We start from the raw sequence: 288358 nt of genomic DNA, 5'->3' as shown, positions 1-288358 counted from the left end.
TTTGCTGTTATTAAGGGTACTATGTATTGCAGTTGTTATTAGCTTTTATTACCAAGTAAAGTTGAATGTAGTTGCATCCATAGTTGGTTTATAGTAACTGCTTTAATTTTGAGATGTAATTAGTTTTAGTTCTATAATTAAAAGAATATAGTTGGATATTATGGTTGAATGGTGTTAAATTTATTTAAATCTTATATGTGTAATTATAGGTTAATTTAGTGGTTGACTTTAATTGCAATTTGTTTAAGGTATGAACATATAAGTACTTGCATATATCAGTTGACTTAGTTGCATATGAGGTTGAATATGGTTGTATCAGTTATTTTTAATAAATAATCAAAAATAGTTAGTTGCATATATAACTCATTATAGTTGCATGTGAGGTTCTATATGGTAGTATGTATGAATTAATATAGTTAGTTGCATTTATAATTTAAAGTAGTTGAAGCTCTAATTTGTTTATAGGTAATTGCATATATTAGTTTGCTTAGTTGCATATGAGGTTGAATATGGTTGTATTAGTTATTTTTAAAATAGGAATATGGTTGCATATGAGGTTGAATATGAGGTTGCATGTTAGATATTTTTAAAGTAGGAATTTGGTTGCATATGAGGTTGCATATGGTTGTATAAGTGATTTTCAAAATTTTAAAAAATGTTTCATATGATGCGCGCACGCTTTCGCGTAACCGACGACCGTTAGGGTTTAGGGGTGAGGGTTTAGGGCCTGTGGCCCTAAACACTCGCCCCTAAACCCTAACCATGCGAGGCTTCAGGGCCGAAGGCCCGGAAGCCGAGACGTAGCACCTAGAAATAGTTTGCGTTTTTTAACTTTTTGGGTTTAGTGTTGGGGTTTTAGAATGATGCGCGCACGCTTTCGCGTAACCGACGACCGTTAGGGTTTAGGGGTGAGGGTTTAGGGCCTGTGACCCTAAACACTCGCCCCTAAACCCTAACCATGCGAGGCTTCAGGGCCGAAGGCCCGGAAGCCGAGACGTAGCAGCTAGAAATAGTTTGCGTTTTTTAAATTTTTGGGTTTAGTGTTGGGGTTTTAGAATGATGCGCGCACGCTTTCGCGTAACCGACGACCGTTAGGGTTTAGGGCCTGTGGCCCCAAACACTCGCCCCTAAACCCTAACCATGCGAGGCTTCAGGGCCGAAGGCCCGTAAGCCGAGACGTAGCACCTAGAAATAGTTTGCGTTTTTTAACTTTTTGGGTTTAGTGTTGGGGTTTTAGAATGATGCGCGCACGCTTTATAATAACCGACGACTGTTAGGGTTTAGGGGTGAGGGTTTAGGGCCTGTGGCCCTAAACACTCGACCCTAAACCCTAACCATGCGAAGCTTCAGGGCCGAAGGCCCGGAAGCCGAGACGTAGCACCTAGAAATAGTTTGCGTTTTTTAACTTTTTGGGTTTAGTTTTGGGGTTTTAGAATGATACGCGCACGCTTTCGCGTAACCGACGACCGTTAGGGTTTAGGGGTGAGGGTTTAGGGCCTGTGGCCCTAAACACTCGCCCCTAAACCCTAACCATGCGAGGCTTCAGGGCCGAAGGCCCGGAAGCCGAGACGTAGCACCTAGAAATAGTTTGCGTTTTTTAACTTTTTGGGTTTAGTGTTGGGGTTTTAGAATGATGCGCGCACGCTTTCGTGTAACCGACGACCGTTAGGGTTTAGGGGTGAGGGTTTAGGGCCTGTGGCCCTAAACACTCGCCCCTAAACCCGAACCATGCGAGGCTTCAGGGCTGAAGGCCCGGAAGCCGAGACGTAGCATCTAGAAATAGTTTGCGTTTTTTAACTTTTTGGGTTTAGTGTTGGGGTTTTAGAATGATGCGCGCACGCTTTCGCGTAACCGACGACCGTTAGGGTTTAGGGGTGAGGGTTTAGGGCCTGTGGCCCTAAACGCTCGCCCCTAAACCCTAACCATGCGAGGCTTCAGGGCCGAAGGCCCGGAAGCCGAGACGTAGCACTTAGAAATAGTTTGTGTTTTTTAACTTTTTGGGTTTAGTGTTGGGATTTTAGGGGTGAGGGTTTATATTAAGTCATACATATAATTATATACAACCATATTCAACCTCATATGCAACTAACTATATATCATTATTTTTAAAAAATAACTAATACAACCATATTCAACCTCATATGCAACTAACTATATATCATTATTTTTAAAAAATAACTAATACAACCATATTCAACCTCATATGCAACTAAATGAACTGAGTATATGCAAGTACTTATTTGTTCTTACCTATAACCAAATTGCAATTAACTTCAACCACTAAAATAACCTATAATTAAAGATATAAGAATTAAATAAATAAACACCTTTCAACCAAATATTAATGCAATTACTATAAACCAAATATGCATGCAACTACATTCAACAGAAAAGCAACTTAAGCTAATAACAACTGATTACAACTAATTAGTATAAAGCAAGTTATGCAACTACATAATACCGTTAAATAAGAGAAAATGAAAAACACCAAGTAAATTCTTTAAAAACAGAACCAATAGTAACAAATCATCTCACAAAATATGTCTTGTAATAATAACGTAAACTTCCATAAGCAGACATACAATTAATCAATGAAATTAAGAGAATATCTATTTGTTTTTCATTGGATTCCTACATGTTCTTCTGTTATGTCCAGTTTGGTGACATTTGTTGCATTTAATTGGTTTAAAAGTTATTGCATTTCTTTCCCAGTGGGGTTTGCATCTGTTTTTCTTTGGCCTGCCAACTCGAATTCTTCCTTCTGGAGGGTACACTATCAATGCCTTCACACTGTCGGGCACTTCCCAATTTTCTTTGCTGCCAACAGGATACACATTTTCTTTATATGCTGAAATCATCGTCTCCTTGCGGTAATAAGTTGAACAGTAGTCATAAACATCAAGGCCAGACATTTGCAGAACTGCAATGGCATGACCACATGGAATTTGATCCAATTCAAACCTGAAAATATTTTTAACAATCAATAAATTATGCCAAAAAGGATAAACATTACTGATAAAAGTATGTAAATGATACAGTAGTTGCACAAACCTTTTGCAGGTGCAAGTTTTGTTGCTGAGATCAACTATGTTCTTTTTGTTAGCATTAACGACTTCAAAAATGATGTGATTTGTTGGATGAACCTAATCATTTACAGTAAATTTAGACAAGAAGATGTCAAAATCATAAATAATTAAGTTGCATTAAAAGGCAAAACTCTTACAGTCAGATCAACTGAGAACGTGTAGTTTTTCTTCAACTGATCTTCATATTTCCTAGTTAATATTGTTGATGTAGCAGTAGCTTCATTCCTATTTCTCCAGCTCCATTTTTGAATCAAAGATCTTAAACTTTCTAACATTGTGCAGATTGGGAGTTCCCTGATAGAAATTATGACAGAATTGAGAGACTCTGCAACATTTGATGTCATATTAGAGTACCTGTTATTTGTTGAATGCACCTTGGACCACTTCTCATAGCCAATCTCTTCCAAAAACAATTGCACCCTGTTGTCAACTTTTTCCAATTCCTTCATGTGGTAATTAAACTTCTTTAAAGTATAAGCATTTGCAGCACACCAGAATGCCTCTTTTATTTTCTTCAAGTTTTTCTTGAACTTGCTTTTAATGTTTCCAAGTAGGTGAAAAACGCAGAAAACATTTGGTACCTCTGGATACACTGTGTTGGCAGCCTTGATTATACTTTCATGTCGATCAGATACTATCACCATGTCTTCTCTTCCACCATAAGCCTTTCTAAACTTCTCAAAGAACCATTGCCATGAATGATCATTCTCTGAATCAACTACAGCAAAAGCTAATGGAAATATTTTCCCTCCAGCATCTTGAGTTGCTGCAACCAATAAAGTCCCTCCATAAGATGATTTCAAAAATGTGTCGTCAACCACAACCACAGGTAGACAGAACATCCAGCCTTTTATTGAACAATTCAACGCGACTAACACATATAGGAAACAATTATTCTGAGTCAGTTGCAACTCAACTATTGATCCTGCATTTGTAGTGTATAGCATATACAAATAAGAATATAAATCAGCAAAAGATTGGGTTGCATTCCCTTGCATAATTTCCTTAGCTTTCTCTTTTGATCTCCAAGCTTTGTTGTATTTGATTTGCACATTATGATCATGCTTCATATCTCTAATAATATCAGCAACATTGTATTTTGTCTTGATATTCGCAAACTTGTGTTTTATAACATCTGCTATAACACTTGTTGTTGCTTGACGTTGATTCTTGAATCTTATTTCAAGAGAACAAGTATGACTGTTGACAAATGTTCTGATGATAAAGTGATTTGTGTTTCCACTTCTTGATGCCCGCAACTTCCACTCGCAATTTTTGTCAACACATACCAGATAGTACTCATTCTTGCAAGACTTTTTAACCTTATACTGACAATTGTTGTTGATAGCATAGAAACTAAGAACCATCTGCAATGTTTCCTTATCTTTATATTTCTGAAACAATGCTAAATCTTTATGCTGCTTGTTGCTGATAACTGCTTCCTTGCTGATTTCAATTATTTCTTCCTGTGAACTTGCTATAGGTGACAACTCCATCATTTGTCGAGATATTTCCTCTGCATAATCAACATAATCTTCAACAATCTCTGTATTCACCTCATTGCTGTTAAGAAGGTCAGTATTTGAAGATATGCCCTGAATACTTTGAACCTCAGCACACAATTCATCATTTGTCATTTCACTACGATTAGACAGAGATGATAGTTGCTGAATTCGGTTCTCAAACGACACACACAAAGGATATTTGGTTAATTCTGGTTCCCTTTTCTTGAGCTCTAGATAGAACATAACATGGAGGTCATCAACTATTTTGAAAGGAGGATAACCATCTTTGGCTTGATATTCAATTATCACCGAAGTTGATTCTGTTTTCAACTGAAGTTCATTGCATATCATTCCCAACAGCTTGGCATAATCATAATTCAGAGCAACTAACAAACTAAAAACCTTAAAAGCCGTATAGTTTGTAGTTTCATTCCAATGCCCACTATGCTGAACAATAACTGGAATATTAGACATCCCTGCAATGTCAATAAGCCAAAAAAAAATCAATTGCAGTGCTAAATGGATTCCACAAACCATGTAAGATCCAAGATAATGCAACCAAATTACAGATAAATGACACAAGATAAATGATACACAAAATATTGCGGAACTTTATCCAATATGGCAAAAAATACATCCTCTAAGAGATGCTGCAGGAGTTATAATATTCAAATGAATGCCACTAAACTAAATGCAAATAAAAACAATCCAAAGTGAGGCAGTGGAATCAAATCAAAATAATCCACAACTTTAGCAAATATTACAAAACATAAAATCTCTAAGAGCTGCTGCAGGAGTTATAATATTCAATTGAATGCCACTAAACTAAATGCAAATAAAAACAGTCCAAAGTCAGGCAGTGGAATCAAAACAAAATAATCCAGAACTTTATCCAATATGTGAAAAAAACAACCTCTAAGAGCTGCTCCAGGCCTTGTAAGATTCAATTGAATGCCACTAAATTCAAGCCAAATGAAACCAATACAAACTGATGCAATGGAATCAACACAAAATAATCCACAACTATATCTGATATCTGAAACAGAACAACCTCTAAGAGCTGTTGCAGGCCTTGTAAGATTCAATTGAATGCCACTAAATTCAAGCCAAATTAAACCAGTACAAACTGATGCAGTGGAATCAACACAAAATAATCCACAACTATATCCTATATCTGAAATACTACAACCTCTACAGCTCCTCCAGGCTATGTAGAAGTGAATCAAATGCAACTAAATTAAACTCAAATGAAACTACTTCAAAATCTTAAGTGAAATCAACACAATATCATCAGCAATTTTATGCAATTTGTGTAAACTATCAACTGAACAAATTATAAACAGTACATCTACAGATCTCTGTTTTAAGCTTAATCGATTCAAAACAAGTTCGAAAGACAATCAACAACAAATAAAAACAAAGAACATACCTTTTGAACGTTAATCTGAGTGAAAGAGTTGCGAATTCGATTGAAGAAATCGCGAGTTTGGTTGATGTGTTTTGACGAGATGGAGAGGAACAAGAGCTCGACTGTTAACTGTTTTCTCGGAAAGGAGCAACCAAAACTAACCACCTAATTAAAAGGTAGTATATCCGCAATTTTCAAAAATAAAGAGATATTAGTGTAATTTTCGTTTTTTTGAAAAAGTAAATATGCAAAAAACTACTTTTTAATATATATTTATCAAAAATTCCCTTAAATCAATGTGTTTGTCACATGATTTAAAGAAAAAATTGAAACATGATTTAGGCATGTAACCTGAAAAATAATGACTTTGCCCGTGTTGTAGAGAAGGACGTTGAAGCATTGACCAAAACGGTCCAAAAGCAAGACGTGATATCTCAACACACTCTCAATCTCTCTCTCTCTCTCTCTCTCTCTCCCCAAACAGAAAGTGTAGACGGAGAAACTAAACTGCTTTAACAAAAAAGCAAAACACACTTAGCATTAGACATCTAGAGATATAATTTACACCCACTTTATTACTGTTTCATATTTCCTGGAGAGAGAGAAATAAAGCAGCAGCTCCGTAATGTACTCATATTCCCTAATTTTCTAGAGATCTTCTTCTTCTTCGCGAGTTCAGATTCGTATATATATGATTGTTGTGTGCGTAATTGACTAACTGCATTTGTATGTATAGCTAGGGTTTCTGTGAGTGTTGAAATTGATGAAAGGTAGGTTGAGAAGAAGGTTTAGCCATGGCGCGAGAGATCACTGTTTCGCTTTTCGTGTTCCATCTCTTACTCATCATTTCTGCTAATATGGAAGGTACTTTTTGTTCTGCTTATATACTGTGTGTTTTTATGTGTTGTTTTTCGTGTGATTAATTGTTTGTTTCTTTATGTGTTTAATTGATAGATTTAGTTTGATTTGGTCTTGGTTGGATGGTAATTAATGTTTATTTATTTCAGGAAACAAGTGTAATTAATTTTTAATGAGTTGGTTGAGTACAATTTTATTCATGTTTGATGATGGTGACCTGCTGAAAATGACTAGTGAATTGTTCATTTTGCTGGAATTGTATATGACAAAATATTTTGGATTCTTTTTGATCTATTTCTTCTGATTCTTTGTGGTAGGGAATGGAAGATTAGTTTTTTATAGGAGTTTGTTGACTTGCTTGTATGACAGTGACGAGTTTAGTTGGTGTTTTAGGAAAAGAGATGAAATTAGGTTAGCAGCCAGTGTATTCTAAGAATCTTTTGTAACAGGTTTGAGTTTTCCAGGAATGTATTAAAAGAGATTACATGTGTAATAGTTTAATCACTTGACCTTCGGTTTGTTAAATGTTTGAATTAACAATCGTGATTAGTTGTTGAAATACCATATAAATCTCTACTAATAACTTTAGGAGATACGCATAAGTGTTCAACATGCCGCAAATAATTTCTGAGCGCTTCACACTAGTATGTCATGTGATGCCATACTAAAAAGGATTTCTAGAAAAAATTCAGTTACATAGCATGTTTTATTAGCATATGATGGTGTGTGTGTGTGTGTGTATAAATAGACAGAAAACATCCCCTTGTATTTTTCATAAATGTTGTGACTATAATTAACGACTTTTTGTCACACATGACGTTATATTTCTTGATGCCTTTGGTTTTTTATTTAAAAGATAGGGTTTGAGTCTAAAGATGTCTTCTTCGAAACGGTTTTCTTTCATCTTCTCTTTCAAATTTCTATATAGGATATTTTTATGTTTTCCTCTGCTGGTTGTTTCATGGGTGTATTCTTTATATATATATATATATATATATATATATATATATATATATATATATATATATATATATATACTTTTAGAGAACGGAAAGTTGCATTTCTTGTACTCGATATTGTTTACATGCTAGAAGGCCTCCACTTATATGTGCAATCTCTTTAAAAATAACAAATTATACTCCCCCCTTGGCTCAGCTCCACATCGGACGAGAAAAGGTGCATATCGACTGATTTAATCACTTTATTGTTGAATATTTCTCATTGTCGCTTCCTATAATTTATTTTTAGTAATTACGTCACTACTCATATCCTGATAGTAGGTACCCTGTAATCAAGTCACTACCATATCCTGATAGCGACTACCCCCTTACGTCATTAGCAGTCATAGTTACCTGATGAATGCACTATCCTTGACAGGAGATATCTAAAAAATATGATATCTGCAGATCTCTGCAAAAAGCTCCTGTTTATAGTTAGTATGGATATGTTATAATCATTACCTAATGGATGCACTATCTTTTACAGGTGATGCATTACACAGCTTACGGACAAGTTTACAAGACCCTAACAATGTCCTGCAGAGCTGGGATCCTACGCTTGTAAATCCTTGCACATGGTTTCATGTTACATGTAACAATGAAAACAGTGTTATAAGAGTGTAGGTCATTTCCTATATTTATTTTTTAGCACATGATAACAAGTTAATAGTAAAGGAGAAATTTAGTGTTTAAATGTTTTCTATCTAAAGATCAAGTGCAAAAACATTCTTTATCTGAAAGGAGCATTTATCATGTCAAAAAATATCTTCTCACGATAAAAAGAAATTATGCGTGAGCATTTTCCATAAATTTACCTTTTAAATAAATATATAATACTATACAGATAATTATATCTGATAAATCTTCATCTGCAGATTCTTTTGAGATAGGCCGTTGCCCGTCTCTTGCGAACTTACATTTATCTTAGTTGGATTATTTCTATTTCTGTGTCTATATATATAAACTTTTTGTAAATGTATAGAATATGAAATTATTTTTGTTATTTTCCTGCTAGTTTTAGCAGCGAGAATAAGCTTTTATTAAATTGTTCCTTGGAAAATCGCGACTGCTTAATGCTTATGGCATGTCACATGTTTTCCGGATTTTTTTATTTTATTTTTTTTATTTTTTTTTTTTGAGTTGGTGCTGATTATTGTATATGGCTTCATGCAGCGATCTTGGGAATGCAGCATTATCTGGTCAACTGGTTCCTCTCGGTCAGTTGAAGAATTTACAATACCTGTAAGTTGAACCATTAACTTGGAGCATCTAGAATTTCGTAGTCAAGATACCATAGACATTTTTCAGTAACCTACCTTGAGTTGAATTAAGTGCTTTTCTTTCTGGATATAAGAGTTGAATGCCTTTTTAACTTTCTTTTCTTAGTAGTTAAAAAGAATGTATGATTTATCTGTTTCTACCTGCTATATCTTTATTTTCAAGTTCTAATGTTTCTAGTATCACACAAATTATAGAATTGTATATTAAATGTTTCAGCTTGGTCTATTAAAGGTCATAATACCTCTCTGTGGATCTGTTTGCTCACCAATCCTTGGAGCGAACTACAAATATAATATTGTCTACTAGGTTTAGAGGAGATCCTATATAAGTGGTTTGACGCGATTTACTGCAGCTTCTTGCCGTACCTGTGCAAAACAGTAACTGGTAGCAGTTTTTCTCTCTTATTTTGTCCATTTTACATGTAGCCTCTAGGTAGGTTTTGTGTTTGATGCGCTCATGCAATATATATTTTTAATGGGCATGGCAGAGTAACATTTAATTTCTCATATTGTTTTGTGATGAAATGACATGCATCTCTATAGTTTATAGGTATGTGCGTTGTACAGTCTTCCTTTCTTGCTTAACGGAAGGATTGTGTTAATAATTGAACTAAATGGTTATTTCCAAATTTGGTGGTGTTATGACATTTTAGGTGATGGGTACTGCTGGATTCCTAGATTGTTTACCCACTGTTTTATTTTCTTTTAATTAATATTTTTTTCTGTATGATTTGCAAACTTATTACTTTGGTTTCTTCATGACAGGGAGCTGTATAGCAATAATATAAGTGGACCAATTCCTAATGATCTTGGGAATTTGACAAATTTGGTGAGCTTGGACCTGTACATGAATAGCTTCTCTGGACCCATACCAGATACACTTGGGAAGCTTACAAGGCTAAGATTCTTGTATACAAATTCTTCTTTTGGTTAAATTTCATATTTGTTTTTTTAATGATATTCTATCACCTTTGACATGTCTGTGTGTGTGTCAATAGGCGTCTTAATAACAACAGCTTCTCTGGTCCAATTCCAATGTCATTGACTAATGTCACGACCCTTCAAGTTCTGTAAGTTCCTTGATGTGATCCCATTCTTGCAAGTGTGCATCCCATATCCACATTCCAAATTTGTCATTGTTCTTCTAATTTTAATTATGGTAATCAGGGATTTATCAAACAATCGGTTATCAGGACCAGTACCAGATAATGGCTCATTTTCTCTGTTCACTCCCATCAGGTTTCGTGCTAGTAAAACTCTTTGATATAAGGTTTTTATTATACAAATTAAGCAAGTAGCTATGATAAAGATTTCTTCTTATTTTTGGATTATCACTTGCAGTTTTGCCAATAATTTAAATTTGTGTGGGCCTGTTACTGGAAGACCTTGCCCTGGATCTCCTCCATTTTCTCCACCTCCTCCGTTTATCCCACCTTCTACAGTACCGCCTCCAGGTGATTTGCGCAACTTTCATGTTATATTACCAAATGTTTAGATTTACTTAATTGTATTGCATCAATTTATGTGGTGTATATATTTTGCCAGATTTATAAAGTACAATTTTTATTTACATGTTAATGATATGGAACCACTTGATCTTTCTACATCTTCAAACTAGTTGTAAGATTTATGTCTGTATATGATATTTCAGAAGAAAATGGTCCAACTGGAGCTATTGCTGGAGGAGTAGCTGCAGGTGCTGCTTTACTGTTTGCTGCACCAGCAATGATATTCGCTTGGTGGCGACGAAGGAAACCTCGAGAACACTTCTTTGATGTCCCAGGTTAGTCCCTGCAAGTTGATAATTATTTAAGCGCATATAGTATTTATATCATGCGTTCACTTCTATCATTTCGCCTCAGCTGAAGAAGACCCAGAAGTGCACCTAGGTCAACTTAAGAGGTTTTCTTTGCGAGAATTACAAGTTGCCACTGATACTTTTAGTAACATACTTGGAAGAGGTGGATTTGGTAAGGTATACAAGGGACGACTTGCAGACGGCTCACTTGTGGCAGTTAAAAGGCTTAAAGAAGAACGAACACCAGGTGGCGAGCTGCAGTTCCAAACAGAGGTGGAAATGATTAGCATGGCTGTGCATCGAAATCTTCTGCGGCTACGCGGATTTTGCATGACACCTACAGAGAGGCTGCTTGTATACCCATACATGGCCAATGGAAGTGTTGCATCATGTTTAAGAGGTATCTGAATTATGACTTGCCATAACTTACAAAGAGTTCTTTGATTAAAACAATTGTAAAGTTGCCTGCTCTATATTGGGCTGTGAAAGCATGTTATTTGGCTAAGCAGATGATCTTTGTTTCCAGAACGAGATGCCGTATAGTATTCCTTTCTTGTATTTTTTGTTTGTGAGACGTTTGACTTAATTTGATAAAATTGGTTGATGTGTTTCTTTGGCAAGTTTATTTTCTTGCTTTATGTGCCACATCTAGTAAAAAATTATACTACTACAATAAATATGATGGCATCTGCACCTATCCATGCAATAGTAATATAGTTCTTCACTAATGCAATCTAGATGAGTTCTACTGGCATCTGATACAAAATTTCTTGACTGCCTTCTGCAAATTGGTCACGTTATGTTAGCCCTTAATTGCTCTCTGAATCTCTTGATGGGCACATTCTGATACATTATATTTGGCACATGTAGAGCGCCCACCATCAGAACCACCCCTCAATTGGCCAACTAGGAAGAGGATTGCACTGGGATCTGCTAGAGGGCTTTCTTATTTGCATGATCACTGTGATCCCAAAATCATACATCGTGATGTGAAGGCAGCAAATATATTATTGGATGAAGAATTTGAGGCTGTTGTAGGTGACTTTGGGTTGGCTAAGCTTATGGATTACAAGGATACCCATGTAACGACTGCTGTAAGAGGCACCATTGGGCACATAGCTCCTGAGTACCTTTCCACAGGAAAGTCATCAGAGAAGACTGATGTGTTCGGTTACGGGATTATGCTCTTAGAGCTAATTACTGGACAAAGGGCCTTTGACCTTGCTCGACTTGCCAATGATGATGATGTTATGCTTTTGGATTGGGTAAGTCTACATTATTTCGTTTTACCCCTTTCTAATATCCTGATACTCTTGGAAATTAACACATCTTTTTCAGTTATCTGTTCCTAATTCATGGCTTAGAACTCTGGTGTTGCCTTTTGCCTTGGTCTTGGTTTGTTCTATTTGCATTCAATTTGTACATTACTTAGCTTTTGCTTGGCAATCTCCTTCAGGTTAAAAGCCTATTGAAAGAGAAGAAGTTGGAGATGCTGGTCGATCCTGACCTGAAAAACAATTACATAGACACTGAGGTAGAACAGCTTATTCAAGTAGCATTGCTTTGTACCCAAGGATCACCAATGGAACGACCCAAAATGTCAGAGGTGGTCAGAATGCTTGAAGGTGATGGTCTTGCAGAAAAGTGGGAGGAATGGCAAAAGGTGGAGGTCATCAATCACGACGTAGAATTAGCTCCGCATCGGACCTCCGAATGGATCCTTGACTCAACGGACAACCTACATGCTTTTGAATTATCAGGTCCAAGATAAGCTGGGGGCGCACACATTATGAATTATTTATTTATAATTTTCTTTAACCTTCTTTGTTTCTTTTGTTTGTATCTTTATTTTTAGTTACTTCTCTCTCTATATTCCTCATCCCTTTTAATCTCATTATGTATTATTATTTTCATAAGATCTTGGCATCGGTTGTAGTCATCTCTTTAAGGTTTTCTTTTCTGTTGTATGAAAACTTTGGACATTAGATTCTAGGGTTGCCGAAGAAGTGAATGTAAATTCCATATTAGAATAGAATTTATTTATTGATCATTTTTTTTACTTGCATGCATATGACTGATATGCGTTGCCCGTTACACGTAGAAACTAGATGAACACAAAACTTGCTAAATTTCAAGAGAGATCACTTTGGTGTGCATGTGAAAGTCGAAATACAGGAGTCTGCTAATTTTATCCGAGGTATTGACAGGATTAGTGCAAGAACTATTATCTCTGGACTACTGACTTGATTGGTTAAATGGGTATTCGGAACTTAACAGGGCATTGAAGTCAGAAATCTTATAGACAGTTAACAGATAACTTACTGTCAGAAATCTATGTTATTAAAATAACTTAAAAATGTTGACTGATCAATTTTAGTGGATTTATGTATTTTATAATATATTTAATAGATATGTTCTAAATAAATATATAAAAATATATAAATTTATAGCTATATTAAATAAGATTATTTAAAATTTTATTTAATATATAAAGTTATTTAAAATTAACTGGAGCTGGTATATATAAAAAAATTAAAAGTAATGTAATGAACTGGGAAATGGGAATGACACGGGCCACCAGGTATTATATACTCATAATTTTTGAGAAATAAAATAATTAGAAGGTGATAGTTGATACAGTGGTGAAGGTCGACGTTGCTTGAGTGACTTAACTTACGTACAATGAAAAGAACATGAACGAAGAATAGTAGTTCCGCGTCATCCCATACTTTTACCACAGACGTGGACTCATAATACTCCAAGAAACACTCTTTTATTGCAACCAAACAAAAACAACAAACTTCATCTCCGATTCAGATTCCGATTCCTCCTTGTATCTTCATTCACTATGGCACTACGTGTTCTACCCGTTTATTGCCAGCTTAGCTCAGCGAACAAGGCAACAGCTCAGCCTCAGCAAGCCGATACGAGTAGTGTTCCGGTTCAGAAGCTGGATGCGGGGAGGATTGTGCTGCAGCCCCGGGTGTGTACGCTTCGATCTTATGCGGCCGCACCTGCGATGATGAAGAGTGGTAACAAGACCAACGGCGGTGATGCTTTGGAGGATGGTGAGGTTTCCAGGTTTTTCGGGACTTTGTCCAACTATATTGAGAGTTCCAGGAAGAGCCAGGACTTTGAGATCATCTCTGGCCGTCTTGCCATGGTAATTTTACTGTCGGCTTTTCTATCATGTGTCCAAGACAATAGATTTATAAAAACTTTAAGTTATTTTGATTGATTCGTGTTTCTTAATAAAAGTGAATATAAAAATTAAATCCATCAAATTGAGTGCTCATGTACACGCACTATACAAACCGTATTATTATTATTGTTTTCAACAGTACAGTACAATTCTTTGGTAGTTAGATTACATAATTTGAGACTCAAACACACGTGTTGAGTTAAGAAACAGCTTCTGGATCTTTCTTTAGCGAAAACACAGAGATATAGCGCATAACACATAGATATAGTGCATGTTTGGCAAAGCCTACTTCTACCTTTTTTCATAAGAATTCGGATTCTACTTTTCTTGATCCGTTTGTGTAAAAAACCAGAAGCACTAACTTAGAAGAAGCTAAGAATGCTAGCTTTTGTTTCAGGACTTCCACTTCTTTCCCAAACATGTTAATCACTTATAAGTCTTAATTTACTTCTCACTTTTAGTCCACCTCTTTATTTTAAGTAAAAAACACTTTTTTTAAGTTTACCCAAACGATCACGTAATTATGTCAACTTTTTTTGCACATAACAGAATTGTATTACACAATTGGCCTACTGTTATCTGTGAAAAGAATAATTGTGTTGTTATCAGATTGTATTTGCAGGCACAGTTATAATGGAATCAATGACAGGAAATTCAACATTCAGAAAGATGGATTTGCAGGGAATTGCAGAAGCGGCAGGAGTGTGTGTGGCAGCTATAACTTGTGCTGCAACTTTTGCTTATTTCTCTAGTGCCCGAAACAGAGTAGGACGGATATTCACTCTCGGTTGTAACACTTTCATCGACGCTCTCATTGATCAGATCATAGATGGCTTGTTTTACGAGAGTGAACTGAGCGATTGGTCAGATGAAACATGAAACTATTTGGAGAGGATGGAGGGCTTGCCAATTCATGGTTTATCTCATATCTGAATCAGAGAGACTACTAAACGATATGAAGAAAACGTATTCCATATTTCAGAACATCAGTAACAGATGTTTCAAGAAAGCCTTGCGAGTGGTGTAAAAATATGGTGGAACACTGTACCCTTGTAGATATATCTGTTGGTTATTTTAGTGTAAATTGTATTAACTAGTTGATCAATGTAATCATAATATTACATCGAACAAGTCAGGAGAGTACGGAGTGTATGCTTAGTTTGAGTTTATTATGATTATTAGTGCTTATGAGGCATGTTCATTAGCATTAGACACATCTATTGGAAAAGAAGTGTCTATTGGCATTAGATTTGTCCATTGACATTAGACACATCTATTGGGATAAGATGTGGCTATTGTCATTAGACAAGTCTATTTGGATTAAAGATGTGTCTATTGTCAAAAGACACATCTATTGACATCTATATATAGATGTTGCATTGATCATTTCAAGATATATGGTTCATTTGAAATACACAACAAAACACATTCTCTCTTCTTGCAGAATTTCTGATTTTATCCGATTGAATTATTTGGTGAACCACAAATAACTTCAATCTGAAAGTGTTCACACGACTTCAGAAAAATCCAAGTTACTACCAAATTATACAACAAAGATTGAAGTTATTATATTCTGAAGATGACGAACGGAGAATCTGCAAAAGACATGACAAGTAAGTTTGCAAAACTGGACAAGTTTGAGGGTCAAGATTTTCGAAGATGGCAAAAGAAGATGCATTTTTTGTTGACCACGCTAAAGGTTGTGTATGTTCTAAGTACTCCCATGCCCGAAGAGATTGAGAATGAAACTATTGAACAAACAAGGCAACGCTGCAAATGGGAAAACGATGACTACATCTGTCGCGGTCACATCTTAAACGGTATGTCTGATTCCCTCTTCGATGTATATCAAAATGTTGAGTCAGCGAAAGAATTGTGGGATTCTCTTGAATCCAAGTACATGGCAGAAGATGCTTCTAGTAAGAAGTTTCTTGTCAGTAATTTTATGAACTATAAAATGGTCGATTCTAGACCGGTGATGGAACAATACAATGAATTGTTAAGGATTCTGGGACAGTTTGTTCAACACAATTTGAAGATGGATGAATCTATCTCTGTTTATGGTGTTATTGACAAACTGCCACCATCATGGAAGGATTTTAAACACACCTTGAAACATAATAAAGAAGATATGACATTGGTTGAACTTGGAAGTCACTTCCGAATTGAAGAGGTTTTGAGGACTCAAGAAAATGAGAATAATCCTAAGGGCAAGAACCAAGTCGGTAATTCTTCTGTGAATATGGTTGAAGATGGTGGATCTTATAAGAATCCTAAAACCAGCAAGGGTGATAAACGGAAATTCAAAGGAAACAACAACAACTTTTCCAACAAGAGGCCTAAGATTGCATGTTGGAAGTGTGGCAAACCTGGACATTTCAAGAAGGATTGTCAGGTTGGTAAAAGTAAGCAAGAAAGGCTTAATGCTGGTCCAAGTGGATCCAAGGATCCAGAAAAGCAACAAGGTCAGATTTTGATCAAAAATTGTAATTCTGGTCAGAATTATGTATCATTGATATCTGATGCATTTTATGTGCAGGATGATAATGTTGCTTGGTGGATTGATTCTGGAGCAACAAGTCATGTATGTAAAGATCTTCGTTGGTACACGGAATTTCAACCAATTGAAGATGGATCTATCTTAAATATGGGAAATGTTGCAACTGAACCGATCAAAGGGCTAGGAAATGTTAAGCTAGTGTTTACTTCTGGAAAATGTATATATTTGAATAATGTGTTGTATGTTCCTGGGATTCGAAAGAATCTCTTGTCTGGTGTTGTATTAAATAATTGTGGATATAAGCAAGTTTATGAAAGTGACAAGTATATCTTGTCAAAACATGGCACTTTTGTTGGCTTTGGTTACTTATGTAATGGCATGTTTATGTTGAATGTAAATACTCCATTTAATGATGAATCTTCTTGCATGGCTTCTACTAGTACTAGCCTAAATTTGAATAAATCAGAATTATGGCATGCTAGACTAGGACATGTACATTATAAAAGAATAAAGGATATGTCTAAAATGAGCCTCATACCTACTATTGATTTAAACAATGAAAAATGTAAAACATGCATGTTAACAAAGATAACTAGAAAGCCCTTTAAAGTTATTAATAGGGTGTCTGATGTATTAGAATTGATACACAGTGATTTGTGTGATTTTCATTCTACACCATCATTAGGAAATAAAAAGTATGTAGTTACTTTTATTGATGATGCTTCTAGATATTGTTATGTATATTTGTTGCATGCGAAAGATGAAGCTCTTGACTCCTTTAAAATATATAAAGAAGAAGTAGAGCTACATCATCATGGTACCTTGATTAAAAATCTACATACCGATAGAGGAGGTGAGTATTATGATCCGGTATATTTTCAATCTACTGGTATAATACATCAAACCACGGCTCCTTATACACCACAACAAAATGGTGTGGCAGAAAGAAAAAATAGGACTTTGAAAGAAATGGTTAATTCCTTGTTATCCTACTCGGGTTTGAGTGAGGGTTTTTGGGGTGAGGCTATGTTGACAGCCTGTTATTTATTGAATCGAATTCCTAGCAAGAGGAATAAAATTACCCCTTATGAACTCTGGTATAAAGAGTCACCAAAATTGAGTTTTCTGAGAGTTTGGGGATGTAGAGCAGTTGTAAGACTCACTGAACCCAAAAGAAGAAACTTGGGTGAACGAGGTATAGATTGTATCTTTGTTGGTTATGTTGAGCATTCCATCGCATATAGATTCTATGTGTTAGAATCTAATGACTATGTGCCTGTGAACTCGATTATCGAGTCAAGAGATGTTATCTTTGATGAAACAAGATTTACATCTATACCTAGACCGAGGGACATGCTTCAATCTTCTTCTAGTAGGAACTCAGTTTCTACTGAAGATGTTCATCAACCGTCTGAACCAAGGAGAAGCACTAGAGCTAGAAAAGCAAAGTCTTTTGGAGATGAATTTCATCTTTATCTAGTTGAGGGTTCTAGAGATGAAATTAAAGATCAATACCAATATTGTTTTATTATTGAGGAGGATCCAAAAACTTTTACCGAAACTATGACATCGAGAGATGTTGCATTTTGGAAGGAAGCTATCCAGGATGAAATGGATTCTATCATGAATAATAATACATGGGAATTGAGTGATTTGCCCCCTGGCTGTAAAGCATTGGGGAATAGATGGATCTTCAAAAGGAAAATAAAGGTGGATGGTTCGATAGATAAGTTTAAAGCCAGATTGGTAATCCAAGGCTTTAGACAAAAGGAAGGGATTGATTATTTTGATACTTATGCTCCTGTTGCTAGGACTTCAACTATTAGGTTGTTAATAGCACTTGCTGCTATACACAACCTTGTCATTCATCAAATGGATGTAAAAACTGCATTCTTGAATGGTGAATTAGATGAAGAGATTTATATGAAACAACCTGAAGGGTTTGTTGTGCCTGGTTGTGAGAACAAGGTGTGTAAATTAAAGAAATCAATTTATGGTCTAAAGCAAGCACCTAAGGATTGGCATGATAAATTTGATAAAGTGGTCTTGTCTAATGGTTATGTTATTAACCAAGCAGACAAGTGTGTATATAGCAAATTTGATTCTTCTGGTAAAGGAGTTATAATTTGTTTATATGTGGATGACATGTTGATTTTTGGCTCAGACCAAAATCAAGTGGATAAAACCAAGAAGTTCTTGCCATCTAATTTTGATATGAAAGACATGGGGGAGGCTGAAGTGATTCTTGGTATAAGGATCAAGCGTGAGAATAATGGTATTTCAATTTCTCAATCTCATTAATTATATTGAGAAGATTTTGAAAAGATTTAATTTTAAGGATTGTTCTCCAGTTAGCACTCCTCTTGATCCTAGTATTAAACTCCTACCAAATAAAGGTGTTTCAGTATCTCAACTTGAGTACTCAAGGGCTATTGGTAGTCTTATGTATGCCATGATAAGCACTAGGCCATATATTGCCTATGCTGTTGGAAAGCTTAGTAGGTACACTAGCAAACCAAGTTCACATCATTGGCAAGCCTTAAGCCGAGTATTTAAGTACTTGAAAGGAACCATGGATTATGGTTTGGCGTATACTGGATTTCCTTCGGTTATTGAAGGTCATTCAGATGCAAGTTGGATTTCCAATGAGGAAGATCATTCTTCCACAAGTGGATGGGTATTCCTTCTTGGGGGAGGTGCTATCTCTTGGTCATCAAAGAAACAGAGTTGCATTACAGACTCAACAATGGAATCTGAATTTGTGGCATTATCAGCTGCTGGTAAAGAAGCTGAATGACTAAGAAATCTGATATATGAAATTCCATTGTGGCCAAAACCTATATCACCCATATCAATAAGGTGTGATAGTCAATCTGCCTTGTCTAATGCTTATAGAGAAGTGTTTAAAGGCACATCTAGACACATAGGTGTTAGACATAGTATGATTCGTGAGCTTATCACTCACGGTGTTATATCAGTGGAGTTTATAAGAACTCAACATAATTTAGCCGATCATCTTACCAAAGGATTGAGTAGAGATCTTGTGCACAAGTCGGCTGTGGGGATGGGATTAAAGTCCGTTTAAAAGTCTCTCATGTTGAGAAACCCAATTCTCACCTAAGATTACATTAGGTGCTGAATTCAATGTGGAAACTTGACATCTAGAGATTGGAACGCATTACAACATCATCCCAAGTTATGTGTTCAGACCTGCAAGATAAGGAGGTTGAAGCCTATCTTCTTAATAGTTTTTTTGAAAAATCGCAGATGCAGGTGCGAGAATAAAAGAACTACCTATTTGAGCATGAAGTTTAGCCGCTTCAAGAAGCTTGGACTTGGCTTTGATATGCTTAAGAAGGATTGGGACACAAGGCTAGTAAAATATAGTGTCAAGTAAGAACATTTGAGAATGTAAAGTTATGTGTATATTATCTTCATGTATTCATTGTGAATAGTAGAGGTTCAATCCATAGCGATACCTTGATATTCGAATATTTGAAATGTGTAATATACTAATGTGAAATTCAATCGTCATGATATTTCATTTATGCATAACTTTGTTATTTGTTGTGATTTTGTTTAGTTAATTATGGATTACACTAAAATGGGGGAGGATTGTTGATTATTTTAGTGTAAATTGTATTAACTAGTTGATCAATGTAATCATAATATTACATCGAACAAGTCAGGAGAGTACGGAGTGTATGCTTAGTTTGAGTTTATTATGATTATTAGTGCTTATGAGGCATGTTCATTAGCATTAGACACATCTATTGGAAAAGAAGTGTCTATTGGCATTAGATTTGTCCATTGACATTAGACACATCTATTGGGATAAGTTGTGGCTATTGTCATTAGACAAGTCTATTTGGATTAAAGATGTGTCTATTGTCAAAAGACACATCTATTGACATCTATATATAGATGTTGCATTGATCATTTCAAGATATATGGTTCATTTGAAATACACAACAAAACACATTCTCTCTTCTTGCAGAATTTCTGATTTTATCCGATTGAATTATTTGGTGAACCACAAATAACTTCAATCTGAAAGTGTTCACACGACTTCAGAAAAATCCAAGTTACTACCAAATTATACAACAATATCCTCATACTGTAATTTGATTTTGTTCATCAACTTGCTGGGATCATGGTCTGGTACTGTAGCACAGAATAACTGTGAGTACATATGTATTTGTCACCCTGGGAAAAATGTTTGCAATTATATAGTTTCTTCAAACAATTTTTGCAAGAACAATTATTTTACGAATTTCCAAACCTAAAATTAAAACTAGAGTACCTGATCACGCTATCTTCAAGACATTTCGTGACTATGTTCAAATAGTGCAGAACAATCAACTATATGCCATGGAATTCCAGGATAAAACAGTCCATGAAATTTTTTCTCGATAATAACTAGGCGTGATCGCTGCTTGCGGTGGAGTATTCCTCTAAAACTTCAAATGATCAGTTGAAAATTCAAATCGCAACCGCACCGCACTAGCATAAAAATTGCATAAATCACGCCACAAAAATGTTGTGCGGAGCGGCTTGTACGGTGTGTATGCTTAAAAATAAATATTTTATATAAAATTAAAAAATAAAATTCAAATATACAATAAGTAAAATTTTTATATAATAAACTTATATTATATTTATCATTTCAGAGATACAACAACTACTTAAATAATACAAACAAAAGTGTAAATATTATAAGAATAATAATGAGTATTAAGAAAGATATTAAAATATAATCATTTCACAAAATTTGGTATAATAGTAATGTGAGATTTATAAAATAATAATTAATTATACTTGAGGAGATTTAACAAATATATACATAAAATAATTATAAATACTATATACATATATAGGGCATTGCTCAAAGAAGAACACCCTTAAAAAAAAACAAAACAAAGAAGAACACTTTAGAATCACATATAGGATCTCATTTAAAACTTGAATTAAATTTTAATTTTAAACTAATTAACCTTTTGTTATGAATAATAATAGTATCCAACATGTTTAACAATAAGTATGGATTAAAAATAACATAATTCTATGTAATATTAATCGCGCAAAAATATATACATGATTTTATTCTGGATTCTACTCTGAATTCTATTATGGATTCTATAATATTTCATATTAATAATTTGGATGAGTTTGGATGTTAGAATTCATATATTATGTTTAAGGGATCTTTTTAAAAATACCCATCTGTAAAATTATTTTTTTAAAAATACTACCATCTTTTTCATTGTTTTTAAAAATACCTTTTCATAAATTTTTTTTTTCAAAAATACGATTTGCAACCTTTGCAACCTCATTTGCAACCTTGGGCGGCGCAGCCGTAAAAGTTGCAAATGAGGTTGCAAAAGTTGCAAATGAGGTTGCAAAAGTTGCAAATGAGGTTGTAAAAGTTGCAAATAAAAATGGGAAGTTGCAACTGTTGCAACTGTTGCAACTGCAATTGCAACTAGTTGCAACTTCATTTGCAACTGCAGTTGCAACTTCATTTGCAACCTCAGTTGCAACTAAATGCAACTGAAAACTATATATAGTTGTAAATGAGGTTGCAAAAGTTGCAAATGAGGTTGCAACTGCAGTTGCAACTTTTGCAACCTCAGTTGCAACTAAATGCAACTGAAAACTGTAAGTAACAACAGATGTTTGGTGTGCCCCTGGCGGGGCCATTAGATTACAATAAAATCAACTGAATGCAACCATATGCAACTGAATACAACCATATGCAACCATATATGCAATTACAAATCCTGATTTCAAGTTCCAGTTTTCAAATGTCATTTTCGACCTCATTTTCGGAATCGATATATATATATATATATATATATATATATATATATATATATATATATATATAGGGAAGTGCTCAAATACAAACTAAGTTAGTGTACAAACTACAAACTCAATATAAGCCCTTGGATGAATCTAATCCAATGGCCCCGCAGGGGCAACCACACACCAGTTAATATACACCCTGTCACACATGATTTGCAGATTCCCCTCCGTTTTTAATTTGAATTTTCCCGTTAATCGGTGAACTTTTTTTGAAATCCGACTTCACTGTATTTTTGTTCATCTCGCAACGATCAATTTCCATACCATATGTGCTATATTTCGATTTGATTTAGAGACTTTTTAATTTTAGTTTGTAGTTTGTACGCTAAGGTGGTTTGTACCAGAGTAAGACCCTATATATATATATATCGATTCCGAAAATGAGGTCGAAAATGACATTTGAAAACTGGAACTTGAAATCAGGTTGCAATACGGCTGGCGCCGCCTGTAGTTGCAAATGAGGTTGCAAAAGTTGCAAACAGTATTTTTGACAAAAAAAATTTATGAAAAGGTATTTTTAAAAATAATTTTGGAAGGTAGTATTTTTGAAAACAATAAAAGAAAAGGTAGGTAGTTTTGTAGATTTCCCTATGTTTAATTGGTGTTTAATTATTAAATTATAATCTTAACAAATCATTTTCTTGGAAAAATGAAGTGTTATGACAGTGTTTTTTGTTGTTTTTTTTAAAGTATTGTGTGTGAAGTGTAACCCATATATAAACATAATTTTATTTGGCAATTCCTAGTATATTTCTATATGTTATAATATTGTGGATTTGTGGTGCGATGCAGTTTGCAAAAAATCCAAACCGCAACCATAACATCAAAATTAGAAACAGCTTTTGGTGCGGTGCTAGAGATTTGGACGGGTTTTTTTTATCACACCTAGCCGCGTTTAAAGAAGAGAAAATTGGTTCCAGGCAGCATTTACACCTTGACGGTGGAGGCAGGAGCTTTGTGGATTTTTTTATTGTTTGGAGTAATTGGGAATTGGGATTGAAGTATTATAGTGGGTGTTTGGCTCCCCTTTTAAGCCGAACTTCTCGACTTATAAGTTAGAAGCACTTATTTCGTATGGTTTGTGTAAGAAGTCAAGAAGCACTTAAAAAAAGTTAGGAATGTTAGCTTTTGTTTCAGGGCTTCTACTTATTTCCCAAACACTTTAATCACTTATAAGTCTTATCTTGTTTCAAACTTCTACTCCACTTATTTATTTTAAGCAATAAGCACTTATTTTAAGCTCACCCAAACGGCCCCATAGTATGTGATGTAATTATATTTGGAGAATGAGATGGGGCCTTGAAGCAATAAACACATGATAATACTACTTCATACTCAGGACTGAGTGACTGACTAATAATTTATTCTCTTCTTCTTCTTCTTGTTATTCTTGTGGAAATCAAGCATGTCAATTCAAGTTTGTTTAACCGGGTTTCATCCTCCCCCAGCTGTAACCGCCAACACTTACTCTTCTCCTAGTATTAGTACTGGTGGCGGTCGGAAACGCACTATGCTCGTGAAATCCTCATCCTCATCCTCATCCTCATTGTCCACGTCCACTCTCCCTCCCGTGGGGCAAAATTTGCCGGATAACTACGCCGAGTGGGTCCCAGTAAGTGATAGGAGAAGAGCTGGGATTCTCCTTCATCCCACGTCTTTTCAAGGTCCCTACTGCATTGGAGATCTCGGGGAAGAGGCTTTTCGCTTTCTTGATTGGCTTCATCTCGCTGGTTGCTCCCTGTGGCAGGCACGTCCCCTTGTTCTAATTTTTCATTTTTTTTTTGACAGATGTTCTAATTTTTCATTGTTTCTTATTCTTCAGTCCCGTTAATCTCGGATTATATTATAAAATATAGTTTTATAATTTATTTTTAAATTATATTTTTTTAATAGAAATTCAAATATTACTCACAAATCTTTAAAATATTGAATTATATTTTACACCCTTGGTCCCAATTCTTTTGTCATTTTTGACTTTTTGTGGTTAAATTGATTCAACTTTGACTGAAATTTACATATATTAAATAATTGAAAAAAATTATAAAAAATATATGACTAGAATCTACATTTATTCTACTTTATTTTTTAATTTTTAGAAATCATGTAAGAATAATTACTCATTACCGGTAAAAGTTTTGTCAATTTGACCGCGAAAAGTCAAACAAGACAAAAGAAGTGGGATGGAGGGAGTATTAAAATATGTGCCGCATTCGTGTCCTTGATGTGTACAATTCAGGGAACGAAGGGAGTAACCGGTGCTCGCTCTTCTCATCTTTTTTACTTTGTCATTCTGGACTCTATAAAATTTAGTTTCCATTTTAATTTTTTTTCTAGATAAAATTTTAATGTTTAAATATTTTTGTAAGAGAAAATTTTAACAATAGATTATGAAATTATATTTTGTTTTATATATATGATTATATGTTAAAATACGGCATTAAATAATGAAAAAGTTGCAAATACGAGAGGATTGTATTTTTCATCTTTCTTTCCTACATCTTATAATGCAGCTTCTTCCCCTCGTACCCCCTGATCAAGAGGGCTCTCCTTATGCTGGCCAGGTCATTTTCTTACTTGCACTTTTACCTCATACCTATTTTGTATTGGAATTCTTTATACTATCAGAGTTTGTATTGCAATTCTGTATACTATCAGCTTAACTCTGCTGCACTGCTTCCTCAACCACCTTTTTTTTTTTTTTTTTGCTAAATTCCTCAACCACCTTTGCTATTTAGTGCTCTAAATTATGTTACATATTCAATTCTTTACTTACATTTTCTAGGATGCAAATTGTGGGAACACCCTTCTAATCTCTCTCCAAGAGCTTGTAAAGGATGGCTTGCTTACACAAGACGAGCTCCCCAAACCACTGTGAGAATTCATTATGTTTATATTCCACGTCTTGATTATTTCTCCATTGCATCTGTGCTTTGTTGTGAATTGCCATCCTTACAGAGAAATGGATCGTGTAAATTACTCTCTTGTCGCTGATATAAAGCATCCTTTGATTGCCAAGGTAAAATGAGAAGACAAATTTAACAAGTTTCATGTACTGCTTTTAGCTTTATTAAACTTCATGCTGTACAAATGGGCATGCACAATTCATTTAATGACTCTAAGTGAAGAGATGAGACTTTTTTTTGGCTGGAATGCTCAGTAATATGATCAGCAAGCTTATTCAAATATTACCCATTTATTCAAGTACCCAGCACATACAATTTCACCTGAAACAATTCTGACTGCTCGGCCACAGTGTACTACTAACACTGCTGGAAGTCTACTGTTACTCAAGATTAGCAGATAAAAAAAAAATCGTAACTATTAATTAACTTCATCAGTTCATCCTAGTACAATATCTGGTCATAGTAGATACGTATAAATCTAGCTTATTTGTCTTACCTTGAATGCTGCTTTCAGAAGCAAGAAGTATAGAGTAGTCGGTAACATGGTTGTCATGTTGATAAGTCGAGGTGAGTCCATGGACCTCCGACTAGATGACTAGTCGAATAGTCGTAACTAGTCGACAAAAAAAATTATACTGAAGAAAGCATAGTGAAGATTAAAGAATGCATAATAAAGAGAGTGAAGAAAAAAATAAGGAACTTTAGCTGTATATTAGATGAGCTAGGTTGTCAATTAAATCAATTATTTAACAAACAGTAAGTTGTCCATTATCTTTCATACAATTATCTTTAATTGTATGATTATTTATTGTTTAGTCTCCTAATTTTTCCTAAAATAGGCCTTTAGGTCTGTATATATACTTGTATATCACTTTTCTTTGAAGATAACATTATTAAGTGACCGAAAAGTATCATACCAGGACTATTATATTCCAAACTCCCCTCAATTGAAAGTTTTTTGTGTCGAGAGCGTATCATGAACGCACATCTTTGGGGCATAAATTTGTCTTTCATGCTCATAATAAATTATGAGAATATTGGGGGCGACAGGGAGTTAATTATTGACTTTAACTAGGTTTTTTTCCGGGTTAAATGGCGTTTTGGTCACTCAACTGACCGGAAACTTGCAATTGGGTCATCCAACTCAAAAAACTTTCAGTCACATCATTATACTCTTAAAAATTTCATTCAGGTCATTGACCGTTACACTCCGTTAAATATTTGACGGAAAGCTGACTAAGCGTCGTGACTTGACTTAAATAAATCCACCGGGATTTTGGTCACTCAACTGACTACAAACTTGCAATCGGGTCATCAAACTCAAAAAACTTTCATTTAGGTCACTTATCATAATATCCGTTAAAAATTGAAAAAAAAAAGAATTAAAAGTGCTGCATGATAACTTTTAATTCTTTTTTTATGTGTGTGTATTTTTATGTGTGTATTTTTTTTCATTTATTAATAAGTTTCGAAATTTTTAAGAGAGAAAAAAAGTGCTGCAATAAAATCAATAGTGCTGCATGATAACTTTTAATTCTTTTTCTTCAATTTTTAACGGATATTATGATAAGTGACCTAAATGAAAGTTTTTTGAGTTTGATGACCCGATTGCAAGTTTGTAGTCAGTTGAGTGACCAAAATGCCGCTTCAGCTGACTGTACATGCCACGGTGGATTTATTTAAGCCAAGTCACGGCGCTTAGTCAGCTTTCCGTCAAATATTTAACGGAGTGTAACGGCCAGTGACCTGAATGAAAATTTTTAAGAGTATAATGACGTGACTGAAAGCTTTTGAGTTGGATGACCCAATTGCAAGTTTCCGGTCAGTTGAGTGACCAAAACGCCATTTAACCCGTTTTTTTCATTAAAAAAGTCAATATTGACCGAGTTTTGAACTAGTCGGATTGACTAGTCGACTACTCGGTCCAATCAACCGAAACACTAACAGTCACCAAGTCGCTACAGTTAGTCAATCGGAAAGTAATGCTCAATCGACTAGTCAACCTACTCGACAACAATTTTGTAATTTAATTATGTACTTGATCTTCTCATATCGGAGCGTCATCTCTTCTATATGAGTTACATAGTGGCCTTTGCTGGAATATAATAACCTAATAATATCTACATGATAGACCTATGTGCTTCTTGAAGTATTTAATCTTTAATTTATTAGATCTTTTGCCTTCATCCCTTTTATGTTGTGGTAGTTAGCTTTGGCACAAATTAAAAAATCAACTTTCTGGTCAATGATGTGCTATTTTTAGCGTATGGTTCATTATGTGGTTTTTCAGTAAGGCAACTACTTATGCCTTTACGTGAATAACTCAAACAATACTATAGTTATATACATATTTCCTTTTCAGCTTGTATTTTTCTAATGTATGCTTGGGCTATGAGGGATATTCTTGTACTATCTACCCTGATCTTCTAGCATAAATGGACATATATACGAGTGTGTGTGTGTATGTGTGTGTGTGTGAATACATTCATCTACATGACCTACAAGGTGCAGAGATGTCGTGCAATTTTTATTTGATTTCTTCTTAGGCTGCGGAGAGACTCACCTTGAGCAATGGAGAACTCAAAACTCAACTTGAAGATTTTCGTAAAGACCCCAATATTGGCAGTAAGATATGTGTATATATAGATATATATTTCTATATGTGTGTATGTTTGTATAGATAAAATATTCAATCTCTTTACTCTTATGAGGGTTGAGATCTGTGTTTACATGTGAAAACTTATTAGTCTTGAGATGGCATTCGACTTTTTTTTTTTTTTTTATCTATTCTCATTGATGACAATGATTAATAGGGTTTTCTATAAACTAATAAATTCAATCAAACTGAACTGTATTTACGAGTTCAGTTTAGTTTTACTATAAACCTATGTTACCCGGACTCTCCATTTTTGTGCCTATACCCGTGTCCACCGGACATGACATGGGTGTGGGTATGGGATCTGTGTCGGATCCTTCTTATTACAACCGGACACCTCACCTTGTAACATCCCATGTCAAAATGAAAACTTAGGTCTTGTTCCAACTTGTTTATAGAGATCAAGATCCATGAATGACTTGTTTCTATGTTGTTCTATTGATTTTATGCTTCAATTTTCAGCATATGTGATTTATGTGCAATAGACACTATTTTTATGAATGTACCATAAATCAGGCTATATTAAGTTTGACTTGCATGGAGCTTAAGTGCCAAGTCCCCGTACCCGAGTCTAATTCCGGATCCACATCCACGAATCCTAATTATCCTAAAACTACGAATCTGACTCTTGGATCTGTACCCGTGTCCGATACCCATACCCGTGTCCGGGTAACTTAGCTATAAACACTTAAATTCAGTTTTAATTGTTTTGTAAAAACAGTTGAGAGGTTGATTTTGATTTTCCATTCTTAAAATGCTAAAATAAATGGAAAACGTTATTATTGTACTTATAAATATATGATCTGTGAGAGAGGTTGACTAATTATTCTGATTCACCCCCCCCCCCCCCCAGCATTTAATATCACATTAACGCGCTTTCTTATATGAAAATGTTGTTACCGTTCAAAAGTCAAACTAACCACAGTTTGTCATAGTTAAAATAGTTCAATTCAGCTTGAATATTGTATAAACCATAAATGTAAGTTTAGTTATAAGTTTCTTCTAAACTTAGCTCCAAAATGTTTTGTGGTCAGCATCATTTACCAAGGGTCTAGATAAATTCATCATATATTTAATGTCAAGTTGATCCTGGGGTGCACTAAATTTGCCCTTATAATTTTGATTTGTGCAACACGGGCTTACCAGTTCACTATTATTTTAATATCTTTTCTATATTGGGCGTTGACTAATAAGTTGGGTGTGCAAACATAAGCAGCAAGTGGTTCTTTCACCAGTCTATACACTAGAACATAAAAAGAAATGAATAGTTCTTTCCTAATGCAAGTAGAGAGCGATTATATTATTTATAAAGAATTCATGCTAATATATTCTTGTATCATTATCCAAATTTTAGTCAAAGGTTTACATTACTTGTGGTAACTAGATTTACAATTTTTATAGCCTTAGGTCCTAAGATCAATTTTCTGCCCCAACCACCCACGAATCTTACTGAAATTGATGCGCATGTATTTATAAAAATGTAGGTTGGCTCGAGGATGCAGCAATGTTTGCTGCAATTGATGACTCTCTCAAGACCATGAGTTGGTATGATTGGCCCGAACCTCTGAAAAATCGCCATCTTGCAGCTTTGGAAGAAATTTACCGAAGCAAAAAAGACTATGTAAGATCTGTCTGAACTTTGAGCGGGTCAAAGAGATCATGTTGTATTGTAGAATTTGCGCCTTTGTGGACATAAAGTAACAGCTTCACTTTTTCAGATCAATATATTCATTGCACAACAGTTTCTATTTCAACGACAATGGCAAAAAGTTCGTGATTATGCAAGGGGTAAAGGAATAAGTATAATGGGTGACATGCCCATATATGTTGGTTATCACAGTGCAGATGTGTGGGCTAACAAGAAATCTTTTTCACTGGTCAGTAGCTAAAAAGACTTCTTACCATCTGTATCTGTTAATGAAACATTGACTAGTACGACGGTCTAGTAACTGTTTGTCTGACAGAACAAAAGAGGTTTTCCACTTCTTGTTAGTGGTGTACCTCCAGACGCCTTCAGTGAAACTGGTCAGCTCTGGGGAAGGTATATGCATCTGAATGTTTGTTCTATATATGCATTTTTGTATTTGGATTCAAATTGCAGTTTACGCATATAAAATTTACTAAGTTTACTCTGATGCATTTCAGTACATGTCACAAGGATAGGCTGCTAGTCTATCATTGTATCATGATCTATAGATATAGGATCAATGAGAAGAATGTGAAGGACAGTTTTTTATTCTTTTGTCAAGATACGGTTGTTAATTCAAAGATCTGGATATCCTGGATTATAGATGACCAAATTCATACATTGACTAAAAAAACATGGTTCATTCTACACTAATTGGACTTCTTAAAGTAATTACATGCTACTTTGCATCATTTTTTGACACACTACTTTCACGTGCATTTTTTACCAGGAAATTGTAATTTTGTGTCTAGACCTAGGCTAGTAAAAACAGACAGGCATATTTAGAGCCTATTTTCTTAACAAAGTTATGTACTGTGATTGGGTCCTCTTTATTACCTGAAGCTAAATTGTTTTTTCTCACTCATAACTTTTTATATTTCCTCTAATTACCATATAGCTGTAGGTCAGATTGTCATCACATTATGAATCTGTATAAATTAGTATTTATTATTATGATTTTTATCTCGGATCAATTCTTTTTAATCTATTATATCCCTTAATAAATTTTCTCTTTCCAATAAAAGCCCATTATACGATTGGAAAGCCATGGAGAAAGATGGATTTTCCTGGTGGATACACCGTTTGAGACGTGCACAAGATCTGTTTGATGAATTCAGGATAGATCATTTTAGAGGGTTTGCTGGTTATTGGGCTGTTCCTTCTGGTTAGTCCCTATTTAATTAGTATTATCAACTTCATGACACATTATAATCGTGAACAATAAAATTATTTTTCCCGCATGCAGAAGCAAAAATTGCGACAGTTGGGAAATGGAAGGTCAGATACTATCCTTCTGGAAGAAATTAATAATTTTCAATACTACACATGCCATGACTTAGTTCTGATGAGCTTCGTTTGCCGATAGGTTGGACCAGGAAAGTCTTTGTTTCATGCCATATTCAAAGATGTTGGCCAGATCAATATAGTAGCAGAAGATTTGGTAAAGCCTTTTAAACTGGATCAGATGACACTTTTTGCTTTTACTTCAATATTTTAAAACCTTTGTTGCATGCTATTGGCCTCACTCAGCCCAAAAGCTAGTTTTTTTATCACCTTTCACAACCGATTTGGGATGAGCACACAATCTCTACATCCATACATCCGGCATGTCACCTGCCAAGAATAGCTCATTTACCATGTCACGTGGCTTCCTGAGGCCCACTGGGAGCCCACAAAGAGATTAGAGATGGTTGTAACTGGACTCTGTTGGGTGTTATTGGGCCGCTCTTGATGGGGTATGGGGCTGATTAGGGTCTGGATAATACTCCTCTCGCAAGAGAAAGTGAAAACAACCCATGTATTAATCCAATCATAAAACTCCACCCTATTACATAGTATTAGATCCTATATATAAGAAACTTCGCCTAGTATTCTTATCAAATTTAAATACTAAGGGATAATGTATCCTAGTTATATAATGATAATAACTAATAATCTACTTCTAGAATATTTTATTGGGCTTCCAAAGCCTTCTATATTGCTGTCAAATACTTTCTTTGGGCTCTAAATATTAAAAGATAATGTATCCTAGTTATATAATAATAATAACTAATAATCTACTTCTAGAATATTATATTGGGCTTCCAAAGCCTCTATACTACTGCCAAACATTTAATGACTGTCCTACATCACCTCTCAAACCCAGAAGCTAGCTCACTGGTGAGAATTTCACTCTCAACACTATGCTCATCCACAATTGATGTGGGATAATCTTCACCCAACACCTCAAGGTTTTGGGATATGTGACAAATTCTTCACAAAAACATTCTCAAACTGAGTATGAATTTCTAGATTTGTGCAGATATTTAGAGGGTGTTGCCTTCTGATTTGTCTGCCTTGGCTACCTAAAATGCTTTTAAATTGATGTAGCTATCTTATGGAAAATCATGCATCATATTGAGAGTACTGATCTTTGTTACATAAAGAGATATTTGAGCTGTTATATGCTTTTCCTCGTCAGGGAGTCATCACAGAGGATGTAGTTCAGCTTAGGAAGTCAATTGGGGCACCTGGAATGGCTGTCCTGCAGTTTGGTATCAATAATTTTTTGCCTGATATAAACAGATCATTCTATACATGCTTTAATGTGTATACACTAAATCTTGAATTCATCCTTGTGCTTTAGGTTTTGGAAGTGATGCAAAAAACCCTCACTTGCCTCATAATCACGAACCCAATCAAGTTGTCTACACTGGGACTCATGATAATGACACGGTACGTTGTTTATGCCTTCTCATCTGTTATAGGATTCAGAAGGTAGATGTCTTAACAAGAGGGTATAATGTACTATTACATATATTTAAATTGACTTAAAAAAATGTGTTCTGCGCCAAAAATACGAAATATTGCAGTTACCAAATTTAGGTGGAAGCTGGACATCGCATACCAAATAAAAATTGCCCAAACTCATGGTTTCATAATTATGCTTTTTCAAGTCGAAGTAATAAATTTGTTTTATTGCTAAAATCACTGTCTAATACTTGTTTATAATGTAGGTACGAGGATGGTGGGATCATTTGCAGCAAGAAGAGCAATCCAGTGTTAGTGATTTTTCGGAGTAGATTACAAAAAAGAAAAGAAAAAAGAAGTGATTATAAAGTTTAAGTGCTTTACTTTTGCGCGTGCCTAGCATCACTGTAAATTTCCTCCTTTTTAGTCAATATATCTGCATTTTCAGGTACTTAGGTATCTATCCATTTCTGAAGAAGATGATATCTCATGGGCTTTAATACAGGCAGCACTTGCCTCTGTTGCTCGGACATCGATCATCCCTATTCAAGACATTCTAGGGCTTGGGAGTTCTGCTAGGATGAATATTCCAGCTACTCAGGTAAAGAAATTATTATTATTATTATTGCAGACAGAAACGTCAAAAGTGCGCATTTTACCAAGTCACTATTTTTCAAACATGCTTGGGGTTATTTGCACAGTTATACTTATTTATACACACGTTTCCCATATGCAAAATAAGACTAATCCTTTACAGAGTCTGTTTGTTATTGTTACCGTCTGATGACACCATATTGTAATCGGGTTAATTGCCAAAATATTGCAAGCTTAATATTAGAGTAGATCTCTTCTGTTAGAACTGAAAGAGTATATCTAGAATGCATTATCATTCTCGTTTTGGTCCTGAGTTTCTTACAACATGAAGAGATCTGCATGTGTCCCTAAAATTCTATATAGGGGCAGAGCATAGAGACTCCTAGTCTGGTCCGTATATGTAACAAAAAATGGGCTCTTTCTAATTTTGGACATGGATACCTTTAATTTAACTTCCACAATATCCTTATAATCACTCCTATTATATTGTTCATCTTTAGAAGTATTTTCGAGCAACAGAATCACAATTAGAAATGAAGAGAGAAAGAGAGTACTTGAATAGTTTATCATAAAGTATAACTTTGGAGTAACTTAGAAGAGGGAGTAGAGCCCTCTAAAATAAAGAGTGAAGGGAATCTCTCAGTGATATGATTGAGAAGCCACTAAGAGCCCTTGGAGCAGCACTTTTACTCTTCCTCCTCAAATTTTAACTTAGGAGTCTAAATTAGGAGTCTCTTGGACAAACAAGTATATGATCAAGAGAAACAAGCATATGGATCACTCGCTATGTACAAGTAGTCTTCTAATCAATGGCTTGGGCAGTACATAGGCAGAAACTGGAGTTTTGAGTCACTCTATAACTACTACAGGAAAAATTTGTTTATTAGGCAGGTCCCTGGGTGGGTTGGGATCTGCCAAAGCAGATGTGACATTTTTCCAAACGTCTGTGTTAGTGTACTCGGTTTATTTTAATATACTTATATATTGGTGATATGGATATTATGGCTTAGGTTATGTTGTTGGCATTGTACAATTAGATTTAGATAAATTTGAAATATATGTTTCTATTAAAGTTGTATATAATTTTGAAATAAGATTTGCCTTGTGGTAGCCTGCCTAATTGTTTTGGCACCTCACTTCATTACCCAGCTGAGCGTAGTGTCTTTTAGAATATTGCTTACAAGATGATGTAGTTAACATCTGGAGTGTTGGACTTCTATTTATGCCCAATTATTTGTAAATAGTGGGCAACTGACAACTGTCACAACTCCAGTAGGGTATGTTGTTACACACTAGTGGAATAAATGATTTTTGATGCTAACTATTTGTTGTGGATATAGTTTGGAACAACAAAAATTTCTTTAAGGGAAATTTCTCAATAATGGAATAAATGCTTTCAATGGTAACTAATTGTGGTGGTTATAGTTTGGAAACTGGGGTTGGAGGATGCCTACTACAAAGAGCTTTGACAAAATGAATAACGAGGCAAAGAAATTGAGGGACTTACTTTCTACGTATGGACGATTATGAGAGCTATGTATGTCCACCAACTTCTCAAAGCTTCTGGAAACGAATGCCACACCTTCTCGGCTTTGAATGGGGAACTTGGATTAGAGGATTCAATGTGCACAAAAGAAGCTAATTAATATGCTGCTGTTATATGGATTTGTGATGATGTTACACAGAACAATACTCAGTGCTATCAGAATTTTGTCTGATGGGTTAGTTTTGTTCTATGGAACCTTGAATCAGCAGACATGGGGTTTTAATGATCTTCAAGTTCGGCTAAATAAATGAAAAGAATTGAAGTGTGTTAAAATTGTAACATGTATGTGATCTAGTTCATTGGAAAAAAAGGATATGATGAATGCAAATAAATGCTTAGCTTTGAGTTGAGCACAACCTTTGCTGTCTGTACTTTGTTCTCTTAATACATACTTCATGAACTATTATTAGACTTTTTTTTTTGTACATCCGCTGAGTTGAGCACAACCTTTGCTCTATGTTGAGTACAGTACAATGTCTTTTATATATTAATTAATATACTAGCCTCTAATTTGTGCTTCGGCAATGGTTCGAAATTTATTATTTATAATTTAATTTTTAACATTATTTTATTATTTGTTTACTGTTGTTGCATTTGATAATTTTTTGCATGGCCAATTTTTTGATGATGATTTAAAGTTTGATTAAATCATAATATATTTATTAGTCCTGTTTCAGGTGCTTTTGGAAATCAAAATCAGGGTTTTCCTATTTTCAGATATTGAAATTTTATTGTCTAAAGATGTTTTTCATGTTTTCTTTGATTAATGAAGGAAATTTCTCAATATAGAACATATTTTTGTGGAGAGTATATTCTGGCGGATGTACATCTTGACAGCACAAAAAACAATCATTGATGTACATCTTGACAGCACAAAAAACAATCATTCTCATGCATTTTAAGAAGTCTTTGCACAAGATATTAAGTATTAAGTAGTTCGCAGGTCGTTTTTTTATGACTGGGGAAAAAAAAAAAGCTGTACAAGTTGATCATTTTCCTGTAAATTCTGGTGTAATCTATATCATTTGTAAAATGTGCTCCACGAAACTGTAAGTTTATGCAGCTTTCTCAATTGCTTCAATGCACTCCAAAACGGTTGCTTTATTTGACATTGCTGCCATTAGGGCTTCATGTCGTGTCGTGTTGGTCTTTAAGAGAGATGCAGCAAGGAGAACCTGCACGTAGTATGATTCGTTGTCAGTATATTAGTGTAGTAGAAACAAGAAAGTCGAAACCTCTTTTGTTGCAAAATTCTGTAGAGAATTATAAACGAAGAGAGTAACATACTGCCCATCTTGTTAGATTTTGTTGTTGATCTTTGGTAATTGTTGGCTTGCTCCTGTTAATAAATCTCTGAAGAAGAAAAAAATTCACCTATGTTTACTAATCACAACTTCTATAGAGCTGAGAATATAATTTGATGGTATTCACAAACCTGAAGAGTAAAAAGATCAACAGATTGGCCAACCACTTTATCATATTTGAGACCTTCTGCTGCTAATCCAGCCATGGCTACAACTGCCAATCTGGGAACAAATGTCAATCTATATTATTCATGTATTCTTGATGTTCAACTTTCTAAACTCAATTGACCATCTTTGGCCTTGCAGTTTCACAGACTCCAATGAGTCGCAGCTAAATCTTCTTCTCGTTTTTCTCACATAATTACCAGACTTAGACATGAGAGACTGATGTTATTCAGAAAACCTCTCCTCATGTAAGGAATTATAAGATTTAAAAAATAAAATTAGTGTAAGCTACACAACTCGGGAACTAAACAATTTAGATTAGACACCAGCTTTACACTTGCAAAGAGGCACGGACACAGGGATCAGAGTACTCTAGAAGATAGAGGGTTAAGCTTCAGGTAAATAACATTAGGCAATCTATAATTTAGAATTTCAAGGAATGGCGATAAATACCTGTCCAGCTCCTTTGCATCAAGCTGCCCGCTATATATCACTTTCTCCAGTCGTTTGTCAGTCAGATTGACGTTCTCTTTCCCAATATCCAATGAATATCCAAGTATCGGAAGGCCAAGCAAATAGGCAACTACCGAAATTCAACCAGTTGTACAAAGAACACATGTCAGCATATCTTGTAATTTCAAGTAATTGATTATGCATGAGTGTCAGTCTATCAAACTTTTGGGGATTTGATAGGATTAGCACACAAAATTATCACAAATGCAGAATTTTATTAGGTGTAACAGCATCTGACATCTTATTGTTAATAAAAAAAGATAGTGTGATTGTGTGATGAGATGTTTACATGGTGCATTTTGTTGTTCGTGATATCAGTGAAATTTTCAAAGAGAGCACCTAAAAAGTGAGCAGCTTCATGTCTAGCTATTCTGTCCTGATAATCAGGAAAAAATGTTGAAAATCCCCCAATGGCAGCCTGAAGAAGCCTACAAAGAAAGCATGCAAAATTTATCTCTAATCGAGGTTTCATGAGTTAGCTCTAATCGAGGTTTCATGAGATACTTGGTTAGTCCTTGTTTAGCTTTTACAACCATTCAATCTTGGAAGGACTTGGTAGTCCGCAGAATTAAACATTTAATCTCAAAGAAAACTTCAAAACACACCGCACTAATACAACAGCTTAAGATGCTGTATGCTGATGTATGTTAGATTTGACTTACCCAGGGTTGGTGCTTCCAACAGCCAAAACTACTAACGATATACTCCCAATCAAATAAGGCACAAAGAATCCCCAATCCTGTTAGATGAAAATTTATATACTAGTCAGTGTTGGAACAAGTATGTGTAGCAAGCATAATTAATAGGTGCAAGTTTAGATGGAACAAACAAAATAAAGATTAAAAATTAAATAATTCATGACGAGAATCTCTGGTTTGCATAAGCTCATTTACACTTCAGGATTGTAATATGTGTAACACGGATAACTACGACATGACACTTGCATTCTAGATGGTACACACAAAACATTAGATAAGAATAAAACATGACAAGAATGTTCACAGACACTTATTTGCTGAGTTTTTTTTATACAAGAAAACAATGATTTTCAGTAAGGGAGGTGAGAGTGTAATATAAAGTCATTTGCCTAGAGTCAGCTTGCTGGTTGCATATAAAATTAAGCTTTTGGGGGTTTGATTTATCTGCTAAACGTTTATCAGATGTGTAAGTTAGCTGACGGACCTGTATTCCAGCAATTACATTAGACATAACATGAAGGCAATGTAATAAATGCATGAGAGCTTATAAAGGAAGTGCAGACAGAGAAGAGATCGTATACATATACTGATCAGTATGGTGGGGGGCTTGGATTGCATATTTGCATTAATATGGTGATATTATATTTAATTTAATTTTTAATGGGTAACCATATTTTAATACAAGATAGTATAATTTACTCCATAAAAAATGTGTATGTACCGAGGATACGAATATGAAGTTACCCCTGGAAGTTGGCCAGCAAGAGTACCTAAAGCCCCTGTTGTTCCCACTACTGTGGTAAGAAAAGCAGCCTGCATCACTGCAGAAAATTAATGAAATAAAAGATACTGAGGAACTAAGTACTGAAGACAACAGCAGAAGAAAATCTAGAACACTTAATACACCAAAGTGAACATTTAGTTAAACCTTAGACGAGGTTCAAACTTTAGCAGATGAACTAATGACCAAACTCATCTAGTAACACAACTTGAGGACTCATCTAGTAACACAACTTGAGGGCTGGTTTTCAGACCAGCCAAAGAACAGAAATCTTAATATTGCTTTAATGATCCTAAATATTACGTAGAATAATTGAATGCTAAACTTACATCATTTCTAACACTTGGGATTGCAAGGTTCTCCGCATTCTTGATTCCAAGAGTTGTCAGCTCACGTAGAAAAGTCTGAGCATACGAGTAAATTAGCTGTGAGTTTACTGTTCCCTACCCATACATTTAATAAAGATTTGAGACTCAAGATAAATGTCAATACAACTATTAATGTGATTATTCCAACTATATTGTGTATCATCCATGTAATGATCATCGTGAGGATCGTCAGTCTTAGATCCATTATTTAGATAACTCAAATTCCAATAACTATAAAAAGCAACCTTTATGGAACTCAATTTGCAAACAAGCAGATACAATTTATTGTACATGTATGCACAGGTTTGTGACTCTAATAACTGCGTGGAAGTTGCTCAATACACCACACTTCGAGGATACTAACCGTACGACGGGAGATGTTTGGTTGAGAGGCCCACTGCTTTGCCCAACCTGCTTCCCTCAGCTGATCTAATGCTTCTTTCACTGCATCACTATCTTTCTGCACCAGAGGGGAAGCTACATTAACACAGCTCATTGCCATGCTGAAGCTGAAATGGTTTATTCGTTTAATTTTGTAAGCATTCTCAGCTTCAAACTTGAATTATGTCTATTTGTGATTTCATCAAGTCGAGTTGGCCCAATAGTTAAGTGTCCAACTCATGACCAAATGGCTTGGTTTTACTATTTTATCAGGGGCTCATATTTTAGAACTCAAGGAGGTTGCGCATGTCCGTTAACATATAATATTACTAGAGAATATGTGAAAATTTTCCTCCATTGTATTAGTTCCCTTATTATCATTTACATGTGCCTAAATAATTTTCCAAACATGTTTGGTGAGAATTTTTCCTCTCTCTTTATCCCTCATTGGCCTCTACTGGCATGGCCTTGGTGAACTTCTTGATTGGCCTCCAGTGGTATTAGTCCTGGTGAACTTCTTGATTGGTCTCTAGCAGCATTGGCCTTTGTGAACTTCTTGACTGGCCTTTAGTGGGACCGTCTTACCATCCCATGAGTATGGTCTTTAAGGATTGTTTTTTTTAGTAGTGTACACTTTAATGGGATTGGCTCCTGGTGGTTGTTTTGTTGGTTGCGATTAGCATAGATTTGGATATCGTGTTCTTAACTTTTTCTCATTCAGATTGATTGAATTTTCTTAATGGGTGTGGTTTTATATTTTACTCAAAATTGTTGGATTGTAAATATTTCCTACCATAAATCAACAAAAAATAAAAAAATACATGCCGTACTTTAAGACTTTCTAATGAATATAATTGTGCTATATGAGCATCTCCAACCCACCATAATCCTTACTTATGTTTTTATTATACCACCTACATGATTTCAGAGATTTCACACAAAACACCACCTCCAACTACAATCATCCTTATCTGAAAATTTATCCTGAAATTAAATGCCTCAATGTACCAAATACAGGTAATTCGAAATTTTGAGTGAGATACAATGGATCCTATACAGGAGGATATAGATTGACAAGACTAGTTTCTTTTATCAAGTTATATTAGTTAAATATACACACACACAGGGTCCGAGTCATGATACTCACTTTTTATAACAATCTTTCCGCTGTATTTTATAACTGAAAGACACAACACCTGTTTTTTTATGTGGCGATAACATGGTTTAGACACTCATTTTAGGATTTTGGTCTTTCCGTTAGAAACATGGATAATTGTTGATAACAATCACTTTTACATATATATGGTTGTACTATTCAAAGAAAGCTTAAAAAAACAAAGAACACTATCATAATATTTCATTTTTCATAAAATATAATTTATAAAGACTATAGTAACATAGTTAAACACCAATTAAACTTAATAGTATATGAATTCTAACATCCAATCTCACCCAAATTATCAATACAAAAGAATCTATAACAGAATCTTAATAGAATCATATATAAATATTCAAGGTGATGAATTTTAAATAGAATCATGTTATTTTTAATCCATATTTATTGTTAAACATGCTGTATAATATTATTATTGATAATGACAGATTAGTTAGCTTAAAATTAAAATTTAATTTAAATTTTAGTTGAGATTATACACTCAACTTCATATCGTTCTTCTTTTTAAAGGTGTTCTTTGTTGAGTAAGAGCATCTCCAACGGCGTTAGCTATAATCATTGGCTAAATGAGACCTGTAGGACATTATGTAAAATTTGCTGAACCTGTAAGACATTTTGCTTCAATGGTATTGGCTATATTCGTTGGCTATAATTTAAAAATAGTATGTTATTAATATTTTAGATTGTTAAAATAGAATATATCAGTTCACTATGGTAATAAATGATATGTAATCTTCTTACAAATTTCTTACAAACCTGTAGAGGTTCGACAAATTTAGCCATCCATAAGAGGTTGGCTAAAATTATGGACAACAGCTCGGTATGGTTAGAGTAAGAGCATCTCCAACGGTGTTGGCTATATTTGTTGGCTAAATTGGACCTGTATGACATTATGTAAAATTTAGTGAACCTGTAAGACATTTTGCTTCAATGGTATTGGCTATACTGGTCGGCTATAATTTAAAAATAGTATGTTATTAATATTTTAAATTGTTAAAATAGAATATATCAGTTCAATATGGTAATAAATGATGTGTAATCTTCCTACAGATTTCTTACAGACCTGTAGAGGTTCGACAAATATAGCCATCCATAGGAGGTTGGCTAAAATTATAGACAACAGATTAGTGTGGTTGGAGTGCTATTTTTTCAGGACGTTGGCTATATTTTTTAATTTTGGAATGCCAACTCATTTTTTAGCCAAAGGTTTTGTATGGTTGGAGATGCTCTAAAAGCATCTCCAATGGCGTTGGCTATAATCGTTGGCTAAATTGGACCTGTAAGACATTATGTAAAATTTGCTGAACCTGTAAGACATTTTACTTCAACGGTACTTGCTATATTGGTTGGCTATAATTTAAAAATAGTATGTTATTAATATTTTAAATTGTTAAAATAGAATATATCAATTCAATATGGTAATAAATGATGTACAATCTTCCTACAGATTTTCTTACAGACCTGTAGAGGTTCGACAAATTTAGCCATCCATAAGAGGTTGGCTAAATTTATAGACAACAGGTGAGCATGGTTGGAGTTAAGTTTTTGGAGCTGTTGGCTAAATTTTTTTATTGTAAGTATGCCAACTCACCTTTTAGCCAAGGGCTTTAGATGGTTGGAGATGCTCTAAGAGTTTTTTGAGCTGTTGGCGAAAACATTTTATTTTTAGTATGTGAACCCATTTTTTAGCTACTTTTAGCTAAGGGCTTAGCTACTTTTAGCTAAAGGCTTCCGGTAGTTGGAGATGCTCTAATGGTACAATCCATATAATAAAAACTAATTAAGAGTAAACTGTTTCAGGTTGCAAAATCAAAAAAAGAAATTAAGTGACATAAATCTAAGCCTATTTCTATATTTGGAACCTGCATACATTCGATGGAAATTAAAAAAGATACAAAACCTGGGCAATGGCGGAATCCAGAGGTGTAAGATCGACGTTGGGAGGAGCTGAAGAAGAAGCAGCAGCAGCTTTGATTAACGTCCGTTTCGGATAACTCTGACTCATGCACGCCCCGACGATCGGAAAGTAAAGGGACGCCATTAACGTTTTATGGCTAGAGAACAAGGAAAGGCGTTTCTTTGTTTTGTATGGCCCGGGGATGAAACATACTCTAATAGATAAGCTGATAAGATGGCTTTGCTAGGCGGGAGTCTGTTTATCATTTACCCTTATCCCCTGCTTTCGGCTTTCTGCAAAAAATATCATTTTTTATAATATATGATTATTTGCTAGTTTAACAATACTAGTTTACTAGCTAAGAACCCGTACAATGCACGGATGGTTATAATATTTGCTATTTTATCGTATTTATATTAACTTAAACTAATATTATTGTGACAATAAAATTATGATAGAATAATATGATTAAATAATTTTTTTATTTAACAGATGATAATTTTTTTTATTTAACAGATGATAAATTTTTAATAGTTAATTTCGTCAAATGGCTAATTAAAAATTAGGTTGAACATATATATTTTACATAAAATACGTTTTTTTTTCATGTTATAATTTATGGAGATCTATAAAATCAGATATAAATCAACCGATCAATCTTTTAATATTTCGTTATTGATAATTAATAATATAGTATGAAACATATTAAGTTAAAAAGACGCTTAAAACCAGATACCGACTCGTCATACTAACCTAAATGTTTTGGTTTAATAGATAATAAAAAATATATTATAACATGTTATAAATTGAGGAGGTTCGTGGGTCGAATACCAACCGGCTCACCGAACTCGACTGACCTACCGACTAATTGAAATTTTCATATTTCGGATTTAACAGTATAATAGTATGTTATAGATTTATAATATTACTATGTTTCTCGATATTATTTTAAATGATGGAGTTTTTTCAGTTAGAAAATATATAAAAAAAAATAACATATTTTAATTGAAAAGAATAATTGGTGCTCCCTCCGTCCCTTTTTATATGTCCATTTTGGGGGAAAAAAACACATACCAAGGAATAATGGATTGCGTAAACTTTTTCATTAAATACCTCTAATTAATATCTTGAAAATGGTGGAATACCCCTACTTTATGTCTCAAGCCTTGAAAATTGAAATTATGAAGATATATTTGAAAAACTATCATTAAATTAGTTTTGAAAGTATAAATGGACAGATAAATAGGGACACGTTTTTACTTCCAAAGTGGACAGTTAAAAACAGTAGTTGCTATGTTGTCCAATATTATTTTTAGAAAACTGAGTTTTTTTAGTTAGAACATATAAAAAAAAGATAATAGATTTAGTTAAAAAGATAATTGATTATATAAATAGGCCCATAATTTGGCCAAGTACCAACCGATCAAATTTTTAATGTTTCGGCTTTAATAGTATAGTATTTTTTGAGGTTTGACTTTAGTTTTGGTATAGTCAAATAAGTTTTATATTTGTTTTATGTTTTGATCGTATATTTGTTTTATGTTTCGATTTGTTTATATTTTGTTTGAAACCCACTAATTTTGTTTGAAACCCGCTAATTATAAAAGTCCGTTATGTTTCGATTTGTTTATAGTTGGTTTGAAGCCCATTAATTTGTTTGAAACCTACTAATTATAAAAGTCCGTATAAAAGCTCGTTATGTTTCGATTTGTTTATATTTTGTTTGAAGCCCACTAATTTTGTTTGAAGCCCGCTAATTATAAAAGTCTGTATAAAAGCCTGCGTACCGACCGACCAAACTTTTAATGTTTCGGCTTTAATAGTATTGTATAGATGAGCCGTGACCAGCACGAGATTATATAAAATTTTAATTTAATTATGTAATAAAAATTTAATATTTTTGATATACTAATTTAAATTATTATTGTTGAGATACAAATTTATTATGCACTAACATATTAATGAGTTACACTTCTTTCATGTATTTTTAGATTTTTTGTGTTATACTCCTCTCATCCCTCCCTTTGTTTTACGATTCTTGTCGTATTACATAGACACAAATTTTATAGTATATAAAATATAATTTAATAACATAATATAAAATTTTGTTTTTGGTATAAGTAATAAGTATTGAATTTTTATTCAGAAGAATATAAAATTTAAAATAATTTATAAAATTATATTTTACATGAGTTTGATATATAAAGAGGTTTAAAAATTTTGGGATTGTTATATGTGTGGGGACCTAAGTGATCGTTTATTTTGCTTTATTGTTGAGTTGGTCCTCAATTATTAATAATAACAGCACGAATTTATAAGGGTGCACACTGTTTTCGGAGGTTAAAGTAATAGGGTGCAGTTTATATTGTTTATAGTTGTGATACAAAATAGTTTTTGAACTATGCTTTCGATATGTAATTACCTCTTATATTTATACATGAAAGCTAATTTTCAAACATCAGGATGTTAGATTATATTTAATAATCTAATAATAATAGGTGAGCATACAAATTAAAGACAATTATATTTATTATGTTTATTCTAATTATTGGGCTAATTAAGTGGTCTAAAATAAAGAGCCATTAAATTATCTTATTCGGTATGGGCTTTGTAATGTGTAATACCCAATAGTAAGCCTTAATGGGGTCTGATATGGCTTCTATATAAAGAACAATATATGGTTTTAGTCCCCAAGGCTGTTCCAACCTCTACTCTTCAATTCCCATCAGTTTGACCGAGATACGGCTAGAGGCGAATCAAGTCTGTAGAAGATCAAGTCCCACAATCCGGGTTATTATTTACAGCTATGGAATCAGGTACGCTTCCGATATACAGTTTTATCGTAACCTTGATAATATCGCATAAGATGATCCTTGGTTTTACATATTTAGATCTAACATGCAAGTGGTATCAGAGCCTATCTTATGTTGAATTATTGGGGTTGATCATATATGTTATATGATTGTTTAATTTTGTTTGGCATGCTTATGTACATGGTTATGTTTCTCCATGATGCGGTCCGTTTTATATGAAATTTGGTATATGCATATGGAATCATAAATTTATATCTTGTTGTTATTGAATTTTCATGTAATCAGTATGTATGTATATACTGTTTGCTTCGAGGTTTCACGAGTGCTAGTACGCGGAGGCAGGGGTTTACTGTGGCATTGTTTATTTGTTTTTTTTTTCTTGTATGGAATCAGTTTTAATATCGTAAATCCATGTGCCTTAAGCCTTGTATATGTTATTGTTGGTGACACGCGAATGGTTTGCAAGTCCTGGCCGTAAATCAAGTTCTGACCGTCTGTTAATTCGTGTTGACCTATGCATATTACATGGAATAAAGTTTTAAAACAAAAACAGCATGTGGCCATTTTTTGGTATCAACGTGTGGAACAGGTTTCATATACACATGATACACATGATCTGTTCTGTTTCGTGAAGATTAATACCGAAACATAATTAGGCTAAGTTTTTGTTTTTTTTTAAATCATTATTTTCTAATTAATATGATTTTTTTGGGGTTGTAAGAATATTAAAGTATTAAATGTTTTTTTTTAATATTTTACAATATTTCGGATTATGGGCACATTTTTTTTAAAGAATTTTTTTTTTCTTTGTCCTCTTATTTCGCGAATAAATGAGTTGAAGCAAAATATTGCCAAAGTGATATTTACGTGTAGATTTATTTATTTTGAAATATTAGGATGTGTGTATTTATTATTTATGCGTGCAGAAATAAACATGCGTGCAGAAATAAATATGTAATAATTATTAATTTTTTCATGTGAGTAATATACCGGCCCAAAGGAAGGTTATTACTTGACCGAATTTATTATTAATATTTGATTTCTGCGTGGAGAGTACCACTTGTAAGTTGATATTTCTGTCCAAAGACTAAATATTAATGTTGCGTTAGGTATCTTGTTAATATGGCCCACATACAAATTAAAGTAATTGAAATTCTATGTCTTATGTGCCTCATTATTTTTGATTGAATTGTATGCATATGACATGAATTTCTACTATGCGAGCTTATGTTTTATTTTTTCTTCCTTATTTGCTAGTTACTGCATCTGCTGCTAATATAACTGCCAACATGAACTCCATTCCCGTGCTTAACGGCACAAACTTTAAGAGTTGGAAAGAGAACGTTCTGCTAGTTCTCGGCTGCATGGATTTAGACTATGCTATAAGGAAAGAACGACCTGCTTCTCTTACGGATGAAAGTTCTACTACTGATAAATTGAACTTTGAGAAGTGGGAGCGTTCGAATCGCTTAAGTCTAATGATGGTAAAGCACAACATTCCTGAAGCATTCAGGGGCGGAATGTTTGATGACTCCGATGAGGTATCTGTAAAGGATTTCCTTGACAAGCTTGAAAAGCGTTTTGCAAAAAACGAAAAGGCTGAGACAAGTAAGCTTTTGGCTGATCTTGTTCAGATGAGGTATAAAGCTAAAGGAAATATTCGTGAGTATATTATGGAGATGTCTAACATCGCTTCAAAACTTAAGGCACTTAAGCTTGATATGTCTGATGACTTGCTTGTGCATTTGGTCTTTATCTCTCTTCCTGCACAATACGGACAATTTATTGTGAGTTATAACACTCAGAAGGATAAATAGACTCTTAATGAGCTCATTTCACATTGTGTGCAAGAGGAAGATAGGTTGAAGCGTGACAAGACTGAAAGTGCTCATGTTGCAACTACTTCAAAGGTTAACAACCGAAAGAGGACTAAGGATAAAGAGACTGTAGTGGGACGGTCACAACCTAAGAAACAAAAGACTCAGGATCAAGCAATTTCATGCTTCTTTTGTAAGAAATCTGGGCACGTGAAAAAGGAATGTCCCAAATACGTCGCTTGGCGTGTAAAGAAAGGTAGACTTTTCACCTTTGTTTGTTCTGAAGTTAATTTGACTTCTGTGCCTAGTAATACTTGGTGGGTGGATTCTGGTGCTACTACTCACACAAGTGTTTCTATGCAGGGTTGCCTTTGGAGCCGGAAACCAAGTGATGCTGAAAGATTCATCTATGTGGGTGATGGCAATGCAGTTCTAGTTGAAGCCATTGGCACTTTTTGATTATCTTTTGATACCAGTCATTTTATTGAATTAAGAGAGACTTATGTAGTACCGTCTTTTAGACGAAATTTGATTTATATTTCTATTTTGGACAAATACGGTTACTCTTGTTCATTTGGAGATAATAAATTTAGTCTTTTTCTTAATTCTACTTTGGTTGCGACTGGTTCTTTGATTGATAATCTATATATGTTGAACATAATTGCTTCATCTAATGAAACTTTGCACATAACATCAAGAGGTACAAAACGCAAATTATCAAAGGAGAATTCCGCTATGTTGTGGCATAAGCGTTTAGGACATATCTCAAAAGGACGACTTGAGAGACTTGTGTCACACGGAATTCTTGAACCCCTCGATTATACAGACCTTGATGTTGTATTGAATGTATCAAGGGAAAACAGACAAACAAAAGGAAATTTAGTGCCAATAGGAGTACTGAAGTCTTACAGTTGATACATACTGATATATGTGGTCCATTTCCTACAGCTTCTTGGAATGGTCAACAGTATTTTATCACTTTCATAGACGACTATTCTCGCTATGGGTACTTATATTTAATTCATGAAAAGTCACAGTCTTTGGACGTGTTTAAGGTCTTCAAAGCTGAAGTTGAGAAACAGCGTGGTAAGACAATTAAAGCTGTCAAATCTGACCGTGGAGGTGAATATTATGGTCGGTATGATGGATCTGGAGAACAACGTCCTGGACCTTTTGTAAAATTCCTAGAGGAATGCGGGATCGTCCCACAGTATACAATGCCTGGGCAACCACGCATGAATGGTGTTGCTGAAAGACGAAACAGAACGCTTAAGGATATGGTGAGAAGTATGATTAGTCATTCTTCTTTACCAGAATCTCTATGGGGTGATGCACTTAAGACTGCAGCATATATTTTGAATAGAGTACCTAGCAAAGCAGTGGCTAAGACCCCTTATGAATTATGGACTAATAAAACACTTAGTCTCAATCATTTTCATGTTTGGGGATGTTCGGCTAAGGCAAGGCCTTATAAGCCGCATGAAAATAAACTGGACTCAAGAACTGTTAGTTGCTATTTTGTTGGGTATCCTGAAAAAACAAAGGATTTCAAATTTTTTGATCCTTTGACAAAGTCCTTTTTCGAAACGGGAAATGCTAGATTTCTTGAGGATGTTGTGTTTGAGGGGGAAGATAAAGTTAGGAATGTTGTCTTTGAGGAAGAATCTATTTCTCTACCTCATGTAGTTCAAGACAACAATATGGATATTCCGATACACATTCCTACTCAAAATCAAGATGATGTTCAAGAAGAACAATGATAAGTGCTTATTTTTCATATTTTTAAGTCCCTAATTATTACTTGTTCTCACTTATTTATTTGTTTATTTGTCTTTTTTCAGGAATATTGCAAATGTTTGAAGAAATAAAAGAATAAAGCAAAAAAGAGAAAAAGATGGGAAGAAAAGGATCATAGGGGAATATTCTCAAGGAAGCATCTAGATGGGACACCTACACCCCCCCTCTACCCTAATTTCCCCCTATAAATACACACCTCCCCATCATGTTTCAACCAACCTAGGAGTTCATATTTTTAGTAGCCTCTCTTTTATATAGTAGATCTAGTAGTAGCAATCTAAATTTGTAAACACTTTTATTATATCAATACAAGTATTCATTATTGTTTTTAAATCTTGCTCTTTACTTTTACTTCTAGGCTATGAAATCTTTCTCTAACCACATGAGACTCAAAATTACTTGTGGATTGAAAGGAGCCTAATTATATGTTTTAAACTTGCATTTTTTTAGTATTTAGATTGAGCCCCTTTTAATTCTCAATATTATTAGTGGGTTCAATGGTTTAGTATTCTAGATTTTGATTTTAGCTTGTAGTTTGATGGGGTTTTGTTAGATACATGGTAGATAAGCTAGTTTTGAAGTTTTGTTTGATTTGGAGTTAGTTTGGTAGGATTTGGTGTTCTCCTTGTTCTTGATTTTGGGGCTTTTTGGTATAAATTTTAGTTTATGATTTTGAATTGAGGTTAGTGGGTTTTGGTTAGTTATATTTTATATAGGCTAGATTTAAAGTTTGGTGTATTTTGGAGTTGTTTTGGCTTGATTTGAGTCTTGTTTTGGTAAGAAATGGGTAGTTTAGGGGTTATTTAGTGTAGAACTTAGTGTTAAATTTGGTTTTGAGGTTAGTGGGGTTTGATTTGTTATATTTGGAATGACTAGATTTTCCGGTGAAATTAATTTTCCGACGAGATTTAAGCTATTCCGGGCATCTCCATAAATTCCGGTGGTTCGGTTTCGTTAGTAATCGCGCGTACTGTGTTCACAGATTCATTTCATTCACGCCTGTTTCTGTCCACCTGCGTGTGTTTAAGTTTTGTTTTTTTTATTTTGTTTTATTTTGTTTCTTTTATTTTATAATTTCTTTTATTTTCTTTTTTTTATATAGATTTAAATCTGTTTATCTGCTTTAATTTGTTTCCGTTGTTCGCGACTACCGCATGTCTCCTGTTCACTTGACTTCACTCCCAGATTCACTTTACCGTCGTAACCTCTATTTATTAATTTTGATTTTCTTATTAGTAGTTTATTAGTAATTAGTTTATTATTAATTAATACTTTTTTTTTATTTAGAAAGTTTTCTTTTATGAGATTTTAATTGTTAATTTAAATTTAGAATTATAAACTTTTGATTGTTAAGTCAGATTAATAAAAATCATCTCAAAATCTTTTGGTCTAATTTGATTAAGTTAAAAATTAAGTTTTCGCGAAAAATAAATTTAGTTCTTGTGGATCGAATCTTATATTACTCAAACGAGATCGTGCACTTGCGATTAATATCAAAATCTTATTTTGAGCACATCAAGTTTTTGGCGCCGCTGCCGGGGACTAAAATTAATTTTCGCGCCTTAATTTTTAATTTTTCGGATTAGTTTTTTTTTTTATATTCTCTTACTTTCTTTTTGTTTGAATTCGTGAAATTGGAGGAATATGAGCTAGCTTGGATTAAGTGGAGAATATTCTTGGATTATTGGAAGCTTGCTTGGGTAACTTGTATCTCTCTCCTATTTCAATTTATTTTATTTAGAAAATCACAAAAAAAAATTGAAAATTAAAAAATCACAAACAAATTAAAAATTTTAAAATCCAAAAATATTAGTTAGAAATACATATTTGTTGCATCATGCATTTTAACACTTAGGGGCACATCATTTAGATTTAAATTTTTTGTTTTTAAATTTTCGTACCTATATTTGTGGTGATCGCTGGAGGACCCAAAGGTACGTTAATTTCTTTTCTTTAGATTAAAACACGTAGTGTAGAGCATCCATAGTTGTTTATAGTTTTTAATTATATCGTTGTGTGGTGCATCATTTTAAATAAATCTTAAGGGCAAAACCCACTCACAAGATAAGGGGAGGGATTTCATCACTCTTTCCTTGGCCCACAACGACTTAATTCTTCATTTTGCATTCCCTAGCCTTTTAATAAAATTGAATTAGACGTTAGCCCCTAGGATTTCGCGCTCAACTAGGAAGGTACCTAAAAGACGAGGTAATCTTTAATTATTCCGACTTTTCGGTGTCTAAGGAAAGCGAAAGCTTACCTGGCCGATTAAGGTTTGGTGTCTAAGCGCGGAGATTGGCCTCTTGGCAATGCCTGCTCCAAACTGGCCAGACCGGTCCGAATAATTTCTGATTTATCGAGTTTTTGGTGGTCCTTAAAGTTAGGAGCAAGGTCTAGTTCATTTTATTAGGGAACCCTAGACTTAAGTTTTTCTTTCTCTTTTACACCCTTTATTTTGTGTGTTTTACTTTTTCGCACTTATTTGCTACATGTTTATCGTTTATGCGAACTACTTGGGTTACGAACGAATCATCTAGATTAGTAAGACCGATAGTCGAGATTCCTTCTTCTTCGTCTTCTTCGGACTCCGAACCCATAGAAGCTAGCAATTCGATATCAAACATGGCCGTGTCTCTTAAAGACCGTTGTTACCCGTCTCGTTCAAGTCAACCTTCGTGCATCACCCTTCCTCCGGTAAATGGGAACAATTTTGAAATCAAAGCTCATCATATTAGCATGTTACCTAAATTTACCGGGAGTGAGGGTGAAGATCCTTATCTTTTTATCCAAGAGTTCGAGGAAGTTTGTTCCCTCCAAAAGCTCCACCAATTAACGGAAGATTCGATTAGACTTAGGCTCATTAATTTTGCGCTTAAGGAGAATGCGAAAAAATGGTTATATAGTCTTCCCGTTAGTTCTATTTCCACATGGGAGGGGTTCGTTGTGGTGTTTCTTAAAAAGTATTTTCCAAATCATAAGACTACTCAAATTACAAATGAAATAAATCAATTTCATCAAAAGGAAAACGAGTCTTTTTGGATTTTCTTTGACCGCTTCAAAAATCTTCTTTCGCAATGCCCCCACCACGGAATAGAAAAATGGAGACTTTGCAAGATAATTTACGAGGCCTTAGATAGTCAAACCACTGCGTTATTAGAGTCTATGTGCCAAGGTAAATTCATGGAAAAAGATGAGGACCAAGGGTGGGAATTTTTTGAGGATTTAGCGGAAAAGACAATGATGTGGGAGTCAACTAGGGAACCCAAAAAGTCAATTCAGTCGTCTAGTGCTAGGGGTTTGCATTCGATAGGAAACAATGTGGCAACCGATGCCAAATTAGCTACCCTAACTAGGAGACTTGAAGCTTTAGAAACTAGTAAACCTCCCACACAAATGTCGACGCACCCTTGTTACAATTTTCAAAATCCCGCAACCCAACCTTCGCACGAACTTGAACAAGTAAATGCGATGTTTCAAAATCCTAGGAATGATGCGTTTGCACCCACTTATAATCCCGGGTGGAGAAATCACCCAAATTTCTCACGGACCCAAGGTCAAAATTGTCAAGTTCCTCAACCCAATTTTCAAATGAATCAAGGGCCAAATTCTTTTCCAACTCCTCAACCAAATTTTCAACAAAGACCCAACCCAAACTCTTACCCAAATCAAGGTCCAAATTCATGTCATAACCCAATTCAAACTCCTTTGAATCCTCCCGGTTTCAATGATTCGGATAAGAGACTCAATTCTTTAGAAAAGAGTTTGGAAGCCTTAGTTAAATCGCAAACTAATTTGACTCAATCACAACAAACCTTCATGACAACCCTAACCCAAGATAGGCAAATTTTGCATTCTAATGTGCAAGCCGTGTCTAAGTTAGAGGCCCAATTGAGTCAATTAGCTAGCACGTTGTGTGAGCGAGAGAAGAACAAGTTGCCAAGTCAACCCGAGGTCAATCCTAAGTTTCCTTTCAATCAAAGACCTCCCGAGAATGTTAATGCGATTATTTCTCTAAGGTCGGGAAATCAAGTGGATAACAAAGTTGGTGAGCACGTTAATGAAAATGAGGAGTCGATTCCTAACCCAAACCCTTCTTTGTCTAGCACTAATCATGACAAACCCGAATGTTCTAGAGTCCGTGAGTCTATGAGTGAACCTAGTCCTGGGCCCATTTCTCAAAAGCCCAATGAAGAAGTTTACAAGCCAAGGGTTCCTTACCCACAAAGGCTCATTCGCCATAAACAATCGGCCCAAATGGAACAAATCCTAGAGGTTTTTAAACAAGTCAAGATAAACATTCCTCTTTTAGATGCCATTCAACAAGTTCCTTCTTATGCCAAGTGTCTAAAAGATTTGTGTACCCATAAGAGAACCACCCATGTTCCAAAGAAAGCCTTTTTGACCTCTCAAGTAAGCTCGATTCTCTCGAATCAAATTCCCGTGAAATATAAGGACCCCGGTTGTCCTACAATTTCTTGTGTCATAGGCAATACTTTTGTGGATAAAGCTTTACTTGATTTAGGAGCGAGTGTGAATCTTCTTCCTTTCTCGGTCTACCAAGCCCTAGGTTTAGGGGATCTCAAGACCACCAATATGACCCTTCAACTTGCCGATCGTTCTATTAAAATGCCGAAGGGAATTATTGAGGATGTGTTAATCAAAATAGGTGATTTTATCTTTCCCGTTGACTTTGTTGTTCTCGAGACTCAACCCGTCTCAAATCCTAAAAACCAAATCCCTATCATTTTAGGACGACCTTTTCTTGCCACATCCAATGCCTTAATCAATTGTAGGAATGGTTCAATGAAGCTCACTTTTGGAAACATGACCATAGACTTAAACATTTTCAATGTTGGAAAAGAACCCAATGAGCTTTATGAACAACCTATAGGGGTTAATGTGGTCAACAAGTTTGTCACATGGTCTAGTTTTGAGGATAGTGAGATTGAGTCTCTTCTCAACGAGGATTTCAAAGTCAACAACGAGAACAATAGGAAATATCATGAGTCGTTGAAAGAGTTAACCTCGGAGGAGTTGTTAGGAGAATTGAACGACATTTGTTCAAAATGGGAAACTCCACCCGAGATTGTTCGTGTTGACCCTAGGCCCGATTTAGAGAGTTATGTTGGTGAAACACCAACATTTGACTCATTGTTCCATCATTCTCATAGAGCCTTAGGAAAGAATGACGTCGTTTCTTACATCATTCCTAGTGATTTATCCTATGACCAAAATTGCATAGTCTCTAATTTGCTTGATAATAAAGAAGCATTAAGTTGGTTTAGGGAGAACATTAGTGATACTTGTCCTATAGGGATGAACGATTGTCGCATTCTAGAGAAAGTCTTTGTGCATAAAAATTTTCGAAAACATTTTGACTCTTTCTCGAAGCTCCCTCCCATCTTTCCTTCCGGAATTGGCTGATTCGCTTCCTTCTTCGAACCTTCCCTCGTCAAGTTCAGGTATGGGGAAGGAACTGTGTGAGTGCGTGGGTCATGTAAGTGTTTTAGTAGTTAATAAAAATCCCCTTCATCTCCTATTCAGGTATTTTTCCTCTTTACTCTCTCATTTCAACTCTCTCTTTTTCATACATCGAGGACAATGCATGATTTAGGTATGGGGAGGGCTTTAGTGTAATTCTTAAAAAATGAAAAACCCTAAAAAATGAAAAATTAGAAAAATCCAAAAATAGAGATACTTTTAGCTAATTTGTCTTTCCCTCACTCGAACTTTAGGAGTAGTTGGTGTTTAGCATATTTTCGAAAAGTATATATATGTAGTGTCTTTTAGATAATTTGAACGTAGTTGAGTAAGGTTGTCTTTTTGAAACTTGTATCGACCGATTTGTACTTTAAATTCCAAGATGGCACACACTTTTGCACGAGACCTTTGATGGAGAGATTGTCTAGTGATATTATTCGATACCTGAGAGAGAACCCACATGTTGAAACAATGTCGAATCGAACCTTTGCGAATAAAAAAATAGAAAAAAAAAAGAAAAAAGAAAAGAGATAGAAAAAGAAAAAAAAAAAGAATAACTACTTCAATACCCATTGTTCTTTATAGATAAAATCTTTAGATAAATGGGCAAAAGTAGATTGGCTAGTCTCGTTTTGTGGCCTTTGTTACTCGAGCAATTAAGTCCGTAGGGGGATTTCAAAACCTAGTGCCCTAAGACCGTTTGGTTTGGGAGTCACTGACCTAAAGCTCGCTACATGGGTAACATTGTGTGCCTAAGAAAACGGACAAAATAAAGTCAATGCAAAAAAAAAAGAGACAAAAAAAAAGAAAAGAGAATAAGAGTTTGTGAAGTTTGGCTAGATATTTGTTTCGATAGAGATTGGGTCAGTTCGATATTGGTTGAAAAAGAGAAAATGTTCCTAGACGATTAGGATCCATCAAAGTCCTTAAATTACTTACACTCCTTGGATTTCTAGTAAATCTTTGTGTCGATGCAAGTAGATTAGAGACAACTGTATCTTGATTATTAGTAGATGAGTCTTTAAGTCGTATTTTCCTTAAAAACGCTTTTTGTTAACACCAACGAAATTAGAGTAGAGTCGAGTAGACACTTGCTAGAATGTCTCGAAGATTTTATGGGTATATCTTCTGTAAACCCTTAGGAGACAAAACTCCTCTTGTAGAGATCGTCTACGAGTTTAACGGGTTGGTGAACCTAAAATCACCCGTCACGCCTACGAAAAGGAGCCTAGGAATCGCATATAGTTTTCATAGTTTATTTTCTTTTCTTTTGATTTTACTCGAGTACGAGCAAAATATAGGTATGGGGAAGTTTGATAAGTGCATATTTTTCATATTTTTAAGTCCCTAATTATTGCTTGTTCTCACTTATTTATTTGTTTATTTGTCTTTTTTCAGGAATATTGCAAATGCTTGAAGAAATAAAAGAATAAAGCAAAAAAGAGAAAAAGATGGGAAGAAAAGGATCATAGGGGAATATTCTCAAGGAAGCATCTAGATGGGACACCTACACCCCCCCTCTACCCTAATTTCCCCCTATAAATACACACCTCCCCATCATGTTTCAACCAACCTAGGAGTTCATATTTTTAGTAGCCTCTCTTTTATGTAGTAGATCTAGTAGTAGCACTCTAAATTTGTAAACACTTTTATTATATCAATACAAGTATTCATTATTGTTTTTAAATCTTGCTCTTTACTTTTACTTCTAGGCTATGAAATCTTTCTCTAACCACATGAGACTCAAAATTACTTGTGGATTGAAAGGAGCCTAATTATATGTTTTAAGCTTGCATTTTTTTAGTATTTAGATTGAGCCCCTTTTAATTCTCAATATTATTAGTGGGTTCAATGGTTTAGTATTCTAGATTTTGATTTTAGCTTGTAATTTGATGGGGTTTTGTTAGATACATGGTAGATAAGCTAGTTTTGAAGTTTTGTTTGATTTGGAGTAAGTTTGGTAGGATTTGGTGTTCTCCTTGTTCTTGATTTTGGGGCTTTTTGGTGTAAATTTTAGTTTATGATTTTGAATTGAGGTTAGTGGGTTTTGGTTAGTTATATTTTATATAGGCTAGATTTAAAGTTTGGTGTATTTTGGAGTTGTTTTGGCTTGATTGGAGTCTTGTTTTGGTAAGAAATGGGTAGTTTAGGGGTTATTCAGTGTAGAATTTAGTGTTAAATTTGGTTTTGAGGTTAGTGGGGTTTGATTTGTTATATTTGGAATGACTAAATTTTCCGGTGAAATTAATTTTCCGGCGAGATTTAAACTATTCCGGGCATCTCCATAAATTCCGGTGGTTCGGTTTCGTTAGTAATCGCGCGTACTGTGTTCACAGATTCATTTCATTCACGCCTGTTTCTGTCCACCTGCGTGTGTTTAAGTTTTGTTTTTTTTATTTTGTTTTATTTTGTTTCTTTTATTTTATAATTTCTTTTATTTTCTTTTTTTTTTATATAGATTTAAATCTGTTTATCTGCTTTAATTTGTTTCCGTTGTTCGCGACTACCGCATGTCTCCTGTTCACTTGACTTCACTCCCAGATTCACTTTGCCGTCGTAACCTCTATTTATTAATTTTGATTTTCTTATTAGTAGTTTATTAGTAATTAGTTTATTATTAATTAATACTTTTTTTTTATTTATAAAGTTTTCTTTTATGAGATTTTAATTGTTAATTTAAATTTAGAATTATAAACTTTTGATTGTTAAGTTAGATTAATAAAAATCATCTCAAAATCTTTTGGTCTAATTTGATTAAGTTAAAAATTAAGTTTTCGCGAAAAATAAATTTAGTTCTTGTGGATCGAATCTTATATTACTAAAACGAGATCGTGCACTTGCGATTAATATCAAAATCTTATTTTGAGCACATCAAACAAACACATCAACCTCAAGAAGAGGAAGTGCCACTAAGGAGATCCACTAGAGAGAGAAGAAGTGCAATTTCAAATGATTATATTGTATTTCTTCAAGAGCATGAGTTTGACATAGGGATAATGGAAGATGACCAAGTCAACTTCAAACAAGTCAAACAAAGTGCAAATTGTGATAAGTGGATTGAAGCCATAAATGATGAGATGAAATCCACGAGAGACAATGACGTTTGGGATCTTGTCAAGTTGCCCGAAGGTGTGAAACCGATTGGTTGTAAATGGATATTTAAAACCAAAAGGGATTCAAAGGGCAACATTGAGAGATATAAGGCGCGTCTAGTCGCAAAGGGATACTCTCAAATAGAAGGCATTGACTACAAAGAAACTTTCTCTCCAGTATCATCGAAAGATTCTTTTCGAACAATAATGGCACTTGTGGCTCATTTTGATCTAGAGCTACACCAGATGGATGTTAAGACAACTTTTCTCAATGGTGACATTGATGAAACTATAAATATGACACAACCAGAAAATTTTGAGATTGGTGATCCAAAGACTATGGTTTGTAAACTGAAACGATCCAGCTATGGTACAAAGCAAGCTTCCCGTATGTGGAATCGCAAATTTCTTCAAACCATTGTCTCATACGGTTTTGAGTCAAATGTTGTTGAAAATTGCATATATCACAAGTTCAGTGGGAGTAAATTTATATTCCTGGTGCTATATGTCGATGATATACTTTTGGCATGTAACGATATAGGCTTATTGCACGAAACTAAGAGATTTTTGACAAATCATTTTGAGATGAAAGATCTTGGTGACGCCTCTTTTGTATTAGGAATTAAGATACATCGAGATCGCTCTCGGGGTATTCTTGGTTTATCACAAAAGAGCCATATCGAGAAGGTACTTGCTAGGTTCGGCATGAAAGATTGTGCACAAATAAACACTCCCGTTGCTAAAGGAGAAAAATTTAGTCTCAAACAGTGCCCCAAGAATGATCTTGAAGGAAAAGAGATGCGGAACATTCCCTATGCTTCGGCTATTGGGAGTCTTATGTATGCTCAAGTTTGTACCCGGCCGGATTTGGCGTTCATTGTGGGTATGTTAAGCAGATATTCAAGTAAACCCGGAATGGATCATTGGATCGCAATCAAGCGGGTTATGAGGTACTTGCAAGGAACAAAAGATTACATGCTCGTTTATCGGAAATCGGAAAATTTGGAGATCATTGGGTATTCCGATTCTGATCTTGCTGGTTGCATAGATACGAGAAAATCTACTTCTGGTTATGTTTTCATGTTAGCTGGTGGAGCTATATCATGGAAGAGTGCTAAGCAGACACTCATAGCTCAATCTACCATGGAAGCAGATATTATTGCTTGTTATGAGGCAACCAATCATGCTATATGGTTGCGGAATTTTGTCACAGGATTACGGGTTGTTGATGGAATTGAAAGGCCATTGAAAGTTTACTGTGATAATCGAGCAGCAACTGAGTTTTCAAATAATAATGGAAGCTCCTCAGCTTCCAAACATATAGATATTAACTATCTAGTTGTTATAGAGAGAGTGCGAAATCATATAGTGTCTATTGAACATATAGGAACAAATTTTATGCTAGCAGACCCACTTACTAAAGCTTTGACACCTAAAGTCTTTCATGGGCATACTGCTCAAATGGGTGTTGTCTCGTTGGAGGATATTCGATTCTGGTGGGAGTTTGTTTTGTTCTTATTATTCGGTATTTAGTTCATATGTTGACGCTATTATGACACATTATGTATTTTGAATTTTCTGCGGAATAAAGTTCATATTTTATTCTCTCTGTTATTGCTCTTTTTTTTTATCTTTTAATTGTGGTTTGACATAAAGGTTGAAAGAATAAAGTTTTTGATCTCACTAAGGTACTTAGGATCATTTGAAAATAGACATGATTGAGATCACATTGCATGTAATTTCCAGTTACACATCCATACTTGATCTATGTCATTGAATATATTAATGTGGTGATCATTGAGGATCCAGTTACGATAATGTGACGAAGGTCGCTTTGGTTTCATGTTTTTTATATGAGACGGACCAGATTGACTTAGGAAGATGTATTTAAGAATAAACAATTTTGTGCGCACCTTTGGTTATTGAATGTAATTGTTGTTTGGTATAATTTTTAGCCCAAGTGGGAGATTGTTAGATTATATTTAATAATCTAATAATAATAGGTGGGCATACAAATTAAAGACAATTATATTTATTATGTTTATTCTAATTATTGGGCTAATTAAGTGGTCTAAAATAAAGAGCCCTTAAATCATCTTATTCGGTATGGGCTTTGTAATGTGTAATACTCAATAGTAAGCCTTATTAGGGTTAATGGGGTCTGATATGGCTTCTATATAAAGAACAATATATGGTTTTGGTCCCCAAGGTTGTTCCAACCTCTACTCCTCAATTCCCATCAGTTTGAGCGAGATTCGGCTAGAGGCGAATCAAGTCTGTGGAAGATCAAGTCCCACAATCCGGGTTATTACCTACAGCTATGGAATCAGGTACGCTTCCGATATACAATTTTATCGTAACCTTGATAATATCACATAATCCTTGGTTTTACATATTTAGATCTAACACAGGGATTTTTCCAAACATTACGGAGATAATCGTAGTTTAAAAGACTATATAATCAGTACCATACTTCATCAAGTTGCATTATAAGAATTGACAAAATGAAGCATACATGATTTTGTACTCATATTAAACATTTTGATCTTGATAGAACCTCTGCACCATAACTACCGCTATGTAGTCTTAGAGGGAATACACGGATTGAGAAACATAGTATTTGCAGTTACAAAATCTTATAGTTCAAAAACTACATTCGACTTGATGTTTACACACATCAAAAGCTATATACTCCCTCTGTCCCATTTAATTGTATACGTTTCTTTTCAACTGTTCGACACGCATTTCAATGCTTTTATAAAATATAGTTCCGTAACTTATTTTTGAGATTTTTTTTTTCTGAATAAAAATATAACATCCAAACTTTAATTCAGAAAAAGAAAATTTTAAAAATAAATTACATAACTACACTTTACAGGAGCATTAAAGTCCGTGCCGCGTCCCCGTCCCCCAATGTATACAATTCAGGGGGACGGAGGGAGTAGGTCATATACGAGAGTAAGAGTTTGAGTATGATATACTCACACATTTAAATAAGAAAAGTGAAATTTTAAAATTATTTATTTTAAATGTGTATGATCAATTTTTTTGAATTATGTTTCAAACAGAGGCGGATCTTAGTAGGAGGGCTTTTTAAATTATTTTTTTTAATATTATACATATTTTTAGGTTGTAAAATTGAAATTGATCTTCTTAATTTTTTTTGTGACTCCTCTTAATTTTTTTTAAAAAAATTGACCCCCTTAATTTTATAGTCAGATCCATCACTGGTTTCAAAAAGCCAAATCCTTGTCTATTTGAAAAATGTCAGTAAAAATGATTTATACAGTTTGGAGTGTTCAATTCAGAAATCTCCCGATTCAAGAACTAAAAAGGAAGAAATTTACGGGCATGAAGTGTGTTTTGAGAGAGGAACAATAATACTACTAGTACTAACTACCAAGTTAAAATGACAACGCTAATCCAATTGAGCACGCAAACAGGCAACAAACTAAACCAATAATCACATAGACTGTGTACACAATATTATAATAACAGTCGCAAGATCTTCGCTAAAGCAGAGACTTTGGATTATATTTCACATCAACATTACAATATATGGATACAACATTCAAGGATTTAGTACGTAATGCATATAGATACGTAACTACAGATATTATAGTAGCTAACAATTGCGGTTCAGCTTCAGTAGCTTATATAATTATGGTGTTTATATAACCGTGACATATATACTTAGAGCTTAGTCAACGAGGTTCCTTGAGACGGCTACAGCACAAAGTGGGGTCTTCATTTCACAAGATAGCTTCAACACTTCAGTCAAGTCAACTGGATTCTGAGTCACTTCCTGGACCCACTTGTACTTCTGCACCAACTTGGCCACCCACATATTCACCGTGACCAGGCCCAGATTCTTGCCCGGGCAAACCCGACGACCCGCTCCAAACGGGGCTAACCTGAGGTCCCCACCTCGCACGTCCACGTCACCGTCTCCTGTGAACCTTTCTGGCTTGAACTCCAGCGGGGCCTCCCACAGTGCTGAGTCATGAGTGATGGCCCACATGTTCACCAATGCAGTTGTGTTTGCGGGGATCACCATGCCATTACTCAACTGGACGTCCGAGGTGGACAGCCTGGCCCATGAGAGTAGTGGGCCGGGTGGGTGGATACGGAGAGTCTCTTTCACTACAGCCTGGAGATAGGGGAGCTTCGCCACGTCAGCATCCGTGACGTCTTTGTTGCCGACGACGTCGTAAATCTGGCTGTATAGTTTAAGTTGGATATCCGGGTGCAATACCAACTCGGCCATCACCCATTCGGTCAACAAAGCGGTTGTATCGGTCCCTCTGAAAATCATTTCCTGCATGCAATTGTAGATAGGTCAAATCAATGAAAAATCAACAAATGATGACTTCATCAATGTGTTACGTCCCACATAAATTAAGTTCAGATTTTTCTGCGAAGTAACCATAAACGGTAACTGACTTGTGTTCATTAGCCCATACTAAAAATATTTTTGTATTTATTTTTAATCAAGTCAGGTCGGATAATAGTGCCATCAATTTTAAAACGTGATTATAATTAATTACCCAAGATACGGCGGCCAAGTCGTCGTCGTTGAGCTTGTCCTCGCCGTCCAGTGACAACAGAACATCAACAAAATCAGCATTATCATCCGCACCATCACTGGACTTGTTAAGTTTATGTTGCTGAATAAGTTTTCCGACAAACTCTTTGACTCGGGGCACAAGAGTCTCGCATCGCTGGACTATGTGATGCGGATCATACACATAGCTAAGCCAGGGCAGATAGTCGCACCAGTTGAACGCGCCCAGCAGTTCAAACCCTTCCGCAACCATTTCTCTCAGCTCATTCATATCCTTGTTATTATTCTCCCTGCCCAGCCTTGTCCCGAAAACACTCCCCATAATATTACTCAACGCTGCATCTTGCAGGTGCCTCCTCAAAGTCACCACTCCCCTAGTCGCTTGCTCGGCTGCTATGCCACGCAGCAGAGCAGCCGAGTCCAGCTGTCGCCCGGCCTCATGGGCCGCAATGCGACGAGGAGCGAAAAGATGCGTGGACGCAATCCTCCTGAGGCCGCGCCAGTAAGCGCCGTTGGGGGAGAACCCAATGGTTCGCGTGAACAAGAGAGCCTTCGCGGATTGCTTAACAGGACGGTCCGCGAAGTGAGGCGAAGTGAGAATCTCTCGCGCAATAACAGGATCACAAGTGACCACCAGAGGAGTCGAACCCAGGCTGAACGCCATGAGCTGCTTGTGGAGCCCAGACCCAAGTGAAGCTATCGAAGCCAGAGAGCGGTGAGGCAAGCCCTGGCTCAGACCCAACATGCTCCCCACAACAGGAAGGCCTTTGAGGCCCGGGATTGGCACGGAGCCCAATAGGTTCCGCCCATTTCTCCAGGCCCCACCGGCCGACGAAAAGGCCCAAGCAAAAACTGAGACAGCGATCAAGGTCACGAAAAGATACAACAGAACAAACGGGTCAAGAAAGACGGGAAGTGCGAAGAAGCACCAGGTGGTATCTTTGGCAAGCATAATATTGGTGGAGTCCATGAGTAGATAAGAGAGGTGGGTGGTGAAGACTGAGAAGAGGGGTGTTTTTATAGGCATGCTGCATGTAATAAGAGAGGCTACGTAAGGCGCATCAGGCATTATCTGATTCGATACGCCTGATTGGCTTTTAGATTAAGTGCTGATCATGTTAAACAGTTTTGCTTTTCTTTCATTTTCATTGGTGCTTATTAAAAGGAGATTTGCTTTACTAAAAAGAGATCTGCTTTACTTATATAATTATTATACAAAAACATTAGTAGAAAAGTTGTCGCAGAGTGCTTGGGTCAAAACTCCTCGTAACTTCATTCTTCTACACAAATGACTAATACTCATCACTATAAACCATTCATGCTTTGCTGAGTAATAAGTGAAAAATTAGACGTGACCAAAAAACAAAGGATATTTGGCCGACTTAATATTTTGGTTTCTGGATTTATAAACTAGAACTATTTGTTCGTATTGTTTAGCTAAAAAGTTGAAGAAATATTTAGGAAGTTAGAGAATTTCCATGACTTCTACCTATTTCCCAAACACTTTAACTAAGTCTTTTAATTTGTTTCTAACTTTTATTTCACTTATTTATTTTAAATAAAAATCACTTGTTTTAAGTTAATCCAAACGTTAAAAGGCCAACCACTTATTCATCGAAGAATATGCTTGTCCATGGGAGATATGCTCACACACGTAGTACCATTCTGCCTCTAGTCACCTAATTAACATCTCTTGGTATATAAATTATAATGGTCTGCATTTTAATATCATGCTTTCATTTTCTAATTTCACTTATATCTAGGCTTTATACCGCAAATAACCTACACATATTCTCTATTTTAACGATATGCTTTTATTTTACTAACACTCTTATCAACAAACTGTTGGAAGTTTGTCATTTTGAGCACAAATTTGAGTGAGGCTCGGCTACGTGCTCGTGGCGGGTTATGCTTGGATTATGTTCTCCTCCGAGAGAGAGCTTTCCAATGCATGTTTATTCACTCAAAACGACTAAGGAATGGATGAGTTATGATGATCCAAAGTTGCTTCCTTGGTAGTGGAAAAGTGGAAAAGAAAGCTCGAATCCCACATAGATTCAATAAAGAGCCTTTAAAGGCTTTATATAGCAAAACACTTTGGTAGTGTCCAAATGTGTTACTAGTGTATTGCTCCACCACCTACGTGCGCGCAGGGGTGCAAATTGTGGGATTTCGAGGGAAATTTCGAGGCTTCGCAAGCCTCGGGCTTTTCCGCGTGTGCGACCTGCGGACACGAATGCAGCAAAATCTGGGCTCGAAGAATTACGGACTAGTTTTGCTGAATTTATTTTTCCACTGGGCTTGGGCTCAATTAAATTGACAGAAATTGCATTGTCTATATATACTCATTATAGATTAGGGTTTATACACACGAAAAATACACAGCCTCTCGCATCCAAAACCCTAGCTTCGTCGGTGATAGTTCTCAGTCTTGTTCTAGTTCATCGAAGGTGCTTCTCGCATCATCAATCCGTTTTATCCTGGGAGGCGATCGTTCATCACATACGGTGAGGGCGAAATACGCTTTAAGGAGACAGTTACACACTGGACTCGGATTCCATTCGCATATCCTTCGTTTCTTTTCTGTCTCCTTACGTTCTTCTGGTTTTGTATACTTTGCACACACGTACACAGTTCTGATTTATTGCACAGATTGAATAACACAAACTAGATAATCACACTTTCTTTGCTACTCCATCTATACTATGCTATTAAAGCCGAAACATTAAAAATTTGGTCGGTCGGTACACACCTTAAAAAGTACTATATTATTAAAGCCGAAACATCAAAAATTTAATCGGTCAATACGCGAGCTTTTATACGGACTTTTATAATTAGCGTGCTTCAAACAATATTAGTGGGCCTTAAACAAAATATAAACAAATCAAAACATCTATACTATCTATACTATATATCTATTTATACTATAATAAGCCAACATGATATAATTTGTAGTCATACAATTTTTGGTTTGGTTATGTTTGTTTGGTTTGGTACTCTTTCTATAAAACTAGAAGTCTACAACATATCAAGATAGTTAAACAATCTTAAATACTAAAAAAACTCATATTGTATTACAAGACAAAAACTTTATCATTATCTTTTAAATTTAATTTATAATTAGTTGAAAAAAAGTGAAACTATTATTATCATTATCCTTTTAAATTTAATTTATAATTAGTTGAAAAAAGGTGAAATTATTATTAATAACATATATTAATACTAATACATACTTATAAATAGATGTATAACTTATAAAAGACAAACTGAAAGTCAAATAAAAAATTTATATAAAGCGTGAGTATTCTTAACTAATATTCTTTTTCTTATAAATAAAAATATAAAGAATTATATACTCGCCCGTGCATACTATTTTTTTGGTTTAGTCATGCTTTTTTGGTTATCCCTAAATTACCCCTACTTAAATAAATAAAAATAATTCAATATTAAAATACTATCTCTTTATAAGTCTAGAACACATAGAGGTCTTTTGCTTTTACATCGCTAAAAAAATTCAAACAGTTTCAAGGACTCCAAACACTTCCGATGTATTATACAACCAAAACTTCGATCCTTATCCTTTTAAATATAATTTATAATACAGTGACGTTAAAATTAAAATTATAAATATAAAATTTGGAATATTTTTAAAAAAAAGAAATATAATAAATTATATTAATAATGAAAGACACATCAACATGTCTCTCCTTAATTATAAAGTATTCTATTCAAAAGCAAACAATAACTATCATATAACTTTTCTTAACTTATTTAGCAAAAAAAAAAACTTTTCTTCACTTTATAATATAAAAAATATTCTTTAAGAGAGAATATAATTAATAAAATTCAATTTGTTAATATTATAACGCTAATAAAATGATGTTAAAATTTAATATGTGTATAATAAATTTAAAATCATACAGTCGCTCGTGCTTTACACGGGTTTAAGGCTAGTATTTTTTAAAAAAAGAAAAGTAAATTGAATAAAGAGGATCTTTGGATGGTTGGGGAATAAGAATTATAAACGACATTCATTTCTAAAATTGTAGTGATGGAAGTAATATTTTAGTAATTAAATATAAAAATTGTAGTCCATTTTTATTTTTTGTGCTAAAACATGCAATTCCTGATTAAAAATAAAAAATGATTGTTTTCTAAATTCAAAAAATTACATTTTAGATAGTATTCTATATAGGTTATTATTGATACAAATATTTTTGAACTATATGATATGGAGTTAAGTTCAATGGAGAACACATTTTTTCTGGAGACCTGAAGACCACATATGTTCTGCAAGTAAAATATTTCATAAAAACATTGCAAAATATATAGTTTTACAAATCATGTTCTACAAAATCAATCATTATTTCATTTAGAATCTTGAATATCATATAAGTTTTACATGTGGAACATTACAAAATGTTTTGTTCTATGAAATATGTTTAGTTTTGCAGGATATTTGTTCAACTTACAGAACATACATTATCTACTTATTAAACATAGATGATCTTAAACAATTTTAATGAATACTCCCTCCGTCCCCATTTATCTGTCCATTTTCGAAGTAAAAATTTGTCCCTATTTATCTGTCCATTTATACTTTCAAAACTAATTTAATGATAGTTTTTCAAATATATCTCCATAATTTCAATTTTCAAGGCTTGACTTATTTAAAACTTGGTTGAATTCATGTTTTCAAGACATAAAGTAGGGGTATTCCACCATTTTCAAGATATTAATTAGAGGTATTTAATGAAAAAGTTCATATAATCAATTATTCCTTGGTATGTGTTTTTTTTTCAAAAATGGACAGATAAAACGGGACGGAGGGAGTACATGATATTTGTAGAACATATTTTACAAAATGATGTATTTTACCTAATCACAATTATACATAATCCTTTTGAAGCACATGTCTTCACTGTAAGCAAAAATTTTACATTATGAGGTTAACTAATGATCATCGCTATACAATTTTACAAATCGTTCTTGAAGATGCTCTTTGTATGTAATGTTTGAGCTAGTTCATTTTATCATAATCGGGTAACTCTCATCCAATTTTATGCAATTTTTTTAGTAAGTGTTTTAAGATTTTTATATAAAGTATCATTTTATAATTCAATTTTAAAAATTTCTATTTCTAAACAAAAATTTAAACATGAATTATTTATTTGAAGAAAAAAGTTGAAATATTTTATGAAATCATATTTTATACACACGTTGAACTCTCCATCCCAAATATATATCATTTATACAGGGGATATGTAATTTTATAAGTGCAATACTAATTCAAAGTTGTGATGATACATTCCATGCTAAAAGAAATTGGACACTAAAGTATAGTAAAAAGTAAGAACATCTCCGACCTGCTCCTAAATCATTACTTAAATAATATGAATTCTAGCGAAATATATTAAAAAATGTGAGAATTCTAATGTTACTCTTTATATTTAGCTCTTTATTGACATTTTATATTTATTTTATATAAATGAGGGGAAAAAATTAATTAAAAGAGAGAGAAAGATCAGAAAAAAATTGATATTATATTCATAAATAAAAAATTAATAGCTACTAGAAGCTCTTTAAAAAAGAAAAGATAGAATACTCTTAAATTTTTAAAAAGAGCTTATAAAAACTTAGTGGGACACTACTTATTCTTTAAAGTTTGATTTAAGAGCATGTATAAAGACTTAATTAGAATTACTCTAATTAGAGCATATCCCCTTTTTAGGTTCTTAAATTGAAATTTGAAGAGGATGAGAGTTTTGATTGCTCTAATGGGCTCCTAATCACTCCTAAATTTATTAAATTTATCTTCTCCCTTCTCAATTTTAAGAATTACTAGTCATTCTTAACTAATATTTTATGCTAAATTTAAAAGCAAACAGTCTCTCTCCATCCACTTTTTTCTGTACCTTTATATAGATAACTTACTTTTAATAATATAAAATGAAATAAAAATCGAATATAAGATGTATAGTTGGAGTTGAACCAGGTTAGATCACCGATATAAATATTTTATATTATATATATTTAAGTATTGAGAGAGTAATTGAAGATGGTCTTATGAACACACTTGGGTAAATTCTAATCAATCAACATCAAAAGTTGTACTCCCGATGTCCTCTTCTTGGGACGGTACTTACCACGTATTTTATGTTTTTTTAAAAAAACTTTAAATAAAGTTTAATATTTAAATATTTATATAGAGAGAAAAATAATAGAAGTTAAAATTATATTTCATATATATCTTAAAATATTTGTCATAGAAAATCGTAAAACATGAGAGTGATGAAAACGGTATTAATATAAAAAGGAAACAAACAGACTGCACTTGTTATCAAAACTTAAACAAAGAGCAAGTTAAATTACTGGTGAGGAAGTTCCTAGCTACTTCGAGGAAGTTCGAGGAAGCATGCTTAAAATGTCACTTAAAAGCATCCACTTGCAGATCTATTCTAGTGTATGGTCCTTCTTGGATTATGTTATCCTATTGTCATTAAACTATCTTCATACATTTACAGATAGTATTAAATTACACTGCACTTGCTTGGCATTTGGGTCGAAACTAGAATCTTCCTTGTGCGACTAAATTAACCAAATACAAGTTCCCACCGGTTTACATACAAATAGTCAGGTCATTAAGCTAAAATAGGCCATTAATTTAGGTGTCATTTTCTTCTTTTGTCACACTCAAGACTCCCAACAATGCATGCTCTTGATTCTCTCTTCCTCCCACTTTTAGTGTGATTGCTTGACTAACATATTATATGCTTTAAAAAAAGTTTAGTTAAAGAAAATATGATATTGGATATTAAATAAGTATAGTTTATAAATATGTGACTATAATAATTTTAAATTACATTTATAAATTAAAAAATCAACTTTTTAGAACATAAAAGTGACTAAATTAATTGTTAATATTAAGACGGGGAGACTAGAGAGTAATATTTCAAATTACTCCCTCCGTCCCCTTTTACATGTCCATTATGCATTTCGAGGAGTCAAATTGACCAATTTTTGACTAAATATTACAAATTATCTACTCATTATTTTTAAAATCTGAAAGTTGCGTATTAAAATACACTAAATGTACTTTCTATTGATATAATTTTTATTATTTTTCTCAATTATCTGATACATGTAAAGTTCAGTCAAAATAAAGTCAATTTGACTGGTCAAAAGTCAAAGTGGACATGTAAAAAGGGACGGAGGGAGTAACAAGCTAGCTAGTGATGGACCTCTAGTTAGTTGTAACCGATGAATCATCATATTCGATGGAAGGTGACGCCTTTATCACCCTAGTATATTATTACAAGCACGATTTACTCACTGTTCAACCTTTTCTTTTCTTACCCATATAATTTAAGTAATAATTACATGAATTAAGTTTGATGGACACTGGTCACTAAATGAGAAACGATTTAAGATCTGCTATCACTTCTCCAGGAACAAGTGGCCTATCATGTTTGGGGTTCGAATATGCTAGTATACCCTTCTAATTAGTCGAGGTGGAAAAAAAAACAAACAGTAAATTAGCTTAGAAATATAGTTAACATAGTAGTATACATATACTCAACTATTTAGAGGAATATTAAGGGCAGAGGTAGTACACAACTTTATGCTGAAAACACAGAGTATCTTCAATGGACTATTTAAACAAGCTCTTAATTTCAAGTTTAAAGAGCCAAAAGCAAAAATTAGAACTTCAATAAGCTCTCAAAAACTCTTTATAAATTTAAGAGCTCGTGATCTCCTATCTTATACATAACTATCTAGTAACTCTTAAATTTTATTTATGAATATAATATTAGTTTCCTTCCAACTTTAGCTCCAACATTTTTCTGTTCTTACTTTTCTCTATCATATATAGGAATAAAATATGAGTAAAAAGCAAGTATAAATAGAAGAATTGGAGTTGTCATCCTTTTTAATGTCTCAACTCATTAGAAGCCATATATAATATTATATTTAAAAGACTCATCTGAGACGACCGAACAAAGGTATCTGATCGGGTCCTCAAAATTTTAAAAATAAATCCACCCTAAGCAATAACAAAACATGTTTTTCTCTTTTCACTCAATTTTAGAAAACGTTCTCACAGTTATATTCTCTTATGCATCAATTGATGGCTCAGTTAGAATTTTAAAAACGCGTTCATTGTGCATTCTCTTTTGTATTAAGTGATGGCTCAATTAGATGATTAAGTTGGAAATTGGTATATTGACGAGAAGAGATTAGCTAACTACGAGTGAGAGATATTTGTTAATGTGGATGGAACTTTGAATGAACAAGAAATATTCGTTGTTATGAAATAGTTCATTGACAGTTTAGTAATTGTATCCACCGATTTTGAGGATTTAGCAGTGGACACCATGAGATGATAAACACCAATATCAAATGTTGGCACCTCCAAAATTTTATGATAAAGGAGAATGTACAAAATTGACATTGTTTCTCGTAACAATATCAAATGAATTATCTAGAGAGTCATTGTGTATGTAAATGTCTGGTATGATGATTAGATAACGAGGTTGTAACATTGTAAGATAGAAAATGTGTGAAGACCAAATGAGCAATATCTTCTGCTTGTGACCGGTGAAGAAAGTCTAGAACTCCAACTATTGATAGAACTAGAAAAATTGAAAACAACAAAATAAATATATCGTTGAAAGAACAACCGAAGAAGATAATTATACAAATGATTGTAGTCTACTAGAGTTAAAGAATTTCAAATCAGTTGCAACCACTCAACAAAATGAGTGAGATTAGGAGATTAACATTTGAAATCCAGACAAATAAAGTTATTCGACAAGCAATGTTAAAGAATATTCAAAATTGACTATCCATAAAAATATAGCTTATCAGAAGTAACAAGCATTAGGGCAAAGTTTAACTAAGAACTGCATAACTCTTAATGAAAGAACTGAGGAAACCAAAATTAGAGTTGCATGAAAACTCCAGATATGGAAGAACAAGGCTTAATAATTGAAATTGACTCCTATCAACATTTAAAATTGACATCATACATTTGAGACTAGTACACAAATAAGATAATCGTATACGGTAGTTGATTTAAACATCTCTTTGGTATTCAAACAAAACACAGAACTAAACATGAATGACAAATATAGAACTTCCTCAGAAACGTGAAATAAAACACAAAAACCATACTTAAAAATATTTGAAGTTTAAGAAAAAACATAATACCATCTAAAAAAAGGATAGGACCTTCTAACTAAAATGATATGCATTCTAACAACACTCAATACATAACAAAAATATCACTTGGATTTATCAGACATAGGACAAGTGCCCACCTATCAGATTTTTTGTTGATTTTTGAACATCAAATCACATCAGAATCAATATTCTCTATAAAATTTATGTGCATCCCCTGACATCGAGAAGTGTTGATTGAGACATGATGATGCAGGACAGATTTGTAAAAACAGTGATTAAAGCAATAAAAACAGTTATAAGATAATAATCAATGAATTATACGATTCCCAAGAATAAATAATCAATATTATTCCCGAGAAAGGTGTATAATCAAAGCTAAGTAATAATGTGGGGATTACAATGCTTATATAGGGAATAAAAACCCTAATAAATAACCTAATGGACTAAGGCCCATAACAATTGGGCTTTATTATAAATAAACTACTAACCCCACATATAAAACATATAGACAAATACATTATTTGTCTCTACGCTAAACAAATATAAACTAATTAATAATATATATATTAATTGTTTATTCCCGTTCCTCATCATTCTCCCCTTGTTAGAAAAAACTCGACCACGAGTTTTGTAGAAATCAAGAACGATGCAAGAATGGTGAGATGGAACCAAGATGAAGTTCGAGCGTTTCATGAAACATGGGCGAGGTGCAAAGAACTTTGAAAACTGATAAGCAAGCGACTGGGACTTAGACAAGTACTCCGGAATAATGAAGTCAATGTGCTCAATCTCAATAATTTCATCAACTACTTTATGATCTTCAACAATTTGAAAGCAGTCGGGTGGCGTGGTTTCTTTTAGTTGCTCCTCACTTGCAACCTCTATATGCTCAATTTGTTTAACCGCCTCAATTGGATCTTCCGTTACTTGTTTAACTTCCTCAATTGAATCTTCCGTAACAACTCCTTCAATATGCTCAACTTCATTTGTTTGTTTGACCTTTTTCTCATTCTCTAAATGCATAAGACGTTTCACTTGAGATATGAGATCATCAAAAGTTTGTTTTCGTTCCTCATCTGCACGTTTGCACCTTTCCTTCCTCAACTCAATACAGTACTTCTTTTCCAACCATTCAAGTTCATCATATTGTTCATCTAACCCCTTCAACGTAAACTCATATTGAGGTAACCATCGTTCGTGGCATGAGACATAGACTTCATAGTATAACTCATCACGTTCACGCTTAATGAAATAGATATTATCTTTCACAATATCAATTTGTCGCTTGATGTGAGCAGACATGGCTTATAAAAAAACATGGAAGACCAAAGTTAAAATTGAAGAACAATTCAGAAGGAGCAGATATTGAGAATTTCAGAGGCTGTTCAGTACTTTCTGGAATATCAGAAACTGGTTTGTAGTATTCTGGAAGCTGAAAAACCCTACGGTAGGAAAGCAGCTAATGTTCAGAGGAGATGTCGTGACCTTTGACAACGAGACTTATTTCCAGCGAACAGATGCGGTTTTCGGCAAGTAACCGCAGCAGAGACTCCGGCAGCAGCGTGACTCCGGCGGCTAGCAATAGATATCCAAAGTCAGGCCACTTCAGACGTGTCTTCTTGTGTTTTTTTTTTTTTTTCGAATCTGATTCTTCTTGATTCTTGTTGCAGATTGAAACTCCAGTCAGTTGTGATGATCTGCGATTTGTGGTGTTAAGCAATTAGGGTTAATGATTTGAGAATTAGGGCTTGTAATCAGGTCGGGTATGTAATTAGGGTTCAGAATTTGTGGATTTGGGCAGATTTTTCGTGGTTTTTTTCTGGTGGGGATTGATAGTTTTGAAGTTGGGCAGCGGCGGAGTGGTATAGAGATGGCAGCGGTATGAAAATCTGGGGATGAACAGTGAAAAACAGAGGTGAACAGTGGCGTGAACAGTACCCGAGGAACAGTACCAGTGAACAGTAATACTTTTCAGGAACCTCGCTCTGATGCCAATTTTTTTTTTTTTTTTTTTTTTTTTTTTTTTTTTTGCTAAATGTTTCCAATTTTTTTTTTTTTTTTTTTTTTTTTTTTGTAAAAATAGTGATTAAAGCAATAAAAACAGTTATAAGATAATAATCAATGAATTATACGATTCCCAAGAATAAATAATCAATATTATTCCCAAGAAAGGTGTATAATCAAAGCTAAGTAATAATGTGGGGATTACAATGCTTATATAGGGAATAAAAACCCTAATAAATAACCTAATGGACTAAGGCCCATAACAATTGGGCTTTATTATAAATAAACTACTAACCCCACATATAAAACATATAGACAAATACATTATTTGTCTCTACGCTAAACAAATATAAACTAATTAATAATATATATATTAATTGTTTATTCCCGTTCCTCATCACATGACTTCTGTTTGTCATTGCATTCAGGTGTCAAGAATTATTTTCCATTAGTATTAACAACATATGTGGAACTAATTTCAGGACTAATAATGATTCATGACATCCCCCCCCCCCCCCCCCCCCCCCCCCGCCCCCATTTTCTAAGTCTTTTGAACTGAATGAAAACTAATACTTCTCCATCAAACTTTGAACTTGAAGTGTCAGATGCAGAGCTTTCAACATGGGTTCCCTGAAAACCTTATTTCACAGCATAAATAATAGTAACCAAACCGCGTCATCCATACAACAAACTGTAAAATTAGCCGAAAATACATCATTCATGCATGTAGTGCATTTTACCACCACACAACTACATTTAAAAAACTTGTCATGGATGCGGGACATAAGGAACAACATGAGATGCTGAACATACCAAGTAGATATAATTCAACAATTATCCTTTAATTCTCAAGGTTGATATGCAGAACTAATAATGCAAAACTACATAATAGCTAAAAAACACATTAAAGACATGCAGACAGAAATTTAACAAAAAGAAATCTAAATCATATATGTACGTGAAACTTCTTTTTTTGTTTCTATATATTGGACATGGAGAAGCAAATTAGTAGAAAAAGTCATCACAATTTAAACTAGAAAAGAGTCGAAAAAATCAATGTTCAACATACTTGAAAAAGTTTGAAGCGGAGAAAGAGATGTGACAATTGTAACTTTGCTATGCTACAATACCGCTCATGAAAAATGTCTTTGTATATTTGGATAAACAGACTATAGATTACGTATACATACGGTGTATTCAATTATAAAAATTAAAAATTAGTTTTATCAGCTTTAAATCAACATCATTGGATTAAAGAAAAATGAACTTTTACGATGATGGACTCCGAGGTGGGCCAGATACGGCCTAGTAAGGTTGGGGTGGGGCCAAGTTTTGGCTCTTAGATCTATTAAGAGCCCGTCCAAGGCCTGTCCAGAGCCTTGGCGAGGCTCTAGTGGGGCGTGTTGGCCATAGATGGGTGATGACATATAGGGGATGGGTGATGTGGTTTAGGAGTGATTTTTCTTGGTTTGTATTTTAGTGGCAATTGCTCAAATACAGACCAATAAAATATAAACCAAGAAAAACCACCCTTAAACCACATCACCTACCCTTGTATATGTCGTCACCTATCTAAGGCCCACCTCCGTCCCCATTCAGTCCACCTCGGGGCCAATAGAGTCTCGCCAAGCCTCCAAACAGGCTCCAGACAGCTCTAAGAGCCAAAACTTGGCCCTATCACGGTCCCACTAGGCCCCATCCCATCCCTACCAGGCTCCCACCTAGGCCTCGTGTAGGCCCACCTTGCAGTCCATCCCCGGCCCCAAAACTCTTCACATTCTACTTAATTGCATTGGTTTGTATTGAAGCAGGACCCTAGGAAAAACTGGTTCTAGGAAAAACTTTTTTATCAAGAGAACTAAGAAACCCCGCTCTAGACCGTTGATAATTATAATTAACTAACAAACAAACTCATTAAAAAATGGCATTTTAGTGAATAAATTAAAGATTTGTGGGCAATAAATAATCATGTACCATTTTACGAATTTGCCTAATTTTGTTAGGATTTGAAAGAGAGACAATCATCCCCGATAGAATAGTAATCATGATTATTGTAAAGGGAATAATCAAGAGACATTATTCACTTGTAACAATATGGTTTTATGTTGGAAAGTGCAGAAAAAAGATGACTGGAATAATGGAGTTTTCAATGGGTAATGACGATCATAATAGTGGATTATGTGTACTGAAATTTGAATGTTTCAGAAAAATCTCTAGGTAACGTGTTGATAGTGTTCTAATTAGCGATTCTGGACAGTATGTTACATTCATTTATGTGTTACGATTATCAGAGTATATTTACATATTGTTCGGTCTCTTTGTAGTCGAAATCTGATAAACAAGCAATAAGTAGAAGAACGTGAACAGCGTTTTTAGCCGCAACTCCTATTGACATTGAACCTTAGTCTTTTGGCCGACGCGATATCATTTCTTTATGAACTTCAGTGAAAGTGAGCAACTGATATAGGTTTCAAATTTATAATGTTGTTTAATGTTCAACCATTTCTGAAACCTTTTTGCTACTTTGTTCTCAATTCTTATGATTCTTTAAGTTCTGATATATGTTCCACCAACCTATATATTAAACAACAAAAGAATCATAAAAAAATTGAGGGTAGGAATTGATCATTAACCCCAATAGGTTGTTATCAAAGTTTTGATTATTTCAGTCCATAATTTCTTGGTCAGTAAGCACTTATTCAGAACTAAATTTCACAAACTGCAATTTTACATTATGCTACTTATAGTGTGCAAGCATGTGATGTCAAGAACATACCTAAAATAACGATGGAGCAATCCCATCAAGGTAGCATGGCATCAAATTGCTTTTTTGTTGTGTTGAGAATGCTGTTCCAACGCTCTTCTTGATTTAGATGCATCAAGCAGCTTGAAATCACTGTTGATCGAATCTTCTTTGTTTTCAAGAACTGTTGCACTATAAGCTTTCGTGTCTGGCTCATTGCCGATAGCCGATACCATTCCATCCGCCAGATTAACATATGGGCCTTGGTCAATCAAAGATTCGGAGGCAGAATGTCGTCCACTAAATTGCATCTGTGAGTATAGTAATGGACAATATAAGACTACCGGACAGGCATAACATAGGCAGCACAACTACAGTGTCAACCTTGCATCCAGTTATGCAAAACTTCGAATCAGATATCAGACAAGGACTGATTAGGAGAATCACATCTTAGTTGAGAAATTGACCATTCCAAGGAGGTAAAATTTCCCCATATGAGGAAGGGATCCCAGTCAGCAGCAGTCATAAGATTAATTTTAAGTTTATGATAAAAAAAATATTTTATTGTATGGAGATGTGCTTAATTGGACAACTCAGAAAATGCTTCTTTATCTTTGAAAAATATCAAATATATTATAAAAAATACAGGTGTTCTAAAATAAAATTACAATTATGACAAAAATGTCTGCATATGAACGACAATTATTAAAAATTATAACAGAAGACATACATGTTCTAAGAACTAGTTGTCATTCGAGTCATGCCATATATAACACTAAAATATTATTTCAGAGTAAATTTAAGTTTCGCCTACTCAAATATTCAAAAACCCAATGACTATTTGATAGGAAGGATAATAATCTAAAAAGTTAAGAATCATAATCATAATTAGTATTAAAGGTTTCGATCTATTTTAAAAGTCACAATTTAATTACATATTTTATCTAATATATTTGTGTATTTTTTATACATAGCTTGTCAATTTTTTTTTGGCCCCTGCAAGCCGCAACTCCTTGCTCTCTCTGCCATCAGCATATGAGTTGGATAGTTTGGCTTGTTTACTAGTTTGGTACATGTCCATTTTTCAAGCAGGTAACCAGTATGTTAGTCCATAAAAATTTCCAGAGTTATATTCTTAATCTTTATACTATCAAAGTAACACATAGTCCAATACATTCGTTCTGCTAATTTATTTTACTTTTGAATACATTAAGATTTCACTGTTGGTATATTCTGTGACAGCACAAGCTTCAGAATTTAAATAATTCGATATAAATAAGTATTGTTCTTAAAATTTTCTTAATATAATCCAGTTAACTGCTGTCTGCCGCTGACCAAGACCGCTTTCTTTTGTTAATGACAAGCGAAAGTGTACATGTGCAAAACATGCATTTTACCTTTTTCTGCGTATGCATGAAAGTACTGGAATGTAGTACACCAAGGAATTCATTGACTGCTCTCACCCACCTGCAGAAATATTATATGAAGAGCCCACAATCATAAAATTATAGATGGATTGGCAACTACTGGAAAGGATAATATCCTCCCACTACTATTACGGTGTGTGTGTGTGTGTGTGTGTGTGTGTGTGTGTGTGTGTCAATTCAAAATAATGCCATTGGACTGTATTTTACCAGCATAATAAATGTGATCTCATCTATGTACTAGCTGAAGTTATATAATACCAATATTTCCTGTTAAATAGACTATTAAATCTATGTTTAAACACTAAATTAAACCAAAGTCAATTCTGAAGTACCTTAAAAAAATTTCAAACAAAAGAAAACCACCATAAGAACGAATTATTTATGATGATACTGACCAAAAAAATGCCTAGTATGTTAGACCAAGCATACAAACTGTTGTCTTTTGTTAACTGAAACGAATAAATTATTGGACTTCTTTGTTTATAATTAGGCATTATCTTGAGCGCGGACTTCATTCATCTAAAGGGCTGCCTCTTTTATTTTTTGCTGAATAGAAGGGCTAGCTCTTTGCTTTCCACTTTATAAATTTTACTTTGACATTAATATTCTTCCAACACTATCAGCACTACCTCTTTTATTTTTTTAGCTAAATGAAAGGGCTACCTCTTTGCATTCTACTATATAAGTTTTATCTTTGACAATATTGATATTCTTGCAACACTATCAGCACCTACAAGACAATACTCCTTTATTTTTTCCTGTACTTCATTCATCTAAAGGCTACCTCTTTTATCTTTTTGCTCAATGAAAGGGCTATCTCTTTGCATTCCACTTCATAAATTTTATCTTTAACAATAGGGTCCTGTTCCCTGACCATCGGTTGTCAGGAAACATTTACCCAACACACTGTGTCCCAGCCGTTGGATGGACGATCCAACGGCTGGGACAAAAGGAAATTTTTTTAAGTATCCGCGGTAAATAACCGCAGACACTAGGTCTTTCCGCGTGTTTCTCCCGCGGACACACATGAGGTTGCAACACGGCTGGCTAGTTGCAAATGAGGTTGCAAAAGTTGCAAACAGTATTTTTGAAAAAACAATTTTATGAAAAGGTATTTTTAAAAATAATTCTGGAAGGTAGTATTTTTGTAAATAATTAAAGAAAAGGTAGGTAGTTTTGTAGATTTCCCAAAAAATAACAATTAAATTTATAAGTAGATTATTATATACAATTTAATTGACTAATTTTCTTGTCACAAATAATACTTATAATATATAATATGTGATAAGAATAAAAATTATATATTAACTATTCACAAAAAAATTAGTCAATCAATAAAAAAAACTTAAAAAAATAACAATTAAATTTATAATAAAATACTAAGATTAGAATGTATAGGTAATAATGATAATTTTAATAATAATCTACTAACTATTAAAAATATATAAACAAAGAATTCTAAACATATAATATAAAATAAAGTTAATTGTTATTTATTCAAAACAAAATTAGTTTAATCATAATAATCATCTAAATCCATAAATTCAAAAAAAAGAGTATAATTTCATATTTTTTTTTAGAAATAGACACCTAGGTTTTGACAGTCTGTGTTGTCCGCGGTTAATAACAGCGGATAGCCGCGGGAGAAACCTAGTGTCCGCGGTTATTTACCGCGGATACTTAAAAAAATTTCCTTTTGTCCCAGCCATTGGATCGTCCATCCAATGGCTGGGACACAGTGTGTTGGGTAAATGTTTCCTGACAACTGATGGTCAGGGAACAGGACCCTTAACAATATTGATATTCTTCCAACATTATCAGCACCTGCAGTCTAATGTCTTTTATTTTCATAGTTTCCATCACAACTCTCGTACCGTTGTCAGCTTTATTTTCTATTTAGAAATGTCAGTTGTTGCCACCCAATCACAATTTAATTAATATAACTGAACATATGAGCATTACCATAGTCCAGATGCTGTTATTCCCTCAAAAAACGCAAGATGTCCACCGTGTTTTGTGGTAGCAAGAACAATGTTTTTATTTACTCTGAAGAGGGTGAACACTATCAGCTTAAGTATAATAAGAACTATATAATCAACACACACACACACCAAAAAGTCCAGGGAGATACAGTATGTGGACTTGCCTGCATTCATCCCAAGGAATGGCTTCTGCGGTACAAAGTGGATCATCCAAAGAACTTATGCACAATAGTGGAACTGATACGAATCTTGTAAACGGAGCACTGCTAGATAACCTATAGTACGTATCCACAGTCTTCACGAACCAACATTAGTTCACCACATGAAATCTTGGATACAGGGAGGGAGAAAGAGAGGAGCTCAGTACCTCAAAGTTTCCAACAAGACAGGTAGCGTAGTTGTCGAAATCTCGTATTGATCGTGACTGTAAGGGCACAAAAGTGTGAAAGATACATTAATTCATGAGGAGGGAGTACATTGCCTTGCAGAAGTAAACTAAAATGAACATCATTATACACATTTTTTTACTTCAAAGTTATTATCATTAAGTTGATAGAATGAATGCTTAACATCTGTTATAGTAGCCAATCTGATGTAACATCTGTTATAGCAGCCAATCTGATGTAAGTATTTGTTAAGAATGATATATGATTTAAACAGGCCTCCTCAGAGCACAAAATATTGGGAGAGTTGGTGACAGAATGAATATAACAAATTAGTATATGTGTTTTTTATTATTTATGTTTGTTTAGTGCAGAGATAAATAGTATATAGGCTCTTAGTCGACTAAAAACCAAACTTAAATTAAAACTAGAAATTAACTAAGCCCCATTACCAATAACTTAGCCCATATATATACAAAATATACACACACCGTGTATTATCATCACTTACTACCCGAACTACTTCCAACCACCATTGATTCCGGCCACCACCTCCGCTTACAGCCATCATTTCCGGTGATCCACCACCACTCTCTTTTCAATTTTATTCTCACTCCACTATACAAATTCTCTTTTCCAGAGATGTGGTGGGATAGGATAGAGTTGCTGCAATGTATAGAGAGGGAGAAAAGAGACGGATCTGAATGTAATTTGTGGTTAGGGTTTAATAAAATTATAAAATAGGTGGTTGGAATTAGTTTCTAGTTTTTATTTTAGAATTTGTTTGTATTTGATCAATTCTCTAAAATATATACACTAGCCTATAACCCGTGCGATGCACAGATGTATTTTAATAGTTGATAGTTTTTACATGTGTTTAAATTAATAATTTCTTTTAATATGTTGACAGGATTCGAAGCTTAAAGTTTTAGTAGCATCTTAGTGAAATATAGGAAATTCAATCTAACGGTTCTCATCAATTCGATTTAAGTGATCCAGTTATAATGCACTGTTACCGGATTACAAACTAACAACCAAATTTTTGCATGTTTAGCTTTAATAATATAGTATAGATGTTTTACATGTGGACCTAGTGGTTAAGTAGATAAGCAGTTTCTTTATTATACGCCCTATTTACGAGGCTTGGGTCATTATGTTATATTTGTTAGGGATAAAAAACGAGATTCACCTTCTAAGGCAAAGCAGACACACAAAAATATATGACGCGGAAAATCCACATCCCAACTTGTATTATCAATGATACAATCAATCAAACTATGAAGCTCAAGCCTGCAATACTTAAGTATCCATTCTCAAGCGATACCTAAATCTACATCTTGAGCACGCCTATCAAACACAATATGACTGTGTATATATAGTCATCTCAAACTTAGCTAAACTAGAATCTAATTCTGAAATGCCTAACTCCAATTAGAATCCAATTTTGAAATTTAACTCAAATCATAATCCAATTCATACTGGGTTGATACCTAACAATCCTTCCCATATTTGTGACCAAGACATACCTTTTATAATAATCTAAACATACAATTATTATCCATATTTGTTTCGGATCACCAAGCTCATGCTACTATTGTAATGTGCTGATACCTAACAATCCTCCCCTTCAGCCCAATACAATTTCATGATCGAATCAACAGTCACCACCAAGATACGGACGTCCATCCGCCAATGCCTCCCCTCGGACAAGAATCTAATCTTCTTGTTCTTCCGAACTTTGAGTGTCACCAAATTTAACTTTAATGAACTCCAAACCACCGTTCTTTATCATAACAGTGTATCCATCTACAAAATCACGTGCATCAACAACGAGGGTCCTTCCATCTGATGAATCACTTGATCCTTGCTTTCACAATCCTTCGACCTCTAGAAGAACACAATTAATATCATCCAAATAATTCACATGGTCTATCGAACCATTGAAACAATTGCGATGATCCCTTCCATCTTGAGTCCATCATGATTGATCCACGGTGTGACGGTGCAAGCCAACCGTCATACTGCACGTAGCTTTGTCTCTTCCCACTTTCATAAATTTTTGCTAACAAAACCTTCATCGTACTCTGCATTCTTAATTGAATCCCGAATTTTCCTCCAACCACATCAATCACGATCCTGACCTTGGCTCTGATACCACTTGTGAGGGATAAAAACGAGATTCACCTTCTAATGCAAAGCACACACACAAAAATATATGATGCGGAAAATCCACGTCACAACTTGTATTATCAATCAAAACCGTTATCAATAATACAATCAATCAATGCTCAATCCTAAATACTTAAGCATCCGCTCTCAAGCGATACCTAAATCTACATCTTGAGCAGACCAATCAAACACAATATGACTATGTATATATAGTCATCTCAAACTTAGCTAAATCATAATCTAATTCTGAAATACCCAACTCCAATTAGAATCCAATTCTGAAATCTGAATTAAATCAGAATCCAATTTATATTGGGTTGATACCGAACAATACTTCCCATACTTGTGACCAACACATACATTTTATAATAATTGTCTAAACATACAATTATTATCCATATATGTTTCAGAATTCGGATCACCCAAGCCCATGCTACCATTGTAATGGGCCGATGCCTAACAATATTATTAGGGTTCCTTTTTTGTATTAGTGGGTTATGAAATAAGTACCTTATTTATAAGCCTAATTGTTTACGGTCCTTAGTTCATTATATGTTATATTATTAAGATTTTTATTACCTAGGTGATGTGATTTATTTTAAACTTTATAATTGGAATATTATCGAATATTGAATTTGATCATGTGTTGTGAATCCATCTTAATCTCTCCCTTATGCGCAAAACCCTTGGGTAGTGGTTCTTCCGCAGTTAAATCACCGATTTTATTTTTATTCTTGTTTTAAGTTATATATCATTGTTTCTACAAATTTGTCATGCATCAATTGGCCCAAATTCTTGAAGGCTTTCACATTAACTTTATGAAGATTTACTATTGCGTTCGCAAAACTCAACTACTGGTCAATGCTAGTTACCCATCAGTCAACTTCCAACAAACACCACACACCCACATACTAAACATCAAACAAACCAGAAATCAACACCAATCATCAGTTTTTGTTCGAGGATAACTCCACATACTCAACAACCTATAAACCTGAAATTAACACCAATCACTACTTCTTGTTAGTGGACACTGTTCGTAGGTGATTTCTTTTTTCTTTTTAAGAAAAAAAATTAATGTTCATGGGTTTTCACTATTCACTGGCGAAATAAACTATTTACTTGAGTTATTCTTGATTTGTACAAAACTCATGGTGCAGTTTTCTCCAACAAGGCGAGAATGAAGGGAAAAAATAATGAATTAGTATGTGTTATTAATTAGTTTATATTTGTTTGATGCGGAGTTAAATAAGTATTAAATAGTATGTGGGGCAAGGGGGTTATTAGAAAAGTAGTTTGTTTATTATATGTTGACGGGTCTTAGTCCATCAGGTCATATGATTAAGGTTTTTATTCCCCGTATAATTGATGCAATGCAATTTCGCACATTATCTTAGACTTGACAATTGGAATACTATAAATTGAAACCCTTGGGGTAATGGTTCTTCCGCGGTTGATCACCCAAGTTTATTGTTATTCTTGCATTTATTATATATAATATTACTAATTCTGCAAGTTGTCTTGCATCATTTGGTAATGCGTCATGGTATCTGAACAGGTTGGACAATAGGGTTTTTTTTATAAAAAGGAATGAATTCATTAATTAAAATCCACACGGCATCTACAAATACAATCGAAATTGGACAGACGCTGAAGAATATCGTTGTTGAATCCTTCCTTCTTGGAGAGGCACCTAAGCGATTTAAAGATGATTTGAATCTATGTACTTGTTTTCATCCGATTGATTTTAACCCGACTGTTCTGAGCAATCAACCACAGATGTGATCCCATAATAACCTTCAAACCTAAATCAAACCCTTGAAAATCATGCCGATCTATAACCTCGGCCATGAAGAACATCAAAACAAACAAAACAAAACAAACCAACTCTCACAAGAAGGAGATTCTAACAAAACCCAAATAAATTGGGAACTTATTGAATAGAAAAATAAGATTTCAAAACAAGAGAATAGAAAAGGGAATTGGAGCTTTCCACGGGTGAAAACCGATGTAAGCCCCCTCAAAAAACTTTAATGGAGGCTAGGGTTTTGAGAGAAAGAGAGGGAGGGCGCTAGAGTATTGCTCCAGGGAGAGCTTCATTTCGTTATACGCTACATTCAACACCTTAATGAAATAAGATGATGGGCTTCACTGAATCATTATTATATTGAACACCTCCCCCCTCTCAAAAACCCATTTTTGGATGCAAGAGTCGATCACTTGGAATCCATATTTGGCAAAATAATAAACCTTATGCCCAAATTATTAACTGAGAATATTCGGGGTACAATGTTTTGACCTTGAGCCTTCTCCTGAAACTTGATACCATGTAAAGTTATCAGCTCTCTTGAAACCCTATGATGTTAGGAGGGGCCATAAAGGATTTTGAGGAGGGCCATAAAATGAATACTTATATACAATAAGCTAACCTTTTCGATGCCTTCCCAATCAGCAAGGCGAGAAAAGTGAGGTTGGTTTCTGCAATTATTATCCAATATTGGTAAGATAGAGTAGACACTACTAGATACTGGAAAAGAAAAATATGCATATGCAAAGAGAACTAAATTAACTTTAACATAAAGATACAAAAATATAATATTACTTGATGATTATAATTTCTTTGTATGATAATTAAAAGGACTCTGCTACATACGTCTGTGCATAACCACGAAGACCAATTGCCAGGGCCATGTCATACACCTTTTGCACCAGTCTACGGACTATATATCTAGAACCGATCTGCAAAGAAGTAAAGGAATCAGATATTTTGATATTCTTGTATGAAACCATTTCATAATTTTTTTGACAGGAACCGTCTACTCACTTGAAGATAAATGAGTAACCAAACTTGTAGCTAAGTTTGTTTGCAAGGATTACTATTCATGGACAATTCAAAATGGGGTATCATTTCATCTGAATATATCTCATCATTTAGAAAAATCGCATGAATATGTGAAGAATCCCTGTCATATTGTATCCTAGTAGGACACTAGGACTCCTCTTTATAAAGGTATCAAGGCCGTAAGATTAGGACAAGAACTGAATTCTTACACCTTTCGTCATAAATTTTTATATATAATCAAGTATTGCAGATTAAATCTGTATGACATATAATGCAAGTTACTTCACTGTAAAAGGAGATTTATTAAAAACTCAAGTTTTAGCTTATTTTTTCATTAGATTTATCAAGTTGCAGAAAAGATAAAACATTAATTATGAAATTTGCTTTATAGTCATCATACTGACCAAAAGGTCCCAAGGACAGCAGATAGCAGCAGCACCAGAAACAGGAACATTTTCCCCATCCTCTCCAAGGTACTTTACCTGATTAAAGTTTAATAAAAATATCAACATTGTAAATATACTTTGCACTTGGATGAGGGCTGAAACAAAGTATATAGCAGAAAAAAAGTTAAGGAATAAGGATACCAAACTTAAAGTAGAACTGTAAGATCCGATACAAAGTTTAGTTCCAGAATATAAAAGAGTACTAAGCTTATATAGTTACATCTTGTTAGGGGAAGGCTGCTAACAATCTTCTTTTTTCCCACTAAAACAGTTGTATACAGATTACGAGTGGAGGAACTGATAAACAGCGCAAGAATTTTTCAGTAAGGCACTGATGAAAAAATTGATGCCCCTTGAAACAGTGATCCCATGTTATATGCCTGGTAAGTCAATACTATATATATATATATATATATATATTAAGTTGGTAATAATTTTTAGAGGATAGGTGGAACTCTATCCTAAAGGCAGCTGTCTCTAATCTTTTAATATATTACAAATGGGGATTACTAGTTAAGCAAAAGCTTTGACTAATTCTTCAAGATCTTGAAGTATTGAGAAAGCTACATGAAGTGGTGAGTGTGTATTTTGCTGTGATGATGTTGTTACTTCGATATTATAGAATCTAAGATTAAAAATAAGAAAAATTAAAAAAGGGTTAATTAGGCTATATACTAAGGAATAGTTTTGGGTTATTAGTGTGTGATTACTAGTAATTTTGGGTTTAGGTGATTGTTAATCAAGGAGCTCAATATTAGGTGATTGTTACTCAAGAAGTTGCAGAGGACTTGTTTGAGTAAGAAAGCAGGCAAGTTACTTTTTTTTCTTGTTGAAGTCAGTGAAGTTTATCTTGATGTCAATTTGTTTGAATTCTGGTTTAAATGTAGACAGAGGTGATTTGGATGATTCTTGTTGGTTTTCTTTTTTCTTTTTCCTTCAAAAGACGTTAAGTTGCATCTCAATTTATAGTTTGGACTAGAAGATAGTGATTGTAATAATATCTATTAGATTCAAGAATCAAAGAAGGAATCGAGATTGCTACAATTGTTATAAACTTTTATGATTTCTCCTTTTAATATCGGAGACCAAAAGCTAAGTTCAGGAACTCATACAAATCTAGAATGTGGCAAATTGTTGATGTTCTATTCTTTATAGGATATGCAGATGGCATGCACGGGCATTGCAAATTGTTGATACATTTTGTATGCAAATTGAAAGCGAGTAAACAGCTGATAGCATTAAAATTGGATTACCTATATAGCAAATTCTGTAAAGGGTAAAGATTAAACTTAAAAACATCTTATAAAAAACACATGTAACACATTAGGCTGAAAGACAGTACCAGAATGTTTGCACCTATGCTAGTTCCAATAGCAAATAGTGGAGCTTTCGGGTATTCATGGTGGAGATAGTTTATAACATCTCTTGTATCCGTGGTCCAGCCAGCATTGTAAAAGCAATCAGACTGCATAAAATGCATATATCATTATCGAGTTTGACCTGAAAATATGAAATATCAGTAGGTAATGGTTCTTGCCTCTGAATTTTGTGGTGTAAAGTGATAATAATGCAAGCTAAGTACAAGCTTCATGAAGTGAGTTTTCATACTCCTTGAGATCTCATTTAGAACATCACAGGGTATTGCATGACAAACTGTTTAAACAATTTATGGACTCAAAAACCATATTCTTCTGTCATGGAAAGAAGAGAAGAAACCTGATCAAGAAAGCCCAAGGGGATATGCTGACAGATCCTAAAACCAGAAGTCAACAACAAGACCATTGTGCAAAGGGAAGTAGCAAAAAACTTACCAAAGGGAAAACATGTGAAGTTTTAAAGAAACTCAGTAACCCAAGTGCCCCCAAAACAAATATTGCGCACAATATTGACCAGACATTAAGCTCCTACTTTATGAGATGGGGTCTTGAGCTTATACTTAATTTGCACTATTATGACTTAACACTACAGAGGCAAGTTAACAAACTATAATCAACTACCAGACATAGAAGCTTTGGCTTGCACAGAACTCTTTAAAAGATACTAATGTCAATAGCTTCAGTCAAAATGAAGCAGTCGAATAGCACTTAATAAATGTACTCCCAAGTTTCCTAAATTTTCCCTAATGTGAAGCTTGTTGACAAGGAAACAGCATAGTAATGGTATATATATCTAGATGAATTATAAACTTTAAAAAACAATTAATAATTTATGTTCAGAAATATAATTGAAGTATGGGTGTTTAAACTTTAATTCGTGCAATACTTTAAGTAAGCATGGAACCACTTACCGTGACTGAAACGCCACCCAGTCCTCGGTGATTGCATATCACAACGTTCCATCCACGTTTTGCAGTATTGATGGCAAGGTGTCTCAAATACTGCATACAGTGCATAACAATATGTCACTAACCTCCCACTCAAAAATGGTCAAGTGAAAACTATAAAGTGTAAGAATATAACAAGTTGTGAGCTAGTCATTTAGCTTTTTGTCTTCCTTTAGAAATTCTTCTTTTTTTGAAACAAACCTTTAGAAATTCTTATTAATTGGTTAGTTTTATGGAAAAAATGAAATTTCTAATAGTGTTACTGATCAGCAACTAATGTTTGTGTATGAGTGAAATTATTGTCAAGTGCCTAGATTAACAGACACCCGCTTTAGATAATAAGGTGCTCTAAGAGGCAACTTTAAGAAGGAAAGAAGCTTTTCCTCAGCTTACTCCCCAGATGTCTGGGCAACCCCTTGGCGATAGATACATGACAGGTTCATAGCTATAATTACCATTAACATTAAGTGATGGAATTGCACAGGTTTGCTTGAAATCGTAAAGTTATACTTGCTCCATTAGATTACATATTTTATTATGGAATAGATAATTAATTAGTGTCAACAATGGCTCAACATTTTACAAAATATTGTGCAATACCTTGCACTTTAAACCCTTTAAATGATGTCAGCAATTATTGAACAAAATAAATAACGAAACTATCAACAAAAGCATGAAATAAATTCTCAATACAGAGACAAATATGCAGTCAAAGAGTGAAGTTCAATGGAGACAACTTTTAGAATAGAGACCTGGAGACCATTATAATAAGCATTGGATTAAATATAAACCAGCGGGCTAGATTAAATCTATAGAAATTAATTAATCATTCCTAGTTTCCTAATAATACACTACATCTTTATCCTTTATTTGGTTTTAAGGTTTCTCCCTTCTTACTTTAAATTTAAACACAAACTTCCCTCACATGAACATCGGCAACAGTTACATCACAAGTTCAGACAAAAGATAAGGTTACATAACTTCACATGTTTCTTCTTTCTAGCTGTAACATCAACAACAGCATTTAACAATGACCTCACACTTTCCAAATCTTTCATATAATTTTCAATGTTTTTGTATAAGATCCCAATGCATATGAGATAATGATTGACGGAAATAATGGTTGTTGATGGTCGAAAATAATGGTTAAGAATCATATTATTCATTAGAAATTCAGAATTAATAAAGTGTTGTGCAATGTTTTACAATGTTATCTGGTCAAAACCCTATCTAGCTAAACCATGGTCTGCATAATGCATAGTATTTTGTAAAAGGAAATGTCTTGTGCTGCAGCTTTATTACTTTGTTTTCCACACAATAAACAGTGCAATGCATGTTTTTAGTTTTGACATAATTTTGATGCATAGAAAATTTGATTAAAATAAGTTTTATTTTGCAGAACATAATTGTTGAAATTGTAAGAAAGTATAAAAAGCCATCTGATATATTGACTAAAATTTCCGGATGACAGGCGGTCGGTATTAAGTTATAATAATGATACGTATTGAATGATTAAATGGTGTAAATAATGTAGTACATATAAATATATTGATCTAATGAATATATATTAAATATGGATGTGATTTAGTCTTAGGGTCTCCAATTTAGTACGCATCTTTATAAAATTTAACTCTGTGATCAAATTATAAAGTATTAGAGCCCTTGGGGGGACAAGGTAGGGATAATTGTTTTACCCTTCTCCCATACTTTATTTTTATATCATATCATGAATATACTTAGCGTGAAGGACTTCTTACTGTTGGTCTTCACAGACCCCACGCACTTTTTAAAAGCTGAGTTTTAACATACCTTGAAGGCTCCCAAATATTAGGAAAACCCTACAGAACAAAAAAAATATATAACTAAATACTAAATAGTAATATAAGCTACTTCTATCTAATACAAATAAGAATAAAGTACAAATAAATAGAAACACTATTAAACAGTACTCCCACCGTCCCACTCAGTTCTTTATAGTTTCTTTCACTGCTTGGCACGCATTTTAAGTTGTATATAAAGTATAGTTTCATAACTTATTTTTAGATTTTTATTTTTATTGAATAATAATATAAACATTAAATTTTTATACAGAAGAGAAAAAAGTTAAAATAATTTATGAATTTATACTTTATAGAAGCCTTAAAATGCGTGTCAAACCCTCAGTCCCAAATGTAAACAAACTGGAGGGACATAGGGAGTAGTATTTTAAGTATTAAGAAAAATGTTCCTGAAGTTGACCACAGGGAGCAATCTTTAACATATAAGTAAATGAAACATTCCAAAATGATATTCTAATAATTTTTTTATAATATGTATGTATTTGAAATAAAAATACAAGTACATCAACACATAATTTTTGAATAGAATTTGAAAGATTGTCGAAAGTATATATATATATATATATATATATATATATATATATATATATATATACCAGAAAAATAAAATATTAAAAATACAATAATATATTGAAAGTTACCCGGTTTTCCACGGGATATAAGCTAGTTTCCATAACACTGGAAGTAAAGGATACCCAATCCATTGCACCAAACACAATTTAGTGTCATAACACAAATGTGAATCAAAAATTATACAAGCATAAGATTTTAAAAAGCATAAAATTTTAAACCATATAGATAGGTTTAATGCTGTCAGGTGTCTACAACTTACAACAGAAGCAGAATCACTTGTCAAACCAGGAATTATAACGGCGATTGGTGTGGTATCTTCTTTCGAAATGACATTGTCTTTTCCCATTGTACTTCCAGATACTGAAACATATAATATAAATGAATTAGGGGACAAAATAGACTTGCCGTGATTTTCCAAAAGTCTTGTAATGTACAACTTTAAACCTGGCATATATAACATATAATATGGACCCCCCAGATGTTGTGTAACAGTTGGCGAGGCAAGCATGCATGTATTGCCACTAGTAAAGAAAAACAAGATTTGATACAGACTCTGTATTATTGACATTAAAAAAAAAAATTGTAACACATGTCTGTAATATGTTAGATGTCACAATTCCTTCTATACTTACCGTATATTAAATATCAATTATTGATAAATAGATACATGTGTTCATATAGTATGGGTAACAAAAACTTGGACCATAACCCCTACTGGCCCTAAAGATAAGCCCACCACTTGTTCCAAAGACAGCTATATACTACATAGAAGTAATTGTTACCATCAGCACTCAGTAACCAATCCAAAGCAAAGGTTCCGCCATCAGATGCATGGAAAAGTTTTCTACAATAACAGACCATTTGTGAGATACAACATGCTAATTCTTATAATTAGTATCACAATAAGTCTTAAAGTGGAGCATAACAATAATCGATTAGAGCATCTCCAGTGGTAAAAAAGTTACTTAGCTAAAATTGTCTAGGTGGCATCCAAGTGGCATGTATGTAGCAATTTAAATTTTCATCTCCTCAACAACATATATCAAAACAGTACAAGCACACGATTGAAATGGGTCCTTACAGATGGACATAGATCATCACACTTGTTTGAAACAAAAGGCACAGTGGAAATATACAAGTACAAGTAGTTGACAATCGAGCACTAGGCCTAGCCACTATCATGAAAGCCTCCTAAATTCTCTCAGTTTATGTAGTACTTTAAATATTTTTCCTATAATATGTAAATATATGTATATTCTAAGGTCATACACATAACTACTGGGCAAATAGATATATAAGATTTCTCTAAACTGTTCTGCGACTGTCTCCTAAAAGTTAAGACGACAAATTTACTTGATTCTCTGCGAATTGCAGACAGCATTCTTACAACTTAATTATGTACATCCATAAAAACATGGATCTGATATTTTCACAGTGGTTTGAACTATGTGGTTGCATGATCCACCCTCAAAAGCCATACTTCTGCAGTATCATGTGAAAGGCATTATGCTTATTTCAAACAAATCTAGAAATTTAAAAAAAAAATAAAATTGTTTGCATAGATAACGTACCTATACATACAAAACCAGCAAAAGAATTTCTGAAGAGTACAGTACAAGAACTATATGGTTTTTAATCAAACTGAAGGCCTCCATATATTAGTATAATAACTAAAGATAACAATAATATTTGAAGATACCTATACAGACAATAACTATGTATGAGACCCAAAACATAAAATTTTAATTAAAAAATTAGTAAAATAAAATAGATCTCCTCAAAGTTCACCAATCCTAGAGCAGAATCATTTTCATCTACCACTCAATATACTTAACTGGACCTCTTGAGTTTGTGTTCTAAGGCACTCATACAAAAAAGTGTACCTGTTGCAACAAATATTATCATTTCCATCCTCAAGAGTTAACTATGCACTGCCAATTTAAGCATATCATACTATCCAAGGATACGACAATAGAAGAGTATATTTATATGTATCATGTAACATTAACAGCTGTATTTGTAGATGCCCTTCCATGAAAGAAATCAAGATCACATATACATATAAATATACAATAACAGAAGTACCTTCTATATCGGGGAACTGCGGGCCTTTTAACCAGCTCCAATAGCACGGTCTGCAGATGTGGACTTGAAAGCCATGGAGTAGCTAAATATCTATAGAAAAAAGATTACATTGCAGCAAAATTTAACAATAGATTTTAAATATAAAGAGACAATTTATTGATACAGGCATAAAAGAATTTCAGGGCATGTGGACAAGAATTTTCTTAACTCCCAAGTCACAAGCGGAACAAAGAAGCAAAAAACAAAGGTTATTGAACTACTGCCTTACATTTCCCGTGACAAGGTGCATTGATGTTTTCCACAAAAAATAAGTGAATATTAAAATATAGTGTCGTTTATGGCGGAGGAGGATGAAAGTGACATAACATTTCTATTCTTTGAATTATAAGAAAATATTAAAAATGTAATTATTACCATCGCCCCTGTATGTTGATTTAAACTCATGAATACAAAATAGAGCTAGACTATTTATCATTATTCTAAGTGTTGATTATAATTAAAACAGGAGAATAACAGTCTCTAAACCCCTAATCAAGTAAACACAATCTTTAACTACAAGACCAAATTCAGATAAATCTATCCCTTACGTATATATTCAACTAATAAAAAAATTATTTTATTTAAAACCAATTTTTTTGAGCCTTGCTTGAATAAGGCGCCTCTTGCCTAAGTCATTGCGCCTTGAGCAGCCAGGGCGGGCATGTAGTGAAAAAGAAGAAGGAAAGAAGTAGCCGTCTAAAATTGTACTCTCTCAAGAGATAGAATTGTTCATTCCTTCCTCTTCGTAATAAGTTAGTAGAGTGTACCACTTATGTGCATTGATCTATTCCACATTGTTTCTCTTCTAATTCTACGCTTCAAGACATAAAAATAAAGGTAAACAAATAATAACTCGAAGAAAGAAAGCAGTTTGGCACAACAAGTAGTAACGTACAAGAGAATAAAACAATGATTCAAATTTAAAAAAAAAAAAAAGAAAAAAGATTTAAACCTGCCGTGAAGAATGCGACACTTGGAAACAACTTGGTGGTAAAGCTGAGAGGAAGAATGGTAACTAAGAGACACCGGAGAGCCTCGAAAACCGGTACGGAGATCCTCCAGGAAATGAAATTCCAGGTAGTTGTAGAAATAAATTACACCGAATATAGAAAAAGCTATGACATAATGTGATTTGGGAATCATCGATGCCGCTTCCAGTAGGAGCTTGTACGGATTCTCGGTCGCTTCCATTTTATCAATTTCTACAAGCGAGTGATCGATAAAATTAAAGAAAGAGGCGAGCGAGTTGTTGTGTTTTGGTATTGATGGGGGCAGATGGGAGTATGTTCTGTGCGGTGTGTATTTGTTTGCACTACGCCACGGAGATGTTGGGGAAACCCACACCCACGCAAGTTTAGGAGCACTGGGCCGTGCTTGTCTTTCCATGCATCCACACTCGCTTGCTTTCTTTTCTCTATTTCACCCATATTATTCTCCCAGCTCTAAATTTATTACTTCGTTTTGAAAGATAACGTTTGACTTTTTTTCACGCATTCATATTTAAAATTATTATTTTTGAAATTTTTCTTTTCTAAATAAAAATATATGATATTATTATTCAAAAAAAAGATTTTACGCATGCGGTTAAAAGACTTAAAAATACGTGAAAAAAGGTCAAACACCCGGTCCTTAAACAAAAAATTATTTAAGATGATTTTATTGAAGGATTGTGGTGTATTTTGTATCAATAATATCTTAATCTAATATTATATTCCTTTTTTAAGGTAACCAGCGAACTATTCATATAAAAATATATTATTAATATATAAATTATTTTATATAATTTTATTACGTGAATTTAGGTATAAATTTCTTTCAAAACTATATTATTTTCTCTAAACCCTCTCGATTGGATCACCCATAATAGGTATACTTATTATAATAATAAACTAAATATATATTAAATTATATTTATACAATTTCTGCAATCCAAAACATTACATTTGCATCTTACAGCATTTATATAATTGAATTTTATATATAATCGGATTTTATCCGAACTTGGATCAAGCTTTAACTGGCTTTGACTCAACCCTGGCGATGACTGACCGTCGTTGGCCTGGCCTTTACATAAAACTTGCCCTAGAGGACCAGGCCAAGCTTTTTTCTTGGCCTAGGCAAGCCAAATTTTCAAGCCCATAGGTTCTGTGTGATGTCCAACTTTAAATGCTAAAATCCTGGGATAAGCAAATTCTACAACCATAATCAGCTGTTCATCACATCATTACATATATAAACTGAATATGGTGAATTTACAACAGACCATCAACAAAATAATTCCAATAATTAAGACACACAATTTTACAAGCCAGCTGAGACCAATCCATGCAGTGTAACAATACCAATGACAATGTTTTGCTGATTTATGACAGGGAGGAACTGAACTGGAGATGGCGGAGACTCCATCTTCTGCATAGCCTCAATTGCCATGAATTCGGGCCCAATCGTCCTTGGGTTCCTGAAGTCCAAAGAATTTATATAGGTAAATAGACAGAACTGATTCCCCAGTCTTAGAGCTTTGAAATGGAGGCAAAATTAAATGCACTTCTTTACATAATAGCAAAAAAATGATCATAACAGATGGACTAGACCAAAAGTATTACAATGAACCACAAAAAAATCTCTTTTTTTTAAGTACAAAATATCTTCTTTTTCTGCCTAACATATGAAAACTCTCTACCTTCACTACTTCAAAATTTACAAATACGTATTCTGCTTCTGCAATTAAGCAATCATTTCATCACATATACATTTCACCACAGAATTCCATCAATTTTATACCTCTTTTTCTTATATTTATATGGGGTTAATTATCAAGTTGGTCACTGAAATGGGCTTAATGTATCAAGTTGGTCACTAAACTTAAAACGATATCAAGATGGTCACTAAAGTCATCAAAAATATCAAACAGGTACCTTGAAATATGAGTTCAAGTAGTAAAAATATTATTTATAAAGTTTTACACATTATTTTTAAATGTTACCACAACCAACTAAAAGCTTATGACTTCTAGTATTTAAAATAATATATTTATATTTTATCAAGTTTATTTATTATTTATATTTTATTATATAGTTATTTTTTTTGTTTTAATTACAAATAAATAATGAATAAACTTGATAAAATCTAAATATATTATCATAAATATTAGAAGTCATAACCTTTTACTTGGTTTTGGTAACATTCAAATATAATGTGTAAAATTTTATAAATAATATGTTTTCTACTTGAACTTGTATTTCAAGGTACTTGTTTGATATTTATGGTCACTTCAGTGACCATCTTGATACCGTTTTGAGTTCAATGACCAATTTGATACATTAAGCCCACTTCAGTGACCAACTAGATAATTAACCCTATTTATATGTTTAATATCTTTATTATTAAAGTTTCTGTTGTGTTTTATAATATTATGCTTATTAATAAATCAATTTCTCAGCCAACTTGATAGCCTGTATGTCATTTTAAAAAAAAAATCACAATATCTTCATTGAGAGTTTTATGCAAAGCAGAGTAGCAGGTACTGGTTTCCTCTTTAAAGAATAGGTTTTACGCCTTGATAAAAGTGGTAAGAGATTAAATAATATTGAGAAGATACAAGCCTAGGGATATCGGTTGCGACTCGATTGATGAAAAAGCCTATGCTTTAAGATATTAACAGCTAAGTTATACTTTAAGATATTATACTAACAAAAACAAACTACATACATATGAGTAGTACATTACCTATTGCACATCTCTCCCACTGTCATTTTAAAAATTGCCTCCTTGCTAGCTTTTAGAGTCCGCCTCAAATCACCATCTGTAAATGTGCCAATCAAGTTGTATTCATTGGTAATAACAAGAAGGCACCCGCATCCTTTGCTAGTTAGCTCTACTAGCTGATCCATTATTAAATCACCTTCCTTGCAGATTGGAAGTTCATCTTGCTTTTTCATAACATCCTTTACCTGAACACATAATAATTCTGGTCAAGTAGATAAACATCTATTATCTTGTATTAAAACTAATTTAACATTTGTTAGTCCTCACATCCCAAAAACAGCCAACTTAAAAAATACAATTCTGCAAAGCACTATGTCATAAGCAAACTAATACTATGATCAGTGGGGTGTTTATACAATTGGACATCTACACAAAAATAATATGCTACCGTTAAATTTCGCTACTATGATGTTGGGGAACACAAACATATCGATTTTCTTTAAGATTTTAATCTCGAAATCAGACATAATTATTCTTCTTTTTCTCGTTTAAAAGTTTGATGAAGTGACACGGCAAATTCTTATGATCTTATCATGATTGTAGTGAACATATTGTAAAGTGTCAGCTCTAGTTGTTAAAAGTGGCAAAGCGCAACAGAGTTGACAGCTTAAGAGCGAAGCAAAAAGCAAGGTGAAAGGGTGAGCAAGACAAATATAAATTAGTTAATATATAAATGACAACATAATAGATATAACACAACTCAAAAGTAAATACCGTCGTCTAAGACAAATGAGTTCAAGTAGTTAGTAGTAAGCAGCTAACTGTATACAACATAATATTAGAAGGAATACGCACACTAATTTGAATATAAAGAGAGAGCACATCATATTTCACATGTAGATATTTTTTTAAGCCGTAGTTTTAAACAAAAGAGAAGATAAATTGTGTGTGCATGTGTGTATGATAATGGCAGTAGTATAACTTACAGTAGTGAAAGCATTCATAAAAAAAAATAGATTTGAGCTTTCTTGCTAAAAGCTCGACGGGGGCAAGGCCCAAAGCCTTGAAAAACATTAATAAACATGCTTCAATGTCGTTTTTCTGTATGTGCTATCTTGGAGCAAATAAGCAGAAATCTACTGCTTTGTTGGGCTTAACAACTAGGGTGCCACCTACTAAGTTCCATTGGCAGTCACTTGAGTTTAAAATTAGCACACACATGTATGAGTGACACAAGCAAAAACTATATAGAGCAACAAGACAATAAAACTTTCTAACATAAACCATTGTCACGATAAAATGATTTGTGAGCACCAAACATGGACAATATCAACACAAATTGTGACACAATCCAACCGAATCTCAACAAAACACAGAAAACACCCCAACACACCCTCACCTTAAAAATCAAACTTTTCCCAATTCGGCCCGCAGGATGATTTGCAGCATACTCATCCCTGCTCAAATTCCTAGCACCCATCATCGCAATCGCCACGGTATCCCCAAAAACCATCTGAATGGCAGTTGATGTAACAGGAGCCAAATCAAAAGGACACAACTCCCTCTCCAAAGGCAAAAACACATTAAGATCACAAACACCCATCAAAGCATTCCCTTGAAGAGAAGTGACAGAAATCAAATACACCCCTTTAGCCTTAGCACAAGGCACCAATTTCAACAATTCCTCAGTATTCCCACTTTTACTAAATAAAACCAAAATATCTTTATCACACAAAATTCCAATGTCACCGTGGAGAGCATCAACAGGGGGCAAAAACCCAGCTCGAATTCCGAGAGAAACAAGAGTTTGGGAGATTTTCTGGGCCACAAAACCTGATTTCCCAATGCCAGTGAAGAAAATTGTGCCATTGGAGTTCAAAAGGGTTTGTGTGAAAGTTAGGGTTTGAGAAAGATCAAGATTTTGGAAAAAGTAATTAAGGTGATTTTGTTGGGATTTGAAGAGGGTTAAGAGATTGTCTGGATCAATGTGGATTTGGTTCTTTTGTTGTTTCGAACTTTGTGGGGGAAGAGACCCCATTTTCGGATCTTGAAATGAGATCAGGAGGGGAGCACAAGAGAGATTTTAGGAGATTATTCAGTTATTCTGGGACATACAGTTGTATAGTTATGTACTAGTAATACTCATGGCGGCAACTCGTTCATCGAGACTGTCGGTGGCTTTATACGCTCCTTCGCAGGCTCACAGTTAATTTGACAGAACCAGCTAATCTAGCTGCGTTATCATTTCGGTGAAAAACTCGTTTGGTTCGAGGACTGGTATCGGTTGGAATCAAAAATCGGGTTAAGTCGGTATGGGTTTGAGAAATCGGGTTAAGTCGGTATGGGTTTGAGAAATCGGATTAAGTCGGTATGGCTTTGAGGTATCATATATGATATATGTGTTTGGTTGAGTGTTGCAATCAATATATACAATTTTTATAAAAAAATAAGTTATTAATATATATTAATTAAAAATATTAATAAAATTATTATTGTCGTATATTTTTGTGTCATTGATTTAATTTTGCATCAAACATTAATATTTCATTACTTAAATAGAGAAAATAAAATAAAAAATAAATGCATCTCATACCTCCATCTCATACCCCACCTCCCCACTTGGGTATCAAAAACACATACCTTGGGGGTTTAAGGTATGCGTTTCAGATTTTGTTTTTTCCAACCAAACATCAAGTTTGGAATTGACAAACCCCATCCCTGATTCCACAAACCTTCTAAAAGTCGGTGATTAATCACGATTAATCTTGTTCCGTACCTTGCCGAACTGATTAAATATCCGATTAATCCCTGATCAATTCATTTATTCACTGATTAAATTAAGTCTGATCTTCGCTTTTTTACAACACTAATTAGTAAGTATATAATCATTTTGTTATGTTTTTTCAATGTTTTTCTTATAATTTGAATGAGTGTGATGAAAAAAAATTGGATTGAATTTTCCATATAAATATATATTTGAAAAACTTTTTCTTATGTGTCAAATAATTATCTAGATATATTTTTTGATAATATTGCCAAATACGGAGAGAAGAAAATTTTTCAAAATAATAATTTTCAAAACCAAGTTGTTTTCCGGCTAAAAGAAAAAAGAGTTTAGAGGAAAAATATATAGTTGAACACATAACCTAAGACTCAAACTTATTGAAATTCATGTCTATATACATATTGAAACTTAATTTTAAAAAAAGTTATTTATACATATTGAAAGTTTGGTTGATAATTATTTTTACGTAATATACAAGAACTGCATATTGTTGAAGTGAATTACAAATTTCTAACTGCTTTTTGTTTATAATGTGCATTAAAAAATTGGGTTAATTATCTAGTTGGTCACTGAAGTGGGCTTAATGTATCAAATTGGTCATTGAACTCAAAACGGTATCAAGATGGTCACTGAAGTGACCATAAATATCAAACAAGTACCTTGAAATACAAGTTCAAGTAGAAAACATATTATTTATAAAATTTTACACATTATATTTGAATGTTACCAAAACCAAGTAAAAGGTTATGACTTCTAATATTTATGATAATATATTTAGATTTTATCAAGTTTATTCATTATTTATTTGTAATTAAAACAAAAAAAATAACTATATAATAAAATATAAATAATAAATAAACTTGATAAAATATAAATATATTATTTTAAATACTAGAAGTCATAAGCTTTTAGTTGGTTGTGGTAACATTTAAAAATAATGTGTAAAACTTTATAAATAATATTTTTACTACTTGAACTCATATTTCAAGGTACCTGTTTGATATTTTTGATGACTTTAGTGACCATCTTGATATCGTTTTAAGTTTAGTGACCAACTTGATACATTAAGCCCATTTCAGTGACCAACTTGATAATTAACCCTTAAAAAATTATTTTATTCTGAAAAAATTATATAAATTTATATGGGTTAATTATCAAACAACTCACTAAACTGGCCTTTATGTATCAAATAACTCACCTATCTCAAAATGGACTCATTTAACTCATTAATTAGAGATTAAGTCTCAATCCGTTAAATAGGTTAACTGGCGTCAAGTCTCCATACCAAAAAACTTTGACTTGTATATGACTATCTTAACGTGGCTAAGAAAACGAAGAGACGCAAACAGTTATATACAGAATTTTCTTGAGTAGTGCTGAAACTCTAAACCTAAACAATTGTTTCTTCTTATACCCAAATCATGGCCATACTATTTCAGCTTGGAATTAACACTTGAAATCAAGAAAGGAGAGTTGCTTTATTCTTTGATCAGGTATAAACATATATGGCATGTAGATATTTTATTTCTTTTTTTCATATTGATGTATATATCACTGATCTATGTTCTTGTTTAACAGGATGCAAAGCAAAATGAATATATACGTGCATCATCACGGAGAGCTTAATTATGATGGTATCAACTGCTATAATGGAGGTATTGTCGATGTTATTCCAAAATTTGATATTGATTTGCTAAGTTTTCGGGACTTGTTAGAATTCGCCAGAGATTACAAATATGATCTTAATAGTTTAGTCTATTATCAGTATGATGGTCATAGTTTTGCAAAAGGTGTTATGCTTTTGTACGATGATGACTCTGTTAGATGTATGGTCACTAAATGTCAAGCTTATGGTGAGATACACTTGTTTGTGGATCATTCAGGACTAGATCTCTTAATTAACGCAAAATTTTCTAAAACCCAAAGCACTAATGCCAGAGAAGAAGAGAATTTTGATGAGGGAGATTCATATAGTCAGGGAGATGATGAGAAAAATGACCATATGATCATGAATCTTACCGAAATTCAGAGTTTAGGGAATCTGATTTTGATAGCGAGGATATTTGGTCAGGATGTGATTCAAGCGAAGATAAGAATATGAAAACAGGTTATGTGGGGCCTCCTGTAAAAAAAAAAGAAGAGAATAAAATCAAAAATTTATAAACCTAACAATACTGAAAGGATCAAATTAAGTATTGGAATACAGTTTGTTACAATGGAAGAATTTAGGATGGTAATGAGAGATTATGCACTTAAAGAGAGAAGAGCTATAGTATTTGTAACCAATGATCCTGTAAGGTGTCAAGTTAATTGTGAAAATGGGTGTCCATTCCATGTATGGGTTACCAAATTACAAGATTTTGGTGCAGTGGAAATAAGGGCATTACGCGACGATCATTTATGCACAAAATCTTACAAAAATAGACTTGCAAGTGTCAAGTACCTGACTGATATTTATGGTGAAAGGTTAAGAAAAAACCCACAATGGAAGATTAAAGATATGATCGATAGTGTGAGAGAGGATTTAGAAATAGAGGTGCCTAGAATAAAAATTTTGCGGGTGAGAAAAGATGCACTGCAGCATATGTAAGAACCCGAATCATAAGAGACCTAAGTGTCCAATTAGACCCGTCAATGAGAATGAATTTGAACTAAATCATGGGTCTGAGAATTTCACGGTTGAAAATGCAACAAATGATGGAGGAGCAACCGTTAGACAAAAACTCCCAGTAAGGAGGAATGAAGGACAATGAATGATGTAGCTAAATTGTTATTCTGAATGACTATATAACTTGAAACTTTTTATTATTACCAGTAAGGATTGTAATAGTTTTAATGAACTTTTTAACTATATGATATGCACTAGTATCATGCTCTTTAGTTGAGTCTACTATTGTTTTTTGAGCACACAATTCTGTACCATGCACTAGTATCATGCAACTAGTTAATTGTTAAGTAGATGGTATACTTTTTTGTCAAGTCCTTTTGCCAGACTCAAGTGTTCCAGGTGAAGGGAACTCTTTCGTCGTTATCAGCCACCAAACCTGGAAGCATAGCCATTCAAAGTAATTAAACAGAGTACCATTCTAAAATTAATTTGTGAACCATTTTGCTTTGCAACATTGTTCTACTTTGTATATTTATAACTTTTCGGATGTTTACTATTAGGCGTTTTTAAAAGGGCTAATGTTGATCCAGCACTTGTACAAAGGGTTTTCTTTGGAAATGTTCTTTCTGCAAATCTGGGTCAGGCTCCTGCTAGGCAAGCAGCATTATGAGTTTCATAAGTTGTCAATTATTTTGGTATTTATTTATTTTATAGTGTACGATGCAGACTTGATATTGATGGCTTGAGCAACACAAGAAATTTAATTTTATATTTTAAGAGATGTGAGTTATTTCTAAATCTAACTGAAAATATTTATTATGTCTAATAAATATGAGCATAGAATAACAACCGAACAAGTTTTTGTTTAAGATATGATTGCACAACGTCCAAAGAAGAAGTTGATCTAACGTCAGTTAACCTATTTAACGGATTGAGACTTAATCTCTAATTAATGAGTTAAATGAGTCCATTTTGAGATAGGTGAATTATTTGATACATAAAAACCAGTTTAGTGAGTTGTTTGAAATTTAATCCAAACTAGCTTTTAACCCGTGCGAAGCACGGGCGGGTATATAGTTTGTAATTTATTATTTATAATTTAAATTTTAACATTATTTTATTAGTATTTTAATATTAATAGATTGAATTTAATTAAATTATATTATTCGACTGACTATATTCTCTCCCGATTACTTGAAAATAGACAAACCCTAACAAATATATATATATATATATATATATATATATATATAATACATTTAATCCGATTTTAGTACATGTAGATTTAAAAATTAAAAAAAATCAGAAAATTCAAATTTTTTCCAAACATAGACGATCTTGTAATACATTTGAAAGATTCAGTAATCTAATCAATCGAATTTCAACATAATTCTGTAATGTTGAATTTTTTGACAACAGGAACTTTTAAGATTAGAATTAGAAAGGGTTATGTAATGTGTGGTGTTTATATTGATATAGAACACGTTAAAGTTAAAAAGAATTATATAAAAATTCTTGTTAAAAAAAGATATTCAAAATTATTATTTATAATTTTATTTATAACATCATTATAATTTTTTAATGAAATATTATATGATAAGATATTGTTAGGAGTGTTTTTAATATTTGAAACTGTTTAACAATGTAAGACTAATAGACTCCACATTTGTAGACTTGTAGTACCAAAAGGAGAGTACCAAACCAAAAAATATTACTAAAACCTAGGACTACAAATTATTTGGCTTATTATAGTATAGTATAGTATATATATATATATATATATATATATATATATATATATTAAAATAAAAACTAAAACCCTTTGCAAGGGCCCCAAATAAGTTTAACCCCACCCCTCTAAACGACCACACACGTTATATCAATACTACTGTAACTATAAACATTGTTTATATTCACATCCAAAAATTATAAGTTCCCGTCTTTTGTTCACCATATATTTATAATACAAAGCCTTCTAGCTTCAGATCCTATACGCTTCATCCCCCAGATTCATAATTTCCTATACTGTCGACCCGGTCAATTACATCCAAGGCTTTGATTTTGTCAGTATCAAAGTTGATGACGGGAGCATGCAAGGACCTTTTTGTAGAGCAGGGATCCTTGTGGCTTTTAAAAGTTGGAGGGTGGCTGCTACTCTTACTTAGCCTGAGGTGCTTACTTAACGTAATTTTTGCAGTGTCAAATTCCTGACTCTTACTTATTCCGGGTGTTAGTTTCCTCTTGGTTACGTCCTGAAGCATCTCCTGGTCCTCGGCTGTTAGTGTCGGTGACTGAGGGCTGGGTATGTGTGTCATATGAATTGTTCTCTGATTAGGGGACCATATTGGGGATATTACCGGGGATCTTAAACCTCCATTATCCACCCTTGATTGGTTGACAAGATGGTGAAGCCACACAATCAATTCAAGAATATATGATTCGGTTTTTTCTTTATCCGCATGGTGAAGCGTTTCGATTCTAATAAACTCACTCTGGCCAGGAGTCTTAGCAACCTCAGACCTATAAAAGTCAACCAGGTTCTCAATAAATGACGTAGAAACAAAGTATAAACATTAGAAATAAGCATATACTTTTTCTACTCACCTGGCATTTGCCCATTCACCGACCCAACCAAATCCATGATGAGCTCTGTTTATACCATGATACATGAATTATCAGTTAAAAGCAAAATGAAAAATAAAAAATGAAACCGGTATAACTTTTTACAAAATAATGATCTTTTGATGAGATCACAACTTTTTTCCTCTGTTCTGATACCAAAACACAGCTAAGATGGCAGAGTTTAAAAAGGCCATACATATGATTATTCTGTCAAATGAGACTTGGAATGATTATTTTGTAAGAGAGGTTTACTTGGTAGTATTAGTAGCAATAGGAACAAGCCATTGCAATGTTTTCTCCATTTCAGCTTTGATTAAAGGAACAGTAAGCTGCAATAATACAGAATTGTGAGTATTTGCTACAGGCAAGTGCACACAAGCTAGAAACAAGCAGTAGCAAACATAACAAACAGGTAACTTAATTGGATGAGGGAGTGCTGTAACATTAAATAACATGTACAAAACAGTTGGACCTTATAACAAAGTACCTCTTCCTTGGGGTGAAATGACTGCAACTTAGAACGCAATGCGGACTTAACATTAGGTGGTAATCCATGATATAGAGCATCCTTTGTATTTGGAGGAATGAAACTTGGTCTGGCCACCTGAGTACGACGGAATAATTATATTTCACAAAGAACTTACCCATTTAAAGTGGCGTAATAAAAAAAATAGCATTAACTAAACAGTTCATATAGTTTAAAATGAAGACGTTTTTCCTTCACTGACAGAACTGAGAACAATAAGGAGTTTCCAATATTCATTCTGTACTACAAGTACCTGGCGAAGTAAAAACAAAAATTCTCGACATCAAACATCCACCTTAAAGTGATAACTCCTAAAAGGAAGATACCAAGTATTCTTGAACCAACATAAGGACACAGAACATAACTCACTCCAATACATAACAGTATAAAAGTTTCACCCCTAACCCAGGTTCAGCCCAATATGATAACCTAAACATTCTACGGGTGTAACTTCAAATCTGGAACCCAACAACAATCTCAGGTGGTCAAGATAATTAGGATCCCCACCAAAATTCAGTGAGAACCAAACTTTTTAGAGAACCTGAGAATCCAGCCAAAACTTTTAATGTTTCGACTTTAAATAGTACTCCCTCCGTCCCAGCCATTTGTATACAAATGGTTGGGACACGGAGACCAAGGAATTGGGTAAAAAATAAGTAAAGTTGAATGAAAAGTGGGTATAGTGGTGGGACCCATTTATATTTAATAATAGATTTGAGTTAGTGGAGGAAAGTAGTGGGTGTAAAAGTGTTTATATTATTATAAAATGGAGATAGTGGAAGAAAGTAGTGGGTGTAATGGTGTTCTATATTATAAAAAGTTGCTATTTTGGGAATGTATACAATTGGTGGGACGTCCCAAAAAGGAAACTGTATACAATTCATTGGGACAGAGGGAGTATAGTATGGATATGTATCTGTTAGATATAATTGATGATTACTAATGTTCTTAAAGATTGTTTAGAACAGGAATCATCAGAGTTTAATCTGGAAGCTGATCAGAGTTTAGTAAAGTCTGACAGAGTTTGATAAAGTCTGACAGAGTTTGATAAAGTCTGACCAGAGTTTACATAGTCAAGACTCGTCAGAGTTTACACGTGGAAAGAGCTCAGAAGCGGATATACTTCAAGGAAGGATAGAAGCGGAGGAGTGATTTACTGGCTATGGAAACTAAACAGAAAACTGGAGCAATCTTTGATTGATAGAATTTATAGCAGATTTATAGGATATCAAATCAGAGATTGATTTTGTAACTGTGTCTATATAAACACAGATTAGGGTTACTCTAGATGAGTTGAGTTATCGAGTACATTGTTAAGAACCCTAGCAGCTCTTAGTGATACAATATAAATCACTGAGAGAGTTTTTGTAACCATCCAAGCTTTGTGAATATAACAGTTTACTACTTTCAATCTCTCATATTGTCATACTGTGTTACAGATTGTGATCACTATATCATATTATATAGTGAGTTAATAGGACCTAACAGTATCCATCCGTGCAAAATATATAGTCAACACTCACCATTGTGTCAATTTGTGTAATGATATTTGCATAATGTAATGCAAGGCCGGCCGATCCTAGCTTCTGATGGTTGTTTTTTGCTGGTCTATCTCCGTCTGCACGAGTTACATATAGAAAATATCGTCACCCACAATACCAGGATATTGAGAAGATCAAGAGACTTGTAGAACATTAAGCTCTATTTTCAAAAGCATGATACCTTGTACTGTAATCAAAAATAAAAGAACGAGTTGTTCTAACCTAAAGTAGCCTTTTATTTAGGATCCATAAAAAGTAAAACAGGAAAACTTGTATAAAATGATACGCACATGATACATCAATAGAACTCCAGGGCTCTTTACTTGACCCCCTGAAAAAAATTTTGACCAGCCATCTAGAAGGATCTTTTATCTGTATTACCAAATATTTAATGTCTTTCAGAAATCAGACCACAAAAGATTAAAACTTTTGATTTGATGAAGCTCTCATTCCTTCATCTCACGCTGTTGTCAAAATGCTTTCATAAAGACAAAGCCAGCACTAGCAAGTAGCAAGGAATACCATCTGAATTAACAGATTCACGTGATCCTCCCACATTACTCACTTTACGATATTGCAAAACCATGACTTTCATACAGACAACCACTGAAGATAAACCCTTACCACTAGGCTATCCTGTCACACTCTTTTAAAGGGGTAATATTAGACAACAAGTTAGAAAATCAAGAAAGCTACTCTATTTACAAGCCGACTACTAGAAATGAGAGAAATTGGCCTTATCATGCTGCACCTAAACTAGCACGTCGGCATGGATCAGAGTACAAAAAATACTATAATAATTTATGATAGATATACTAGAAAAGATTGGTTGCATACCAGCACTCCCAAAAACATTATGAATCTCCGTATTCAAGAAGTGTACAATGTCCACAAGCTTTTCCATTACCTTTATATGCAGAAGTGCAAAGCAAAATTAGTTTGAGCAATTTACTTGTCACCACAAACAAGGAGATCTATTCAAAAATTTCAAAGTACAAATATATTTCAGCTAATATATTAACCAAAAGGTTAACGTACAAAAGGAACCAACAGTAATAATTATTACAAGTTAAGCGGTAGCATTTGGAAATAAAATGGAGCTTATATTGAATTTTTTTCTTCATTATAAGATCTTAAAAATGGAAAAGTACCAGCAACATAATCTTTAATGATGACAAGTACAGTAGTTAAAGATACCCACTATACCTAGGAAGGTAAATAATAGGTACTCTTCTTACCTCTTCTAGTATCTTGCTCCAAAGTGACTTCTTTTTCAGACTTCTCACATGCTTTTTTTGACTTTTCAGTTCAGTCTTTAAAATTGCAAGGCTGTCTCCTACAGAGTAACAAGTGCAGAAGCTCACAGGGAAGTCACAAACAAAGAACTAAATCCAGTATAAGGCGGTCCATAACTTGTGCATTAACTATCCCAAGGATAGAGATTAACTCTATATGGATTAGAAGAAGTATCGGTGATATAAGATGTTTCCATAATATACCAAAAATAACACAAGAGATTTAGGAATTTGGAATATAAAAGATTATAATCCTAAACAATTCTGACCCTTGAGTTCTAAGCAAAACCTCACTGCCTAATTCCCTGGACAAATGAAATGTAATACACACACTTTTGGTAGAGTTATAGGTAGATCACTAAATCAGTTGATTTGTTTTCCAGTTCACCGTGAAGTAATATTTCCTGGATATTCGTACGAAAAACTGTTCCCATCCCCATCGCAGATCTGTAGTTGCAAGGCTCATATGAAACTTTAATATCAACAAGTATAGAGTATATACACACACGACATAGCACATATAAATCAAATTGTGCACAATTCTATGATGGTGGTACTTGGTACTAACAAAGAAACAAAGAGGCAAACTAATATAATGGTTCTGCCTTAATCTATAGTGGAAGCCACTTGTCATCCATCTCGTAGTACATGCACAATGCCGACTATCAGCCTACAAGTGACTTAAAATGTTACTGGAACTGAAATTGTACACTATTATCTTCTGAATAGGAAGTAACATAGAACCCAAATATTGCACCTCTTTGAGAAGCACTGGAGCTGTTCTCCTCTTCAAGTTTATGCCGATATTCTTGTTCAAATCTGTCCAATGCATGCAACTCATGGTATAACTCCTGCAATAGTTATCATTACTTTCTTGCCTGAAGTTCTAAGCTATACTGTTTTGCATATCGAGCTTGCAGTTTAGTTTAGCATTCATGCACTATGTAGAATAAGCAATCAATTAGGGCCCTACACTTACAAATATACTAATATAATACTTGTTTTAGGATTCTCAAGTATTCCATTTTTTTAGCAAACAAAACCAGGCTTAAAATGGTTAATTAGTTGGAAGGTTAATTTTTTACAATAATTTCACTTTTTTTTGCATACTCATCAATAGAGTTCTGTTGATACCCAATACAAATTTCGCAGGTTAAAACTGTATATAGCCACTGTTCCAAATGAAACTCTGAAAATTAATATCTTTTGTTGCTGTCTGATATCTTTTACTTATTTATTATTTCTTCCCTTAGTTTTTGTTTCTATTTAGTTTTCTCTCTCAGTAGCTTAGATTGCGGCAGTAACATTAAATATTAAGGTGCCTTTTTAGCAATGAAGTTAGAATTATCGCAATTGTGTGCTATTCTCTAGATTTGGTGGTCGTTTTGAGCAAGATTTTGAGGGTCAAGATATTATGTCCTGTGGTTTATGAACTATATATATATATATATATATATATATATATATATATATATATATATATATATATATATATATATATATATATTCTGCAAAGTGCACAGTAATTTCATCTGTGGTCAATTAAGGAATATTTCTATAGTTCTGTTCCCTCGGTTGTTATTTGCTAGATTCTCCCAAATTCTACATCAGGAAATAATTATGAATAAAATGCATTAAAGTGACCAGAAATACTCACGGCTGTGTACTGGACTAAAGCTAACATTCGCTGCATCACAATATCTGCCTCTTCTTTCAACTGTTTTCGAGGGGTAAGTTCCGAACCCGGCCTATAGTTCACATTAATAAAGCACTTCTCGATGTTGCTACAGTGGAAAATTAATTGAATGATAAACATAGAAATACTAACTCTACCTTTCAAGATAGCGATCCAAGTTATGCCACTGAGGGTCCTTGCAATTATTTCCAAAACGGACCACTTCTTTAGAAAATATTTTCAGCTCATCTCTGTTTAAATCACAAAGTAATAAAGTCATTCATATATTGGTAAACAACATTCATCCCAATAACTACAGACAGAAATAGATCAGATTAAATGTACATAATAGTAGCTTATAACTCGTGCGACTTATAATATTTATTCTTTACATAATTTATATTTTAATATTTAATTATGCTTTGAAGCCACATTCATGTTACAAGTAATATATGTTTTATTTAATTAAATAAGCTTTTAAATAATGAATGGGTGTGTTTGGGTCAATATATATTTTTATTGGGCATGTTAAATAAATTTTTTAATAGTTAAGTCCATCTAAATACTTATAAATAGATAGGCCTAAAAGAAGTGTGTTTTAACGAGAATGTTTAAATATGTTTTAGTTATAATTAGAAAGGATATGTTACAAAATAAGAGGCTCGTAAACCGGCCCAAATACCGACCGACCAAAACTTTAATGTTTCGGCTTCAATAGTATAGTATAGATATACACAGACATATGTATATCCTTGTACGTGTACGTACTAAGAAAGCGATTTGAACTATGCTTGTCTGTATATACCTCTTGTCAGATGCAGCAATTCTCAGCAACTCTTCTGTATCTTTTGATATTAAGCGCTGCACTCCTTCCGCAGGTAGTACCACCTCTTTGAGATATCTAATGCTTTCCTCTGAAAGGGATTGCATAAGTTTAGCACCCTTAACAACAGTGTTTGCAACTTCAAAAGACAAAATAGAAAGCTCTTTTCCCTTTGCTGCCACGCCCGATACAAAACCACTGCTGATGTTCAAATTTGTCATGCTGCTGCCAAGTGTATCTAAAACTTCTACAGCCTTCCCCAACCCAGCAGTTCCAGCTCTTCCAAGAATTCCACCTACTTCTGAAACCTATATTTCACAGATTGTAAATATAATTGGTTTCACAACATTAAAACAATGAAGAAATCAGGAAGGTAAGCATTTTGAACTAATACAGGTCTGACCGACCTTACTGATCATCCCTGATTTCTAAAGTTATCACACTTTTATTGCTTTTTCTAATCATTCACAATCAGATGTTGGCATTTGGGTAAATATACATCATAAGCTTATCCCAGTTCCAAACACTCAGGCTGTGTTCACTTGGATCGAATTGAAAGAGGGGAGAATGGAATGAAATTTGTACTCTAAATTGGGGTTGATTAAAGAATATGAATATAATTTTTATTCTTTCAATCATTCCATTCCTAACTATTTGAACTAGAAATCTCACTCACATGTTTTGGAAGGAATGCTCATTTCACTTCTTCATCATATTTTCTTACAATCTTCATCATAAAAAATTTAGACTCACTCATATTTAGTAACTATTTTCTCATACATTCTTCTTTCTGCAAAAAACTGCTTTATAATTTTTCATTCGATTCTCTCCTCATTCCATTCCATCCTCCATCCAAGTGAACACAACCTCAGAGAAAAATTTATTTACAGTTATAAGGACAAACAACCTATTCTGCAACAACTTGCAATAAATTATAAGGGCAAACAAAAATAAAGCAAGGGGCCATGAAAAATCAAGTAAATAACAATCCACGCCAGACCTACTACGCTTACCTTGGCACCTGTAAGTGGCTTAGATATTGTTGACCCAGAATTGCTCGACAATGTGCTAGAAATTGTAGGTATTCCATCATTGTAATCATCCACATTCATTCCATGGGATATGGCATTGACATTAGGGAATGAAAAAGGCTCTCTTAATTTATTATCAACGCTTTGTCGAGCGGAGGAGGAGAACGCAGAATCGGTATTCTCTTGAACAGGCAAGGGTTGAGTGGTAGAAAGCACATTAGAAGCACCGCTAGGACTATGGTTCCCATGCGTGAATTGTTGAGGTCTCTTGGAGCAAAGTCCACCCATTAGTCAACCCCCACACCTGAAAAAATTAAATTGAAATAAACAATGAGAAAATTGAGGAAAGTGATGAGCATCAAGAGATAAGAAAGGAGCTTACAAAAACAATCCAGACCCAGTGGCTGGTTTTGTGAATGAAAGGAGCTGCTACAGCAGCAGCACATGTAACAGGAGAAGATGCAGAGGCAAAGCTAATTGAATATCATAGTTAAATCATGAAAAATATAGATGATCCCATTATGAACAAGAGGCCTGTGAGTTGAAACTTGACAGAGAGAGGACATGTGTATGTAAATTCATATATTAATTCAATTCAATTCATATATCAATTCCTCTCAAGTACAATACCAGTGAATCAACAAGAATAAAGAGATGATGATGATGATAACAAAGATATAGAAGTAATAAAAAAAGATGTCTAGGACATATATTAATCTGTTTGTTTGTCAGGGGAAGCAGCTGACTTGACTGGGTCAGCCAAACCAAAAGTACGGAGACTAGTTTGAGTCCCTTGTCCCCACGAGTCAATCGCACATTCTCCCCACGGTTACTTTTAAAACATGTTGTAGTCGCCGGTTACTTGCCAAATTACAGACAGGCTCAGGCATCACCAATCTGCTTCGCTCTTCTCTTTCTCTTCACTCACAATTTTATTTCTCCTCCTGCAAGCCTGTGTAATGCAAAGGCACGCATTTTAACCCTTTTCTTTACCTTTTTCTGATGAAATTAATATTTAAATTTTAAGAGAGATTTTAAAACATTTTTTTTTTTTAATTTCAAAAAAAAAAACATTTTTTTTTTGCATTCATGAAATCCGAGGGTATTCGATTGAGATTGTTTGAAATCAATTAAAATCTTGAAGTATTCAATTGAGATTTTAAATTATGCTTTAACATCCGATGGTATTTGATTGGGATTGTTTAAAATCCATTAAAATTTGATGGTATTCAAATGCTAATGAATTTTTTTGGATTTAATAAAATGATGGATTTTGTGTCATTCTTCGGTGTATTTTAGGTTTTTTAAAATCCTGCCAAAATCAATGGGATTTGAAGCATTGTGCTTAAATCCTATCAACTCTGCGACATTTTATCAAGAATCCGTACAAATTCAAAATCACTTACAATACATTAAAATCCATAGATTAAAAATAATCCATTAAAATCTCAATCGAATACACCCCGTAAGTGTTTTTTTTTTTTTTATCTCATATAAGAGTCGTCTGCTTCACCTTTCTCTGATCCTGGCCGTCTCATCTCCTTCTTCAGCTTTTTATCCATCTTTATCCTTAGGGAAAATAGATTTTTTTGCCACTCAACTTATAGTGTTTTTAGAAATTTACCACTCAACTAATGTTTTTATTCTTTTAGTCACTAATGTTAGGTTTGGTTTTGTTTTTAGCCACCAGCTTAGGTTTGGATTTGATTACTAGCATTATGATAATTTTTTGTATCATCATTTATACATAGTGATAGTATCTAATATTTTGATGATGTGTCGTATGTTTATATCCTTATATATAGCAATAGTAATATAAAATGAGCCAATGAAAAATTAAAATCAGGAATAATAGTAATTAGATATTAAAAATTCAATAAATCATGAATATGAAATCAATGACTTCACAATTCACCCTCTCTCATAAGATAAAGTGTAATTGAGTGATATGACACATCATCTTTCGCTATTAAACTTTCAATGGACTAGCTCAGTCTAAGATCTTTCTTAAATTTATCTTCAAAATTTTTAATAACTTTATCTTATTACAATTTTCGAGATAAATAAATAGAGAGGAAAATTTAATTTTAGATGATTGTCCTCTATATATAATGCATCATTTTATATTATTATTACTCCCTCCGTCCCTCTCATTAGTTTACAAATTTTCTCTAGTGCTTAGCATGTATTTAAGATTCTTATAAAACATAGTTTCATAACTTATTTTTGTGTGTAAAAATTCAAACGCTGAATTTTCATTCGGAAGAAAAAAAATAAAGTTATATATGAAACTACATCTTTTAAAGGCCATATAATGCGTGTAAAATTCTTATCATCCAAGGTAAGCGACCTTGAAGACATAAAAAGTACTACATATAAAAATACAAACATATATCAAATCATCAAAATATTACCGACTACCACTATATTTTAATAATGATACACATAAAATGTAATGCTAATAATCAAATCTGAACCTAACTTTAGTGACAAAAAAAAAGAGCTAAATCTAACACTAGTGAGTAAAATAAAAAAATTATAGTTCAGTCTTCAGTGGTTAGTTTCTAAAAACACAATAAATTTAGTGACAAAAAAATTATCATAATGCTGGTAATCAGATCCAAACCTAAGTTGGTGGCTAAAAATAAAACCAAACCTAACATTAGTGACTAAAAGAATAAAAAAATTAGTTGGGTGGTAAATTTCTAAAAACACTATAAGTTGAGTGGCAAAAAAATCTATTTTCCCCTATCCTTATCTCCATTCCTCCCATCTCAATTCTGTAGTCGCCCCTTTGCCGTCTACACAACACTTCTTTTTTTCTTTTTAATATTATATCAATAATCTTTTTTGTTTATTCTTCTGTAAGATCGAGTTTTGTTCCATAAAAATCGGGAAACCCATTTAGATATTTTATTTGTCTTATGTCTGAATTATTATTTGTGCGTTTGATTATCTCGCTTTCTGTTGGTGTCTGACAAGTAGATAGTTGGAATGTGTTTTGAATAGCAGTGAAAATCGCATGTGCTCATCTCTCGCAATATATCTGTTCATGTGAACATGAGGCCTCTAAACTCAGTTTTTACAAACTGACTCCTTTGAGCATTGCATGCAACGGTCAATAGTGAAGTTATCATTTTCAAAAGGGATACAGGATGGATTGCTAAAGAAATCATCATCTTTCATATTTAATTTTCAAAATATTTGTATTCAGTTAGTTAAGCAGTCAGGAAACAAAATTCATATTATATAACCTTAAAACATATTATATAAATTTAAAAGTATAAAACTGGAATTGAAAATAATAATTTTAAAAAGTTGGGGGTCATCTGACATTTAAATTACGGTTATACATAATACACTTCATTCTAAATATTTCTACATTCTCATGTTTATTTATTCACGGATCTTTGCGTACTTTTTCTTCTATCCATAAAAATTTTATTTATAATATTTCATTACATCATATCCGAAAATGAAAATGTGAAAATGCAACTGCCAACCAAATCAAATCCCTTTAACATGTAACGTCTTCTCACCAAATTGCAACAACAATATCGCTGTTCAAATTGCAATAACAATATCGCTGTTCACAGGTCGTCCGTGTGGACCACCTCCGTTTCATTATGACCGAGTCTAAAGTGTTGCTGAAAGCTACTGCAGTCTGCACTCCAGCCCTCTACTCATTTATCCAGTACCATAGCACCAATCAACCAATAAAAAATATATTCACAAGATGGATTATTACATATCAACTTTTAATTTAACTTATTAAAAACATACCTTTTAATTTAACTTTAAAAAAATGCGTATCTTCTATTAGTTAGAAGTAATTTATAAATGAGAAATTAACACTTAATTCATATATTTGAATAATTTTTTTCGCATTTACGACTTATCAAAAATACAAAAATTATTAATATAATAAAGAAAATGTTATGAATTATCTTTTAAAATGATCTTTTATATTTTAGTAAAATCAAATTCTAAAATAAAGATAAGTCACTCAAAGGTTAGCATTTTTATCTTCTCATATTCGGCCGGTTGAAAGTTAGCTTATAAATTTTCCGCAGAGCAAGAATAAGTTGTTTTTGACTGGACTTTTAAACCAACCAAACAGCGCCTTAATCTAACTTAATGGAATGCTAAATGATTTGCTATTCCTAGGTACCACTGAATTGCCTTCAGGAACACGCGATGGCGACATATGGTCAGCTCGGGGTGAGGATTGATCAACTTCTGGGAAATTCAATTTTGGTATAAAAAATAAGGGAGTACCAATTACCAAATTGCAGATTGTTCACTATCTATGGATCAAAACAATAAGGTCAATCATGCACCTGATGAGTACAAAGTAATCTAAAATACTAATATACTCTAGAAATATAAACATATTGATCAGTAACATAGGGATCTCCATATGGAGCATGAACCTGTACCAGATCCAACCCAAAACCGATGAGCATAACATTAGGTATTCCTGCTACCATTGTATTCTGAGATGAGGTCTTCTAGTTCTTCAATAATTGCATGATAGCAGTAAAAGTATTGTTCCTAAACAACCATGCAGATTTGAATTTAACATACGAATATAGGGATAATTGCATGATAGCAGTAAAAGTATTGTTCCTAAACAACCATGCAGATTTGAATTTAACATGAGAATATAAGTAGAGCACTCGATAAGAAGTCAGAGAAACTGAAGCCCCACATTGGGAATTTGGGACTATTAAGCGTATTTTTCAGAAGCATCTTGGACCTTGACTGCAGACTGAAAATTTTCCTAAAACAAATGTTCAATGCTGCACATATTTAATCTCATTGTTGCGATTACCGACTTAAGAAAACTTATACTTTCACTTCAAAGATAATTATAAATAACAATAATACAAAGATAATAATGTATGAGTAAGGCTCTCGTGAAAACCCCACAAATCTAAGAACCCCGAAAACATAGTACAATCAAACAACTTAGTTTTGTGCTTGGCACATAAAATTAAACATGGCAAGTTATTAAAATGAATTTGCGTGGTGCTCAGGAAGTTCTTATGCAGAAATGGTTCTCAATTTAATCTAGGCCATAATGTGGTTATCAGTTTCTGGAACTTAGAAGTGTACCTAATTAACTTATGGAGGGATATCGAGGACAGAACAATGAGCAACAAGGCAAAGGAGTCGATATACCTTTGTCTGAACCATTCCCATTCGCTGTGACCTAAACAGAGATACAGTTTTAACAAGATCCAAAGCGGACATATCCCCAGCAAGAATCCTCTGGATTGTATTGTGAACTGTGCAATATGTGCCAGTTCTACCAATACCTGCACTGTGAAGTAGTAGAATATGCCTCAGACAAAATTTTAGGATACTATCATCGCAAAAAGAAAAAAGAAAAGAAATTTCATTAAACTGTGAGCCCAACCTGCAGTGCACCACAACAGGTCCTGCAGTAGGAGGTACATTACATAATCTTCTCCAAATCTCACGAACAGCAAGGGTGTCTTGGGGAACTCCATGATCAGGCCATTCAGGATACAGAATATGCAGAACATCTAGTGGTGGTTCTTCAGACTAAACAACATTAAAGACATAAAGCATGGTTATTATTTATTACTGTAGCTGTTATTAGGTAGAAGATCTTATGAAAATGAACAAGTAACATTCTGCAGAATAAGAAGGGAAAGAAAAAAGTATGTACTAATTATCTATTTAATACACAAAACAATTCAAAATTTTAACATGTTCAAAATCCTTAAGCAACTGCCGTTATTTGTAAGCAAATAACAATCCTTTCTGCTTTTTGTTACTTACTATATAGAAAACTTCGTCCCGTGGAAATTGGGACCACTTGAAGGTTATTGCCATGTAAGACATGGTAATCAATAGTGAGTCGGTGACGACTATAAACAATTATATCTAGATACAGAAACTTTGTTACACACAAAAAATTCATGTTTGGGTTTCTGATATTTGCGTACCAAGTCATGTCAGGTACACAAAATGATTTCGAGTATAACACAAATGTGTATTAGTGAAAGTGCGATGAAGAAAGAAGTTCAAAACTCAAATAGTTATATGGTTAAGAAAGAAAGAATGTATAGAATTGAAGGCTGACTGCATGAACTCTTTGTGCGCTAGGCTACTACCAATAGTCAAACACTCATACTCAGTGTCATACTCTCTTTATGTGGGGGAGAGAGATCCTACTTTAGTTTCTCAGTCATTCTAAGTTATTTCCAATGCACTCCTAATATTTATTTATTTTTAAAAGTAAATAAAGGACATACAAAAAGAAAAAGACTATGCATTCGAAAATTTAGAGACAGAATTATGAAGTACTCATGCTCTTGATATGAGAATACGGAAAATTAAATACGATCAATAAGAACGAAGCACCTTCATGGAATTATATAACTACTTAGCATGTAATTGCTCATAAATGGCAGGAACGCGTGGTTTGCCTAGTCCCTGAACTCAAGTAACAAATTATTACTAATGGCGATATTTCTTTGTACAGTACAGAAAGGAAACTACATCCTCCACTTCTTAAGATTGTGTTTCTTTACTATATATTTAAACTTATTTGTTTTTGGGCGGAAACTATGCGAAACAGAAATAGGATCTTGTATTGCCACAAAGTTGCTGCAATCACAATTTTACCTCCTTGTACTTGACCTCCAAATTACGCAGAACTAAGGAAGTTTTGGTTGTCTTTATCCATTTAGTACTGATGCATATATTGCCAAATTCTCGTGAACCATCTTCGGCCTGAAAATAATCTCCACACTTTTGTGTCTGCATAAAGGAGAAAATCATGCAAGAATCAGGAGCTTAAACATAGTTTTTGTATATTAAAAAGGACACATATATCATTTCAGTAGGGCAACTGACAGTGCCATGAAATGGTTTACTAAAATAATATCACTTGTAATATAAAGGCAGATATATCCCTGTCAGATTAAAACATAAACGATGTGGTTTGTCCAGAGCGCAGAGAATTAATTGGCAGCTGACACAACAGTAAAAGATGGTCATCTCCACTAACAGTCTATCCAAAACAAATGTGAAAACGCCAATTTTTAGCTCCAGGATAGCTCCAGAGTAGAGATAATAATAAGTAAACTACTATTAGACATTAGTATGACTTGAGTACTAGTATTAGTAGAAGGGTACTATAGTCTTTTAATAGGAAGTAACTAGTAATTGATAAACAATCTGTATTTTTCAGTATGTTTTGAACAATTATCTGAAATTGAATTCAGTTCTACCAATACTTTCTCTCTAGTTTTCTCACTCTAGTGTCTTTGTCTATGACTGAATTGTTTGCTTTTCTTCTCTCAATCTACTTTTCGAGTGATTCTATCTCTAAACTCTGATAATCTATGTGTTTCTCTACAAATGTAGCTGTTATATTCTACAAATATAACTAAAAGACCAAAAACACTTGCTATTCTTACATATCTGCACCAGATTTGGTATCCAAGCTTTGAGCTCTGATCAGCTACTACTTAAATTGTGTTGTGCCAGTAAAAAACTGTTGCGCGAGCTAAACATTATATTCATATGTTTACTGGCACAACACAATTTATTGTAAAACATATTTTTAATGGGTTTATTATATTCTAATTGAAACTCATTTCAATATTATAATTTAAACACTTAGGCATATTTACTTCGACGGGCCTTATTATTAAAACTTAATTTAACAGACTAATTATAAAATATATCGATTCAAACAAATTAATAAAGCCTATTTCTTTTGATCTATTACAAAAGTCATTTCTGAAAAAAAACCAATATAAATTAAATATTCAAATATGTACTATGTATATGTTACTAAAATTAAAATTTTAAATAAATATTAAATGTCGCCCAGTGTGATACATATTATACTTTTCACGAAAACTATTAGAGTAGTTGATAATAGCTTTAAGCCAATTTTTATTAGTGACACTCTAATTAATCATTGACCACCGTTTAATCCTATTCTCCGGCTTCTATGAGAATAAAAACAAATCTTTTAATCATATAATATTCAAAATCTACATTTGTACAAAATCATATAAATTATTACAATTTTAAATTTTTTTCTATCATCTATAATATAAGGTGGGTGTTTTGGAGGAAAGAAGTAGAGCTTATATGAGCAAGAAGTCATCCAGAGATTATATGCGAGCGGCTGGATACAGAAGTCCATGGGCTTCTTTGAGGACTTTTTATTCGGAAGGCGGAAGCTGAATTCCTAGCTTCTCTCCCACTTTTCTTAATTCCTTTTACAGCTTAATCAATTATCATGTGTTTAGTCTATTTGACAACATAGTGTCTTCTTTAATTAAAATACATAATAAATGAATTAAGCATTTCCATCTGTACTCCATTGGTTGTTAAACAGATATTAAAACGTTATACAGGTAAAATTGTGTAGTTCGCTTATATGCAAAGCAAGTCTATTTAAATAAAAAATGATAATATAGTTTTCATTTAAAGAATGTGGTTTTAAAATTTTTGAATTTTTTGAATTTTGAGTTTATGTATATCAATAAAATTCTAGTACCAAATAAGTTATTTTTTAATATATAGAAAAAAATTTGTTCTCTTATATGTAACATTATCCAAACGCTAAAAAAATTTGTAAGTTAAATTATCCCTAACTTACAAGTCCAAATTCAACCATATTAAAGAAGACATCTACTACATATATAATAATATAAACATCAACTATAGTAAAAAAAATCTAAAAACAAAAATATGTGTTGAACTAGTAATAAGTACATTAATTTATATGATATATGAATATTACATAATATCTCAATATAAAATATATGAAATTTGTTATAACCACGTGCACGAACCAGATAGGTCTTTCATTAAATTTTGTACAAGGAAACTATAGAAAATTTAGTAACAAATTCAAGTATGCAAATGCTCATAAGATTTACAATGATTATCTTCATTGTACAATAGTACATACCTTGTAATTATCAACCAATCGAGTAAGCATCACAATAGCTGGGCAGCGATATTGCAGTACCATCTCCCAAAAATCTTCATAGGTGTGCGGCAGTGGACCTTGTGTCGCTATGAACCGTGAAACGCTTTCAGATGTTGAAGTCTACACGCAGAAATTCCTAGTTACAAAACATAATATTTTCTGACACAAATAATGAAGCTTTTGATTGTGTGAACTATACTAGCATATTCAAATTATTAAAACTCAATAAAATGTAAATCTACCGTAATTAAGCTTGCATTGATATATCCTTCAGTTGGTGGTCGATAATCTTTATACGGGTTCAGGACAACCCTGTTATCGTCAACTATAGCAATGCAGTCATATAAAATTATTATTATTATTATTTAATAAATGAGCCAATGACTGTAACATACTTTTAAATAACAAAGTTATTAAATTAGCATACAAGGTATAACATCTGTATAACGGTTCTTGCTAATATTATTTGAGTTGTAGGCCACTGAACACCTATTTTGCGCTTCCAATGCTCTCATCCGATTGGCCTGTGCATATAAATATAAAGATTAGTAACCAAGCAAAGAATGATAATCTAGCAAAAGCACCAGTTGCTCAAGAAAAACATTAAATGGTATGAAATGCATAAATAACTATTCCCATTTGTCACAGTCGCCTCTCCTCTCTCTCAGTGAAATGAATTGGGCTCTCTCTTTATGCCTCTCTCCCCTCACTGCTCACTCTCTCAATCGGTAAAACAAATTCGATTAAATATACATGTGTGATTGTGTCGGTGGTGGTGGATGGTTGATGTGTTTGATTGTATTTGCACAATCAATGTCTCAAAATTTTATTATCTTTGATGCTTTTAAATATTAGACCATATCGGATCACTCCATGGCTAGTCAGTCCAGTAATGCCCAGTCCATCCATGACGTCACTGTCAAGTTCGTCGGCCGTCGCCGTCGCCTCCGGTTTCCGGCTCTCGTATCTTTCCGCTCTCTCTTTGGTAATCTGAAAATAGCACTGTTTATCTGTCTTCGGGAAGTGAGTTTTGTCGGAGATTCTAGGTCCTTTCTTACCTCGAGCCTATCGATGTCGACGAAGCCGATCGACGATTTGCTTATTGAATTACTTCTTTTGTTTGATTTAATCTTTATTTGTCGTCGTTATTCTTTATATTTTGATATTCATCCATATTTATATATATTTGTGTTGTTCTGGTATTGCTAATTTTTATGGATGTAGGAACTTCTTGCCTAACAAGGTCATATCCATGGTGGTGATGGATAGGTCTAGAAGGGGTGGAGAAGAAGAGCTAATTTGGCGATAATTGTGCCTTAATTAAGGATATTAATTATTCTTAATTAAGGTTTTTAGTACCATTTATGGCGACCATTATTGGGGCATTATTGGCCCATAGAGGCATTTAAGTGCCATAATGTTGGCTCGTTTATGTCTTTATTTTAATTTTTTTAAAATTCGCTCACATTCGTTTCATTCTGTTTTGTCTTATTTTCAGGATGTTTGAAAAAGATTTTAAGAATTTATTTATTAAGGCTGCTTCCGAGAAGACGCGAATCTTGGTGTACAAGACAGTTGAGCTACAAACATAGATTGAAAGGAATATAGAAGACATCATTTTTAGTCTGTTTTGTAATCAATGTAATTTTTGTAGAGCACTCTTTTTCCCCCTTGAGTTTTTTTCCCACAGGGTTTTGCTCTTGAGGGGTTTTAACGAGGCCCTTTTTTTGTGGGTTATCTCTTCTGACTTGAAAGGCTATGTTATCTAAGCTTCCGAAGTATTTACATACTTTCGGTTAGATAATATACCTTCTTGAACGAAGGAAACTCTGTCCATCCGGATTTGTAACTTTCTTTCTTGGTATAATACAACCGTTTTATGACCAAAAAAAAAAAACTATTCCCATTTACAGGAAAATGATGAATTTGCTAGGTGGCCAACATTAGTTGTGCATTCAATCAATCAAAAATCTAGTTCCACAAAAACTAGAAAATGCGAATGGAAAATTTTCAAATAGGCTGGACACTGTTATATATCCATTATAGTGAATTTAAATATGTGTAGACAGCCATAACCATTATGTTGCCAGACAGAAGTCTCAGTTGAATATAAAGACAAAGCTTCAATGCTGAGGGAGCTATTGAGACCAACAAATAAAATGTAGTAGGCCTGACTGATCAGCTACATAACAAATGTCTAGTACAACTAATTTTCTGGAGTGTTTACTCGTTTTAGCCAATAGCATCAAAATTCACGCCTTCCAAATTCAATGACATCAAATATGTATTATTTCATTAAACAATTGAGCATTCACTAAGCATTACATAAATTCAATAAATTACATAATTGCCGTGTCTTTACATTAGCCTGATTCAAGCCTAATGACACAAACACAGAATCCGTATATTCGCATTTAATAATGAACATGTTTCACATATCACATATAAAAACTTACAGGCATTACATAAAAATCTAAACCATCAATGAATTCGGACAGAAGTGACGATACAATGCATTGATTATCTATATCAATTATGATATATAGAAACGATTGATAATTGCCAAAATTGACAAGTAAATAAGGATGGGATAAAAAAGATAAACCTGCAACATATCGAATTCTTGACTGAGTGAGCGGCGGTGATTAATGATCTTATCCTTGAAAAAGGTGAGAGCTTGAGAGCAGTACTTGATTTGATGAGATGAGAGACTGATTTTTGAAGTAAAATCGGGGGGACTCGCTGAGCTGTTTACGGATCGGGATTTACCCGCGGCCGCCATCGCCGATTTCGGCCGAGATTTATGATTACCCGTACTTCCTTTTAGATTACAGTTTGCGTTTGCTTTGCGCTGCTGAGATGAGATTCTCTCTGCTCTGCGTGTGTGTGTGTTTTTTTCACAGGGTTGATTGGTTCTCAGTGTTATCGGTGTAGAACGAGCAACGGTGAGGTTGACATCAAATCAAATATTTTTAAATCAAATATTTTTAAGTCAAAATTTAAGTAATTTAAAATTATTATTTTTTTTGACAGAAGTAATTTATATTAGATTAGTTAAATTGTGATATATTATTTATACTAGCCTTTAACCCGTGCGAAGCACGGGCGGGTATAGAAATCATAATTTATTAATTATAATTTAAATTTCAACATTATCTTATTAGTATTTTAGTATTAATGAATTAGATTCTAACCTGATTATATTTACCAACTGATTACATTTTTTGGACGACTACGAATTATACTCCCTCCGTCTCAATTTATAGGTCCAGTTTGAAAAAAAAAAAATTGTCCCAAAATACTTGTCCCTCTCTTCTTTCAATACAAATTTATCTACATATTAATTGTGATTTTTTTGAAACTCAACACTATTCTCATTTCTCAATGCACTAAATCCCTATATTTGTGATTTTTTTGAAACTCAACTATATTCTCACTTATCAATACACTAATTAATGATACATGAGATAAGTATCTATCTAACCAACTTTTTTCTTAATATGTGTGTTTATTCCAAAATGGACCTATAAATTGAGACGGAGTGAGTACTAATATCGGTTTATTATAATATAATATATAAATTATATTTAAAAGAATAATGATGGAGTTTTTTTTATCTTGTATTACATCACAAGTGTTTGTAATTTGAACGGTATAAACTCTTTAATATTATAAGAGAAAGAGAAGTCTACACGTGACCGACTTGTAGTTATAAAAGAGATGACTAAACCAACATTTTGTACGACTACAAATTAAACATATGTTGGCTTATTATAGTATAGTATAGATGTAATTACATAAATTATGATGAAAATAAGTCTGATTATTTGCATCATTTTTATATTCACTTAAAATATCAAAAACTCATATATCTATATTTTTAAGATTTGAATTATGGATGGGTTATTCAATTTGAATTTTTAAGATTTGGAATTATTCAATTTGGATTTTGAAAAAAATTCAGGTGTATTAAACTCGGATTTTAGAATGTATTCGAATGTTGGAGTGTTTAATTAAATTATCTCTACAGCAATTGAAAATTTATAATATTCTCAATTTAATAATTTAACAAAATTATACTTTCTTAAAATACTTATTGAAAAATAGTTGTGAATTTTCAGTTACTTTTCCTTTAGATTAGTGGTATTATATTTCTCACTGTGCAATATGCCCCCAATTTGATTATCATGTTTATTGAGCTTGCACCACCTTTTTGTTACGAGAAATTACCAAAAATTCTACCTCCCTCGAAATTGTTGACTTTTCAGTAAGCAAGGGAATATTTATCAATCAAACTAGATATGTAATATCTTCCTCTTTTGCATAAAAGGTTAAGAGTTAACAGCCTGGCAGTCATCTTTTCTAACCGCTGTAAAATTGACTTTCTATTTGTAAACCGAATGAGGAATGTTTGGTCCCCTCTTGGCCTCATCATCAGGATTGATGGGCATATTTCCCAGACCCAAGCACTCCCCAACAATTACACTTTAATAACTAATTTTCTATTTATAGACCAGGGTGATGAGATATTCTTGTTGGTCCCCGTCTTTTTGGCGTCATAAGGATTAATGTGCCTATTTCCCCACCCCAAAACTCACCAGCAATTGCAATCCTTTTAACTTGTACATGTTCATCACTCAAAATCTTTTATGGAGGACAATCACCATATCATAACTAATTTGGAATTTGGTACATACTTTGCAGTAGTTTTCATCGGTTTCCACCATTTCATGTTGGTCTTCAACTCGATCTAGTTTCAAAAGTTGAGCTGAAAATAATTGAACCAGATAGCAGGAAGATAACTATATCCGAGCCTGACATATTGCTGCTGCTGTCTGCCACTCAACCACCAAAAAAAACCCTAAACCCTATAATCACAGTCCGAAATCAAATTCAGCTTTCTTCAGCACAGATGTCACCCTCCTGTAAAATTGTGGTTCCTTCTCTCTTATGTATTCAAGTGTCCTCGACTCGTGTTCATCAGCCTGAACAGAAAACATTGGTTACATGGAGGTTCCCAGTTTAACTTGGTGAAAAATAGTATAGTTACCATGTAGATTAAGATGTGTGCCCAAGGAATGCCATTTTATGACATTACAGAATAAGAATCTCCGAACTCAATTTGACATGTGCAATGAACAAAATTAAATAGATAATCAAATTCTAGGATAACATGATATTGAAAATTGACTAAACCATGTGTCGAACTCTATTTTATTCTAATAATCTAATCCAGTGGGCAATATGCATATGCTCCTCAGCTTTGCCTCGGGCCTCAAACCCCCTCACTTGTCACCTTTGCACAAACCCTATAAAGGCATCTCCCATAGAGAGGCACCCTTGCCAAACATTACCAACTCATTAGAGAGTTTAATTTATTTGGTTTTTCTTTCATCCATGTCAAACTTGATGCCTTTAATTGCTAGTTGACACCCCATAGAAGGTGCCTAACTGGTCCCCTTTTTAGGAAAATATGATTATATATATAATTGAGAATATAATAATATAATAGGTAGGATAATCTATAGTTTTAATATAAGAATTGGGCTTTTCCATTTAAGGGGATGCCAAAAGTTGGTTTCTTGGCACCCTTGCAACTCCGACAAGGAGGAACCCAAAAGTGTCATCCCCCCCCACCCCCCACCCCCCACCCCCCACCCCCCACATAGATGTTGGCTAACTTCTTAGCACCCCTATTGGAGATGCTTTGACCTATCCTACCCCTATACTTTACACATTCATGACGTTCCTTCAATTCGTTACATTTTAAACATTATTTAATTTTTATTTTTTTTTTGAAAACAAACATCATTTAATGTTAAGTTGAATGATTTCTAATAGCTACTATTTCATTTTTAAAATATTATAATACACAGACATCATAGAGAATATAAATAGAAAGCTATACATTACATTTGATTCTACATAATTAGTTACCATGGGCTTATAGCCGTTGCTTATTTAGTGGCACTCACTTAAAATATTCAGATTCCCATTTAGTCTCCCTAAAGTACATCCATGATATCCCATTTAGTCTCCTGAACTACATTGTAAGCTTACAACTATAATACATGATATATGAAGTATGTCTTTTCTCCGGGTGCAATAGCAAAAATAATTTATCAATTTGTGGCTAAAATAAATCAATAAATTATCTGTTTTAATATCAAGTTAAAAACAAATGATTTTATAATTTGGAGAAGGTAACAATGACAGAATGATAGAGGACCAAGTCATTATGATAGTTCTATTCCCGGCATATGTGAGATTTTATTGACAGATCTTGGGGGACCATATATGCATTCAGCCCTAATATTTAGATAGATCATGGTTACCAAGACTTGCACAAATTTAATAGGTGCATATTTTTTCATAAGCACATGTAGAAAGGTAATTATATATTTGCTTCCTTCACTTGTCTATAGACAAAATATACAATGTAAACGTAATTAACAGTACCTCTTTGAATCTTAAAAGAATCAGATTTGAAACTGAAGCTGGCTTTGCTTGATCCCATCTGAAAAGTGAAAACAGAAAATTATAATACACAAGGACATGATTTTATTCGTTTATAAAAAACATGTGAAGCTTTTCCTCTTTCCACCGCATCCAAAAATCTATACAATCTCAACTGGCTTTGTGTTCCCCCTACATCTATCTATAATATATAATTAAAACTCAACATACAAAAATTTGGTCGTTGGTTTGTAGTCCGGTACAGTGCATTATACACGTTAGATCACTCAATCAAATTGAGTGGAGCCGTTATATTGAATTTTTTATATATCACTATTTAAGATGGTATTAAAGGTTTGAGGTTTGAATCCTATCAAGAGCACATAACATATTAAAATATTTATATTATAATATCTATCAAAAATACTAATAAGTAAGATCAGAATCATGTAAACAACATATTAAAATTATGTAAAATTATTAAAATATATATAATAAAGAACACCTGCGCATGTCACGGGTTATAAGCTAGCATTTAATAATAAATGAAAGCGCATAATATCCAGTACTAGTTTAATTAGTCAAATCTGAATATCCGATAGTATAAGCAACGATTACTATCTTCCAAATAAAGGCTCTACCCATCATTGTTGACATCTCCATGGCAATATGACACAGAAAAATTTCTCATGGCCTCTTTCTGGATATCTTAATTGTTGTACAGCGTCATTGTGATGTCCATTGGCATCCTTATGTTGTTTTTGTAAGCCATACCATGACCCAGCCTGAAGTGGCCCAATAGCTTCTAACAAAATTGGCCCAGCCGCGCAAAATCAGGCACGCTATAAACTTCTTAGTATGCCTAGTTGAGAGCACAACTTTACTTTGAAGTCTATAGTTTTCAACAAAGAAATCCCAAGCCACCAATCCACCAGGTACTTCTTTATAAACCTCTTTATATGTTATTCTTTATTATTATTTGATATTGCACATTGCACACTACATGTTTGGTAATTTCCTGTGTGTGTCTGTTATATACTTAGCAACTTTTTTCGGTTTATACTTCATCGCACTTGATGGAGTCTATTTATTCCTGTTTGTACTAACAATTTATAATATATATATATATATATATATATATATATAATATCGTAAAAGCAAAATTTCTAGTAGAAAATATAATCAATTTGTTGATATAATTTTATCAAACTTCAATTCATTATAATAGAATTCATCAAGCAAAAAAAAATTATGGGCATCCAACAATACTAAACTACTAATAAGAAATTATGTTAAAAATTAAATTATAAATAATAAATTTCGAATTGTTTACTAGCCCGTGCTTCGCACGAGTTTAAGGCTAGTACTATTAAAGCCGAGACATTAAAATTTCGGTTGGTCAGTACTTGGACCTATTTATGGGCTTTTTTTAAGTCATAACATCTTACCAACGCCCATTCGCCATTGTGATGTATATCTACTGTTACCCATATAATACCTAACACACCATCCCTGCATAGGATCCTGTTAGCGAGGCAATGGCACAAACCACCTAGTAAACAAAAATTGCACCCAGACTGCTTATATCCTCATCAGGGTTCAGTAAGTACAATTAATATATAAGTAGACTATGTTGAACATGACTACACAATACTCCCTCCGCCCGTCTCATTTCTTTACAGTGTTCTTTCACAGCTTGACACACATTTTAAGGCTCCTATAAAGTATAGTTCCATAACTCATTTTAAAAATTTTCTTTTTTTATATACAAATTTAAATATTAAACTTTTATTCAGAAGAAAAAAAAATTAAAATAATTTGAAACTATATATTTATAGGAGTTTTGAAATGCATGACGAGCCCTTTGTCCCCAAAGTATGAGGAGGACAGAGGTCAGAGGGAGTATCTTTTAAGGAATCATCTATTGCACCTAGCTGAGATTTCATCAACGTACTCAATCAATTTCTAACTCTTACAAAAACTTAGTAGTATTAATACTTGATTATGAAGCACAATTTTTGAATCATTAGTCTACACTGTTTAAGCATAATTTTTGGACTTGCGCCCGTTATCTTGGGTATACATCAGCTATAGGAAAATTTTATAAGCATTATAAAATAAACTGTGCCTTTTAAGAAGTACAAAAAAATTAGCAAGTCCTCACATAGTAATGATAGAATACTTGAATCATTCATACCTCACAAGCATCAAGTCATTAACAGAGCGCCACATTGCACGGCCGAAGTCTTTAATAGATTCGTCTTTTGCACTGTGCCCATGCCATAATTCTTTGGCAATGTATCTAACTTCTTCCACATCCACCTATAGAAAATGATACAATCCATAGTGATAAAATCAGCCAACTTGGATAACACTACACCAGACAATTACTTGAGCGGAAACAGCAAAACCAGCATAGAAAACACACAAGTAGAAGTTTTTACACAATGATGGAACAAAATAATGTAGAATCACAAAAGTAACTAAACATCAGTAGTCTTCCTTTGTCATCAAAATATCTTTAGGGTGAGAAAATAATCCAGAGTAAGGCCAACAATCACCCAAACGAACTGCAGCACATATATCACAGTGATAAGGTTTAGATATATTACCACAGTACATGAATAAAATCAGGGTCCTGGGTTTAAATCACTTCCTACACCTCTCAAGACTCGGGGCATAAGAAATAGGCACTACATTATCCAGAAAAATCACAAATCCCTAAGATACTAACATTTAGCTCATAGCTTCCTAATTGACCAAAGAAACATATACGCAAGTGTTAGGAATCAGTGAGTTCTTAACTAGTTTCCTGACTTTTTTTTTTGAGATTTTCTGATTCAATAAGAGAGAAACAAGCAAGTGCAGCAGATATAGGGAGAGACTTGAGTGTTTAATTGCAGACATAAGAGAGATTAGGTGAAAAATAAAGAACGGATAAACTTGTAGGGAAAGCTAATGTTTTAGATTGGGGGGGGGGGGGGGGGGGGGGGGGGGGGAACAGGTGGAAATATATTTCCATATTCAGATATTCAAATTCGACATAACATGAAATGTAAACATGACAGGAGTATTTATATTAGTCTCCCACTTGTAACTAACAAATACTACAAAAGGACTCAAGTACCCTAATACTAAAAGGATGTTAGTACCCCCACCCCTAACAGCAAAGCCATCTGGTTAGTACATGGCACAATGGTAACTCAGCTCCACATCCATAGAGTACCAATAAAACCATAGAAACATATAAAGACACATCATTCTTCGCAAAATTTATTTTTGCATGTGACCAGATCTGTCTCGAACATAGTCACATGCAGGGCCTGCTAGGCTGCCTGCTGCCCTGGGAAACCTGCCCAACTAAGGGCAACTTGGTCGACTCTTCACGGAAGTGCAAAGACGTATCATAAGTTACGCTATAATTATTAAAAAGAAAGTTATATTTGTTCACTCGATTACTTTGTTGTACTCAAAAGAAGTAATACTTAGGTTGAACTTCAAAAAGATGTTCTAAGATTCAAATCTGCATGTGAGCTTCACCCAGGATTTACAGAATTTATCTAGCAAGTTACAGTCTCCAACTTTATTTGTAGCCAATAGCAGAGTTTTGATTTTACAAAAAAGCAGCAGGGTACATAAACCTCACTCGTGGAGCAGCTATAGGTATGCCCCAAAATCTAGAAACAAAGTTAAAAGGCTCCACATAGACAAAAACAGACACAATTCCATGGCTCATTTTGCTCAGTAAGAAAAAAAATGGTAACATTAGTAATTGAGTTAACGGGTTGTGATCTCAGTACAGAACAGCATTGCAGATAGATAAACATGATATCCATTGAAAATGGCATTTAGCCAAATACCTGAACTTGCATAGATGTGCCATATAATAGCTCCTCATGCTCAATAAGACGCTGATGGAGCACTTGATAGTGATGCATGTCAAAATTCACCACAGGTTCTGTTTGGACTTGCAACTCTGCCAGTTGAGTAAGAACATAGGAAGCCATGACTTGTCCAAAAATTGCAGGTATGGTCCCAAGCACAGGTATTATGCGAACTCTAAATCCTGGTACTATCTGATACCATAACTTAGTACATTAGTATGTTTTTGCAACAGGAAACTCGAGTAGTCATATCTTATATACTTATACATATACAGCTAGCACAAGAATCCATAATGAAACTAATTAAAAATCGTAGTAATTAGTTTGTGTGAAGTTTCACGTGAAAAAAAAAAAGTGAAAAAGTGAAAGTAAACATCCTCACTTGATAATCTAAAGGCTTTTCCTCATCTCCACTTGGTCCCTTAAAGGGTAGTAGCTTTGCTTTGGGTTTCTCCAATGAAAAAACAACAGGAATACCACCTTCAATACCATGATCTCTTCTTAGATGATGTCTAACCTGCAAAAAAGATGTCAGAGGAATAAAATGTTTGCCAAAATATTAAGCGAAAAGAGGTTGATCCACATAATAGAATGTGATGTCTATTCTCTTCAATTAATTTACTAAAAAGAACTTAAATAATGAACTGATGCTGAACTTCATCAAGATTATGCACAGATAGACCACATGACACGAAGTCATTGTTAGGGATCGGTGAGTTCCTAACCTCTTTTGTTACTTTTTTTGAGATTTCTGGTTTAATAAGAGAGAAACAAGCAAGTACAGCACGCGTGCGCGCACACAGACATAGAGAGAAACAAGCAAGTACAGCACGCGCGCGCGCACACAGACATAGAGAGAGAGAGATAGAGCATCGAAAACTTGTTGAGAAAGCTAGGGTTTTTGAGAGAGAAAGCAGTTGCAGAGATGGAAGCAGTTGGTGGTAATATATTCCATTTATTGTATTCAAATTCAACATAATATGAAATGAAAACATTACAAGAATATTCATAGTAGTCTGCCAATTAACTAACTAGCAAAGGACTAAGGTACCCTTCCTTACTATGGTATATACTTGTTAGGTATCGGCCCATTACAATTGTATCATGGGCTTGGGTGATCCAAAACATATATGGATAATAATTGTATGTTTAGACAATTATTATAAAATGTATGTGTTGGTCACAAAGTATGGAAAGTATTGTTGGGTACTAACCCAGTAGGAATTAGATTCTGATTTGAGTTAGAAATCAGAATTAGATTAGGATTATAATAGGTATTTTAGAATTAGATTCTAATTTATCTAAGTATGAGATGGCTATATATACATAGTCATACTGTGTTTGATAGTTGTGCTCAAGATGTAAACTTAGGTATCGCCTGCGAGCGGATGCTAGAGTGCTATGAGGCTTGAGTATCTAAGTTCGATTGATTGTTTTATTGATAATGGTTTTGATTAATAATACAAGTTGGGACGTGGGTTTCCACGTCATATATTTTGTGTGTGTGCTTTGCATTAGAAGTTGAGTCTCGTATTTTTATCCCTAACAATACTACTTATACTAATACTCTATCCAAAGTCGCCAAAGATCGGAATAAACAGCTGAAATAGCATCTACGATATAATATACTATCTACTAGATAAGTTAGCAGGTATAGCGACCCTAATCAGGTATAATGTAAACACTGCAGCAAGATTCTTGTTTACAATGCCCCAACCAAAACCCTAAAGCAGGTACTCTCAAAAAAAAAAAAAAAACTAAAGAAGGTATGATTCTAATCAGTGGCGTAGCCAAAATTTTCAGTCACTGTTTCACTGGAGTCAAAATTTTATCCAAGATCAGTAAGATTTTAATTTAAAAGACTAAATTAACTATCTGCAGTTCTGCACAATTCAATGGGTAAATTTTATAACGGAACTTTTCTAGTGGGATCATTTTAAAATTTCTCCATTATAGATAATTTTGTAAAAAAACATAGTACATAAAAAATTTTCTTTCTTTCTTCAGTAGAGTCGTCACACCCACTGCCAATATATTCACTATTCCCTGGACTCTTATAAAGTTCAGCTACTTGTGTCAAGGTGGGAATCTCACTACTTCTTATAAAGCCACGATCATTATATTCTATTTCTATGAGACAAAAACTTCAGGTCTCCGTTTACCTCCTAGAAATGAACATAATGTAAGGAATGCAGAAGAATAGAAGATGCATTACAGCTCGGGAAAGTGGATCATTGGTCGATTCTCTTAGATCGGCCACACGTATTCTTGTAGGGTCAGCTCTTGCCCCAGCTCCTGTTGCAGACAGAACCCTTACACCCCTACGTACACATGCAGCAAGGAGCGAAACCTGTTATGTACAATATAGCAAGCATATTCAATTTAATTAGACAAGCAGATTGACAGATATTCTCATAGACACATTTACCTCAGGACTATGTAGTAGATATGTTAACACTACCAAATATGTACGACAAATGAATAAACAATAATTAACCATGTGAAACACAGATATAGTATGAAATTCTAATAAAACACTTCCCTATAAAATTTAACAAGTCACCCAGACAAAAAATATGAAACTTTCTTCCTATATTAATATTTTAAAATTATGACTATGCACATGTGCAAATATGCAGTTCATGAGGGTATGTTTGTTTAGGTTAGCATGTATACAATAAAAGATGTAACCAGTACCTTCGTGTCAATGTTATCAATGCAGTCCAGAACAAAATCAGGGTTCCCGGAAAGGATTTCTTCCTCTGAGGATGCATCATATAACAACACCTTAGCAGTTACATGACTCTCTGGAAAAATTGAGGAAAAGTGTTTCTTAAGGCATTGAGCTTTTGAGGTGCCAACATCTTCTCTTGTTGCAACAGCATGACGATTTAGAGATGAAAGTGACACCTTTACACATAAGCAAAATATAGCATTGGAATCTCACATTACAATTTTGAATTATATTTTACAAATAAATCAAGATGCAAAACCTCCGCATATCATTTTGTTAGACCACGTTATCAAGAACCATGTGAAAAATACTGTGCATTCTAAAATGTTATCATTTATGTGAATCAGTAACGAGCATAATGCTACACTATGTAGATGGAGGTCCTTTATAGCATACTTAATGAACTGGTTTTTTCTTTGGTTCCCTGTTTAGTTCCTTAAAAGCACTGCCACGAGCGATAAGACGTTTGTAACAATGTAATTTCCTTCCATTCTAATGAGAAAGCTCAAAGGAGTACGCCTTTAGGATTTAGTTTAGTATGCCCGTGGCATAGTATTGTAGCTTACAACCAAGAATGAAAACCTAAACATGCAAGCATATGGTACTCCCTTGTCTGTTTCTAATATAACCACAAAAAAACAGAAACGTGAATGATAGTCAACAATAAAGCTAAAAGAGATTTAGACTAACTACTTCAAGAATATTCTTCAACTCAAGTTTTAAAACTACAACAGGTAGAACATATGATCCATAAAAATAATAGAAATAAGTAGGTCGAGGAATACCTGGTCAAAATCAACTAGAAGAAGCCTTCCTACCCCAGATCTCAGAAGCATAGAAGCAGCATGACTTCCTACCCCTCCAAGACCAATGACTACAACATAAGACGCGGTCACTTTCTGTTGGGAATTGAGGCCAAAGAACTGAATATTTCTACAAATATCAGGAAAAGAAAAAACATGGAGTTATTCAATTTTTCACATTATCATATATGAAACTGATTTACAGAGCGTCCATGTACTTTTTATATCCCAATCTGACACTTATCCAATAATAGTAAACAAATAATATTAGTATGTTGGTGAAAGTATTATAATCTTTTAATATTTATGAATTATCATAAACTTGATCATTTTATAGATTTACAGGAAAGGTCTTCAGATATAAGTAGCTACTCGTATTAAGTTACTTTAAAGCACTGGGGGAGGTCCAGTAGTCCAGTGGTAATATTATAAAATATTAATTTTTCAAACATTTAAACATACATATACATAATATTAAATGAACTAATGTGACTGCACCTCATAATAACTGTAACCTGTCTCTATCACTACTCAAATTAACTTATACAGTTATATACAAAAACGAAATTGCATAGCAAGTAGGAAAAAACAAGATAATTCACTAATTATGTAAACTATCAGTACCTGGTGAGGTGTTCAGAAACAATGTCATCCTTTAGCATGTCCAGATAACTGGTGCTGGATTCATTAGCGCTTGTAAAGTTAGAACCCTTGACAACTGCATTTGACATACAATTTTTACCTGCAAAATAAAGATCTAGCAGTAAACACATAAGTTGCACCCTTCTTCTAGTCAGAACATACATGAATTCGATACGCAATTTGCCTGAATCTACAGTACTATATGTCATCAATGGGAGAACAAACTTTCAGCACCAATTAAATGAGAGTGAGAGTCAGGCGATATACCTCATTACCTCTACATATCTCCCAACTACACTTTTTTGTGCTTTGTAGTTTTTAAGACCATATGAGATTGGTTAATAAACTATTCTATGCACAGTATACAAATACAATCATATCAGTTGGCGATATGTATGTATAAGATTGGTTTTAATACCCTGAGATGTGGAAGAACTTCCTAAATAGCATATTTTTCTTTCCACAAAAAGATTCAGAATGGCTTTTAGTATAAGTACAGGTGCTAAATTCTGGAATTAAAATGTAAGGAAGCAATTGTTGTTGATACTAACATTGATTCATCCAACGGCTCGATTTCAATGTGGTCACAGCGGTTGACTACTCGAGACAAGTTGTAGTTTAGAGGGTCGACTGGAAAGGTCGTCTTGCTGATTGTTGAAATTTCAGTCAACTTGAGTTCGTGCAGTCAATTTGTAAACTAGTCAGAACGACTTGTAATGTCGACCAGTCAGTTAACTAGTGCAAAATCTATTAGATCATTTGCATATATATATATATATATATATATATATATATATATATATATATATATCCACACACGTGTGTGTGTGTGTTTTACATGTAAAGTCTGTGTGTGTATATGCATAAGAAGCATGACAAAAAAAAAAAAAGATGATCGTACCTTATATAACAGTTCCGCAATTTAGATACATACTAACTGGATTTTTTTTGTAAGAGACCACATATATAAGATATATATAATTATTTATCATCTAATGTAATATTATTAGTTTATGGATTAATAGATAAGTTGAATCTCTATAGACTCGACTAACCGATGTGACAAACATGGTCAGTTTTGAGAATACTCTAAATTTCCAACAAAGTGGAATCTTAAATTGAAATCTTTATTCAAAAACGTAGATATCAAATTATTAATCTATCAAATTTCACTTTTATCGTACAATTAAATACACATGAGTCTCTTCCTGTAGAATGAAGGCAGTAGTTATTACTTAATAGTTAATACCGATAATTTGCTTTCTAGATCTGTTGGCTCCATAGCATACTCTTCACAATTAGATCTCATCATATTCCTTATAGAACTTAAATCTTATAATGACAGGTGAATGAGGTGTTTATTTCCTTCAAAGGTATGGCTAAAATAGCAAATAATTAGGTGAAGCAAAGTATTTAATCAGCGGAACTCTAATTTAAGCACAAAACTATTAGGGGACTCAAATTTACACTTAAGGAAAGCACAAGACTATTGATGAAGAATGTCACGAGGTGTGCATATCAAAGTAACACAGCTGTAATTTCAAATTTTTTAGCTCCATAACATATACTATTTCATAATATAAGCCGTTATCCAAGTCATTATAAGAGGACAGTTAAACACCCATGAACAGAACTAGCAAATTATGAGAGATATATGTTCAACTAAATCATCTTACTTATCTATAAAACATCTGAGTCATAATAAAACAAAGTGGGCAAAGTGAAATAAATCAAACACGAGCGGTGAAAGTAAAAGTTAGGTCCTCCAACACTCACCATTGGTTTCTAATGCCTCTTTGATGGACATATATGCAAGTTTACGGTCCTTTCTGCAACATACAAGGAATAGGAGTAAGCGCGCTGGCATCTAATAGTCCTGTATAATAACCCAATCTCATGAATCTTTGACAAACAAAGTATAGACAGGGAGGGAGAGAGAGAGAGAGAGAGACCTCTTGTATAGCAGCTTAAGAATCGACAAGGTTGAAAGAGAACCTAGTAGCGCTCCAACTCCAATTAAAGCCACATACTTGCCTCTTTCCTCCATCTTCGTTGTGTTTCTGGAGAATCTACGTTCACAACTCACAAGCAATGTGTATAACTGTATATTGCATCTCTTCACTTTACACAACCCTATTTTTATGTTACCACATCCCCAATATCTCGCACAGGCACACGCACAACCTGGGAATGTTTTCATTCAAAATACTGTAATAAATCCAATTACAAATCGAAAATCATTTTAATTTTCGCAAAACTCATTTTTTGAATTTTAAAATAACTCTTTTTACATGACAACCTCTCAATTTTTTTATTTTTTTTTTGAATTTTCATAATATCATATTAAAATTTAATTTCTCGGTTTCGATTCGATTATGTTAGACAATTTCTAACTGATTTGATAAATAATATTTAAAATATTACTATAAATTTGAGTCGTGAAATATTTTATATGAATTTGATTATTCAAATATATTCTCAATATTTTTGTTGCATTACATGTAAAATTATACACTAAAGATATATAATTATTAAATTATAATAATGAAATAAATATTTATATAATGAACAAATTCATACAGTGTGATGTGTGTATTGTAACAGGGCTTCGGACCTGGAAGCGAACTAATGTAGATGTCACTCTAATATATAGGTCAGGAATTAACTAGAATCTTCTACTTCTCTTTAGTCGGAGAGCTGCTTATATTTACACAAGTGACCCCCAAATTTGAGTCTTCATCTTCTTGAAAACCCCTTGGTGCTGGTAGAAAAGTGATAAAACGACCATGTTTGGAGTCGTTTTTCCGAATCGCAGCTTCCCCATGGACATCTCAACTTTCAACCAAATCGATACTTTCCATTGGGTCCTCGACATGAACCATTTCGTGGGTACTAATTACAAACTACTACTAGTACATACATACAAAATCTGTATCTTTCTGTTGATTAATTTAGTTGTTTATATCTATCTGCAGGCGAGGCTTATGATTCTATAAATGAAGTTTGTATATTTCTGTTGAATAACTTTACTCTTCCACCTGATAAAGCCCTAGCTGTTTACATTCAATCTCCGGGCTCGTCTTTCGTGTTTTGTGGGGCTGTTACGCTGGCGCGTCCCTCGGCTCTTCTTTCGCTCGATTGGCCTCAGCCTTCTGGACAATTACAGCTTCTGCCTGCTGATTCGCCGCCTCTTTCGGCCAAAATTGGGGTTTCGGTACAGGATTTGGCTACATTGCCTTCGCTCGATGTGGCTGCTGATAAGAAAATTGAGCGATTGGCTATGAAAGTTGGGGAGAATTTGTTCAATTTTATGCAGTCGTTTTGTGGGGTTGATGGGAGTAAGTTGATTGTGCCTATGGATATACTTGATAGATGGTTTAAGAAGTTTCAGGAACGTGCTAAACGTGATCCTGACTACTTGAAGGGCTTTGCATTGTAGGTTTCGAGCTCCCCTCAATGCTAGTTTTCCCCCCCATGTATGTGACATTAGTAATGCTGTTTTCCTTTTTGTCTTTTTCAAGTATTTACTTATTTATGTAGTCATTGTGCTTCTGTTTGACTTATGGATACAAGTTTAAGAACAAAAGGTGCTTGTCTAGGAGTAAAGTTACTGCTTTTCTGCTATTACAGTCTTCGCAACCCCTTGCCCAGGATGTCAGTCACTGTATTGCTTTAAATTATTGTCCCTTAACAAAATCTGAGCTTTACACTTTTGTAGTTGATGCAGGTAGATTTTATTAACTCAAAAAATGAACATAAGTTATGGGATAAAATTTTCGCTAGTCAAACTATAATGCAAATGGAGGGAGGCCGAGGGGGAACAACAAATTGTAAATTGGTATATAAATTTTGACAAAACAGAACTTATAATGTAACCCCAATACGAGATCATAGATCTTACTTTTTCACATAATTGATTTTCAGAATTTAAACTCTTAGTTTATTCATGGTAATGGTCAGGGACGGAATCAAGGGGGAGCATGTGGTGGCCATGCTCCCCCCAAAACCTCCCCTAAGAGCTTGAATTGATTCTATTTTGAGTATAAAAACTGATTATATAGCCATTCGGTCCCCCAAAAAATCTTCCAAAAAGCCTGTATTTATTCAATTTTGAGTATAGAGATTGATTATAGAGTTCATTTGGTCCCCCACAAACTAACAAATCTTGCTGGTCCTTTCAAATATATATAGAAATCTCATGTGAATTTGGATTTTGTCCATACAAATACATGAACTTGTCAATAAAATCTAGATTGTCGGAATGTATTTTTTTGCATAAAAAAAATTCGCCTCTCCAAAATTTTTTCCTGGTTCCGTCCCTGGTAATGGTCACTTACAGAATCATTAGACTTGTAGATTTTTTCCCCCAATTTCTTATAACTATATGTGGCCAACCTCCTAGAATATTTATATGAGCTATCTTCTTCGCAAATACTTATACACACCTTCATCAGTACTTGTATGCTTGGTGCTTCTCTCCACGGCAAGCCTTCTAGATTTTTCTTCTTGCTGTTTCCTTGGCAGTTGGCATGAATTTGTCTGAACTGCAACTTTGTTGCTGTAAATTTTTTATCTTGTGATGTTTAGAGAATTCCCAAGTTCCTATCTGTTTTTCCTTTATGCTAAATTAAACTTTTTCCTGCGGCAGACAGTTGCCGCTCTCCTTTAAATAGGTTTGTGTACCTTGAGTTTTGTGGCACGTCACGTTGCATTTGACTTGGCTGCTTTTGCGGACCTGGTTGCTTAAGCAATTGTCCTATCTGTTGTAAACCATCAATTGTGGACCAACTTTATAGCGAACACCAAACCAAATATGTCGCCTATCAGAAAATACTTGATAGTGGTAGACTTTGAGGAATTAGCACAAGTGAATTTACATGCTAAGCTTTCAATATCCTCAATTTGCTCCTCTTTCTTTTTTTATATTCTTTGCAAGTTGTGTTCTTGTTTTTAGACGGAAACTCATTGTTTATTTCTTGTTGAAGCCTGGGTTTTCTTTAAAAAAAATTTCTATTGCTTTGACTTTGGTATAAGCTCTTGCTCTTCCTTTCATAGTATTCCATAACTTGTGTCCTACATTATTCGCCATTACAGTAACACGAATCCTTCTGATCGATTCCATTTTAAAGATATGTAGCTTCAACAAAACATGAGGGCCGTGCAGTAGGCTTGTGATTGTATCATTTTAATCTTTATTCTTAATTTTTACATGACTCTGCGATGCATTTTTCAAGCCGTGATGAACATCAGTTATAGTAATTTGTCGACTTCACAGTTTACCTACACAGGCCTTGATACTCCACTACTCTATTTTGCTTAATTGCAATGAACTCCTGTGTTTTATTTTCACTGGTGAGCTATGTCAATATGTCATGCTTTTGATGTGCATTCAGTTTCTGGCAACACACGACCACCTCAACTTGCACCTAGTTATTTTTTAAAGCTTTCAGCCGCTGAGCGTAATCTTTTCCTGTTAAATATTGGCTTTTTATTCCCCTCTGCTTTATTCAATGATCTTTCTCGTTCATTTGTGCTGAACTAAGATGAGTTACACAAGGTTGATTGACTGTGGCACTAAGTTTCTTGGGTTTAGTCAATTCACCCATGCATCAAACTGACTTGTGTTGTGCTGATATTTTGTTAAATCCAACTGAATTGTTATAGATGCGAGGCCATGTTTTAGTCATTGATTTTGCAAAGTGACCGTACAGGCACGAGTTTTGGGGGGCGGTTGATGTATATATCTTGCTCGTAATTCATTGCTTAATGTTCTTATTTTACTTAAATCAACTAGCTTTATGTCCGTGCTTCGCACACGGATACTAAAGCCCCTTGGTCAATAGAACTCAGAGGCTACTATCATCCTTGCAAATTAATCCCGAAGCCTTGGCATGCTCATCTCAGCTGGCTCGTGTTATGAATATACCTACCTTCCTTCTTGATAGATTGAAGCAGACCGGTTGGCTATCGTAACATAATAATGCTATATCTTGAACAAACAGACCTGTACATCATCACTGGCTATACATTGGAAGTTAAGCATTAGTCTTGAACAAAAAAAAGACCGAGGTTAATCAACTGCATATTTTCAGTGCCTATGGCTATACATTTGAACTTAAGCAGCAAGACAAATGGAAAAAACAATCTATCATCACGGCAGAAGTTGTACCAGAAGTTGTACCAGTGATATATAACTTAAATCATAGCTTAAGCTTTAGATCAAAGTATCCAAAACTGGTCACATTGCTTATGATATATGTCATATGACATTGTTTTGTGGAACCTTTCCGCACCAAACTTTCAAATTTATTAACACTGTGAACCAATGTTTAGAAGTCTGTAGCTTATTAGAAATATAGAGAATGCGAAGTCGTGGGTCAAGTCATTTGCGTGTTTCATGAATGAGGGCCTGAGTGTGTGAGGAGTTTGCATAAGTGTGAATTTTAGCGTTTACAGAGAAGAAAGATTGGGATTTACAGGTTTTAGGATCCAGAATTCACATTTTCGGAAGGCAAATACATTAAGAAAGAGACATCTATAATTATCTATAGTTACATTATAGTTGCATGCTCCATTCAAAAGTATCTGACAGGGAGGGTGATACAAATCCACTTTTGCTACAAAAACATCTTTTTCAAGAGGACAATAATTGATTTTCTTTTAATTAATTGCTACTTAGTTTCCATGCAAGCATCTTTGTCTCGATCCCTGGTAAGTGATACTTTGATACTGCTTCTATGCATTAAGCATCATCACACATCAAGCATCATCATACATCAGTGGCATATTGCTTCTATACGCTTTAAAGCAAACTTATCCAGATACGGCTCATACAGAATGAAGACACCTTCCTTCATGTACTTGTAGCAGAGCTTCAACTTTGGGTGATTATTTAAAACTTTCTACTTCAGATTCAGCATACAAACCCTGCCTAAACAATACCAAAACACATAATGTCAAATATTTTAGTTTTCTTCAGTTTTTCAAGTTTTCTCACTAATTGGATACAAAACATTGAAAATGAATTATTCCATCTAATTCAAACTAAAATTCAGAGATTTTACTTTGAAATCACTACTAAGCCAAGCACAAAAAATATGATCCGCAAGTAATTGCCAAAATGAAGTCAAAAAAAGGAGTTGAAGCTAAAAATATGATTTGACTTTCATGTTGTTGCAATGATATACAGGGGATCATAGTTACTTCTATTGGAAGGCATATTTTCAAGGTTGAGAATTTTAACTGAAGTTAATCAAACAAAGTGGATTGCTAAATTAGGCTTCTATATTTGCACATTTGCAGTATATTATTGAATCAGATTTCTATATTGAAAGGATAGCAGCAGTAGCTCAAATTCAGTGTGCAGTAGACATCAAACTATATAAATCTTTTTATTCATTATATATTACTCCCTCCGTCCCCCTCAATTGTTTACATTGGAGGGGGACACGGAGACCAAGACAATGTATGAAAAATGAGTAAAGTTAGGTGAAAAGTGAGTAAAGTGGTGGGACCCATCAATATTTAATAATAGATTTGAGATAGTGGAGGAAAGTAGTGGGTGTAATAGTAGTTTTTATTGTTAAATATGAGATAGTGGGAGAAGATAGTGGGTGTAATGATGAAAAAACTTACTATTTATGGTAACGTAAAGAAATGAGAGGGACATCCCAAAATAGTAACTGTAAAGAAATGAGAGGGACGGAGGGAGTATATAATTTACTAATTACAGATAAAAAAAAAAGGAAAGGCAATACCTTTCGAAGAAGATTGAGACTCCGAAAGTGTTGAAACCTAATAAGTGCATCTGGAATCTATCTTCAAGCTTCCACCATCAAAGTCATAGCATCTCTCACTACTTTCACCTACAAAATATCCAGAGACTAACTTCAGCATTTCATCTCTATTTAGTATTAGCAATTCCATCAGCTCATCAATATGTAATTACAACAGGTACTCATTGTATCTAATTATTCATATTCCCTATAAACTAATATATATATATATATATATATATATATATATATATATATATATATATATATATATATATATATATATATATATATATATATATGCAATTGCTCAAGTACAAAACAGTTAGATTACAAACTACACAACTGTCACGATGATATCTGATTGTTCTTTTGCTCAAACGGAGGGCCACCATAAAGGAGCTCATAGCGCAGTACACCAAGACTCCAGATGTCCACACTTGCATCATGCTCTTCCACTATAGAGCAAGTGCCAGAACTTTGTTAGTTTTCTCCATGGAGTGCTTCCAGCCACATTGCAACTTCTTATCAGAGCCATTAGATTGAAGAGGATGTGACTTAATGTATGGCTTCTGGTCCCCTGTCTATGAAGGTTGATCTCCCTTTCCTACTGGCCTAGACACAAAAGTTAATTGTTGTTAATAGTCTGCAAGTTTAGCGAGGCCCTTACCGTGATAAAAGAAGTAAAAGGAATATCCAATGTCCGCACCCTGACCATGATAACACAATTAAAAGGAATATCCATTAACCACAGGAACTCATACCGTGCGATCATGATCATTTTGTTAATTTTACTACACTAATCCAATTGATGAAATATAGGTGAAGTATAGGTGATTGGAAGGAATATATAGTGGTTCTGAAAATAAATTTATTGCCTAGTGTTGGTAAGTTATGGAGAGAGGTCTACAATAAAGCAAATATAATTCTAATCCTTTTTATTTAAGGGTATAACAGATAGTGTATTTGTCACAAAAAGACACATTTACACAGGAAAGCTTTTAATTTTTTAAAGCGGACTACCTGTAGACGACATTGGTGTGTCAGGAACCACTCTGGCAGGCAAATTAACAGCGCCCAATGAAGAAATTCCTAAGGTTTTTGTCATGAAAAATAAAACAATTAGATTGTATACGCTGACTTAAATAATAATTATATACACTGACTTAATTATTAAGGTGAAGGCGGCACACAACAATTACAAAACTGCAAACCTGATCCTGATTTCCTAACATGCTTGGCCGCAGTACCACACGTGACAGAGGAGTGTGCGGTGCCTATATCACAAAAAGGGATGCAAACAAACAGGGTCATATTGTTTTATTGTTAGGTCCAGATACGATTGTAGAAGGGGGGGTTGAATACAATCGTCACAAAATAATCGCGGCGGAATAATCTGATTGGAGTTTAACTTGTTAATCAGATTTAAATTAATTAATATAACAATTTTTAAGTCGTTATATAATTAATATGGTTCGATTTAAAGTCCACTAGTTCGTAGAATAAATTTGACAGGAAGTATTCTAACTTAGCGGATTAAAACAACCGAGTGATCAAAGCACAGAAAACTGTGGATTAAACAAAAGCAAGTTTAGCACAACTTGAAAGCTTTACAATGCAATGAACATTGAACAAATGAAGTGGTGAAGCCATATTTATAGGCAAACCATTGAACTAATATGACAAAGCTAGGCATGACAACCCTTAGGAAGCTCTATGACAATTACACAAGTGCTATGACAAAAGGTATGACAATTAGAAGCATTGTCATGGCACAAATGAGAAGGTATGACAATCTAAGGGAAGGTATGACAATCAGAATGACAATACAAGGGAAGGTATGACAATTACAAGCATTGTCATGCTGATTTTGAATAGGTATGACATCCGTATGACAAACGGTATGACAATCAGTGGGAAGGTATGACAATCAAACCTTGGAGGCTAAGTCTTCATGTGGTATGACAAACGGTATGACAATCCAAGGGATTGTCATACCTTGTGATTTCGGTATGACAATCACCATTGTCATGCCTTAATCATTCGGTATGACAAACCAAATGGTTTGTCATGCCGTCTGACATAGGCACAAGTCATGGTGCGGTATGACAATCCCTTAGATTGTCATACCGTGCCCAAAAAGTATATAAACAATGATTTTTCTTATATAATTAATCCAATAATTATCCACTTAATTATATTAATTATATAAATTCATAAATTAAATTAATTCGAGTGTGAATTAATTTAATAAATAAATTACATAACTTATATAATTATTTTGAGATGTGAATTAATTAAAAGAATAATTATATTGAGCACTTCTTCAGCAGCAGGTCTTCTGACTTCCTTTTAAAAGATCTGATTCTTTGTCTTGATTGAACGACCACCTATTGTTGATGCAGAATATTTAATCTGAGTAGCTGACACACAAATGTACTGTCTGGTTCATCTGTATCTAGCTGAATCAAATATTCTTTATCAATTAAACATTTGTGAAGTGGCTTGTTCATCGAGTCTTTGTCTTCGTAGTTCTTCTTCATAAGTAGAAATAGTTTGGAATCTTCTGAATAAATAAAGTATTAAAACTTTATACCTTCTGGACTTCTGGACGTGCTACAAAATATTATTTGTACACTGAGGCTTGAACATATAAATGAACTTCTTTCAGTGGTGTGCAGCAGCATCCTGAAATTCTTCAGACATATGATTTTAATAAATCACTTGACGTTCTTCGTACGGATTCCTTCAATAGTGCTTGCTAATTTACTTTCTTTCTTATCAGAGTTGAGTTGATACTCTTAAATACAAATAGGCTAAACATATGCCTTTCAATCTCCCCCTATTTGTTTGTTAACATAACATGCAAATTATCGAGAGGATAACTCAACTAACTGATAAGACAAAGGATTAAACATGAATTGTAAATAGCAAAAAGTTTCTGGTATTTCATTAAACATTCACCAGAATTCAAACAAGTACATTAGATCACATAAGGATGTTCTTACTGAACATATATTACAAATTCCTTATCAAATCTAAAGATAAACTTCTCCTTCTTCGATATCTGAACTGTGAAGGACAGGAGTTGATGGTTCTTCTCTGGTTGGCACTTCTGATGTAGTGGACTCACCACGCTTCTTACGTTCCCGTGCCAGAGCCAGTTGATGTAACACTTCCATCTCTACAGGGTCTTCCTGGAAGTCCGATGGCTGAGCCTTTGTAACATTCTTCATCCTCCGGAAATATTGAGAAATATTCCTTCGGGTGCAGTAAGCTAGAATCACATCATCAGCATCAGACTTGGCTTTAGAAGCGAAGCCCTTGGTTCGAAGTAGAGTGGATGCTAGAGCCAGTTGCTTAGCAGGATACTTTGATAAAGCCTCTTCATTCAGATAGACAGTGCTTAAGAGCTCCTTGTGAACGAACTTTACACAATATGGATTCTTGACAATTTGTGGACTGTTGAAGACAGCACAATCCAACAGCTTATCACGAAGGAGTTCGTTCAGGTTGGAGCATCGCTTTACCTTATTGCGAAGTACCCAGAGCTCAGACACAGAGAATGATTTGAGAAATTCAACAGATAATCTGAATGAACCATTTCTCTGTGTATATACAATCAGCTCCCACTGTTCTAGCAAGTTATTGACTCCAACAGTCAAGTAATCAATTTCTAAAGCGAAGGCATGCATAAAGATATCCTCGTCAGGGTTTACCTCTCGAAGATCGTAGATCAGAGATAAGAACTTTCTGTCATTGAAAGGCTCCCTTTGAGGTCCATTGAAAATCCTCTTTGCGATGTCCCAGCTTTTTCCAACTTTCCTTTTTATATCAAGATTCTTCTGCTTGCACGCAGCATCATAGATTTTCTGTTTCTCTATCTTGATTTGCTCTTCAGTTATCAACTTGTCCTCTAGAAGTTTCTGGTAATCTCGAAGCTTACGCTTCCTAGCTTCATTCTCAGCTTTAAACTTCCAGACATTTTCTTCGTGTTCAGGATCAACAGGTTCTTCATCTTGGAATAAATAGTTCTCCTCAAATTTGCCTTCTTCCTCTGCTTGACGGTATGTAGCATCGAAGACGTCATCATCATCCATGTCTTGTGGAAAGTCATCATAATTATCAGAATTGAAGACATCATCAGATTGATGTAACGGTTCTTTGCCTTTTGACTTTTCAGAATTGTCAGGAGCAGATTCAGAAGTATTGCCTTTGTTGCTTTGATTTGAACTATTTCCCTTGTCATCCCTGTCACCTTTGTCTCCCTCTCCTTTATCTCCTCTATTCTCCCCCTTAGTTGAGGGATCCTCTCTGGAGGTATCAGCATCTGACTTTGAGTTCTTTAGGAGTTGATCCAGCTTTCTGTCGATATCATCAAATTTTGACATATACAGTGCATGATTAGATCTCATCTCGACAGTCAACTCATGAATTTCTCCTTTAAGCTCATCCTTGGAAGAACTGGATGGCCTTTCATCAGCTTTCTTCTCTAGGGTCACCAACTGTGCACCCTTTAGCCTCTCATTTTCAGCTATCATCCGGGCTAATTCAGCTCTAAGCTTAGACATTTGTTCCTCAAACAGAGCCGGGTCAGTGTGTGCACTCACCTCACGTACACTCATAGCTGTTTCACTAGCCTCACGTGCATGTGTATCGCTCGGTGTTTGCCTTTCATCACTCATTGTTTGCACTCTTCCAGCTGTACCTGTATAAACTACCAATGCCCCCTGAGATGGGTTCAAAGGTAGTGGAGGAACAAATTGTCCTCCGGAAGCCTGTGAGGGCAAGTTTACTTGCACATTGCCAAGTACTGCCTGATCAGAAAAGAAAGTTTGATCAGAAAAGTTTTCATACATGATAAATTGGTTTTGAAAATCTGTGCAATCAGTAAACATAGTAACCTGTGTATTTGTTTGGTCTTGCACTAGCGTGAGTGCTAGCGCAGTGCTTGACTCTGTACAGGGTACCGTGGCAGAGCGGTCAACTTCAATGGCTTCATTCTGTTGAGAGAATGAGTCCAGAGACTGTTTCATTGCCTGTTCCAAGTCCAAGCCTTTTTGGGAAGGCAAGGATGAGGCTGCAGTTGTCTCCAGGGCTTCCAACCTAGGCTTCTTAAAGGAAGACAGAGCTGCGGGTTGACTCGTCAAACTGCTTGAGCTTCTCTTTCTGGCAACCTTACGAAGGGGTTGAGTAGTAGTGTTGATTGCAGTGTTTGCAGAAGAAAGAGTTGGTTGAATGAATTCGTCAGCTTGGATATGAACATGTGTGTTGTCAGGTTCATTGCTGGTAGTCTGGAAAACAAAATCAAGGTCACCAACAAAATCTGATACATCAACATTAAAATTAGATGAGAAGTCAGAAAGTACCTGAGCTACCTGTAGGTCCTGTCGAAAGGACTGCAACTCTGGATTTGATGTTGAGTCAGCAGGTAAAGGTTGGGAGGTTGATTGTGTTTGTGGTATATAGTGGGTGTGTTGTTGTTGTGGTAGAGGTTCAGATGAAGACGGTTGAGCTTCGAAGAAGTTGTATTCCTGAGGTTCGTCTTCAAATGATTGTGATTGATGTGTTTGATGTTGAGGGGAATGGTGTGGTGATTGGTATGGGGATTGATGTGGTGATTGATATGGTGATTGGTGTGGTGATTGGTGTTGTTCTGGTTGTTGTATTTGAAGTGGTTCTGGTTGTTGTGGTTGCTGTTGTTCTGGTTGAGCTTGTTGAGGCTGTTGCTGTTGAGGTTGAGCCACTTGGAATTGATGAAGTTGTTGTGGCTGAACATTGATCTGCTCCATCAGGTATGGAGTCACTATGAGTGGAAGATTCTCATATTTTCTTTTGTTTGTGAGAGCTTTCATCAACTTCGTACAGACACGCTGAGTTGGTGCAATTGGAGAGTTGAAGTATGAATTCTTCTCAGCGTCCGTCATCTTATCATTAAAAACAGCATTAAGAACCGAGGGTAAAAACAGACAACCCTGGGATTCTGTGCAACTGATCGACTACTGAGTGGTCCCAACTTCTTTAGAATCGACTGAAGAATCAACTTGCCAAAGTTGATTCGTCGATTGTGAAACAATGCAGAATCCAATGATTTGAAGAAGGGAGGATATGATATTGAAGTTACTTCGAGTGGTTGGGGAAAAGACCTTTGCCAGTGTATCGAAGAATAAATCCCACTCAGGTTTCAAGTTCCCTTTCAGCATCCTTGGTAGATGTATCTCTCCCTGATAAAGAATGGTCTGAAAGAATTGAGTAATTTCAGCATCTGTCGGAATCTCAGCAAAGTTGTTTCGTGGAAACCCAAGAATCCTGTTGACATCATCAACTGAAATGGTAATGCTCCGACCTCCTGTAATATTTCCCGAAACCCTGTAGCTGTCCAAGAGAGTGGTATTGAGTGCAGAGGAGTAGAAGTCTTGGAGTGGTCGAATCTGTAAATCAGCATGAGCAGTGATGGCCGTGCTGACTAAACTTTGACTATTCAGGAACCTCACCCAAGGTCTGAATCTCTCTAAGCTGGAATCAGGGTCCAAATACCCGTTGTAGTTGGTCTCACCGATAACAAATTGGCCAGCCATTTTTATAATTAAAAATTGAATTAAACGAGAATTTTTCAAATAAAATGTTAATTCTCAAATTTCTCGTAAATTTCAATTAATAATTAAATAACAATTAACCAATTAATTAATAATTCGAATTAATTGAATAAACTCGAATTAAAAATTAATTAAATTGTAAATGACCAATTTAATTCCACAAAATCCAACAAAGTCCCAAAGTTCACCAATAATCCAAACAAGTCCTAATATTCTCGGAAAACCCTTCAAAATTCGAACTATAAATCGAAAAGCCCCAACCTCCAAATCTGTTAAACACTTCGAAATGTAGAAGGAAACCACAGAAGATGATCTTAGCAAGGATTTAGAGTCAAAAATCGAGCAAGAAATCGCATAAAACAGCCTCGAAATTTCGAACAAGGGTTTGATTTTCAAGAAAAATTTGGCAGTATAACGGCTTAGAACTTGATTAAATGGTAACCAGCAAGCGAGTAGTGCTTGAAAATCACAAAACCAGCAAGTTTTTACACAAAAAACTTGAAAAAAAACTCGAAGAATAACAATGGAGTGTATGTATCGCGGCTGTGTGTATATATATGAGAGAAAGGGCGAGTATGACAAAGGAGGGTGTTGTCATGGGGGGTTTTGAATTTTCGGTATGACAATTGCTTGTATTGTCATACCGAGGATTAAAACAGACGAGTGGTAGGTGAATTACCTCGGTATGACAATGTTTTACATTGTCATGCCGAGTTTTTAAAGCGTGTAAAACACACTAAATTACTTCAATATGACAAACAAAAGGTTTGTCATACCGACAATAATTAAACAGGAAAAAAAAGCACACGGTATGACATTCTGAACAATGTCATACCGAGTTTAAAAAAAATAAAAACAGAAAAGAAATATAAATATTATGATTTTTGATTTTCTTTTGAAGTAAAACCTTTTTACACATAAAATCAAAAACCTAATACAAATAATATCTAAAATATTACACAAATATTTTGTAAAATTCAACTTTAATTAAATATAAATATTTATGAATTTAACTTTAATTCATTAAAATGAATTAACTTAAAAACTAATATTTATGCTTAATTAATTTTGAAAAATACAAAATAGACACAAATAATTATCTAAATGCTTGAAAAATAATACAGGGGAGTGTGCAGCACTTAGAAAATTAACAGAGACAAATATGAACATGCATAATTACACAGAAAATTATCAGATAATTTACAAACAATTATATAAAATCTAATAAAATATATATAATTACATAGAAAATTCACAAAAATATTTAATAATACATAAAACAAATATATAATATATACAAAGAGAATCATGGCATATTTAACATCCCTAGCTCACAAACCAACTTAGAGAAAGTGGATTCATCAAGTGGTTTAGTGAAGATGTCAGCAATTTGATCAGCCGTGGGCACAAAATGTAACACCACAGTTCCATTCATGGCATGTTCTCGAATGAAATGATACCTGATATCTATGTGCTTGGTCCTAGAGTGTTGCACTGGATTGTTTGAAATGGCTATGGCACTGGTGTTGTCACAAAATATAGGAATTTTGTCGACAGAAATACCATAATCATTTAATTGATTCCTGATCCAGAGAATCTGAGCACAGCAACTGCCAGCAGCTATGTATTCAGCTTCAGCAGTAGAAGTGGACACTGAGTGTTGCTTCTTGCTGTACCAGGAAACCAATCGACGTCCTAGAAATTGACAGCTTCCAGACGTACTCTTTCTATCAATCCTGCAACCTGCATAATCAGAATCTGTATAGCCGGTTAAGTCAAAACCAGTATTCTTAGGGTACCAAATACCTAAACCAGGTGTACCCTTAAGATATCTAAAGATTCTTTTGATGGCTATAAGATGTGATTCCTTAGGATCAGCCTGAAACCTAGCACATAAACATGTTGCAAACATGATATCTGGTCTACTTGCAGTAAGATAAAGTAATGAACCAATCATACCTCGATAGCTTGTAATATCAACTTTCTTACCAGATTTATCCTGGTCAAGCTTTGTGGCAGTGGCCATGGGTGTCTTTGCCGGAGAAGAGTCTTCTAGATTGTACTTTCTTAGAAGATCTCTGACATACTTTGATTGGCAAATGAATATTCCATCTTCCTTTTGGCTTACTTGAAGACCAAGGAAGTAGGACAGTTCACCCATCATACTCATCTCATAATTACTCTGCATTAACTTAGCAAACTTCTTGCACAAGTTATCGTTAGTAGAACCAAATATAATATCATCAACATATATTTGAACAAATATCATATCATTATCATGCAATTTGTAAAAGAGAGTTTTGTCTATGACACCTCTAGTAAATTTATTTTCAATTAAAAATTCAGAGAGGGTGTCATACCATGTCCTTGGTGACTGCTTGAGCCCATAGATAGCTTTGAATAAGAAGTACACAAAGTCAGCAAACTCTGGATTTTCAAAGCCAGGGGGCTGTTCCAGATATACTTCTTCTTCTAACTTTCCATTCAGAAATGCACTTTTCACATCCATCTGATAAACCTTGAAGTTGGAGTGTGCAGCAAATGCAAGAAATATTCTGATGGCTTCAAGACGAGCAACTGGAGCATAGGTTTCATCGTAATCAATTCCTTCTTCCTGAGAATAACCTTTTGCAACCAGTCTGGCTTTGTTTCTTACAACAATGCCATCACCATCTAACTTGTTACGGAAGACCCATCTAGCTCCAATTGTAGACTTTCCTTTTGGTCTTGGAACCAGGGCCCAGACTTCTTGTCTCTCAAATTGATTGAGTTCTTCTTGCATGGCAAGAACCCAATCAGGATCAGCAAGTGCTTCATCTATTTTCTTTGGTTCTAGTTGAGATAGAAATCCAGAAAATAAACATTCGTTGGATGTAGCACTTCTAGTCCTTACACCAACATCAGGATCACCAATAATCAGATCAAAGGGATGATTTCTGCTCCAAATCCTTTCCCTTGGAAGTTGTGTCCTTGATGATTCAGCAGTATTATCATTAGGCTGATGTGCATGACTAGTTGATCCACCAGCTCCCCCTGAGTTGTTGCCAGGTTGACTTGATGATCCACCACTAGCATCAGTGGAATCTCCAGCATTATTGCCATTTCCTCCACCATTGCCTGGATCATTATCATTGTTGTCATCACCTGTTGCAACCTCAGGTGGCACATCATCATCTGAATCAGAATCTGGATAGTTATCAAACTTCAGAGATTCAGATGGATCAGCAGATTGTATACTTGGAAGTTTAGTGTCATCAAATGTAACATTGACACTAACTTTCACTGACAGAGTATCAATTACAAAAACTCTATAAGCATTATTAGTATAACCAACAAAAATTGCTTCAGATGTGTTATTTTACACCAACTAAGAGAAAGATTGTAGAAGGGGGGGGGGGTTGAATACAATCTTTTACAAATTTAAAAGATTCAAGAATAATATACTAAGAACACAGTAAACAGAAAAACACCAAGTATTAAAAATACGGGTGGATTGAATGATCCACCCGTGAGATTTTATATCGAAGAATCTGTGGATTGTTTACAATTCGCACAGCTGCTGGTTCATCACTCAAACAAGTTCTAACTCTCAGATTTTTCTCTCAAGTAATTTGAACAAGTTCAACTGATGCTACTAACTTGGTTATATACTCCAAGTTTTACAAAGCTTTTAGCTAGATTACAAAATGCACTCTAATCTAAAAACAATGCTGCACAACTTTGTCTTATGCATGCTTTCTGAGATGTCTTCATCTTTGACCATCACCTTGATTTGATCCAGATTGCACTGCATGAGATAAGTATGTTTCTGCTTCTTCTTTATTTTCCTAATTAGGCTTCCATGTCTATTTTAGTGTAATTCGATCCATGTGATTTGTCAGACTTAAGCTCTAGTCACTTTCAACTGCTCTTTGCTTCATCAGTTGAAAGTTCTGGTTGCTTTCAACTGCTCTTGACTTTATCAGTTGAATGCCCGGCTCATCAGTTGAATGAATTACAAACTCCATCAGTTGAATGCTGTTCCAGTCTCATCAGTTGAATTCCTCAGCATCATCCGTTGAACACTTTGTCTTCAGTTGAATGCTTGATTTTCATCAGTTGAAACATCATCCAGTCTTCATCAGTTGAATAGTTACATCTCATCAGTTGAATATCCTTCACTTAGATAAAATTACATGGCATTGGATATTTACAATTAGCCATCCTATTCTACCCATCCGTTGATAATTCCCAAAGACAAGAAATGTAACAATTACAACTGAAATTTGATAAAGATTCTAAGTAAGACATGTTACAAAATGTTTATGTTATCATCAAAAATTATTGATTCCTAACAATCTCCCCCAATTTATGACTGGAGAAGATGCAGACATAAATTCTACACTTGATGATAACAAAACATTAATAAAATAAAATGCAGAATTTAAATACAAGAGTTAGAAAAGTTTACAGATAATTATGCTCCTCTAGACTGAGCAGTTACTTGTTCCTAGAAGATCTTCTTCTTCTGGACTTAAGTTTTTCTTCAAGAATATTGATCTGTTTCTGAAAGATCCTGTAGAACCATTCTTCATCACTATCTTGTCTGTTGAGCTTGGATTGGAGAGTCTTCAGAGTATTCAGGCTAGCAACCTTGAGTTGATCTTTAGGTCTGAAAAATCTCCTAACACCTTGATTGTCCCTAAATTCCATGACTGGAGTAGGTTCATGATGAATTTTCTTTCCAGTGTAGGGAATTTTCAGCCTTCTTTGTAAGCTAGCATCTGAGTTCCATTCCTTCCTGATCTCAAGGATTCTCTTTAGTACCATTTGCTTTGCAGGTGGTGTAAATCCTCCAGTCCTCTTTATAGATCCATATATTTTTGTTAGAGAACTGAATCCCTCAGAATTCAGAACTCTGTGAAGAGGCCAGATGACATCACCTTTGTTTTTGTAAGAGAATACCAATCTTTCAGGTAACTTTGAAGTTGCTTCTATTCCTCTTACTTCTTGAAGATCATCCAGCTCCAGCTCCAACTCAGAAATTTCTTCAATGTTAGCAATAATGAGATAGTCATCAGGATTTTCAGGTTCTTTTGGAGGTTTAGGAGGGTTAGCCATCCTCTTGGCCACAGACTTGACTTTCTTCTTAGGCTTGGAAGTTTCTTGAACAAGAAAGACTGGAATTGGGATATCTTCCAAGTCAATTGGCTCCTCCTTTGGCATTATTGGCTCATCATGGAAGTTGACATCTGGATGTACCACTGTGGTGTCCTTGATTGGATAGGAAGGCTTTGAGATAGGCTTTTCTGGCACTTCTTCTCTTCTCTTGGCTGCCTCAGGCATCTTAGTTTTAGATTTGACTCTCTTTTTCTTTGGAGAAGATTCAAGAGGCAATCTTTTCTCATTTAAAAGCTCAGCTGCCAACTCCTCTTCCAGCTCAATAGCATACCTTTCATCAACCTCTATTTGATTCAAAGAGAGTTGAGATTCCAACTCCTCTTTTTCACATTCTCTGGCCACCTCTTCAGCTTTTGCAAATGAGTAGTGAGGATGGCCAGTTCCAATAAATAGCTTCTGGCCTTCTCTGTAGATGATGGCAAAATGAGCTTTTAAGGCCACATCTGCACAGTCTTTGTAACTTTTGATTTCTTGGCCCAAAAGCTTGTATTCATTTTTGTCAGGCCTGGCTAGTGGAAAATAGATTGAGCTTGAGTCTTTTCCAGGCTTGGAGTAACCACAATTGTTTGGAAACAAAATGGGCTTGAACTCATTCAAGAATGATGGCTCACCCTTTTCTGTCTTGGAAGGAATAACAATCTCAGGTGTAATCACCCTGAGAATTGTGGTTGTGGTTGGAAAAGAGATTTGAGCTGTGGTGGCTGTAGAAGATGTAGAAGATTTCTTGCCCAGTTGAGCCACTCTCTTTGCAATAGAGTCTAATTCTTTCATCCTTGCAATCTTTTGCTTTTCTCTTTCAGTGTGGAAAGGAGGAGGAATTTGACTGATCAATTCTGCAGGAGTTGGTAATTCTTTCTCCCCCTTTTTGTTAGCAGCAAGTGTAGGGGATGGACTGGGAAGTGAAACACCAGAGGCAAGAAGAAGATGTTGAAGAAGTCCAGTCTGAATTCTTTGATGCTGCAACATCTCATCCATTCTAGAGTTTAAGATATAGACATTTCCTTCCAGAGCTTCCACTTGCTTTTCCAATTGGAGTTGTTTTTGCTCAGATTCAGAAAGAGCTGATTTGACCTGAGCTGGAAGCTTTTCATCAATTTGTTTGGTCAGATCAGTCTTAACAGAGGCAATGAGAGAATTGAGATGCTCTATCTCATGCTGAAAATGGAGAGATTGATATTTGTGAAGCTTGAGATTGTCCAGAGCTTGACTGGCAATGGTGGCAGAGATGGCTGGAGAGGAGGATGAGCTTCCAGATTGTGATTGAAGAATGGTGGAGGCTTGCCTTTCCAGCTCCATGCTAACAACAGTTGCATTGGCAGACTGCATGGAGAGCCATGAAGGAAGAGAAGTTGAAGGTTGTTCAACAAGGGATTCCTCAAGAGCATCATTGAGGTCTTCATCACTATCATCATAATGAAAATCATCTCCAGCATTGGCAGGCAGAGCTGTAAATGCCTCCTTTGCTCTAAGCATAGAAGATGTAGTGTGAATCAGATTGAGGTGCCTCTCAGCTGCTTGATTGTCCAATCTGGCAAATTCTTGAATGGAGGACATCCCATGAGTAAAAGTCTCAGGGTCTAGTGAAACACTATCCAATATGGATCTGTATTCAGCTTGAAACTCTTGTTCACTAAACCCTTCATTGACACCTGCATTTCTCTCAATTTCTCTCTTTTCTTGCATCAAGGGCTCCCCTTGGCTCACCACACCACTTACCTCTCCCTCACTTACCCTTACTAAAGGGTCACTCTTATCCTCTCCTTTTTCCTGGCTAGAAGAAAATGCCAGACTCTCCACACCCTCTCCTTTTGCCAGCTCACTAGGCTGCCTCTCCACTCCATAGCTCACTTCACTCAATCCTAGAAGTGTTTGTGCTACCATGTGATCAACTGCTGTAGAAAAAGGTAAATTAATTGAAGTAGCAGCAGTTGTCAACTGATGAGGGACATCAGTTGAAACATGAGTAGAGGATGCATTCAACTGATGAGAGCTGTTAAGCAGATCAGTTGAAGGACAAACACTGTTCAACTGATGAGGAAGATCAGTTGAAGAAAATGAAGAAATAGGTTTAGAAGCTGTGATAGCTGAGTCTGTGGTGATTGATTTTAAAGGAAAATCCACAGAACACACTGTCACAGAAGAAGGAAGTGGAAGAGAAAGATCCAACAAATCATCAAAATGATGATGATCAATCTCAGATGGGGGCTTCTCCATGAAATCCAAAGATGGAGAATTTACAAGTGTGGTGTGAATTAATTCCACATCCACAGAAGAGGTTGGGGATTGTGTTTGAGTAGTAGAGATGGTAAGATCATAAATATGGGTGATTTGTTGAGATGAAGAAGGGGGCTGTGACTCCACATTTATTGGAGTCACATCAATCTGACTTTGAGAAGTTAAAGACATAAAATCCAGAATGGATGCCTGTGTGTGTGCAGAGTGCTTAACTTTGTCACTTCTCATCTTCTTTCTCCCATAAGCTTTTATTGGTGAAGAAGTGGTGTCCCTCCCCCTTTTTAACTGTGTCCCTGGTTGAGGACTATTTTCAATAGCAACATCCTTTTGGGAGGATGCTGCTAGGGATGAGTTTAATTCCATATTAACATCTACAGTCTTTTGGGAGACTGCAGAGTGGCCAGGCTGGTCAACACACATCTCTCCATCCTTATTCTTAGGGCTTCTTTTATGTTCACCCTTTCCCTCCCCCTCATAACCTCCAATCACACTCCCCTCAGGTTTGTGTTTCTTGGATTTTACAACAGATGTCTTTTGGGAGGCATCTGAGGTTGGTTTAGAAGACTTGTTTTTAGAAGGTTTTGCCACTTGTGTGGACTGTTGATGGGCCTCTTCAACAGCCCTGATGGCAGAAAGCAAAGAAGGTGAGGGTTGAGAAAGAGTAGTAGGAAAGCCATGTACCTCTTTTTGCTTTCCAGCCTCCATTATTGGCAGGTACACCACCTCCAAGGAGGGGTATAAATTCATCCTAAAGAGGTCTTTAAAGACTCTCTTTTCCTGCACAAAACTGGGAAGCTTGGCTTCCTTGTTAGTAATAACTAGCTTTTTGTTGAGATGATTAGCTAGCATCATGAGAAATCTGACATAATAAATATTCCTAGGTCTACCAGTTTTATCACCTAGTTTCTCCCCAATTTCTTGGATCATCAAACCACCAAAGTTGAAATATTCATTAGTCAGGTACATGTAAAGCATTTGTAAAATCTGGGAAGTAAGTGCATTGAAATTACTAATTTTACCAGAAAATGCCTTAATAAAAGCATCACATAAATAACTCCATTCTTTCCTAAGACCCCTTCTTTCTATTTTACCTAGGGCATCAGTTGGCAAAACATAATTCATGGCATAAAGTAAATTAACCAACTGATTATCACTAGGCAAAGATAAAACAGTATCTTCAGGAATCTTAAAGCATGCTTTCATAACATCAGCATTGACAGAATGAATTTCATTATTGACAGAGAAGGTTAGAGTTTCATGCTCACTATTAAACTCTGCAGAGGTCCACATCTCCTCCACTATCTCATGATAGATGGTAGGAGCTTCAAGCATAGCATAAGAGAGCTGGCTTGACTTGATGAACTCCATCATCCTGTGATACTCCTTCTCCTCTACTGCCTTGGTATCCACAAATGATGCGAAGTTGTTCTTCTCATAAATGAACCCACTTGGTGCAGTATACTTTTTCATTGGTGCCATTGCAGTTACAGAGAAAGCTTGAAGAGAAATTAGAACTTGCTTTTGCACAGAGAGAGAAGAGAGCTTTGAGAATTCGAAAGAGTGAGATGAAAAGAAATGAAAATAAATTAAAACACTTAAATACTTTCTCAGGAAATTGCTGTGATTGGCTGAGAAATTACCGTTGAGAAGAAATTACTCTTATTGAACTCTACAAAAATTACACACACGATCGTGTGTATAAAGTAGGAGAGAGACAAAAGAAATTTCAACGGCTCAGATCTGATAATACTTTAAACGGATGAAATAAGCGCTTCTTTAAACTTCCTATTCAACTGATGAAGATCAGTTGAAAGCGTCTTCAACTGGTGTCATCAGTTGAATGAAAAACAAAGCAAGAGGATATTGTTTCAAACATCAGTTGAAACAATTTCACTAGTTCATCAGTTGAAATATTATAGACTTTATCCAGAATTATAACTAATTCAATTTTGATAAATCAAAATTAATCAAATTCTGGCAGCCAAATTACAGAAAAATTCACTCTAAATTAGGAGAAATTTAACATACCTAATTTACTTACCAACCTTGTGAATGTGGATTCATCAAGAGGCTTTGTGAAAATATCTGCAATCTGTTCTTCACTTGGAACAAAATGCATTTCAACAGTACCAGCCATCACATGTTCTCTTATGAAGTGGTATTTGATGTCAATGTGCTTGGTTCTTGAGTGTTGTACTGGATTTTCAGTTATAGCAATAGCACTGGTGTTGTCACAAAATATTGGGATTTTTGAGAGATTTAATCCATAATCAAGTAATTGATTTCTCATCCACAATAATTGTGCACAACAGCTTCCAGCTGCAATGTACTCAGCCTCAGCTGTAGAGGTTGATACAGAATTTTGCTTTTTGCTAAACCAAGAAATCAATCTGTCACCAAGAAATTGACAGGTGCCTGTTGTACTTTTTCTATCAATTTTGCATCCTGCAAAATCAGCATCTGAATATCCAATTAGATCAAATCCAGAGTCTTTAGGGTAACAAATACCAAGATTTGGTGTTCCCTTAAGATATCTGAATATTCTTTTTATAGCAATAAGATGTGATTCTTTAGGATCAGATTGAAATCTAGCACAGAGGCATGTAGAAAACATAATATCTGGTCTACTAGCTGTCAAATATAAAAGAGAACCAACCATGCCTCTATAATTAGAGATGTCCACAGATTTCTCATTAGGACTTAACTCTAATTTGGTGGCTGTTGGCATGGGAGTCTTAGCTTCTTTGCAGTCCAATAAATCAAACTTTTTAAGTAGATCATAAATGTACTTAGTTTGATTTATGAATATACCTTCCTTTACTTGTTTAACTTGTAAACCAAGAAAGTAGGTGAGCTCTCCCATCATGCTCATTTCATACTGACTTTTCATAAGATTAGCAAACTTCTTGCAAAGTTTCTCATCTGTAGAACCAAAAATTATATCATCTACATAAATTTGAACCAGAATAAAGGCACCATTTACATTTCTGTAAAATAGTGTTTTATCCACAGTTCCTCTGGAAAAATGATTATCTAACAAGAATTGAGACAGAGTGTCATACCATGCCCTTGGTGCTTGCTTTAGTCCATAGAGTGCTTTTAATAAGAAGTAAACATACTCTGGAAATTCTGGATCTTCAAAACCAGGAGGCTGACTGACATATACCTCCTCTTCCAGTTCACCATTTAGAAAAGCACTCTTGACATCCATTTGATAAACTTTAAAGTTTGCATGAGCAGCATAGGCCAGGAAGATTCTTATTGCTTCCAGTCTTGCAACTGGTGCAAAGGTCTCATCAAAATCAATTCCTTCAGATTGAGAGTATCCTTTAGCAACAAGCCTTGCCTTGTTCCTGGTGACAACTCCATTCTCATCCACCTTGTTTCTGTATACCCACCTTGTTCCTACAATTGTTCTGTTTTTAGGTTTGGGTACCAGCTTCCATACATTGTTTCTCTCAAATTGATTTAATTCTTCTTGCATAGCAAGAACCCAATCAGCATCTTTGAGAGCATCTTCTATGACTTTAGGTTCATCCTGTGAAAGGAATGCACTGTACAAACACTCATCTTGAGTTGCTCTTCTTGTTTGTACAGATGCATTTGCATCTCCAATAATTAGCTCAAAAGGGTGATCCCTTGTCCACTTTCTTTGTGGTGGAAGTGATTGTCTTGATGATGTGGCTTCATTATTGAAGTTCAGGTTTCCATGTTGGAAAGCTCCCCCTAAATTTGACATCTCATTATTTCTAGACTGATTGAAACTTTGAGACATTCTTTCAACTGATGGTCCTTGAGGTGTTTCAACTGATCCCTCCAATGTAGTTTCAACTGATGCTTCAGTTGAATTTCCAATTGCAGTTGTTTCTTGCACCAGAGAGTCATCAGTTGGAATATTAATTCCAGGATTAAGTCCAACATTTTGAATAATATCATCATCATCATCACTATCATACAGATCACCTTCACCTTCATTTTCAAATCTGAGATTATCATGAAATCCTTCATCTGAGAATCCTTGAATCTTCTTATCATCAAAAACTACATGGATTGATTCCATAACAATGTTGGTTCTCAGATTATATACTCTAAATGATTTTCCATCAGAATATCCAACAAAAATAGCTTCATCTGCCTTGGCCTCAAATTTTCCAAGATTTTCACCTTGATTTCTTAGAACATAACACTTGCATCCAAATACATGAAGAAAGCTAATTGTTGGCTTCTTTCCTTTGAAGAGTTGGAAGGGAGTTAGATTATGAGGTTTGGTAATTAGTGAAATGTTTTGAGTGAAGCAAGCAGTGTTCACAGCTTCAGCCCAAAAATAGGTTGGAAGTTGAGCTTCATTAATCATGGTTCTTGCAGCTTCAATAAGAGTTCTATTCTTCCTTTCAACAACACCATTTTGTTGTGGAGTTCTTGGTGCAGAGAACTCATGAATAATTCCCTCTTCTTCACAAAATTCTTTCATCACAGAGTTCTTGAATTCTGTTCCATTGTCACTTCTTATCCTTCCAACTTTGACATCTGGACTGTTGTTTAATGCCTTGATATGATTGATGATGATTTTCCCAGCTTCATCCTTAGAATGCAGGAAGAAAGTCCAAGTAAATTTTGAAAAATCATCAACAATCACTAAGCAATATTTCTTCTTTGAAATGGACATTATGTTGACTGGTCCAAATAAATCCATATGCAAAAGCTGAAGGGGCTTCACAATTGATGAAAGAGATTTGCTTTTGAAGGAGCTTCTCTTTTGCTTTCCTAGCTGACAGGCTCCACATAATCCATCTTTGGAGAATTCCAGCTTGGGTAAACCTCTTACCAAGTCCTTCTTTACTAACTCATTCAAGGTTTTGAAATTTAGATGAGACAATCTCTTATGCCATAGCCAACTGTCATCTGAGCTTGCTTTGCTGAGAAGGCAAGTGATAGATTCAGACTTTACAGAATTAAAGTCAGCTACATATACATTTCCTTTCCTTTGTCCAATCAGAACCACATTGTTGTCATCTCCCTTGGTGACAACACAGGCTGCAGGAGTGAAAATAACTTTGTAACCTTTGTCACAGAGCTGACTGATGCTAAGCAAGTTGTGCTTAAGACCAGACACCAATGCAACTTCATCAATGATGACATTCTCTTTTGCAATCAAGCCATATCCCATAGTATATCCTTTGCTGTCATCTCCAAAGGTAATGTTAGGGCCAGCTTTCTCCACAAACTTTGTGAGCAGGGAGGAATCACCAGTCATGTGCCTGGAGCATCCACTATCCAAGTACCACAAATTCTTCTTGTGGTTTCCCTCCACACATTTCACAAACAGATCAAGTTGATTTTGGTACCCAAATTGCTTTGGGTCCAGATTTGTTAGTCTTAGCAATCTTTTCCACTTTCTCAACCTTTACCTTGGATTGAATTGATTCAATCTTTGGTTTTGGTTGAGAAATTGGAATATCAACTCTTTTTTCAAACACAGGCCTTTGAGGCATGCATACATTGTTCATTCCATGCAAATTTGAATGAAATTGAGGCATGTTAAAGGCATTAAAATAGGGATTGAACATATATGGCATGTTAGGCTGAGAATAAGGATTGTAAGGCAATAAACCAGGCATCATATTCATAGCAGATAAATTCATGTGAGGAACAGATGTCATAGGAATAGGCAAAGATAAATTAGGAGCAATCACAGTTTTACAATTAGCAGATAAATGATTTACACTACCACACTTACTGCAGGTTTTCCTAAGAGCACTAGCATTGGGAGTGTAATTGGTGTGCTTGTTAACTCCTATTTTGCCATTTCTATTTCCTTTCTTCTTTTTAGTCTCCTCAGATTTATGCTCACCAGTATCCAACTTCTTCTTGTTCTTGTTACTGGAATTAAGAGTGTTATGAACACTATCACTGGTCTCAGAAGAACTATTCTCACCTTTAACAAAATTCTTTTTAACAGGACCATATTTCTTGTTAAGCTTCTTGAGAACACTCTTGTCAACTGATGAGTTTTTGTTCAACTGATGACTCTCATCAGTTGAGACTTTGCTTTTCAACTGATGATCATCATCAGTATTCTCATCACCTGAACTGTTCTCAGATATCTCAAGCACTTTCTTATTCCTCTTCCATTCATTCTCTACAAAGGTCTCTCTACCTTGCATGTTAATGATATTGGTGGAAACATCCCTACCAGATTTCCATTTGGCAATAATCTCTTGTTCCTTATCAAGCTGCTTTCTTATGATCTCTTCTCTTTTCAGAACAACCAAGAGATCATCCTTGGCTGTCTGACACTCAATTTTCAGCTTCTCAAACTCAATAAATTGAGCTTCTAAGACACTGTTTCTATCACTAAGAAAGGTGTTAGCTTCCTTAATTCTACTATTTTCCTTAGTAAGAGATTTTAAAGAAACATGCAAATGATACAATTCTGTAGACATTTCATTAATGGTAGCATTGCATTCATCTTTAGTTAACTCAACTAGATTTGTAGTGAATACCTGACTACTGCTTCCAGTGTTTTCTTCTTGATCTGTGGAGTTGGCCATTAGAGCTAGATTGACAAACTCCTCCTCTTCATCAGAATCATCTCCAGCTGCCCAATCATCCTTTGTGATGAATGCTCTTTCCTTTTGTTTGAGAAGTTCATAATATTTCTTTTTGTAGTCAATGTTTTCACTTGACTTCTTCTCAACTTTAGGCTTTCTGCATTCATTTGCAAAGTGACCTGCATTCCCACAGTTGAAGCACTTGAATTTTGATCTGTCTACCATGCTTCTATCAGACTTGGGATTGCCTTTAAAAGATTTTGCAGAATTAAAATTCTTTTTGAATTTCAGTTTGGAGAATCTTCTTGACAGGAAGGCTAGATGCTCATCAATTCCATCACTTTCTTCACCAGAATCAGCTACTTCTTTCTCTTTTCTTCTTCCTTTGCTTGACTCTGAGCTCTCCTCTTTGACCAACTTCTCAGTTTCTTCAACTTGAGACTTTCCCTTGTCCTTGACAGTATCCTCCAGAGATGCAACTAGAGCCACAGATGAATGCCCTTTCTTTTGGCTTTTCTCAATCTCTTCATCTTGCTCCATTTCAAGCTCATAAGTCTTTAAGGTTCCATACAGTCTCTCTAGAGTATAGTCTTTAAACTCTTGTGTATTTCTGAGAGAGACTGTCATGGGTTTCCATTCTTTGGGAAGAGCTCTTAAGAATTTCAAGTTTGAATCCTTAACTTGATATACTCTTCCAAAGAGCTTTAGACCATTTAACAGTTTTTGAAATCTGTTAAATGTATCACTCAAACTTTCACCAGCCTTGAAATGGAATGACTCATATTGTTGAATCAGAAGCTGCATTTTGTTCTCTCTCACTTGCTCATTCCCTTCACAGTCCTGATGGTATCCCAAACTTCTTTGGCACTTGTGCAACTAATAACACTATCAATCATTTCTTGATCTAAACCATTGAACAGAAGGTTCATGGTTTTCTTGTCCTTGTGCACTTCTTCAGTATCTTCTTGAGAATATTCATGGATAGGTTTTGGAATCATCTTACCTACCATGTCTTCACCATCAGCTCCCATACTTGTGCAGACCTTCATGGGGACATGAGGTCCTTTTTCAATGCAGTTCACATAGCTTTCATCAATGGACAACAGATGCAGATGCATTCTCACTTTCCAGTGAAAATAGTTGTCTTTGTCAAGAACAGGAATCTTCACTCCAGCATCCTTCTTTCCCATCTTTCTCTAGCAGTGTTGATCTTTTTCCCTGTTTGTTGGGAACCTGGCTCTGATACCAATTGTTATTTTACACCAACTAAGAGAAAGATTGTAGAAGGGGGGGGGGGGTTGAATACAATCTTTTACAAATTTAAAAGATTCAAGAATAATATACTAAGAACACAGTAAACAGAAAAACACCAAGTATTAAAAATACGGGTGGATTGAATGATCCACCCGTGAGATTTTATATCGAAGAATCTGTGGATTGTTTACAATTCGCACAGCTGCTGGTTCATCACTCAAACAAGTTCTAACTCTCAGATTTTTCTCTCAAGTAATTTGAACAAGTTCAACTGATGCTACTAACTTGGTTATATACTCCAAGTTTTACAAAGCTTTTAGCTAGATTACAAAATGCACTCTAATCTAAAAACAATGCTGCACAACTTTGTCTTATGCATGCTTTCTGAGATGTCTTCATCTTTGACCATCACCTTGATTTGATCCAGATTGCACTGCATGAGATAAGTATGTTTCTGCTTCTTCTTTATTTTCCTAATTAGGCTTCCATGTCTATTTTAGTGTAATTCGATCCATGTGATTTGTCAGACTTAAGCTCTAGTCACTTTCAACTGCTCTTTGCTTCATCAGTTGAAAGTTCTGGTTGCTTTCAACTGCTCTTGACTTTATCAGTTGAATGCCCGGCTCATCAGTTGAATGAATTACAAACTCCATCAGTTGAATGCTGTTCCAGTCTCATCAGTTGAATTCCTCAGCATCATCCGTTGAACACTTTGTCTTCAGTTGAATGCTTGATTTTCATCAGTTGAAACATCATCCAGTCTTCATCAGTTGAATAGTTACATCTCATCAGTTGAATATTCTTCACTTAGATAAAATTACATGGCATTGGATATTTACAATTAGCCATCCTATTCTACCCATCCGTTGATAATTCCCAAAGACAAGAAATGTAACAATTACAACTGAAATTTGATAAAGATTCTAAGTAAGACATGTTACAAAATGTTTATGTTATCATCAAAAATTATTGATTCCTAACAATCTCCCCCAATTTATGACTGGAGAAGATGCAGACATAAATTCTACACTTGATGATAACAAAACATTAATAAAATAAAATGCAGAATTTAAATACAAGAGTTAGAAAAGTTTACAGATAATTATGCTCCTCTAGACTGAGCAGTTACTTGTTCCTAGAAGATCTTCTTCTTCTGGACTTAAGTTTTTCTTCAAGAATATTGATCTGTTTCTGAAAGATCCTGTAGAACCATTCTTCATCACTATCTTGTCTGTTGAGCTTGGATTGGAGAGTCTTCAGAGTATTCAGGCTAGCAACCTTGAGTTGATCTTTAGGTCTGAAAAATCTCCTAACACCTTGATTGTCCCTAAATTCCATGACTGGAGTAGGTTCATGATGAATTTTCTTTCCAGTGTAGGGAATTTTCAGCCTTCTTTGTAAGCTAGCATCTGAGTTCCATTCCTTCCTGATCTCAAGGATTCTCTTTAGTACCATTTGCTTTGCAGGTGGTGTAAATCCTCCAGTCCTCTTTATAGATCCATATATTTTTGTTAGAGAACTGAATCCCTCAGAATTCAGAACTCTGTGAAGAGGCCAGATGACATCACCTTTGTTTTTGTAAGAGAATACCAATCTTTCAGGTAACTTTGAAGTTGCTTCTATTCCTCTTACTTCTTGAAGATCATCCAGCTCCAGCTCCAACTCAGAAATTTCTTCAATGTTAGCAATAATGAGATAGTCATCAGGATTTTCAGGTTCTTTTGGAGGTTTAGGAGGGTTAGCCATCCTCTTGGCCACAGACTTGACTTTCTTCTTAGGCTTGGAAGTTTCTTGAACAAGAAAGACTGGAATTGGGATATCTTCCAAGTCAATTGGCTCCTCCTTTGGCATTATTGGCTCATCATGGAAGTTGACATCTGGATGTACCACTGTGGTGTCCTTGATTGGATAGGAAGGCTTTGAGATAGGCTTTTCTGGCACTTCTTCTCTTCTCTTGGCTGCCTCAGGCATCTTAGTTTTAGATTTGACTCTCTTTTTCTTTGGAGAAGATTCAAGAGGCAATCTTTTCTCATTTAAAAGCTCAGCTGCCAACTCCTCTTCCAGCTCAATAGCATACCTTTCATCAACCTCTATTTGATTCAAAGAGAGTTGAGATTCCAACTCCTCTTTTTCACATTCTCTGGCCACCTCTTCAGCTTTTGCAAATGAGTAGTGAGGATGGCCAGTTCCAATAAATAGCTTCTGGCCTTCTCTGTAGATGATGGCAAAATGAGCTTTTAAGGCCACATCTGCACAGTCTTTGTAACTTTTGATTTCTTGGCCCAAAAGCTTGTATTCATTTTTGTCAGGCCTGGCTAGTGGAAAATAGATTGAGCTTGAGTCTTTTCCAGGCTTGGAGTAACCACAATTGTTTGACATAAGGTTTCTTGTTGTTATACAGATGAAATGGAGTTTTCATATGATCCTTATTGATCAAAGTTCTATTCTGAGTATAGCAGGCAGTAGACACAGCTTCAGCCCAAAAGTACAGTGGAAGCTTCGCTTCAGCAATCATAGTCCTTGCAGCTTCAATCAATGTACGATTCTTTCTTTCGACGACTCCATTCTGTTGTGGAGTCCTTGGTGCTGAATACTGCCTTCTAATTCCTTTTTCAGAGTAAAAGTTGATTAGAGTTTGATTCTTGAATTCCGTTCCATTGTCCGACCTTACAGCTTTGACTGGCACACCTTTATCCAATTCAACTAACTTTATATGATCAATCACTGTCATCGGGGTTTCATCCTTAGAAGCCAGGAAGTAAACCCAAGTAAATTTGGAGAAGTCATCCACAATAACCAAGGCATATCTTCCTCCATCAATAGATGCAACATTCACAGGGCCAAACAAATCCATATGCAACAAATGAAGTGGATCTGTAATGGTATTGATGGTTTTGCCTTTGTGAGATGCTCTCTTCGCTTTTCCTTTCTGACAAGCTTCACAAAGATCATCAGTTGAGAATTCCAGGGAAGGCAAACCTCTCACTAGATCTCTCTTGACTAGAGAGTTCATGGTTTTGAAGTTGAGGTGCGAGAGTTTCTTATGCCATAACCAACTATCTTCAGCAGACGCTTTTGCATAGAAACAGTGAACTTCGTTTCCAGGTCCTGAAGATAAATCAGCTACGAATATATTGCCTTTCCTTATGCCACATAGTGAAGGACGCTTATCCTTGATATGTTTGATGATACATATCTCCTTTTCAAAATGAACATAATATCCTTTGTCACAAAACTGACTGACACTCAGGAGATTATGTTGAAGTCCTTCAACTATAGCAATATCTTCTATGATGATCCTTCCAATTTTGTACTTGCCATATCCCACAGTACGACCTTTGCTATTATCAGCAAAACTGACTGTAGGGCCAGCTTCTTCTCTTATGTCTTCCAGCAGGGATCTATTGCCAGTCATGTGCATTGACGCTCCACTGTCAAGCACCCAAGTAACTCGAACAACTCCACTGGCACCCTGCAAAAGACAACTTGATTAAACCTTCTTTGGGACCCACACTTGATTGGGTCCAGCAAACTTAAAGAACTGATTTCTATCAGGTAATACAACAGAGCCTCTTGGACTGATACTTGGCTCACTCTTGACTGAACTTACTTCCTTAACAACAGCCTTATAAACCTTGGTTTTAGGCTTTGGAACATAAGTCTCCTTCCTAACACGAGGAGGACTAGCAGTCTTTGATCTAGCATGCTTATAGTTTGTGTGTTGTCTAGGTGATGTGTTTTCATTTTTAGCATGCAAATTTCTAAAATAAGCAGACATTGTATTGAAAGCACAAAGCATACAGTTATCAACACCACAAGATTTATGACATGCATCAAAAACAGGAGCAACAGGCATATCAGTCACAGTAGTAGGAACATCAATAGATTCTACTCTAACATTCTTAACAGATTTAAAGTTCTCAGTAGAATGACATCTATTATCTCTGTTCTTACTGTTCACAAAATTATTAGGCTTGTTGAATTTAGTTCTCTCAGAGTTGACACCTAAACCAGCTTTAGGCAACCTAACATTGCCTTTCACTTTCATTGGTTTCAGTGATGTCAGGATCTCATCTCTCTTCTCATTACTCTCTTTCATTTTAAGGTCTTCCTGTTTGAGTTCATATCTAATGACAACAGGAGTCTCTAAAAGAGGTTCAGCTTCTGAGGTTTTAAACAAAGGTTTAGGGGAATCTTTCAAAACAAAAGGAATCCCTCTCTCCTCAGCACTCTTCTTAAAGGGAGTAATGTTACTAGCCTTACCTACAGATTTGTTATAGTCAAAACCTATTCCAACAGTTCTCTTGATCTCTTGTTTATCATTAAGTTCCTTGACTATAGTGGAGGCATCCTTAAAGGCTTTACACTTAACTTTCTCTTCGTCTAGCTGAAGTCTTAAAGCAATCTCACCTTTCTCTAGAACTTTGACTTTAGCACATTGTAATCCTAAATCCATAGTCAGTTGTTCTATTTTAGGTTTTAATACGTTCATCTCATTCATTTTATAAGCATGAATATCTAAGACTAGTGTATCAATTTTAAGATTGGCAGCTTTCAACTTTTTAATAGCATCATCTCTTTCAAGTCCTAATTGCATAAAAAGTTTAGGGCATGTAGGATCTACCTGAAAGCTTCCAGCAGGAGGAGGTGAAGATGATCCAGTATTAGCCATGAGAGCAACATTCCCAATCTGCTCTTCTTCATCACTATCTGTATCATCCCAGCTTTTCCCTTCTGCCAGATATGATTTGCTCTTGAAGCTTTGATTTCCAGAAGTACCCTGATGCTTTCTCACAAGTGCATCATACTTCTGCTTCAGCTCATCGTACGAATCTTTTCTCTTTCCTTGAACCTTGGGCTGTTTGCATTCAGTTGCAAAGTGTCCAGGTTCACCACAGTTGAAGCATTTGAACTTGCTTCTATCCACCATCCCAGTCTTGTATCCTCCTTTGCTCGTAGAAGATGAGTAACCTCCTTTTTGAAACCTGTTGACAGTAGGTTTGTACTTGTAGGAGGGATTCTTCCTGAATCTCATGTTTCCAAACTTCTTGGCAAACAGTGATAGAGATTGATCTTCTAACTGTTCAAGCTCTTCCATTGTATAGAACTCTTCGTCACCACTAGAAGAAGCAGTCTGACCCATCTCAGGTACAACAAATTCCTGAGTAGTCTTAGAAGGAACAACAACATCCTTCTTTTCTTCCGGTATAGGTGACTCAACAACTAGAGCTCTCGAATGGTTCTGTGTTTTACCCCAGCCATATCTCTGTTTACTCTGAACTTGCTCCAGTTCATAAGTTTTCAAAACTCCGTAGAGTCTTTCCAGAGAAATCTCATTCAGATCTCTGCTTTCCCTGATGGCAGTGATTCTGTGTTCCAGATGTTCGGGAAGTGTTAAGAGAAACTTCATGTTGACCTCTTTAGTGTCATAGTATTTCCCATTTAGATTTAAATTATTTATCAAATTATTAAGTCTGATAAACACTTCTGAAATCCCTTCACCGGGATTGGAACCAAACTGTTCATACCGAGCCATCAGTATTTCCTTCTTGTTTTCCCTAACTTCTTCTGAGCCTTCATTGATAATCTCTAACGTATCCCAGATTTGCTTGGCGTTCGTACAATTTACAACAGCATTGTACATCACTGGATCTAGAGATTCTACCAGAATCAGTTGAAGAGCGTCATCTAAATTCATCTGTTCACCCTCTTCATCTGTATACTCATGAAGTTCTTTCGGAATGGTCTGATGAGGTATTAACACACCTTCTTCTTCGTGTGCTAATATGACTTTCACCGGAATAGAAACACCCTTGTTTAATATCCCGATATATTTTCTGTTGGCGGTGCGGAGGAATAATAACATATGCCTCTTCCATAGGCCAAAGTGTTCCTTGCTGAACGGTGGGATTTTAATGCTACTGATCTTTTGTGTACTCATATTTAAGGATTTAAAATGAATAGTGTTTGGATGAGAAATGGATTCTTGAAAGAAAAATATTTTAAATCAAAATTAATTTTTTTTTTAAAAAAAATTAATTCGAATTAAAAATATTTGAATTTAAAGTGAATAGTGTTTGGATGAGATTTGGATTTTTGAAAGAAAAATATTTTAAATCAAAATTAATTTTTGGAATAAAATTAATTCGAATAAAAAATATGGACGTTACAGAGTGTGTATAGGATCTGATACGGAAAATGGTATCAACTGCTCTGATGCCAATTGTTAGGTCCAGATACGATTGTAGAAGGGGGGGTTGAATACAATCGTCACAAAATAATCGCGGCGGAATAATCTGATTGGAGTTTAACTTGTTAATCAGATTTAAATTAATTAATATAACAATTTTGAAGTCGTTATATAATTAATATGGTTCGATTTAAAGTCCACTAGTTCGTAGAATAAATTTGACAGGAAGTATTCTAACTTAGCGGATTAAAACAACCGAGTGATCAAAGCACAGAAAACTGTGGATTAAACAAAAGCAAGTTTGGCACAACTTGAAAGCTTTACAATGCAATGAACATTGAACAAATGAAGTGGTGAAGCCATATTTATAGGCAAACCATTGAACTAATATGACAAAGCTAGGCATGACAACCCTTAGGAAGCTCTATGACAATTACACAAGTGCTATGACAAAAGGTATGACAATTAGAAGCATTGTCATGGCACAAATGAGAAGGTATGACAATCTAAGGGAAGGTATGACAATCAGAATGACAATACAAGGGAAGGTATGACAATTACAAGCATTGTCATGCTGATTTTGAATAGGTATGACATCCGTATGACAAACGGTATGACAATCAGTGGGAAGGTATGACAATCAAACCTTGGAGGCTAAGTCTTCATGTGGTATGACAAACGGTATGACAATCCAAGGGATTGTCATACCTTGTGATTTCGGTATGACAATCACCATTGTCATGCCTTAATCATTCGGTATGACAAACCAAATGGTTTGTCATGCCGTCTGACATAGGCACAAGTCATGGTGCGGTATGACAATCCCTTAGATTGTCATACCGTGCCCAAAAAGTATATAAACAATGATTTTTCTTATATAATTAATCCAATAATTATCCACTTAATTATATTAATTATATAAATTCATAAATTAAATTAATTCGAGTGTGAATTAATTTAATAAATAAATTACATAACTTATATAATTATTTTGAGATGTGAATTAATTAAAAGAATAATTATATTGAGCACTTCTTCAGCAGCAGGTCTTCTGACTTCCTTTTAAAAGATCTGATTCTTTGTCTTGATTGAACGACCACCTATTGTTGATGCAGAATATTTAATCTGAGTAGCTGACACACAAATGTACTGTCTGGTTCATCTGTATCTAGTTGAATCAAATATTCTTTATCAATTAAACATTTGTGAAGTGGCTTGTTCATCGAGTCTTTGTCTTCGTAGTTCTTCTTCATAAGTAGAAATAGTTTGGAATCTTCTGAATAAATAAAGTATTAAAACTTTATACCTTCTGGACTTCTGGACGTGCTACAAAATATTATTTGTACACTGAGGCTTGAACATATAAATGAACTTCTTTCAGTGGTGTGCAGCAGCATCCTGAAATTCTTCAGACATATGATTTTAATAAATCACTTGACGTTCTTCGTACGGATTCCTTCAATAGTGCTTGCTAATTTACTTTCTTTCTTATCAGAGTTGAGTTGATACTCTTAAATACAAATAGGCTAAACATATGCCTTTCATTTATGTATGAAATGATAGACTGATCATCACAGAAATCAGATGACATGTGCAAAATAAGAAAATCGACTAAAGCAAAACAACAAACACCTGATCTCCTAAAAGAGGAATATGTGCTTTGAATAAGAAACTAACATGATATACCACACACATAACCCGGCTACAGCATAACAGAACGCACCACTGTCAATGGAAGGAGCAGATATGATATTGGGGTTTGAATTCTCGTTGTTGCCTACTCCAGAGTCGTGAACCGGTGCACGACGCTTTGCTCCTGCATAAATTAAATCATTTTGTGAGAAAAGGCAAATAAACACAACGACATAACAACACTGAAACAATATCTATATCGTATTTTACGGAAACCTTTGTTGGTGGAAGACGGCGAGTGAGGACCCTGGGTGGCTCTCTTCCGCGCAGACTCTGTAAAGAAGTTAAGCATCAGTACATGAAACAATAGAAACCGGGAAAAGCCAAGGTAGATTCATGCTCTTCACCTGATCCATCCATCTCTGGCGCAAGAAGACAACGCAGTTTATCGTAGTACGGGTTTGTGGCTTGAACGCAGATCACAGTTGCTACAGAGTCAGAAGCGCCAAGAAAAATTTGATTTTGATTAACCGTGTGACAGTAAGGCTATAATATAGGACTCAATTAACCACCATTCCCAAAAACTGAAGTGCAAGAAGAAAGTGTACATAACCGTGCGTATAAGCTCCAAAGCAGTTTAATCCGTTTAAAGTAGTCTAGTTTAAGCTTATTTGCATGTTTTAAGTATATTAATTTATTAATAGATAGATTAATTAGGTAGTATTTAAGTACCTTGTTGTCCTTAATTTATTAGGTTAATTAAATTTAAATTAATTAATATTCTTATATGACGAAAAACAGTAAAAAAAATTCAGCATTTGCATTTTGAAAGATAATTAGGAACAAAATAGAATAAATCTTTTGACAAAAAAATTTTAAAAATGATCTTCCAAGATTTTCTTCTTACATGTTTTAAGTCTATTAATAAATTAATTAGGTAGTGTTTAAGTACCTTGTCGTCCCTTAATTTATCTGGTTAATTAAATTTAAATTACTTAATCTTTTCATTTAACAAAAAACGGTAAAAAAAATCAGCATTTGCATTTAGAAAGATAATTAGGAACAAAATAAAATAAATCTTTCGACAAAAATATTTTTAAACATGCATGATCTTCCCAATATTTTCTTATTGCATGTTTTAAGTCTATTAATAAATTAATCAGGTAATGTTTAAGTACCTTGTCGTCCCTTAATTTATCAGGTTAATTAAAATTAAATTAATTAATCTTTTCATTTGACAAAAAACAGTAAAACAAATAAGCATTTGCATTTAGAAAGATAATTAGGAACAAAATAAAATAAATCTTTTGACAAAAAAAAAAATTTAAACATGATCTTCCCAAGATTTTCTTATTGCATGTTTTAAGTCTATTAATAAATTAATGAGGTAGTGTTTAAGTACCTTGTAGTCCCTTAATTTATCAGGTTAATTAAATTTAAATTAATTAATATTTTTATCTGACGAAAAACGGTAAAAAAAATTCAGCATTTGCATTTAGAAAGATAATTAGGAACAAAATAGAATAAATCTTTCGAGAAAAATAATTTTAAACATGATCTTTCAAAGATTTTCTTATTGCATGTTTTAAGTCTATTAATAAATTAATGAGGTAGTGTTGAAGTACCTTGTTGTCCTTAATTTAACAGGTTAATCAAACTTAAATTAATTAATCTTTTCATTTAACAAAAAAACAGTAAAAAAAATCAGCATTTGCATTTAGAAAGATAATTAGGAACAAAATAAAATAAATCTTTAGACAAAAAAAATTTTAAACATGATCTTCCCAAGATTTTCTTATTGCATGTTTTAAGTCTATTAATAAATTAATTAGGTAATGTTTAAGTACCTTGTCGTCCCTTAATTTATCAGGTTAATTAAAATTAAATTAATTAATCTTTTCATTTGACAAAAAACAGTAAAACAAATAAGCATTTGCATTTAGAAAGATAATTAGGAACAAAATAAAATAAATCTTTTGACAAAAAAAATCTAAACATGATCTTCCTAAGATTTTCTTATTGCATATTTTAAGTCTATTAATAAATTAATGAGGTAGTGTTTAGGTACCTTGTAGTCCCTTAATTTATCAGGTTAATTAAATTTAAATTAATTAATATTTTTATTTGACAAAAAACAATAAAACAAATCAGCATTTGCATTTAGAAAGATAATTAGAAACAAAATAAAATAAATCTTTTGTAAGGTGAAAGTACTAATTATAATATCTCCACAGTAATACGTGGATATTTGTATTTATATCAGTACATGAGGATCATTATATTATTTTTATTATTAAGGAAGAATAATATAATATAAGATGGAGAGTAGTTGTAAACTGAAAGTCTTGCCTACAAACGTGGGATGTAAAACTGACTCAGATGTAACATTTGGAAAAGACATAAGAAAGAGGAATGTTGTGGGAAGTTAACTGACGGGTCGGATTATAAAAAGATTCATATGGTGAATGGGCATTAGCAGGAATTTAGAATATATTGAATATTGATGCGGACTCTGATCTTCATTCGTATACGTCAGTCAGAAATAATATGACACTCTTTTTTTTGAGAAAATAATGACACTCTTCTTTTCTTCTTCCGCTTGTTAGCTACTCCCTCTGTCCCATTTTAACTGATGTTTGACTTTTTAACACGTATATTGAGGTGTAAAAAAACAATATCTACACTCAATAAAAAATTTCAATTCTTATATCAAATAAAAGTTTAGACTTTAAACTTTTATTTGATATAAATTTTATAAAAAATAATCATGTTTAGATGTAATTTTTTTAACATCTTAAAATACGTGTAAAAAAGTCAAAAGCGGTTAAAATGGGACGGAGGGAGTAAAATTTTTAGATAACTAGAGCCCGTTTGGGTAAACTTGTGACTTATGACTTAACGTGACTTATAATTTAACGTGACCAATGTGATAAGGTGTGATAAGGTGAGAGTTTAAAATGTCTGTTTAAGTAAATTTGACTTATTAATGATTTAAAGGTTATCAAAAATATAATTAATTTATGGGCAACTTACGACTTGAGGGTAATTTTTATCAAAAAAATTAAGAGGCCGTTTGGGTGAGTTTAAAATAAGTCTTTCTTACTTAAAGTAAAAAAAATGAAGCAGAAGTTAGAAGTTACTCCCTCCGTCCCCTCTTTTCAAAGCAACTTTTTGTATGTTTTTTCCAAAAACTAACAACTTCCAATGTTTGACTAGCATATATATATACACACAACTCTATCTAATTCATTACATTTATTGAGGATATGTATGAAAACAAGATATTCAACTAACATTTTTTTAAGATGCGTTATTTTTTCAAAAGGGACAAGTAAAAGGAGACGGAGGGAGTAGTTAAGACTTATAAGTGACTAAAATGTTTGGGAAAAAAGTAGAAGCCATAAAATAAAAGCTAGGAATCCTAACTTTTTATAAGTGTTTCTCGACTTTTTACAAAAACGGTACGAATAAGTGTTTTTAACTTAAAACTCCATAAGCCGGGCTTAAAAGCCTCAGCCAAACACCCACTAAGTCACTGAAAAAGTATCTTAAACTAACTTCTGACTTTAAGTCAGCTATTTATTTAATTATTTCTGATTTTAAACTGACTTTTGACTTATTACATAAATAGATATCTTTCAGTTCAAAATTAGATACAGCTTTAAGTCTCGGTTTAAAGCTGAGACAAACCGGCTCCTTTAATCTTTTCTATATCTATAGATTGATATTTATAGATTGGATAGCTATTACCCATCATCTCCCATCAAATTAAAATACTAAAATATTATTATCTTTATTGATCTGATGGTTTGAAATCATTGACATGATCTTAGAAATTTCGAAAACCATTTATAACTTGTTATTTAAAGAAATGGCTTTCTATTTTAGTCATATATTATTATGTTATTTCTACCAACTAATTTAACTAATAATATTGGAAATGTTCTGAAAAAGTGCGTGAAGTGCATGCTGTAAAATCGAAATCAGAGTCGACTATAAGCCGTGGAAACAAAAAAGCTCTGATTTCACGCAATTTGCATGATTTTGTTTCCATGGCTAATAGTCCACTCTGTTTCCATGGCTAATAATTTGACGGGAGATGATTTATTTATATTTGAAAAATACATTGATTGACGGTTAGAGTTTAGGATTAAAAGTCTTAAACCCTCAAGACTAAACCCTAATTAATTTCAGGCTTTAGGGCTCACGAACCTAAAACCTAGGAACCAGTTTAATATTCATAGAATAATGAAAAACGCTACATAATGCAACGTTTGACCTGAAAACGCTACATAGTGCAATGTTTGACCTGAAAACGCTACATCGTGTAGCGTTTTATCCTGAAAGATAAAACGCTACACGATTGATCGTCACTGAATGATAGTGAGGGTCATTTTATCTGGAACGTGAGATTCATGACATTAAGATGGAGATTCCTGACAGTTGGGGCCAATACCCAAGTATGACAGTTTGGTGTAAAATGCCTTTTGACTCTTTAAAATGAGTGGAGTTATAATGAAGTAGACAACATATCCAGACTAGTGCCAGAATTGAAGCATCCAGAAGGAAGATAGGATTAATTATTTGGGTGAGCAGGACAGCCAAACTCTCGAATACCTCTATCCAAGCAAATAATCTGCACCAAGCATAATATAAGTATTGATTGATTTTACAATTCAATATAGTCCACAAGTTTGCATTCGATCTCTTTTAACCAAATTAGAGGCGATCAGTCCATACATAATCTTATCCACCAAACTTGATCCATTTGACAGGTTGAAATCATCATCCCACCCCGTTTCCGGTCAAGCTCGGCGAGGAGAAGTTCCTGTTGAGTGGGCGTCAACTCAAGATTTGTTTTGAATATAAGCAGATTCCGAGAGGAGTCCAAAAATAAATCTGTACTGTTTTGAATATAAGCAGATTTTAAGAGGAGCTCGAAAATAAATCCATACGGATTTGATCACATCTCAAAGCGAACAATATGATACTAATGCGTGAAGTTAATGGTTTGTGATGGTTGGTGAGCGGCCTGACAGTTCCACAAAGTTTTTCTTAGACCGCCCCGGACTCGCTCAAAGTTTTTCTTAGACTGCCCTTAGCTCGAGTCCGGGTACAAAGACCTACATACCCAATATTATTATATGGGTGCATAGATAAGATCGCACATGACCTCCAAAGCTGGACAATTAGGTACATGCGGATTATTAATCTTCCAAGGGGAAAAAACTTCGAAATCAGAGTAAAGGCGTCTTGCATTAAAGACCTGTCTTACAAAACTAAGCATTGAATCTTTAGGTACTAGGCTACATGAACTATTGAAAGACAGGACGGAACACCAGTTCTGTTGTAACATTCCCCTATCTTTCAAGGGTAAAAACTTAATTTCTGTTGTAACATTCCCCTATCTTTCAAGGGTAAAAACTTATAAATCAAGTCAAGGGGTCTTTCATGAGCAACCTGTATTTCAATCTAACATTAATTGATAGCATAGAGCTAAGAGCATTAAATCTTTACATAACTGAGCTATGTGAACAGCTGGAAGACGGAAGGGAACCTTTAAGGCTACAAGCATGTCACAGCTCCTCCCACAAATCCCTGTCTTCCAAAAATTACAAGCCGAAACTGTTGTTCAGTGATAGGTTTCACCCATCCTCACTTTTAACCTTCAACCTGTCAAAAAATTTCTGCTAGCATGTTATTGACATTAATGTCATCAGCATGCCCAATTCACGCTACAAGCAAAGCCGAGTTCTCCGCTCTTCTCTCTCTTCACCGCTTATTGATGTACCATTGTCCCTCTCTGCCAAGCATCTCTTGTATGGCACAAATCCCTTTCCATGATTGGCCTTGGCCAGGATACTCTTTTGCTCGGTGAAACCTGCATCAGCCCTTACTTTTAAGGGGGAAGTGAGCTTCTGCTCAGCATCCTTTTTCTCGGAAAGGGACTGACTACATTGTGTCTCCATCTCCCAAGTTTTATCACCATCCGTCTCAACATTGATCGATCCCGAGTTTGATCCAGTCAGGGATCCAGGCTTTTGAAGCACTTTATCTTGGACGTTACTCCCATCAAAGTGCATATATACTCTTTCTTGGACAGAATTACGCAACTGGAGAAAAGGATATGGCACTCCCCCATAGAATGTCCAACATGGAACAGGAACACTTGACTCGTCATCCACATTAATTGAATTATTAATCGCATATTGCATGTAATACACTGCAGGTGCTTTACAAGGTACTCCTGTCCAGGTATACTCAGCAGCATCAGGAGAGGCATAACTCATTCCTTGCGATATATTCCATGGAGATGTTTGCACCGGTCTTTCATCAGCTGACTCAAGATGAGATGAGCCACATGAGTTATTTCTCGAGCTTGAAAGTGATGATTCTGCAACTGTCACAGTCTTTCCGAATAGCTTCACACTGTGTGTGGATACTTCATCGTTAGATTCTTCTTTTACAAAACTGCCATCTGCTTCAAAGAGTTCCAACTTCTGTACAATAAGAATGCATAGGATGAGTAAGACACGGCTTAGCAGAACAAATAATAATTAGTATATATAGCAGATAAATGAACATATGAGATGATGTGTGTGGATTTAGTACCGTAGGAACATGTTCATCCTCATTTGAACTATCATTTGCCTGGATAGGAGAGTTGGATCCATTTTCCGATCTGTTCTCTTCTGGTAATGGAGTAGTGTCAGATGGGAAAACACTGTTTGTTTGGTCATCAGCATCAGAAGAAGATGCTGAGAAGATGCAATTTTGCATATTTGAGTCTGTTACACATGTTGCTTCCGACCCCACAGCAGACAAAACAGAAGCTGGTGACCGATTTTCTCGTCCGGAAACTGAATGACTAGGAGATGCAGATCTTCCAAGTTCATCGGAGAGATGAGCTCCAGGTTCAACTCTACCGACCATTTTACGGGGATAAGGATGCATTGGCTTCTTTTTCGGACGCGGAGGAGGAATCTCAATAGGTTTCACCGTGTTCTTCTCATTTATACTTGATTCACGGACCACCTAATTGCAGAAAATATATGGAGAATTAGAATAAAGTTGAAGCAATATGGGCAAAGGGCTTGTCAATCAGCACATTAGGATATATGATTAATAGATAACGTAAGTTATTTGAGATATAAAAATGCATATAGATATATAACGGAAGAGAGTAGATATTGGAACATCAGTAGTCAACCTTAGAAAAGAATTTCTGAGCATGACTTCTAATTTGAACTGCAGTTTTTGTGCCAATATGTTCTGTATAAATCAAAAATCTCAGTACATATAGAACTAAGAGATATAAGATGAATATTGAACTAAAAACAGTCAAATTTACCTTCAATGCGCCTCCAAGCACGTCCATACAATTTCAGTGCCTCGAGAAACTTATGGTGCTCTTCATCTGTCCACCTTTCCCTCTGCTTTGTTATTGTGTACTGCTTTCTGACCTATAGACCGCAAGGAAAACAAGTAATAAGCAAATGACTTATTTTTCTTAAATCGGGCTTAAGAACAAGCTGCTGTACAAACCTTTATAGCATAGTCATCACTAGAAACAACTTGGCACTTATCCTGGGTATCAGCAGGAGATTGTAGGCCAGCAGTCAAAGTGTCTGGAGAAGTCATTCTTGATCTTGCATTTTCGCTTTGAATCTATATTAAACATTAAATAAGAAAGAATTTAGAAACCATCCATCTAATAGTCAGAAAAGTAAAATAATCATAATTTCAGCTAGTTTCAACTAATTATCACCAAAACAGAACATACCTAGCTTGTATTAGCTACAAGTGATATTTATACGATCATCCAATGCTATTGAGTTAGCCACTCCACTTACATAGCTTTGGAATTTTTATAGTTAAATCATGAAGTGGTGTGTTAAACTTGACCAAGTAACCACAATACCTAGGGGCTCGGTCCTGAATCCTGATAACAATAACTATGAGTATTGCTCCCACCATACCATCCAATTGACAATTGGAATGACGGATTAGGCACGCATAATTTCATAACTTATTTTAAAAAATTTATTTTTTAAATAAAAGTTTAATGTTATAATTTTTATTTCATAAAAATAAAATTTTATAAATTATGGAACTACACTTCACCTTAGTTTTAAAATTATGTGTCGAGCCATATACCTAAATGTAAAGTGGACGGAGCGAGTATTATCATCCCATACACAAAAAAAGAAGCTAAACTCCAAACAAATGAACCTCCTGGATATTTAAAAACCGGTTTTTTCTATGATGTGGACACATACTAAACACTCAAATTCCATGCATTTAACTCATTTTGATCGGCTCCGTCTTCCTAATAATAGTGGACCCCTGCGTATACCACTACTCCAACCAAATTGAACTGAATACATAGAATTTAGCTCTTAATATGTTCCCATAGGCACACACCAGACAAACTGTTTAAAAACTTTACTGAGCAAACAACATAATTAGGAGAAAAATCACTTCACTTTTTTCTCACCTAAAATTGACATAGATACATAGTATAATAATAAGCACAGGCAATTACAGATCTACAATATTATTTTATATTTATACATAGTCTAACTTATCCAACTAAAACAAACAACAATAAATAATAAATTCAGACTATGAAAGAAAAAAGTTCCGGTTTGCACACCTGTATATCATCAGTTGCAGACCCCATTGATTCTACAAATTGATGATAATCCACTAACCAGTGCTTCCTTGTCCAAAGCTCAACCAGTGTTTTTACACAATCACAAACTCATCTCTGATTCTCTGAACACACAAAATTCAAATCTGAACAAAATCCAACAGATCTTAACAACTGAAGAAGATGAACGAGAAGGAGGTTCAAGAAAGAAACAAGGCTCAAGAGTATGTGAAGAGGAGAGAGAGATGAGTTTTATAACAAGTGTATGTATGTTGTGTAAGATAGTATTTTGTGGAAGATATTAAAAAGAGAAAAAGGGTAAGGTTGCCACGTCAGATTTGAGTTTGGCGAAGGAAAGATGGAGAAACTAATGTGAAATCTTGTGGCTCATATTTAAGCAGAGGCGGAGAGGAGTTGAAATATTTGTGGATGTTCTTTTTTCTTCACTTTATTATTTTTTTTTATTCGACTCGCGTCGCATGTGAACCAAGTATCAGCGCACTTTATATACTCGCTGTCTAATTGCTCTGCCTGCCGTATATTATTATTATTATTATCTTTTGTTAATATCTCTATCCCCGTCTTATCTTCAGCTGATGGGATAATTTCATTATTTATAATCCTGTGCGAGATCTATATTTAGATCCGAAAACGACTCCATATTCTGCTTTTTCATCTTTTTTTATTTTTTATACTCCCACGGGCTAGTCGGTTTCGGGGCCATAAGCTAAGGTATTGTAGTAATATTGTATCACACACCCTTTTAATTATTGTGCACTAAGTCGGAGTTTTCACGGAAACAGTCTCTCTACTTTAAAGGTAGGGTCAGAGCTACGCACATTTTACTTTTGCCAGACCCTGCTCTAAGCGGGAATACTGAGTACATATGATATGGTATGGTATATTCTGCCCAAAATAAAGTTATTATTTATAATTATATTGTTTTATGCTTTTATTGAACAAAATTTTGATATTTGTATATAGATATTAAGAAAGAAAATTTTGAAATAGTTTATCAGACTATATTTCATATATCTTAAAATGCGTATAAAATTTACAAAAAGAAATGAGAATGGCGGAAAAAGAATCTTTAATCAAAATTAACAAGTATAAAGTCAAATTAGTGTTTATTTTGCATTATCATAATACGTAATTTCCACGGCTTTCACAAACAACTCCCGCGTATTTATTTTATATATTATATCAGTTATAATAAAATAAAAAACAATTCTAAAAAATATTATTTTGTTTCCAAATATTAAGATATAAATTAATGATACATAAAAAAGTTATTTTGTTATCATATATAGACTCTTTCAATTTTTTGACGATCAAAATTGTTCAATTGACAAAATTAGTTATTCCGGCTGTGTGATAAAAAAGTTTGAACGAAGATGTAGGAAGCTTATAACCAAGTGGTATGTCCATATAAACATCTTCATCTAAATCGCCATGTAAGAAGGCGTTACTGATGTCCAGTTGAAAAACTTTCCACTGTTTAGACGATGCAAGTGCAAAAACAGTTTTCACCGACACACCTTTAGCCACAGGCGCGAATGTATCATGAAAATCCACCCCAAGTTCCTGAGTGAAGCCCTTGGCTACCAATCGAGCCTTGTACCTATCAATGTCACCATTTGGTAGGTATTTAATTTTGTAAACCCACCTGCAACCGACAGTATTCTTGCCTGGAGGCAAAGGAACTAATATCCAAGTATTATTTGCTTCAAGCGCAACTAACTCCTTTTGCATAGTCTCAACCCAATTAGGGTCAGAAACTGCTTGAGCAAACGAAGTTGGCTCCTTAATAGGAAGAATTTTGGACATAAAAGCCTTGTACTCTGGAGTAAAGGAAGAACAAGAAACAAAGTTGGTGATGGGATACTTGGAAACTGTGGAAGTAGAGGGAACCTCATAATCTTGCCACCACTTTGGTCTTGATCGTGTCCTTTTAGAGTGACGAACAGCAGGAAACTGAGCATCAGGCTCAAGATTGACAAGGGTGTCCACATCTGGTGGTAAATCAGACCAAGCACCATCAGTGCGCCCATTAAAATCAGTTTGCCCAGAAAATTGTTGATGTGAAACTTCAGTCACAGGAGGTGTAAGAGCTGGACTACTGGGTATCACAGAAGGCACATAATTGGTGTCAGAATTATACCAATGCTGCCAAGAAAAGAGGTCACTAGAGGAGACTTCACTGCTCTTGCTAATAAACGGAAAAACAGTCTCATGAAAAACAACATGTCGTGATACAAAATGCTGCTTTGTAGTTAAGTTGAACAGTTTGTAACGTTTAATGCCATGAGGATAACCCAGAAAAATAGAACGAACAGCACGTGGAGCAAATTTGTCTGGACCATGAACTGATGCATAACACTCACACCCAAAAACCTTGATATCAGAATAATCTGGTAGCTTTTTAAAAAGAATCTCAAAAGGAGTCTTATTTGATATCACAGGCGTTGGAAGTCTATTGATCAAAAAAGTTGCTGTAAGAATGCATTCACCCCAAAATCTGATTGGAAGTCCAGACTGAAAACGTAATGCACGAGCAATAGACAATAACTGTCTGTGTTTTCGTTCTACTCGGCCATTCTGTGCAGGTGTAGCAACACAAGATAGCTGCTGAGAAATGCCATGAGAACATAACAAATCCACCACAAATTTATTGACAAACTCAGAACCATGATCACAGCGAAAAGTTTTAACACTGGTATTGAAATGGTTCTTGACATACAACAAGAAAGTGGCTATCTGAGAGCCAACATGTTGCTTTGTTGGTAATATAAAGGTCCATACAGCCCTAGAACAATCATCAACGATAGTCAAAAAGTACTTACAACCATCACAAGTGTCATGAGCATACGGTCCCCACAAGTCTACATGAATTAGCTCAAAAATATTAAGAGCACGAGAACTACTTTCAGAAAAAGACAGTTTACTTTGCTTGGATACAGGGCAAATAGGACAAGTTTTGTTACACTCTTCATTAACATGTGTAGCAATAGTAGGAATATGTAGTAAAACAGGAGTTGACACATGACCCATACGCATGTGCCAGAGAGCACTCAACTGACGCTTTGATAAAGCAGCATTACTAGAAGCAGAAACAACAGACAACAGCTCCAAGTGATAAAGTCCACTCTGTAGTTTGCCAGTTGCTAATGACTGCAGGCTAGTCTGGGCCTGAAAAATGCAAGTATCAGCAGTAAAGGACACATTCCCACCTGTATCGTTAGTCCATCTTGGTACAGATAATAAATTGTAGTGGAAATTAGGCACAAACAAGACATGTTCAAGGCGAAAAGAAGCATTGAACTAGACTGTACCAGCTTGTGTGACCAAAATAGTAGAACCTGTAGGCAATGCTACATGAACAGGAGAGTCTAAACTGGCAATATTAGACATTAAACTTAAAGAACAACACATGTGATCGGTGGCACCAGTATCAATAAGCCATGTGTTCTGGCTTAAGGAAGAAAAAATAGAATTGGAACAGGCCACGACCATACCTGCCATGTGCTCTTCAGGACTTTTTAGTATTTGTCCAGTACCAACAAATGATGTCACAAGAGTGCTGAGCTGAGTAATTTGTTGTTGCATCTGATCCAATTGAGAAGCAGATGCTGCAGAAGCATCCACATTAGACTTAGGCAAATTCCTAAACTGATTTGCTGGATTAGAAGCAGCTGACTTCTCCTTTTTCTTCCAGTTAGGAGGGTAACCAATGAGCTTATAACATTGTTCTCTAGAGTGACCATTAAAATTGCAGTATGAGCACTTGAGTGTGGACCTGTTTGAATTCCCAGAAGGCGTTTTAGGCAATGCAGGCCTCTTGGAATTATCAACATCAGACGATCCAACAGAATTAACCAAAGGAGCAGCTGGAATCAAAGAATGAGATCCTTGTCTAGTGCTTTCATCTTGCTTAACATAAGAATAAGCCTGAGAAACTGAAGGAAGGGGAGACATAAACAGAATCTGGCCTCTAACATTAGCATGACTGTCATGAAGCCCCATAAGGAATTGAAGCAACTTTCGTTTCTGTTCACTCTCAAATAAAGTCCTATGAGCTCCACAAACACATGTAACCAGGGCTGTGCATTCGGTTAACCGAAACCGAATTTTTTTTCGGTTAACCGAAACCGAATTTTATGAAAAATCTCTGCCGAAAATCGAACCGAATTAATTTTGGTTTATAGCCGAACCGAATTTTAAATTTCGGTTAAAACCGAAAAACCGAATTTATTAACCGAAATTTTTGAATGGTGTATGAAAATCTGAAAAAAAACTGCCGAAATATTTAAACATAAAATCTAGAATGCGGCTGGATGTGTTTGAGTCTGATTATTTGAGCTCAGCTTGGAAGGAATCTTCAGCGCCGTGAACTCGCAGGCTCGGCACCATAGAAGCTTGATATCTTCGATTAATGAACTCTGATTATGATTCTGTTGGTGTTAGACACTGATGGAGTGAGTCGAGTGACCATGAATAAAGCATCTAATTAGCTACTGAAGTTTAGGTCACAGACATGCTACACCGCTTATAAAGTTATACTCTATTTATATATTAATTAAAATATTAATTTTTTTATAAAATAATAAAAATTCGGTTAACCATTCGGTTTTCGGTTAACCGCGGTTAAAAAACCAAAAAACCGAAAATTGAAAATTTCTCTACCGAAAACCGAACCGAAATATTAATTTCGGTTAACCGAACCGAAATTATTTCGGTTATTCGGTTCGGTTTTCGGTTAACCGAACCGAATGCACACCCCTACATGTAACAGCAGGCTCCAATGCTGTATACTCATCCCACAAACCCTTCATCTTATGATAGTAAGACTCAACAGACTTATTTCCTTGATCCAGATTATGTGTGTCTTTGAGAATCTGAAAAATCCTATGGCCATTGACACTGGAAAATCGCTCAAACAATTCATTCCAAACCTCTTGTGTAGTGGTCACATAGCTTAATCCATCACTAATTTCATCAGTAACAGTATTTAGAATCCAAGTCATAACCATATCATTTGCACATTCCCATTGAGCACACAACAAGGAAGTATCCTCAGGTTTCGGATAGGTTCCAGTAACTAGACTAAACTTGTTCCTAGCATTCAGTGCAATTCGCATAGATCGACTCCAAGGAGCATAATTATCAGGACCGGTGAGTTTCTTAGCAATCAAGATCAGACAAGGATGATCATGATTGTGCAAATACAGCGGATGTGTATTATCAAGACCAGAGGGAGAATCCTCTGTATGATTATCACCATGAGGATTTTCACCTCGAGCATTACTGGACTCTACATGACCAGTAAGCACATTTACAAAGCTAGCTCTACTCATGATAATGATTTTCAAACCAATCACAAGATCAACACAAATAGATGACAAATTGAGTCACAAATTGAGTATTAAAGACTCAATTGACATGAAATTCACGAAAAACTCCAAATCTAGGGTTTCGCAAACAGAAATGGCGACTACGATCTCAATCGCAGCACAGAAAACAACGATGCAGAAAATAAGAACTGTAGAAGGCGGAGAGAGAAGCTTACAGAACAGAAATGGCGAAACAACGAACAAGAGAGCGCGAATCAGCGACACAGGTTCGCTCCGCTCTGATACCATGATAGAATAAGAAGGCTAAGCATTGCAGCAAAATGGAGAGAAAAGTAAAGTGTGTATTAACAAGCTTAGTTCTTTACAGAGAAGATACCAGAGTATTTATAGACTACCAAACAAGCTGTAACTAACTAACTAACAACTTTCTAGAACCACACAGTACTTGCCAGGCTGGCATTTACTTGAGACTTAATGGCTAAGCTAATAGAACTTTTATACTGTGTCTTCTGCACACCAGTACCAACATATGCACACACTGCTGACTTCTTTGTAGCTGAACTCGTATTACTCGTAATAGTTTGGCCGCCTTAAATAAGAAATAAGACGAACACAGTTGAGATCCAAACAGAGCAATATTTTTATTCAAACGCATAAGTCATATATGTTCAGTCATGTTGAGAGCGAACACATGAGCCAAACTCAACAATTTTGGTTCGACTCCTATATGGGTGAACACAATGTATTTTTCAAAAATGATAATAATAATTCATAGGAAAATTAATTTTGATATCCTCGAGTTATTCTCACTTTTTTTTTCTGAAATGGACAAGTAATTTAGCTTTCGAATGTTTCCTATCACAATTCTTTTTACACTTTTGTAAAACTTCCCGTTATATGTGGCAACTAGTATGTTATTTCCATGTGCACGGCCTATTTCGAGATAGATCTCAGTTAAAACTCATCTCCCTCCGTCATTCGTCTATGTCTTCCCCTCACGGCGGCTGAGCTTCCTGTGGTCGTCAAGCTCGCCAACCCTGATGAAGCTCCGACCACCGGTCCCCGCGCGTACAATATCCTTTCCAATTCTCCATGACAGGCAGCAAGTCGCCGTCGATGTTGCCATCAAACGATACTGCCGCCACTCACCTCTGCACCTCCGTCGACAGCGTAACAGACCCATCGCGCTTCTGGTCTTCAAGCTTCAGCCAAATAACACCAACATAGACAATTTACATACAAACACAACCCAACCAAATTTTGTTTTCATGTAATTGATTCTCTCTTTATTCGTTTCTTTCCCAATTCTCCAAGCTCTAACTTTCTGTCGCCTATCCTCAATCCCTCCTTGTGTCTATTTTTCTTTTTCTTTTAAGTCGACCGTATTGCATTCTAACAATGACAAGTAGGCTGCACACATGGAAATAATATATTTTTAATTTTTTGTAAGTTGTATCGGTCGTTTACAAAAATGTAATGGAAGGATTGTGAAAGGAAAAGTTCAAAGCTCAATTATTTATCTAATCTTATATCTATATAAAGGAAAATCCCGGACGGCTGACGTGGCGTAGTAAACACTCTCCTAACTCATTTCTCTGTTTTTTAAGATTTTTGCGTTTTTTAAAATCAAAAATGCACATGACTAATGAATATCGAAAGGTCAGATGTCCATTTATTGCATCTGTGTCCACTTATTATTGCATCTGTGACTTTTTATTATCCCAAGTTCGTTCTTCCTACATGCCAGCTCAGAATCATCAATGAATTAGTAATGGGTTCATTTTTATTTCTTGTGCATAAATTATTAGCGTGTGTCGATTTGATTTTTCAAGAAGAGATTAGCTGGTCAATTTTCTCATCAAAAAGGAGAAGAGGTCAGACTTGCAAATCTTCAAGAGCTTCATTTTGTTGGTGTTGGAGTTGGAGTGGGCGTGCAGTGACTTCCTGTCTGTCATGATTAGTCACTCTTTTGGTTGTTGTCTCTTTTCTCAGCGGCCGGTGGCCTATTATCGATGGTGCTTTCATTCAACGCATCCACATCTTCCCCACTTTCGGCGCGTACGGCTATTTCCAGTACACCTCTCTCTCCCCCTCCCTCCCCTCTCCTCTGTCCCTCTATCTCTCTCTCCTCTAAATTTAATACTACCGTGTTTTTTTGTTGCAGGCGATTTGTTACTTATATATTCGGTACATCCCATTTTTTGATCGAGTACTATTATTATGATCGACCTAATCCTATCTTACATGTCTCTCTCGATTTGTGATTTTATGATATCATATCTTGCTCAATTCAAATCAAATTCTCTCATTTTTCAGATTTTAACGTTTTATAATTATTTTATCTTTAAAAATTTAGAAATGCCAATGGCTATTCTGTGTGTAATTTTATTTTTAACAATATGTGAATATAAAATGTGATTTTGTGTGGTTTTAATTTGAGGTTTAGGTTGAATTTTCAGGTTGAAGGTTCTGAGGCACCCGATACTAGCTCAATCAGTTTCAATTCCAATTAGATAATTTTCTAGATTTGCTTTGTGGGTTTTTTAAATTGAGGCAAAAAAATGTTAATGGTTGGTGCTGGTGGTGTTGGATGTGAGCTCCTCAAGGCTCTTGCTCTCTGGCTTTCGAGATATTCGCATAGTAAATTTCTCTCACTTTTATCATTCTTATGTATTGTTGTTTCATTTATTTTTTTGAGGTGGCATTTCTCATAGCCCTTAATATCAAATACTCTCATTTTTCAGATTTTTGCATTTTTTAGGTATTTTTCTGAGGTTTCAATTTCTTTTTCCTGGGTTGCTTACTTTTTTGTAAATATGTGTTTACTTAGGGTTGTTTTCTGCATGGCTAGAACCCATTACGTTTGGGAAAATTAGAAGTTAGCTTTGCCGGAATGATATCTTCATGACGATGACGAACCTAGACCGACGAAGAGAGAGCTGATATAGGCATTGTGACTCCGGTCTCATTCCGTGATAAAGCATGGTATTTTCTTGCTCACCTTTAAGAGATAGACATGAGCAGGTTATTTTCAGAGTGTATAAGTTTTTGTTGGACAGCTGCCTAGACAGAATGAGATATTCACGTACAAAATAATATATGTGAAGAGCCAAACAAAACTGAATCATTATTAAAGAAAGGACAGTAAAGAGACATTGATGTAATAACTTGGCATTTGCCATTTCATTATCCTAAGTTTTAAAAGAAAAAATATAGTTAATAAAAGTCTACAGTAACCAATCATCTCGTATTTATGTTTAAATTTTTGCTTGCGTGACATGCTTCACATATTTCAAATAATTTCTCTTAATTTCTAGAATTTTGGTGTTCTATTTTCCTAATTTTGGTTTTGAATATTGGTAGTAAATCTTAAAATGTAACATCTATTAAAGAAAGATGAAGAGGTGCACAGTAAAAATTAAATCAGTTTAATAACTCTTGGCCTCCCACTCCTTCGTATAGTTTAATAATTTTGATCTTGCTTCTATTGATGCTATCAAAGTGTCTGCTGCTGTTGAACTCAAGGTTTTGAGCTTTCTTTTTTTACATTATATACTTTTTTTATTCTTTTGCATATACATTTTGTCCAAGTTGATTGCTTTGTTGATATGAGTTTTAGATTAAATGTTGTGCCATGTGAATTTTTTTTTGGTTGGTTTTGTTTCTTTGTCGGAAAGGTCCACCTTTTTAAGCACAATTTGTTTCTTGGTTAGAAAAATTCACATTTTCAATTAATAAGATTTTTGTTCCTTTGTTAGTGAAGTTCATATTTTTAAGCATAATTTGTTTCTCTGTCAAGAATTTGATGATATTTCTTCTACGAATTTGATTACCATATATTTACGCACCCTCACACTGATTTTCGAGATAGATATCTGGGGAGATTACTTTATGATTTTATCTTGATTTATGTTCCTATTTTTTATACCCAATATTTTATCTATAGCATATAAGAGCATATATGCTTTTTGAAATAATGATTAGCACTATCAAAAATATAAGAGCAGCTTCATTATCTGAGAGAGATTTGGTTGCGAAGAAGCTGCTTAACAAAATTCCCCCAACTGATTGCTCTGCTCCCGCAGAACTGCAGTCACTTATGAGCAAGGAATATGTGTTCAAGTTGTCACGGAACAAGTATAATATTGTTGATGGCCGGCAGAATTATGGGGTTTCTGCAGTATACGTCTCTCTGCAAGAGCTAGAATCTGCTTACGCGGAGAAGTCCCTGCCACAAGTAAGTGTATTTTTTGCCTTTCTAGATAATAAATATGTGTATTTTCCTGGTTGTCATGCTCCAGGCTGTCCACGAATAAGGGGGAACTTCAGTAGCTGATGACAACGTGGATGCTGTCGCCAATGAACGCAAGAGAAAGCTTGAACCTGAAGATCTTCAAGCTGTTCTTTAGAGCCGGACCTTGCACAACACTGAAGGCCTTATTAGGTCCATCAATGTTATAGTGCCAACTTTTTGTGACTCTGCATGTCATAAAACAAGACACATATAACCAGAACCTGGCTTCTCCTTTTATTTTTATCCTGTGACTGATATTTTGCGATTGACAATTTCCCTTATATTCTGTGCCTTTTTAGGCTGTCCAAAAGTTGATTGCATGTTTGGTTAATTGATTTTTCTTAAAAAAAATGAATGGACCAGGCACTCTGCCAAATAATTTTTTCTAATTCTCTACCAAAAAATAGGGGCGGAAGAAAAAAATAATATTTTTTCCTAATGATCTACCAAAAAAATAGGGGTGGATGAAAAAATAATTTTTGTGTGAGATAATGATATATTTATATAATATTATACAAGTGGTAAAGAATAAGTTTATTGCATAGATTCTTTTTCAAAGGATTTCGTCCCGAACAAAGGCCTAGCTACATAAGTATCTATACATTGATCATAATTTGGATTTAACAATTTTAGAGAAATATTGGAGGGTCCAAAAAAATTATTATTGATTGAAAAATGTCATGGTCCAAAACGATTAATTTGTATGTTAAAAAAAAGGTGTTAATTTTAAATAGAGAGAACAGAGAACATAGAATTCCAATGATTAAAAAATACAAATTTATTATAGAACTCTCCTCAATGCAGTTAAATCGTGCGCGTTGATATATTTTTCCATAATATATTTTCAGGACCGCGCGAAGCGCGGTTTTTTCACCTAGTTTATTTATAGTTTAGGAACCTGGAAAAAAATATCAATAGTCTAGGAAACTCAAAAATAAATTTTCTTATTTGTCACTTTAAATGAATGTCTTCATACATATTTCTTTATTTCAAAATGTACCCAAAAGAGCTATAATAATAATTTTTTGTTTTTAATTTCTTTAAATTAGATTGACTTATAAAAGTTTGTCATTTAAAAAGTTAATGTCAGTTGAAATTTTTTTGATGGAAGGAAAATGTACTAAAATATTTTAAAGGTTAAATGACCTGAGACTTTTGAGATAACTTCTCAAAACCTTTAAAAAAATCCTCTCTCGCCATAAGCTTTCATCGATTTTTATCGGTGGAAATCTCCAAATCAGTTATTTTCTTTGTTTTATTCTTATTTTCAATAATACTTCTATCTTTCGAGATTGTTTTTTTGTTTGATAAAATCTTTTTTGGGTGAGATCTATTCCCAATTTATTTGGGAATAGATTATTCTCTACTTGTGAGAGCCTGGTGTTTTTTTTTTTGTGTGATTCGACGTTAGATCCGCCGGATTTTCAAGGGTTTGATTCAGTGATAAAGATTAATATGAGATTGCAACTACGATCGATGGTTGAAACTGGTTTTGGTGAAGGCGATACATGTACATATATCAATTTCAACAAATCGCTTGATTGTGTATTCATAAAGGTTAGATTAGATGAATCAGCCATATGATCTGTTTTATATTTGTTCGACTCGATTGTTTTTGTGGATACCGTATGTCTTTTCATTATTAAATTATTATATATATATTTTTTAAAAAAAGTTAAATGACTTGAAATATGAAATTACAAAACTGTAGACAATGAAGGCAGAACAGAAACACATGAGTTGACATTTTTCAATATAAAATGCAAATTAGTCATCAATATATATATATATAAAGGAGGATGCGGGAGTCTCTAGAATTGTTCGACTCAGTCTTCTGATTTTTCTTAAATTTCGGATAGAAAATATAACTATAATTCAAAAAATCATGTTCAAGAATTCTAAAGGTAATACAATTCTTTTCTTATCGGATTCTAAAAGGTAATACTCTCGAATCTAGAAAAAGAATCCTTAAAGTAATACCATTCTTTTTCTTATTTAGGAATCATAAAGGTAATACGATTCTTATTTTTAATTACATATTAATGTAGAACTCTTAATTATTTCATTATTCTATTTTAAGAATGAGTTCTCTAATTTTTTTTAAAATAATTAAAAATTACCTGAATTACTCTTCATAATAAGTTAAAAAAAAGGGTTTTATATTCGGTCCTATCCGATTTTATATAAATTTAAAACTCCCGCATCTCATTCTTGAAATTGTGGAGAGAAGCAAAAGATGCAATTTTAGAATTCCACCGGAAAGAAGCGGTACAACAAGAGATAATCAATGAAATACAGACTCCTGACATATAACAAAAGTTGGTCAATAAAATAATACCCATCAAATAATATTACCCACGACACTGGAACCTAGAATTCCTAGAAGCAAGAACTAAACTGGACTAGAGATGTTCAAAAAATCCAAAATCTGAAATCCGATCTGATCCGATCTGGAAAAAAATCTGAAAAATCCGATCCGAAAAAAACCCGGTCTGGCCCGGCCCGGCCCGAGGGCCTAAAACAGGCCTAATATTTTCCAAAAAACCCGGATAAAATCCGGATTTTTGAAAAATCCGGGCTTTTTATAACTAAACCGGGCCTAGTATTTTTGGAAAAGCCCGGCCCGGCCCGGCCCGATTTTTGAAAAAGCCCGGCCCGATCTGGTTTGAAAAAAATCCGGATTTTTTTGGCCCGGTCTGGATCTGGCCCGAACAGATCTTTTGTGCATCTCTAAACTGGACTATTAGATACTGCCTGAGACAAATTGATCCCATTCCACCATTACTTGAGCAACATCCTTCAAGTTTGGACTGATGTTATGAAATAATAATTGTTCGATTCAGTCTTATATTTTTTTAAAAGGAATTCCAGATAAAAAATATATTTATAATTCAAAAAATCAGATTTTCTTATTTAAGAATCTTAAAAAAAAATATGATTATATTTATTAATCATAGATTAAATATAATTTTTATTTAAGATTTGTAAGATAATATAATTCTTGATTTTGATTTAGTCTTACAATTATTTTTGAATTTCGAATAGAAAATAAAGGATCGTAGGCGCCTATAGAAATCGTTTGTTTAATTTTTTTAATTTTTTGAGAGAAAATAGATAAAATAGCTAAAAGATAGTAATCGTAAAAGAGATATAATTCTAAGTAGATAAGAAATAGGAATTTGAACAAAAATATAATAGTTAAAATTCGTGAAATTCTAAGTAGTTAACAAATAGGAATCTTAAAAGAAAAGAGAGATAATTTTAAATAATTAAAAAATAAAATCTATTTAAATGGATATATTTATTCAATTATAATTATAATTTTATCATAATGTAAATGATTGTTGAGAGGATACGCAGGAGGTTATGTGGAGTCTCTAGAAACTTTTCGTTTAATTTTTCTTTTTCTTTTTTGATAAGCCATTAAAGAGTTAAACAAAAACATTACAGGCTTCCTCTCCATGCAAGACCTAAGAGAACCTATCTGCACAACTGAAACCTAACATCATCTACTACTAATAAGAGCATCGATTGAAAATTAGGAGAGAAGCCTTAATAAAACAATTTAACATCTCGCAGAAGAACTACTACTACCAAACTGCATCTTCTCTTTCCCCTTCCCTGATGGAATATTAGAAGTGAAATTCACTCTGCCTGACATCTGCATTCTGTCTGAATTCTCCCGGATTATATTCCAGATTGCCTCCTCTGCTCCTGCTGCACTAGCGGACCCTCAAAATCATCTTCAACCTTGATAACCTCGACCCTCTTGTTATCAGCCACCATGCATGAAAGATTCATTGGGCTGCGAGAAAGTGACATAGAGGAACAGTGAAAGGCCAGGCTTGCATCGTGGTACTGATCACAGAGAAAAGAAATTAGATTTGACTAAAGTTTAAATGGCCCAATAAGCACTAATCTCCCTCCTACAGCCAGCCTTGAACCATTCTATTTTTCGACATACCAGCTTTAGCCAATCCATCTGCTTCCATATTAAATTCTCTTCCTACATGCAAATAAGAAATTTTATCCAATCTATCCTCTCTAGCTGTAAGAAGCCCCAATTCCTGCCAATTTTTTCTAAGCTTTATGTTTTTTAATCTCAGAATTGTTTCCCGAGAATCACTGCATAAACATAAGCTCCTCCAATTTTTGTTGTCTCCAACTACTTCATTAATCATGTGTACCGCTGCAGCCCATTCTGTTTCACAGCTATTCTTGGCCTTGTAAGGTCCGAAAAATATATATAAAAGATTTCCGCTTGAATCTTTTATACAACCTCCAATCCCTGCCTTATTTATCTGAAGAAAAGCTCCATCCACCATGCAAATTAAATCATATTTACTCTGGCATTTTTTCCATAATTGATCTTTCTTTAGAAGCCACAATTTTTTGACAGCCAATCGAGGATTAGATTTCCAAGTCATCCAGCAATCTTCTTCTATTCCTTGTGATATCAACGACCAGCGATACCCTCTCAGTTTAATGTTATTTGATAAAGTATTGCGATCAATATTTACCTGGTTGAAAACCTTATTGTTGCGGCTAATCCAGATATACCAAAGACCCGCTGCTACGACTGATTTCCACACCTTATGCAGAACCACATCCTCCACCAATGTGAACATATTTCTCAACGAGAAGGTGGCAGTACAAAATCTGCTAAACGGAATATCCCACCATAAAGCTATATCCTCCCACACCCAAGTTGCTAAAACACAATCTTTCATTAAGTGCTGAATGCTTTCTGTTTGATTACCACACCATCCACACATGACACTGAAATTACTGGCATGAATTCTCTTGCTTAAAAAATCTTTAACTGGAAGTACACCATGCTCAATTTTCCACAAATGCAGACGAACCTTATGTGGAGCCTTTATTTTCCAGATTTTATTCCAAATATTGTCTTTATCACCGGCTGGAAATAACGAACTATACCCTTCACTGACCTTATAAAATTTATTTGTGTTGCTCCATAACAACTGATCTTCCTGATTAGATAACTGTAAGTGTTGCAGAATTCCATCTATACCAGACCACTCTTCTTCTTCCCATGCTCTCAGCTTCCTATACCATGCACTTTCAGAGTCCAGTTCTCCCCTTAACCATAATGTCATCATATCTTGAATGCTTATCCATTTATGTTTAGATAAGGTATATAATCTGGCATACGAAACTTTAAGGGGGGATTGCCCTTTCCAAGAATCCTCCCAAAAGAGAGCATTTTTTCCATTATATACCCTCCACACAAACTGCCTGGACCCTTCATTAAACTTACCCCTCCCATCTCCTAGCCTGCATATATTTTTAAAGAACACTGATAAATTCTGTTGGGATCCCACTTCTCCCAAGTTAACCCAAACATTATTGCCATATTTGCTTTTCAGTATCTTATTCCACAGAGCTGTTTTCTCCGAATAGCAGCGATACCACCATTTGAAAAGAAGGGCTTCGTTCCTTTCTTCAAGTAGCTTCAGGCCTAAGCCTCCCTCATCTTTTGATTTGCAAATTTGTTCCCATGCCACAGTATGCATCTTGTGAGTAATCAAACCAGAGTTACTCGTAAAATCCCACAAAAAACCTCGCCTGATTCTATCTATATTAAGAATGACAGTTTTTGGGATTTTGAGCAGACTCATCCAATATATGGGAAGGCTGTCAATCGCAGCTTTCAAAAGAACCGTCCTTCCAGCCATAGAAATTGATTTTCCACTCCAAACAGCCAATTTTTTCTTTATTTTTCCCATTAGAGGATCCCAATAGTTTACAGAATTTGGGGACTTTAACACCTCCATTCCTAAGTATACCAAACTATCTCCGCCAACTTCACAACCCAAAACCCTGGCACAATTGCTAACCAGTCCCATGTCTTGATTAATACCGTACAGTTGACTTTTATCGAAATTAATCTTTAAGCCTGACAGGACTTGGAATCCTTGAAGAATACTTTTAATTCCTTGAACTGACTTCAAATTATTGCCAATAAAGAGTAATGTATCATCTGCGTACTGTAAATGTGTGATCACCTCCGCGTCTTTTGTTAATTTAATACCTTCGATAATACCCAGATGCTCTGCTTTTTTGATCATACAACTCAGCACTTGGGCCACTAAGTCAAATAACAATGGGGATAAGGGGTCGCCTTGTCTAAGACCACGCCCTGGAGAGAATTCCCGTGTAGGGGAGCCATTGACTAAGACTGATGTCCTAGTTGTTCTCAGAATCTCTTCTATCCATGAATTCCATTCAGAGCTAAAATTTAATTTGCTTAGTAGATGTAGAAGGAAGTTCCAATCCACAGAGTCGAATGCCTTTTCAAAATCAATCTTTAGGATCATTCCTTTACATTTCCTTGTTTTGATGCTGTTTATTATTTCCCCAGCGATTAAAATACCATCTGTAATCAACCGACCCTTTATAAAGCCCGTTTGCTCTTCTGACACAAGCTTCCCAATGACCTTACTAAGTCTGGAGGCTAGCATTTTAGTGAGTGACTTCATGCTTGAGTTAATCAGGCTTATGGGCCTAAACTCCTTCATTAGTGTTGGAGAGCTGCACTTTGGAATCAAACAAATAAATGAAGAATTCATACCTCCCGGCAAAGTACCCTCATTCTGAAATTTTATTAGACATTCTAGCAGCTCTTCCTTAATGCAACTCCAAAGCTTTTTCATTGCTCCCATATTGAATCCATCCGGGCCAGGGGCCTTATCCGACGGGCTATTTTCCAAAGCCTCCTCTAGTTCTTCCATTGTGAACCTGGATGATAGCCAATTAGAGTCCTGCTGGTTCAGTTTTGCATCAATAAGTGTGCCCAAGTTGAAAATAGGATGTTCAAATTTCTTTTTGAAGAAATCATTAAAATGGTTGAAGAAAGCTTCCTTGAGATCATCTTTATCCTGAACCCACATGTTTTTCCAAAATATCCCTGAAATTTTATTTCTGCACCAATTTTTTCTCACTGCTTGATGAAAAAATTTTGTATTTTCGTCGCCCTTAAGATCCCACTGAATTCTTGACTTTTGTTTTAGCATACTCACCCTCTCCTCATATAGATTTAACAATTTTAGATTTACTGCATTCAATGTCTCCTCCTCGCGACCATCTTCCTCAAGCTGAAATTGCATTTTTTCAAGATGTTCTATCTTTCCATTCACATCACCATTTTCTCTTGAGTTCCAATCCTTGATGCAGCCTCTCACTCTCTTCAGCTTCACCATTAAGTTGCTTTTATTGTTGCTCCATAATTCCTTTATCGCTTTCATAAGCTCACTATTATCCAACCAAATGTCAAAGACCCTGAATGGCTTTGGACCCCAGTTTTCCACCCTATTACAAAAGAGCAAAGCTCTATGATCTGAAGTCTTCCTGTCTAACACCTTTACTATCCAATTCCCATAATCCAACCAGGAAATAGATATTAAAGCTCTATCCAATTTGCTCATCCTATTTTGAGGGCCACACCAAGTAAATTGTGAATTGTAACATTCTACGTCTATCAAAGAATTGGATTCGATAAAATCTGAGAATAAGTTCGAATCCCTTAATCTGTAGACACAGTTTAACCTCTCCTTTTCACATCTAACACAGTTGAAATCACCAATGCAAACAACTAGATCATCTCCTATGGAAGCCATGATATGAGATAACTCACACCAACATTGTTTCTTAGCTATAGGGTCCAAAGGAGCATAGATGTTACAACAATGAAACCTTTTCCCAGTGCTCTTAATAATACCTGCAGTCCATAGCCAATGTCTTTCACCCTTGACCTTATCTATCTGGATTAGATTTGGATCCCAGAATGTAATCAGTCCCCCCGAGAGACCTGAGGGGAAGACTTCCGACCAGCAGCAAGGATCATATGCACCTACTGATCTTCTAGGAAGAAAGTTATCCATCTTAATTTTTGATTCTTGAATACATACTATTACTGGAGAGTATTTTTGCACCATCCTTTTCAAATTATCTCTCTTGACATCACAACCCAAACCTCTAACATTCCAACTTATTATAGCCAAAGATTCCATTAAACAAACTATAAGAATGCAATGATAAACAATGTGACGGGATGCTTACTGAGTTAAGCGTTCCTTTATGCATGCCAAAGCGTCCGAGTTGCACATCTCCAAGCCCAATCCCATGAGTAAACAAGACTCCAAAACTTTGGCACTCTCTTTTTCTATATTTGCCGGTAACTCCTGACAAATGTCATTTTTCCCTTTGAATTTGATCGCAAAGCTCTTGACTGATTTTCTACCTGATTTCTTTGTTGGCCTGCCTCGTTTCCGACCTAGCTTGAGCTTATTCACATTGTTCACAATTGAAGACATAGAAATTCTGTCTTCATTCTGAGAGTTCCTTACAGATGATCCTTTTAGCAAAGAGGATTTGGAAGAAAGAAGAAAAGAAGATGATTTATCTTCTCTCATCAGCCACTTAACATTACTATCTTTCCCCGTATCACTTTTCTTCAAACAAGGCTCCTGCAGGGGCTCATTTACTACTTCACCAGCCTCCCCTACTGTCGGCGTGCCCAACACCTCTACTGACAAACCCACCACTTTGTCATCTATCAAACTCGCTCCTTTATCCACTTCGTTGGTTGCATTGTTTTCTTGAAAAGGAGTGTTATTTCCTTCTAACGGGCTATCATCTGCAAGATGATAGTGAGAAACAATATTATCTTCAGTGGCATCTCTGGACTTGCTAACCACTTCATTCCTTTTCGATACTGCACTTTCAGTACCCTCCATAGAAGAAGATATATCACCCGCGCTAGTAGTAGAGTTCTTATCAGATTGATCCTCCGATTCAGTAAACAGATATTGATCATACACATCTTCCACCGACACATCATGGATTTCGTTGAAATGCACCTTTAGAGTTTCACCTTGAAATTTGACAGTGATGCATTTGGAAAGATCTCTTGGTCTCAAAGTATCAATAGTAACTATAGGGTTGGAAAAAGTCATCTCATTATCGAAAGGACTCGAAATAGCACAAATATTACCCCATTCTTGAAGCATCCTCGAAAGATTTTTAAGATTCCAGCAGACCCAAGGTAGCCCGACACATTCCAGAGTGGCTTTTCTACATGGAACTATATCTCTCCAAGTTGCCTGTTTGCAGTTTAAAAAACCTAAGCTCAACATTTCCATGTCAACCTCTTTTAGTTTTTCTACTGACTCCCAGGTTAGCAAATATTTGAAGCTAGAGATACCCCTTACTACAATATTAACAAAACCTAGAACTTCAAGAGTATTGATCACTTCCAATACCGTGCCAGGTTTCCATAATTCAATCACCATACTTTTCTCTATTTCTTGGCTCACATCTGATCTTGCCTCCAGCTCAAACCCTTCTGTAGTTAAAATGTTTAGACTTCATGTACCTCTATCTAGCTTACTTTCCCCTGTATGTCCATTTGACTCTACCTTAGTAGGGGAAGAGATCTTTTTGTCCCTTGTGCGCATGTTTCTGGCAAACTGAGTTTTAATCTGATTACCTTTTATCACTTTTCCATTCGAGTTCCTGATAAAATTTTCTGCCTCGTCTGTAGATTTCAGCAAAACAAAACCAAACCGGCGACCAAATTTGTCCTTCTTGATTGGAAGAGTAATGTCTAAAATCTTACCCCAAGCCTTTAAAACTTTCCATAGTTCTTGCACTTTAGCCTCTATCGGAAGATTGTAAACGAAGACTGACTTACTTGGGATTAATCCTTTACTGCTAGAAGGCGTACCTCCATTGACGGGCTTGGAGGGTTTGGGGAAAGCAGGTTGTAAAAGAACCTTCTTGAAGTCCAGTTTTGACTTTTCCGCTTCCATATCTTGTGCCTCATTATGCTTTTTCTTTTCCTCTCTAGATCTTTGCAGTGATCCATAGTGAATGTGTCTTAAAGCCAGATTGATGCTCTCATCATCTTTAGAACTCAGTTGATTTAAAACGTACGAATGCACCAAATCTCTATGGAACCAGATAAAATCTATAAGATCTTTCTTCTCTGACTCTGACTTTTCGCTTGCAATCGGATCCAAGACTTCAGAAATTTTCAGCTTGTCGGCCTTCTCACAAAGCCCCTGGTGCAATAGAGAGCTCTGGATATCTTCTAGAGACTGTTCGTCTCCCTTGAGAGCACCGTCTAATAACTCAGCGTCCACAAACTTCCGCAAGAACTTAATTCTCTCTATAGCGACTCTAGCTAGACTGATGTTGTCCTTTTCTATAGTTTCTTTCAACTCGTAGTCCAACAAAAACCAATATCTCAGAACTGAGATTTTAAGCTTCTGTTTCTCTTCATCATTTAGAGAGTGTACTTCTCTCCAAGCTAACTCGAACCCTGAGTCCTGCACGCTATGTTCTGAGCTATCAACTCTCTTCCGGCGCCATTTTCCTTCTCCGACCCTTCGTCTCCTTACAGTCGCCATGGTGATGTAAATTTTAATCCCTCCAACTCTCTCTAATGGTTAATTTAAAATAGGTGTTATATCCGTTTAATTTTTCTAATAGGTAAGATAGCTAAAAAATAGTAATTGTAAAAGAGATATAATTCTAAATAGTTATTCCCTCCATCCCAATGAATAATATACATTGGGATTGAACACGGAGACAAGAAAAAGTGTAAGAAACGAGTAAAGTTAGATGAAAAATGAGTAAAATGTTGGGCCCCATTTATTTTTAATAGTAATAGATTTGAGATAGTGGAAAGACGTATTGGGTGTAATAGTGTTTTTATTATTATAGAATAGAGATAGTGAGAGAAAGTAGTGGTTGTAATAGTATTTTATATAATAAAAAGTTGCTATTTTGATAATGTATAGAAATGATGGGACATCCAAAAAGAAAACTGCATAGAAATAAATGGGACGGGGGAGTAAGAAATAGGAATTTTAACAAAAATATAATAGCTAAAATCTATGAAATTCTAAGTAGTTAAGAAATAGGAATACTAAAAGAAAAGAGAGATAATTCTAAACAATTAAGAATTAAGAATCTTAAAGAAAAATATAATAGCTAAAATCTATGAAATTGGATATATTTATCCAAATATAATTATAATTTTATCATAATGTAAATAATTTTTGATTAGTATTGTGTTTGAGGGGAAGCGGCCCAAATTAATTTTTATCTAAATAATAATAAATTTTCTATTAGTATTATGTTTGACAGGAGGGTCTGGTCAAACAAATTTTTTTTATTAGTATTGTGTTTGACAGGAGGGTCACTTAAACAAATTTTTATATTAATTATAATATTTTTTATTAGTGATATGTTTAACAGGAACATGACTCAAAATAAATTTTATGCAATTATAATATTAATTTGTATCAAAATTTCTAAAAAAGATTTTTTATTAGTACTGTGTTTGAGGGGAGGGCGGCCCAAATTAATTTTTATCTTAATAATAATAAATTTTCTATTAGTATTATGTTTGACGGGAAAGCGGTTAAAACAATTTTTTTATCTAAGTTATAATGTATTTTTTTTATTAAAACGGGACCACGGCTTTATTTAATTTTTATCCAAATATAATCTTTAACTTTATCATAATTATAATAATTTTTATTAGTATAGTGTTTGACGGCAGGGCGACTCAAAGTAATATCTAGGTTATATTTTTTTGTTATTAGTATTGTGTTTGACACGAGAGCGGCTCAAACTAATTTTTATTTATATTATTATATTTAATTTTATCATAATTATAATAATTATTGATTAATATTATCTTTGATGGAGGGCGTTCAAACAATTTTTTTTATTAGTATTGTATTTGACAGGAGGGCCACTTAAACAAATTTTATATTCATTATAATATTTTTTTATTAATGATATGTTTAACGAGAACATGACTCAAAATAACTTATATGTAATTATATTATTAATTTGTATTAAAATTTATAAAAAATTCACAACGCCGCCGCGAAGCGCGGCTTTATTCACTATTTAATATGAAATGAAAATCACTCTAATTACTCTATTAACAAGCAATGACGGTTTTTAATAACTAGGTTGCGATCGAAAATTCTAATTTAACCCGTCCATTATTTTCCACAATGCTAACGACACAGTCCCACCAGAATTGAGATCCCAAACCATGAAACCAACATGCAATGGACACGTTAACTTCAATTAGTGATTAGTGTGCTACAGCCTAGAGGCTCGTAGGTGAAATTGGCAAATTGTCAAAAGAGTATTCTGGGACATTGCAGTATAAATATATTTATGTGGAGTAATTCAATTTAGCAATGGAATCTGAGGCATACTATACGGGTCGTTTGGGTGAGATTAAAATAAGTGCTTCTTGTTTAAAATAAAAAATTGGAGTAGAAGTTAGAAGCAAGTTAAGACTTATAAGTGATTAAAGTGTTTGGGAAATAAGTAGAAGTCCTGAAACAAAAGCTAGCATTCCTAGCTTTTTATAAGTACTTCTTGACTTTTTACACAAATGATACAAATAAGTGCTTATAACTCATAAACCAGAAGCTGGGCTTTTAAGCTCCAAACAAACACCACCATAGATAAAAAAAAACAGTCATGGAACGTGGAGTGGAATTAATTTCATAGTGGTTGTTATTAATATTTTACAAATATTTCTAGATGTATAGTTCTAAAAATTATCTTTCAAAAAAATTAAAAATATAACCTAAACTACACTTCTTTACATATTAAAATATGTGGATCAAAATAAGATCACAGCTATTTTATTTGCTTTGTTATTGTGGAGACCATATTATTTGTTTGATAAAGAGTTTTATTCCAAATTTATCTGGGTTTTGTTTATATTTTTGTAAGAGCTTGGTGTGTTTTTTGTGTGTATTGGTATGATTATATCCAGGACGTTAGATTTGTCGGATTTTCACCGGTTTGATTCAATGATAAAGATTTATATGAAATTACGATCACAGTCGATAGTTTAAACTGGTTGCGATAAAGCATATACATGTACATATATCATCTTCAACAAATCGCTTCATTGTGCCTTTATAAATACTAGATTAATCAGCGATATGATTCACTTTATATTTATTTGACTCGATTGTTTTTGTAGTGCCGTATAACATTTCGTTACTGAATTAATTCCTTTTATTTCAAAGAAAGATGATAACTAGCATAAGACTCACGGTGTAATTATAATGCGTGGACTTATAGTTTCCTCGAGTTTATACGATAACGGTTCAATTTAAATTCATGTGTTTTTGGACTACATCCCGATTTAATGAAATGATTGAAGAAAGAAATAAAAAATTTATTATAAATTTAGATTATTTTTTTTTATTTTCACTCATTTCGTTCAAAATAATTTGAACAAAAAAATTAATACAGATATTTTCCAAATTTAACTTTAATATTAAAGAAATACTCATCTACTTCCTCATATTTTCTTATCATCATAAAATTTGGCTTACAGCGTTATCCAAGAGTACCAACTTTAATCCACAAAGAAAGAAAAAATTTGCAGACAGATAGCATCTTTGTTGTTCACAGTTCACACTCACGCTTTAAACTGTTATTGTCGGTACCTTTTTTCATTTTTGATTTTATTTTATAGCAGGCATTCATATTTTTCACATTCTTTTCTTTTAATATTTATCTATTTTTAATAATTCAAAATTTTTGAAATAAATTTATCCTCTACTTTCATCCAATTTCCTAATGTGTCCAAACTATTAATTAAATGATAATTTCATCATCTTTTTTAATCTTGTAATTAAACACTAATGAGCGGTGCTTTATCCATCAATTTACAAATACATATAAATTCGTTCTACTTATTTAAAGAGATTAATAGTTAATATCTTCTAATAATTTTTTTATTGAGATATCTTCTAATACCTGAAAATCATAAAAAATTAATAAAAACAAGTATTTATACAATAATATTATTAATGAAACATTAAAAAATTTGTTATATTGATCGGTATTTAGACATATATATTTTATTAATTTGTAACATATTTTAGTTGGTACTTATAATATAATCAGAATATATTTTAATTTTTTATTAGTTTTTCATTAAAAACTTACTCAACCTTTAAATAAAAAACTAATCTAACACACCTAATAGATATATATTAACTTACATAATTTTTTAGTTATTTATATTAATTTGAACTAAAAAATATACATATTATTCTAAGATAAATATAATAAAATTAATTACGTACTAAAATATATACAATCAAATAAATATACACCTGGATCGCACTAAGTTATCTATAACGGCGATAAAAATGCACTTGCGTACATCTAACAACAACAGTCGTTGTAATTAGGGGTGAGCATTCGGTACGGTTAACCGAAAACCGAACCGAATAACCGAAAAAAATTCGGTTCGGTTAACTTGTAATAACTTACTAAAAAAACCCAAGAGCAAAGACAAGAATGGCAGCATCAGCAACCACACTGCTTGTGGCCACTCTTCTTCTCACTCTCTCTCTACAATCATCCTCCCACTCTCTCTACTCTTTCTCCCCCTCCCCTCCCCAACACTCCGAGTGGCGACCGGCCAGAGCCACCTACTACGCCGCCGCCGACCCCCGTGACATTGTCGGCGGCGCGTGTGGCTACGGGGACCTGGAGAAATCCGGGTATGGCAAGGCCACGGCGGGTCTGAGCTCTGCTTTGTTCGAGAAAGGGCAGATCTGTGGGGCTTGTTTTGAAGTGAGGTGTGTTGAGGATCTAAAGTATTGTATTCCGGGGACTTCGATTATAGTTACGGCCACTAATTTTTGTGCTCCTAATTATGGGTTTGAAGCTGAGACTGGTGGCAAGTGTAATCTCCCCAATGCTCATTTCGTCTTGCCTATTGAAGCTTTCGACAAGATTGCTATTTGGAAAGCCTCTAACATGCCTATTCAGTATCGCAGGTACTTTTTTTTCTCAATAATAATTATGAGAATAATAATAATACTGGGTGCCCGAGTATCATACTTGTAAACTACTGCTAAAGTCTTTATCTTCTGGGTCATCCAAGTAGATACATACATAAATGTTGTGAATTTAATGTGTAGATCCGCTGGTGATGATTACGTGACTGCGGGGCTTGAACTCAAAATTTTGATATTTATTGTTATTTAAAACCAGGGATACAATTCATCTACGTGTATGTAGACCATGACAAGAAAACAACAACAATGAGGCCTGGCACTTATCAAAAAAATTAAAAACCAGGGCCGGTTCTCTAAATTTCTGCAGTGATAAAGTGATTCTGTTTCAGGAAAACCTCAACATCTAACAGCAATCGCCTCATCCTATGTATAATGCTGCTGACCTTGTATTTGCCAATTTCTGAGAGCATCTCCTAGTTGGCTCCTCATATAACCTAACAAGTTAATACATTGTTAAGAATGTCAACGCCATTAATGCTACTCATTCTCTAATAGAGAATCTCTATATAGTTTATCCGTATTTGAACTTAAAGAGAAGGAAAAGTAGCGGATTAATCGGAGGGAAAGACTTAGACATGTGGAGGCTTTTAAATTAGAGGAAAAATAAAAGTCTATTAAGTTTGTAAAGAGGCTCTAAAGTTGCTTTCACTAGGATGGAATGGAATGAAAAATTTGAAGAAATAAGAAATTATGAGACAATAGTGATTAGTGACTAAATATGAGTAAGTCGTAAATTTTTTATGATGAAGATTGCAAGAAAACATGATGAAGAAGTGGAATGAGCATTCCTGCCAAAACATGTGGGTTATGTTTCTAGTTTAAATAGTTTGGATTGGAATGATTGAAGGAATGAAAATTTTATACATATTAAATCACCTCAAATTTATAGGACAAATTTCATTCCATTCTCCCCTCATTCCATTCCATCCAAGTGAACACAACATAATGTTGTGTTTGGTTGGTGTGATAAATATGGAATGAATGAAATGAAATTTGAATTATGTTATGATCAAATGTTTATGAATTTCATTACTACAGATCAAACTCCCAATTTGGGAATAAATGTTCCATTCCTTTCTATACTCATTTTCCTATAAAATATCATCATAACAATTTTGCATTCACTTAATTTTTTTCAAAAATTTTCCTCATACCTCTACTATTTTCATTCAAATTTATTCATTTCATTCTCCCCAACCAAACACATCATAAGAGTCTCTTCGATCTCTATTTGAAACACAATTATGTATTTTTCTACTTTAGAGCCCATATAGAGAGCCTCATGGAGATGCTCTTAACAAGTGAACTGACACATTGCCACAAAGAAATGGTCCTTAACCGCTGTTTTAAAAGTTGGATATTCTGTAGTAACATCTTTCATTGAGTAAGTGCTTAAAATTTTTTAGGTAGACAAAGATGGCTGCAGGGATCGAGTCCATTTATATTAGTTGCAAGCTCTGTAGTAGCACAAGCATGTTCTACGGATGGACCTCGACCCTTGATCTCGACTCAATCTGTATAATTTTGAGTTTGTACTACTTGCAGGCCTGATGATTTTTTTTTTCATGTGCCTTTTACCTTCTGTTTTAATACCACTTTTGACACAACCAATTGACCATGACATTTGCACCAAGTCTGTGCAACCAACTTCAGGGGTGGGCAAGTCTATACATGTTATCTTACTTCTATTTCCTCTCTAGCAACCTGTTGTGCTTTCTGCTAATATCACCAAATTTATTGATCGAGTGGTATTAATAGGCCGTTTGGAGTAGATAGATGAACTCGGCTTTCTGTGATAGTGAGCAAAATTAGGTGCAATACTCATTTGCTGGTATTGTGTAACCTAAATAGAGGGATTTATCAGCTGTTATGCTATTAAACCCTTCTGTTTTCTTATATGCTAGCCTATATCAGATGCACAAGCCATTTTTGATATTTGGTCAAATTTTTAATTTTCATTTATAAAATAAATTTACAAATAAACACTAAATATAAGAAGGCCCAAGAAATATGTTTAAATGTCTTTTAGATAGAATATTGTAGACCATTAAAATATGTTTTATATTACAGAGGCCCAACGGTTGGCCCAAATAGCAACAGACAACCGACCAACCACAACTTTAAATGTTTCGTCTTAATAGTATAGCTGGATCAAATAAAAACCCTTTTAATTCACAAACTTACAAACTTTTTTGTACATGTTATATTTTAGTCATATTAGGCGTCTAGGTCAAAAAAAAATCATATAAAATGTCACCCTTTTATTAAAAATAGGCAAGTAATTTTTTTTGTAGAACTTGCCTTCAACCTGCATATAACTCAAGTTCAATATCATCTGTTCAACAACAACTATCATTGCATTGAAAACATAGCAATTGGGGAAACTAAAGTTTAAAAAGTTCGCAAGTTTGTAGCGGAACCCTCCCCTATATATATAGAATTTAAGCATTATGAATTGGCTTTTACTGCGCTTTTACTGCACTTATACTTAAATAGTTCCGAATAATGAAGTTCATAATTTTCTCATATTCACAGGATCAAGTGCAGAAAGGAAGGAGGGATACGGTATACTATCGATGGTGCTGCTATTTTTCTTTCAGTGTTGATAAGTAATGTTGCTGGTGCTGGAGATATTGTGGCAGTGAAGATCAAGGGTTCAAGAACAGGATGGCTGCCAATGAATAGAAATTGGGGGCAGAACTGGCATATAAATGCCGATCTGAAGAACCAACCGCTTTCTTTTGAGCTTACTAGCAGTGATGGGGTTACATTGATATCATACTATGTTGCTCCACAAAATTGGGATTTTGGACAGAGTTTTGAAGGCAAGCAGTATGAAACCTAAGGTGACGGCTTAGGGACTTGTAATTGATATATATTCTCTACGATCACATCGTGTTAGCTTTGATGTGCTAGTGGAATCTTTACTTGTATTGTGAAGTGGGGGAAGAATTTAGATCTTAGTAGGCAATTGTATGATGGAGCAGACTTAGATTGTTGTGTTGAGAATTGAGAAAGAATGTGAACAGTACTCTCTGCCACTATTGCAGTGAGCTCCTCGACTAGACGACTACAATGGTAATTTTTTACAGCTGATATAGAGTGTGTCAACCATGGAACTATATCATACTTGAGTGGAATTTTAAAGTACTTTACATATCGAGATTTTATGATATTTTGGCATAAGTCAGTAATATTTATAGTTATATTCTAAGATTAACTACATGGAAAGATGAACCAGAATCTATGTATATGTGCAAAGCAGGTTATTTGTTGGTTGTATTCGGTAGGTGAGGTGGAAGGACAGTATTGAATCGAGGATGTTTGTTTGGTTGTGGTAAACTTGTTAAAATGACTCCAGTCTGTAGTCACTGAAACAGCAAGATGGCTTTAATTTAATATGCTGCCTTGTATAGTTGATCCAGTTGTTCCTGTAAGTTGTGAATCACAGCATCCTTGTCATGAATGATCCCCAACAGTCTTGCATTCTCATCTTTGAGTGCCTGAAACTCACACACTATGCCTTCAATTTGTGCTTCAATGGTTTCGTCGCTCAGCTCAAAAGCGCTCTCCACAACTCTAACCACCCTCCACAAGCTCACCACAATCACCAGCCCGCCTCCCATTTTCTCCAAAAACACTTCCAATAACAAAGCCACCACTAAAACCACGGCATCAACTACATAACCCGCGCGCCTAAAGAACAGACCGCCAAGCGCCACCACCAGACACAGACTCTTCAACGAAAGCAAGCTCAAAATGGCTATTCCTATCCAGTGATACCATGCCTCCTCCACTCCTTTGCTTGATTTACAAGAGACCAGAGACGATGAAAGCTCAAGAATGGTGAGAATAAGATCGGTGAGGAGTAATGAGATTGCTAATATGCGTACAGGAGTTGATTCCAGAAAGTTGGCCAACTCGACTCTCCAAGGTGATCTATCAGTTGTTCCCTGTTGTGGTGCCGTATGGAAAAACAGCTTGTTCCATTTTTGTCTTCTGTTCCAGTTCTTAATTAGTTTTTGGATGGAGTTTTCGACAGTGTCTGTCGAGATTGAGGATGTAGAAGGAGGTCTTGATTGTTGGACATGAAGAGAACAAGTCGGCGATTCGTGTTGGATGATCATTCTGTGTCCTGAGTTTGTAAGAATCGGAAATGGATGATCTTTAAGTAGATTTGTAAAAGATAGAGGAGTAATGAATATAGAAAAAACTGAAAGATACTTGAGACTCATGGTAGGCGGTTTGCAGTTTGCAGGCCTTGCTTTAAGGTCACGTTGAGAGGCTAGTGCTACAGCTGTTTGATATCGTCATAAGACTATGCGTCCAAGGATCCAATACAACTAGTAGCATTACATTGCTTTCACTGCCTCACCAAATTTTCAGAGCTGTAATCCAGTTTTACAGGTGCAGTACAAGTAATCAAATTCCATGCTGTATATCATTAAATTATCATGTGGGTTAAATAACATAAGTATTTGAATTTTCTAGTAAGTAATTAATACGTTGGTTTGGTGTAATGCATGATCTGAAAATAAACTATGGACATATTAAGAGTAGTTGATCATATTAATTATGATTTAACCCGTGTCTCAAGGACACAGGTTAACCATTCCGTTATAATAATGTAATTATGACTTAACTCGTGTCTTGAGACACAGGTTAACTATTCTGTTATAATAATGACGAGAGTGACAGAAAATTGAATTTAAAATTTTAATCTGAATTTTGATATCACGTTACCTCCTCCTACAATTTTTAAAAATGATGCGAAACAGGAAGGATAATTTTAGCTGGTGTTAGGGAAGTCAACTTCTGGGCTTTTAAGCTCAGAAGCCCACTTCTTTTTTTCTACTGACTGTTTGACAATTGATCCCAACCACTTAAAAAAAAGTAGAAGAAGGGAAAAAAAAGCTACTGAACATGGCTTTTTCTTGTTGCTCAGCTTATACTTATTTCATCCGCGGCTTGCCTTTGATTTCTTTTGTTTATTTTTTATTCCTCTGCTCATGTTATCTCCTTCCAGATGCGATTGAATATATGAATTTTTTTATTTAAATTTTTGTCTTCAATTTTATAAAATACTCAAATATATCTACTCTTCTACTCTTATATATAAAAGGAGAACCAAGGGCAAAATATGTCAAAAAAATGCCCGTGAAATCTCAATTGTACCCTCGGTTATAATGTAATTACAAAAATACCAATAATCAATGTAATTAATATATTCTCACTAATTAATGAACTATGTACACAATAAATACTTATATTGATTGCTCTCATTAATAAAAGTATTATTGTAGTTTATTCATTTGCATATTTAATAAATTTTGTGCACATAATTTGATATCACTCATAACCAAAATAGTTGGTTTAAAAAGCCCGTTAAATCTCAATTGTACCCTCAGTATAATGTAATTACAATCCTTTGCATAAATTTAATAAATTTTGTGCACATAATTTGATACCACTCAAAACCAAATTAATTGGTTTTATTGAACTGAATTTAATATTTCAATCAAAATCGAATAACGAAACAAAAAATTAAATTTTTGTAGAGAATATTGCTAGCAAATTAGGAAAAATTTTAAATTAATACTTTATTTTATTAAATTTAGTAGTTTCGAACTAAATTACTAACAATAACATTAATATACAATCCAAATTACTAAGAGTAATAATATTGAAATATACAAAAATCATAAATGAATAAAAATTAAATTAATTTGCTTCGGTATTCGGTTAACCAAAATAAATGCTCACTCGTATGTGTGTGACCTAAAAGAGAACAAAAAAAAAGGAGAGTGAGGGACCTCATCTATATACCGTTAATCATTAAATAATTTAGTAAACTTGAATTGCACATTAAAATTATTTAGCTTAATAAGTCTGTCGAGGATAAGTACTTAGACTTGAAAAATACTAGGATCAGAATGAGATGTATCAAAAAGTTTATTTAAATTATTTATGATAATTATATGTATATTTATATATTACATGTTACGACACTATTTCAAACTCTCAAGTGTAAATTAATTTAGTTATGTTGATCTTTATTTTATTTTATCTAAAAAGATCATATTTCCGTATACTTTTTAAGGTCGGATCCACGTCGTCTAGAATATGGCCCAAGTTTTATTTAAGTGACCGAGTTAGACCACAAATCAAGTTACATGTCATGCAAATAATGTAAAAATCAACTAGGAGAATAATTTCGAAACACCAGATCTAATAGATAAATAATCATCATAAAAATTTGTTAAAGAAGCATGTAATATTTTTTGCCAAAGCCTCTCACAGCCCCGGGACAGGCTCCAGACAGTCTTAAGAGCCAAAACTTGGCCCCACCATTGTCCCACTAGGTCCCGCCCTGATCTTATTAGGCCCCACTTAGACCCGTCTAGGCCCATCTGAGGGCCCATCCCCGATCCCGAAACCCTTACCATTCTACTTTACCGCATTAGTTTGAATTTAGTTTGTATTTTAATAGTTTGTATTAGAGTAGGACCCTGTATAGCTAAAGTTCAATTAAAGACCGTCTATCATATTCTGTCAAAAAAGAAAAAAAAAATCGTCTATCATATGATTATATCAAATTAATTTGATCTAAAAATAATTTTAACTATCAAATTTTGATTGAACAATCGACTGGACAAATTAATATCAGGATAAACATTTCATATATAAATTATGTTGTGTTAGTTCAAGTTGAATAAATTATAACTACTTGAATCATGTATTATTAACATTATTAGTTGCTTTTTAAAATAAATTTATATTTATAAAATTATAAAATCAAATATTTTATGGAAAAAATTAAATTAAAATTAAAATATATAACTTTAAAATAAATATTATAAATTATGGGCCCGTGCCTAGCACGGGCTTTTATGCTAGTTTATATCAAAATGAGAGACAAAGCAAACCATAAATCATTTTTTATATAATATAAATATTAATCTAATATAATATTTTCATCAATTTTTATCAATTTATTTCGTAAATATCAAATAATTATATTACAAAACTATGAAACTATACCAACTTATAAGTTAAGTTATCCAAACACTTAAAAAACTTATAAAACTTATAAGTCACGGTATCCAAACACTTATAATAATTTATAAGTCCAAACCAACTTCTCACTTTTAATCCACTTCTTTACTTTAAGCAATATGTCACTTCTTTTAAGTTCAGCCAAACGGCCCCTTAGTCTTTACCATCGGAAATAACTCAGCAGTTGGCATGTGCTTTTTACTTTTAGGGGTATACCATGTGTGTTTTATGCAGTGTTCTAAAAATCGCCGAGTCGGCCGAGTACTCATTCCATTCTGAGTACTCGTTTTTAATCCCTCGTCCAATCCGAGTTCTGAGTAATCGGGTTCAAAACCGATTTATTAAAAGTTGGTCAAGACTCGGTTTGACTCCGAGTACTCAAGGTCAAATCCGAGTTTGACTTATCAATTTTTTATTGTTTTATTTGAAAATTATTTCAAAAGAGACTAAACGTAAATTTATATATATTTTGGTCTTTTTCTTGCAAAGTATTGACATTAATTAGAAAGTATATGTGTTTTATCATTAAAACTTGTGAATGATTATTATGTTAAAAACTATCAAACAAGTAACTTTTATTTGAACTTTATTCTTTCAAGTGTGTTATTAAAATTATTAATGTTATTAGATAGTTTTATTATTAATTAGTATATAATTATATATGAGAGAAAAAATCAATTAAAAAATTCTGATTAGTTATCCGATTACTCATTCCGAGTACTCTTCCGAGTACTCATTTTTCCGGAACCAAACCGAGTTGGACCGATTTCCGGATTTTACGACCTTGGTTTTATGTATGGGATTTTGGACTTTACCTGTTGCAATATGTTCATTTCGGTCGTCTCTTATATCTGGGTACAGGCTACAGCACCTGAACGGCTGGCTGTCATAACAATAGTGCATGTAACAGTCAAGTTAGAAAATGCATTAAAGCTGTGATGGGTGCCCAACCCATTTTCTAAAGTTATGATCAAAATCAGGATTGTTTGTTATATGGGTCTATAACTTAACGCCAAACTGTTCAATATAAATGGAGATGCCAGCAGTGATCTTGTAACTTTTTTCACTTGTCTAAAACTGGCAACTCACAAATATTCTATATCAATTAATATTCGCATATACATATGTATGACTATAATATGGCATGTAAATTATATAACTTCAACTGATCATAGCAGTCTTATAAATTGCGAGAAATAGTCTAGCTAGGAACGTGATGTAGAAATCGATAATCAGAATTAATCAATTTTTCTATCAATTCGGAATTTATTAAAAATTTATCAAATTTTGTCCGATAAATGAGGAATTTTTAGTCAACTCAGAATTTAAACAGTAAATTAATAGAACCTATCACATTAGAGCATCTCCAACCATTGAAACCCCTTAGCTAAAAGGTGAGTTGACATACTAAAAATAAAAAAATTTAGCCAACAGCTCAAAAAACGCGACTCCAACTATACCCAGTTGTTGTCTATAATTTTAGCCAACGTCCTATGGATGGCTAAATTTGTCGAACCTCTACAGGTTTGTAAGAAATCTGTAGGAAGATTGCACATCATTTATTACCATATTAAACTGATATATTCTATTTTAACAATCTAAAATATTAATAACATACTATTTTTAAATTATAGCCAACCGATATAGCCAATACCATTGAAGCAAAATGTCTTACAGGTTCAACAAATTTTACTGACAGATCTCATTTAGCTAACGATTATAGCCAACCCCGTTGGAGATGCTCTTACCAAAACATACTTGGAACTCTTCATGGATATCCAAGTAGGACCTTAACCAAGATATCCCAACCTTACATATATCAAGTGTGTGTGTTTGATTGTGTACATCACCATTTGGGTGGTTAGTGTACAAACTCAAACATTGTAATCAGCAATAGCATGTTTCTTGGCATTTCTCTGTTCGGGGACCCTAATGTTTTGTAACACCTTCCAATTGCATGTGGACAAATGTTCAAATACAGCCCTCTTTTGTTTTATTGAATTTAAGAAATTTCATGTTTAGCTTTCTATGCGCCCAGCTTTCATCCCAGCTTCAATGTGCCCATTAATATTTGTAGCCTCCCTTGCTTGACAACTCCTCATGTGAAACTGACCCACATTGCCCAAAAATGTTTGTTTGTTGTTTGTAACTAGCTGTGAGTTATTATTGCAACTCAACATTTTGTTCTTCACATTTAGCAAATTACGAAATACATTTTCGTTCTTCTGAAAGCTCAGCCCCGAGATCGTAAATAGTTCTCGTGCAAGGAAATGGTTGTTTCTCATGGTAGCTGACAGGGGACACTTTGTTCCTTACATTTCATCAACATCCCTGACATTAGAGCTCATTTCGTTCGGTGTGTTTTCGTGTTTTGTGTATTTGAGAGTGAAACTCATATTCAGTCGTTATTAATTTCGTGTGCTTAATCTAAAACCTGTATCCGATTCAAAATGTTTCATGTAATTTTCATGCACATTATATAATATGATATCCGCCAAATGCAATAACGAATCACTAGACATCTCCTATTTATTTTTTGAAATAGAAAATATATTTCTTTCCCTTTCTACACTCCTCATCTCCCTATTTCATATTTTCTATATTTTTGTGCGCACTATTCATTTTTACTAGGCACTCCAGCTATGCACATGTTGGATACCAGACATGCTGAAAATGTAAAATCGTAATAGATGAGCAATCTTTTTCAAGATCAATTATTTTATAATATTTTCTTAGAATACACCACGATGTTGTTTGTACTTGCCCTCGCTGCACGGGATCAAATCGATGCGCTTGTACCCAATCATAAACAACCTACATTATTATAAGCAGAAATTATGGCTCTCCAAATAATGTACTACTGTTTTCGCCGTTTCATAGCCAGGTGTGGCTGCTGGGCACCGTTACAATCGAGTTTTGAGAAACCAACTCGAGAGAAGAATGAATTCAGTTGCGGGCTACATACGGAGACCCATGCAATGACAACAAAGCTAGAGGATCGAGTACACTTAAATATAATTTTAGTGACCGAGTTTCGGGGGAGTGCTGTTTGCGCTTTGGAATCCTTTTTTTTTGTTAGGCACTTTGGACTGCTCTAAAGCTACGAAATCAATACTCACTTCATCAGCATGTAGTTGCAAACAATATATTATCTTCCATTTACGTCCATGAACTTATTATTATGGGTTTTGCCACCATAGTTTTATTTGGAACAGAATATAGAGATGGGATGCTGCATCTCTTAATTATGTAATTATAATTTATTAAATTATATTTTTATGAAAAATGAAATGTTATGACGATGTTTTGTGTTATTTTTTTAAAAGAGATTTTCAATCTAGTTTTTAAAAAAAAAAAAGATTCTCAATCAAATATAAATACATTGACAGTAGAATACAAATAATAATACTATATTATGTTGGTCCGAAATATGTTTATATATGTATTTTATCACTCAACACACACATTTTATTGGTCCTAAAAAAATACAATTTTTATAATTTATTTTTAATTTTAAACAAAAATTTAAAAAATATATTTTTAAATTAATACTTTACGAGCTTCATCCCTCGGAATATACTCCCTCTCTCCCTATCATTTATTTATACTTTTTTTGCATTGCTCGACAAGTATTTCAAGACGTATATAAAGCATAGTCCCGTAACTTTTTTCTAAAAATTTTTCATTTTATTCAGAAGAAAAAAATCAAAATAATTTATGAGACTTTATTTTATGACAACATAAGACAGAGTGCCGAGTCCGTCCCCAATGCAAATAATTGAGGGGGACGGAGGAGTACAATTTAGGGGATGCAAATACTACGATACTGTTTGGGAATTAGCTGTTTTAACTAACTGATTGAATTAAATGTTTTGACTAGCGGATTGAATTAAATGTTTTGACTAACGGATTGAATTAGTTGTTTCTCGTAAAACTGTTTCGTAAATAGCTGATCGATTAGCTTTTTTTGACACAAACCAAAACCAGTAATCCAAAAGACTACTCAAAGTAGCTTTTTTAAAATTAACCTTTTGGATTCAAACTTCTATTTCAATCCGTCAACTACCAAATACTAATATTATCTTATTTCAAGGGTGAAACCTCTAAAACACCTTAAGAGGGGTGTATTGGATTGGGATTTTAAAGATTTTTTTGCATTCATGAAATTCGAGGGTACTCGATTGAGATTGTTTGAAATCCATTAAAAACTTGAGTTATTCAATTGGGATTTTAAATTATACTACAAAATCTGGTGGTATTCAATTGGGATTTTAAATTATGCTTTAAAATCTGATGGTATTCAATTGGGATCGTTTAAAATCCATTAAAATCTGATGGTATTCAGCTGATGATTGATTTTTTTGGATTTCATAAAATGATGGATTTTGTGGCATTTTTCGGGGTATTTTAAGTTTTTTGAAATCCCACCAAAATCAATGGGATTTTGAAGCATTGTGCTTAAATCCTATCAACTCTACGATATTTTATCAAAAATCCGCACAAAATCAAAATCACATATAATCCTTTAAAATTCATAGACTAAAACCAATTAATTAAAATCTCAATCGAATACACCCCGTAAACTTATAATTTTGCTCTAAACTTCTGACTTCGACTTCCAAACAAGGCATAAAACTATACTAATAAATTCTGCAGAAAGCCTGCGTCGGGGAAAAGGAATCCTGCTGCTCTCATCTATCTCTCTCCCCACTGTCTGATTCATCACATAGTCTGAACTAGTACTAGTAGAGTAGTAGAAGAAGAAGAATCTGCACTGTTCTGTAAAGTTTTATAATAGACACAAATACATACATAGACATTCTCTGTTCCCTTCACAGCCTACCACTTTCTTAGCAACACAGGGATAGCTTCTTATCAAACATAACTACAAATACTATTTCCTACTCAACACCCTTTCCCCCTCTTATTTTTTTCTTCTTGCCCGTATGTAATTTTCTTGAATATGGGTGAAGAATCATTAGCACTAAATCCATCAGAAAGGACTATCGAACAGGTTTTCACTTTCAGTCAAAATCTTTTGTTGCCTGTCCAATTATTTTTCCTATTGATTTTAATTATGTTATGTGGGTGTATGATCTACCCACTCTGATCTCATTTTGTGAATTTGTAAAAACTTGCCACATTGAAACATGAAAGAGTAAATAAACATGTGTGTATGTTAATTGTTAAGTACTTGTGTAATTTTATCAGTTGCAGTTGTGAATTTTTCTCCATCAGCTCAGTTCCACAGATGTTTGTTGGCAATTTGGCATTATCATTTGTCCAAGTGGCATAATGATTTTATAACTAATTAAATTTATAAATTGATGATCTTGTGTATATCTTTATAGTGCCTCTATTCAAATTGGAATGTTTTTTAATCTCAACTTGTTTCCTACCTTTTTGCAGGCAATTGTGACTCTGAAGAAGGGTGCACAACTTTTGAAGTGTGGCCGAAGAGGAAAGCCAAAGTTCTGTCCTTTCAGGCTATCATCGGTGTGCAGTTTTCAAATTTTGCTCCGCATTTATCAATAATCTCTCATATTGATATGTTTCAGTTAATTATATGATTCTTGTGCGAATACCTTATTGTTTGATATAGTAGTACCAACTATGATCTAACATTTAAAATGGCCTTGTTATTTTACTGCTGAGATGCTGAAATTCATGTTAGACGCTTGAAACATTATAATTCGAGTGGTTAAATCAGATCATTAAGCATGCGAAGATAAGTTTTATACTGCTTTTTTTAAGTGATGGAACTGATAGCTGTTATAACATGAACCCGCTATAGCAGACAAAGAGTAAAAAGGTTAATCAACTGACTAATATTCAATATACCTATTTAGAGGATTCTGACTTACAAAAGAATTAGAAGACATTTAAAGTACATCTAGTTTAAGCAAAGATTGCAAAAAGCTCCCCAGAAGTAGGCCACTGTTTATTCAGAGAAGGCTCTTGATAATTAGTTTTAGAATAAGTGATACTGTTGCTAACTTGGCCTGATGAGGTCTTGATAAAAATTAGAAAAAAAAAATTGGTCAGGTGAGACAGAGAAATAGCAGTTTGACACAAAATATGTATCAATAATTCATGATTTATACTGTAATTTAAAACTATCAAAGTGAATGGCAGATCTTTTTTGTTTCACTTTTTGCAGTACATTTGATATTTTCAAATTGCAGAATTCGGATAAACTGATGCAATTGTAGTCAAGGAAGATTTTTATATTCCTATCGTAATAGTTATATTGTCTACCTTTGTATTTCACTCTGTTTTTGTTTAGCCAAGTATCATGACTTTTTAGGTGCCTAATATAAGATTTCTTTCATTCCAGGATGAGAAACTTTTGATTTGGTATTCTGGTCAAGAGGAACGTCAATTGAGATTAGCTTCAGTAACAAATGTTATTCGTGGGCAAAAGAATGTAAGAATTTAAGCTGCTATTACATTTAGCACTGGGGTTGAACCTTTTCTCATAACAATTTGTTGATAATGCTTCTTGTTATAATCTATTTTTTAGAAGCCACTTCCATCAGAAAGAGAATGCCAGTCTATTTCACTACTGATAGCCAACCGTGAACACTCTCTTGATCTGGTAATAGTTGTACACATGCATGGGCTATATTCTCACAAGTCACAAATATTTTTCTGAATCTTAGTATGTGTCTGTTACAAGGGCTATATTCTTAAATTATGTTTCTCACTCTCTTGCACAGATTTGCAAAGACAAAACTCAAGCTGATTCTTGGTTTATTGGCCTAAGAGCTTTAATATCTAGGAGTACCCATCTTAGATTGTTTCGAACCTCTGAAAGTGGAAGATCAGCGCAAAGTTGTGTAAATAGTCCAGCTGGTTATATGAGAAGGAAGCAGAATCTTGGACTTTCAGAGGATACCACTACCAGAATATCAAAGGTTTGTCTTCATCATCAGTGTTTCATTTGCATCTGTCGCTTTGCATTGACCACATATGAAGAGGATATATCATTTGAATCTCTTATAGATGGCTCTTTCCTTTTTCTTTTTCCTTTTACCTGTTTTGTAGAGAGGGATTATAACTGGATTTATTAGTCATTATTTTAAAATTTTACTACCATGTGATCTAGAGATATTCAATTAACTGGCCGACAGGGTATGCTTCCAACTTATCCTTTGCACTATTACTGTACTTTGGCTGACAGAATGAGAAGTCACAATTTCATCAAACAAAAGTAAACAACATAACATTGACCTCCTTTTTGCTTCAGATAAGTAGTAGGGTACAGTCGGAGTATAAATACATGTGTCAGAATTCACTATATATGAAGTTGCCTTTTGATTTATTTATTATGAATCCCTACATTCAGCAGTTAAGTACTCACCTTTTGTTTTGAAGGTCCGCAGTTTAGCAGGGAGTCCACCTCAGTCATGTTCAGAATCAGAGAAGTGTTTTCCTGATGGACTTTCTTGTTCTTCAAATAGCTTTTATTCGGAATCAAGTCTGTCCAGCATGCAAAATATAATGAATTCATTAACACCAAATTCTCCATATATTGCACCAGATGATCTCAACAAAAGAGGAAAAAAATCTGCAAGCGCAGAAACACAAATTAGTATGCTTGATCGGTTTATGACACCTGCTAATGAGTCATCAAATGATATATTAAGAGATATATTTTTTTGGGGAGAAGGACTAGAATCAGGAACTTTGAGAGGTGTGGTTGACAAAATTGATTGCATCAGCAACATGACGGTGGATGCATTATTGCCTCAGTTATTAGAATCGACTACAATGCTTGATGTGCAAAAGGTATCTGTTGGAGGAAAGCATGCCGCTTTAGTAACTAAACAGGGGGAAGTCTTCTGCTGGGGCGATGGGAGTGGAGGGAAGCTTGGTCATAAGGTCAACATGGATATCTCCTGCCCAAAAGTTGTTGAATCGCTTGCTGGCATCCATGTAACCTCTGTAGTTTGTGGTGAATATCAAACTTGTGCAGTTACACATTCTGGTGATCTTTATGCATGGGGAGACAATTTTCATGGTACTGATATATCTGTTTCCAACAGGATAAGAAATAATTGGTTCCCTCGTAGGCTTTCTGGTATATTAGATGGCTTAATCATATCAAAAGTTTCATGTGGTCATTGGCATACAGCAATCTTGTCAACATCTGGGCAGCTATTCACCTATGGAGATGGGACTTTCGGTGTTCTTGGGCATGGGTCTACTCAGAGCATTTCTGAACCAAAAGAAGTTGAATCTCTGAAGGGGTTAAGAGTAAAATCTGTGTCATGTGGATCATGGCATACAGCTGCTATAGTGGATATTATGGTTCACCATCTCAAATCTGATGATCCTGCTGGTAAACTTTTTACTTGGGGTGATGCGGATAAAGGAAGGCTTGGACATCCTGATCAAGAGATGAAGCTTGTACCAACATGTGTTGCACAACTAGTTGATCATGATTTTATTCAAGTATCATGTGGAAGAATTTTAACTGTCGGTTTAACTAATGTTGGAACAGTTTATACAATGGGAAGTTCAGTGCATGGACAATTAGGAAATCCACAAGCAGCAGATAAATCAGTTACCATTGTTCAAGGAAAGCTTAAACATGAGTTTGTACGAGAAATCTCATCAGGTTCTTTTCATATTGCTGCCTTAACGTCAAGAGGAAAGGTGTATACATGGGGAAAAGGTGCCAATGGACAGTTAGGACTAGGTGGTACAGAAGATAAAAGCTCTCCTGCTCTAGTGGAGGCTTTAAGGGATAGGCAAGTAGAAAGTATTGCATGCGGATCAAGTTCTACATCTGTAATTTGTCTACACAAATCTATATCCAGTACTGACCAGTTAGCATGTAGAGGATGCAACCTGGTTTTTGGGTTAACAAGGAAAAAACATAACTGTTACAATTGTGGTCTTTTGCTTTGTCGTGCATGTAGTAGCAAGAAATCTCTACATGCCTCACTGGCATCTGATAAAAGCAGACCATCTAGAGTTTGTGATCAGTGTTTCAATCGCTTACAGAGGACAGCAAATCCAAATAAGCTTGGAGCAATCAGTCCACGGCCAGAATTAATCAAACAGAAGGGATTTATCACTGAAAGAAGTAACACTGAAGATGTGATTGCACCTTCAAAAACCTTTCATAGCAATAATAGCCAATGCGGAGATCTTAATACCATAAAAGATGAAAAAGAAGTTGAGAACCCTCGAGATGCCAATTCTCCATTGTCAGGTGGGTTACCAAGATGTGGACAGGTTCTTTCCCCTATATATTTTGGTCGGAAATACAGTGAGTGTAGCCTTAATCCTGCTACTGAAGATCTATTAACTTGCAACTTTGCCACTGCTGAGAGAGGTTCAAAGTCAAACTATGTTCATGCCAAAGAAGTCGAGGACTTGAAAGCTCAGGTATTATCACATACATCATACCATTACATAAACCTTATTATGTTTATCTGGAGCTTAAGTCCTAAATGCTTGATAGGTTGAGGTTCTTCAAAAGCTATGCCATACTAGACAGCGAAAAATTGAGGAATGTCAAGGTAAAATTGAGGAGACTTGGTCAATAGCAAAGGAGGAAGCTGCGAAGTCAAAAGCAGCCAAGGAAGTTATAATTGCTTTAACCTCAAGGGTACATTTTTTATAAACTATTGAATGTTTCTTCTTTCTAAATTTTAATGCGTGCTTATTGCAACATATATGGCAGAAATTACAATTTTGTGCTGTATTGTGCAGCTTCATATGATGTCAGAGAAGCTTTGTGCTGGAAGAGAACCCAAAGATCAATCTTGTGCAAATATGTCCCAAATAATTCCGACATGTGCAGAGACCCCCACCGTAAAGGAGGTCCACCCTATGTTTGTTGTTACAAATGTGAATCCTGCAATCCGAAGACTAGAAGAAAGAACTGTTGATAGCTCATGTAACAGTCCGCTATTGTTTTCTAGTAAGATAAGAGCCTTGTCCAGTAGAGAATCCAACAGTAGTGAGGGTAGATCAGCTGAAGAATCATGTGGAATGAGAATAAACTCCAAACAAAATGAGATTAAACCAAAGGTTGATTGGGTCGAACAGTATCAACCTGGTGTGTATATCACATTTACGATTTTGCCGAGCGGGCAGAAAGGCCTTAAGCGAGTTAGATTCAGGTAATTTCTTGTCCAGTGCTTGTAGCCAGGTATTCTTTTCTTATTTCTTTATGAGCTCGTCTCTACACAGTTCGTTCTTTTTTTTTTTTACTTTCTACGGTGACTAGCCGCTGGTTTGCATTTTGTGTGGATCATGAACCTAAAAAGCTCATGAAGTTATAATTGATCCCCAGTTTCTTTCAGTATGTTGTTTCTTGAATGCTAAGGTTGATAGATTTTTTCTACGTGGCATATGTACGAAGACGTTGAGACTTTAAATTGTCTTTTGCAGTAGGAGAAAGTTCACGGATAAAGAAGCAGCAACATGGTGGGACAAGAATCATCTAGAAGTTTACCAGAGTTATGGAATCGAAGAATATGTAGGCTCAAACCAAGACTAAGACACATCAAAATGCTGAATATTTGCTATATTAGTCACTAGGGCAGTGACAATAGAGACGTTACTACTTGGGCAGAAGCCTAAACAAGATCGTGTATAGGGTCAACAAAGACGGGAAGAACAATGTACAACTTTTAGTCTCTCCATGCATGACACAGATATATATACCTCAGCGTAACAGATGATCTGTCTATATGATGAACACATACTAGGGTATGCAGTCTTTTTGTTTTATAGTTGCGGCAGAGTTTCTTAATGTAAACACTTTTTTTACTGCTTCCCTGAGAAAAAACCTCTTTACGATGCACTGATTACTGATGAGAATGAGATTCTGGAATGCCTGTGACAAATCATCAACCAAGGTTACAAATCCATGACAAGTATTGTATGTGGATTGTGGAATGCCTGTGAGGGCCCCACAGATCACAATGTACTAGTGCATGAGCAGATGATGCTCTTGATGTGCTAATATCAAAAGAAAGTCTGGTTTTTTTAGCTAAATGACAAATCTCAGGAAGAAACTTATTACAAGACATGAGATTTTATGCCTTTAATACTTTCACAACTTGAAGAGATGGGTGACCCAGCCTTTTGTACCAAATTTCAGAGGTGGCTTTGACTGATGCAAGAGTTGAATTGCAAATTGCTGTAGAAGTAGGAGATGTAGTCTTAAGTCTGGTGGTTGGAAGTATTAGTTTGTAGAGATGACCATGCAGTTTATCAATCCTAAAGGTCTGCAAATGGTCCTCCATAACAAATAATTTTTGCAAGAAGTGAACCGTACAATGTGTATCAGTAGTAAGTTTACTGACTGATACTCCTTCTATCCCACTCATTTCTATACCTTTTTTTTCACAGCTCAACACACACTTTAATACTCCTATAAAGTATAGTTATATAATTTATTTTTAGTTTTCTCTTACTGAATAAAAATTTTAAATTATAAAACTATACTTTACATGAGTATTAAAGTGCGTATCGTGTTCTTGTCCCCCAGTATATGATTCGGGGGGCCAAGGGAGTAACAAGTTCAAATAAAATGATGGTACATAAAGAACATCATGAAGCAACAGTTCTAATGTCAATTGAACGGATCCTTTAAAAAAAACTGTTGTATGATGACTGTTAGACAAGCACAAGTCAATTTGACATTGAATAGTGTTAAAGACATATAAAATTATTATAAGTGATATGATCTGTAGCTCCTGAATCAATTACCCAATCTTGTGGAGAATGACAGTTAATAGCACAGACAGAGGTGTCTGTAGAGTTGTGGATGAGGAGGCAGGAGTGGACTTGACTTGTGCTTGATTTAGCAAAGTGGGTAGCTGATTGTACTGAGCCTGAGTAGAACCAGAATTACCTGAATTTGAGACTTGCAATTCTCAAAAGAAGAAGCATGCTCAGTGGAGGAAGCACTAGGTACCAAGTGGTGCAATAAATTTGTTCTCACTGGCAGAGACACGATTAGTAAACCTGTTTGACTGTGATCCTTTAGTCTTTGGCTGAAAACCAATGATACGAAAGCATCTCTCCCTGGTGTGATTTACTCCTTTGCAGTGAGTACAAAACGGATGTCCTTGTTTCTTCTGATCAGCCTTCTTGTTGTCAGATTTAAAAGACTTATTTTCAATGCCCGATTTAACAGATAAGCAGCAACTTCAGTATTTGGTTGGGTAGAATTACAGATATTTCTCTGCCTTTCATCTTGTCACAAGAGTGCTAAAACATGATTTAACTGAAGAAGAGGAGCCACAATAAGAATTTGGCCTCTTATTTAAGTGAAATTTTCATTTAAACGCATGAAAAACTGAGTGACTTTGAGGACTCCGTCATATTGCTCCAGTTGTTGCTTTACTTTGCAGGTACACAGACAAGTACATTAGGCATATTTGCCACATTGCTAATGTAAGACACAATATAACATAGATTGTAATAATAATAACTCAACAATGTAACATTGCCAAACCTCTTATGGGTTGGCAAATGCCTATCATCTGCGTCTTGACAAGATGGAGTTCATCATAATTCATAAACATATGATTGAAGATGCTAGTTTTCATAAATACTAGGATATTTGTTCCACGACAAGTAAGCTGGATCTCCAAGAGGCCTATACAAACACAAAAGATCCCTTAAACTTTAGGCAGCTTCTTGGATATGGACACCACAAAAAAGAAATATAAAAGGAAGACAAAACAAACCGAGTTTATTCAGTTAGTTTCTATCAAATATCACCTTTTTATATTGTAGCCTAGCGGATACCTCTCTTCTCTTGGTAACAAGAGGTAATAATATGCGTGGACAAATATAAATGTACTCGAATATTAAGATCGAAAATTCACTCACCTTGGCTTCAAAACATAAGTGATTGTGAAGCTTATTGCAACAACTAAGGAAAATCCTCCAACATAAAGATATGCACAACCAAGGAATTTGTTTGTTCCAACACTCCAATTTGACGTAGAAAGAACCAGCTGCTTCTTCCCCCCAAATTCATAGATGTTAAAGTTATTTTGTATAACAACTGTTATGTTACTATTAGCATCAAGATCAACTTTTATCTGTCCATAAAGCTTTCTGAAAGTTGAAAATGCTGCAGTTCGCATCCAGACAATAAGATCTTCTTGTTTGCTCAGCTATCTCATGGATCAGTGATATTAAGGGACAAGCACAGTAATATTAAGAGATATTAAACATGAACACTGCAACTGATAAGTATGGTACAGAAAGTATTACTATTGAAATACTAATAACTTAAATTAACAGGAGATGATTGGCACAAAGGGATACTTACTGGTATGCTCTCGTTGAGCTTTCCGCCCCCAATCATCCCAGAGCTCTGGAAGTTTTTAGGATAAACTTTAGACCCGAATTTATAGTCTCTATCGCTTTTCCATGCAATGTCCTTTCTATCAACTTCTACAACCTTGCTATTTACTGAGAACTGATAGGTGTCATTAAACAAGCTCCAGGCAATGAGCCCACAAGGAACTATAGGCTTTGAGTTATTATTTACTGTAGCTATAGGCAAACACTCTTTTGTTTCATATTCATGTTTCGTGCTTCGCAATTGTTTGTCACTCCTACTCCTAACGTATCTGAAAATATGATAACCACTTAGTCAACAGAGCCATCTTCATTACATTTGTCTAGTTTGATTTGATCGAAACTCAGAAGATATGATTTCCTAGGATTTGCTGAGAAACTTCTGCATAGTTCTCACATTACTTTTTTTAAGTTGCATAAATTCCTACAGAAGAACAAGTAGCATCAGTTGCACCAAAAAATGTGTACCTACGATGGTTCTGATAGAAGTGATGAAGCTGGTAATATACATAGATGGGATTCTTCATTTTCTTTTGAACCTGAGAATAATTAGCCCAAGCAATCAGTTCAACGAAGGTAAAAAGACAGTAACAGGTGATTAAAAATATGGCTTAGACCCAAAGGAAAAAGAACTTGAAAATTGAACTAACTCTTAATGTCTTGGTACAGGTTTTGTTAGAACTAGAATCTCTAATATATTTAGTTATTTTATTTTTATCTGTGAAAGGCACGCAATCCACATCGTATCGTTCCACAAGTTCCTCCACCTATGTGCCAAAAATAAGAGAGAAGATCATAACATATTACTCGGAGACTGTATTCAAATTCAGCTAGCCATACTTGAGGAAATTTGACATATTATTACATGAACTGATGCGTAGAAGGCGAGGAGGCCAATAAGTATGAAGACGACTCCTAGAATGATGAATATTGCAATCACCTGAAATAATATAAGAGTTGGAGAAGCAAAGACCTGACTAAAATGAGACCCAATCACAATTTTCCACTTATCTGCCGTATCATTTGGTAAAGAAATCTGGGAATTTTTTGAGTACGTAAAGAGACTGATATATCTAACCTACCCATCCTGGAGTTAATATTGGCTTCCAAGCAGAAAGCTCCTGCTGAATAAACTTTGAATCTAGAATAGGCAAAATGCATAAGCTACTCAATCTCGACTCGAAATAATAAGCAAGGTAATCACAATTTAACAGAGAGTGAACTGGATAACTAAAACACGTTAAGGATTTCATTCCTGGTTGATATGAAATTAACCTCCTGTCACATGAATATCACAGTGCCACATATTTTGTTCATTATAGATATCCAATAAATTTGCAATTGAGCAATCTTAACTGGAAATAAATTGAAAAAAGTAACATATTATGTATACATATGGGAATATAAATCAAGAATTACTGAATTATACGGCATACGTATTTGTTTCTTGGAATCATCCCTCAAAGGTTGATCACAGGATTCATTGGTGGCCATTTTCATATATGCGTGTGTATCGTATATACAGAATCTTATTGCTTCTCTGTACAAAAATTATGAGCCTGCGGTCAGATGATTTTCCAGGAAAACATCGACAATACAGTATACAGCGTGATTAGCGCGCTTTGGCCGCTCGGGCTTACTACACGTTAGAATTGCGTGCCTGGCTCAGATCGTATGCATATGTTTAGTTTCTCGGATCGAATTTTAATCAAATTTTTTAGAATAAGGATTTACGGATTTCGGATCGGAGCTCCGTTCTGTTTATATTTTAAAAAATAATCTATTTATGAAAAAAAATATGTTTGAAATCATTAACAATAATAATATTATAAAATCAAAATGCGACATTTTAAATACAAAAACGCATCAATTCAATATTAAAGTCTTTAAAAAATTTTGGAAGCGTGGAATTCAAAAACACTACATAACTTAGACATATAACATATCCTCCAATAATTGGGAAACTTAATATTTAAATTGATTATACTAATACAGCCCAAAATCCCCAAATTAAATGTCTAATAAGCCAACTACCCAAATTAAATGGCCTGTCTCTAATACTATCATTTATTTATTTGAATTTTTTTTGGCTTATAAATTATTTTAGATGATTATATCCGCTCTGTTAACTGCTCGATCGGAATGGATATCTGATCCATGGATAATCCTAACTGATCTCAATAATTTCATCCATAATTTAATAAAGTCTGTCTAAAAGAAACATCTCGACCTTAAAAATATATTTGAAGAGTAAATGCTCATTTGTTAAATTGAATAAAGAAACGATAGGAAAATCATGATTGAGTTAATTTCTAAACCTTCATAGTAAATTGTATAATGGATCTGAATGTTTAAATTATGAGCTCAATGTTATTTACTCAATCTTAAAATATAAGTTATGTGATTTCTTAACGCAAATTTTTAAGTCGTTTGGTCATAGGGTTAGAATCATTATCTTTTTAAAAAATATTGAGCTAAAAAGTTTGGGTAATATTATAGTTTAGGAAAAAAATTACAACAAAAATGATTTAACTAGACAGTTAAAAGAGTTAGAAAAATGAGTCAGAAATTCAAGAGATCTATATTTCTTCGTCAAGTAATATTATTGATGTAGTGATAATTGATAAACACTTGAATCTTATTTGTCCAAAATCTAATTTATTTAATATATTTAAGTTACAGATCTACTTAGTATGGGTGCATTAATGATTATACTCATAAATATAGTGCAGGTGGTCCACGTGAAATCGTGAATGAGAAAATGTGGGTTCGTTTATTATAAGAGCCATCTCCGACCAATGAAACCCTAGCCAAAAGATTAGTTGGCATATTAAAATTAAAATAATTTAGCCAACAGCTCGAAAAACTCAACTCCAATCATACTCAGCTGTTGTCTAAAATTTTAGCCAACCTTTTATGGATGGCTAAATTTGTCGAACCTCTACAGATCTGTAAGAAATCTGTAGCAAAATTGCACATCATTTATTACCATATTGAACTAATATATTCTATTTTAACAATCTAAAATATTAACAACATACTATTTTTAAATTATAGTCAACCGATATAGCCAATACCATTAAAGCAAAATGTCTTACAGGTTCAGCAAATTTTACATGATGTCTTACAGGTTTCATTTAGCCAACGAATATATCCAACGCCATTGGAGATGCTCTAAGTATTGGAGATGCTCTAAGTACGGTGTATTAGTAGTGTTGACTGTTGAGGAACGTGAGCTTATTCTAAAAAAAATCCTGAGCTCTACACTAAAAAAATTTAGAAAGAAAATGATTAAGGTCCATTTTTCAATTAGTGATTAACTGTTATAACTAATTGGATTGAATATCTTCGCTAACTAATTGAAGTAAAATAATTTGATTCATGAATTGAATTAGTTGTTTTATGTTGAAATGTCTGAGAAAACATTGTTTGGATAATTTTTTGTACTTCAACTATATACATGTCAATTGTTTAATCGAGTAATTTCATCCAAGTAGCTTGTTAAAAATTAATTCTAAGTTTAAATGATTATTACAATGTGCTAATTATCAAAAATTAATAATAATGAATTGACTCATGATCAAAACTCTAATATAGCTAAATCTCTAATATCTTATTTTAAGGTGCATATAAAATATAATTTCATAACTTATTTCTAAAAAAATTATTTTCTACATAAAAATTTAAATATTAGATTTCTTCAGAAAAAAATTAAAAATAATTCATCAAGTTATTTGAGTCTTCGTCCCCGATATAAATAATCGGAGCGGCGGAGGTAATACTTAGATAAATATGGATTTGTCTGGTGTGTGCCCATACACACATGTTAGGCGCACAATTTTATATATTTGAGAAATTTTAATTTGTATGGTTGTTATATATGTGAGGAGGTCTATCATTATTAAGAGTAAGAGCCAATTAAAAATCTCACAAACTTATAAAATGCCGCGCTCAGCCAGGGCCGGCTCTACCTTAAAGCAAACTAAGCAGTTGCTTAGGGCCCCCAAACCAAAAAGGGCCCCAAAAATTTAAAATCCCTTTATATATATGTATACACAAATATTAATATTTGTTTTAATAAAAAATTTATTGAAAACAAAATTTTATCAAACAATTCTAATTTCTTTAATACATTTAATTAATAATATAAAATGACTTATTATTTAAAAATTAGAATAATTAAATTATTTATCATTTAATTGAAATATTTTTGAAATATAAATTATTTTATCATGTTTCTATAAATAAAATTTATCATATTTATATAAATATTTGTTCAAAAAAATTAAAATATATATCACGGATAATTGTGATGAAAATATTATTCCATTTATCAATATATTTCATGTACAAAATGTATAGAATCAAATACAAAAAAAATAGTAACAGACGTAAAAGAAGTCTAAAGACAAGTATGTGTCATAAATAATTTTGCTAGTTAAATGTAATATCAAGTTTATTAAAGTAAATGTTAATTATCAATATTAAAATTACTTAGTTTTTTTTTCTTTGATTATATAAATGATAAAATATTAAGAATAAAAAATTACTCTTTCAGTTTGTCTTTTTAGCTTTCATTGTGTGCATCAGTTCATATGTAAGATACTAAACAGTTGTAATCCTTTTTGGTACCTTTCTCATCTTCATCATTCAACATCCAACATTGAGGTAAGGATTTTATAATAATAAATTTATATTACACCAAAAAAATTATATATAAATATGTATGGGCCTCATTTTCAGATTTTGCTTAGGGCCCCAAATTTGATTGAGCCGGCCCTGCGCTCAGCGTACACTATAAAAACACAATAAATATAAGCATAAGAGCATCTCCAAGTGACTCTCTAAATAAGTTCTTAATTTAAAATTTAAAATTTACATTCTTAAATTTATATTAAAATACTAAAAATCACATTGTTTATAGAAGCCAACAACTAAGAGGCTCCTAGAGATGCTCTACTCATATGCGAAATTGTGACAGGAAAGATGCATCGTTTGTAGACCGGATTGCTGAGGGTCCGGAGAAGCCTAAAAGTGCATTAGTGCTACGTGTCTAACAGATATACCGCCCATTACACAACAAGCCAACATGTGTTCAACCTTTTCTCGTTTTCCGACACATCCTTCCACTTGCAAGCGTTTTGCGGGCCCAGCCAATCTCTTGCGTATTCATGCATCCATTAACAGTTAGCCACGTGTTATATCCCACATTGCAGTGTTATCTTCTGCCTATTGACCCTTTACCTCCACGTTTCAATTTTTTTGATCCTCCTCGTCTATCTCTATCCCCCTACTACAGTGGAGTACTACTACTAGTAGCGAGTATACAAAAAATATACTCGATGTGGCAAAAAAATGAAATAATCAATAATAGCGGTCGTAGTCGGACCCTACCAGATTCATTTCGGGTCGGTGGACGAAGTGCATGACCCGGATTTATTTAACCAACAATCAAGATTGTAAGCACTAAATTTTTAAAAAATAATATACAATATATTATATGACTAAATGTAATTAAGCACCATGTTGTTTTTTATAATTAAGGGATGCGTACCCCAAATTACGCATGTTTTTCTGCTTACTGGGGCAAATAAGTAATGTTAAGGACTTATCTCAAAATAATAATGATATCAAGGACTTTACAATGGTTCAATTTGGCTCGGTTTAATACAAATGTCTATTATTTAATGTATAAATGGGATGATAAGTAATAGATAATTTGAAATTGATAGGTTATTAAAATATTTGAATAATATTATTAATAATTCAAATCAATACCAATTATCCTTCGATATTGTTGTGTAAAATCATCTCCAGATATTTGAGTTAGAATAAGTATATACTAAATGTAAATCCTCTTGAAATAATCAGAAGAACATTTTGAAATAGATATGTTGAATAATCTTTTTTATTTAAAATGTTAAAAAGTTATTGTCAAAAATTTATTAAAATCTAGGCCAACAAATATGTTTTATTACGTTTCTATTCTAGTCAATATATTCATAAAAACATGAGCGGAATTAAAGAGGCACTGATATAATCGACCGATTTCAATAATAAACTGATATAATATACTAGTATAGATATATTTGAAGTGATTGAATATATTTTGATATAAAAATTTGTAAATTGACATTAATCACTTTTTTCAAAAATTTTAATTATAATAATATAATATGTAAAGTACAACATAATAACAATATTTCTTTCATTGAAAAAATAGATAGCAAATTAATTAGGGAAACATAAAATATGAGAACTAGAGGTAGGTTTGGCGGATCTGATTAAGGGGCCCGATCCAACACAGCGACTGAGCAGGACAAGTCTAGCGGGTTCCAATAATTTAAACTTTAAACCCCAAAAATACTTGCCTGTATATTCTTCATACAGTGGTATAAAGACTGGATCAATATTAGGCCTGACAATTTGACACGTAACACGCTAACACGAAACGAAACGACACGAAAAAAATGGATACGGGTTTTGATTTTCGATACACGAAACACGAAAGTACACGAACACGAAATTACACGATAGATTTCGTGTCGGATATGGGTTTTCATTTGGGGTACACGAAATACACGAAAGTACACGAAATATTTGTAGATTATATTTATTATATATATGTAATGATATATTAAATATATAATTGAGTATAAAGTATATATTTATATGTATGTGTGGATATATATTGTAGATACATTAACAAATTTATAAAGAATTGTATAGAAGTATAATATATATCATTCACATTTAATAAATTTATAAAAAAAAATATATATTAAATCCATTTTTTGATTAAAAAATATATTAATATTTTTATGTATAATATACACGAAAAGTACACGAAATATACACGAAACGATTCGAAACAGATATGGGTTTCAAATTAGGTACACGAAATTAATAACGGGCGGATACAGGTTTCACCTTCGAGTACACGAAACACGAAAATACACGAAACGAAAGTATACGAAACGAAACGATTGCCACCCCTAATAAAAAAACCAAAAAGAAATGTGTATATATATGCGAGAGAAGTTGTAAAATGAAAGAGTAAAACAAGAGAAGCCGGAAGGGGAAGCTTGAAGAGCTAAGATTTGTGGGTCACAATCTTAGCCAATTCTTCTGTTGTTTATTTTATAATAAATAATAATAATTAATTTATATGATGAGATAGTGATAATGATGATGATATTGTGAAGCTTGTTGGTGTGAATGGTTGAGGCTTCTCCACTGAGGTTAGTTTTTTTCTCAGCTCTTCTTTTCCTTGTCTTCTTTCAATTCATTGATTATGTTTCTCACACTATGTATTGTTACACTCATCTATGTGTATATATAATAGTGTTGGTTGTTTGGATTTTGAATTTTACTTGTGGCCACTATGCAAAGTTGAGCTTAATAGTAGCAAACACCCATTGAATCCCAATTCCCAAATAAGCTTTTTGTTACATGCTCTTCTTTGTTTCTTCATAGTTCATACATATATCATTTGTATTCTTCAGTTGTTTTTTGATATTCCTTTTATATATTTTCTACAGAATTTCTTAGGAAAGAAAGAAGCTTTACTGCCACTTAATTGTTGACTTTGCTTTGACTTGGTTTCATTTTAGTTATATATCTTCTTTTATTTTGAATTAGGATTTGTTCTTAGCTAATAAACTTTCGTGGGTGTTCTATTTTTCTCATAATTGAAGCTCGCCGGAAAAAGACAAACCAAAGGAGGTTATTGAATTGAAGTTTATTGGGTAGCACTAACTCCAGCATGTCAGTTGCTATGTCCTGGATTGTTACTCCCAGTCTTGAGGTTTCCAATTGCTTCGGGTACTTGGAGACTGCCCGAGAGGGAACCCGAGTATTAGATCCATCTAGGTTGGGTTCCCGGGATAAGAATATGAGGTGTGGAGGCAGACTTGAGAAGGGTAAGCTGCGGAAGTGGAGTTCTAAATCTTTCAATGCTGAATATAGCTATTCGTGTTTGGGTGGTTCTGAATTAGAGAATGGAAGTATATTTCCTGTGCATTCAAGTATGGTAGTTAGGGCAGATGGAGATATGGCAGTGTCATCAGAGAAAAAGGTATATGACGTGGTTCTTAAACAAGCAGCGTTGGTCAAAAGACAGTTCAGATCTGATGAGGAATTAGAGGTTAAGCCAGAAATGATTCTTCCGGGGACTCTGAGCTTGTTAAGTGAAGCTTATGATCGATGCGGTGAAGTATGTGCTGAGTATGCCAAAACATTTTACTTGGGTTAGCATTCAATTTTGTAACACTATAGGGATTACAATTTTGAAGGTAAAGTTTATAATATAGTAGCTGAAGATAGAATTTAAGACTTGTCTCTTCTCCTTTTTCTTATCCAGGAACACTACTGATGACCCCAGAGAGGCGGAGGGCTATCTGGGCAATATATGGTAAGAATTGCACTGTTCTAGTATTCTACTCGAAGCTAGATTCTATTGCTGACTGCCTCTAAATTACTAGAAATAATATTCGTACGGATGTGATTTCAAGATATTGAGTTGATATGCTGGGTGAACGTGATTTCTAACTTAAGTTGCCTATTTGTTAGAATACAGGAAAATACAGTAATTGTTATTAGGCAGTAGGCACCTAAAGTAAAATTGATGTCAAAAGGATTGTTGCTAATTAAAGTATGTAGTTCAAATTATTTCATATGAATATTTCGTCAACATTTTGAGCTTGCAAAATACTATGTACTTTCAGACTGTCGAATATTTTAAGTCTATCAGATATGATCGATGCACACGTCTGTGGTTCCACTAATTGGTGCTTGTCATGGTTGAAAATACTATGTACTTTATTGAGACTCTGAATCTTGTCGAATATTCCTTGTAGCTTTCAACTTTGTAATCCTCTTCCTTTGTAATTTTCTTGTAGTCCAATTAAATTAGAAAATATCAAAGTAAGTCGGTAGAGCATTATCTTTTACTATTTTTCTGTGTACTCTTTAATATTTAGTAAATTTTGGTAACCTCTTTTTACACTCTGGCCATCTGAAAGCAACACTATCCTTTTTATCTTCAAGCATAACACATGTGTTTTGTATTTGCTATCTATGACTTTCTTTAAGTAATAAGTAGGTAAGGATTGAAAATCTTGTTTTCTGGACAATAACAACTGTGACTCCTCGCGAATTATATTTTAGTTTAAAGGATGTTGTATTTTAAAAGATATGTCGAGGATGTTCGGATTACTTTATATTAAAGAGATATTAAAATATATAGTATCACTAGCAAATATAGAAATCTTGATTCGATGCAGGGAGGTTGGAGTATGCGAGTTTAACTATTATAATTATCCTTTTTGAAGTACCTTGATACAGATTTGGAAAAACCTGATATGATGTATTATGTATATCAGTTGTGCAGCAAAACACAGTTTATAAATAAAAATTGGAAGATCGATATACATACTTACCAATGCATGAGTCATGTTTTACCATCGGACGTCATCACATCATAATAAGGTGTAATTGAATCATTGATGCTTCGCTATAACTTCATACCATCTCATGGTGTGTCTTTTGTATACAGCTTGACTTGGAAATTGGTACAACCAAACTCTAGATGCAAAATCTTAGAGATCAAGAGAATCTCATCTATGTATTCTCCATTTCTTACTTCTTCTGTATATGCAGTGTGGTGCAGAAGAACTGATGAATTGGTAGATGGACCTAATGCGTCACATATAACTCCTTCAGCTTTGGATAGGTGGGAGTTGAGATTAGAAGATCTTTTCAAGGGGCGTCCATTTGATATGCTTGATGCTGCTTTATCAGATACAGTAATGAAGTTTCCTGTTGACATCCAAGTTAGTACACTGAATTGCTTGACTGCTACAATATTTTCATCTGCTGTATTCATTTTAGCAATATTGATGCTTAAGGTTCAGCTTAAATCCACTTTTCAAAATCATCAGCCAAGTTCTGATTAATATTTTACAACATTGGGCAGTATAGGCAACACCATTTCAGCTGCCATTTAATCAAATGAATTAGTATTTAGCTGTTTTACAACATCTATAGATTGACTTTTAAAGTCCTTCATGTGAAGTCTGCATTATGGTAGCAACAATCAGTGTGGAGTTATATCCACTATATCAACAACCTTTGTGAACATTTGTTCTTTGAAGTGGCCTACATTAGTAACGCTACTACATTCTACTTGTTAAGACATATGTTTTAATAGATATATAAGTATCCTTAATCTGCACAATCGAGTTTAGGAAGTTTCCCCCATCTTTGCATAATATTCTGTTGTTTCTGCTCATGGTCAAGAAAGTTGGATATTATGTCCGGAGTTTGATTTTTTATGTTGTACAGTAACATTTTATGCTTACAAACTCTGATAGATGTCTTCTTTTTAGCCATTCAAAGATATGATTGAAGGGATGAGGATGGACCTTAAGAAGTCGAGATACAAAAACTTCGACGAGCTATATCTTTATTGCTATTATGTTGCTGGTACTGTTGGATTGATGAGCGTTCCAATTATGGGCATTGCACCTAATTCACAGGCAACAACGGAGAGTGTTTATAATGCTGCTTTGGCTTTAGGGCTCGCTAATCAATTGACTAACATACTCAGGGATGTTGGAGAAGAGTATGCATCTGGCTCTTAAACCCATATTGTCAATCTTTTACAATTTTCATTTTGTTCTTAAAAGCAATCGAAGAGGGTAGCGTATAGTTGAATGATCGTTTATCAATTTTGATGAACAAAATTGCATCGTTAAATCTAGTGATGTTATTCAGTAAAACACAAATTACGAACACGTTTACTGTCTTTAGTTTGTTTTGTTTTTTTTTTGCTACGTTACTGTCTTTAGCTTTGTTGCAAAGTCCTTGCAATCCTAACGTGATAATTACCTAGTACAAAATGCTGTCTATCCAAATGCAAAGGAGTTTTTCACCTCTATTTGCTGATTTGTGCTCTTTTATTATGTTTGTTTTCTGTTAGTGCCAGAAGAGGAAGGGTTTATCTACCACAAGATGAACTGGCTCAAGCAGGGCTTTCTGATGAAGATATATTTGCGGGGAAGGTTACCGATAAATGGAGGAATTTCATGAAGAAGCAAATTAAGAGGGCAAGGATGTTTTTCGATGAAGCACAAATAGGAGTAAGAGAACTCAGCCCAGCTAGTAGATGGCCGGTAAGAGTATGCAGTTTTTGATCACGGAACCTCAAGACAGTAACACTTAACAGTTAACACCCTGCACTTCCAATATAAAGTTCTAAATTAATAAATAAAAGATACTTAATATCACATACTGAAACAGAAATCTCTCACCATATATCTGTCTCCAATCGCCAGTTTTATGGTTACTAATCACTTTCTCTTGCAGGTATGGGCATCACTGCTGTTGTACCGTCAAATACTAGATGAAATTGAAGCCAACGATTACAATAATTTTACGAAGAGGGCTTATGTCAGCAAACCCAAGAAAATACTTGCTTTGCCAGTTGCATATGCAAAAGCTTTTGCTCCAACAGCAAGAACAAGTTCAACGTTTCTGAAAACATGAATGATATCATGAAATCAAATCAAATAGAAAGGTTCATATACTTTAGAAGCAGCAGTAAGTCAAATATTTGTATATTACACAATTGGCCATGTAAAAATTCATTTGTGTAGAGTCAAATAATTCTGCTTTACTAGTCAAAGTGCATTACTAGATACTTGTTGCTTATGGTCTCAAGTTTGCACCGAAGTCTAAAATCACTGTATAAGGCAACTGTACCAAGAACCATCAAGCCACTAGTTATTTCGGCCATGTCTCTCTCCCCTGCTAAATTACTTGGGCCGTGTTAGTTTGTGAGAACATTAATATTTTATTGAAATTATATAATTGATTATTATTCTAAAATAAATCTAACATATGAATAATATAATAATTGTGACGGACCCAACATAACTAACCGACTAAAGCATGCATATCGATATATATAATTAAACTACAGAGTTATAAATAATATTCTACAAGTCTAAATCCACACTCCCGGAATCACCAGGAATGAGTATGAACAACATCTAAAGTTATTACAACCCAAATTGAGATCCAAATTAAGTCTAAGTCATTACTACAGTTTTTAAATCCCAAAAGTTCAAAAGATAACCACTAGGGAACTACGAGTTCCCAACCTGCTCCATCATACGGCGATAAGCAATCCCATTGCCTGAGGTGGTCTTACGAGCGGTCTGCTTGAATCGGGCCATTCTCGGGTTTCACTAAGGGTTATAACAACAACAATATATATATGAGCAAAAAGCTCAGCAAGTGAAAGCAGTATATATATAACAGTTCACAATATGCAGAATAACAAGTGCAAAAGCAACAATAGATATCACAAGGTATAAACACAAGTAAAGGTGCAATGTGGGATATCAATTTATTGGAATTGGAAACACACAGCGCTACGAGCATTGAGGGGTGATCAGCCCACACCAAGCTCCGAACCACATAAAGTGATTCAACCAGGGAGGATCCTCGGCACACATTGGCCATAAACAGACATCAGGCTCCCCGCTACTGATGCTGCAATAATTGACTAGCGCCTCAGTCTTAATATAAAATTATTATCCAATTCCTTTTAAGGTCATTTCAAATCAAATTATTTTCAAAAAGGGGTCTTGATCAAAGACAAGTTATAAGCAAGGGTGTTTTCAAAATACAAGTGATCTTTCTAAAGTAAGGGATGTTATTAAGATCAGGGTTCCATATGAGATAATTTAGTTTAATGTGGGGTATCAAGTTCTCATTATTCATCAAGGGACTATTGGAGTATAATCATGTGGGTGTAGGGTAATATCATATGAAAAAGGTACTTCAAATATTAAGGGTATTATTGGAGTCCAAAGTCATGATCATAAGGGGTGATGAGATATTCTAGTTCTAAGTAAGCAGTAAATCAATACTCACAGGGTATACAATTATCAAGCAAGTATAAAGGAAGAGTTTCACTTGCCTGGATAAATCTTACTGAACTCTTGTATAGATGCTTCTAGGGGTTCCTTGCCTGGCCTCCTACTTGCACCTATAATTAATAGTATCCTCGTCACTATAATGCTAACTACCCTTTCGTGTATAAATATATATATATAAATAAATAAATATTTACATATATATATATAAAATATACACTTAAACTTAATTAAAACAAGTAACATAATCATCAAGTAATGCACATAACAAGTAAAGCATGGCATTTGTTACTTAACTAGTATCACTTAATGATCCTCTAATTACACTTAAATCACTTAAGCAATTAATCAAGTAGCACATAAGGTCTAAGACCAATACCTCCTAACTATACTCTACTGACCTCCATTTAACTAATTAATAGTAAGGCACACTTGTACCTCACCTCCCAAAACTTACAAGTGAAGTGCAACCTAAGTGTCTTACTAGTATGCTTACCTTGGCGACACTTGGGTGCCTTGGTAAAATAATGCATCTACATTAAGTGAATTGACTTAAACTAACTTGCACTATCTAATATGACTTAAAACTAACTCATGGACTCAATATGAGGTCAAGGCCTCACTGATGACACACTCAAATGCAATGCATCTTAAGTGAACTCTAAAGTATGACTCCATGTGTGACACTTGTGTTCTTTAGTGGAAATGAGACATCTCCACTTAAGGCATTGACTCTAAACTAATTTATATAGGTTAACACAATCTTAAACTAACATTATGAAGTGGTGTGACTCAAAGGCCTTGCCTATATGGGTCCTTAAAAACTAGTGTACTTAAAGTGACCATTCTGCCTTGGCAGTTTGGCATCTCTCGGGGGTTTTGGCAAAAACAAGTGTTTCCACCATGTGCGTTGGTACAATTGTGATTCCTATGGATATCTAAGACTTAAATCTAAGTTGTGCACTTGGAATGACACCAAGGCCTTGCTCAGGCCTCCTTGGGCCTCCATGCCAAGTTGGCACAGAACACCCTGACATGCTGTGTGGACTGCCCTGATTTTACCAACTTTCAACTCACTAAACTCACTCAATACACCAATCCAATGACTCAAATAGCTTCCTAAGACTTCCCTAAACTCATCTAAATCAAGGCCCCATGAGGGCCTCATCAATGACAAGCTTTTTAACACTCAAAAGTGCAAATGACACAATTGTGCCCTGTTCTGGGGTGTACCCTGAAATGTGTGTGTGCATCTATGTAAATGATGGTTTTTATGACTTCTAAAGCTACTGGAGACTTGTATACATCAATTCCCAACTCCAGGAGACTTGGGCCTATGAGGGCCTAAGCATGACACATCCAATTCTCTAGTTTTCTAGTGCCAAAAATTCTGTCATGGTGTGTGTGTGTCTCCTTCCACCTTAACTCCCTTCCAAACACCATAAATCAACCAACCAAGCCACAAAACCTAATCTACAATGTACATACACCTACTGACTACCTAATCCAAGCAAGATATCATAAAATCTAGCCACATATAAGCACAAAACCGAGGCATTCATAGAGCAAAAACAGAGCAGAATTTCATGAGTACTTTTTAAGCACTTTCCAAGCCAATACACATACATATAATTTCATTAAGCATTAAAACTAAGCATAATACATCAAAGCACCATCTATATCATCATTTTGTGGCAAAAGCCGAGACATGCATTGATCAAAACCATGTTAAAACTCCAAATCATCACATATAGCATCCATTCGAATCATCATGGCATGGAATCACTAGTTTCACACATTTCTTGTATAAATCATAACATGCAAGGTCTAAAACTTTGTAAAACACATTGTAAGGGATCAAAACTTCTTGAAACCACAAGCATATCTGTAAGTCTAAATGTAAAGACAACCCTATCTGTTACATAGGGATGATAACTCAACAATAGAACAGGACAAGTAAATAACACTACGCCTGCACCGGAATCGGAAGATACGAAGACAAAGGTTGAAGAAGCCATCTACAGTCTTGAAGGAATAAGTTCACTGGAAGAAGTTCATTAATATGTTCATGCCTCGGTGAAGAATAAGGATTGAAGTATTCAAGATTGTGGAAGCAATGAAGATGTTGTCCAAGTACTCGAAAGATTTCAGTGCAACCCCTGAAGCAAGATATTTCTATATATCTTGGTTGGTTATTTATAATCAACAAACTGAAGCATAAACTAACCCGGAACCGACTGATCAATGTTTGCTGACAAAGAAGGTACAATGTTTGACTTCAGTGTTAGTCGCTTGTGAACCAGACCAGTGCACTAAGCGTCAACACGTACGGAGTTTTGCAAAGTATCTATCAATCGAAAAATTGATCAAGTCACTTGTTCTAATGCCTAGCCTCTGCAAGCTGTATCAAGTCTACTGCTCAAATGTCATATGTCAAGCTTCCACAGAAAGCCATATCAGGAAGTGACCTATCTTTTATATGTGTGCACTTATATATTTGTATATGTACAAATATATTTATATATATGTATATATGTATATTTAATTAAATATAATATATATAATATATATGTATATATGTTTTTAAACATATGTATATGTATATTTATATGTATGTATATTTAAATAAATATATATGTATATAATATATGTATTTATATTTTACATAAGCAATTATATAATTAAGTGTATATATATATTATATTATGTGCATAAATATATGTATATTTAGAGAGAGTTATATATATCTTTATATATATATTTATATTTATATTTACACATAGTTATATGTATATTATATATATTTAAATATATGAGAATATATTTAAATATATGTGTATATATATATCACTATATGTTTATATAAATATTATATATATTTATATATACTTCTCTTTATATATATTTATGTTTATATTTATATTTATAAATAACTATATATATCTCTATATATATTTATATATATATATTTACATTTGTATTTACATATAATTATATATTATATATATTTAAATATATGAGAATATATTTAAATATATGTACATATATTATTATATGTTCATATAAATAAAATATATATGTGTGTATATATTTATATATATTTTTATTAATATAATCACAACATAATATATTATATTATATATATTATGCATGCATGTGATGATGTCAGGTGTCAAGGGCAACCTAGGGTTTGCATGTGTCCATGGAGCTAGGGTTTCAATCTCTTTAATCAACTGTGTTCACTGTGAGGCGCAACTTGCATTTGATTCAAGCAGAGACTAAGGCAAACGACATATACATACAATGTATGCTGTGTTGGCGCAACTTCAAGTTGGAAATAAATCTAAGGCACTCCGCATACAGTATACACAGTATATATCATGCGGCGCAAGTTGCTTAACCAGGAGAGAGAACATGGTGAGGTGGTTCTACTGTGTGGCGCAAGTTCAATGGGCTTAGTATTTTTCTAAGTCATATGACTAATACAGTGGAACTCAGTAGCGCAAGCTTTGACCTGGAAGTCAAAGCGCAAGTTTAAATGACAAGAATTTTTCTAAGTCCCTACAACGGAGCATTGAGGCGCAAACTCTACTGGGAAGACAACTTGTAGCGCAACCTTTGACCAAGTCAAAGGTTGCGACTCTAAGTCATCTCTCTGTGGCACTAGTTGAAGAAACTATATTTTGTCTAAGTAGAAGACACACTGTGGACACTGGACGGCGCGAGGTTTGACCAAACATTGGGCGCCAACTTTGACTTCTTATATATGCACACATATGTACATATCCAAGCGCAAGTTTGTGATATATATATATATATATGTGTGTGTATATGTAAATGGCGCCACTTCTTGTGCTGGGGAGTTAGATTTATTTTGGATATCTGAAGTCGTCCAGAACGAACTCAAGTCGTCCAGGACGAACTCGTTAACCATGGTTAGTTTATGAAAGCCTATAAATATGTGATTGTGGTTCTCACAATTTACATCATCCTTCGGGATGGATGGCCAAGTGCTATGCACAAACTCTCTCAAATATACACACACCCTAGCCTAGTTTTGTACCGTAAATATTTGTAGTGGATAGGGCTTGTAATATTTAGAGGAGTGGTCATTGTAGCCAACCTTCGGGTTTGGATTTGTAGCACCCTTCGAGGTATTTATCAATATACAGATATACCTTGGAAAATATTGTGTGTTGGTTTAATATTTTCATATCCTCAGAAATCAACCCTATAAATATCTGGAACACGAAACCCATTACAGAACTGCAATTTGTTTATCCGCAAGATTCGAAAGAATTTTAAATTGTAGTGAGTATCGTATTCAACCCCCCCTTCTACGATACTTTGGACCTAACAATTGGTATCAGAGCCAGGCTGATTGATATACAAATCAGGATCCTTATCGTACGGAAAATCAAGAACCTAGCTTTCGATATTTGATTTGGGGAAAATGTTCTTCCGGTTTGTGTTGCTGAATTTGTCTGTAGGCCTAAGCAAGGATTATCTGTCAAATACTGAACTTTGGACCGGGACTTATAAATTTATACTTTAAATTTTAAAAAGTTTATTTTATAAATTTGACTTAATTTATTTTAAACTTATTAATTGAGTTTATTATGAATTAATTAAATTTATCTTATAAACTTAATTAAATTTACTTTATAAACTTTACTAAATTCATTTAATAAATTTGCTTAAATTTATTTTAGACTTGTAAAGTTTACTCTTAGACTTTATCAAGTTTATCATAAATTTTTATAAATTTATTATTTAAATTTGTATACTTTATGATTTAAATTTAAGTTAAAATATAAAATATAAATTTAAGAGGATTTAACTGATTATGGATATAAGTTCAAGTTCAAGAGTTCAATTTAATTTGTTCTGGAAGCTATGATTTAATTGAAGACGAGACACTTGAATATTTTCAAAAATTAAATTTATTTAATAAATTTTAATATATTTACTAAATGAATTTGAAATAAATTTGTTCTAAACTTATTCAGTTTATTATGAATTTATTTGAATTTATTTTTTAAATATAATTAAATTTACTTTATAAATTTAACTAAGTTTATTTTATACTTTATTTCCTTTCATCTTTTAAAACTTATTTTTAAATTTATTGTCTTTATAATTTAAACTTAGTTTAAATAATCAAGTGTCCCGTAACCTTTTTAATTATTCTACTCCAAGACAAATCAGATTGACATTTAGTTGAGACAGATCAGGCTGACAGATTACAAGACAAACATCGGACTTTCAAATACCAGATTCTCAGAACCGGTAATGGAAGTACGTTGATGACCCAATCCAATTGATTACTCAAAGGATTATTAGAAGCAGTTTTCTATGTTCGACAAAGCTGATTGTGATTCGAAGAAGATTCTATTGAAGACTAATTTGGTACTACTAAAAGTGGATTTTGAAGAAGGTACTTCAGGCCTTGATCTGAGTAATTACTCCGACTTGATTATCAGATCATCAGATCAGGATGGGAATTTGCTACATCTACAATGAAGCATCTTTCCAGGGCTCGGAATGTCAACTTTGAATGGCACCACTAGTAGTAGGAAAAGAGAAGTTTTTGCAAAAGAATCTTCAAGGGATTTCAAATCTAACTCAGTGATTCAGGGATATACATTTACTCAGTGAATTGTACCAATGCTAAATCCATCCAGAATCAACTGAACCAAAGACAGAGAACTGTGGAGGTTTAAGGATATAATTATCGAGTTACTACCGCACCAAATCAGTTTCGTGCATTTATGTCAAAACCTTAGGATTGAACAGAAGAGTTTGTAACTGCTGAATTTGAGGAAGCTCAAGTCGACGAAAGTTAACACTTTTGAAGAATGTGAGGACAGAACTTCAAGGATTAGCATAACACTGTCTGAGAGGTTTAGTCATGTCAGATTCAGATGGAATCCATTGGTTTCAAGTGGAGACTCTTCGGGGTTTAGTTCGACAGGTTGTTTGAAAACTGAGTTGGTAAGTACACACAATATTGATTGGTATCTTTAGCGAAAAAGGTTGTTATATATATTGAAGCCTTGACAAACAAGGACAATAGGGCTTGTCTGAAATTCAAGTGGATGTTTTGAAAGAAGCATCACAACAAGTTCTTATGCTACTTAAGGAAAGGTGTGAGATGGATCAGTTGCTGATGAGAAGGATGATTATTGTTATCTGGCTATCCTAGCATTCTCTGAAGATGACTCACCTCGCACTTCTCAGGTACGAATTCTTTCTAACTATGCAATACTTATTTCTTTATATTCAAAGCATGTTATAAATCTCTGAGTAGAACTATTTAATACACAAGCACAAGCATGATAGCATCACCATAGATAATGTTGAACTAGTATGCTAGATCACTTCTTCTGGTAACTAGGTTTGATGATAATCTTGTGCATGTGTCTTTAGCAGATTCTTAACATGTGTATGAATATTTAGTATTTGATTATTTGCAATGATGAGATTAGAAGCTTTCCTTTGGAAAACAACTCTTAGTTTTAGGGGTTATGATCCTAGCATGTATAACTTTGTTAAAACACTTACTTTCAGATTCCCTAGTACAATTAGATTTGCTTATCTAATCTGAATTGTTTGTTAAGGAATTTATTTGTTCTATGATGGAATGTCTACCTTGTGTCAGTAGAACTTTTAGAACTTCATGTTAGATCTAAAACTGACTTAGGTAATAGAGATAGTATAATGCCATATAACAATAGAGTGGGATTAGTATGAATTGATAATGTGATTATTGATTTGTCTATGATCATTATGCTTTTAGGAGATTATTGAATATCTGTAATTCTACTTGCTACCTGTTGCACTTGTGTTAATTGGTTTAAGTAGAGAGTACTGAATCTTCTGAATTGCATAACTGCCTGTCTTGCTCTTGTCTTATCTTTGATTGTTTGCCATGTGTATTCAACATCATGTCTGCTTATTTTCATGTCATGAATGCATGTCTTTGTACTTGCATTGATTTTAGAAAAGCATGTTTGAGAATCACATTAGGGCAATGTCTAGATAAGAATTAGCATGTTAAGGTTGCTTTTGTTGTTACCATTGTTAAAGAAAAATCTCTAATCCATCCGGACCCAGTTATGATTGGGGACCATAGAACTCTTTCCATTTGTGATTGCAGGTTACATATGTTCCATATGATTTTTGGTGCACTCTGTTTGCTGAGTAGCTGAAATCATATATTCACCAAAAGTAACCTATTAGCAAATGTGATCATGTGAGCAGTTCCGTCAATAATCTTTGAAAGATGACAACAAAGATTCTCTTACGGGACATGCCTGTTTTCCTGGAATGTCATCATGGAAGCATATCTTTCTTGCAAGGAGTCAAAACACACATTCCTAGTATCAGACGGTTCTCTGACAAAGGACATTATGTCAGTTCATGGAATAGTGTTTTATCTTAAATCAGGAAGGATGTGAATTTGCTCGTGGCTAATATGGAACTTCAACTGAAGATGGAGTGAGCTGTTTCGATAGTAAAGCTTCATCAGATAAGTGTTAGCTATAGCATCTGAAGCTCTCACACTTGTATGTCAAAACAAGGAGCTCTTTTTATTCGTAAGAAGAGAATTGGTGAGAGGACTACCTCATCTGGGATTCTATATGGATGAAGCTTATGAGGTATGTCAATAGGGAAGTCGAAGGAGCATCACAAAGAAGCAAAGATATGATCAACATTACTGAGCCGCTTCAGATGATACATATGGATTTCTACGGATCAGTTAATGGTATATCTACAACAAATCCAGATATCTTTTTGCGATGATCATTGACTACTCTAGACTCTTTTGTTTGTTCATATGTGTTCGAAGGACAAGATGTCACAAATGAAGGTTGATCAAGATGAACCCTGATCATTGATAAATCCAGAAAGACACCATTCTTGTCAGTGGCCAATCAGAAGCAAACACTAACTCTTGGTATGTGTTTGGTGGAAAATGCCTCTTTGCAAGTCTTGCATTTGAAGCTCAAAGAATATTTTCCTCGGCTACTCTATGGAGTCTACAGTCTACAGGGTGATTGTGATTAATCAACAGAAGGTGATTGTAAGTCTGGACAAGAGATTGAACGACACTTTGCTCCAAGCTGTTAAAGGTGATATTATTGGTTTAATAATGATTCAGATCCAAGCAGAACCTCTTTGCAAGGATAAGGATTATTAAAGAAATCCCAGCAACAGCTTAGGGGGAGCATTTGGTGGATCCACTAGTCAAACTCAACACCACATTGAAGATGAACAGGACATATCAAGAACGTATCTGCTTAGACAAAGGGTTTGAGTCTATATCATTCTTGGGTTCTAGTTCTTAAATGTTCCTAATGGTGAAGTGAAGACTAGGAGAGCTATGGTGAAAGGATGTTATTTCTTTGGGTTTCAATCTGAAGTGAAACTTGGGGAAGATTCAAAAGCTCTTAATGGGATCCAGATTGAGTGATTGCACAGCAAGATGATCTCAGTCAGTTTGAAAGCAGATTATGCGGAGTCTGATACCCTGACCTAATAACAATTCAGTACTTAGTATTTGTTGGGTATTTAGATTCCAACTGGATGTTTTTGGCTCTGTTACGAGGGACAAGCCAATTTGGTTGCTTAGAGTTATTACAAAGGAGAAGGTTATGAAGATTATGGAAACAGAATCTTCAAGTTCAGAACTCTACATCTTAGGGAACTCAACGACCTTCATGATTGAACTAAAGCACCATTGACGAGACTCGGGTTCAAGATATTACAGTGAGCTAGAAGATGAAGCTTCATGCAACATTTCAAGGACTTTGCAGTTGCAGATCCAATGGAATTTGTATTCTCTTTCTTCACCAGCTCTCTATGAGTTACTCTCCAACACCTGATGATCGTCACGGACATGGTATGACTTCTGACTAGCATATTATTTTAATATCTCTTTGCTAGAGTCATTTTTGGTATCCAAATTCTTACCTCTCATGATACAAGGCACACACAAGACAAATATACGTGCTGTGATACCATGATTATATTATATGTGGACTAACGTCACTTGTGCAAGATAATTGCTAAGTGAATGCAGATTAGTGATATGATGAGTTTGTTGGAAAGTTGCAATTCTTTATGGTCTACTAGTTAGCCTAAAGAATGATGGCAATAAAAGGAAGTCAAGGATCTTTTGAATATGCGCATTTTGGAAGATTCTATACATGTCAAGACTTATGCCAACAACCACTGGACTTGATCAGTACAAGAAAGGTACATCAACTGAAATGTCAAGTCTCAGAGGTATTCAACTTATCACTTTACTTAACTGCAAGTAGATCACATACTATAAGGTATTACTTCTTTCATGAGCATGTCTATCGTATTTCTTGAATGAATTCATGAGTATTAAATTGTCTATACATAGAACTTGTGAATTTATTTAAAATCCAGTACCTCGTGCTTTTTGCTATTCTATGTGATTGCCATGTTTATTGCTTTGCATGCTTAGATGGTGATTATATGTTTTAGCATGAGCGTTTGTTATTTCAATTATTTAAATTATGTTGCATGACAATTAAGTGACTTATTTGTTCATGATTTAAATGATTAGAGATGACATGAAGCATGACTTAATTATGTTATTTTTCTTGATCTATACCTCTTTAACAATTGGTATCTAGTAGAGAAACTTTGTCATAATCTAGTCGTGATATATCTGTATTTGTGAACATACTTAGGATTATTTTCTAGGTTGAATTCATTTTTATAGGTATAAAATCTGAAGCATGACTTATTTGTTTCTAGACTTGTGACTTGTATCAGTAATTGGTATGTGGTTAGAATCTAGTTAGAATTTAGTCATGATATACTAGTATTTGTGGAGTTACTTAGATTCTCTCTAGGCTGAATCCATTTATATTAGTGCATATACTTGAAGCATAACTATTTGTGTTGGATATTTGATGATTTATTAATTGATATTTTATTTCATGTCTAACTGCATATAGTTGTGATACTTTTAGTGTTAGTGATATTATTGCATGCTTATATGTAGATCACTAATATTAATTGTTAATATTTTTCTGCGAGGAGTTGTGTGCGTTCACGTGTGTTTAGTGATTATTTGTATAGGACTCGTGAATTTTTCCTCAACTTTCCCTCGGGCTTGCGAATATCTTTGTATGATTGTCATGATTTTAGTTGTTATATGCTGATCTGATAATTATATGATATTGCGTAAGTAATTTTTATTTTATCTTAGTTAAATTGTGATCCATGACAATTATATGCTTATTTGTTTCATGATTGACTTTGATAGAATAAAAGAAGCATGATTAGTTCATTTTTGAAATAGTTAATTGGTATCTTTCTTTGATGCTTTATTGATGTTTTATTTGTGAATTGATTGTGATGTGTTGGCACTGGTGAAATATTGTTGCATATTTCTTAAAACCACTAGTGCTAATATATTTTAGGTGTTTAATATTCTGAGTACAAGGGAGACAACATAATCTTTATTCTGTCTCATATTTATGTTCTGGAGTGGTGAGTTTCTTCAAAGAAATTTTCTTATCAATTGATTTCAATAATTGGTATCCACTACTCTATTTCATAAATATCTCTTAGAATATTTTGCATCTATACATGTAGCGTCATAGGATGAGACATTGATTATCTTGTATTTGTGTACTTGGTGATCTTTGTCACTTGCAGCGTCTGTTTTGACGATGTGCTAGTATGAGGCCTTTTCACTAATAAGTGTGGCGAGTGCTTTATACACTGTAGCGCATAAATTTTCTTGTTTCCTTTTTAAATTGTAGTGAGAAACAGGAGTCTGTGTCTTTTTCAAAGACAAGTTCATTTAAACCTTTTATGCATAGATTCAGACTCTCATACTCAAACCAGTTTTTAATGGAAAACTTTGATTCTTTCATCGGTTGTGATGTTCATTTTTTATGAAAATCATTTTACAGTCACAACTGATTCATTTTTCTCAAAAAATTAAATGCAATTGCTTTCATTCAAAATCATAGATTTTCTAAAGTGCATTTACATCTCATTCTGTTCTTCGGAACTTTATTAGCCTCTTGGCTTTCCTAGATAGTCATAAGGTTGAAAACCAACAATCTTTATCCCAGACTATAAAACCAAATTCAGAACACATCCCAACTTTTCCCCTGGAGTAATAAGGAACTTATTAGACTAGAGGTCAATGAGGGAGAAACTGTACTTGTTGCAGCAAATAAGGATGTGAGGGATAGTGTACCCACAGCTCTACCTCTCAAGATGAAAAGGTGTTTTCAAAATTGAGGTAACTGTTGCTCATCTGTATTCTCTCAAAAGAATATAGAGCTGAAAAGGCAATAAAACAGTCTCTGGAATCATTCTCTCAACAGGATGAGTCCATTGAAATTCGCTCGTCAGCCAGAGCATCTTGTATTGAGTCAAGCACATCATCAGTAATCACTCTGATGAAGAGCCTAAACAAAAATCTTATGGACACAATACAAGAAAGTGCACAGTAAGGTTAAAGGTTTTGTTCTAGAAGCAACTTCTTCATTCACCATTTTACGGTAAATAAGATGGTTGATGCCTTTACAGGTGTAAGGAGGAAACGAGGATCTCAATTGCCAAATCTTCAGGATTCTCGTCTCCCTCCCCAGATAAGAACAGATCTGGATCCAATCGGAATGGATTTCCTATTTATAGGAGATCGGCAACTCTCTGACTATGAGTCAACTTATTGATGAGTCGGTTGAGGATCGGGGATTTACGAAACCCCATTGCACCGCCAGTGACCTCTCTTGAAGGGGCTATGGTGATTTTCTCATGCAGGTACAGAAGACCATACTTTGAGTGCTGAGAGAAACACTGTGAGCCAAACATTGAGAGTTAAACACTTGGTGAGATTCTGAGAAGAACCATTGAGATATCAGAATGAAAAATATGTGAGCATGAGTGAGTGCAAACACATAGGATATTGAGAAGAGTGAAACACTTGTGAGGTACATATAATAATAATTGGTATTGAAAGCTCACAAGTTGTTGAAAGAATTGACGGAAGCAACTACAGTTCATTCCATTTCACGGTGTGAACTTATGGTTGATGATTCTCTTGAATCAAGTGTCTTCACAGACATTGAGGAGGACTTAGGCCTTTGCTATAATTAAGCCTTTGTCTAACCTCCCAGAGCAAACAACTCTGGATCCTTAATTGGATAAGCCACTTAGTGGTTGGCAACTTGTGGACCATGATTCGGATTTATCTGATGAGTCTTCAGGGACTGGGAATTACGAACTCCCATTGCACCACCGGTGACCCCCTTTAAGGGTGGCTAAGGTGATTTTCTTGCAGGTACTCAGCATTTTGGAAGCTCAGTATTTGTGTGGAGGGATACACTTACAGAACTCGTGAGTGACACCCTTACCCAAAAACCGAGAGAGAATTGAGTGTTGAGTGATACACCTGCAGAACATTTTAGTGAGACACCCACTAATTACCAAATTTATACCTAAAGACAAAGTGGATGTTGTTACTGGAATGTCAGTTTTACTCATTACTTTTCCGTTTGGAACCTATTCTTTCAGCATAGGGACCAACCCAATCAAAGTAAACCCTTCTTCTGAACTCTTTCTTCGACCCCAGCTTTAGCGTTGTTTAGTTCTCTATGGGGAGATTATCTTTTGGTACAGGAAGTATTGTACACGTTCCTTGACCTATTTGATACCACATATCCTCGGAGGATTCCACAACTAAGGGGGAGAATATATTTAGGGGGAGAATATATGAAAGGGGAAAGAAAAAGTAAGTTAGCGTTCTTCTATTGTCTACAATTAAGGGGGATTAAACTACTCTTTAGCTGTGTACTACTGAGGGGGAGATTCTTCTTTCAAATAAGGAGGAGGATTGATCTTTCATCTAAGGGGATAGCTACTTATAACTAAAGGGAACCTGATCAAGGTAACGGGAGGAGAAGTATAAGTTGATACATTTATTCTTCAGTAAGTGGTAGACATGAACTCATTCATTACCACTGAAGAATTCAATGAAGCTGCTGATTGTTCTTTGCATAATGGAATGTTTTGAATTCTCTTCAAGACAGACTATGAGGATTATCTGGCAGGTAAGCAAGAACCAGAGAAATAAAGGTGATATGCACATTTGTTATTTCTATTCATGAAATCTGGAAATGTACTATATGATCCAGAAACTTTGTAGCATTATTTACTAGTCCAGGACTTTACTTTTTCTAGTGTTAGTTGAGTTATCCTCCAGAGGATTTGCTTGTTATGATTAACAAACAAATAGGGGGAGATTGTAAGTCTAAATGTAAAGACAACCCTATCTGTTACATAGGGATGATAACTCAACAATAGAACAGGACAAGTAAATAACACTACGCCTGCACCGGAATCGGAAGATACGAAGACAAAGGTTGAAGAAGCCATCTACAGTCTTGAAGGAATAAGTTCACTGGAAGAAGTTCATTAATATGTTCATGCCTCGGTGAAGAATAAGGATTGAAGTATTCAAGATTGTGGAAGCAATGAAGATGTTGTCCAAGTACTCGAAAGATTTCAGTGCAACCCCTGAAGCAAGATATTTCTATATATCTTGGTTGGTTATTTATAATCAACAAACTGAAGCATAAACTAACCCGGAACCGACTGATCAATGTTTGCTGACAAAGAAGGTACAATGTTTGACTTCAGTGTTAGTCGCTTGTGAACCAGACCAGTGCACTAAGCGTCAACACGTACGGAGTTTTGCAAAGTATCTATCAATCGAAAAATTGATCAAGTCACTTGTTCTAATGCCTAGCCTCTGCAAGCTGTATCAAGTCTACTGCTCAAATGTCATATGTCAAGCTTCCACAGAAAGCCATATCAGGAAGTGACCTATCTTTTATATGTGTGCACTTATATATTTGTATATGTACAAATATATTTATATATATGTATATATGTATATTTAATTAAATATAATATATATAATATATATGTATATGTTTTTAAACATATGTATATGTATATTTATATGTATGTATATTTAAATAAATATATATGTATATAATATATGTATTTATATTTTACATAAGCAATTATATAATTAAGTGTATATATATATTATATTATGTGCATAAATATATGTATATTTAGAGAGAGTTATATATATCTTTATATATATATTTATATTTATATTTACACATAGTTATATGTATATTATATATATTTAAATATATGAGAATATATTTAAATATATGTGTATATATATATCACTATATGTTTATATAAATATTATATATATTTATATATACTTCTCTTTATATATATTTATGTTTATATTTATATTTATAAATAACTATATATATCTCTATATATATTTATATATATATATTTACATTTGTATTTACATATAATTATATATTATATATATTTAAATATATGAGAATATATTTAAATATATGTACATATATTATTATATGTTCATATAAATAAAATATATATGTGTGTATATATTTATATATATTTTTATTAATATAATCACAACATAATATATTATATTATATATATTATGCATGCATGTGATGATGTCAGGTGTCAAGGGCAACCTAGGGTTTGCATGTGTCCATGGAGCTAGGGTTTCAATCTCTTTAATCAACTGTGTTCACTGTGAGGCGCAACTTGCATTTGATTCAAGCAGAGACTAAGGCAAACGACATATACATACAATGTATGCTGTGTTGGCGCAACTTCAAGTTGGAAATAAATCTAAGGCACTCCGCATACAGTATACACAGTATATATCATGCGGCGCAAGTTGCTTAACCAGGAGAGAGAACATGGTGAGGTGGTTCTACTGTGTGGCGCAAGTTCAATGGGCTTAGTATTTTTCTAAGTCATATGACTAATACAGTGGAACTCAGTAGCGCAAGCTTTGACCTGGAAGTCAAAGCGCAAGTTTAAATGACAAGAATTTTTCTAAGTCCCTACAACGGAGCATTGAGGCGCAAACTCTACTGGGAAGACAACTTGTAGCGCAACCTTTGACCAAGTCAAAGGTTGCGACTCTAAGTCATCTCTCTGTGGCACTAGTTGAAGAAACTATATTTTGTCTAAGTAGAAGACACACTGTGGACACTGGACGGCGCGAGGTTTGACCAAACATTGGGCGCCAACTTTGACTTCTTATATATGCACACATATGTACATATCCAAGCGCAAGTTTGTGATATATATATATATATATGTGTGTGTATATGTAAATGGCGCCACTTCTTGTGCTGGGGAGTTAGATTTATTTTGGATATCTGAAGTCGTCCAGAACGAACTCAAGTCGTCCAGGACGAACTCGTTAACCATGGTTAGTTTATGAAAGCCTATAAATATGTGATTGTGGTTCTCACAATTTACATCATCCTTCGGGATGGATGGCCAAGTGCTATGCACAAACTCTCTCAAATATACACACACCCTAGCCTAGTTTTGTACCGTAAATATTTGTAGTGGATAGGGCTTGTAATATTTAGAGGAGTGGTCATTGTAGCCAACCTTCGGGTTTGGATTTGTAGCACCCTTCGAGGTATTTATCAATATACAGATATACCTTGGAAAATATTGTGTGTTGGTTTAATATTTTCATATCCTCAGAAATCAACCCTATAAATATCTGGAACACGAAACCCATTACAGAACTGCAATTTGTTTATCCGCAAGATTCGAAAGAATTTTAAATTGTAGTGAGTATCGTATTCAACCCCCCCTTCTACGATACTTTGGACCTAACAATATCATCAATTCATCACAAAATTTCATCCACAAAAACCCACTCCATTCGGCTCCCTAAAAGGTCATGGCCGAATGGTTTGAAACCAAAAGCATGGCTTGACAATGGGAATGAATACTCCCTCAAGACCATGTTTTGTTCAAATCTTTAAGCCATCCATGAGTTTAACTTGAATCCACAAGAATCCAAGTCAAATTCTCTAGGCTCTTTGACATGCAAGTATAAACTAACCTCCAAAATGAAGATACAAAGCTAGGTGATGAAGATCTTGACTTGCTTAACTTGAATTAATGAAGAAGATGAAGAAAAATGATAGAGAGGGAGAGAAATGGGGTTCGGCCGAGAGGAGAGGGGAGGGAGAGAGAAGAGAGAGATGAGAGGGTTTTGGGTGAGTGTGTGTGAGAAATGAGTGTGTGGTGGAGTGTTTTGACTCCTCTTTGACTAGTCCAAAGTGGTAGTGGGATGTGGAAGTTACCAACTTGTCCTTCTTGCTAGTGTTAGAGAATTTGCATGCAAGGGTAGAGTAGACATTTGATAATTAATAAAAGTATGATTAAAAAAGTATTAAAAGAAAGAGTTTTAGTAAATAAAGTACAAATCTATAAATCATGAAATTAATATCACAAATAATATGGGATTTTAGAAGTTTAATAAAATAGTTTTCAAAAATTTTGGACAAGGAATGAATTTAAAAGAATATATGCGATTTAAGCTCTAATATTAACATTACACATAATTATAAAAGCACTGATATAATACACGCAAAATCTCGAGAGAATCATACATCAAAACGCTATTTTACAAGTTACAATCTATCGGCTACTCGTAATTATTAAATATCACTAAATTGTTCAATATCTATTATTATTAAATCGGGTAGCGACAACGATCACATTTATTAACATAAAGTCAAAACCGTCGCAACTAGTAATATTATTTAATCGCGTAGCGAGAATTATTCACCAAAAATCATATAAGTACATTCTAACGATATACGAAAGTCACGTAACGATAAACGAGTCAAATTCACATAATTGGCAATTAAAACACGAAATTTAATATATCACCAAAATGAAATACTGTAATATATATAAGTCAAATATTACAGACGTTACAATAATAATGGCTTAAGAACTTAATGTTTAATATTTTTAGTATACATAATAATAAAATGACAGGTACATTGTATTTTCAGAAAATTTTAACATGTAAAAATTTTAAAACAATTATAAAATGACTATTTATTTAAAATGTAGTGGGCTAAAATATACAATACACGTGCAAGTTTGAAAGAATATCAATCATGAATACCAAACCAAACATACTCCTGCACTTAAAGTAGAGAGGCTGTTTCCGTGAAAACCCACGGTTTAGTGCACAACAAATAAAACAGTGTGTGCTATAATAAGAATATAATACTTTAGTCCATGGTCTTCTTCACATGAGACTTACCCAAACAGTTTTGATTGGCACGAATGCATTTGGTAATGACTGAGCTGAACCCTTCCCTTAAAACATAACACCATAACCCTCATAATCTCTGTGAGCTACGAGACCTAGTCTCAACTACTCTAATACACCGTCTCCAATCATTTTTATCGAATGTCATATCACCCGTGAGATTTAAGGCTCCCATGTCCAAATTTAATTGATCAGCCCATGTCCGACGAGGCCGACCCCGCTTTCTTTTGCCCCGAACCGATATGTGTTCTACTCTCCGAACCAGTGATGAGTTACATTTACGCCGAACATGTTCATACCAACGTAAACGTCCCTCCCTTCTTTTCTTAGAGATAGACTCAACACCTAAAAGACGTCAAAAAAAATCATTCGGTATATGATCTGTCATGGTGTTACCACAGATCCAACGCAACATACGCATTTCCGCTGTCTCTATCCTACGTTCCTGAGCCATTCTCAATGGCCAACACTCAGAACCATATAATAATGATGGTCTGATTACTACACGATAGAATTTACCTTCAACTTCAAAGGTACACTCTTATCACACAACACACCACTCTTATCACACAACACACCTGTAGAAGCCCGCCAACGAAACTATCCTGTCGAAATACGAAATATAACATCCGCAGAAATATCGTCATAATGATAGAACCCAAGTATTTAACGGTACACGGGCTCCACAATACATACAGCAACATCCATTTTACATGAATATCAATCATGAATGTTTTTGGTTATTTCATTTTTAAAAATATAATATGAGACTTAAACAAATATATGAATATTAGATCATGTTTTATTTAATTTTTTTCCAAAACTTAAATCACTTAAAATAATTATAGGATGTCTATCACGTTGTTGGACAATAATATTTGTTCAATTCAAATTTTTTACATATAATCTGAAATGTGAAAATATATATTTTATTAAATTATTTTTCAATTTTCTTAAGAAAAATCTAAAAGGTTCATGAAACAGTGTGACACTGAGGCGGGTGCCACGCACATAAGTTACGGGTCATGTCCCACTTCCATTTCATCAACGTGGCCTTAAACTAGCTAATCTATCATCCTCATGTACGTTTCTCAAGTTAACCCCCACAAACAATTTCTCAAATACACATTCACACCTCAAATATATCGGCAGCATCCCCAGTTTTTCCAATTAAATTCAGTAATTTTCTCTATACTAAAATCTAGGGTTCTTATTTACCCTCTTCTATCACTTCTGTACAGGTTCAATTCTCTCCGATTCCACCGTATTTACTTATATGCTTCAATCTAATTTTATGTTCCAGCTTATCAATTTTTATTTAGAAAAGCAATGTTATAGATAATTCATCTATTTTATCAGCCATGATTTCTGTTCATGTCTCTCTTTTCCATAGATTTATACATTACTTGTTAAACATATCTAGTTATGTCATAATTGCTGATATCGATGATAAGATATGTTACTGCAAGCTTAAATAGTGTAAATTCGGTAAGTTTTATAAATCAAATTGCGTGTTAGTATATATGTAGAAATGTTCTGATGTATTGATGGTTAACTCGGATTTAGCACCTTTAAGGAAACCTGCAATTCTGATATATTACGGGATTTTTTGTATGTGAACTTGATTTGTAAACCCTAGATATTATTTGGTTCGTTAGTTTCTGTGAAATTCTGCACTAATAGAATAAAAATTGTAGTGTACTTCTTTTCGAACTTAAATATATATGGTGCTATGGATCATATTTTACTTCACTCAATACTCATGTAAGATATAGTGATATTCTGGCAAACCTAGTTGCATTGAAGTTTCCGTCTATGATCTTCAGACTATAAATCGATATTTTGACATAGCATATACCCCCGCTGGTCTATTGTGTAATGCATTTGATTTTTTTTTCATTTTATTGAAAAGTGACAATTTTCAATATTCTATATTTGAATAAATTTTAATATGTATATTTTGTTTGAAATTTTTTTAATGTTTAATATGTATATTTATTTATATTCAGAAAAATAAGATTCTAAATTTATTTTTTTTAACAATCGAGTTAAACCTTCCGAAGAAACCTGAAAGAAGTCTTAGGGATATACATAGTGGACCAGAGAGAGTATACTCTAATTGTCAACAAAAAGTATCAGGTGAGGAAATCTAGTGTTTCTAGTAAAACCAGCATAGAACTCAAGTCCTGGGATCTTGCATCTTTGTTGCTTAGATTTGCATTATTATTTCATTTAGACAGTCTTTTATATTAACTGAAGTCCGAAGATTTGCGAATCGATACATTATTATGACCTAGCTAATTCTTACTTGCACAGAGAAGAGTTATGTCCTGACAATAATATCTGAACCTAGTTAGTTGGTTATATGTAACACGGTTCGGGATATACTGTCTCAATAAATGAAGAGAGTTGAGGGATAGTACTATCTGCCTAATGCCAATAGTGATATTTGCAGAAGTGAAGCCTCTTATAGTTTGTCGGCCTATAGAATGTATATTTACTTTACCATGAATATTATATATGTCTTGAGTTTTTGTTGTTAGCATAATTTGTTGAAAATATGACTAGGGCATCTAGGTGTTCCCAAGGCAACTTGACTGAATAAATGTATTAGGTCAGCAAACTTACTGTCACGGAGGTCGTCACCACTCAAAATATAATAGAGTTTATAGTATGCAATATACTGACACAAAAATCTGCGCACTGTTTCCTGGAACGAGGAAAGGATGGCATAAAATTTGCACAATTTTTGGTTCCTCATATATAAAGTGGGGCATCAGAATGAAAATCGTGACAAATGCAAAATCTGTAGGATGTTTTTAGTAAACCAACAAGTTACTTGTTATGAAAATCACAAAAATGGCAACCATATGGAGAGTCGGTCTCAGCTCTTGGTTTCTTGGGAATGTATCTTGTTAGCTCTTCTTTTATGGAAACTTGAGTTCAGAACTCAGTTTCGAGTAACATTACAGAGAAATCCTGTTAGGAGAATTGCTATTTTTCTGTTTAACTTTTATGGAATGATTCTTATTATCCCTAGCGTATGATATGAATTTATGTTATATCCTGTTTGTGTAGACTCTCTCTTTAGAATAGCTGCAGAATAACTTATGAGGTGAATCACTTGCGTATCATCTGTTTAGTCCTTCTTATCTGCTTAGTGAAAAAGGCCTATCTATCTGTCTGCAGAGGAAAGGGACCAGGGAATTTTTCAGATTATTTCCCCTTACAATGAGTGAAGCAACCCAAGGGAACAACTCGTACGATTCAGCAGGTATTCCTTTGAAGCGAAAACGAGGTCGCCCACGAAAAGATAAGAGCTTATATTGTGTAGCAAGTGTTCGCCCAAGAAAGCAGGAGAACCTCCTTCGCATAGAAAATGCTAGTGTACCAGAGCATGTTAATTCAGTCGAGGATACGAGTATTAAGGTAGGCCAGGCAGTTACAGGTGTTGTGGAGTCTGTATTTGATGCTGGTTATGTGATTGCTGTTAAGATTGGCAATTCAAATATCACTCTAAGGGGTATTGTTTTTAAGCCTGGACATTATGCTCCTGTGACGTCAGAAAACGATGTGGCCCCACATCTTCCAATGATCAGAGGAAATGAGACTCGTCAAGCTACTAAAATTCGGCGTCAGAGGAGACCTAAGGAGAGGCATCAGCTGAGAGCTGATTATTTAGGAAATGGCTCATCTGCACATCCTCTGGCGGCTAATGTGTTGTCCAGAAGAGACGTGTGCACTGCAATTGTGGCAGCAGCTCCTTCAGTCCCTTTAGTTGGAGCAAGAGGCACTGTGGTTCCTGTTGTTCTTGAACCAGGTAATGCAGTTGCAGCGCAAGCTGCTCATATGGCAACTTCAAAAGGCAAGAACTTGCAGTCAGTTAAACCACTGTCTACACATGATCCAAAATCACCAGCACCTCATCTCTCTCTGTCCCAAACAATTTCCCATGAAATGCCAAAAGATGTGAATAGTGAAGGTCTTCCCTGTGAACATGGTTCACTTGAGCTCCATCAGCAAAATGCAGACGAATCAATGAACTCGATCAACATTTGTTTAACAGCTGAAGAGTTTCAAGGAGCTTCACAACCTTCAAGAGCTCAAGAAATTAGTGACATGAATGAGACTCTTTATGTTGAGCCCCTGCGAACTGTACATAGCAATCAGCATAACCAGTCCCCATTCACTCCCATTTATGTGGGACACAATGGTGTTGGCAGAATGACTGAACTTTTGCAGGTTTCACGAATCTTTACATGTTACTTGTGTTATTTGCTTACTGTTCTGATTTTAATGAAAATTGTTGTTTTCCCAGGCTGTCCAGGAAAATATAAAGGGGTCTAGGATTCCTGAAACCAGAGAAGAGGGCCAGCAAGATTTGATGTTATGAAGTGCAAAGCGGGGAGCAAAGAGAAACATCTTTAATGAATCAGTCGTTTTTTAATGCCCTCTTAGAAAGTGTTATCTTGTAGAACGTGCACTTTGTGCCCTGTTAGTTTTAGAAACCTGTTGACGTTAGATGGTGCTTCTGCTTTGGCAATTTTGTCAAAACATGTGAATTATGTTGTACATCGTGTTAACATGTCACTGATGTTCAAACCTGTATCAGCTTCTTCTTTTTTCATTTTCATTTTTTAGTTTTTGTAAATACAATTTTAGGTCAGTCATTTATTTTTAGCATTTATTATCATTTTTTTCCGTTGTTTTAGCTGAATGCTAAAAGAACATGTTCGTCACACCAGTTCAAATATTTTTTTCGAGAAAGTGTACCCCCATTGTACATTGAACAGTAAAAACTCTATAAATTAATAATGTCAGGACCGGGGAAATTCATTAATTTAGAGAGTTATTAATTTATTGATAAATTAATATTTATTAATTTAAAGAGTTTTTAACCGATTATACGGTACATGCCAAACAAAAAGGCATATTGTATATAAATTAATATACCAAACAAAAAGACAAATTAGTGTATCTATACTATACTATAATAAGCCAACATGGGTATAATTTGTAGTCCTAGGTTTTAGTTATATTTTTTGGTTTGGTACTCTCCTTTTGGTACTACAAGTCTACAAATGTGGAGTCTATTAGTCTTACATTGTTAAACAGTTTCAAATATTAAAACACTCCTAACAATATCTTATCATATAATATTTCATTAAAAATTTATAATGATGTTATAAATAAAATTATAAATAATAATTTTCAATATCTTTTTTTAACAAGAAGCTTTATATAACTCATTTTAACTTTAACGTGTTCTATATCAATATAAACACCACACATTACATATCCTTTCTAATTCTAATCTTAAAAGTATCTGTTGTCAAAAAAATCAACATCACATAATTATGTTGAAATTCGATTAATTAGATCACTGAATCTTTCAAATGTATTACAAGATCGTCTATGTTTGGAAAAAATTTGAATTTTTTGATTTTTTTTAATTTTTAAATCTACATGTACTAAAATCGGATTAAATGTATTATATATATATATATATATATATATATATATATATATATATATTTGTTAGGGTTTGTCCATTTTCAGGTAATCGGGAGAGAATATAGTCAGTCGAATAATATAATTTAATTAAATTCAATCTATTAATATTAAAATACTAATAAAATGACGTTAAAATTTAAATTATAAATAATAAATTAGTGTATCTATACTATACTATAATAAGCCAACATGGGTATAATTTGTAGTCCTAGGTTTTAGTTATATTTTTTGGTTTGGTACTCTCCTTTTGGTACTACAAGTCTACAAATGTGGAGTCTATTAGTCTTACATTGTTAAACAGTTTCAAATATTAAAACACTCCTAACAATATCTTATCATATAATATTTCATTAAAAATTTATAATGATGTTATAAATAAAATTATAAATAATAATTTTCAATATCTTTTTTTAACAAGAAGCTTTATATAACTCATTTTAACTTTAACGTGTTCTATATCAATATAAACACCACACATTACATATCCTTTCTAATTCTAATCTTAAAAGTATCCGTTGTCAAAAAAATCAACATCACATAATTATGTTGAAATTCGATTAATTAGATCACTGAATCTTTCAAATGTATTACAAGATCGTCTATGTTTGGAAAAAATTTGAATTTTTTGATTTTTTTTAATTTTTAAATCTACATGTACTAAAATCGGATTAAATGTATTATATATATATATATATATATATATATATATATATATATATTTGTTAGGGTTTGTCCATTTTCAGGTAATCGGGAGAGAATATAGTCAGTCGAATAATATAATTTAATTAAATTCAATCTATTAATATTAAAATACTAATAAAATGACGTTAAAATTTAAATTATAAATAATAAATTACGAATCTATACTATACTATAATAAGCCAACATGGGTATAATTTGTAGTCCTAGGTTTTAGTTATATTTTTTGGTTTGGTACTCTCCTTTTGGTACTACAAGTCTACAAATGTGGAGTCTATTAGTTTTACATTGTTAAACAGTTTCAAATATTAAAACACTCCTAACAATATCTTATCATATAATATTTCATTAAAAATTTATAATGATGTTATAAATAAAATTATAAATAATAATTTTCAATATCTTTTTTTAACAAGAAGCTTTATATAACTCATTTTAACTTTAACGTGTTCTATATCAATATAAACACCACACATTACATATCCTTTCTAATTCTAATCTTAAAAGTATCTGTTGTCAAAAAAATCAACATCACATAATTATGTTGAAATTCGATTAATTAGATCACTGAATCTTTCAAATGTATTACAAGATCGTCTATGTTTGGAAAAAATTTGAATTTTTTGATTTTTTTTAATTTTTAAATCTACATGTACTAAAATCGGATTAAATGTATTATATATATATATATATATATATATATATATATATATATATATATTTGTTAGGGTTTGTCCATTTTCAGGTAATCGGGAGAGAATATAGTCAGTCGAATAATATAATTTAATTAAATTCAATCTATTAATATTAAAATACTAATAAAATGACGTTAAAATTTAAATTATAAATAATAAATTACGAATTATATATCCGCCCGTGCTTCGCACGGGTTAAAGGCTAGTGCTTCTTAAAATTACATTACAGTGAATTTTGGGATTCAAGCGTGTTCATATGTATTGGAAATCAATAACGACTTTTGAAATACTGTACAACAAATATAAACAAGAGGAATAAATGTGTTCAATATATTCTTAAACAAGTTTGGCATATATTAATTACATAAATATGTTAGAGTATTCAAATCTAAAGGGTGTTCCGATATCTAAATGAAAAACAGACAACTATTGAATCATATTTCAATAAAGTGTAATATATTTTTTATTAATTAAAAAAATATTTTAAAAATAATTTGAGCGGACTCCTCTCTACAAAAACAAAACAAACTACATCAATACATAAAAAAAATAAAATTAGACACGTATGAGAGATCTCTTGCACTGTTGACAATTAGATACATAATAAACTGAGTGATTCGTTCGATTCGCTTGTGATTCGTTCTGTTCATTCGTTTGAACCGCATGCGTGCTTGACTCGTTTGATTCGCCGGCTGGTTTCGAGCCAGTTTTAGTTTCTGATATTGCGATTCATATTCGATTTGTAATATTTAACGAACCGAGCCGGGTTGAATTAAACCCGCCACAAGTCGAATTTTAACGAATAATTACGCGGTTCTTTTATTTGACACAGCTCCAAGTGGAGTTGAACCCTAAGGCCCTAACTTCTAGGTGCGCATAACCAGGTCACGCTGATAAAAGAAAATTATCTCTAATTTCTGCCGATTGAAGTCATCGAATCTGTTCCTTGTTTCGTCTCTTTTTTAGGTTAACCTAAACCGCTAATAGTTAAAACTGGATTTAATTGATTTAAATTTTTTTTAACATGATTAGTGGATTGGGTTAGAATTGATTTAATTACGTTGGATTAGAATTTTATTATTTTCCACCCAACCAAACATTATATTATATACCATTAAGCATGCATTGTCGATTTTTATTGTTTTCTATTATATTTAACCCGTATTATAATTTCTAAGGAAATTGTTCACAATACCTGTATTTGCTTTTTTATTTGTAAAAATATGTCCTCAGTATTTCTCTTTCATTTACGCCTCCTCTATTTCTATTCTTTCAATAATGCTTTCTTTTTTTTATTTGTAAGAATACGTCCTCATTATTTCTCTTTCATTTATGCATGCTCTGTTTCCATTCTTTCAATAATGCGATCGATCTTTTATTTTCACCTTGCTTTCATGTCTCTCTATGCTAGGGATGACAATATCCAAATCCAAACCCGATTTTTAAATCCATACCCGAACCCGATCCAAACCCGAAAAATATCCGAACTTTGATATCCAAATCCGATCCATTGGATTTCAGATCGGTTTCGGATATTACCCGAAACCCGAAAATAATTGGATTTGGATATGGATAATATCCAAAACCCGAAAATAATCGGATTTGGATATCCGAAATCCAAAAATAAAATCTACAATTAATCCCGCAGGACAGACTCTGCACATCTTAATATCTGGCTTCTGTGAATCCATAACATACAATATTCCAAACATATTAATCAAACCAATTCAACATCCTGGTCCCTGGATTGCATTTAGCATAATTTAATCACTTGTTTCTAAAATCGATTACAAGCAAGAACTTCAAAACAACACAATAAAAATAAAATAAGCACATCCAGTCATCCCGCACTCCTCCAATCATCCATAGGCACAACTTTGTTCATCCAAAAGAACACTACAAAAGCAAAGAAATTGCATTAGCTTAATCAAACCACTAGCGCTTCTGCTTATACATTTCAAAGTTTATTTTATTAAAAAATTGCATTAGCAAGTATAGGTGAACAAACGATTCAATAAGCTGTCTGTGACTTGTGTGGAAACTTGAAAAAGAAGATAGAACAAGCATCATGTTTGTCATGTACTCATGTTATTCAATAACACATTTTATACAGTATATTATTAATGAAGTTTTTGTGTTAAATAGAATCATATCCCTTAATCCTTCACCTCAATATTGCAATTATTAAATTACGCTTGTTATAAAAATTTAAATAATACTCCATCCGTCCCTCTGGTATGTATACGTTTGGAATGGACACGGAAACTAAGAAAAATATATAAAGTTGTGTAAAATAATGAGAATGAGAAAAAAAGTAGATAAAGTGGTGGGACCCATGCATATTTAATTGATAGATTTGAAAAAGTAGATGGAAGTAGTGGGTGAGTGAGATTTTTATATTATAAAAGTTTACTATTTTTGGAAAGTTTTGAAATGTATAAAATTGAATGGGACATCCCGAAAAGGAAAGTGTATAGAAATCAGAGGGACGGAGGGAGTATATGTTACATATATATATATTATAAATAATTTAATATGTGTATAATATTTGGTTCATAAAATAATATGTCTAAATATATATATATATATATGTATGTATGTATGTATATATGTTACATATATATATATATATATATATATATATATATATAATATTCGGGTTTTTTTCGGGTTTCGGATCGGGTATCCGTCGGATCGGATTATTTTGTCATCCCTACTCTATGCCCTCCCTCTCTCTATATATCTCTCTCAAACTATAACAACAATCTTTTTCACTTTCTCTGCCACTATCACGGCGAAAGAAAGAGAAGGACAATAATCGGAAAATGATGCTGGAGTTGAGCGCGGCCGGTGCTAATGATGATGGAGAGTAAGGTGTTACTGGCGGAAGAGAATTAATTAGTATCAGAGGAGACGACGGTGCTAGAATTGATGAAGATGACGAAGACGACGATGCTCCAACTGAAATTTATTGAGGTCCGAGAAGTGTAATCTAAATATCAAAATCAAAATCAAAATACCACAAATCCAAATAAACTCAACTTAATATAATAATTTTAATATTTATTTTTCTGTTATTGAACATTTTAAAATCAGTTAATAAATCCGATTATTTATAAAATATTAAAATTGTGAGAATAGGATCACATATATATAATTATAGATATGTATTTTATCATTAATCTGATAGCTCGTAATTAAATAAATAATTATTTATTTATTTATCCGCTAACATACGAAACCCTAAATAACGGCTAAAACCCATTGGCTTGCCGTCCAGCATAGTGTTTTCACATACCAATATACTACCTTAAACCCAGAAGCTTGAACTCATAGCAACCATGAAAGCCCCCAAATCCAAGAAATTGAGGTTACAAAAGAGACTTTCAGAGGTTGATGAAATCAATTTGCTGGACTCCTGGATCAATTTCGGCAAACCCGACCCGGGTTCCAACCCGCTCTCCGTTCCATCGCTGCCAAACAGTGCGCCGATTGGGAAAATTGATGAGAATACATATTCACAGTACGCAGGTTCCAAGAAATTTAATCAGCTGCCTTTGTCTCAGAAAACAAAAGATGGGTTGAGGGATTCTAAGTATACGAAAATGACTGATATTCAGAGGGCTTCTTTGCCGCATTCGCTTGCTGGGAGGGATATTCTTGGTGCTGCGAAAACTGGCTCCGGAAAGACTCTTGCTTTTATCATTCCTGTTAGTTCTCTTTCTTGTTCAGTTTCGCCTTTTTATTCGTCTTTCATTTGGTATAATTTGGTCTTGTGCTCTTGCTAGTTACATTGCTAAATTTGAAATTATTTGCTAGTTGTGTGAGGTTTATGCTATGCTGACAAGGAATTGTGAAGTGGTGTATGGCTTGTGCTGATTAGGCTTATTATCTGCAATTGGGGTTGTGGATATTTGGCAAAAGCCTCTTAGGGTTATTTACATAAATTACTCTATCGCTTGGTTTGGTAGGAGAGGACGGATTGAAAAGTTGTGAATATAACTTAAAGAGTACGAAATCATGTAGTAGGGTAGAGTGAGATTAATGAGACAAAATTTTTAGTTAGGTTTGTGAGAAAATGAGCAAGACCAAAGAAGCGAATGAAGAATTAATATCGGTTTGGCTAGTGTGTGCCCATGGGCACATGCTAAGCACTAACATTAATAAAAATGGAGGGTTTTGATTGGTGTGGTTGTTGTAACTGCAGGGGGGTCCACCATTATTAAAGAAGGTAAGCCAATAGAAACCCTCCAATTTCATAAATTTTGGTGCTTAGTGTGTGCCCATGGGCACACCATAGAAAAACCGAATTAATATTTATGTAATAAACTGTTGGGGTTCCGCTCTAGTTTATGCTAGTAGAGATGGGTACGGAATAATAGAAGTTGTGAATATGCCCACAAAATGATACTGATATCATTTCATTCCCTCAAACCAATTGGAGCATAAGTGTGTGGACAACTTGATGGAGCTCTTTTCTTTCTTTCCTTTCTTCTTGGTTTTTTTTTTTTTTGGGGGGGTGGTGGTTAGTGGTAGAATAATGACATGAGCAATTAAATATAGATGGTATCTAGCATCTACCATACTGCAGCAGTTTTAAAACTGTAGGTAATGATTTTATAAGCTTATGCAAGTCGTTAAGTATTATTTTAGAAACAATCATGCTACTTAAGTATCTATATTAGGTCCTTCGTATATCCTTTATCATTGCAAAAATAAACCATCTAACAAGTAACCAGTTTTTGTAATTCAGTTTGATTTACACACAAGTGCAGCACACGAAGCTATATATGACAGGGTAACATTAAAATAATTTTGTCTCAAAATTATTCTGTTTCAGGTTCTTGAAAAGTTATATAAGCAGAGATGGGGTCCACAGGATGGGGTTGGCAGCATTATAATATCTCCGACAAGGGAATTAGCAAGTCAGCTTTTTGAAGTTCTGAAATCTGTTGGAAAGCACCATGGTTTTAGTGCTGGTCTCCTTATTGGTGGGCGTAAAGATGTTGATATGGAGAAGGAGCACGTTAATGATCTCAACATCTTGGTTTGTACTCCAGGGCGGCTTCTTCAGCACATGGACGAGACTCCAAATTTTGAGTGTTCCCAGTTGCAGGTCAAAAAAAAAAATCAATTGCTAACCTCATGTGGGATTAACTATTTTCTTTCACCACTTAATGAATTAATTTTAACCACTAATTTACTGCTAGTTATAATGAATATTTTAATTTAATTTTAGTTTTTTTTAATTTGTTACATATCAAAGAGTTTGCAGGCAGCTTCTTCAACATATAATTATTTGATATCTGAAAACAAATTCAGTGTTTTTTCTTCTTTAGCTATCTGAGAAAAAGTATTTCTAGATGACCTAATAATTTCTTACAAAGTGTTTTTGCATATGATGTTTATATAATTGCTGATTCGGGTGTATTCTTCCGGCTAGGAAACAGGTACTAGTCCTAGATGAGGCAGATCGTATACTTGATGTGGGATTTAAGAAAGTAATAAATGCAATAGTTTCTCAGCTACCAAAACATAGACAAACATTTCTTTTCTCTGCAACCCAAACAAAGTCTGTTCAGGATCTCGCAAGACTTAGTTTGAAGGACCCTGAATACATTAGCGTCCATGAAGAATCTGTAACTGCAACTCCTAGTCGCTTGCATCAGACCGCAATGATTGTGCCACTTGATCAAAAGTTAGACATGTTGTGGAGCTTCGTAAAGGCACATCTTAACTCGAGAATACTCGTTTTTCTGTCAAGCTGCAAGCAGGTAATTGCCGTCTGTCATGGTTCAGTGGAGCTAATATTATCTATTTAGTTTCTCATGTTTCTGAGTAATAAACCTGATCATGAAGCTTGGCTCGACTTTGTTTTCTTTTTTTTTTTTTTGGTGCATCTTCATCATAAACTTAAGGCTTGCCTTTTTTTACCCCTTTTTGTGGCTTGTTTTTTCTTCTTCTTTGATTAGAGTATTATTACCTCTTTAGTTAAATTGAATTGTTAGTAATTTTCAATTATAACACTGTTGCTGCATTTGTCTATAATAAAAATCACACACAGGTACTGTTAATATCACTTTTATGACAGAGGTGTATTCCATACATTCAGCCGCACTTAGCTAAGAACTGCTATAAAGTTGCAATAGGGCCATTATTGCTTGGGTTCTGGTTGGCTGTTTGATCAAAATAACCCCTCTGGCCTATCTTATGCTTTCAATCATTTTTAACTTACCATCCTTTATGCAAAATGGTCCGTGAGTCCGTGACATCAATGAGCATAGTCCCATACAGCGTTCACTTTTCTAACATTTAACTATATTCGGACTCAGTTCAAGGTTCTAAAACTTAATTTTATGTGTTCTGTTTGCATTCCTGTTACCAGATGTCTGTATATCATACTTCAACTTATATCGGATTCAATCCTGTGATAGGTGAAATTTGTATTTGAAGCATTTAAGAAACTCAGACCAGGAATTCCTTTAAAGTGCCTGCATGGAAGAATGAAGCAAGAGAAACGAATGGGTATTTATTCTCAATTCTGTGAGAAACGTTCCATTCTTTTTTCAACAGATGTAGCCTCTAGAGGCCTCGACTTCAACAAGGCTGTTGATTGGGTTGTCCAGGTGATTTGATATCACTTATAATTTTGCCGCATATTCTTGATTACTACATCAGGCCTGTATTTATCTCTTATTTTTCTAGGTGGATTGTCCAGACGATGTTGCATCTTACATTCATAGGGTGGGTCGCACGGCCCGCTATCAGTCTGCTGGAAGATCTGTGTTATTCCTGATGCCAACAGAAATGAAAATGCTGGAAAAGTTGCAAGAGAAGAAAATTCCTGTACAGTTTATCAAGGTATGCTTGTTTCTGGAAATCTGCAGCCTCTCTCTTCTCTCTCTCTCTAGAATATAGATATGGATCGATTTCAATATTCGTTACATTTTCTCCTGGCAAACTTATTGTGTTAATAAGTTATGTATTTGATTAAAGAACTGGTTTTTCGATTGTTTGAAAGTAAAATTCATGCATATACTGATACACACAAACCTACACGAGTATATCACCTTAATTGCTGTTTATTTCAGGCAAACACTAAAAGGCTGCAACCAGTTTCTGGGTTATTGGCAGCTTTATTAGTCAAATACAAAGATCTACAATCCCTTGCTCAAAGGGCATTCATCACATATCTTAGATCTATTTATAAACAGCGGGACAAGGAAGTTTTTGATGTGATGAAACTGCCAATTGATGAATTTTCAGCATCATTGGGTCTGCCGATGACACCTAAAATCCGGTTTCTGAACCAGAAATCTATGGGGCTGAAGGAACAAAAAGAACCTAGTCTTCCACCTGAAGTTCCTATTAGAGAAAACTTGTTAGAGCTTTCAACCAAAAGTTCGGATAGATCTGTTGATGATGAAGAGGAAGATAGTTTTCTTGTGAAAAAACAGAGCCCGGATGTAGAACATGGAAAAGAATCTTCCTCTGGGAATATTCTGTATGCATTCTTTTCTACCTAGATATTTCAATCTCTATGCTTCTTGTCACTGTTTATAATTTTTTTCCTTCAGCAATTAAGTTGGCCATCTTGTTTTTATTTCAGGCCAGTAACTAGGATTGGGAAGAAAAAGAAGCTAAAAATTAATATCCACCGACCAGCTGGAACCAGAGTTGTCTTTGATGAGGAAGGCAGCACTTTGCCCCCCCTTGCTACAATAGCTGACATGAGTGGTGGTGGATCTCCTGTAATGGACAAAGAGAAAGGTCAGCACTTTTCCTGTTCTGTGTCTAGACAAGTTATGAAGCGGAAGCAAAATAGCAAATACACAGCAGTGTTAAAAAAAAAAAAAGAGGGATGGGGGTGTATAATGTGTATGTGAGCTCATAACAGTTAATTGTTAATAAAATAAAGATACCTTGAATTGAAAGGAGGAAATTGTCTCTCTTAAGGATATAAACACATTATTATATATAGGCTTATTCTCAAGTGTGAAGTGGTTTTTAAATGAACACTGAAAACTAGTTATGTATAGGATTTACATAAAATATAATTTATCTCTCTGTCTTTCGTCAGCTATTAAGATTGCTTGGTTTGAGTCGCGTCAAATATCTCGTTAGCTTGGTTGGCTTATATTGTTTGATGGGGGCTTTTGTTTGCAGTAAATAAAAGATACGCAGAGCTGAGGGAAGAAATGAAGGTGCAAGACAAAGAAGACAAGTTTCTGGACCGCCAACGTCGTAAAGAGAAAAGAATAAAGGCGAAAAATAAGTTAAAGAGGGGAGCAGAAGAAGATGAGGATGATGTAGAAGGTGATGATCTTTCTGAGTCAGATAGAGCAGCTGGACAGAAAGCCAGCAAAAGGTCAAAGATATATTTTGATAGCGACAATGAAGATAGTGAGAGCAAAGGAGGAAGGAATAATATCGGTTTTCCTGCAGATTCCATATCTTTAGCACAGCAGGAAGAACTCGCTCTTAAGTTGTTGAGTTCCATGAATGGTTAGCGTCCTTTAGAGAAGAAAATTAGTTGAGTTTATTTAAAATTTCTTTTCCTTGTCCAAAATTTTGACCAAATACAACTGATAGAGCGAAGTGAAATTGCCCTGTTTACTGTCCAAAATATATGACTGTGTGTAGACTGTAATGAAAAAGTGTTGCCCAATATATATTTTCTCATTTTGTAGTAGCTCTTTTTAGTAGGGATTAATAGCTTGATATCCAGTTTCACGTTACACCGTTGAGTTTTTCAGTTGCATCGGAGAAGTTATTAATAACTACGATGGCTGCATGCTTCCCAGCATTATCTGTTATCCATAGGACAATTAACAAAACATTTGGTATCTTTATTATTTAACTTTCTTACAAATTTAGAATGAGTACTTGAACATTTATAATACACAAAGAAGACTATAGATACGGACTAACACATGCTATTAATGATAATTGATAAACGTCTAAAAATAGGTGTAACTAACACTCCACTCCTGGTTTGTTTTAATGGGTACTATAAAAATTGATCGATTAATATCATATGAATTCTGATATAATTCGTAAAAATCAGGTTAAAATCCAGTTTATATAAAAATGGGTCAAGTTGGTACCTAATTGGTGATTAATCAGTTATAATATTAAAGTTTGGGAGTATATGATTGTATTATAAACAATATTTAATTAATACCAATTAATCATTAAACCATGTCTAATTTCTTCTATTTCCCATTTTTACAAGATTAATTTTAATATAATGAACACCATTGAAACAAGTCCCGGAATAACTCTATACGAGAAAGCATATTAAATATTTCTTTTATTCCCATTCATTCGTTTTATTCACGACAAAGCTTTATTTAGAATTTACTACTCTACAATATTTGGCAGTTTCAAAAGTTCGGAAAAAGATCCCTATAGAAATTTGAAAATGGTACAACAATATAATACGGTATAAAAGGAGTATTTTATGTTCTTTGACTAGTAGTCTATTACGATTTCTAAAAAGTACTCCCTCCATCCCATTTTAAGTGTTCATTTTTCCAAAAAAAAAATTCCCAAAATATGTGTCATACTCTTTAACCCATGTAAAATTTATACTATTTCCAATATAGTATTAAATACAACCAACAACCCCTCATCAATATATTTAGAAGCATTATGCATGTATAGTGTAATTTGAAATGAGAGAAGGTCCAATACACAATAATTAATGAGATACGTAATTAATATGTATGAAAACTAGGCTGATTAGCTGTGTAAAGATGATGATAAAAACATTACATTAATTATTTCTTAATATGTGTGAAAATTGCAAAATGGACACTTAAAATGGGATGGAGGGAGTAAGTACCAGATTTCAATTTCAATAAAAAAAGAAAGTTTGTCTGTTAATTAAGTGTAGTGTGAATGTGTGATTACAAAAATTTAAAAATATTATAATTTTAAGTTTTATCTTTTTAGCACGTCCAAAAAATAAGTTCATAAAATCAGACCGAGAGTTTATATACGGCCACATACTAGTCGACAACGTATTTTCTTGGCACCCTTCCTCAACATCTCAGCACCAAAATAGGAGGAAAACCAAGAGTACCATGCCACATCAACACTAAAATTTATAGCCTCTCGGCAATTAGAGATTCCTATTAGAAACCCCCCACAGATCTATCAACGAGTGAGCAACTCACCAACTAATCATTTGCCAAAAAGCCATTATTCAAACAAAGATACATTTTTAAGTCAGGAAACATAGGTCTATCAACTGGCAAAAGAAAGAACAAGCAAATAACAATCTTATATAAGCAGGCAAACCTAGTAACTATGATTTTCTACCATTCAAGTTTACACAACTCAAACATAAATAGTAACAAACTTCAAAACATTCATTATCCAAACACCAAAACAGGGCACCATCAAATCCATTATCCACAGCCCATTCTAAAGGCCAGAAAAGCAGTAAAGTTGAATAAGAACACAAAGAAACGACAAAGCACTCTCCTTTTGGCTCCAAGCAAAGGAAATTCACTCTCAATCCAGCTCCAAGCAAAACCAGTGGACATATCACTGCAATGGAATATACGAAACAAAAACATGTAAAACAATCTAAAATTGCAACCTCCCGGAATATAAACATCCAACTAAAAGCAGAATGACATGGCACTACCCCTACTAAGTTGGCTAAGATGTTGCAAGTACCATGATAGCAGAGAAACAGAGAGTCATTATAACATGCTAGTTTTGACCTTCCATTAACTAAATATTTGTCTGACTCATTTTAACCAAAATTTAACAGTTCACTAACATGACACTTCTATGTTTGCTCAAATGCTGGAAGTCACACGTATAACTGACCATAACATGGGGGAAGACGGACAAAACTAACATGCAGAGATAGTGAATGATAATATCACCTGTTGCTGTGGCTGCGGATAATTTCCATAAGCAGGATACCCTCCATAGTACATGTTAGGGTCTTGAGGAGGTGGTGCATAACCATATGCATCATACCCTTGTGCATATCCATAATAAGCTCCATACTGAGATTGCTCTGGCTGAGCCTATAATTTAAAAATAATGTTCAGAACATGGCGTGCAAAAAACTGGGTGTGCTATATATTTAGTCAAATTTAAACCTGTTTGCTTGAAGGACTACGGCCCCATGACAGTCGAATATTTTGTCCACCCAATAGAGTATTATTTAACATCGATAAAGCTTGTTCGGCACATGCCCTAGAGAAAACCAAGCCATAGAATTTTAAACAAATCATACAAGGACAGAGAAGAGAATGAAGGTACTACAACTTATTCTACAATCACTATGTAACAGTAGAGAAATATCTTTATTCACCTGTTAGAGAACTGGACAAAACCGCAGCGCTTACCAACTGGTATTTTAACATGGGTAAGCTCACCATACCGGCCAAACACTGCTCTTAATTCATTATCAGAAACATTTGGGTCCAAACCACCAACAAATATCTGCACTCAAAACTGTAGAGTCAGTAATTAAGTAATTTCCACTCAAATACATATACCAAGTAGAACAACCTACAGTTGTATTATTAGGGTCACTTTCGCCTTGATTTCCTTGAGAACTCTGGTAAGAAGCTGCAAATGGCAGATAATCGTGAAAAAGATACCATACACAATACACCCGGATATAAATTCTCCACAACTGCACGCTTAATTCATTCGTAACACAAAAAGTAATCTTCATCTAATGAGAATATGATATAAAGAAGATACCACAATCCCATCAACACAAATATAAGTACAAAACTGACATGGTGTGTCAGTACTTAGTAACATAAAACTGGCGTGATCTAGCAAAAAACCTTTAAATAATAATAATGGTAACCAAGGACACAGCATAGCAGCGTTCCTGTGGAATTCATAATTTTTTTTTGCTTAATCTAGGTGTCCCAGTTTGGTACCACAAAACCCCCACTATTCGTCCCCCACCGACATTCGAAAAAATACTGATGATAGCATGATACCTTGTGAAGGGTCTGCTAAAGCCCCATACCTAGTTAACACCTTTGAGAAAATACAGAACTGGAAGAAGAACCTGTGATTCATATTTAAATCGCATGTCCCAAATATCAAGTTAGATTACCTACTTACCTGGCAAGCTATGCTGCAGAGGCATTAATTTAAAAACAGTAACACTGACCCATCAGAACGATATCACAAACTTATTTACACAGCTCAGGTGTCCCATTACAACTTCAAATAACCCCTCATATTTCCTGTTTGTATCTGATTGTTCAATCCATAGAAGTTGCCAACTGACAGCTGTCTCAACTCACAAGCTGAATGCAAATATAAGCTCCCGCTATCGACTTATTTACAGATAAAGGACCATAAAACATACATCTCTAGATAACTGAATAAGAAATAACATGTCCAAACTTTACCACTCGTGAAAAAATATATAGTTCTATAGCTTGAAAAACAGTACACACGGACACTATGAGATTCTAAGAGATGATATCGCATTTATTTTACTAGGCATGGGACATATTTTCTTTTGACGAGAATAGAATTCTTCGTTGGTCGGGAAAGAAAATAAAAATTGAAATTTAAGGCAGAAGATTATTATATCGTAATATACAAGATTCAGAAATATGACCGAAACTAAAAGGCGCATCAAGAGCTCCATGCAACTATCATAACCATATAGGTAATATTACTTGCACAGGAATTAATCACCATTGAACCGCAGACAGATATACAAATCTAACCTAATAAGGGTAAAGCATGCAGGAATCAGCGTGAAAACTGCTTATAAGTAATATAACTTAAAATCCTACTGCTTAGAAGGCAAAACATGCAGAAATTAGACCAAGAGTGTTTCTAATTGGTTTATTAACAGACAGAAAGAAATTGGAATTGTATGCCCAGTGTGGCAGCGCCATAGCCGTGGGGCAATAGGTTAGTTGCCTAGGCGGTACATCTGCACTATAAATTTATACGCATATGACCTAATGGTCACTGTAGGGAAATGCCCCCACTACCCAAAGGGTGCATCCCTGCAAGCAACTACAAATGCACTGGCTTCGCCTCTGTTGTAAATTGACATGCCTGACATACTAAGTTCATACAACCATTGCAAAGGAATAAGACTGGATAAAAAAAAGGTAACTGAAAATTTTGAAATTAAGACACTAGGAAGAGAGAAAAAGATAGTAAATCTAAAACAAGGGCTGCTCCACGAAATAAATAAGGAATTGTCGCTGATTTACATGAATTGAAAACTCTACAGAAAGGAAGGAACAGCCATGAAAATGAAATAATTTACTTAGAAGACTGGTAAAAATCAAGTGCAAAGAACTGAAACTAAGTGAAGTAGTATAATAACTGCCATGAGAAAAACGAAGACTGAAACTCATGGCGAAAACAAAAAACTGACCTAAAGGAGACCACCCCACTACAGTGAAATCATTTCAGCTGATGAAATCAGTTGCAGGCCCCCGAAATGAGAGCCTCTCTGTTTCCTGCTTTGAGACAACATAATTTTTATAAGTTTTTGCATGTTTTAGCAGATATTAAATGTGCCCAAGTTTACAAAGGAAAGAGTACTGGAAGGAAATGACTCTAATTCCACGAATCTTCAAGTCATAACTGAAAGAGCAATCTAATCTTATTACTCTGTACACAATAACAATTAAAAAAATCAACAAGAAGCTTAGAACTGAATAACAAAAATATAATAGCAACAGCATCTAGAACAATCATGGTTTAAAATCATTCACAACTTATACAACTCAGTTTAATATCATAATTCAAAATATCAAGCAAAATATAAGAGCTATTGACATACCTTTTTCATATTGCTGACCACCTCCTATAGGTTTCTTTGTCGCAGCTGGGCCAATACGCATAGGCCTTGTTGAACAAAGAGCTCCATTCATCTCACTCATGGCCCGCATCTGCTCAGTCTCATCGCCAAACCTAACAAACCCATAACCCTTAGACCGACCAGTAGTCCGGTCTGTTACAACTTTTGCGCCCTTAACTGACGAATAATGAGGTTTAAATGTCTCCTGAAGAAGATAATCTGTAACATCAGCAGCCAAATCTCCAACAAAAATTGTGTAGTCAGGTGTGTCATCTGTGCGCCTTTCACCAGCACCAAGAGTAGCCCAGTTGAGTCGAAAGTTCTGCTCACCATTAGGCATCGGTACACCATTGTAAGATTGCAGAACCTGTTCAGCAGCTGCACGGCTCCTAAATTCAAGAAAACCATATCCCTCAGGCTGGCCAGTCTGCTTGTTACGTATCACCTTCACCGACACAAGCTGAAACAAATTCATAATGAAACTTTGTTAAAATCAGACAATAGCATGTTCCTGGAATACAAATGTGAACCTAAACTGTTAACTACATATTCTAATACCACAAATTTACCCCAAACAAGCACAAGAACATATTTACAGAAATATCCTACTACTCTTGATAATGATACCTATAACGCCAGCCATATTCATGAAACACCTTTAGAAACAAAAAACAAAATTACAACGTATCACGGTTAAATTACATATACTTGTGCCTAGTTTTTCGAAGAAGAAAAAATGGATATATTAATCTACATATATATGGATAAAGGATTCGATACGAGTACCTCTCCGGTGTTATAAAAACAGGTATTAATATAAGCCTCATCCATCCACGGCTGCAAATCACCAATCCAAAGCGAGCGAATCTCATCCGTGGCAGACGCAGGAGAGGCCGAGTACTGCGGCGGCGGGACGACGGCCTGAGGAGACTGCTGTGGCCAGAGCTGAGGTGGCTGCATCGCCGCCTGTGATTGATGTTGTTGAGCCTGAGCCTGAGCCTGGGCCTGGGCCTGCATCATCATCCACTGCTGTTGATTCATCGGCGGCGGCGCGTGCTGGTATTGTTGTTGTTGCTGGGGATCGATCGCCATCGGAGCCATCTGTGGTGGGACCACTCCACTCTGTTGCATCATCTTCACAGATAATAATTGAATTGAAATTTTCAAAACTAGGGTTCGTAGATGTGAATTGAAACGCTAAGATAGACGAAGAAATGGATAGATAGAGATATGATGGATTCTAGAGGATGACGAACCCTAATAAACCCGATAATTGAAAAGGGGAGTTTATGTGGGTGGGGAACGCTCTTTATCGATGGATGGATACGTTGAGTCGGTGTTTTTTGGGCCTTTCACTCGTTGGGCTGCTCCAGAACATAAAACTTTTGGATTTGGTTCTTGTCACGTTTGTCCCGCATTATTTGTATGAAATAAGGAGTTTTTAATGATTCAATATTAATATTTGTAGGATAAAATAATTTTGTGGTTATCTATAAAAATAAAAATTATATTAACGTTTCAAAATTAATATTTGTAAGATAAAATAAATTTTATTTTATAAAAATCTTTATGTAATACCAATACTAATATATAAAATTGCAAAATTGGATTATAATTTGTAATATTCGTATATTTTATAATATTTGAATTAGAATAGAAATAGAATTAATAAATTGGGTGATTATTAAATTACTAATTGATAAGAATACTTTAGACTTAGACTCCTAGTACTAGTCGGTAACTTGTGTTTATATATTGAGTTAAGCCTAGCACAAAACACAATTAGCAGAGTATTATTGGTAGCCGCGGAGAGACGATAGCAGAGGTTAAGAGGCGATAAAAGGTTTTGGTGATTTGCGGCGGACAAAGAAATTAGGTACAATATATGTGTTCATCTGATCATGCATTCGAGTCTATACATTATTACTAAGTGATTTAGTAATATACTTACCAAAATACCGAGAAGATACAGGGAATCGTTTCTTATATCTAATAAACCCTAAAGAGGGTAGGCAATTAGAACTTACAACAAAAACAATCATGTTTTAAATAAAATCTACAATCTATAACTTCTAAACATTTTTCATCAATATCATGCATAACATGAATTATAGATATCATATAAAAATCCTATCTTATTTATCAAAATAAATCATACTATTTAAACAGATTGGCTCACCGGAGTCCCTGATCTCTGCTATGCCCTTTTATGACCTCACGTCTAACAGGCTCTGCAACCAGGTTGCTCGACAGATATCCACCATCTCTGCTTTAAATGATATAACTTATGATGACAAATAGATAATATTTGTATATGATATCTTATTGATGAACATGTTCTTCTGTCGAAGATTGTAGGAGAAGAGGTTTAGTTTGCCATAAGAAGAGTAAGTGTAGAGAAATTTAAGATGTATTTCAAGAACTGATGATCTTCAATGTTACAATAAGGTCTCTTATATAGAGATCCCGGTTTTGATTACAGGCATACAATAGCCTTTCAATAATGTATTACAATAATGATACATGAATTATTTTCTGAGTGCAGTCTTTTCTATCTTTTTTAGATTCCTGCTGTCTTCACTTTCTTCAAAAGCTTACAGATTTCCTGTCAACTCATATCTTCTCATATCTGCTTAAGCTTTTCCTGCCACGTTCTCTTATCCGCTACTGATTTTCTTATCTGCTACTGATTTTCTTGTTCCTTTGCCATATCTTTTGCTTCTGCACTGATATCCTTTTTTTTTTTTTAGTCATGGAAATTTTGATATGTTGTAAGAGTAGTACTACAGTCACCAATATGTATCTTGGGCCGTAAAATCATCAACTAAGAAGATACAATCACCAAACTCATATTGGGTTGTAAAAATATTTTTATTATACTACAGTCACCAATTTCATATTGGGCTGTAATAAGATTTGCTAATATTCTACAGTCACCAATTTCATATTGGGCTGTAAAGACATCTTTATTATACTACAGTCACCAATTTCATATTGGGCTGTAAAACATTTTAAGTAAGTATGGTCACCAAACTAAAAGTTTGGGCCATACAAATATTCTCACATTTTATTCAAAAGGATTAGAACATCCTTCTTCTTTTGATGGACTTTGCAGTGTTACTACTAGGGGTGTACACGGGTTGGCGAAACCGACCAACCCGATCCAAACCGATCATATTTCGGCCGATCCAATCCGAAAATATTTAACCCGATTAGTAATTGGATTGAAATAGTATCAATCCGATTTAATTGGGTTGGACATGGGTTTCGGGTTTTATAAACCGATCCAACCCAACCCGATTGAAAAATATGGAAACATATTAAATTTATCCATCTCATCACATATTAGTCTAATCTAATTAGTTTTATTGTATTTGTATGCCCTAAATTTAATATATTAATTTTTGTTTGCTATTTAAATATATATGAGAATAAATTTATGAATGAGAATATGAGATTAAATTCATGAATATATTTGTTCATGATCTGAAACTACTTATTTTTTTGGGGTTTTTTCATAAATATATAGGAAAAAGTACATTTTTGCAAATTTACTTTTCTCAAGAATAGCTATTTGCAGTTTTACTACACTAAGTTTCTAAATTGCAAAAATACTACCCTTCTCTTCTGCAACTGAATGCAACCACGTGCAACTGAATGCCTGATTTCAAGTTCCAGTTCTCGAATGACATTCGAGAACTGGAACTTGAAATCAGGAGTTGCAGTTGCATATGAGGTTGCATATGGTTGAATGCAATCTCATATGCAACTGAAAACTGTAAGTTACAATTGATGTATGGGTACCCCTGGCGGGGCCATTAGATCAAAATAGAATCAACTGAATGCAACCTCATGAGCAACTGAATTTTTTTAGGGTGGGGTGATATTGTGGTGGATTTGGGTTGCAGGCCCGGTAGGAGCAATATTCAACTGAATATGCAATCTCATAAGCAACTAAATGCAACTGAAAACTGTAAATTACAATTGATGTATGGGTGCCCCTGGCGGGGCATTAGATCAAAATGGAATCAACTGAATGCAACCAAATGCAACTAAATGCAACTAAATGCTTGATTTCAAGTTCTAGTCTCCAAATGTCATTTTCGACCAAATTTTCAGAATATATATATATATATATATATATATATATATATATATATATATATATATGGATTCCAAGGATGAGGTCGAAAATGACATTTGAAAAGTGGAACTTGAAATCAGGCATTCAGTTGCATATGAGGTTGCATTTAGTTGCAGGGGAGGGGTAGTATTTTTGCAATTTAGAAACTTAGTTTAGTAAATATGCAATTAATTTAGGAAGATGGTATTTTTGCAAATAAAATCCTAAAAAATAGTATATTTGATAAATTCCCTATTTTTTTTTAACTGTTTTCAATTTTATGTCTTTGACAAGATTGTTAAAGTAATTTTAAGTATAAGAAATTGGATGTTGAAGACCTATTCGACACCTGCGATTATAACCAAACCAATCCGAACCGATCCAAACCGAAATACTACAAATTGGTTTGAGTTACAAATTTATACGGTTCGGTTTGGGTTGAAATTTTGAAAACCCGATTTAATTGGGTTGGGTCAATAAATTCCGCTAACCCGCCCAACCCGAACCGTGTACACCCCTAGTTACTACTGTCTTCCTCATTTGGCCTGGTGTCATTTCCTTGTAAAGTTCCCTTGTCTTTATGGAATGATTGTATTTTCCTTCTGTAACTCTTTTATACATTGCTGTTAACTCGGTTGTATCTGTTTTCAAAACATCATTATTATAATATAATGTTAGTATTTCTTCAACATCTCCTCCCATCCTGGTACCCAATACACATGCCTTCCTTCCTCTAATAAAATCTTCCAGTTTGGACTTTAGAACTGCTATTCCGATTGCTCTTTTGTTACATATCCAATCTTCAAATTCTTCTAGATGTTTTATATGATCTGTTAAACTGTCACTAAATATTAATATATCATCTATATATACTAAACAAAAATCATTCATTTCTCTAAATATTTTATCCATTCTTCTCTGAAATATTTGAGGGGCTGTTCTTAATCCAAAGGGTAATACCATCCATTCATAATGTCCTTGTGGTACACTGAATGCAGTTAAACATCTGGATTCTTCCGTCAATTTGATCTGCCAATATCCACTCTTACAATCAAATTTACTAAACCATCTTTTATTACTTGTTTTATTAATTAAATTCCTTTTGTATGGTAGGAAATATCCATCAAATATTGTCTTTTTATTTAATTCTCTATAATCAATTACCATTCTAGCTTTTCCTCTTTTTGTTTCATTAATTTCTTACCAAAAAGGCTGGGCTACTATGTGGGCTTTTGCTTTCCTTTATTAGTCCTAAAGTTAACAGTTCCTTTATTTGAATTTCTAATTCCTTCTGATCTGTTGGACTATATCTAATTGGTCGATTCCTTATTATCTCATTGGGATCTATTATTTTTATCTCGGCATATATTTTTTCCCTCTCCCATAATTTCATTGGATGCTCTCCAAAATTTATTTTTAATGCTTCTAGATATTTTTGTTTCAATAGTTCTAGATTAGTTTGTCGTTCAGTTCTTATATTATTAATACTAATTGATTTTACAGGTACTATTCTTTTTAGTACTATCCATTTTCCACATGGAGTTAATAGACTTATTGATTCTTTTTATTACTTGGGTTTTAAAATAATCTAAAAAATTATTTCCTAGTATCATTTGTTGCTTCATATTATTTTCCTGATAAACTATAGGTAATTTAAACCTAGTTTTATCTAATATAAACTTCACATTTTCTGCTATTATATCTAACTCTTTCATATGTTCATTAAATCCTGTTACTCTAATCCTATGTGTTTTTGTTCTTTTCCATTTATGTTGAATAAAAACCTCTTTTTTAGCTAAACAAATATCTGCTCCACTATCTATAAACATCTTTTGTTTTATATATTTTGAAGGCTTATATTCTACATCTGCTTCGACATATATAACTACCATCTTATTCTGTTTCAAATAATTCATCACTACTAGTATTATTTTCTTCTATATAATTTATTTCTTCAGGCTCTGTTTCACTAATATAAAATATTTTATCATTGTACCAGTCATTATCATTGTCTTCTTTTATATATTCTAATTTCATTATAAAATCCGTACTATCTATATATTTTACTCCATTTTGTTTTAATTTTGGACATTTATTAGCATAATGTCCTTTTTCATTACAATTCCAGCATTTACAATCTGTTATTTTTGTTTTACTATTACCTTGTAAAGGTTTGGTATATCTCCTTTTTCTAAACTTTCTTTTGTATTTAAATCTTTTCCTATTTTCAGGAGTATTTTTATATCTCCTAAATCTTCTTCTTTTATATTTAAATGATTTATAAGGCCTATATGATTTATTTCGTTTTTTATAATATTCATCCTTATTATAACTTGATTTTTTATATTTCCTATATCTATTTTTTGTATTATTTATCTTATTATCACATCCAAATACTAATTTTCTTTCTGTAAAACCACATATTTCCTTTAATCCGTGCTTTTTATCTTTTTTTATTTTTTGTTGAACTCTATATTCTTCACATTTACGCATTAAATATAATCTTAATACTCTAATTCTTTCTCCTAACGTATTTTCCTTAGGTTCTAGATTAGTATATTCTTTGGTGATTTCTGTGTTATATGGTGAGGGTAAATGATCATAATAAAGTTGTTGGTATACTATACTTTCATCTGGTAAAAACTTTGCTTCATAAAATAATTTTGAAAAGCTTATAGTATACTCTGGTAATTTATTTATCTTACAACATTTCATATTGTTTAGATACATCACTATCTCTATTTTTCTCTCAACCATTACCTGTTCTTGCGCTACAAACCATTGCTCTCCTAGAAATTCTCTTTTTAATACTACATCAAACATGTTTAACATATCCCTCCAAGTTTTAGCATTCTGTTTTGCTTCCTCTTTTAATGCATAATTTATACTTTCAATCCAAAATGCGGCCTTTCCGATAATTGTTTTGGATATTAGGTCATAAATATAATCTATATTATCCAAATTTTTAGCATTCATTAGGGCTATATACATCCCTAGATTCCAATCTTTAATTCTCCTACTTATTTCTTGCTCATCATATACATTATCTAAATCTAGAAAATATCCATTTATATTAATTCCTTGTGTTATTGATCCTACAAAGTCTTGTACTTGATCTCTTTGTCCTAGAGGAATATGATCTGTTCCTATATTATTTCTTCTAGCTATTATATGATCTCCTAGTTCCTCTTCTGGATAGTCTTCAGCATCTTTATTAATAATTTTTTCTGTTTCCATATCATTATCTGTTTGTATATAAGAATTTTCCTCTTGTTCTATATCACTTTCATCCTCTATTATAGCGTTTATATTTTTCATTTTTCCCAAAGCCTCTAAAATTTCTTGATTTTCTTTTATTATAATTTCTTGTTCCTTATTATCTGATTCCTCCAGATACCTTATCTCCTCTTCTTCTGTATTACTACTATCGATTTGTTCTTTATCTGTTTCATTACTACTGTCCTGGAATTCTATTTTTTCTTTTCCTTTTTGTCTACTTAATTCTATTTTTAATTGACTTATTTTATTTTTTAAACTTTCTACATTTTCTAGTACCTTTATTACTTCTAATTTTGTTTCTCTTAATTCTTTCTTTTGAATTTTATATTTATTTTTATAAAATTTATATTTATTTAACCATTCTATGTTAGTTTTACTTCTTAGCTTAAAATTTTCCTTTTTTAATTCTTCTAATTCATCTTGTTTATTTATTTTTTCTACTGTTTTATTTTCATTTTTTATGGGTTCATACTTTTTTCTTTCTCTTTCCATAATTTCCTTTCCGTATTTTTTAAGAAAGGTGATTACACTATGTTCTTGTATAGACATTTTTTCAGAATTTTCCTTTTTTATGGAGTTCGGCTAAACTATTTATTGCCCTCTTAACTCCTGTTGACATCTGAGGTTTTGATTTACTTATATCCATAAGTATAGGGCTTTTAATACTACTTCCTATTATATTTACTAGGGAATTATGCCCGCGCTTCGCGAGCTCCTATTAAAATTGTTTAAACATAAATAAAATCAAGCATTGCAAATATATTTTAAAAATATGCGAATTTGTAATATTAGTACCAACAATTTCATAAGAGAAGATGATCATGAATACTCCCCTTACTATGAAAAATTCACATATATCTGTAGTGATCCCAAAAAAATAATAATTATTTATTCAGACCATTGACCCAAAATTCTTCTTACAAAATAAAGAGACGGCTTATTACGCTTATTTCTAACTGGAGAGAAGATGAAGTGTTATCGAGATGACTTATTACGCAAACAGTACGAATAACTGCTCATAACTTATAAACCAGAAGCTGGACTTATAAGTCTTAAACAAACACCCACTTAGTATTTACGATAATTTCATAACCAAACTTTAAGTAAGTTGTTGTGCAACCATATAACTTTTCGATATTCGATCCACGTTTCCGATATGAATCATGAACAACTAATCATTTCATAAATTTCATAAATTTCTTAATAATTTAATTTCATAAATTGTACTAACATGGAGCATGAAAATAACTAAATTATTATAGCACGTTTAGCATGATTATATATATATTATATGATATGATTACACGAGCCACTGACCATTTAAAATTTAAATAGGACATCCACTGTGAAATTAAAATAAAATTATTTAATTATTAAATAATTTTGAAATAAAAAAAATATTTCCTAATAATTTTGATCTTGTTAATCAATTTTTGAATTTCACAATAGTACTTTAAAAATTTTGACAAATTTTATGTAAATTTTATAAACATTAACTTTTCAAATATAATTTTTTGTGGTAGCCAAATATCAACGCATTTTAATATATTAAGAAATAAAAATAGCAAACATTTAAATTTTAAAAACATTATGTTTTATAGGTTTATCAAGAAATATTAATTTACAATTTTATGTAAAAAAATTATTCTTATTAAAAGCATAACATGGATGTATAATGTTAAAATATGATTATTTAGTTTGTACTCATAGTGAGTCCGTCTACTTTGAGAAAATTTTAAGAGTCGTCTAGTATTGTTTTCAATTTTATCGTGTCTTTGTAAAGGATATATTTTAACACAAAATTAAACCTGGAGATTTTAGAGAACATTCAATCTAAAGAAAAAAGGAAATAAAAAAAGATAGAAGAAGAAATGTAGATAAAAGTAATGTCGATCTAGAGTTTGCAAAGCTGGAAACACTGCCCCAAAATAAGGACACACAGACGACCATCAATTTCAACTTGCCAATTGCAGAGAATAAATAACATACATCTTCAAAGTATAATAATCTGGTATCTTATCTTTTTAGATGGAAGTACAGAGACAACACCACATTTATACATAGGCACAGCCAACAATAGTTCAATCCGACTGGGACTACCATCCAAAACTGCTTATCGCAAAAGATATACACTATTTGCAAACGTGTCACACACAATAAAAGATTTGATCCACATTATAATACATTGTTATTGTTATTTAACACATACTTAACAATGTCATAGGCATGACACGAAAGCCAGAAATGCCTAGTGTTGACCACCGGAAAACTTCTCCTTTATCGTTTCAATTTTATTTCTTTCTTCTCATAAAGCCGCTTTTCTGGCTATAGCTGTTCCATATCCTATAATAATACCATATGATCCTCTAGTACATGGATTAGTAGTTTGAGTATGCTCCTTCCTACTTGTGCCCGCCTGACAACTTCTCATTTATCTTCTCCTTGATTCCCTTCTTCCACTTTTCTCTATTCCATCATTCCCAGAAGAGATGGAGCTGGAACTACCTCAGCTGAGTGGTGAAGCTGTGACTGGCCATGGGTACCAGTGGACAGGCCCACACCATGCACCAATTGTAGCACCAGTGCCATGCATGCCAGTTGCAACCTGCACCAGAATCGGTTAGTCTACTCTTCTATCCTTGATATCCTCCTTCATTGTGGTTTACCATTATAGAACTTCTCAACAATTGATTCACGATTGAAATTTAATAGAGACGTTGATGAAGAATTTCGATATCAGTGCTTCAAGATAAATATCTCTTACAAAATCAAATCAAATTAAGAATTAATTAATTCACTCACAACAGCTACTCTCAACACTTCTGATTATCAGTTGTCGAAGTCCATCAGTACCAAGTTACTCTCAGTTGTAGAGATAATTAAATCTGAATGATCAAATCTACATAAGCATTCAAAATGAATTTCATGACTGAATATGCAAACTCTAACTAATTACAAATATAAGAGTTATAGTGTATTACAATTAAACAAATAAAACAAACCACTGATCATGTGAGGAATTTCGCGATTATATTTCATAAATTTACCTCTGATACAGATGTATTTTGCAAGCTCAAGTCCCAATTCCTCCTGCCTGTCATCCTAAAAGATTGAAAAACCACATATGAGACAGATACATGTACATGAAAGTAACGAAGCAGCCACGCACATTGAAATCAATAAACTATTCATTCCAAATGAGCACAATAAAATCGATAAAATATTCACTCCAAGTCAACCAAGCTAAATAAAAAAATGCAGAACTCCTAACCTATACTATAGCTCCAAAATTACAAACGACAAATTAAGAAGAAAGATCAATCCAAATAACTATTTTTACTCTTAACTCACATTAGCATTCCGTCGTGTCTGGCCGTAAAAATAAAAATGATAAATAAATGTCAATTCAAATGATGAAGATGGGAATGATAACAGAGACTGAAAATAGTATTAGTAGCATATCTAGAGTGGTGGAAATCAACATCTTGTAAATGAACCCACTAAGGAATGAAAGCATCGCAAACAGTACTTTTAAGCATGGCTTTGTTATCATCCTGTAATAAATCCAACAGTAAGTGAAGCATACACCAACACAAACATATAAAAATAGTTGCATACAAAATCAGACAGTTTATATCGATAAAGAACCGATTGCAATTGTAATTAGATACAAAATAAGCAATAGCATTACTCTAAAATATTAATTGTTAAATATTTTGTTAAATAATACAATGTTTTTGGGCTAATACACATCTTAATTTAAGAATGCATTAAAGATACATCCTGGGATATAAGATGCGTCGTAGAACTTACCCTTCTTCACTTCTTTCTGAACTCCAAAGTTGAAGGCGGTGAATGGAGAAGAGAGAGCATGAAAGGCCTTATTCAAAGGTATATGTCTAATCCTATTTTGTACAACCAGTGATAACTCAACTAGTGTCTGATAACCACTCAACTTGTAACTCAACCTGGAATCGTCTCTGATAAGTTATGTCAGTAGATAGTAGATAGTTTAGTTGGAATCAGTTCAAGAAAGTCTAGTAGATACAAGAATCAGAATGTCAAAAGAATTCCAAGATATCAGCTACAAGCCACTGGAAGAAGTTCATTTCATATGATCAAGCCTCAGTGTCAAATAAACTGTGTAGCAGTTCGGAAGGTATGAAGATTCAAGTATTTATTTCATCAGAGATTCCATATGTGTACTGAAATGAAGAAGAACTAGAAGACAAAGATTCGAAGACCCGACCACAGCTCAAATGTTTAATTGATGGAGAATATTCATTTTAGTTAGGCACAGATGAACCAGACAGTACATTTGTGTGTCAGCTATTTATATTGAATATTTAACATCAAAGGAAGGTGGTCGTTCAAGCCGAGTGATAATCAAGATGAAGGCTCAAGACATTTGCTTTCTGGAATATAGAGTTTTTAATTAATTCTTTGTTAAATAATTAATCTCTATTAATTTATTTAGTTGTTAAATTAATTCAATTAGAATTAATTTGATAATTAAGTTTATTAATAAGTTAATTGATTTAGAATTAATTTACAAAAAGAAAGCAAAAGAAAGAAGGCCAAAAGGAAGGACAAGGAGACCGCCGCTCAGACCTGTCTAGCTATGGGAAAAAGAATTATCACCAACGCAATGGAGTGTGATATATTCTTAATGCTGGAAACCCGGTTGGAATTGATTTATATTTTTCAAAGCAAAAGGGATCTGGTTCCAGACCCACAGGAGACCGAATCTTAGACTTGTCTGACTATGAGGAAAAAGAATTATCACCAACGCTATGGAAAGTGATATAATCTTAAAGCTGGAACCCCGGATGGAATTAAAATATTATTTGCAAGGCAAAAGGAGTCCGGTTCCCGGCCCTCTAGAGACCGCAACTTGGGCCGTAAGGATTTATTTATATTAATAAATATTTTAATTAATTAGAAAATTATATTTATAAATGTCTAATAATGTTAGATATTTATTTATATAATTTCTGGATTAAATTAAATATTTATTAATTAAAGGTTATAAGCTGTGCGGGATTAAAAGCATTTCTAAGGAGCGGGCTATAATAAGACGAAATAGACTAAAAGACGGAAGTTAATAAACTTCAGCGACTTGGCGAAATGGGTTGGTGGCAGCAAGACAATCTTAATTGTCTTGCCGATTCATTTCAGTAGTTCAATGGTGTGCAAGACAATTCTTGTGAATTGTCTTGCCGAAGGCATGTGTAAGACAGCAAGACAATCTCATTGTCTTGTCTTGCCGAGTCAAGTGGATGGTGTGCAAGACAATCCTGGATTGTCTTGCCGATTCTTGCAATTGTCTTACTGGCAGTGCAATTGTCTTCCCTTCCCTTTGATTGTCTTTCTGACTTGGTTAAAGCTTGGTAGACAATCTGTGATTGTCTTCCCTTGCCCCT

General features: G+C 34.1%; 21 protein-coding genes, 3 long non-coding RNA genes and 1 other non-coding gene across 50 annotated transcripts; 11 read left to right on the top strand and 14 right to left on the bottom strand.

Annotated features, from left to right (window-relative positions):
* Positions 1-2609: 2609 nt before the first annotated feature.
* Positions 2610-5065, bottom strand: LOC108212287 (uncharacterized). The gene is made up of 3 exons (XM_017384012.2): positions 3224-5065; positions 3052-3143; positions 2610-2961 (listed from the first exon to the last, which is right to left on the bottom strand). Exons 1-3 carry the CDS (start codon positions 5063-5065, stop codon positions 2610-2612), a joined length of 2286 nt encoding a protein of 761 aa, XP_017239501.2.
* A 1421-nt stretch (positions 5066-6486) lies between these two features.
* Positions 6487-12983, top strand: LOC108214887 (somatic embryogenesis receptor kinase 2). Its single transcript, XM_017387125.2, is given in 14 exon segments — positions 6487-6626; positions 6736-6863; positions 8343-8405; positions 8408-8448; positions 8450-8475; positions 9029-9097; positions 9901-10044; positions 10134-10205; positions 10303-10374; positions 10477-10589; positions 10787-10918; positions 10998-11333; positions 11804-12198; positions 12390-12983. Coding segments are annotated over 13 exon segments (1848 nt in total). The 5' UTR covers positions 6487-6626; positions 6736-6793; the 3' UTR covers positions 12705-12983.
* A 653-nt stretch (positions 12984-13636) lies between these two features.
* Positions 13637-15330, top strand: LOC108211538 (stress enhanced protein 2, chloroplastic). The gene is made up of 2 exons (XM_017383168.2): positions 13637-14096; positions 14745-15330. The coding sequence occupies exons 1-2, from the start codon at positions 13782-13784 to the stop codon at positions 15012-15014; spliced, it is 585 nt and encodes a 194-aa protein (XP_017238657.1). The 5' UTR covers positions 13637-13781; the 3' UTR covers positions 15015-15330.
* Positions 15331-23801: 8471 nt separating this feature from the next.
* Positions 23802-35134, top strand: LOC108214196 (4-alpha-glucanotransferase, chloroplastic/amyloplastic). Its single transcript, XM_017386042.2, has 16 exons — positions 23802-24247; positions 25011-25061; positions 25283-25371; positions 25456-25516; positions 27950-28028; positions 29544-29680; positions 29778-29936; positions 30024-30100; positions 30772-30911; positions 30993-31024; positions 31113-31187; positions 32208-32280; positions 32373-32461; positions 32743-32787; positions 32925-33077; positions 34496-35134. Exons 1-16 carry the CDS (start codon positions 23906-23908, stop codon positions 34598-34600), a joined length of 1707 nt encoding a protein of 568 aa, XP_017241531.1. The 5' UTR covers positions 23802-23905; the 3' UTR covers positions 34601-35134.
* A 352-nt stretch (positions 35135-35486) lies between these two features.
* Positions 35487-42155, bottom strand: LOC108214197 (uncharacterized). Its single transcript, XM_017386043.2, has 10 exons — positions 41901-42155; positions 38810-38905; positions 38407-38481; positions 38041-38109; positions 37261-37337; positions 36938-37026; positions 36539-36668; positions 36052-36142; positions 35904-35969; positions 35487-35791 (listed from the first exon to the last, which is right to left on the bottom strand). Exons 1-10 carry the CDS (start codon positions 42039-42041, stop codon positions 35672-35674), a joined length of 954 nt encoding a protein of 317 aa, XP_017241532.1. The 5' UTR covers positions 42042-42155; the 3' UTR covers positions 35487-35671.
* Positions 42156-60405: 18250 nt separating this feature from the next.
* LOC108211820 (cytochrome P450 78A7) lies at positions 60406-62520 on the bottom strand. Its single transcript, XM_017383514.2, has 2 exons — positions 61445-62520; positions 60406-61215 (listed from the first exon to the last, which is right to left on the bottom strand). Exons 1-2 carry the CDS (start codon positions 62486-62488, stop codon positions 60598-60600), a joined length of 1662 nt encoding a protein of 553 aa, XP_017239003.2. The 5' UTR covers positions 62489-62520; the 3' UTR covers positions 60406-60597.
* Positions 62521-68819: 6299 nt separating this feature from the next.
* On the bottom strand, positions 68820-92906 carry LOC108215159 (embryogenesis-associated protein EMB8). 7 transcript variants are annotated; one of them, XM_017387526.2, is made up of 15 exons: positions 92451-92906; positions 91460-91549; positions 90157-90218; positions 89634-89734; positions 86928-87017; positions 85983-86105; positions 84599-84676; positions 84006-84091; positions 83782-83830; positions 79168-79224; positions 78965-79095; positions 78781-78864; positions 76789-76858; positions 75425-75702; positions 68820-70094 (listed from the first exon to the last, which is right to left on the bottom strand). In XM_017387526.2, exons 1-14 carry the CDS (start codon positions 92882-92884, stop codon positions 75466-75468), a joined length of 1692 nt encoding a protein of 563 aa, XP_017243015.1. In that variant the 5' UTR covers positions 92885-92906; the 3' UTR covers positions 68820-70094; positions 75425-75465. The 7 variants fall into 7 exon arrangements, with proteins under 7 accessions (XP_017243015.1, XP_063946546.1, XP_017243016.1 ...); XM_064090476.1 differs by lacking the exon at positions 68820-70094 and adding an exon at positions 70920-72629; XM_017387527.2 differs by lacking the exon at positions 68820-70094 and adding an exon at positions 73168-73339.
* Positions 92907-93676: 770 nt separating this feature from the next.
* On the bottom strand, positions 93677-97416 carry LOC108210833 (probable arabinose 5-phosphate isomerase). Its single transcript, XM_017382256.2, has 3 exons — positions 96603-97416; positions 95225-95448; positions 93677-93956 (listed from the first exon to the last, which is right to left on the bottom strand). The coding sequence occupies exons 1-3, from the start codon at positions 97239-97241 to the stop codon at positions 93800-93802; spliced, it is 1020 nt and encodes a 339-aa protein (XP_017237745.1). The 5' UTR covers positions 97242-97416; the 3' UTR covers positions 93677-93799.
* A 1851-nt stretch (positions 97417-99267) lies between these two features.
* LOC108214395 (uncharacterized) lies at positions 99268-101377 on the top strand. 2 transcript variants are annotated; one of them, XR_010290310.1, is made up of 4 exons: positions 99268-99481; positions 99567-99643; positions 100948-101053; positions 101157-101377. It is a non-coding gene; the product is annotated as an uncharacterized LOC108214395 (long non-coding RNA). The 2 variants fall into 2 exon arrangements; XR_010290309.1 differs by having other exon boundaries at positions 99272-99481; positions 100969-101053.
* A 1110-nt stretch (positions 101378-102487) lies between these two features.
* Positions 102488-111062, bottom strand: LOC108214394 (protein PSK SIMULATOR 1). The gene is made up of 13 exons (XM_017386378.2): positions 110492-111062; positions 110092-110413; positions 109061-109386; positions 108414-108506; positions 108238-108328; positions 107338-107431; positions 106524-106621; positions 106123-106192; positions 105268-105362; positions 103706-103822; positions 103471-103547; positions 103201-103245; positions 102488-103116 (listed from the first exon to the last, which is right to left on the bottom strand). Exons 2-13 carry the CDS (start codon positions 110395-110397, stop codon positions 102594-102596), a joined length of 1935 nt encoding a protein of 644 aa, XP_017241867.1. The 5' UTR covers positions 110398-110413; positions 110492-111062; the 3' UTR covers positions 102488-102593.
* Positions 111063-114390: 3328 nt separating this feature from the next.
* On the bottom strand, positions 114391-122051 carry LOC108210797 (protein-tyrosine-phosphatase PTP1). Of its 2 annotated transcripts, none has more exons than XM_017382211.2 (8): positions 121707-122051; positions 119529-119625; positions 119344-119426; positions 119081-119221; positions 116770-116904; positions 115532-115680; positions 115294-115435; positions 114391-114663 (listed from the first exon to the last, which is right to left on the bottom strand). In XM_017382211.2, the coding sequence occupies exons 1-8, from the start codon at positions 121881-121883 to the stop codon at positions 114580-114582; spliced, it is 1008 nt and encodes a 335-aa protein (XP_017237700.1). In that variant the 5' UTR covers positions 121884-122051; the 3' UTR covers positions 114391-114579. The 2 variants fall into 2 exon arrangements, with proteins under 2 accessions (XP_017237700.1, XP_017237701.1); XM_017382212.2 differs by lacking the exon at positions 114391-114663 and adding an exon at positions 114682-114738 and having other exon boundaries at positions 121707-122032.
* Positions 122052-123383: 1332 nt separating this feature from the next.
* LOC108215009 (tRNA threonylcarbamoyladenosine dehydratase) lies at positions 123384-135812 on the bottom strand. Of its 4 annotated transcripts, none has more exons than XM_017387312.2 (11): positions 135573-135812; positions 135397-135449; positions 133603-133720; positions 132961-133108; positions 132139-132351; positions 131657-131791; positions 129824-129958; positions 129418-129633; positions 127755-127879; positions 125561-125618; positions 123384-124086 (listed from the first exon to the last, which is right to left on the bottom strand). In XM_017387312.2, the coding sequence occupies exons 1-11, from the start codon at positions 135665-135667 to the stop codon at positions 123976-123978; spliced, it is 1407 nt and encodes a 468-aa protein (XP_017242801.2). In that variant the 5' UTR covers positions 135668-135812; the 3' UTR covers positions 123384-123975. The 4 variants fall into 4 exon arrangements, with proteins under 4 accessions (XP_017242801.2, XP_017242800.2, XP_017242802.1 ...); XM_017387311.2 differs by having other exon boundaries at positions 133603-133735; positions 135573-135802; XM_017387313.2 differs by having other exon boundaries at positions 133603-133735; positions 135397-135496; positions 135573-135801.
* A 418-nt stretch (positions 135813-136230) lies between these two features.
* On the top strand, positions 136231-137244 carry LOC108215010 (protein OPI10 homolog). Its single transcript, XM_017387317.2, has 2 exons — positions 136231-136509; positions 136596-137244. Exons 1-2 carry the CDS (start codon positions 136407-136409, stop codon positions 137057-137059), a joined length of 567 nt encoding a protein of 188 aa, XP_017242806.1. The 5' UTR covers positions 136231-136406; the 3' UTR covers positions 137060-137244.
* A 3092-nt stretch (positions 137245-140336) lies between these two features.
* Positions 140337-171176, bottom strand: LOC108212285 (uncharacterized). Of its 3 annotated transcripts, none has more exons than XR_010289743.1 (5): positions 171105-171176; positions 142610-142672; positions 141730-142487; positions 141378-141485; positions 140337-140551 (listed from the first exon to the last, which is right to left on the bottom strand). It is a non-coding gene; the product is annotated as an uncharacterized LOC108212285 (transcript). The 3 variants fall into 3 exon arrangements; XR_010289744.1 differs by having other exon boundaries at positions 141734-142487; XR_010289742.1 differs by having other exon boundaries at positions 141742-142487.
* Positions 171177-176250: 5074 nt separating this feature from the next.
* On the bottom strand, positions 176251-179949 carry LOC108210627 (protein REVEILLE 1). Its single transcript, XM_017381993.2, has 6 exons — positions 179670-179949; positions 178559-178681; positions 178365-178476; positions 178224-178285; positions 177626-178048; positions 176251-177513 (listed from the first exon to the last, which is right to left on the bottom strand). The coding sequence occupies exons 1-6, from the start codon at positions 179694-179696 to the stop codon at positions 176749-176751; spliced, it is 1512 nt and encodes a 503-aa protein (XP_017237482.1). The 5' UTR covers positions 179697-179949; the 3' UTR covers positions 176251-176748.
* A 5947-nt stretch (positions 179950-185896) lies between these two features.
* Positions 185897-189575, top strand: LOC108213429 (uncharacterized). 2 transcript variants are annotated; one of them, XR_001805273.2, is made up of 5 exons: positions 185897-187090; positions 187182-187204; positions 187477-187657; positions 187848-188002; positions 189103-189575. It is a non-coding gene; the product is annotated as an uncharacterized LOC108213429 (long non-coding RNA). The 2 variants fall into 2 exon arrangements; XR_010289799.1 differs by having other exon boundaries at positions 187182-187657.
* Positions 189576-203641: 14066 nt separating this feature from the next.
* Positions 203642-207391, top strand: LOC108210433 (expansin-A13). Its single transcript, XM_017381715.2, has 2 exons — positions 203642-204184; positions 206741-207391. Exons 1-2 carry the CDS (start codon positions 203700-203702, stop codon positions 207048-207050), a joined length of 795 nt encoding a protein of 264 aa, XP_017237204.1. The 5' UTR covers positions 203642-203699; the 3' UTR covers positions 207051-207391.
* On the bottom strand, positions 207315-208553 carry LOC108210432 (uncharacterized). The gene has a single exon (XM_017381714.2). The coding sequence runs from the start codon at positions 208438-208440 to the stop codon at positions 207601-207603; it is 840 nt and encodes a 279-aa protein (XP_017237203.1). The 5' UTR covers positions 208441-208553; the 3' UTR covers positions 207315-207600.
* Positions 208554-215924: 7371 nt separating this feature from the next.
* LOC108210623 (PH, RCC1 and FYVE domains-containing protein 1) lies at positions 215925-222082 on the top strand. Its single transcript, XM_017381989.2, has 9 exons — positions 215925-216275; positions 216671-216757; positions 217599-217688; positions 217785-217859; positions 217981-218178; positions 218639-220660; positions 220737-220883; positions 220988-221400; positions 221672-222082. The coding sequence occupies exons 1-9, from the start codon at positions 216225-216227 to the stop codon at positions 221778-221780; spliced, it is 3192 nt and encodes a 1063-aa protein (XP_017237478.1). The 5' UTR covers positions 215925-216224; the 3' UTR covers positions 221781-222082.
* A 759-nt stretch (positions 222083-222841) lies between these two features.
* On the bottom strand, positions 222842-226309 carry LOC108211441 (putative ALA-interacting subunit 4). 9 transcript variants are annotated; one of them, XR_001805050.2, is made up of 8 exons: positions 225691-226009; positions 225474-225548; positions 225259-225375; positions 225077-225147; positions 224577-224880; positions 224129-224418; positions 223749-223892; positions 222842-223631 (listed from the first exon to the last, which is right to left on the bottom strand). XR_001805050.2 is itself a non-coding variant. In XM_064090839.1 (8 exons), exons 1-8 carry the CDS (start codon positions 226063-226065, stop codon positions 223832-223834), a joined length of 1005 nt encoding a protein of 334 aa, XP_063946909.1. In that variant the 5' UTR covers positions 226066-226309; the 3' UTR covers positions 222842-223831. The 9 variants fall into 9 exon arrangements, 8 of the variants coding, with proteins under 8 accessions (XP_063946909.1, XP_063946913.1, XP_017238534.1 ...); XM_064090839.1 differs by adding an exon at positions 226038-226309 and having other exon boundaries at positions 222842-223892; positions 225691-225749; XM_064090843.1 differs by lacking the exon at positions 225474-225548 and adding exons at positions 225549-225565; positions 226045-226308 and having other exon boundaries at positions 222842-223892; positions 225691-225749.
* A 5350-nt stretch (positions 226310-231659) lies between these two features.
* Positions 231660-236420, top strand: LOC108214656 (phytoene synthase 2, chloroplastic). Of its 2 annotated transcripts, XM_017386783.2 has the most exons (7): positions 231660-231849; positions 232306-232857; positions 232971-233021; positions 234269-234441; positions 234997-235232; positions 235590-235782; positions 235976-236404. In XM_017386783.2, the coding sequence occupies exons 2-7, from the start codon at positions 232374-232376 to the stop codon at positions 236153-236155; spliced, it is 1317 nt and encodes a 438-aa protein (XP_017242272.1). In that variant the 5' UTR covers positions 231660-231849; positions 232306-232373; the 3' UTR covers positions 236156-236404.
* Positions 236421-255845: 19425 nt separating this feature from the next.
* Positions 255846-259484, top strand: LOC108211623 (protein METABOLIC NETWORK MODULATOR 1). Its single transcript, XM_017383269.2, has 3 exons — positions 255846-256032; positions 257981-259033; positions 259110-259484. Exons 2-3 carry the CDS (start codon positions 258023-258025, stop codon positions 259182-259184), a joined length of 1086 nt encoding a protein of 361 aa, XP_017238758.1. The 5' UTR covers positions 255846-256032; positions 257981-258022; the 3' UTR covers positions 259185-259484.
* A 5468-nt stretch (positions 259485-264952) lies between these two features.
* LOC108215391 (DEAD-box ATP-dependent RNA helicase 32) lies at positions 264953-270391 on the top strand. Its single transcript, XM_017387894.2, has 8 exons — positions 264953-265409; positions 266540-266815; positions 267150-267473; positions 268134-268325; positions 268405-268560; positions 268791-269203; positions 269309-269469; positions 269866-270391. Exons 1-8 carry the CDS (start codon positions 265041-265043, stop codon positions 270207-270209), a joined length of 2235 nt encoding a protein of 744 aa, XP_017243383.1. The 5' UTR covers positions 264953-265040; the 3' UTR covers positions 270210-270391.
* A 1576-nt stretch (positions 270392-271967) lies between these two features.
* On the bottom strand, positions 271968-276898 carry LOC108214278 (polyadenylate-binding protein RBP45). 3 transcript variants are annotated; one of them, XM_017386204.2, is made up of 7 exons: positions 276320-276898; positions 275516-275993; positions 273245-273300; positions 273041-273171; positions 272826-272922; positions 272604-272750; positions 271968-272256 (listed from the first exon to the last, which is right to left on the bottom strand). In XM_017386204.2, exons 1-7 carry the CDS (start codon positions 276665-276667, stop codon positions 272254-272256), a joined length of 1260 nt encoding a protein of 419 aa, XP_017241693.1. In that variant the 5' UTR covers positions 276668-276898; the 3' UTR covers positions 271968-272253. The 3 variants fall into 3 exon arrangements, 2 of the variants coding, with proteins under 2 accessions (XP_017241693.1, XP_063946436.1); XR_010290304.1 differs by lacking the exons at positions 271968-272256; positions 272604-272750; positions 272826-272922 and adding an exon at positions 275105-275189 and having other exon boundaries at positions 273088-273171; positions 276320-276862; XM_064090366.1 differs by lacking the exons at positions 271968-272256; positions 272604-272750; positions 272826-272922 and having other exon boundaries at positions 273037-273171; positions 276320-276856.
* Positions 276899-285026: 8128 nt separating this feature from the next.
* On the bottom strand, positions 285027-286807 carry LOC135151092 (uncharacterized). The gene is made up of 3 exons (XR_010289591.1): positions 286749-286807; positions 285983-286037; positions 285027-285540 (listed from the first exon to the last, which is right to left on the bottom strand). It is a non-coding gene; the product is annotated as an uncharacterized LOC135151092 (long non-coding RNA).
* Positions 286808-288358: the final 1551 nt, after the last annotated feature.

Source organism: Daucus carota, chromosome 3 (assembly GCF_001625215.2).
Source record: "Daucus carota subsp. sativus chromosome 3, DH1 v3.0, whole genome shotgun sequence".
Classification (NCBI taxonomy): domain Eukaryota; kingdom Viridiplantae; phylum Streptophyta; class Magnoliopsida; order Apiales; family Apiaceae; genus Daucus; species Daucus carota.
Note: the sequence above shows the minus strand (reverse complement) of the source record. Positions and strands in the feature narration are given on the sequence as shown.

Coding starts and splice junctions, on each gene's coding strand:
- LOC108215009 (XM_017387311.2), bottom strand. CDS start 135,667: ATGGAGGAAAGAGGCAAGTATGTGGCTTTAATTGGAGTTGGAGCGCTA. Junction 132,352..132,960: donor TTCTAGTTGATTTTGACCAG/GTATTCCTCGAC, acceptor TTATGTGTAAAG/GTGTCACTTTCATCTCTAAA. Junction 129,634..129,823: donor AAAAGCCTTTAGATTATCAA/GTGAGGATGTTT, acceptor TTATGGTATCAG/ATAGTACCAGGATTTAGAGT.
- LOC108215010 (XM_017387317.2), top strand. CDS start 136,407: ATGTTTGGAGTCGTTTTTCCGAATCGCAGCTTCCCCATGGACATCTCA. Junction 136,510..136,595: donor CGACATGAACCATTTCGTGG/GTACTAATTACA, acceptor ATCTATCTGCAG/GCGAGGCTTATGATTCTATA.
- LOC108215391 (XM_017387894.2), top strand. CDS start 265,041: ATGAAAGCCCCCAAATCCAAGAAATTGAGGTTACAAAAGAGACTTTCA. Junction 269,204..269,308: donor TCTTCCTCTGGGAATATTCT/GTATGCATTCTT, acceptor TTTTTATTTCAG/GCCAGTAACTAGGATTGGGA. Junction 269,470..269,865: donor TGTAATGGACAAAGAGAAAG/GTCAGCACTTTT, acceptor TTTTGTTTGCAG/TAAATAAAAGATACGCAGAG.
- LOC108210433 (XM_017381715.2), top strand. CDS start 203,700: ATGGCAGCATCAGCAACCACACTGCTTGTGGCCACTCTTCTTCTCACT. Junction 204,185..206,740: donor ATGCCTATTCAGTATCGCAG/GTACTTTTTTTT, acceptor TCATATTCACAG/GATCAAGTGCAGAAAGGAAG.
- LOC108215159 (XM_017387526.2), bottom strand. CDS start 92,884: ATGGAAAGACAAGCACGGCCCAGTGCTCCTAAACTTGCGTGGGTGTGG. Junction 89,735..90,156: donor TTGGTTACTGAGTGCTGATG/GTAACAATTACT, acceptor TATATGTTTCAG/TATCTGGAAGTACAATGGGA. Junction 83,831..84,005: donor CTTCGTGGTTATGCACAGAC/GTATGTAGCAGA, acceptor TAATAATTGCAG/AAACCAACCTCACTTTTCTC.
- LOC108211623 (XM_017383269.2), top strand. CDS start 258,023: ATGAGTGAAGCAACCCAAGGGAACAACTCGTACGATTCAGCAGGTATT. Junction 259,034..259,109: donor GAATGACTGAACTTTTGCAG/GTTTCACGAATC, acceptor TTGTTTTCCCAG/GCTGTCCAGGAAAATATAAA.
- LOC108214197 (XM_017386043.2), bottom strand. CDS start 42,041: ATGGCGTCCCTTTACTTTCCGATCGTCGGGGCGTGCATGAGTCAGAGT. Junction 38,906..41,900: donor TGGATTCCGCCATTGCCCAG/GTTTTGTATCTT, acceptor CCTCTGGTGCAG/AAAGATAGTGATGCAGTGAA. Junction 37,338..38,040: donor TTGCTGGCCAACTTCCAGGG/GTAACTTCATAT, acceptor TTCATCTAACAG/GATTGGGGATTCTTTGTGCC.
- LOC108210623 (XM_017381989.2), top strand. CDS start 216,225: ATGGGTGAAGAATCATTAGCACTAAATCCATCAGAAAGGACTATCGAA. Junction 220,661..220,736: donor TCGAGGACTTGAAAGCTCAG/GTATTATCACAT, acceptor AATGCTTGATAG/GTTGAGGTTCTTCAAAAGCT. Junction 220,884..220,987: donor TAATTGCTTTAACCTCAAGG/GTACATTTTTTA, acceptor TGTATTGTGCAG/CTTCATATGATGTCAGAGAA.
- LOC108214394 (XM_017386378.2), bottom strand. CDS start 110,397: ATGGGTGGACTTTGCTCCAAGAGACCTCAACAATTCACGCATGGGAAC. Junction 108,507..109,060: donor ATTGCTGCATCTGACAAGAG/GTATATACAGAC, acceptor TGATTTAAACAG/AGATGAGCTGAAAATATTTT. Junction 106,193..106,523: donor GGAGCAAGATACTAGAAGAG/GTAAGAAGAGTA, acceptor CTGCATATAAAG/GTAATGGAAAAGCTTGTGGA.
- LOC108214278 (XM_017386204.2), bottom strand. CDS start 276,667: ATGATGCAACAGAGTGGAGTGGTCCCACCACAGATGGCTCCGATGGCG. Junction 273,172..273,244: donor GTGACCCTAATAATACAACT/GTAGGTTGTTCT, acceptor TTTTGAGTGCAG/ATATTTGTTGGTGGTTTGGA. Junction 272,923..273,040: donor TTTGTCCAGTTCTCTAACAG/GTGAATAAAGAT, acceptor GGTTTTCTCTAG/GGCATGTGCCGAACAAGCTT.
- LOC108212287 (XM_017384012.2), bottom strand. CDS start 5,065: ATGTCTAATATTCCAGTTATTGTTCAGCATAGTGGGCATTGGAATGAA. Junction 3,144..3,223: donor CGTTCTCAGTTGATCTGACT/GTAAGAGTTTTG, acceptor GTAAATGATTAG/GTTCATCCAACAAATCACAT. Junction 2,962..3,051: donor AAAACTTGCACCTGCAAAAG/GTTTGTGCAACT, acceptor AAATATTTTCAG/GTTTGAATTGGATCAAATTC.
- LOC108210797 (XM_017382211.2), bottom strand. CDS start 121,883: ATGGCGGCCGCGGGTAAATCCCGATCCGTAAACAGCTCAGCGAGTCCC. Junction 119,626..121,706: donor AAGAATTCGATATGTTGCAG/GTTTATCTTTTT, acceptor TTATATGCACAG/GCCAATCGGATGAGAGCATT. Junction 116,905..119,080: donor GATTGGTTGATAATTACAAG/GTATGTACTATT, acceptor TCCTTTATGCAG/ACACAAAAGTGTGGAGATTA.
- LOC108210833 (XM_017382256.2), bottom strand. CDS start 97,241: ATGGGGTCTCTTCCCCCACAAAGTTCGAAACAACAAAAGAACCAAATC. Junction 95,449..96,602: donor GGAAAAGTTTGATTTTTAAG/GTGAGGGTGTGT, acceptor TTATGTGTTCAG/GTAAAGGATGTTATGAAAAA. Junction 93,957..95,224: donor GTGGGAGAGATGTGCAATAG/GTAATGTACTAC, acceptor TTTGGACTTCAG/GAACCCAAGGACGATTGGGC.
- LOC108210627 (XM_017381993.2), bottom strand. CDS start 179,696: ATGGGGTCTGCAACTGATGATATACAG. Junction 178,682..179,669: donor CTGCAACTGATGATATACAG/GTGTGCAAACCG, acceptor TGTTTAATATAG/ATTCAAAGCGAAAATGCAAG. Junction 177,514..177,625: donor AGGATGAACATGTTCCTACG/GTACTAAATCCA, acceptor CTTATTGTACAG/AAGTTGGAACTCTTTGAAGC.
- LOC108214196 (XM_017386042.2), top strand. CDS start 23,906: ATGTCAATTCAAGTTTGTTTAACCGGGTTTCATCCTCCCCCAGCTGTA. Junction 30,912..30,992: donor TTATTGGGCTGTTCCTTCTG/GTTAGTCCCTAT, acceptor TCCCGCATGCAG/AAGCAAAAATTGCGACAGTT. Junction 32,788..32,924: donor AGCAAGAAGAGCAATCCAGT/GTTAGTGATTTT, acceptor CTGCATTTTCAG/GTACTTAGGTATCTATCCAT.
- LOC108210432 (XM_017381714.2), bottom strand. CDS start 208,440: ATGAGTCTCAAGTATCTTTCAGTTTTTTCTATATTCATTACTCCTCTA.
- LOC108211441 (XM_017383044.2), bottom strand. CDS start 225,861: ATGAAATCCTTAACGTGTTTTAGTTATCCAGTTCACTCTCTGTTAAAT. Junction 225,148..225,258: donor CCTGTACCAAGACATTAAGA/GTTAGTTCAATT, acceptor AATTATTCTCAG/GTTCAAAAGAAAATGAAGAA. Junction 223,893..224,128: donor ACTTATGTTTTGAAGCCAAG/GTGAGTGAATTT, acceptor GTGTTTGTATAG/GCCTCTTGGAGATCCAGCTT.
- LOC108214656 (XM_017386783.2), top strand. CDS start 232,374: ATGTCAGTTGCTATGTCCTGGATTGTTACTCCCAGTCTTGAGGTTTCC. Junction 232,858..232,970: donor TGCCAAAACATTTTACTTGG/GTTAGCATTCAA, acceptor TTTCTTATCCAG/GAACACTACTGATGACCCCA. Junction 233,022..234,268: donor GGCTATCTGGGCAATATATG/GTAAGAATTGCA, acceptor CTGTATATGCAG/TGTGGTGCAGAAGAACTGAT.
- LOC108211820 (XM_017383514.2), bottom strand. CDS start 62,488: ATGCCTATAAAAACACCCCTCTTCTCAGTCTTCACCACCCACCTCTCT. Junction 61,216..61,444: donor ACTTGGCCGCCGTATCTTGG/GTAATTAATTAT, acceptor AATTGCATGCAG/GAAATGATTTTCAGAGGGAC.
- LOC108211538 (XM_017383168.2), top strand. CDS start 13,782: ATGGCACTACGTGTTCTACCCGTTTATTGCCAGCTTAGCTCAGCGAAC. Junction 14,097..14,744: donor TCTCTGGCCGTCTTGCCATG/GTAATTTTACTG, acceptor TGTTGTTATCAG/ATTGTATTTGCAGGCACAGT.